The sequence below is a fragment of the Bos mutus genome, chromosome 22 (genome assembly GCF_027580195.1).
Source record: "Bos mutus isolate GX-2022 chromosome 22, NWIPB_WYAK_1.1, whole genome shotgun sequence".
Classification (NCBI taxonomy): domain Eukaryota; kingdom Metazoa; phylum Chordata; class Mammalia; order Artiodactyla; family Bovidae; genus Bos; species Bos mutus.
In genome coordinates this window covers 56,361,256-56,599,380 of record NC_091638.1, presented here as the reverse complement: position 1 = coordinate 56,599,380, position 238,125 = coordinate 56,361,256, and the positions used below count along the sequence as shown (strand labels likewise).

The following is a 238,125-nucleotide window of genomic DNA, read 5'->3' as shown; positions in this document are numbered from 1 at the left end:
CTAAAAGGACGAGTCTGCCAGGTCTTGAAAATGGAAAAACAAAAAAACACACATTTTCAAATGTCCCTTCTGCACTTTGAGTTACCACCCTAATTCTTTCTTCCCTTTTAGGGTCAAATGTATCCAAAATTGGTCTAGACTCAGGCTCAACTTTGTCACCTGTGCGTGAGTACATACTCAGTCACTCTTGAGTCCAACTCTTTGTGACCCTATGGACTGTAGCCCACCAGGCTCCTCTGTCCATGGGATTTTCCAGGCAAGAATACTGGAGTGGGGGGCCATTCCCTTCTCCAGGGGATCTTCCCAACCCAGGGATCTAACCGAATCTCCTGCACTGGCAGGTGGATTCTCTACCACTGAGCCACCTGGGAAGCCCTTTTCTCCTCCACTAAGCCCAGTAAGTCTCCTGCTCACTGAGATCTCCCATCAGGGGAATTCACCAAGCCCAGGCCTCCGTGCCTTTTTCTGACGTTTGGTAAAGGGCACCCTCTTGTCAAAATTCTGCCTCTGCCCAACACCTATCTCAGCAACAGTGCCCGTTCTCTCAGGCCTGTGGAACCAGAGTACCCGCCCAAGCGGCTCCTGCTTTATTCCCTGCCGGAGGGAAATGTTCCTCTCTCCTCTCCACCCCAGCTCCAGGGCTCCGGCTCCACCTCACACCTTCAGTGTTCTGTCCTTCCTTGGCATTTTCCTGCATTTCCCGCTTCAGCTCACACCTCACGGGGGTGCCTTCTCTCAGGCTCTCACAGCTTCAACTGGCGGAAGACGCACAGGTCTGTATTGAGTCCTGCCCCCAAGGCTGCAGAAGCAGAGTCCAGAACCAGGGTCACTTCTGAAGCTGGCTGAGGCCCTTCGTCACCACTGCCAACCTCCGCCCCCCCCACCCCGATCATCACCAGCTGGCTTCCTGACCCTAAATTAGGCAAAAATGCTCACCCTAGTAGTTACCCTACAGCTCTCTAACCTATCACCTAATGCCACCTTGCAGCAGGATTTTCTTTGCCTTGAGGCTATAACAAATTGGCTGCTGCTGCTGCTGCTGCTAAGTCACTTCAGTTGTGTCCAACTCTATGCAACCCCATAGACGGCAGCCCACCAGGCGCCCCCGTCCCTGGGATTCTCCAGGCAAGAACACTGGAGTGAGTTGCCATTTCCTTCTCCAATGCATGAAAGTGAAAAGTGAAAGTGAAGTCGCTCAGTCGTGTCCAACCCTCAGCAACCCCATGGACTGCAGCCTACCAGGCTCCCCCGTCCATGGGACTTTCCAGGCAAGAGTACTGGAGTGGGGTGCCATTGCCTTCTCCGATCAAATTGGGTACTAATGCACAAAAGCTGTCGACTCCCTGGCCTGTCAGGAGGTGTTGGGCCGCTGCCCTTGCAGTGCCCACGTTATCTGTGCTCTTCGATCCTAATAAACGCACTCCTTTCTGCAATACTCTGTGTCTGGAAATTCTTCTCCAACCCGAGTTCGGACAACTTCAGTGGTCTGGAACCAGACACTGAATTTCCACCTCCTCTTCGTGTCAGTTGTGTGACTCCAGGCCAGGCAGACAAGCCAACACGCCTGTCTGAGAGGTCCTCTTAGCTTGTGTGTGTGGATAATAATGTCCACCTCATAGGACTGGGCTTCCTGGGTGGCTCAAATGGTAAAGAATCTTCCCACAATGCAGGAGACCTGGGTTCGATCCCTGGGTTGGGAAGATCCCCTGGCAACCCACTCCAGTATTCTCACCTGGAGAATCCCATGGACAGAGGAGCCTGGTGGGCTACAGTCCAAGGGTCACAAAGAATCGGACACAACTAAGCAACTTTGCTTTCACGGGACGAGGGCGGGGCTGACATTCTGACTAAAGCATCTTGTGTTCATGAGGGGCAGGGCAGGTGGTGTGGGTGAGATCGGGGCAGACACACAGGGCAGACACTCAGGAGGCCCAGCACTTGGGGTTCGATGCTCTGTGGTCTCTATCTTGAAATTCTTTTTATTTTTTTTAAGCTCGAAATTACTGATAATTTCATCTTTGAATGTGTTTTGGCCCATGAATGTAATGGGACAATGGAGCCTGCCCCCAGGGGCTTGCAGCCTCTGCTCACAGGCAGTGGTGCCTCCCACCTCCCAGGGCTTCTCCGTTGCCTGCTCCCCCTCCTTTCTGGCACTTCCCTCCTCCCCGGCCTCCCGATCTCCACCGCAATAATCAAGTGATTATTTGCCGTCCTTGTCCTCCAGCCCCCCAGGGCAGGGTGGGGTTGGGGGGACTCCAGAAGCCAAAAGGCACCTGTGTGTCCCTACTACGGTCTGCGCTCAGGCTGCCAGCATCCTCACACCTCAAGGAGCCTGATAATAAACAGCAAATACAGAACGCCATCACGGGTCCAGAGAAAAGAAAAAGTTCTACATCTTTGTACCTCTAATGACAATTTTCCCGGCTTCCTGAACAAGAGGCCCCACAGTTTCACCTTGTACTGGGCCCCAGAAATTATGTAGATGACCCTGGAGAGAGGCCAGCACGGTTATATGGCCCTGGAGGGGTCTTAAAAACTGCCAGTTCTCCCCAAACAAGGTTGAAGAGGCACACCGATGGGAATAAAATGAGGAACCACTCATCGCACAGTTTTAACCTGAAGCCCTGTCACCAGATGGCACCTCCTGTGGCAGGCGATCATTCCAGTCGCCTGTCGGGTGTAAGGAGCCATTGTGAACTTGGCAGTGTACACATGAACTACTTTGTTATGCCTACAGGTTCTGTGGGCGAGGAATGCAGACAGAGCCAAGCAGGATGGCTTGTCCCACGATGTCTGGGACTGGAGGTGTCCTGAATGGCTGGGGACTGGGGGGTCCACTTCCAAAACGGTTTCCTTACTCCTACGTCTGGTACCTCCAGGGGGAAGGCTGGAAGGGCGGGCGAGGGGGTGGGAGAGGGCACTGTCTGCCTGAGCACTTCCTGGCCTTTCCAGCATGGCGGCCTGAAGGTAGTTGGAACTGCTACACGGTGGCTCGGGCTGCCAGCAAACAATACGGAAGCTACACCCAATCAGTAGTAGCAATATCTGCATCCTTTTCCAAGTAGACATGGGCCTCATAACTTTGAGTAAGTGGGAAAACTGGGGGGCTCTGTTTATTCAATAGGTGATCATCTGTACCCCTTCACCTACCTCTCCAGAAGGGCAAGACCTAGAGGTGGTATAAGAGGGCAACCTTAGCCAGCAGCTTCTGACACCAGATTCGTAGAACTCAGGCCTGAGAAGACAGCCCCTTCTCTCAGCCTCGAATATGGTTTGCACACTTAGAATTCTAGAGATTGTTTTCTCTTGGTTCATTTCCTCACCGTGGTTCTGGGCCACTTTGGTTTTATCTTCCTCTTGGGACACTTTCTAGTAATGTTGGTGTCCTGTCGACGTTTGCTGTATCAGGAAAGTCAGTGCTTTTCTTCAGAAACAATTTCAGAAGGCAGACAACTCCAAAGCAAGTTGGTTGACAAGAAGGGAATGAATAGTAATGGTGACTGAAAGCTACCTACGATGATGCCATAAGGCATAGGGTAGTAAATCCCACTGCAACTTGTAACAATTCCATGAGATGGGCACCAGTGTCATTCTGTTTCACACACACAAGGGAACTTAGACACAAACACACTGCTAATAGCAGGTGAGCTCCGGGAGAAATTGAAGCAGTCCGACTCCACCCATCTCTATTTTTAAGGGGGAAAAAAAAAACTATTTTGATACAATTTCAAACAAAGAGAAAAGGAACTCCCATATATAGAACCTGCATTCTTAATCATCACAATGTATTTGTCCAGGGAATAAACAGGTACTCAAACACAGCAAATAGCTCATCTTAATTCAGAAAGCACCAATATACCCAAAACAAAGATTAATCTTGGCTGAAAGTTCCAAAGCCGAAGGGGGAAATGAAGGGTGTCTAATATTTTTTGCACAATTCTTACTCACTTCTGTATTTATCCTTCCTGAGGTTTACCTACAGCAATAATAGATTCATAAAAGCTCAGAGAAGTCTTAAGAGACCCTTCAGTGGAACCCTGGCCCCACCTCCCACGTGTAGCTGATGGGTCACCCGGCGTGCTCTGCCTCCCAAGCAGCCATGGGGAGCTGGGAACCCAGGGGCCTTAGAACTGGAAGCTCAGCCCTGTCACTTAGAGGCTGTGTGACCTTGGACAAGGCCTAACCTCACAGAACCTTGGTTTCCTTGCCAGTAGATGGAGCTAAGAATGCTGACCTCAGGAGGTTATGTGTGCAGCGTGCTAAGTCGCTTCAGTCCTGTCTGACTCTTTGGAACCCCATGGACTGTGGCCCGCCAGGCTCCTCTGTCCATGGGATTCTCCAGGCAAGGACACTGGAGTGGGTTGCAGTGCCCTCCTCCAGGGGATCTTCCCAACCAGGGATTGAACCCAAGTCTCTTACATCTCCTGAATTGCCAGGTGGGTTCTTTATCACTAGCGCCATCTGTGGAGAGAATTAAATGAGAAAAGCTTGCGAAGAGTTTGGCATTTAGCGTGGATCCAATAAATGTCCCTTTTTTTCTACCTTTTTTTTTTTGGCCCCACTAAATGGCTTGCGGGGTCTGGTTTCCGGACCTCGGTTCCCTTTTCAGGGGCTGAATCTGTGCTCCGCGCAAATGTGGGGTCCTAGCCACTGGGCTGCCAGGGAAGCCCCTCTGCCTTTTCAAATAGTTTTTTCCCTACTTAGGATGATTCCTCTAGAATACAGCCCCAGAAGTAGAATTACTGGGTCAATTGGAAGAAAAATTTAAATGACCCTTGATCTGTATTGCCCACGAGTTTTCCAGAAGGTTCCAGCGATTGGTGGTACCTGAGATTGCCGGTTTCACCATTTCTTTGCCAGTCTAAGTTGTTGTTTTTTCCCTTTTGGGTATTAGAAAAAAGCAAAGTATCATATCACTGTGTTAGGTTGTATATTTTTCACTAGTCAGCAGGTGAGTATTTCCCCACATCTATATTCCTTGTTTTCTGGCTTGCTTGTTCGTCACCTTTGACTCTTGGAGAATCGGTGTTTTTTAAATTAATATGTGCGAATTATTTTTTACAACAAATAAATTAACTTCTCATACATTTACTGCAAGCGTTTGTTCCTAGAAGGTCATGTGACAATAGGAGCAGAGACGGGCGACGCAGCTGCTAATCAAGGATTGAGACCACCACCAGACGCTAAGAGAAGGGCAGGGAAGGATGTGACCCACAGGCTCAGAGGGAGTATAGCCCCACTGATACCCTGATTTCACACTTCTGGCCTCCAGAATGGTGAGAGAGTACATTTCTATTGCTTTATGTCCTCCCACCCCCACCCCAGTTTGTGGTACTTTGCTGTGTCAGCCCAGGAAATGAATGTGCCAAACTACGGCCAAATTTTCCTATTAAAGTTGGACCCAAGGAGCACGGGGCAGAAATGATCCCAATGGTACATGTGGACGTGCCAGGCACGTAGAAGGAAAGTGCTGTTTTCCTACCATCTAGAAAAGAAGAGGGCAAGGCTTCATCTCTAGCTTGCAAATTACACTGAAATAAGGCCCAAATGACTCAAAAGATTTAAGCATTAGCGAGAGAAACCCTAAGAATACTAAAGGTAAACATGGAAACAAATTTTTCTCAGTGCAGGAAGGCATTTCCAAGCGCTATATACAAACGCCAGAAGCTATAAAAACGATACACTGAACCACGTGAAAGTCAACTTTCAGCAACATGATAAATACTTTCAGCAAAATCAAAGGTCGAATGGCACACCGGGAAACAATATTTGCAACTCAATTCACAGACAAAGGATTCATTTCTTTTAATAAAGAGAGCTCTAAAAATCAGCAAGAAAAGACCAGGTAGAAAACCAGTCAAAGATGTAAACAGACAATTCACAGGAGGGAACATGCAAATAAATGAAACATATGAAAATATAGCCACCACCCTAATAAGAGAAACCACACTGAGAGACTACCTCTCACCTAACAGCTGGGAGTAACAAAGTAAAAAAAGAAAGAAATTTGCCAATTACCTCCCAAATGTTTTCAGTCTATTCTTGACTGACAAAGGCAGAAGGTCAAGACCACAGTAGCTGGGTTACCTCTTAAGATTCTTTGCAGTGTTGGGGGTCCGTGACCATCATAATTGTTCCGGTCATATTTTTACCTATTAGCATTATCTGAGGGTCAAGCCATCAGTTGTATTTGAAAAAGGGATTCTAGCAAATGGTTAACTAATGTGTAAAGGTTAACAATCTGAGTTTGATTCTTGGTTCTGCCATTTGCTAGCTGTATGATCCTGGGTAAGTCGTTTAATGTTGAGCCTCAGTTTGCTCATCTATAGAATGGGGATAATATAGCACTGACTTCATAGGGTTGTTATGAAGACTTAATGAGTTTATGGGGCTTCCCTTGTAGCTCAGCTGGTAAAGAATCTGCCTGCAGTGCAGGAGACAAAGGTTCGATCCCTGGGTTGGGAAGATCCCCTGGAGAAGGAAATGGCAAGCCACTCCGTATCCTTGCCTGGAAAATCTCATGGACAGAGGAGCCTGGTGGGCTGCAGTCCATGGGGGTGGCAAAGAGTCAGGCACGACTCAGCGACTAACACCTACTTACTTAATGAGTTTATATATGTAAAGCATTTAGAACAGTGCCTGCCACATGATAAGAACCATGTAAGTGCTAGGTATTATTACCACCACAGGGTGACCCTAACATTTGGAAGAAAATTTTTTATGTATAATCCACAAACCACTTATTCTTAAAAACTCCTCTGTGCTTCCAGATTTGGTGGCCACTCTATATGTGCTGCTGCTGCTGCTGCTGCTAAGTCGCTTCAGTCGTGTCCGACTCTGTGCGACCCCATAGACAGCAGCCCACTAGGCTCCTCTGTTCCTGGGATTCTCCAGGCAAGAACACTGGAGTGGGTTGCCATTTCCTTCTCCAATGCATGAAAGTGAAAAGTGAATGTGAAGTCGCTCAGTCGTGTCCAACTCTTAGCGACCCCATGGACTGCAGCCTACCAGGCTCCTCTGCTAGATGTTTTTAAATACGTTATCTTCTTAAATCTTTCCTGTTGTCCTGTAAGGTTTGCCTTGAAAATGAAAGTCACTCGGTCATGTGCGACTCTTTGTGACCCCATGGACTTAGTCCATGGAATTCACCAGGCCAGAATGCTGGAGTGAGTAAGCCTTTCCCCTTCTCCGGGGGACCTTCTCAACCCAGGGATCGAATCCAGGTCTCCCACATTGCAGGCGGATTCTTTACCAGCTGATCCACAAAGGAAACCCAGGAATACTGGAGTGGGTAGCCTATCCCTTGGCCAGGGGATCTTCCCTACCCAGGAATCGAACTGGGGTCTCCTGCGTTGCAGGCGGATTCTTTACCAACTGAGCTATGAGGGAAGCCCTAGGTTTGCTTTAGAAGCTCCATTTCACTAAAAAGAAAACAAAGAATCAGAGAGGTTAAGTTACCTCTCCGAGGTCACACAGCTTGTAAGGGCCAGGGTCAAGATTCCAGTCTCCTCGGCTCAGGTATTTCTACTCCATCTCAGGCCGTCACCTCCGGAGTGTCTTTCTCAGTCCCCAGAGGCACCCTGTGACCCACTGAGAGTGGAAAATTTCAGCCCTGTTCCAGAGGGCAGGCTCCTCCCTGGCCCCGACGCTGCCGCCTACCCGGCTGATTTATAGAGAAGGTGGGGAGCATTCCCCATATTCCAATCCCACCCCGACCAGGGATTCCTAAAGTGGAGAGACAGACAGACTGCGGGCTCCGCCCCCTGAGAACTCTTAGGGGCTGTGGCGGGGCGGGCGGGGCGGAGCAGGTGGGGAGAGCGCAGAGGCTCAGAGCGAGAGAGGCCGGCCTCGCGTTTACAGTCCCCGGGTAAACAGCGGCCCGCAATTCCCCCCAACGCTGCTGCTCGGGTCCGCGCCCCAGAATCTCTAGGACGCCTCCATCCAGGCTTGTTCTACCGGACGATCAACGCGTGCGGAGTGTGCAGCGCGACCTGTTTCTAAATAGATCTCATTTGGGCCGGGCCTTTGAAAGCCAGCCAAAGGCCCCAGCCTAAAATAGTCAGCCTACTGCCCTGTTATTTTCACGGCTTAAAAAAAAAAAAAAAAAATCCTTCCAAAGCAAAGCAAGTATTTTTCTCTCAGGCCGGCTTAGAATAGCAACACCTATTTACTCGGAGGGAGGAGACTGCTGGGCGAGTTTCAGCGCCAGGGTGATTATCCAGACCCGGAGACCCAGTACACTCGGCCCACGAAAGAGAGGGCTCCCCATCAAGGGCGGGGTTCTAGGTCTTTACCCCAGGGACTCCTCCAGCCCTTGCCCCACCCCAGTACCCAATCCATATCCTGTCCCCCCACCCCAACACACACCTCACTTTCTAAGCTGCTCCTGGCCCTCCAGGTCATGACGGCAGGCCTGGCTTTCATGCTGGGTGTCTCCCTTCAGCCTTCACACCATCTGCAACCTTCACTCTTTGCTTCTCTCCGTGGCCAGAGAATGAATTTTCCGTGGCCATGTGGCTCCCAACCGAAAGAGCTCCCATCAGCCATGAATCATAATCACAACTAGATTTTTAGGGAGTGCTCACTGGCTGTCAGAAACCATGCTAACCATTTCTCCTCACTGAAGTTTTTAAGCCTGTTGTTCTAGGAGGTTCCCATTTTGCAGAAAACTGAAATGCCCGGCATCACACAGGCAGAGGACACAGGCTGGCAGATCTGAACCCACCTGAATGGCTCCCTGTGTGAGTTCTAGATCATTCTCTCATCATTGTAGCTTTTCAGTACATACAGATGATAATATCCCATCTTGGATTACACACACTTGTGACCATCTGCTAACATGACCCCCAAATGCTACTACTTCTAGGGAGGGGCCGGGAGTGAAAGTTTGAGACATGTTTTTTTACTTGTTTCTTTACATGTTCCCGTTTTTGTTTTTTTATGAGCATGTATTTTTATTATCATCAGAAAAACACACAATAGTTTGGGAAAAATAAAGAGGAGCAAGGGCTCACTGTCTCTGGCAGAGGAAGCGTGTATCGAGGCTGTCAGCACACCACTCAGGAGCCAGGGCCCCCAGCACTGCCACTTCCCAGCTGTGTGACCGTGGGTAGTTCCCCTAGCGTCTCTGTATGTTTCCTCACGGAATTGGAGGCTAATAATAGCATCTGTCTCATAGGCCGGGCAGGAGGACGAACGCATTAAAAGTGCTTGAGGCGGCATCGGGCACATTGTAAGGTCTCCAGCGAGCCTGCCAGTGTCCAACACCTCAGAGCACAGAGGAAAGAAAAAGGGATGCAAAAGCAAAGCCCCCAGGGCCCAGCAAGTGTGAGGGGTCAGCAGCTGTCAGGACTCCAAGGGGTAAGGCTTGTGGCAGTCAGGAGAGTACAAAATCATGGCAGGAAGGGGCTGCAGAGGGCTGTGTTTTTTTGGCTGTGCTGGGTCTTGGTTGCCACGCGCTTTCCCCAGATGCAGTACATGGGCTTCTCTTGTTGCGGAGGACAGGCTCTAGGGTGCGAGCGCTTCAGTAGTTCCGGTATGTGGGCTTAGTTGCTCCTTGGAATTTGGGATCTTCTGAGACCAGGGATTCAACCCTTGCTCCCTACATGGGCAGGCGGATTCCTAATCACTGGACCACCAGGGAAGTCCAGGCTGCAGTGTTTTTTTAAGATCCAAAGCATTTTCTGAAAGCGTTGTGATGCCAAGATTTTATTGCAAGTCTCTTAAAGTTTAGTGTTGGCTCGTGAAACTGATGCTGAAACTGAAGCTCCAATACTTTGGCCGCTTGATGCAAAGAGCCAACTCATTGGAAGAGACCCTGGTGCTGGGGAAGACTGAAGGCAGGAGGAGAAGGGGGTGACCAAGGATGAGATGGTTGGAAAGTATCACTGACTCGATGGACATGAGTTTGAGCAAACTCCGGGAGATAGTGAAGGACAGGGCAGCCTGCTGTGCTGCGGTTCACGGGGTTGCAAACACGATTTAGTGACTGAACAACAAATTGAACAATGACAAGAAGGGTCTGTAGAGCCCTTTGGCCCTAGGCTGTCAGCCTGCAGCCTCAACGGTCCTGGTCCCCAGAGGAGCCCTGACACCCAGCAGCAAACAGAGAGAGACAGGATGAGTCACAGATACCCATGTTGGAAGGGAGGCAGCACCAGCTAACTAGATAGGGATTCTCGTCTTCATTTTACAGAGGAGTCACCGAGGCTCAAAGAGCGGGAGCAATTTACCCAAGGTCATACAGCATAGTGTGTGATGGAACCAGAATTGCTGATTCCAAAGACAGTACTTCTGAGGCTATTTATGTTTCATACTTTCCTTCTTTAACATTTCCTCCAACCTGAACTTTCTGACAATAGTGATTAAGAGAAAAACTTTCTCCCTATAGCACTTCTCTTTTCTTTTTGCCTTGAAATAAAAAATGTTGACTGCCAACATCGTCTCCAAATGAAATGAGGTTTTTCTCTGCAGGGTGCAGGGATGGTTAGATCACAGGTGCAGCTGGCCCCATGCCCTGGCACTGGCTTGCAGTCATCCGCCTCCACTCAGCATCCCTCTGAACACGTCAGCAACTGCCCTTGAAGTGCCTGCTCCCCAAGGATTCTGCTGACTGTGTAAGAGACCAATCAGAGCCCTGAAAGCATGAGAGGCTAAAGTTGGGTGATGATGAGGTTGGAAAGATGGCTTACATCCAGGCAGCCCCCGACAACACACCAGGCACTCTGAATCTTCACAACAGTCCACTTCTAGCGTGAAAACTCCTGGGTGTTACCCTGTGATGGGGGGATTAGTATCCCCAGTGTACACCTGATAAATCAAAAGGTCTGAAAGAAGAAGGAATTCCCTCAAGGTTATGTGTGTTGTAAGAGAGAAGTTACAGGGCTTCTCTGGTGGCTCAGTGGTAAAGATTCTGCCTGCCAATGCAGGAGACACGGGTTCGATCCCTGATCCGAGAAGATCCCAAGTGCAGCAAATTGAGCCCGTGTACCACAACTACTGAGTTCAGTCACTCAGTCGTGTCTGACTCTTTGCACACCCATGGACGGCAGCATGCCAGGCTTCCCTGTCCATCACCCACTCCTGGGGCTTACTCAAACTCATGTCCATCGAGTCGGTGATGCCATCCAACCGTCTCATCCTCTGTCGTCTCCTTCTCCTCCTGCCTTCAGTCTTTCCCAGAGTCAGGGTCTTTTCCAACGAGTTGGCTCTTCATATCAGGTGGCCAAGTATTGGAGCTTCAGCTTCAGTGTCAGTCCTTCCAGTGAATATTCAGGACTGACTTCCTTTAGGATGGTCTGGTTTGATCTCCTTGACTTGACTTCTGTCAGCAATCACATCCACACCTGGGCATTGTTTTTGCTTTAGCTCCGTTTCTTCATTCTTTCTAGAGTTATTTCTCCTCTTTTCTCCAGTAGCATACTGGGCACCTACCGACTTGGGGAGTTCATCTTTCAGTGTCCTATCTTTTTGCCTTTTCATACTGTTCATGGGGTTCTCAAGGCAAGAATACTGAAGTGGTTTGCCATTCCCTTCTCCAGTGGACCCCGTTTTGTCAGAACTCTCCACCGTGACCCGTCCATCTTGGGTGGCCCTACACAGCATGGCTCATAGTTTCATTGAGTTAGACAAGGCTGTGATCCATGTGATCATTTTGGTTATCTTTCTGTGATTATGGTTCTCTATTAAAAAGAGGGAGAAGTTACATCTCTCTAGACTCTTGCTCCTCCACATATTGTCCCTGACCAGCAGCCTCAGAATCGCCTGGGAGCCTGTTAGAAACACACAGTCTCAAACCCACCTCAGACCTGCTGGTCAGAGGTAGCATTTTACAGGACCCTGCAGTGAGTCTCAAGCACACCAAGGTTTGAGAGATGCTGCCCTAACTAACTGCATCCCTGTCCTCGGTCTCCTGTGCATTTCAGACTCTGTTGGCCACAGTAGGCAGCTTTTTGCTCTTTATTTCCTAAGTTTGAAAGTACTTTGGCTTCAAACCTGGCACTTCAGAGAAAATCCTAACTGTAAGTACCACGAATCAATATTTGCATATCATTTCCCCGACAGGCGGCCCAGTTTACTCAGGACTGAGGGAGCTTCTTGAGATACTGGACTTTCAGGACTAAAACTGGGGCAGTTCTGGGCAAACTGGGATGGCTGGTCACCGTATCCCTCTTCCCAGCCCCAACACAGGCACTTCCTTTCGCAGAGTAGTTCTCAGCCCTACATGCACCTTCAAATCACCTGGTGAGTTATGAGAAAGACAAATGCCCACTCACTAAACCAGATGAATTAAATCAGAACCTCTGGGGGTAGGTCTGGCCACTGATACGTTAAAAAAATTTCCCCGCGTGATCTGAGTACACAGCCGGGGTCGAGAGCCACTATTCCTGCCTAAAGTCATTTTTTTGTTGTTCTTCTAAGTAGCACCTTTTTTTCGGCTTCCCCGATGGCTCAGAGGCAAAGAATCTGAAATGCAGGAGACGGAAGAGACACAGGTTCAATCCCTGGGTCAGGAAGCTCCCCTGGAGTAGGAAATGGCAACCCACTCCAGTATTCTTGCCTGGAAAATTCCATGGACAGAGGAGCCTGTTGGGCTACAATCCACGGGGCTGCAAAAGATGGCTGGCCCAGCCAACACCATGGGGAGCTGAGCTGGCCAATCCACAGAACTGCAAGATTATAAATTGCTGCTGTTTTCAATTTTGCTGGGATTGCTATTCAGCCATAGATACAGCCTATTTGTGTCTATATGAGGCATTGCTATCTACTTGGGGTTCTCATACATACCACTGAAAACATAGGAATAGGGCAGGGGGCAGAGTACGGGCAGCCTTGAAGAGGCTGTACTGGAATCTACAAGACCGTGAGGGAATTGTTATGGGAGCCTGAGGAAAGGGGACCCAACTTATGTATTGACAGAAGAATTCAGTGTTCCCTGTAATAACAGAGAAAACAGAAAATATAGTTCATGGACTCGTTGCTCTGGCTGAGGAGATGTCAAGGCAGAATGCTGAAAAAACCAACTGGTTCATCTCAGCTGAGGGATGGAGACCGGATGAGACTGAGAAAGAGCTTTTCTGTATTCCTCTGGAATCTAGAGGAAATGCTTCTTATCTCAAACTTGGTAGGTTGGAAAATGAGACTGTTTCTCGTTTCCAACCTCTAGGCCCCCAAAAAATTCTCAAGGGAAATAAGAACCCGGGAGAGGGAAGGAACCTGGTGGCAAAGATCAAATCCCGGGTGCTGCCTGTGAGAGGTGGCCTTCAGGTCAAGATCAGATCCGAAATGCAGACATCAGACCCCTTCTTAAGACCTTAGATGCATTTCAGGGTACACAGATAGGGCCTCTTGGCCAGACAACATGCTTCTCGGGGTCTCAGAAGGTGTGTCCCTTAGCAACCTGCATGTGGACAACAGGGTCTCTGTTTTGGGAAGAAATGTTGGGAAAGCTGTGGCTTTTGCCTAACGGAGTAGATCATTTACTATATAGGAAATGCACAAAAGCTTTCATTTTACTAATTCGGACTGAGAGGAACAGAGATATTATATGTATACAGTTGTCCCTAAGGATCCATGGGGGATTCATTCTAGGACCCCCATGTATACCAAAAGCCACTGATACTCAAATCTCTTATATACGATGGCCAGTTATTTGTAGTGTTTGGGTTTTTTTTCAGATGTATTTTTTTATGTGGGCCATTTTTTTAGAAGTTTTTATTGAGTTGACTCACTGGAAAAGACTCTGATGCTGGGAGGGATTGGGGGCAGGAGGAGAAAGGGACGACAGAGGATGAGATGGCTGGATGGCATCACTGACTCCGATGGATGTGAGTTTGAGTGAACTCCAGGAGTTGGTGATGGACAGGGAGGCCTGGCGTGCTGCGATTCATGGGGTCGCAAAGAGTCAGACACGACTGAGCAACTGAACTGAACTGATTGAGTTTGGTAAATATTGCTTCAGTTTTATGTTTTGGGGTTTTGGCCCCGAGACATGTGGTATCTTAGCTACTCAATCAAGGATCAAACCTGCACCCCCTGAATTGGAGAGCGACGTCTTAACCTCAGGGCACACAGGAACCGTCCCAAGCTGAGTGAAGTATCAATAAAACCTGGATGCTTGGCAAGCCATTAGAGTCCTGGAGAAGAACCTGAACTGGGCCCTTTGGGATCTGCAAGTTCTGAGTTCTGTCTGCACAGACGCCACGTCCCTGACTTCCCAATGGCCTAATATTTGCATATAACCTACACATATCCTCCCATACAATTTAAATCCTCTCTGGATTGCTTATGATACCTAATAAAATGCAAATGTTATATAAATAGTTGTAAATACAATAGTAAATAGCTTTTAGTGTGTGGGGGGGTGTGCACCTCAATCCCTGGAATCTGTCTCTGATTTCTACAGTGATTGGACTGAACAGAACCAGGGACATCTGTTCTTCCAGCCTCAGCCACCCTCCAACCTCTTTCCCAGCTACAACCTTTGGCACCAATCTCTCAGCCATCCTCGGCCTCCAGGACCAGCCAGCGCCAAGCTCTGATCTTAGCTCCTTATTGCAGATCAATGGAGCTCCCGCATTCCTCAGAATTACTCCACTGTGGTGGAGGCCACCATCAGCCGCCCCGTCAACATGCATCTTCGGGCCTTCCACACCCACGTCTCTCTGGGCGTCTATTTCCACCAGTGACCACATGGCTCCAGAGGGCATGGACCACTTCTTCGGCGAGTTGGAGGAAGAGAAATATGATGCTGCAGAGTGTCTTTTGCAGATGCACATGGCTGCTGCCCACACTTCCAGGATACACAGGAGCCGTCCCAAGATGAGTGAGGTATAGATAAAACCTGGATGCTCGGCAAGCCATTAGGGTCCTGGAGAAGAACCTGAACTGGGCCCTTTGGGATCTGCAAGTTCTGAGTTCTGTCTGCACAGACGCCACCTCCGTGACTTTCTGGAGAGCCTCTTCCTGGATGAGGAGGTGAAAATCATCAAGAAGAAGGGCGACCACCTGCCTAACTTCTGCAAGGATCACCCTCCAGAACAACTGGGAGCCTCTTGGGCAAACTCCTGGTATCACGGCTTCTGCCTGCAGCCACTAGGCAGCTTTTTAACTGCCCTGGCGCCCTCTCCCACCCTGGTGCCCTCTCCCAAACCGCGGGCCAAATGGAAACAAGAAAGCTTTTCGAAGGGAAAAAAAATGTCGCTGGAATGTGACAAATTCAGGTTTCGCTTTTTGAAACTTCCTGGAATTCTCTTCCCAAATATTTTCGACCCACGGATGGTTGAATCTGTGTATGGAGGGCCAACTGTATGTAAAATAAAAATACATACTGTGTGTATGCATATGTATATAGACACGCATTATATGTAATTTTATGGGTGAAGAAGCTCAAAGGGTTGAAAAAATGATTAAAATTTTAAAAAGAAACATGATAAAACAGCTTGGCCTTTGTGACTCCCAAGTGCCTAAGGGCAGCAATCAGGCAAACATGAACCATTTCTTAAGGAAAAGAAGGATGACTCAGAGGGTGGAGCCAAGTAGAACCATTCCCAAGGAGCAGACCTGGGCCCCAGTCAACACTCATTCCTCAGCTCTGGAGCACGCAGAACTGCACCCAGCAGAATTTCAGAATTGTGATGGACCTGTGCCTGCGCTGCCTCCGCTTCTGAATGGAGTATATATTGTGGTGCTGCAGTTCCTGTCTCACTTATACGCCAGGTACGGGGGGCAGATGACTTCTCTCTAGTCCCCAGGACTTCAGATCAAGAGGAGCCTGGCCCAAGTGCCTCATCAACAACTGGTTGAGAAGCCAGACTTCTGCCCTGCCCTTGGGGCTGAAATCGGGTGAGAATCTGGGGATCAGGGGAAGTGGGGGAAAACATTCACTTTGCACAAGAGGGGGAGCTTGGAGACGGGGTAGGAGATTGTCTCCAAAGATGCTAGGCTCCAAAGATGGCCTCATAGGAATCATGGTGCCTGGTGTGCATACCTTGCGCAGTCCCCGCCAGTGTCGTTTTTGGGCTGGTCCAGGGACCTGCTATAACCAACAGAGGCACCGGGGTGACGCAGCGCCAGCTCAGGGCTCACAGTTCAAGGGGCCTAGGCAGTTTCAGCTTCCGCAGTTTGAGAAGCCCTGAACTACCATGTGAGAAGTCTGACTCCCTTGTACCGGAAAGACCGCGGGAGAGAAAGGGCTCGTGGAGAAGGAGAGGCCCCGAAACGACTTGCAAAGAGAGCTTCAGGCTTCCCTGTGTCGCTGTAGCCAAACTTCTGGCCATCCTCACCAAGCGCCAGGAGACACGAGAGTCCCCAGCGGCCTACCATGGCATGACATCAGATGGAGCAGAAGGGACCCCAGGTGAGCCCAGCCAACCCAAGGCATCATGAGAGAGAATAAAATGGTAGCATTCTTAAGCCTCTGTATCGTGAGGTAACTTGTTATGCAGCAGTGACTAAAGTCCAATCTGAAAGTGAAGAACAGGCAAGCCCACTCAAGGTGCCCATATAATCAGCTTCCGGAGGCAGAGAAGCGGGAGAGTGGATGTGGAAGAGACAGAGGGCAGAGTAAGATGGAAACAGGGCCAAGGGCTACACCCCGAGGAACCCCAACAGTTCACAGTAGAGCCTTTGCAGGAGGTCGAGCCTGCAGAGGGGACAGAAGGGGCAGCCGGAGAGGCAGAGAACACTAGGTCTGTGCAGTGTCGGGGAAGCCAAGAGCAGAAGGTGATGGGAGGAGGGAACAGTCCACCAACTCTCACACTGCTCGGATGTCAGGTGAGAGAGGACGAAAGATTCGTCAAGGCTGCTGGCCCTCAGGAAGGCTATTTAAAGTTCTCCTTGGGGCCTCCCCAGTGGCTCCGTGCTAAAGAATCCGGCTGCCAATGCAGGAGACATGGGTTTGATCCCTGATCCGGGGAGATCTCACGTGCTGTGGGGCAACAAAACCCGTGCGGGACAACGACTGAGTCTGCGCTCTAGAGCCAGGGAGCCACAACTGCTGAAGCCCGTGCGCTGACAGCTCGCGCTCCGCAACCAGAGAAGCCCCCACAGCGAGAGGCCTTTGCCCCACAGCTAGAGAGCAGCCCCTGCTCACGGCAACTAGAGAAAGCCCGTGCAGCCCTGAAGACCCAGCATGGCCAACAATAAATAAATACATAAAATTATTTGTAAAACGTTCTCCTTGGGCTTAGTCCTGTACTTCTTCCCTTCGTGGGCAGTGTTAAATGAACGGGTCCGTGAAAGCAGACCTGGCAAAGGGCCCGGGATTGTTCCCAAACAGCGAACATCCGAACGGCCGGCAAACCCGTGAAGACGCGCTCAGCCCCGTTAGTCATCAGGGACATGCAAATTCAAACCACAATGAAATTCCATTTCACACCCACCCGACTGGCTATAAATAAAAAGCCAAACAATACCAGGATTTGGCAAGGGTGCTGAACAAACGGAACTCTCAGGCGTTGCTGGCAGGAATGTAAGTTGGTACGACCATCTTGGCATCTTGGTTTGATATTAACTGGTGTGGCTGAGGATGTGCACGGTGTGTTGGGACAGGTTCCCCAGGAAACAGACTCTGAGGAGGATTGCATGCGGGAGCTTTACTGAAAAGTGCTGTCAGCAACACCAACTGCGAGGGAGTAGGAGAGACCTCCAGAGCTGTCCTGAATTGACAGGGTGGGAGTTTGAGCCCTGGTACCCTTGATTTGGGGCTTCCCTGGCGGCTCGGTGGTGAAGAATCCACCTGCAATGCAGGAGGCCGCCTGCGATGCAGGAGACCTAGGTTCGATCCCTGGGTCAGGAAGACCCCCGAGAGAAGGAAATGGCAACCCACTCCAGTATTCTTGCCTGGGAAATCCTATGGACAGAGGAGCCTGGCGGGCTATAGGCCATGGGGTTGCAAAAGAGTCAGACATGACTGAGCGACTAAACCATCACTACCACCACCACCACCACCCCACCCCCCCACCCCCGATTTGGCTACTCACTGGCTGACTGGCTGGGGCTGTCCCTAAGGAGAGGTCCTAACCTTGGACAAGACAGCCCCATCATAGAGGGCAAGATTCCTGGCAGCTGGCGCCTCAGCCCTGCAGGAGACCTGGATGCACACCACACCATTCGCTGCAGTTCCGTACCATCTGGACCTTCTCCTTCATAAAATAAGTTAACACTATCCCAGACCATCTCTTCCAGGATTCTGACCCATTTGATTTTCTGGGGAAACTTTCAGTTAGTGGAATTAGCTACAGCTCTCACGCTCCAGCTAGTATATCATTATCTTCCTCCTAGTACCCATTCTAGATGGCCCCCCACCACAACCCTCAGCTGGCTCCTCTGCTGGTCTAGGTGGCTTACCTAACCAGACAGCCCAGACCTTCACCCCTGAGAGGTCTGAGACCCTGGTCACCACACTCATCTTGGTTATGGTTGCTGCATCTATCTATTTACCATCAAAATTGGTCAAAGAAGAACCAAGCAACAGTCAAGAGGATCATCTGGACCATCGAGTGTACTCTTCTCTGTCCTGTCATATAACAGCAGCCCTGTCTCTTCCTGACGTCATGATCAATACACCTGCCGGGGCGCTTTCCTAGCAGCTCAGTGGTAAAGAATCCGCCTGCCAATGTAGGAGACGTGGGTGCAATCCCTAGTCTGGGAAGATCCCACGTGCCCCGGGGCAACTAAGCCCATGTACCACAACTATTGAGCCCACTACTGAAGTCCACATGCCCTAGAGCTTGTGTTTTGCAACAAAAGAAGCCACTGCAATGAGAAGCCCATGCGCCACAACTAAAGTAGCCTCGCTCGCTGCCGCTAGAGAAAAATCAGCACAGCAACGAACACCCAGCACAGCCAAAAATAAACAAATAAAATTATATATATATATATATATTTTTTTAAATAAGAACCAAGAAACGCTCACAAGCATCGCCTGGAAGGTTGAATGCATTCTTCTCTGTCCGATGGTATTACAGCAGTCTGGTCTCCTCTTGGTGTTTATTCATCTGCCTGGAGGTTGACTTCTCTTCCTGCTTGCTGGTCTCTTGGCACAAGGAACCTGAAGCAATCAGGTAGCGACTAGAGCTGAAAGTTTAGTGGGATTCTTGTGTATCCTGGTGGAACCATCCCCCTGCTGGGAGCCCAGACCTTGAGACCCACAAAGCCTAGGGTGGTGGGGATGGGAAGTCAAGATTCTCCCCATGGCTCACTCGGAGTACGGGGACGGGAGTCACTCTTAACTTTACCTACTGACACCCCAGCTCTGCTATTTCTGCGTATTGTAGGCAGCACCCATTCATGGTTTCGGTTTAAGATGAATCCTGAAAGAGGAAAATGATTTTTTCCCCAAGTGGGTCCCTGAGTTGCATCTCTTTTTCCTGCTAAAGTGTTTTAGTTTTGACCTATCAAACATTTTTAATATAACAATTCTTGAATATACCAAGTTCCATCCCAACAGCATCTACGGAGTGGGGTAGGGGTGGGGCTATGAAGGGAAAGGTCAGGTTTTTAGGTTCCTGACTGCTTCCTTCACCTCTGTTGCTTGTGAGAACATGGTCTTTGCAGAGGACAAGGCAGTTCAGCCAGAGGCCAGGGGCTGCACAGCCCACTGTAAGGCGGCCCCTCCAACATGACATCATTGCCACTTCTCGGGAAAGCCAGATCTGCTTAGGAGACAAGAGGGAAGTGGTTGTTACTGAGAAATAGCTCATCATTCTTCAGCGTTCTGCTGACCATGCCTTTGGGGCATAGGATAGAGTTTCCTAGAGACTGCTGGATTGAAAAGAGCTACAAATCCACCTGGGAGAAGAACAGAAACTGAGTGTGAGCCTACCTCCTGCCAGGATGTCTTGCTGATGACTCTGGAAAGCTAGCATCGTGGTCCACTGGATGTTTGGAAGGGGAAGGGATGACAGAGGCTTTGGCCCAGGAGGGCTGCAGCCTTGCCAGGTATTGACCAAGAAAGCCTCCAGGCAGGCCGGGGAGGTCTGTGGGAAGCAGCTTTTGGCAAATGGTCCTCAAGGGAGCCCGGTGGTACATTAGCTTTCAGGCAGAATTTATTGCGTGTGTGGAAGAGAGAAAAGATACAAGTCAGAAAGTATTCAAGAACTAAAGTATCTCCTTCTTGGGGCTTCCCAGGAGGCACTAGTGGTAAAGAACCCACCTCCCAAAGCAGGAGATGCCGGGGACACGGGTTCGATCCCTGGGTCGGGAAGATCCCCTGGAGGGGGGCATGGCAACCCACTGCAGTATTCTTGCCTGGAGAATCACATGGACATAGGAGCCTGGTGGGCAACAGTCCATGGGGTCACAAAGAGTCGGACACGACTGTAGCGACTTAGCACGCATGCACCTCCTTCTTACAGGTCTGTGGGGGTGGAAATGAGATAATACTTCTGGGTTTGGGAGAGAGACCCAAAACCTGTTATCTTTCGGGGGCCTGGTTTAATGGTTTGGATGTACATTTTAGCCCTCAACTCCTTATAAGTCCAAAAGTGAAAGTCGCTCAGTCAGGTCCTACTCTTTGCTACCCCATGGACTATACAGTCCACAGAATTCTCCAGCCCAAGATACTGGAGTGGGTAGCCTTTTCCTTCTCCAGGGGTCTTGCCAACCCAGGGATCGAACCCAGGTCTCCCTCATTGCAGGCAGATTCTTTACCAGCTGAGCCACAGGGACACCCAAAGCCTCCCCCAACCCAGGAGTTCCTGGGCAATGTGGTGTGTGGTAATTCCAGTGGGTCCCATGGTCATATGTCTAGGGCTGCACCTTCTTTGCTGTAAAATGAATCCCTTGGTCCAATGTGATGTTTTCTGAGACCTAATGTCAGTGGATCAAACACTCTGCGAATCTTTAGACTGGCTGAGAACCTGTAACCAGGAAAGCTAACCCCATGGTCCAAGTATGTGTCAGTCCCAGTCAACACAAACGCTCCTGAGTAGACGATGTCCACTGTGACCAACTTGCCACCGAGTGACTGGCGGTGAGTTCCTTGAAGAACGGTGCCATGTTGGCAGCTCCACATTCATCTTTGTTGCTGGAAAATTGGACATTCAGCAGTGGCAGTAACCAGATCATCCCTCTTTTTAATATTTATTTGTATATTTGGTTTTGTTGGGTCTTAGTTGCGTCATGTGGGATCTCTTGTTGCGGTGCATGGACTCTCTAGTGGCGTGTGGACTTCCTTGCCCTGTAGCACGTGGGATTTTATTTCCCCGACCAGGAACTGAACCCAAATCATCTGCATTGTGAGGTGGATTATTAACCAATGGACCCCCGGGGAAGTCCCCAAATCATTCTCAGTGAATGCAAAGCCTCTCTCCTGCCACGTAAGCTTCATACCGTGCCAAAGCTGAGGAGATCAGTGCCAGAAGCTGACTGCTGACGTAGCTGAGTTGCCCTTTCTGCTTGGTTGCCTAGTACCTCTTCAATGATGAATGCTTTCCGCGGACACTGATTCGTGGCACAAAGACCTTCCCTCCCTGTGTCCACTCCTGTGGGTCCACACACGTCCAGCTTTCCAGACCTCCTTGTTCCCAATCTTTAGTATTTATCCTTCCTGTTTTTCCCACTGCCCGTAAGTCTGTACTTCTTACCTCAGGCAGCTTCTCTTACCCACAGAGTGGATGCGATGCCCACGTGATCTGCTCAAAGCCCTGCCCACTGGGAAGATTCCGCCTCATTTATCATCTGTGAGGGTCACTGCGGAATGAGGTTGCTTTGTGGCTAGCCTCTATCTTCAGCTTCTACCCACACACCAAACGGATCCATCTGTGGATCAAGCTTGGCCCTTTCTCTCCTCATCAGGCGGCCACAGGGGGCCCCATGCGGCCACAGGTGTGAGATGAAGGGGACACGTGGGTGCAGCACTGGTGGGTGACATGTGGGCTTGGCCCCCTGCCTGGGCAGCTTACGTGTGCCTTCTGCCCTACTTGTGCCCATCCCAGACTCGCCATCTGGCTTCAGATTGTCACGCCCTCTGACCACATGCCATAGGAGGTCTGACAGATGCCAGCGTGAGATGCTGTGTGGGTCTCCCAGGTGGCACAGTGGTAAAGAGTCTGCCTGCCAACGCAGGAGATGCCAGAGACATGGGTTTGATCCCTGGGTCAGGAAGATCCCCTGGAGGTGGGAAATGGCAACCCACTCCAGTATTCTTGTCTGGGATATCCCATAGACAGAGGAGCCTGGCGGGCTACAGTCCATGGGGTCGCAAAGAGTCAGACACGACTGAGCATGCATGCAGGAGGGGCTGGGTGGGCTTCACTTCACCCTCTCTGCCAGGAGGACTTTCTCAGAGGGTGCTAATTCTCGGCTACAGAGTGAACGGCCTTGCTCCAGAACTCTGGGGAGCTGGGTGATGATCCTGTGGGGGTTGGCCATAAACCTGTGGCATCTTTTCCCTCTCATAGCACAGGTTCTCCAAGGTCATATGGCCAAGAGGCAGAACTGCTATGCAGGACAGCCTGAGGCTTCCATGGGGCTCTTCTCTGCCCAGGACCTGCTCAAAATTGGAAGCCTTCCACATCTCTCAGAAAATAGGTTGGATAAGAATTCCTAAGTATCAGACATGCGGGCTCCAGCCTGCAGAGGTCCACTGGGTGCTGAGCTTCCTTCTGAATGGTGGGAGGTACAAGATGCAATCAGATGTCCTTTACCTTGGAAGGGTGATCCCGGCGTGCCCCAGACCACCTGAACACCCCCAAACCCTTGATGTAGTGAGCCCCTGAAACCTACTAGGGTCAACTGACCATCTTCCAGAGTCCTTGTATTCTTGTAGGGTTTATTTCCTACCCTCTGGGACCACATCTTGCTCGTCGAGTCCTATTCACACTGTGTCACCAATAGAGCGGAACAGTGTGCTGTTTTGCAGTGTCCAGATGGTCCAGTCCCTTCAGACTGTGTTATGACAGAGGGCGGGAGAGTTAACAGAGCCTGAGCTGGATGGTCAACGTGTATTGTTGTCTGCCCCACGTGAAAGTGAACTGTTTCTGGTCCTTCTTCCTGTTAGGGATGGGAAAGAATGCATAAGCTAGATCACGGACTGGATACCATGAACTTGAAGCTGTGCTCCGCTCTGCAGCAGAGCTACCACATCCAAGGTGGCAACTGCAGTTGGGGCTGTTATGCAGCTGGGTTTGCAGGAATTCAGTGTCAGGCTCCAGGAACCCCTGGATTTTGCATGGGTTCGATTCCTGAATTAAAAGGGGGGTGGATGGGGACTTCCCTCGTGGTCCAGCAGTGAGGACTCCACGCTCCCAATGCAAGATGCCTAGGATCAATCCCTGGCCAAGGAACCAGGTCCCACGTGCCACAGTGAAAGGTTCACACGCCTCAACTAAAAGAAGCCGCAGCAAAGATCCAAGAGCCCGTGTGCTGCAACTAAGACCTGGCACAGCCAAATAAATGTGAATATTTTTAAAAGGGGGGGACAGGTGGGGACCTCTACCCCCTGAATCCTTTAGCTCTTACATAGAGATCTCTGAGGAAAGTATTCTTAGACCCATTTGGCAGATGAGGAAACTGAAGCTTAAAGTAAAAAAAAGAAAAGATAGTTTACTTATTATAAAACCTTATGCTTTGTCAAACCAAAGTATTTGCACTTCACCACTAAGCTACCCAATCAACTGTTGTAATTAGAGCTCATTCAGGAAAGGGAAAAACAAGATGTCACTGAATTTCTACATGTCCACGCACGTCTATCATGCTTTCTGTTAGAAGTTTTCCCAACAAGTCTAACTTTGGAATCAGAGTGGGGCCAATTGTAGCTAATTTCTTAAAAGTAGAAACTCAAACTCAGTTGAGAAAGTTTTGGTAGCTTTTATTCCTGGCAGCCTTCGGATCAGGTTTATTTCCTAAGCTAGATGCCAGGATGTTTCCTCATTTGATTTTTCCAGGAGCGTGATGGAAAAAAAAAAAAGAGAGAGAGTTGCCACCCCAAATTAAAATATTCCCTTCCATGTGGAACAACGCAGCATGAGCCTGCCCAGAGCCAACACTGACTCTTTTGTGCAAATGGTGAAGCAGCCCTAAGAGGGTTCAGCTACCCTCTGTGTCTTCATACCCAAGTCATCTCCCAGGCTCATGGGTCTCAGTTTCCTCATCTGTACAATGGGAATAGTAATCATCTCTAGCCCACATGATCAGTACCTCTTGTTCATCTCTGAGTCTCTAAAATACCTGGCACAAAATATCATTCCGTGACTATGTGCTGAATGAATAAAGTTTACAGATTAAATGAAATGGCACATTGTCACAGCACAAGACAAACATTAGATTCTATGGTGGCAGTTTGACAAGGTATATTAAAAGCATGGAAAACACTCAGGTTTTTTTTTTTTTGGCCTTACAGCATGGCTTGTGGAATCTTAGTTCCTCAACCAGGGATTGAACCTGCCATCTCGGCAATTAAAGCATAGAGTCCTCACAGACTTAGAGAACGAACTTATGGTTGCTGGGGCAAGGATCGGGGTAAGGAATAGTTAGTTAGGGAGTTTGGGATGGACATGTACACACTGCTACATGTAAAATGGATAACCAGCAAGGACCTACTGTATAGCACAGGGATAACAATCTGCTTATTGTTGTGGCAGCCTGGATGGGAGAGGAGTTTGGGGCCTGGAAAATCCCATGGACGGAGGAGCCTGGTGGGCTGCAGTCCATGGGTTCGCTAGAGTTGGACACGACTGAGCGACTTCACTTTCACTTTTCACTTTCATGCATTGGAGAAGGAAATGGCAACCCACTCCAGTGTTTTTTCCTGAGAATCCCAGGGACAGGGGAGCCTGGTGGGCTGCCGCCTATGGGGTCGCACATAGTCGGACACGACTGAAGCGACTTAGCAGCAGCAGCAGCAGACACGTGTGTCTGTATGGCTGAGTTGCTTTGCTGTTCACCTGAAATTATTACAACATTGTTAATCAGCTATACCGCAATACAAAATACAAAGTCAAAAAAAAAAGCACAGAGCCCTAACCACTGGACCTCCAGGGAATCCCCCACACAGGTCTTCAGACCCAACGATTCCACTTCTGGAGCTGGAAACTTAAGTCTATAATTTTAATAACATGAATTCATAATGATGACAATCTTAATTAATCAGATAATTAATAACTAAGGATACTTCAGAGATTAAACCACAAGAATGCTCCGGGAAAAACAACCTAAATAGCCATCATTTTTTGGTGAGGTATCTGGACTTGTGACACATAGAAAGATTTGGTAAGGCTACGCACTGAGGCAGTGGTCCTCAAACCTGGTAACTTTGCAAACTTGGTAAAAACGTAAATTCTTGAGCTCCACCCCTCACCTACTGGGTCAGAAATTCCCCACGGGGCTCAGCAAACTGGGTTTTAGCAAGCCCTCCACGTGACACCAATGCACGTTCAGATTTAAGAACCACCGTTCTAAAGGGTTACTAGAGGTTGCTTTTTGTGAGTGTATTTCAGTGTTATATTTTCTGACTTTCCTGGAGTACGTCAGCATGATATTGCTAAGTGATATGACAAAAATACTCCACTAAAAACATGAAGAAAAAGAAAAATTAGATTCTGAGTGGAAGTGAAAGGGGAGAAAAAAGTTATGAAGAAGCATGGGGGGATGGATTAGGAGTTGGGGATTAGCAGATGCAAACTATTACATATAGAATGGACAAATAACAAGGTCTGACCACATAGCACAGGAACTGTATTCAATATCCTGTGATAAGCCATAATGGAAACAATATAAAACCTGTGTGTGTGTATACATATATATAAATAACCGAATCAGTCTGCTGTACAGCAGAAACACCACCTTGTAAACCAACTATATTTCAGTAAAATATATTTTAGGGAAAAAAAAGAATTCCCACCTCCCTAACTTTCTTTTCTTTCCCCCACTTTACTTCTACCCCGTATCAATGGGATATAGTGTAGTTATGAACTTAACTAGTGTCCAGGCCATTGGAAAAGACTCTGATGCTGGGAGGGATTGGGGCAGGAGGAGAAGGGGACGACAGAGGATGAGATGGCTGGATGGTATCACTGACTCGATGGATGTGAGTCTGAGTGAACTCCGGGAGTTGGTGATGGACAGGGAGGCCTGGCGTGCTGCGGTTCATGGGGTCGCAAAGAGTCGGACACAACTGAGTGACTGAACTGAACTGAACTGAGTGTCCAGGCCATTTTGTAGCTTTTTTTTTTTTTAATTTAATATTAGACAGCAGCATTCCCCATGATGCCACAGGCTTCAGAATTATCATTAAAAAAAACAGAGGCATTAATGTCACTTAATTATGATGGTTCCCTTGGCAATCTAACTTCCTCTGTGTTTTCAATGTTTTGCTGCCATGAATATCTGCACATACACTTTTCCCCAAATTTCAAATGATGTTATTCAGAGAGGTTCTCTGAAGTGGGGTTGCAGGATCCAAGGGTAGAAACATTTTTATGGCTCCTGCTAGGTGCTGCCAGGCTGCACTTCCAAAGAGCGGCTACTGGTTTCCACTGCCACTAAGTACTGGAAAGACTGCCAGTTTCCAAACAACCTCCCCAGTGTGAGGGATTATGATTTAAAATAGCTTTGCTAATCTGATGGAGAAAATAAGTTATATTCCTGCTGTTTTAATTTTCATTTCTTTATTAGAAACAACGGCCTCTCCCCTTTCAAAACAAATAGTAAATGCTCTTTTGTAAATGGAGATGGGAGGAAAGCTCTGGACTTCTCACCATTTAACATCTTGGGGCTTGAGTTTCTTCATCTACAAAATGGAGTGATACCAGAGTGACTGGGAAATCAAGTGAAACAAAGTATGGGAAAGCGCTTTTTAACAATGTATTCTGCTGTACGGGAAAAGACCTCAATGCTGGGAAAGATTGAGGGCAGGAGGAGAAGGGGGCGACAAAGGATGAGCTGGTTGGATGGCATCACCAAGTCAATAAACACGAGTTTGAGCAAGCTTCGGGAGACACTGAAGGACAGGGAAGCCTGGTGTGCTGCAGTCTATGGGGCTGCAAAGAGTTGGACACGATTGATCGACTGAACAACAACTCAGCTTCAAACGTACCTGTTACTAATTTATTTTAAAACGTTCTGTTTTGTCAACAATCCAAGAAAACCTCCAACAACGGTCTAAATCTTTAAAGTCTTTTTTGTGCATCGAAGGCTGTGGACAAAGACCTTTCTTAATTTTTTCCGCTTTTTTTTTTTTTTTTTTTGAGGGAAAGAGTATAACGTTCTCGGAGTTTTCCGGAGAAGGACCCCCTTGACTGTAGCAGAAAAAAGCGCAGCAACGCGAAGGCACAGCCTCCCCAGCTCAGCAAACCCTACTTTGCCTTTGGAAGAAGAGCCCTTCTCATCTTAGAACCAACAGAGACGCTCCAGGTGCCAGAAGCTCACTTCGGGCCCACCTGGCAGGTGTAGGAACCAGAATGCACTGCTTTTACCCAACTCTCAGGAGAAGACCGGCTCGCTGTGTTTCTCCGTTGCCAGGAAACCTCGCTTTCCCTAGGCTCGCCGATTATGGCGCCCTCTTGCGTTCATGCCCTGTAATAGCACTTTCAGTTGAGAAAAGAACAAAGACTACTTTTTTGTTATTTTTAATACTTGTTTTCAGTAATTTTTTATTGTGAAATATAATATGCAGAAAAGTATCCAAGATATACTCACAGCTTGAGGAAGTGTAACCTCCACCTCGGTAAATAAACAGCATTAACAGCACCTGGGACACATTAAAATAACCCTTCCCCCGTCACACGCCTCTCTACAGATAAAAACCCCTTCCAATGCTTAGGTAATCCCTTTTTCACTTTCCCTCATGGTTTTACTACTGGGCTTCCCTGGTGGCTCAGACGGTAAGGAATCTGCCCTCAATTCGGGAGACCTGGGTTTGATCCCTGTGTTGCGAAGATCCCCTGGAGAAGGGAACAGCTACCCATTGCAGTATTCTGGCCTGGAGAATTCCATGGACAGGAACCTGGCAAGCTACAGTCCATGGGATCACAGAGCTGGACAGGACTCAGCGACTTTCACTTTCATGGTTCTATTACCTGTACATGTACCCGAAACAACAGAGCTCTGGTTTATCTGTTTGGGGACTTTACTGAAATAAAATCACATGGGTTTACTCAATATTATGTCTGTAAGCTTTCATCTGTGTGTTGCACACAGCAGACGTGCATTCATTCTCCTTGCTGGGTAACATTCTACTGTGTGACTGCGCTCTGGTTTATCTATTCTCCTGTTGATGGACAATGGGCTGTTTCTAGCCTGGGACTATTTTGAACAGTGCTGCTGTGAACAGGTTATACATCTCAGAGTACAACTGCCAGGCAACCAATGCGCATCTCTGACTTTATTAAGGATTCACTCAGTCGTGTCCGACTCTTTGTGACCCTGTGGACTGTAGCCCACCAGGCTCCTCCATCCATGGGATTCTCCACGCAAGAGTACTGGAGTGGGTTGCCATTTCCTTCTCCAGGGTGACTTTATTTAGATAATGCTAAACAATTTCCTGAAGTTGTTGAACAAATAAGTGTACATTCCCACCTGGCATCAGATGTCTGCTCTCGGCGTTCCACAGGGCTACAGTTGATATTGTCAGACGAACTTTTCCAGTCTGATGAATGTGTAGTGGTATCTCATTGTCATTTTAATTTGTACTTCCTGATAATTAATGAGCTCAAGCACATTTGCGTGTGTTTATTGGCCAATTGGATTTCTTCTTATTTGGAGTCTCATCAGATTTTTTAATCCATTTTCTTTTGGGTTGCCTGTGTTTGTAGCAGAAACCTGTAGTTCCTGCAACTGGCCAGCTATTATCTCAGATAAACACATTTTTAATAAACTGTTTATGTTGACATAATTTCAGACTTAAAGAAAAGTTGCTAATATAGAACCAAACACTCCTAGATCCCTTTCACCAGATTTCCAAATGTTAACATATTACCACATTTATTTTATCCTTCTCTCAAAAAAAAAATCCCAAGGACAGAGGAGGCTGGCAGGCTACAGTCCAAAGTATTGCAAAGAGTCGGACACGGCTGAGTGACTAAGCACTAGTCTCTAGTAAATAAGTTTTTTGCTTTTTGAAAGCAGACTGCAGACATGATGCCTTGTTACCCTAAATCCTCAGTCCTTGTTTGCTAAAAACCTATGTAACTGCAGTACAATGATCAAAACCAGGAAACAAATACCAATGTGTTAATAGTGTCTTACTAGTGACACATTAATAACGTTTTATCTACAGACCTTACTCAGATTTTGCCAATGGTCCCAATCATGTCCTCTGCAACTGAAGAAAATTCAAAATTGTGTTTACATTCATTTATGATGTCTCTTTAGCCTCCATTAGTCTGTAACAATTCCTCTGTCTTTGTTTGTATGACACTGATGCTTTTGAAGAGTCTGGATCCGTTGTTTTGTAAAATGTCCCTTGATCTGGGCTTATTAGATATTTCTTCATGATCAAATTCAGCCTGTGGAACACCACAGAAGTGACACTGGGTTCCAAAGCATCTTTTATTTTTATGTTATGTTATTTCTTCTTAAGACTGGAATAGCACAAGCTTCCTTTAATGGCCAAAGAATGGAGAAGTAGGAACTTAGTTCACAAACTTCTTCCAAAGCATCATTTTAAATTCCAAGATCGGGGCTTCGTTGGTGGCTCAGTGGTTAAAAACAACAACAAAAACCTGCCTGTCAATGCAGGAGACACGGGTTCAATCTCTGGGGCTTTCCAGGGGCTCCAGCTTGCAGACTGCACATCATGGGACTTCACCACCCCCATAATCACATGAACCAATTCTTTTACAATAAATAAAGGTATTTGAGTATCTCCTACTGGTTCTGTTTCTCCGGAGAACTCTGGCTAATATATCCAGCATAGATCTCTGTCTCAACGATCTGCTGCAGTGTAACAAACCATTGCAAATTTGGCAGCTTAAAACACAACAATTTATTGTGTTCATGGTTTTTCAAGATGGTCTGAGCGGCACTGGGTGATTCTTCTGCTTCATATGGCATCTGCTGTGGCTGGAAAGTCCGAGATGCTTTTTCACTTGCCTGTCTGGTGCCTCAGCTGGAGTGGCTGCCAAACTTGGGACTGGTCAGACCTCTCTCTGCCTGGCTTCCCAGCACAGCCAGCTTGGGCTTTCTCACTGCAAAGGGGGTTTAAGACAGTCAGATTTCTTACCCGGAGCCTGAATTCCAGGAAGAAAAGCAGAAGCTGCCAGGCCTCTTAAAGATTTGGCCTGGGATAGTCACTTACCACTTGTGTTACATTCCGTTGGTCAAGATAAGTCACAATTGCAGCTGAGAGTCAAGGGTTGAGGACATAGGCACCGCTGCCCACCCCGTGGTGGGGGGGGTAGCACATGGAAGGGAGAGGTGGTTGGGGTCCCTCTGGGGAGACTCGCCACCCAGTGACTGTGGGTTCTGTTGAGTGCTGAGCCTGGATTAGTTGGTGTACAGCCTCGACTGCTGTGTCAGAGAGACCCAGAAAAGGAAAAAAGATCCCAGGGAACAACTAGTGTCTCTGCCAGTCCTGAGCCAGCCGCGAGGATGTGCCAACTGGCTAAAGCCTCTCAGAACCCACTGCCAGAGCAAGTGGGGGATCAGGACCCACGCCCAGAATCCATTAAGTGCAGGTGTTTTAGTGGGGAGGCTTGAGGTGCACAGAGCATGAGATGGTTACATGGTGTCATCGTATGAGTTTGAGCGAACTCTAGGAGATAGTGAAGGACAGGGAAGCCTGGTGTGCTGCAGCCCGTGGGATCAAAGAGAGTCGGACACGACTGAGCGAGTGAACAACATACCACGAAAAAGCGGCACCTCCTTGTGGTTTTTATTTTCTTCCTTTCCTTGATGACTAATGATATATATGTGTGTGTGTGTGTGTAACATAAAATTTACCACTTAACCATTTTAAGTGTATAATTCAGCAGCATTTGTAAATTCACAGTGTCCTATAACCATCACCACTATCCATTTCCAGAACTTTCTCATCACTCTAAACAAACTCTGTCCCCATTACGCAATTACCTCCTCTCTCACCTTCTCCCAGCCTCTGGTAACTTCTATTTATACTTTTTGTCTCTATGAATTTGCCTACTCTAGTGTCTCCTATAAGGAGATCTCATATCTCAGACAATATTTGTCCTGTTCTGACTGGTTTATTTCACTTGACATGGTGTCCTTAGCATCCTTCCATGCTGTAGCAGATGTCAGAATTTCATTCCCTTCTGTGGCTGAACGATACTCCATTGAGTGTGCAGAGTACTCTTTGTTTATTCCCACTAGCAGTGCACAAGGGTTTCAGTTTCTCCATAGCCTCACCAGTACTTGTTATTTTCCTTTTTTTTTTTTTTAACGTAATAGCCATTCTAAGAGGTGCGAAGTGGTATCTCATTGTGGTTTTGATTTTTGTTTCCCTAATGACTAACAATATTGAGCAAAGCAAACTATCCTCCCCAAAGTGAATGAGCCTCATCCGATGCACCAAAAACCTGCTTTCTTGTACTTGCTGGCCATTTAAAAAATATCTTCTTTGGAGAAATGTTCTTTCGATTCTGTTGTCTTTTTCTCTGTTTCATGTTTGAATTGGGTGGTTTGTTTTGCTGTTGTTGAGTTGTAAGAGTTTGTTCGTTTTTAATATATTCTGGATGTTAAACCCTTACTGGATGTATGACTTGCAAAAAATTTCTGTCCTTCTATGGGTTTTCTTTTCAGCTTTTAAAAAACATTTATTGAGCTGTGTCAGGTCTTAGCTGTGATTTTTGCCGCATCACGGGAGATCTCTCCTTGCGGAGCACTGACCATATAGTTGCAACACATGAACTTGGGTGCCCTGAGTCACGTGGGATCTTTGTTCCCCCACCAGATATCAAACCCATGTCCTCTGCATTGAAAGGCAGGTACTTAACCACTGGACCACCTGTGTGGTCTTTTTATTCCTGAGAGTTTCCTCTGATGCACGAAAGAGAGCAAGTTTATTCTTCAAAGGAAAATTCAGTGACAGAAAAACTACCACGCAAATAGCAAAAATACTGGCTACAACCAAGTGGCCCAAAGTGGAGTTCCGGGGTCACTCTAGACTAACTTTCTCCCTTCATTCATTCATTCAGAAAGTGACTCATTCATTGATTTTGAACAGACTCGGAGCCTAGCTGGGGAGACCAGTATGGACACAGAGGACTGCCCGGCTTTGTGTAAAGAACTCCAGCCCTGGGGAAAGGCGGTGAGGGTGGGGCAGAGAGGAGGGGCTGCGGGTGGGTGCACACTTCCAGCCATCCTGTGGACTAGACCTTAATGTCACCAAGTTTGCCCTTCTCTGCTCCTGTGGCCCCGCCTCCAGTCTCATCCCTAGTCTGGGCCCTCTGAGAAGCTAGCACAGGATGAGATGAAATAAAAAACAATTTCCTTCCCTAACATCCATGGGAGAGAAAACAGAGAATGGCAGTCTGGGATGATGCAAATCAAGCTCCAGGGGAAGATGATAAGGAAAGAGGGTCACGTGGAAGGGTTTTGTCTGCTGGCTAGTCTAAGGAAGGTTCGGCGGGTGTTGGGGAGTCCTCAAGCCAGTCGGCTGTCAGAGGAGTCCCGTATCTCCCAGGAAAGGGCCTGTTTAGTATGCCTCGGAGTCAATGGCTGGGAGCATCCCATGGGAAGCCTCAGTGCAATCCCAGACCACAGCAGCCCTGGGTCAACTAGATTCCCTGTAGTTGGAGGTCACGCTCATTCTCATGGCTCCCAAGGGGCCACCAGAGTGATCTTTCTAAAAGGCAATCTCCATGCTTCTCCTCTGCTCAAACACCTTCCAAGGCTCCCCAGTGTCCTCAGGCTAAAGTCCCAGGTCCTTTGGGAGAAAGGAGGCCACCTGCCCTTGTGTGCTGTCTTGCCCACTAATCCTCATGCCTACTCAGCCGGGCTGGGCTGACCCCTGTTGCCCCCCGACAAGCCATCCTTTCACTCCTCCCCACCTTTGCCCACCCTGGGCGCTCTGCCTGCAAAGCCCTTCCCTACACCTTTCCCGCACAGCCCAGTCCCCGCATGAAGCGCTTCCCCCAGGTTCCCAGGCTGTCAGCAGAATCCCTGCCTCCACCTCTGGAACTGCCTGGCTCCTCTGGAGTAGATGCAGGAGGACTCCCTGGGGCTGTGTCAGGAGAAGGAGACATCAAGCCCAACACAGCTGGACTTCTCACCTTTCCTCCTAAGGCAAACTGGCTTGGATGACCTCAAAATGCTCTCATACCCATGTCCTCCTTCCACTGTGGTCACGGCAGAAACCCAGCGCATGGTGTCCAAGGAACCAGAGATAGAAGCTCCTCTTGCCCCACCCCACCCCCAAGCCCTACTTGCCCTACGTTAAACCCTACGTTTAACCCTGCCTTCCTGGACTCAGGATTCAGGACTCTATTTTTAGACCACTTGTTGGACTGGGACTCCTGGAATCTGCCTGAGGCCTGAGATGTAACCAGACCCCACTGGCGCTGGCCTTGAGCCCCAGCTGGGCAGAGAAGCGGTGAGGGGTTCCCGGGGCCGTGCCCCAGGGAGGCAGTGCACCAGGGCAGAGAGACCCTCTGCTGAGATCTGGAGGTGGGGGGCTTTCTCTCCCAGAGCACAAGGGGCTCCTACAACTTGACCCAGCTGAGACCCTCCTTTGACTACTGGGCCCAGAAAGGCCAAGGTTACCAGCAGGAGATCAAACCCACGTCCTCACAAAGCAGTCAGGCTGCCAAACTTTGGAAAGATGAAGACAAATGGTTGCTGCCTTCTCCTTGCTCTGGCTCTCTCCATTCTGTGTGCACCTCGTCCAGCTCCCGTCTCCCAGCTCGTGCTGTGGAGAGCTCCCCGCTGTCCACGGCCTGCAGATGGGACCCACTGTTGTTTGTCTGTTTGTCTGACTGCGCAGGCTCTTCACTGGTGCATGCGGGCTCTCTAGTTGCTGCACGTGGAATCTTAGTTCCCTGACCAGAGATCGGACCCGGGCCCCCTGCACTGGAAGGAGGAGTCTTCCCACCAGGGAAGTCCCAGGATCCAGATTTGTTTAACCATAAATAACTGGAAAAAATTTGTTTAATTGTGGTAAAATACACACAATATAAAATGCACCATCTTGACTATGCTTAAGTGTACCATTCAGTGGCATAAAGTACATTCATATTGTTCTGCAACCCTCACCTCCACCCAGCTCCAGAACTTTCTTATCTTTCCAAACTAAAACTCTATCCTATTAAACCCTAACCCCTTAAGCTCTCTCCCCACCCCTACCCTTGACTACTCTTGAGACTTTGTATAAGTGGAATCATTCAGATTTGTCCTTTTGTGTCTGGCTTATCTCACTGAGCACAATATCCTTGAGGGTCATCCATGCTCTCGCATGTGTCAGAAATTTATTCCTTTCTTCTTTATTATTTTATTTATTTATTTGGCTGGGCTCTTAGCTGCGGAGCTCGCAGGCTCAGTAGCTGTGGCGTGCAGGCTTAGCTGCACGTGGGATCTTCGTTCTCTGACCAGGGATCAAACCTGCGTCCCCTGCATTGCCAGGTGGACTCCTTACCACTGGACTCACCAGGGAAGTCCCGGAAGTTGATTCTTTTTTTAAGGTTGAATAATACACCACTGTTGTGCACAGACCGTATTTCGTTTAACCATTCATTTGCTGATGGGACACTTGGGTTGCTTCTACCCTTTGGTTACTGTGACTCATGCTGGTATGAACACGGGTGTGCAAAAATGTCTTTCGATCCCTACTTTTGATTCTTTCATGCATATATATCCAGAAGTAGACTTGCTTGATCATAAGTTGATTCTATTTTTAATTTTTGGGGGAACCACTATACTATTTTCCACAGCAGAATTTGAAATTTAAAAAAATTAGTTGCCAGCGTTAAACAAAACCTGGGTTTCCTGCTTCTGTTGAGACATGAGAGGTCTAACATCACTCCCAGAATCAGTCTCTTTGGGCAACCCCCCACTGCGGGCAGCTCTAGGTCCTGGCTCCACAGGACTCTCCCTCGAGCTTCGTGGTCCCAGCCTCTTCCCCGTGTTCCCCGAGTCCTGCCTGGGTGCTTAGGGCTGCCTCCTCAGTTAGGCTCTGTGAGACCTCCGTGCCTTTCCAGTCTCCTGCATCTGTTTTACAATCCCCTAGAACAGAGCTCTCTGTTAAACACCGGCTGTGGTTCTGTTTTCCTGGCCGGCTCTGGCTGGTCCCACTCAGCTGGTGTTCCTGGCAAAACTGGAGAGTCACTGCCCTCTTCGGTCAGCTCCCTTGGCCCCTCTCTCCCAGGTTCCCCGTTTTCCTTTCATTTTTACTAAGTATTTATTTGGCTGTGCGGAGTCTTAGTTGCGTCATGTAGGATCTTTTAGTTGCGGCTTGTGGGGCCCCTGCCCTGGGAGCGTGGAGCCTACGCCATTCGACTACCAGGGACATCCCTACGCGCCCCGTTTTTCTCCACCGGGCTGACTCTGCCTGCCCCTGGGGGCTCTGATGTGCCCTCCTGCCCGAATCAAGTGCCTCTACTCTGTGTCAGAAGCATGGTGATCTCCCGTAACCCTCGAGCACGCTGTGACGTGGCTGCTACTGTGATCCCCATCGCACAGATGAGGAAACTGAGGTCCGGACGAGGAAGGCTAAACCACCCTGCCCCCGGTCAGCAGATTCACGTTTCTGTTGTGAAACCTTGTGTTCTGTTTGTCTATTTGATAAATATCCTGTCGGCGCACTCCAGGCTCCCTTTTGAGGACAGTGAGTTATACACAAGGCATTGAAATCTAAACCTCAGAAGGCAACTTTCCGTGCCTTAGTTTTCCCATCTGTACAATGGGGATGGTGGACAGGTGCTATCTCTCAGAATTATGATGAGGATGAAACGACGTCAGGATGGTAAGGATGAAATAAAACGTAACAAGTACTGAGCAAATGCCAGCTGCTGATACTATCATCTAAATATAGAGAAGTTATTCTATAAAGTATGAAATGCCCAGTGGCTGGAAATGATGCTTATGGAGAGTATGTAGTAACGGAAAAATGCTTATTATGTATGAGAGAAAAAAAGGCCTGAAATCAAAACAAATGAACTCATGCACTAAAAAGACTCACAGGAAACACACCAAAATACCATCTGTGGTTCATTTTAGTTCTGGGATTCGGGGAGATTTTTTTTTTCTAACAATTTTTTTTTTTTAAGTAATACATCACTAAAAAGAAGCAAGGTGCTAAGACACTTCAGTCGTGTCTGACTCTGACACCATGCACTATAACTCTCCAGGTTGCCCTGTCCATGAGACTCTCTAGGCAAGAATACAGGTCTCCTGCATTGCCAGGTAGGTTCTTTACCATTAGCGCCACTTGAGAAGCCCACCCCCCCACCACCACAAAAAAGAAGATACTCCTCTTCAAACTGATCTGCAGGTACAAAGCGATCCCAGCAGAGTTCCCACCGGCTTCTCAGCAGAAACTGACAAGTTGATCCTAAAGCTTGTATGGAAATGCAAGCGACCCAGTACAGCCGGAACAAACTTGGAAAGAAGGAACATGGCTGGAGGGCTGGGCCCCAGGTGACGCTGTCAGGGCTGAGCTGAGAGCTGAGTGTTGAGAGAACACAGCCGTGACTATCAGGAACATTCCCTACTCGTGGCTCACTTTATCCTCCTGAAATAAGGCCTTAAGCTTCACTGACAGAGGCCTCTTAGAACAGAGCAGGAAAATTCTTGCAGTACAAGGTGCTCTGGGAGGCAGCAAGGCTTTTCATCCCTTGAGGTGTAGGAGTTGAGTTGGAAAATCCCAGGAACGAGAAAACGTACAAGTCCTGAGGAATTCTCTAGTCTCACAGTTTCCAAAAGATTAAGTTTTCATCAGACCACAGTGATTGGAGGGCAAAGGACACCCAGTAAGATGTTCATAAAGTTTCATTTTTTTTCATTTTAAGGCCCATTTTGTTTCTGATGATAATGTCCCTCCTGTTTTGATTTGGGGCTACTATGCTTTCTGTTATAAAACAATGCTGACAGTTGATTTTTTTTTATTTTTTAAAAAATAATTTAATCTATTTATTGACTGTGCTGGGTCTTCGTTGCTGCTCGGGCTTTTCTCTAGTCGCTGTGAGCAGGGGTACTCTCTAGTTGCGGTGCGTGGGCTTCTCACTGAGGGGGCTTCTCTTGTTGCGGGGCACAGCCTCTAGGGTGCAGGCTCAACGGCTGTGGCACACGGGCTGAGCTGCTCCGAGGCAAACAGGATCTTTCGGGATCAGGGATCGAACTGTATCTCCTGCACTGACTGGCAGGCAGATTTTTCCCACTGAACTGCCAGGGAAGCCCTGTTTTTTGTTATTTTTATTTAGTGGGCAAAGTAAGGAGTTGGTAGCTCTCCTTTTCTCACTTGATAAAAATATTCTGTAACTCTGAGACATCCCAAAGCTGAGAAATACTGGGGGAGACTGCGGCTGGCTCAGGGATGCTCTGCCTGCTGTGGGGACTGGCCTAGGAGAACACAGGCCTGGGCACACTCACACTCTGCCCCAGACTTGCTGTGGGAACCTGACAAGTTATTCCGTGTCCTTGAGTCTCCGTTTGTCCATCTGCAGAATGAGGGGGATGCACATATATTGAGGCTGCTGTGAAAATTCAACCAACGCAGTGGGCCGGGACCTGCGGAAGCACTTGAGAAAGTGTCCTTCAGAGTCTATGAGCTCAGAGAAGGCCCCCACTTTTCTCTGCTGCAAGTTGAAGAGTCCTCGGTTCTCCAATTATTTTTTATATCCACACTGGTTTCCTCTTCTGTGTTTTCTCTACTTTGTCACTGTCATTCCTGACATGTGAATCTAAAACATTCTATCGGTGTGGCCTGACTGTGCACAAGAGAACATACTCACCTCCTTCAATCTAGACGCTATACCTTGATTAGTGAAACCCGAGCTTACCATGGATTTTTTGTGCTCTTATCTCACTTCTTTGGTATTTACTGAGCTAAGAATACCTCACAGCTCTAGATCTTTTTTCACAAGAATATTTGCAAAACCCTGCCTCCTATTCCAAACCTGTACAATTGAAATCTTGGACCTAAAATGACAGGTTTTTCGCATTTATTCCCTTTTATAGTTTGTCCAGTGGGAAAAGGTTACCCTCTGACTCAATGGGGTCAGAGAAGACCCCGAATGTATTCTTACACTCGAGAAACCTAAAGGAACGCTTAGCTGACTCTTTGTAGTCTAGGGAAGAGAGGGTTTATTTGAATCTTGGTGGAGTCAGGGGTAGCAGGGCTGGCCCTGGAGGAGCTGAGGGAAGACGCCGGATGCTGTGGCTTTAGTCCCCAACATCTCACCTGTGTCAGGCTCACCCCCGGGGCCCAGCATGGTGCTCCCCGGCCTCAGAGCAGCAGGCCAGGATGGCCTGGGCACTTGAGAGAAATCACAAGCCCAGACAGATGACAGCTTGCAGGGCCCAGGGGCTCCTACTGTCTCCAGACAGGACTGATGTCCCAGGACCCCCCTGCTGATCCAGGCCCCTGTGAAGGGCACAGGCCCGCACCCTCCCCGCTCCTGCCATCATCCTGGCATCTGGGTTTCATGCAGACACTGCCCGAGGGACAGCTCAGCCCGGCTGGTGCCAACGTTCACTCCACATGGAAGGCAAAGCACTTTCTTTATTGCTCTAGCGTGGCCCGCCCGCGTGTCTCCCAGGACGCCGCTCTGTCCTCATGGGTGGAGAGGATGAGGTGGTGGTCACACCGGGGCCTGGCCTGGCCGCCCACCGGGCATTGGCCTCAGTCAGTCTTCCTGACGCCTGGAAGGCAAAGCCCACAGGATGGCACGGGATTCTGAAGGCAGCCAGGCCTCCTCCCCACCGTTACCCCAGAGGCGCAAATGCCCCTAACAGCTGACATAAGGCAGTCATGACCCACAACCATTACAGCTAGTTTCTCCTTTAGCATCCGATGGGTTAAAGGAGATGGAAGTCTCTGACCTAGAGACACACAGCCCCTGGCCCGTCAGTTTTGTGATGTAATGGTAGGCACAGAGCTGCTGGTCAAGAAAGCGGATCTCCTCTAATCCTGCCCGGCCACTCTAGCTGTGTGATTCCGGCCTAGTCACTCTACCTCTCTGAGCCTCAGTTTCCTCACTGGTCAAGTGTAGGAGAACTAAAACCCACTCCCAACACAAGTTGCTATTAAGCAAATAAAAATCACAGAGAATATACTGTTTAGAGAGGCTCAAAGTTGTCTGAGCAAATGAGGAATACCCAGGTCCCCTGTACCCTTCCACAGCGGTTCACACCTGAGGACTTTTGCATCCATTCCTCATTTGATTTTCATAACACCTTTGTGCTGTAGGTATTATGACACCCATTTTTCCAGCTGAGGAAACTGAGGCTAAAAGAGGCTCCTCAGAAATAGGAAATTGGAGGAGGGAGGACTTGAACATGGACATGAACTTGGGCAAACTCCGGGAGATGGTGAGGGACAGGGAAGCCTGGCGCGCTGCAGTCCACGGGGTCGTGAAGAGTCGGACACGACTGAGTGACTGAACCACAACAACAGGCCTTGAACCCAGGCCCTCACCTCCGGGCTCTGTCTCTTTCCTATATGCTAAGGCTCATTTGCAGCAGAAGACCCCGGTGGGGAGAGACAAAGTGAACAGAGGGAGAATGTGAACGTTACCTATCAGCCGAAACTTCTGAAAGAAGGGGATGAAGCCGTGCAGGACGCTGTGTATTCGGTACACTGCCAGAAACAGAGAGGAAGGTGATGCAGCCCTGTGCCCGCTTCGAGGGACCCCAGGGGCAGACCTCCCCCTGCCCACTTTGGACAAAGGCCTCACCCATACAAACAGAGCTCTGATGGAATTTCAGGCAGCAGGTTAAGCTTAGATAATAGGCCTGAGTTATTATTATTGAAAACAACCACGAACAGCAGTAACAATGCCAGGAAACTGGGCAAATTCGGCACCCACTCCATTAACTGCCTTGTTTTCAGGATCTGGCTAATTCTGTTTGTTTGCCACTTTAAACTGTTTCTGTTGTATTTTCATGGAGCTGCCCATTTTTTTCCATGGGGTTGTGCCAATGACCTCTCATTGACCTTGAGAGCAGTCAGGAAGCAAACATGAGCATAAAGAAATCTTTACAAAATATTTAAGTCGTGGCTTTCCGGCCCTTGGCGAGCCTCCGTGGCCGGCCCAGCCACTGCCCCCACACCAGACTCTGCCTGCGGTGGGGCCTTACCCAGGCCGAAGTAGATGCCAACAGTCTCCAGGGAGGCAAAGGTGAGCAGGCCGACCCCAAGGGACATGAACCAGTCTGCAGGGGCAGCAAGGGAGAGAATGATCAGCCTGCAGATCCAGACCCCCTCCCCGTATTCCCACACCGCACCACCCACTCACCTGTGTAATAATGATAACACACCAGCAAGGCCCCAATGGCAAAGCAGAGGAGGATGAAATGGAAAAACTCATCTGTCAAGGCAGAGGTGGGGTTACTGTTTACCTCTTTCTCTCTCTTTTTAATTAACTAAAAGTATTCTTATCTCTGCTCAACGGGAGCTTTATTCGCTGTTCCAGGGTCTTCCCTGGAAGCCCAGTGGTTAAGACTCCGAGCTTCCTCTGCAGGGAGCTTGGGTTTGATCCCTGTTTGGGGAAATAAGAGCCCTTGTGCTGCCAGCGTGGCTGAAAATAAAATAAAACCATGGTCTCCCTTCCTACCGTCATCCTTCCCCTTGAGACCCCCACGATTGCAGGCCTATAGCTGAGAAGGTCTCGCCTGTTCTCATAATTCCTTCCCTAGAGTCCAGCCCACCCAGTCCTTGCTCCCCATCATGGCCGTAAGGCCTGGAGGGCAGTTCTCATCCTAGTGACTCCGTGTACAACAGAAAGAGCACACCACCAGGGTTCAAGCCCAAGCTGCGCCTCTCACTAGCTGTGAGACCACTTCCTGACCCTGAGTCTCAGTCTCCATATCTGCAAAATGGGCATCACTGGAACACTCTCTCAAGCTGATTCCAAGCTGAGGAGTTTGTGAACTGCAAGGCCAGTGGCAGAGGTGGGCTGTGATTACTTTTGTTCCAGGCCACCAGCTGACTTCCTCCCCAGAGAAATTGAAATTAGACAGTGGCAGCAGCCCTAGAACCTTAATTTCCTTACCGTCCTTCTTTATATTCAGTCTTCTTAGCTGAGAGGCCTCCACTTCTCCTTGGGAACAAGAGAGAGATGAGTGTTTAATGGAACAACTCGGGGGATCCTCTCTGAGGAGGCCTCACTGAGAAGGGCTCTCCCGGGTTCTAGCTCCTGGGTCAGAGGGCGCTCACTTCAGGGTGGTCAGGGCAAAGCTGGAAGGTGGGGCAACTGTCCTTGGATCCCTGCTGACGCCCACCTGCTCCACAGGCCTGAGTCTGTTCTGCTCCACGTCCCCTGAGCCTGGAGGCCCCTTTTCTGGGTCATATGACAACCTGGGTAATGACGGCATCGCTGCTGGAACCGACTCCCACTCCCACCTCCCAGGCTGTTTGTAGTCCGTCCCAGGCCTTGGAATCCAGGCCACCCCCGACTACCTGCATATTTACCACTCATGGGGGTAGAGCCTCTCCTTCGGAGTCCTGGAAATTAGAAACTCAACATTAGTGCCCAGGCCAGCTTGGGCCCTTAACAGATGCCACAGGTGACCTCTGAAAATGCCCCTGTCAGATTCTCCAGTGCCCAGGGGATCTATCTATAGACTGTTATCAGTAATCCCTTTGCTCTTGCCTGGATCCCCTTTCTCACCTCCCCTGGCCCCCCTCATACCACAGCCAGCCCCGCCAGCCTACTGAGCCCAGGTCAGAGCCCCTGCCCAGAGTGGACATGGGGTCCCATCTTTTGTAGTCATGCATCTGACAGCAGTTGGCTGTCTTGGGGGAAAGATGATGCCCAGACCTCATCAATACCAGCACCAATGACCCCCCGCCCCTAACAGACACTTACCTGATTCTCCTGAAGGCACCACCTCCCCGGGCACACCTGCACAGAACAGAAATCAGTGATTATATACTTGTATGCTCTGGGTGGTAAGAAGTTACACCTCAGGGAAGGTGGAACTCTCTCACCCAGAGGCTTTCCACTGATCTGCAGGGAGCACTGGAGCAAACTGGAGGGCTTCTTTTCCATCTAAAGGGACAGGTGCCATAGGGCAGTCCCTGAAAGCTGCCACAGTTACGCCTGCCCCATGTTACAGGTCTTCTAATGTCCCACGAGAAGCTAGAAATTCAGGTTTTTAAATAAACTTCTTGACTATAAAAAAATTGGCAATTCACATTCCATCCAATCAAAGATGTCATGGTTTGTGAGAATGACGTCAATTATAACTGTGGGTTGCCAGTGATTTTAAGATGCACCCCGATTTCACAGATGTCCATATGTGAAAAACTATTAGTCGCACAATTGAATTGATGAAATATATTAAGAATAATGGGGGTTGCCAGGTGACTCAGTGGTAAAGAATCCACCTGACAATGCAGGAAATGCAGGAGACATGGGTTCCATCCCTGGGTCAGGAAGATTCTGGAGGAGGGCATGGCAACCCACTCCAGTATTCCTCCCTGGAAAATCCCATAGAGAGAGGAGCATGGCGGGCTACAGTCTATGGGGCCACAAAGAGTCAGACACAATTGAGTACGGATGCACCATTAAGAATAATAATAAAGACATGCTGGGATCCAGATAAAACACATCTGCACACACAGGCCACCGGTTTGCAATTTGTGCCTGTTCATTGCTCTGACCCAGGTGAGGACACTTAGGCCTGCGCCCCAGCCCCATCAGGCCCAGAGTTTACAGGCCAAGCTGGGTTGTACTCTGGGGGCCCTGGACCCCGACCGCAGTGTCAAGCTCCTGGTCGGGGCTGCCCAGGATGGGTGGAGCCCTGTTCCTGCGCTGGGCTGCAGCCTTCTCTTCATCTGGCCTGGGCGGCCCTCCACCTCATCACCCTCTGGTTCTTAGGGCCTCTCCTATCCCCAGTGACTTCTCTCCTAGCCTGTCATCTTCTTCCCCTCAGGGCAGGCAGCAGCCCCCACTCTGTACACTTCCCTCCTCCAGGTCAGCCTCAGGACACAAACACCTGGAGCGGGCACTCAACTCCTGGCAACAAACATCCAGGAGGCTGAACTGTCCTCAGGGCTGATGTGCAAACCGGAACCACTGTCTGCAAATGATCAAAGAGGGGCCGGCACCGAGGGGACACAGAGCAACCAAGAACAGCACGAAATGCGACTCCCATAGTGTAATTACCAACTACCTCCAATGTCTTGGGGGTAACTCATTACTTGGAGGAATTAATTCACAAATACATGATGATATTTATGTGTTCAACAGTGAATGTGACTTACTTTTTGAAGAGAAAAAAAACATTTAAAATATATGCGTGTGTGTGTATGTATATATATAACAGTTTCTCATTTTACATCCAGTGAAAACTTTCTTGCACGACCTGAGCAATTAGAAACATTTTTTTTTCTAAATCGGATAATGCCCTTTCTGTTAAAAAGAAAGAAAATCAGAAAACTCAAAGACAGTATGACAATTAAGTACAATGCCGCCACCCAGTGGCAGCCATTGGTAATAGCTTGATGCAGAACACTGCTGCTGCTAAGTCGCTTCAGTCGTGTCCGACTCTGTGCGACCCCATAGACGGCAGCCCACCAGGCTCCCCCGTCCCTGGGATTCTCCAGGCAAGAACGCTGGAGTGGGTTGCCACTTCCTTCTCCAATGCATGAAAGTGAAAAGTGAAAGTGAAGTTGCTCCGTCGTGTCTGACTCTTAGTGACCCCATGGAGTGCAGCCCACAGGCTCCTCGGTCCATGGGATTCTCCAGGCAAGAGTACTGGAGTGGGGTGCCATTGCCTTCTCCAGACACTAAGACATCTCATTTACATTTCTTGAATGTCTGTGTTTCCTGTTGTATTCCTTGGGTTATTATCAGGAGTTAAGACACCAAGCAGATTATGGAACTGCTGGATTAAACAAAGTTAAAACAGACTTTCTTATCTGGCAGTGTGCATTTGTGAGGCTTTCTGGTAAACAAGTTCATTCCTACAAATTCCTCCATTTCATCACAGTGCTACCAAGCAAAGTGGCATAATATTTACATCTGCTTGCTGTAAAAGTGACGATGCTTAGAGACAATTACTCTATAATGTAAGTGTTGTAGAGATCAGGTCCTTAATTTTCCCATGCATGCTTAAACAACCCAGTATTCCAAGAGAGAGGGTACTGATCAAGCTCCATCTTGCTGGTTGGAAAGCTGAGATCCAAAAAGGTTAGGTAACTGGTGACAGTCTCCCTGAAAGTCGCACTATAGATCAGAATATACTCTGGCACAGTCTGACTGTGGTAGAAAACGCCTGTCGCCACGTCCATCTGCTCACGCTGTAACCACTCACCTTGCCCCATCTCATACATCTGCCCACGACTTTCAGCTCATGAAACACCCTCATCACCTTGCTTCCTCCCAACAAGGCCCTAAGCCTTCGTGTCCTTTGCTTTATTCTGTTTCGCCCAAAGCCACTGGACAAACAATTACCTTCATAGAGTTGAAGCTCATCCTTCAAAACGTCAGGCTCCCCATGCTCAGCACCTGGGTGGAGACAAAAACCTGTTAGTTAGCTCCCCCAGTGACAGCACCCCAGAGTGGCTTCCCTCTTCTGGTGTTGGAAGCTTTAAAAAGTAACAGTCCTTGTGTAGAGGGTGAGGTGGGAGGTTTTCAAGAAGCAAAGACAACCTTACAAGAGATTTCCTGCTACTCTGTCTGACACCCCTCACACATCCTGAGCTGACCATGTTCAGCTCAGGAAAGAACTGGGGGCCAGAGAGGACCTGGGCCTTGTGCAAAGTCAGTAATACTAGCCACCATTTATTGAGCACTTACTATATACCAACACTGAACTAGGCAATTTATAGTTGATATTCCATTTGACCCTCTCGGAGATTCTGTGAAGAAGGTATTAGTACCTCTCCCTCCCCAATTTACAGATAAGGAAACTAAGGCTCACAAAAGCTGTTATTCTCTGAAGGTCACACGGCCAGGAACTGGCAATTCTAAAGGTTCAAATCCAGATCTGTTACCAAGGTCTGCTTTCCTGGTCATTTCTATCTCCAGAAATAGGACCCAGAGCTCAGGTGCAGAGTCATGGGAACATTTATTAAACACCTTGTGTGTGTCAGAATCTGTAGTAGGCATTAATCCAGTCTCTTTCCCCCAAGTTCTTTTCTTCCCACGATCAATTTAGGCTAACATTTATTAAAGTTGTTTTTTTTTTTAAAAAAAAACACAAAATTACATTTTTCTTATAAAAATAAAAGAATCTTATCGTAAAACATGTATGGTAAAAGTCAGTTCACAAAAAAGAAAAGAAAAATCATTCATAATATAACCATCCAGAGATAACCATTGTTAACATTTTGATATTTTGCTTTCCAGTCTTGTTTATAATCACATATGGGTCATTTTTTTTTTTACAAAATATATGACAAAATGTGGTCAACTAGAGAAGGGAATGGCAAACCACTTCAGTATTCGTGCCTTGAGAACCCCATGAACAGTATGAAAAGGCAAAAAGATAGGACACTGAAAGATAAAATCCCCAGGTCAGGAGATGCCGAATATGCTACTGGAGAAGAGTGGAGAAATAACTCCAGAAATAATGAAGAGATGGAGCCAAAGCAAAAACAACGCCCAGTTATGGATGTGACTGGTGATGGAAGTAAAGTCCGATGCTATAAAAACAATATTGCACTGGAAGCTGGAATGTTAGGTCCATAAATCAAGGTAAATTGGAAGTGGTCAAACAGGAGATGGCAAGAGTGAACATCGACACCTTAGGAATCAGTGACCTAAAATGGACTGGAATGGGCGAATTTAATTCAGATGACCATTATATCTACTACTGTGGGCAGGAATCCCTTAGAAGAAATGGAGTAGCCATCATGGTCAACAAAAGAGTCCAAAATGCACTACTCCAGTGCAATCTCAAAAATGACAGAATGATCTCTGTTCATTTCTAAGGTAAACCATTGAATATTACAGTAATCCAAGTCTATGCCCCAACCACTAATGCTGAAGAAGCTGAACAGTTCTATGAAGACTTACAAGACCTTCTAGAATAACACTAAGAAAGATGTCCTTTTCATCATAGGGGACTGGAATGCAAAAGTAGGAAGTCAAGAGATACGTGGAGTAACAGGCAAGTTTGGCCTTGGAGTACAAAATGAAGCAGGGCAAAGGCTAATGGGCAAAGCAGGGCAAAGAACCAGTGCGTTCTCTTGGTCAAGAGAACGCACTGGTCATAGCAAATACCCTCTTCTAACAACACACAACACAAGAGATGACTCTACACATGGACATCATCAGATGGTCAATACCAAAATCAGATTGATTATATTCTTTGTAGCCAAAGATGGAGAAGCTCTATACAGTCAGCAAAAATAGCAAAAACCCGGAGCTGACTATGGCTCAGATCATGAACTCCTTATTGCCAAATTCAGACTTAAAGAGAAGAAAGTAGGGAAAACCACTAGGCCATTCAGGTATTACCTAAATCAAATCTCCTACAGTTATACAGTGGAAGTGACAGATGGATTCAAGGGATTAGAGCTGATAGAGTGCCTGAAGAACTATGGATGGAGGTTTGTGACACTGTAAAGAAGACAGTGCTCAAGACCATCCCCAAGAAAAAGAAATGCAAAAAAGCAAAATGGTTGTCCGAGGAGGCCTTACAAATAGCTGAGAAAAGAAGAGAAGCTAAAGGCAAAGGAGAAAAGGAAAGCTATACCCATCTGAATGCAGAGTTCCAAAGAATAGCAAGGAGAGATAAGAAAGCCTTCCTCAGTGATCAATGCAAAGAAATAAAGGGAAACAATAGAATGAAAAAGACTAGAGATCTCTTCAAGAAAATTAGATACCAAGGGAACATTTCATGCAAAGATGGGCTCAATAAAGGACAGAAATGGTAGGGACCTAACAGAAGCAGAAGATATTAAGAAGAGATGGCAAAACTACACAGAAGAACTATATAAAAAAGATCTTAATGACCCAGATAATCACGATGGTGTGATCACTCACCTAGGGCCAGACATCCTGGAGTCTGAAGTCAAGTGGGCCTTACGAAGCATCACTACAAAGCTAGTGGAGGTAACGGAATTCTAGCTGAGCTATTTCAAGTTCTAAAAGTTGATGCTGTTAAAGTGCTGCACTCAATATGCCAACAAGTTTGGAAAGTTTCCAGCCGTGGCCACAGTTTCCAGCCGTGGCCACAGGACAGGAAAAGGTCAGTTTTCATTCCATTCTCAAAGAAAGGCAATGCCAAAGAATGTCCAAACTACCACACAATTACACTCATCTCACATGCTAGCAAAGTAATGCTCAAAATTCTCCAAGCAAGGCTTCAATAGTACATGAACTAAGAACTTCCAGATGTTCAAGCTGAATTTAGAAAAGGCAGAGGAACTAGAGATCAAATTGCCAACATCTGTTGGATCATAGAAAAAGCAAGAGCGTTCCAGAAAAACATCTATTTATGCTTTATTGACTATGTCAAGGCCTTTGACTGTGTGGATCACAACAAACTGTGGAAAATTCTTAGAGATGGGAATGCCAGACCATCTTACCTGCCTCCTGAGAAATTTGTATGAAGGTCAAGAAGCAACAGCTAGAACCGCACATGGAACAACAGACTGGTTCCAAATCGGGAAAGGAGTACGTCAAGGCTGTATATTGTCACCCTGCTTATTTAACTTACATGCAGAGTACATCACGCAAAATGCGGGGTTGGATGAAGCACAAGCTGGAATCAAGACTGCTGGGAGAAATATCAATAACTTCAGATATGCAGATGACACCACCCTAATGGCAGAAAGCAAAGAGGAATTGAAGAGCCTCTTAATGAAAGTGAAAGAGGAGAGTGAAAAAGCTGGCTTAAAACTCAACTTTCAAAACACTAAGATCATGGCATCTGGTCTCATCATTTCATGGCAAATAGATGGGGAAATAATGGAAACAGTGACAGGCTTTATTTTTCTGGGCTCTAAAATCACTGTAGATGGTGACTGTAGCCATGAAATTAAAAGACGCTTGCACCTTTGAAGAAAAGCTATGACCAACCTAGACAGCATATTAGAAAAGCACAGACATGACTTTGCCAACAAAAGTCCATCTAGTCAACACCACAGTTTTTCCAGTGGTCATGTACAGATGTGAGAACTGGACCATAAAGAAGGCTGAGTGCCAAATAATTGATGCTTTTGAACTGCGGTGTTGGAGAAGACTCTTGAGAGTCCCTTGGACTGCAAGGAGATCCAACCAATCCATCCTAAAGGAGATCAGTCCTGAGTGTTCATTGGAAGGACTGATATTGAGGCTGAAACTCCAACACTTTGGCCACCTAATGCAAAGAACTGACTTATTTGAAAAGACCCTGAGGCTGGGAAAGATTGGAAGCAGGAGGAAAAGGGGACGACAGAGGATGAGATGGTTGGATGGCATCACGAACTCAATGGACATGAGTTTGTGTAAACTCCGGGAGTTGGTGATAGACAGGGAGGCCTGGCATGCTGCAGTCCATGGGGTCACAAAGAGCGACTGAGCCACTGAACTGAACTGATATGAGATCTAACCAACTCTATGATTTAAATTTCTCTTTTTCACTTTAGAGATGGATGAAGACCAGAGCTCTGCTGTGCTGTTGGACATTAGGTTGTTTCTATGATTGCCCTACTATAAACAATGCTGCAAGGAACATCTTCACACAGACACACTCAGTTCCACTGAGTGGACAAAGGAGAAGTGGCGAGGCCTACCGCCTACCGGGTGAGCCGCCCCTGCGGGGGAGTCCAGCCCCCTGGCTGTGCCGACGTTCTCTGGTTAGTCGGGGGTGCTGGTCCTCATCACTGTTCTCTGCAAGAACAAACACACGCTGTAGGAGAACCTCAGCCTGGACTGAGCTGGAAATACCTCATTCTGGTGTTGGTTCTTGGAATTTAGTTTCTGTGAGCAGTGTGGTCGGGGGGAAAGAAGTCTGCTTTGAGGGCTGGGGAACAGGAACTGTCACAAACTTTCTGTGTGACCTTAAACAAATCACTTACTATTTCTATTGCGACTTTCATGACACAAGGCCCACGAGGTACTGTTACGAGGTGCTTTTTCTCGTGCTTGGTCTCCCACCTGGAACGCCCTTCCACTTGCTCCCTTATCCTGAAGTTAAGCTGGTGTAACACCTCCTGCAGAGGGGCTTTTCTAGTTGTCCCAGCACACAGTCTTGCCCACCCTCCCCAGCAGGTGGGATCTTAGTTCCTCAACCAGGGATTGAACCTGTGCTCCCTGCATTCCTGCATTGGAAGCACTGAGTCTTAAGCACGGGACCACCAGGGAAGTCCCTCCTCTGGGGTTTCTATAGTGTCAGCTGTCTGTGCTTGACACTGTGGGCATGAGGGTCCATGGTGCTATTCATCCCTCCAACCACCTTGAGTTCTTGAAGGACAAGGCCTGGGCACCACTGTCCTAAGGTTGCCCAGCCTGGTGCAGGAACTTGATCAAGCCTTGAAGAATGACCGAATCATCTGAACTCTTGGATCAGTCCACATTCCAGGGATTCAGGCCTAGGAGTTTCTGGCTTCGGGTTCAGAGGACTCCCTTTCCCTTGGGATGATTAACAGAGCCCCAGCAGTCCTAATGTCCCTCACTGTGCTTGGCGCGGGGCTTCCCTTGTAGCTCAGTTGGTAAAGAGTCTGCCTGCAATGCAGGAGACCTAGGTTCGATTCCTGGGTTGGGAAGATCCCCTGGAGAAGGAAATGGCAACCCACTCCAGTATTCTTGCCTGGAGAATCCCATGGACAGAGGAGCCCGGCAGGTTACATACAGTCTACGGGGTTGCGAGAGTTGGGCATGACTGTGAACTACGCGCACACACAGTGTTTGGGAAACTCCTGGTCTATCGTGGATACAATTTTAAATTCCAGGAAAGCAAGTTAACTGTGCTTACAAATCAGTGCATATGTGATCTCAACTAGGAACAGGAGGCACATCAAGATAACAGTGGGGGACCTCCCTGGCGGTCCAGTGACTGAGACTCTGCACTGCCATTCAGGGAGCCTGGGTTTGATCCCTGGTCAAGGAACTAGATCCCACATGCCACCATAACTAAGACCTGGTGCAGCTAAATAAATATAAACAAATATTTTTAACAAGATAACAACAATAGTATTTATCTCAGGAGATAAGATTTTGAGAGGCTTCTATTTTCTTCTTTTCTGTATTTCATAAACATTAATCAATGCCCCCAAAAGGCTTTTTCATCACATTTTACAAAATATCAAAGAATACAGAAAATAAGAAAACAAAAATTACTCCAAATTCTATCCAACAGGGATGACCTCCGTTAATATGCAAACAAAAATTATTTTAGCTTTCTCCATGATATATTCAAAATATATAATCTTTAAAATTTGTTCAAGGACTGCTTTTTCTTTTCCATTATGATTTATTACAGGATGTTGAATATAGTTCCCTATGGATAATTTTAAATAAAAGGTATTACAGAATTGTATGCCGTCTAAAATGAGGATAGTTTTTTTTATGTGCTAATTCAATTGTTTAAAAAATTAACTTGGGCAGAAAAAAAATCACAGTTAGTTGCTGGCCCCCCCCAGTAGTGATCACAGAGCCTGGCACATGGTTCACATTCAATAAATATTTATTGATGGGAACTCCCTGGCAGTCCAGTGGTTAGGGCTCCATGCTTTCACTGCAGAGGGCCTGGGTTTGATCCCTAGTCAGGAACTTAAGATCCCACAAGCTGTGCAGCGTGGACAAAAAATATATACACATATACAATTTAACATATATTGAATAAATGTAAGGAGATACACTAATATGTGTTGAGTGGTTATCTAACAGAACAAAGAATGTTTTTCTTTCTTCTTTCTACTTCTTTAAATATTTCACATTTTCTATAATGTGCCCATGTGTAATCTTTTACAATAAAAAAGTTTTAATTAAAAAATAATAGTCTGCATTAAGAACAAATAGATATGTAGGGACAGTGGTGCTGGATGCCAGACTCTGAGTTAGGGTCCTTTGTGTGGAAGGGGCTTGGAGGCAGCTGGGAGACACTCAGGCTCCGGGCCCCGAAGACTAATGGTCTGTCTCTGAAGAATGCTCAGCGTCCAAGATACAGCGGCTGGCCACCAGGGTAGGATCAGGGACCAGGATCCTGAATGTCAGTCTGTCTCGAAGGTTCCAGGACTCTGTCTGTTTTCCTGACGCTTTCTCTTAGGGCTCAGCTTTGCAAACTATTGATTGATATGACCAGTCCCATGTGTACTCTGGAGACTGGAAGGAAGGGAATTCTGGCTGCACGTAGTGGAGAATATTTGCAGGGAAGCAGCATCCCCAGAGGGTCGATCAGAATCAGAAGAAGACAGAATGTCCCTGCCCAGGTAGGGAGGAGAAACAGGGACAGAATCCCCTGCTGGAGCCCCCCTGCCTCTGGAAGTTCTTCAACAGCTAACCTCACTGGCTTCAGTTTCCTCACCTGTTAAATGTGAATAAAAATAGACCCTTCCTGATGAGTTGCTGGGCTTCCCTGGTGGCTCAGTGGTAAAGAATCCGCCTGCAATGCAGGAGATGTGGATTTGATTCCTGTGTCGAGAAGATCCCCTGGAGAAGGGAATGGCGACCCACTCCAGTATTCTTGCCTGGAGAATCCAATGGACAGAGGAGCCTAGCGGGCTATATAGTCCATGGAGTTGCAAAAAGAGTCAGACACGACTGAGTGACTAAACAATAACAACAGCAACAAATCCTATGATATAATGACTTTTGTTATGGTCTCCATCTGATGGATGGGGACCCCAGGGCACACAGGTCTAAGCAATTTACCCAAGGACACAAAGCTGTTGGTGGTAAAGAAAGGGTGTGAGCCCAGGCAGGCTGCTGGAACACACATATGCACTGCCTCTGGCTCCAAAGCGCTCCTAGGAAACTAAGATGTTCCTTGACATGAGGGGCTATATGGGAAACAAAAAACAATAGTTGCTAAGATATTATGGAATAACATGGCAAAATGCTTAGGATAAGACAGCAAAGAAATTGTAAACTGAGGACAAAATTGTCCATGTGGGAGTTATAACTGTACAAGTTATGTGTACGGAAAGGTAGTCTCAGGAAGGGAATGTGGAAAACCAGAATTGCAATACCGAGGTGGGAGAGGACATGAGATTGTTTTTTCCATGTAAATGCTTGTCTTTAATGATATTGTAGTATATGTGTCTTTAATTAAGTCATTGCTTTACCTGAGGAAGAGGATGAGGAGGACGAGGAGGAGGAGGATGAAGAGGAGGATGAAGAGGAGGAAGACTTGTCTCTCTCATCTTGTCCTTGAGAAACGAGTCTGGCTTCCCGGTCTTGCTTGTGGGAATCCGTCTCTCCATCTGGGAGGCACATGTAGTTAAGGAGGAGTATTTCCTGCCCTTCCCACCCCAGGGACCACCTGGGCCTTCCTAGGGGTCTACATGGACTTGGGGATCCAGGAGTGGCTGGACTGTGGGGTACTCTTCCCAAACCCCTAGGGCCCATGGGAGGTGCAGGAGATCAGGGCTCCAGAGGCTCTAGGAAGGCCAAAGACAGGCGTTTCTCTGAATATGGAGCCCACAGAGGGGCTTCTAAGCCCGTCATCCTTTCCAAGAGACCGCTACAGTGTAGGTGTCGGTAGTTTAGTTGCTCAGTTGTGTTCTCAGGCTCCTCTGTCCATGGGACTTTTCAGGCAACAAAGCTGGAGTGATTTGCCATTTCCTTCTCGAGGGGATCTTCCCGACCCAGGGATCAGATTCTTTACCGCTGAGTCACCAGGAAGCCCACACTGCGCGGAACAGTTGCCAATTTAAAATTTTCTGTAAATTACAGAGCAAGTGGGATCCAATCAAGCCCTAAACCTTCCCATTCTGGGGGCATGTGGGACCCTTCCCCCCTTCTGGGGACTCTCCCTAATGCCAGTCCAAGCTCCCAGAGCCTCTGAGATTTGGGGGAGCAAAATCTCAGGGGAGCAGGGTTCCCACTGCTAGAGAGTGCTGGGGGACAGACTGGACCAAGCACACACATGTGCAAGTGTATAAAATCACTACTTCTCTAGAGGTTTCAACCATAACTTGGGCCATTCATTGAGCCACATGAGCTGAGCAGGGTCTTCTGTTCCAGTCATTGCTGGACACTATTTCCCATGTAGCTTTGCCCAGAGGGTTAGAGAAAGCAAACATACAGTCTAGATCTTCTGATTCTCCATGAACTTGACTGTGGTCTTGAAGTGATCCTGAAGTCTCCATGGCTTTTCCTGGAGGAAGTAATTAATATTACCTTAGTTAATATCCTTAATATATAAAGAGCTTGGCAAATAAATAAGAAAAATACAAACACCCAATATTCAAAGGTACAAGAAGAACAATTTATAAAAACAGAAACACAAAAATAGGGAAATCTGAGTAATGATCAACTTTTGATACTATTAAGAACTTGTTTTTTTAATAGACTTTAGTTTTTAGAGCAGCTCACAGCAAAACTGTTTTTCTTTACTTCTTTGTGTTGCTCACTTAAGAAGGCTTTCTTAGGCTTCCTTGCTATTCTCTGCAAATCTGCATTCAGTTGGGTGTATCTTTCAAATTGTGGTGCTGGAGACACTGCTGAGAGTTCCTTGGACTGCAAGAAGATCAAACCAGTCAATTCTAAAGGAAATCAACCCTGAATATTCATTGGAAGGACTGATGCTGAAGCTGAAGCTTCAATACTTTGGCCACCTAAAGCAAAGAGCCAATTCATTGGAAAAGAGCCTGATGCTGGGAAAGATTGATGGCAGGAGGAGAAGGGGGTGGCAAAGAGTGAGATGGTTGGATGGCATCACGGACTCAATGGACGTGAGTTTGAGCAAACTCCAGGAGATGGTAAAGGACAGGGAAGCCTGGCACACTGCAGTCCACTGGGTCTCAAAGAATTGGATACAACTTGGTGACCAAACAGCAACAAACAACAAAACCCAAAAATTAAATGGAGGGTACAAAGATTGCCCATCTACCCCCTGTGTCTAAACATGTACAGCCTCTCCCTGTTATCCACATCCTCCATTAGAGAATTTATTTTTTTAGGTGTGATATTTAAGTTGAGGTTATATTTATTTAAAATATCCAAAAAATAAATAAATAAAAAATAAAATAAAATATCCTTCAGGACTTCTCTGGTGGTCCAGTGGATAAGAATCCACCTGCCAATGCAGGGGACACAGGCTGATCCCTGATTCAGGGAGATTCCACAGGCCGCGTGCCACAACCACTGAAGCCAGAAAACCTAGAGTCCATGCTTCACAACAAGAGAAGCCACCGTAATGGGAAACCCACACACCACAACAAAGAGTAGCCCCCACGCAGCACCTAGAGACCCAGCACAGCCAAAAATAATTAAAATATCCTTCAATTTAGAGATGAACACTGAATTATTCATGATGAAATTATATGATGTCTGGGACATGCTTCAAAATAATTTGATTATCTGAATAAGGGAGTTGGAGGGCACGGTAGGGGGGAATCCAAATACAACAACAGAACAAGTTAATAACTGTTCTGTTAATAACTGTTCAAGCTCTAACTGTTGGAGCTATATCAAAGAATAAGTAGTTGGGAAGTCCCTAGAGGTCCACATATATAAATATATATCGTTATCTCTGATATCTTATCAACACATACAGTTATTTCTGAGTGATAGCATTATGGGTACTTTTAGTTTCTTATTTTCACTTTGCATTTTCTAAATTTTTAACAGTATGCTTTTGTTATAATAAAATAACAATTTTTTTAATAACTTAAAATGTTATATGCCACCTTACATCAGTATAGTCCTAAGCAGTTTTACAATGGGTTTCAGTTCAGTTCAGTCGCTCAGTCGTGTCCGACTCTTCGCGACCCCATGAATTGCAGCATGCCAGGCCTCCCTGTCCATCACCAACTCCCAGAGTTCACTCAGACTCACGTCCATCGAGTCAGTGATGCCATCCAGCCATCTCATCCTCTGTCGTCTTTCTCCTCCTGCCCTTAATCCCTCCCAGCATCAGAGTCTTTTCCAATGAGTCAACTCTTTGCATGAGGTGGCCAAAGTACTGGAGTTTCAGCTTCAGCATCATTCCTTCCAAAGAAATCCCAGGGCTGATCTCCTTCAGAATGGACTGGTTGGATCTCCTTGCAGTCCAAGGGACTCTCAAGAGTCTTCTCCAACACCACAGTTCAAAAGCATCAATTCTTCGGCACTCAGCCTTCTTCACAGTCCAACTCTCACATCCATACATGACTACTGGAAAAACCATAGCCTTGACTAGACGGACCTTTGTTGGCAAAGTAATGTCTCTGCTTTTGAATATGCTATCTAGGTTGGTCATAACTTTCCTTCCAAGGAGTAAGCGTCTTTTAATTTCATGGCTTGCAGTCACCATCTGCAGTGATTTTGGAGCCCCCAAAAATAAAGTCTGACACTGTTTCCACTATTCCCCCATCTGTTTCCCCTGAAGTGATGGGACCAGATGCCATGATCTTAGTTTTCTGAATGTTGAGCTTTAAGCCAGCTTTTTCACTCTCCACTTTCACTTTCATCAAGAGGCTTTTTAGTTCCTCTTCACTTTCTGCCATAAGGGTAGTGTCATCTGCATATCTGAGGTTATTGATATTTCTCCCGGCAGTCTTGATTTCAGCTTGTTCTTCCAGCCCAGCATTTCTCATGATGTGCTCAGCATATAAGTTAAATAAGCAGGGTGGCAGTATACAGCCTTGACGTACTCCTTTTCCTATTTGCAATCAGTCTGTTGTTCCATGTCCAGTTCTAACTGTTGCTTCCTGACCTGCATACAGGTTTCTCAAGAAATGGGTTTATATGCTCATAATTCCACCTGAGCTGGATCACAAACCAATCTGGAGAGAACTGGGATTAATTACTTCACATTTGAATTATAGTTTCTAGAAAACAAAACTTTGCAAAAGATTGTCTCATTTAACCTTTGCTATAACCCTGCGAGGTAAATTTCATCATCCTCTTTACAGAGGAGGAATCTAAGACTCAAAGAATGAAGTAACTTGAGACTCCAGAACCCACGTTTTGTTTAATGCAACCCCAAATGTTGTTCTGGAGCCCGAAACTGCTCAAAGGCCATCATGCAGTCAGGCCCTGCTGGAATACCTGCTGGGATTACAGACACGATGGTCAAAGCCAGGGCAGGAAGCAGGCACCTGGAGCTGCAGAATGACATTTGGGAACCCGCCCCTTCAGGACACCATACCCTGTGCTTTCCTGAAGTTCTGAGTGGGTGCTGGTGGTAACTCGAAGAGGCCCTTCAAGTGAGGCCCCGAGAAGGCTGGATGTGTGGCCTTGGAAAATCTAAACAACTAAACTCAGTGAGCCGGTGCCCTTCTCTAGAGGAAATATACGGAGCTGCCATGGTTGGGCTGCCCCCCTCAGAGCCTTGATTGTAGCTGGGCACATGGTCATCCAGCCAGGGACAATATTTCCCAGCATCCCTGGATGCTAGATTTGGCCAAGGGACCTTGTGACTCATGTTCCTGCCAACAGACTGAGAGTGGATGGGAACTGTGAGTGGGGAGCTGACAGATGTTCTGTGGTTCTGGGGGGAAAGTACATACACACACACACACATCTGCAATAAATTTTACTGATGTAAAGAATGAATGCGGGAGTAAATTAGGAATTTGGGATTAACAGATACACACCACTGTATGTAAAATAAACAACAAGGACCTACCGTATAGCACAGAAAACTATATTCAGTATCTTATAATAATCTCCAATGGAAAAGAATCTAAAAGAGAATAGCTATAAATGTATATGTATACCTGAATCACTTTGCTGTTCACCTGAAACACTGCAAATCAACCTATATCTCAAGAAAAAGAAATAATAAAAATTTTAAAAGAATGCAGAGCACACAAATAACAAAAAATAAGGTCCTCTGTATTGTGAATTTCATATACAACAAGTAGAATGTAATGCCTACAGTTTTGAGGTTTAATCTGCATTATTAACATTTGCTTGACCACTTTCTTCAATTCAGACCAGCAACAAAGCAAACCATAAAGCTCTGATTTGTATAGGTTCCTGATTTCTGTGATATGAACACTCCTACTGGCTGACATCAATGTGATGTCACTGAGTGCAAAGCTGGGAAGAGGTGAGCCACCAGGGAAGCCCTAAAAATTCTTTTCAATTTAATTAAAAAATTTTATTGAGGTATAATGGTCTTATAACACTATATTAGTTTCAGGGGCAAAACATAATGATTCAATATTTGTAAATGCTGCAAAATGATCACCATACTAAATCTAGTTAGCATCTGTCACCTTACATAGTTAAACAAAAATTCTTTCTTGTGATGAGAAATTTTAACATCTATCCTCTGAGCTGGAGAAGGCAATGGCACCCCACTCCAGTACTCTTGCCTGGAAAATCCCATGGATGGAGGAGCCTGGTGGGCTGCAGTCCATGGGGTCGCTAAGAGTCAGACACGACTGAGCGACTTCACTTTCACTTTTCACTTTCATGCATTGGAGAAGGAAATGGCAACCCACTCCAGCGTTCTTGCCTGGAGAATCCCAGGGACGGGGGAGCCTGGTGGGCTGCCGTCTATGGGGTCGCACAGAGTCGGACACGACTGAAGTGACTTAGCAGCAGCAGCAGCAGCATCCTCTGAGCAACTTTCAAATATGCAACAGAGTATTTTGAACTAATAGTCTCCATGCTGTACATCACATCCCCAGGACTTTTTTATTGTATAACTAGAAGTTTGTAGCTTTGACCCCCTTCACCCATTTCACCCATTCCCACCCACCCTTCACCTCTGGCAACCACCAATTTCTTTTCTGTACCTATGAGTTCATGGGGGTTTTGTTTGTCTTTGGTGGAGAATCTACTTTTAATCCACCACAAGACCCAGACAAAGCAGCATCTTTCCCCGTGCCTCAGAGCTGGACAGCCTGGGTGTGAACCCTGACCCTTGTAGCTGCGGCATTCCGGGCCAGTGCCTTAACTTCTTGTGGACCTCAGGTTCCTTGTCTGCAAAATGAGGACAATAATAGTGCTTACCTCATAGTGTATTGTTGTGAGAATGGCATGAGTTAAAACCCACAGAGCACTCAGAACAATGCCTGGTATAGAGCAGGGAGTGAATAAACGCCAGCTGAGATGATGACCATTATTGTGACGGGGCAGCAACAAGATAGCATGTGCTGTGGGGTCAGACAGAGTAGGGTTCAACCTCACTTCCATCACTTGTGCACGAGATGACCCTGGCCGGGCGGTCCCCTTCTCCAAGTTCTAGTTACCTCAATTGTGAACTGTGATGGCAGCACCTTAGAGAAGAAAGCCGGCCAGTGTCTGCCCGAGGAGGGCTCCATAAGCGTGAGTTCCCTCTTCCATAGACCTCCTATGACCCTTGGGCATTCGGGGTCCAGCCCCAGTCCCTCCCATCTCCCATCTCCTAGACTCCAGGCTCCATTACCCTTCTCTGGAATAAAAACTCCCATTTCTCAGGGCAGAATTCAGCTCAGCATTAGGAAATCACTAGCCAATAAAATGAACTGATATCTGGGAACGAGTGACTGACAACCATGAGCCCCGGGGTGTATCTATATTTTGAAGAGGACCCTTTGTACATAGCAGGTGTCCAGTACATCTCAGAGGCTGAGATCATCTCTCGTGGTGGAATTTCAGGGGGAAGAAGAGACTCAGAGCTGTATGGGGGCAAGCGAGCTACTGGAGGATGCCAAATATGTCAACAGTTCGCCAAGCTGCTCCTACCTGTCACCTACTTTAGCTGTCTTGCTCATGTGGTAGCCCTTGGGCACACTCACATTTGCAGGCCTCCAGACTTCCACTGAGGCCATTCTTCCTTGTTGCCAAAACTGTACGTGACTTTCCAGGCACAGTGCAAATACCACCTCGTTCATGAACGCTCTGCTGACGAGGTCTAACCAGAAACCACCCTCCTTACCCCCATCCCCTTAATCCTTCTGCCTGTCATCACCCCTGGACTTTCTTCTTGTTAACAAAACTGAACTTCATTCCTCTATCTCAAGTAGATGGGCTTCCCTGGTGGCTCAGATGGTAAAGAATCTGCCTGCAATGTGGGAGACATGGGTTTGAACCCTGGATTGGGAAGATCCCCCAGAAAAGGAAATGCCAACCCACTCCAGTATTCTTGCCTGGAGAATTCCATGGACAGAGGAGCCTGGAGGGCTACAGTCCATGGGGTCTCAAAGAGTGAGACATGATTGAGAAACTAACATTTTGGGTTTCACAGGTGGCATTGCTGATAAAGAACCCATTTCCCAATGCAGGAGACATAAGAGACAGGGGTTTGATCCCCAGGTTGGGAAGCTCCCCTGAAGGAGGGAATGGCAACACACTCCAGTATTCTTGCCTGGAGAATCCCATAGACAGAGGAGCGTGGTGGGCTACAGTCTGTGGGATCATACAGTTGGACATGACTGAAGCAAGTGAAAAAGCTGGCTTAAAACTCAACATTCAAAAAACAAAGAACATGGCATCTGGTCACATCACTTCATGGCAAATAGATGGGGAAACAGTGGAAACAGTGTCAGACCTTATTTTTTTTGGCTCCAAAAACACTGCAGATGGTGACTGCAGCCATGAAATTAAAAGATGCTTGCTCCTTGGAAGAAAAGCTATGACAAACCTAGACAGTGTATTAAAAAGCAGAGACATTACTTTGCCAACAAAGGTCCATTTGGTCAAAGCTGTGGTTTTTCCAGTAGTCATGTGAGAGTTGGACCATAAAGAAAGTTGAATGCTGAAGAACTGATGCTTTTGAACTGTGGTGTTGGAGCAGACTCTTGAGAGTCCCTTGGACAGCAAGGAAATCAAACCAGTTAATCCTAAAGGAAATCAGTCCTAAATATTCATTGGAATGACTGATACTGAAGCTGAAGCTCCAATACTTTGGCCACCTGATGTGAAGAACTGACTCTCTGGAAAAGACCCTGCTGCTGGGAAAGATTGAAGGCAAGAGGAGAAGGGGACGACAGAGGATGAGATGGTTGGATGTCATCACCGAGTTGACGGACATGAGTTTGAGCAAGCTCTGGGAGTTGGTGATGGACAGGGAAGCCTGGTATGCTGCAATCCATGGGATGGCAAAGTCAGACATGACTGAGTGACTGAACTGAACTGAACTGAAGTGACTTAGCACGCAAGCATGCATCAAGTAGATACTTGTTTTCCCTGTGAGGAGTGGCCATATGATCCAGTTTTGGCCAAAAAGAAGTGAGAAGTCTGATGGGCTCTGGGAAGGAGTTTTGCTTCTCCTGACAAAAGAGGCCAGCAGTACTGGTGCTGTGTCTTGCCTCTCCTTTCTTTCTTGAATGTGATGGCAGGAGCCGCAGTGGCAATTCTGTGACCTTGAGGGAAAGCCAAAGCTAATGCAGGGACATTGAGCTGCTGAGCCCTTGACAGCAGCCACCTGCTTTCTAGTTATTTAAGAAAAACAAACCCTGTTTTGTTTAAGCCTCAATAGTCAGGAGTCTCAGCATTTGTAGCTGAAAACAATTATGACTGATACACTTTTCCTCCCCTACCTTCATACATTAATTGAGTATCGACTGTGTGCTTAGGCTAGGGTGATGGCACTGTGGTAAAGAACCCGCCTGCCAATGCAGGAGACATAAGAGACATGAGTTTGATCCCTGGGTTGGGAAGATCCCCTGGAGCAGGGCACGGCAACCCACTCCAGTATTCTTGCCTGGAAAATCCCATGGACAGAGGAGCCTTGCAGGCTACAGTCCATGGGGTCAGAAAGAGTCGGACGTGACTGAGCAACCTAGTATACAGTACGTATTATGTGCTAGCCCCAGGGATACTGTGGTGAATAAGTTGTATGCTTGTCCTCAAGGTATTTCATAGTAGACAAAGGGTGGGGTGGGGTGGGGTGTGGTGGTAGTCCCATGGGAGCCCAGGGGCCAAATCACACCAGGGTCAGTCAGAGTTCCTGAAGAAAGGAATGCTGAAGGGGAGCTTGGAAGGGCCAGGAGGAGCAGTGTGCAAAGGCACAGAGTCGAGGGGCCTTGGCCCACATGGGAAACAGTTGGCAGGAAGCAACTCCAAAGAAGGACACAATCTGGGGGAGGCCTAGGGGCACATTGCTCTCCTGAGCCTACGTTAGCCGTGTCTTGTTTCAGAATCTTCCTTCTCGAGGCCCTGGCTTGCTGCACAACTGCTGGAGCCACTGTTCCTATTCACTTTCTGATCTTTGCTCAGGGCCTGGGAGAGGGTCTGACACACCCAGGGTGTCTCCTGTACTAGATCACTAACCAGCCAGGGAAGGGATTACGGCTGATTCATCTCTATGTCACCTGTGCCCTGTGTAAGGCCTGGCAGAAAACAAAAACGATGACATGGATAATGATGAAGACAGTAACAACTAAGTGCTTCCTGTCCGTCAGGCAAGGATCTGAGCAAATGACACACGTGCCTCACGTACACCTCACACAGCTCTATCAGGGCCCACTGTGCTTGTGCCCACTTTACACGTAAGAATGCGGAGGCAAAGAGAGGCTAAGAAACTTGACCGGGGAGCTAGTAAGTGGTTGAGCAAGCGTGGTTGCTTAGTCCACGTTGATGCCGGCAGCTCTTCCCAGGCCTCTGTCATTAGCACCAGGAAAGAAGCCGCTGACAGTCACTGGAGTGTTATGCAAACCACACCGACTTGGCTTCCATTGACACTTAGCCCACTGGAGCCCTGAGCAAGTGTCCCCAGAAGCCAAGGAACTTCCTCAAGCAGTTTTCAGGACACTGAAACGGACAGGAGGGGAAAGAGAATGCTCATGGAGGCAGGACCCGAGGGAGCCCTGTTTCTCCTCTTAGCGTCCTTACTCATCTCTCCTTGGCCCACATTCCTGCTATAAGAAAGGATCAGCAGAACTGTAAAGGTGTAACACTCTTAAAATCAGTGTGCAGGGCGAGGCTTAAGACAAAAGGACAGTGCACTAGGGGTGGGACATCAGACAGAGGGATTGATGCCAGGGGCTTCTGGAAGTCAGGTTCACTGCATATGACCTCTTTTGAGCCAAGATGGAGCACAGGGAGTTGAGACAGAAGTGAAGAAAGGAGAAAGCAGAGAGAGGAGCGAGCACACGGTGTGATCCCGGAGGCACGGCATGGGGGGTCTCAGTTCTCCAAACAGGGATCAAACCCACGCCCCCTGCAGCGGAAGCACGGAGTCTTAACCACTGGACTACCAGGGAGTTCCCAGTTCCCATGATCTCATTTCACGCGCACTACTCTTACTTTACGCAGGAAGAAACTGAGGTTCATAGAGACAAGTGACTTGTTCAAGGTCTCCCAGCTTATGGATGGACTCACATCCATTCCCTCTCCTACTAACATGACGCCCCGTTCCAAGGTCCTGGTTAGAGGCTTGTAGCCTTCCCTCTTTCAGCCACCTGCCCCCATTCTGAGGCTGGTCCTACAAGGACATGCAATACTTAGCATTTTTTTCTGCAAACCCCAGCCCTGCTGAGTCACCGGTGGTGCCAGGGCCGCTGCACCCACAGGCTTTGGTAAACTGGATTTCCACTTGAGTTCAGCAGAGATTTCCTAAGCTCCTGCTATTACAAGGGTGGGAGGAACAGTAAGGGACACAGCCTTTCCAGCTTCACAGCGCCTTCCGTGCCCAGCTAGGGTGGGGCTTCAGTGTCTGAGTTAACAGATGGGGAAACTGAGAATAGAGAGGAAGTTAGTTGCACAGGGTCACATAGCGATTCAGGGCAAGGCTGGCTTCAGAACCCTGTCTCCCAATTCACGGGTTGCTTATCTTCCTCAGGTGTCCCACCTTGGAGGAGAGGGATGACTAAGACTGAGTTGGATTTTTAAAAAATCTTTATTTATTTGGCTGTGCCAGGTCTTAGCTGTGGCACACGGGATGTTCAATTTTCATTGCAGCATGCGGGTTCTTTAGTTGCGGCCTGTGGGATCTAATTCCCTGACCAGGGATTGAATCCTGGCCCCTACCTGGGGAGCGTGGAATGTTAGCCACCGGAGCACCAGGAAGGTCCCTGCAGTTGGATTTTCAATAGTGGGCAGAGTGGGATGAGGGTTGAGTGCAAGAGGTGGGCGGTGGTGGGGAGGTGATGGGGTAGGAACCCCATGAGGTTGGGGAATCATCCTGGGCCTTGAAAGCCCAGCTAATGACCAACTTTCCCCACAGGTGGACTGTAATGTCATGCCTTGGGGCTGCCAATGGTGGGTCAGCTCAGTTAAACATGCCCAGGGCAGGAGGTGGGAATGAAGGGGTGCTGCGAGCTGAAATAGCAGCTGGGAGGGGAACAGAGCCGACAGAGGGGTGGATTGCTCTGGCCCACCTGGCATCAAAGCCCCTTCTGGTGACAGGAGAGAGCGCATGGTGTGATCCCGGAGGCATGGCTTGAGGGATCTCAGTTCCCCAAACAGGGATCAAACCCATGCCCCTTGTAGCGGAAGCACGAAGTCTTAACCACTGGACTACCAGGGCGTTCTCAGTACCCACGATCTTACCTCATGCGTGCTAGTCTTAGCCCAGGAGCAAGTCACAGCTCTGGATGATGTCCTCTGGCTGCTCAAATCACCCCAGACAAGCCCACGCCCTAACATCAACCACAACCCGGCCAGGCAGATGCAGCTCCAGGACAAGCAGGTGGGAGTTCTTGAGGGGTGACTGCCCTCCACCCAGGCCAGACTCTCAGCCTCTTCCTCCCAGGGATCTGACTTGTGACGAGCGTTGAGTGACACAAGCTGTCAGCCAGCCAGCGCTGCTCTGCCTTGCAACAGGGCCCTCTCGTTTCTGCTCCTGGGCACCATCTTCTCTGCAGTCGGCTTCCTCACTTGCATGCTCTGTTCTGCAAGACCCCCATATCCTCCCAAAGAAGCCCTGTTATGGTAGCCGGTGGTGGTTTCTGTTACACGCAGCCAAAGCTCTTGAGTTGAGACAAATGTGTGTGTGTGTGTGTGTGTGTGTGTGTGTGTGGTGGGGGAGGTTCGGGGAGGGGCACTCTGAAAGGGTAGGCAGAGCACAGTGGGGCTTGCCGGGCCGGCCAGGGCCCCTGAGGCCCCTACACCATACGAGGTATTTTGTTACAACTCCAGGCTGGGTTGGGGACCTCCTGGGTTTCCCCATCGTGGTAACCACCTGAGCCAGTTGTCTTAAAGATCTTGCCTTCGAGACCTATACCCTTGCTGAGGACAGAGACCATCTTGGAGCTGGTTCGGCGCCTCTCTGGTTTTCTACTGCTTCTGTAACAAACTTCCACAAATGTAGTGGCTGGAAGCAACACGTGGTTAGCACCTCGCCGTTCTGTGGGCTGGAAGTCTAGCACTGGTTCACCAGGCTAAAATCCAGGTGTCCACAGGGCTGCCTGCCTTTCTGGAGGCCCAAGGGAATGCCCATTTCCTTGCTGCTGCTTTTCCTCCTTCCTCTCCCACCCCCGACCTTGTCCAGCTTCTAGAGGCCACCCACATTCCTTGGCTTGTGGCTCTTCTTCCACTTGCAAAGCCAGCAATGTCGGGACAAGTCCTCACACTGCACTGTTCTGACCTCTTCGGCCTCCATCTTCCACATTTAAGGACTCTTGTGATGATACTGGGCCCCACCAGACCACCCGTGATCATCCTGTATGTTAAGGTTAGCAGATGAACAACCTGAATTCCATTTAATGTCATTCCCCTTTGTCGCATAAACTAACAGGCTCACAGATTCCAGAGATCAGAACACAAGCATCTTTGGGGATCATCACTCTGCCTACTACAGTCTCCCCGCAACCCAGTGTCTGGCTCAGCCCAGAGCTTTCAGAGGCCAAACATCTTCCTTCCGAGCACCTCTGACTCCACCATCCTTCTGGGCCCTCCAGCTCCAAAGGCAGGAAGGATGACCCAGCTCCTTCCTCTCCCGCCAGCCAAAGCCCAAGCCTGTCCTATTTTTCCTTCAAGAGGAGCTGGTTTCTCCACACCCACTGCCTCCTTCCTAAGAGATCCCACAAGGGGAGTGAGGGCTTTGGAGCCAGTTATTATTGTGTACCCTTCCCTGTTTGCTGCTCAGCTTCTGTAAAATGCGGTATTAATATCTCTCTCCCCAAGTGTTGTGGGGATTGAAGGGTATCATGCCCACAACAAGCCCAGAATACTGTCACCCAGTAAATGAGAGTTTCCCCTTCCTTCCCCATGCTCAACATCTCCCAAACTTGGCTAATGGTCAGATGCCCCTGGGAGCACTGTTGGTCGTGCAGATACTCCCTCATTCAGAGGGTCTGATGTTCAGAGCAAGGTTAGAGTTAGGCTGCTCAGGGAAATCTGTATCCTTAACAAAGGCAACACATGCAAGGCAGAGTGTGGTCCACTCAGACGCCAGAACCTCTCCCCTGAGTGTTATGATAATCTCCCAGCAGGCTTGCCTGCCTCTGGCCTCCTTCTTCCAAACAAGTTGCTGGGTTGCCCTGGGTTTCAGTTCCCCCATACGTAGAAGTTGCAAACTACAAGGTTCTTCCAGCTCTGATATTCTAGGATACTAATGCTCTGCTCCTGTTAAAGCCTTCAAGGTTCAGCCACTCAATCAGCAAAGGCACTCGGGGTTGATACGACCTGCGTAAAGGCCTAGAACATCATGTTCCAAAAGTGAGTTACAAATAGCATCTTATGGGGCCCTCAAAATACTCCAAGAAAAAGTGGATTTTATGTTCAAAGAATTTGGGCAATGCTGCTCTCCGTAGGCTCCAATAGCAGCTGCACAAGGTGCGTCGCATATGAAAGGCTCTGAGAAGGCCTGCAGGAGAGAAAGCGCTTTCGGTGGAGCTAATCTGGTCCTTCCCCAAACTACACAAGAGCACAGTCCTCTCCCCTAGAATGTGGCTCCATATCTTTTGGCACAGTGTTGGAAACTGTCATCTGCTCCAATCCCTGCCATGCCTGGGGCCAGCCTTTTCATCCTGGCATCCAGGCCTGGGCACTCTCACCGGCCACTCTGAACAGTGTCAACTTCTGGCGTCCAGGGTTTTGTCCACCCTTCAAGCAGGACAGTTGGGGAAGGGAATGAATCAGAAACAGACCCTGGGAAGCAGGGGCTTGGAACAGAAATGGTGTTTTCAGAGCTCCAGATCCCACGGTATGGGTGGGAAATCCTCTTGGTGCCTGCAGGGCAGGGGTTGGGAGGAAACTGAGTCAGCTGTTGTGAGACTGAGGGCCTGGCTGGGCCCTGCCACCAACCCCTGGGCCCTTGCTTCTATTCTCTAGGCCCTTTTTTCTCATCTCTGACACAGAAAATAATGTCACTCACTGAGGGTTTCAGAGCTCACCTGGGGCTGTGGATAAGATAGTACACAGTAAAATGATCTCACTACTGGAAAAGACCCTGATGCTGGGAAAGACTGAAGGTAAAAGGAGGAAGGGTCAACAGAGGATGAGATGGTTGGGTGGCATCATTGACTCAATGGACATGAGTGTGAGTAAACTCCAGGAGATAGTAGAGGACAGGGAAGCCTGGCATGCTGCAGTCCATGGGGTTACAGAGTCGGACATGACAAAGCAAAGCTAACACAGCCTTTGTTTATATTAACAGAAGCACAGAGTCCATGGTGAGAAAGGTGACCTCTACCTTACCATCTCCTATCCTAGGGCTCAATCTTGGGTCCCGAACAGAAGAGAGTCGGACAAATCAAGATAATTCAGAGGATAAGGGGGGTGTAGAGACTATATCCAAGAGAATTAGATGAAGGAGCAGGTGTGTTAGTGCACAGCCATGTCCGACTTGCTCAGCCTAAGGATAAGCACTGCATAAATAGACCTGGTCACTGTCCCCAAGTCTTTGCAGGGCTCCTCCAGGACAGGGGGACAAGGTGGGGCTGTGAACTCAGAGGGAGCAGTCAGGATCTTGGGGAGTCACCAAGGCAGATGCCAGCTCAATATATGGAAAAACTGTCTAAAAATGATAACTGCTTCATGTGGTCACAAGCACCCTGCATGAGAGGTGGCAAGCTGAGGCATGGCAGCGGTGGGCTTAGATGTCCTTAGCTCAAAACCTATTAGTCTCTCAAATAATAATCTGCAAAGCACAGGAAGGACAAATCAGTTCACCTATTGCTACTTAACTTTGTAAAATTTAAGTCGATTTCTTTTTGGCTTTGCTGGCTCTTTGCTGCTGTGCAGACTTTCTTCCAGTTGCAGCAAGTGGCGGCTACTCTCTAGTTGTGGCAAACAGGCTTCTTACTGCAGCGGCTTCCTTGTTGCAGAGCACAGGCTATAAGGCACACAGGCTTCAGTAACTGTGACTTCTGGACTCTGTGACTTCAGTAATTGTGATCACAGGCTCAACAGTTGTGGCACACGGGCTTAGTTGCAATGAGGCATACGGAATCTTCCTGGATCAGGGATCGAACCTGTGTCTCCTGCATTGGCAGATGGATTCGTTACCACTGAGTCACCAAGGAAGCCCTACTTCTACTTTAGTTTTAGCTAAAAATAGTTAAGAGTACATAGTTCAACTCTAATGTGCACCCTTGGCCATATATCAGACACCCAACACCATGTCCACTAAGTGGGGTCCCTAGAGGCCAATAGGGAAGTCCACAGTGCAGACAGGTCTGCTGTGGCCATATCTTCCGTTCCTCCATGGTCAGCCTGTTGCCCTATATTGCCGTGTCCTGGTGGTGGGTTAGGATCAAACAATGCAGCTTTAATTGAATCAGCCCCTGTAGTGTGGACGAGTGGCTTCAAAGAGTCCCTGTCAAGAAACCACGGAAGGAGATAGGGCTAATCAAGAAAGCACAAGCCAGACACAGGAAAAGCGTGGAAGAGACCCACCACTGCTCCTCGTTCAAGTCCTACAGCAGCCACCCTAATGTTGCAAATGATAATGAACAGGATCTCAGACACACACACTGTTGCTGACTGAAATCATAATAAGAAAACTCCCTGAAAGGTGAACTTCCATTCACTATCGTTGGTGATGGAAAGTCACTCTGAATATACTATGTTGGGGCTTGAGATATTAACTAATGGTTCCAGTACCTGTATACGACAAACCTAGACAGTGTATTAAAAAGCAGAGACATCACTTTGCCAACAAAGTTCAGTATAGTCAAAGCTATGGTTTTTCTAGTAGTCACATATGGATGTGAGAGTTGAACCATAAAGAAGGCTGAGCGCTGAAGAATTGATGTTTTTGAACTGTGGTGCTGGAGGGGACTCTTGAGAGTCCCTTGGACTACAAGGAGATCAAATGAGTTAATCCTAAAGGAAATCAACCCTGAGAATATTCATTGGAAAGACTGATGCTGAAGCTGAAGCTCCAATACTTTGGCCACCTAAAGCGAAGAGCTGACTCATTGGAAAAGACCCCGATGCTGGAAAAGATTGAAGGTAAAGGAGAAAAGAGTAACAGAGGATGAGATGGTTAGATAGTATCACTGACTCAATGGACGGGAATTTGAGCAAACTCCAGGAGACAGTGAAGAACAGGGAAGCCTGGTGTACTGCAGTCTATGGGGTCGCAAAGAGATAGACAAGACTGAGCAACTGAACAACAACTTGTATATAATTTCTAAATCCATAAGTAAATATATGTGTTGGGGGTGCCTAAACATTTTTCTTGGGTAGAAGGTGTTATCAAAAAGTCTGATGAACACTGCTCTGGATTTTTAGGCCCAGCTAGACACTAGGGAATGCTATTCCCTGTTTAGGTTGGGGGTCTAATTAGATTTGTTTTGGATTTAGGAACAAAAAAACTAGTGGGAAGTGTGCTCCTGAGTAAACTTTTTTGAAGTTCACAACAACCACAATGTTTGAAAATTAATGGGAAGAAACCAAAAGCTCTGAAAAGGTTTTCCATGGCTCTGACCCTCCAAGGTGGGTGTCTTGTTAAACAGCCAGAGCCAGGTCAGGCTCCTCTTTCTCATTCTCTCATCCCAGATGCTCTCAGTTTCTCTGTCTGTCTTCTCTCTCTCTCTTTCTATCTTTTCCCATCAGTATCTCACATTCTCTCTCTCTCTCTCTCTCACACACACTCACACACAATTGGCAACAGCAAAGACCAGACAAAAGGCATCCAGAGCAGGAGAAAAAGCTTGCTGCCTCTTGAATGTCAGACAGACCTGGACTCACTTCCCACCTCTACCGACCACTGACTGTGAGATCACTGCAAGTCTCCCCCAGTCTCAGAGCCTCAGAATCTCCCCTGGAATAGGCACATCAACAACTCAACAATAACATGACAACCCAATTTCAAAATAGCCAAAGGCTTTCAACAGACATTTCTCTAAAGAAGATGTACAGATTGACAACAGCATATGGAAAGATGCTCGACATCACTAGTCATTATAGAAGTGAAAATCAAAACCACAGTGAGACACCACTTCACACTTGCTAGGATGGCTAAAATATGAAATACAAATAACAAGTTCTGGGGAGGATGTGGAAAATGTGGAGATCTGACATACTGTCGGCGGGAACGTAAAATGGTGCAGCTAGTTTGGAAAACAGTTTGAATTCCTCACAATGTTACACACAGTTTCGCCATAGGACCCAGCGAGTCCTCCATATTATGTCCAAGAGAATTGACAGTCTATGTACACACAGACTTGTACATGAATGTCCACAGCAGCATTACTCATAACAGCCAAAAAGTGGGAACAACCCAAATATCCATCAACTGATGGGTGAATAAACCAGATGTGGTATCATCATACAAGGTTCTTCAACCATAGCAAGGAATGAAGTGCTGACACACGCTAAAACATGCATAAACCTTGAAAACATTATGCTCAGAGAAAGAAGCCAGTCAGAAGAGAGCCCCTATTGTATGATGCCATTTACATGAAATGTCCAGAATAAGCAGATCCATAGAAACAGAAAGTGGATTAGTGGTTGCCAGGGAGAAGGGGACACGGCGAGTGACTGCTAGAGGGTATGGGGTTTATTTGGGGAGGATAAAAATGTTCTAAATTAGACAGTGGTGAATAAACTGAAACTTTCTTCACAACTTGGTGAATAAACTGAAAACCACTGACGTGCACACTTTAAAAAAGGTGAATTTTATGGCATGTGAATCATATCTCCATAAAGTTATTTAATTTTTTTTAAAGAAAGATAACTTCCCACATAGAGCTGTTATGAAAATGAAAGAAGGCCTCCATCCGCGATAACCAGAAGGGTCCCCAGTTCTGGTATGTGGCCAGCATGTGGGAGACCACGCGCTAAGAGGGTGATCTGGCAACGATCTCAAAGCACAAGGACTCTCGTTTTTCAGAAGGCTGCGCCAGCCCAAACGCAGGGAGACGCGGAGACAGGAGGGGGTTCATTAGTATAGATCTGCTTGGACTCCAAACAGGACAAACACACCCTCCTGACGTGACTTTTCTCTCAGTTTCTATACAAACCAGGTCAAAATGATAAGCCCCAGATCATAATCTTTCCCGCCCCCAGTGAAAGGAAAAATGGGCTGGCTTCCGGCCCAAAAGCCGCCTCCCAGGAGAGAAGCCAGGATGCTCTGCACACAGGTGAGGGGACTCGGGGCTCCCTCTCGGCCGCACCCCCGCCCCGTAAGCTTCCGACAGCAGCGGGGCTCCCCCTTCCCTCAGCTCTCCGTTCAGTACTTTTTCCTCAAAGATGCCTTCGAGCCCCGAGGCCAGGGCAGCTTCTGCGGGGAAGGGGAGGGCGAATCTGTGGGTCTCACGAGGGCGGAGAGGGGCGAAGCCTTCCGAGAGTTAGTCAGACCCTTCACCTCACAAATGGGGAAGCTGAGGTCGTAATGTTTCTGAAGGCCCCGCAGAGCAAGTTAGCGACAGACCCAGAGTGGGCCGGCGGGACGCTCCCAGCACCGGGGAGAACTTCACTCTCCTCTGACTCTCCAGAGGAGACGGAGGCGCTCACCTGACTGGGAAGCCCCTGAGTGGGACTCAAATTCAGGCCCGCCGGGAACCACAGAATGTCAGGCCTGCTGAAGAGCTTCTTTCTCCCCAAAACTCGGAAGAAAATCCCCCCACCCCGCCCCTCAGGCGCCCCGTGTCCCTTACCTGAGCTCCGGAGGCAGGTGCGTGCTGGAGGCGATGCGACCGTGGACTGCTGGTGCCCGGGGAGGGGCGGGGGAGGAGGGCGGAGAGGTGGCCCCGCCCCCGACGGGAGGGGCGGGGCCTGACGCTGGGCAGGGCGGGGCCTGAAGCTGCGCTGGGGGCCCCAGGTTCACAAGCTCACCGGCGTGGCATTCCTTCCTGCGGTGCCGTCGGCCCCCGGTCTTCCTGTCTGATCTGACTCTTACCCCGGTATGCCAGAAGGGCAGATGGGGCGGGTGCACCCCTAGGCCCCTGTCTCCTCCTCCCCTCGGGGCCATGGCCATGCCCTCTAACTTCAGGACCTGTCGCACCACTCTGGCTGTGTCAAGCTCCGTCCTAGGGCCGCCTCCTCCCTGCCATGGGTGAGGCTGACTCAGGGCACAGCCATGTGGGCCAACCTGATGCTCCCCAGAGGACGGAGGTTAGACCGGCAGCAGAAGAGGAGGCCCTAGGCTCAGTGTTGCCTTGACAGACTCCTGTGAGTGGGGCTGGCAATGCCCTCCGGTGGTGAGGAAACTAGGCAAAGGCTAGAATATCTACTGACTTGTGGATCCCAAATGGGTGGGGGGTGGGGACAGACCTCTCAAAGTTGAGGCCAGAATTAACTCCAGCTCAGCTTGCCTCTCTCACTCACCTCTCAAACACTCTGGAAGAAGTACAGTAAACAAGTCCTTCCCTGCCCTGGGTAGCAGCCTGAGGGAGACAGGCCATGACAATCTCCATGAAGGCAAGGCCCAAGAAGCTGGGGGTTCCCAGGAGGGCTTCCTGGAAGAGGAATCATCTAAGCTCAGGAGTCATCCTTGGAATCATCCTTGACTCTGCTCTCTCATACTCTGGTTCTGACTTCTCTGGAAAACCCTGTTGGCCCTCCCTTCAACATATTCTGAATCCAGCCTCTTCATGCCATCTCCTTGCAACCACCCTGGTATCCACTAGTCTCTTTGCTCCTGTCCACCACCCACTATCTGTTCTCATCAGGGCAGCCAGAGGGATCTGGTTAAAACCAAGTCAGCTCATGTCCCCCCCTCTGCTCAGCACCCCGCCAGGACGCCCCCCCCCTTACTAACTTCTATTCTTACACAGCCCTGTACTATGTGCCGCCCACTCCTTGCCCTCTCTGACATTAATTCCTATGACGTCCTCTCTCACTCTGCCCCAGCCACCCAGGAATGTGCCCTAAACACTCCAGTTAGGCCCTCCCTCCTCAGGGCCTTTGCCCTGGCTGTTCCCTCTGCCTAGAGTGCTTTTCCCAGACAGCCACCTTGCTCCTTCCCTCACTTTTTCAGGTCTCTCTAGCCAAACATCACCGTTTCCAAGAAGCCTTCCCTGACCACCCTGTATATAGTAGTAACCACCAGCACCGCCTTTCTCTTGCATCCTGCTTTACTGCTCACCATCAGACACGCTATTTTCTTGTTATGTATACCTCCTTCTTATGTGTTTCTTAGTTTTAAGATCTGGAACAGTGTCCAACACGTAGTAGGTGCTCGATAAATTTTGTAGAATGAGAGTGACCTGAAAGGGTAGCCCAAGATGCATTCCAAGGGTGCAAAGGTTTAGAGGTAGAAGGCACCAAGTGTGCAAAGGTTTAGTGGTAAGAGGCACTATTGTGTTGAGGACCTGCAAATGAATTCAGTAAAGTGGGAGAGTGGGGGGCTTGGGGGCTAGAGGAGGGGAGAAGGGAAAGAGAGAGAGGACTTGGAAGCCACATCAAGGAGATCAGGCATTATCCTGAGGGTGATGGGGATACGATCAAATCTTACGTTTCAGACCAATGATTTGGCTGCCGTATTGTGGACTGGCAATTTGAAATATTGAGCTATTTCAAATCCTGAAAGATGATGCTGTGAAAGTGCTGCACTCAATATGCCAGCAAATTTGGAAAACTCAGCAGTGGCCACAGGACTGGAAAAGGTCAGTTTTCATTCCAATCCCAAAGAAAGGCAATGCCAAAGAATGCTCAAACTACCGCACAATCGCACTCATCTCACACGCTAGTAAAGTAATGCTCAAAATTCTCCAAGCCAGGCTTCAGCAATATGTGAACCATGAAATTTCAGATGTTCAAGCTGGTTTTAGAAAAGGCAGAAGAACCAGAGATCAAATTGCCAACATCCGCTGGATCATGGAAAAAGCAAGAGAGTTCCAGAAAAACATCTATTTCTGCTTTATTGACTATGCCAAAGCCTTTGACTGTGTGGATAACAATAAACTGTGGAAAATTCTGAAAGAGATGGGAATACCAGACCACCTGACCTGCCTCTTGAGAAACCTATATGCAGGTCAGGAAGCAACAGTTAGAACTGGACATGGAACAACAGACTGGTTCCAAATAGGAAAAGGAGTATGTCAAGGCTGTATATTGTCACCCTGCTTATTTAACTTGTATGTAGAGTACATCATGAGAAACGCTGGGCTGGAAGAAGCACAAGTTAGAATCAAGATTGCTGGGAGAAATATCAATACCCTCAGATATGCAGATGACACCACCCTTATGGCAGAAAGTGAAGAGCCTCTTGATGAAAGTGAAAGAAGAGAGAGAAAAAGTTGGCTTAAAGCTCAACATTCAGAATACTAAGATCATGGCATATGGTCCCATCAGTTCATGGGAAATAGATGGGGAAACAGTGTCAGACTTTATTTTTTTGGACTCCAAAATCACTGAAGATGGTGACTGTAGCCATGAAATTAAAAGATGCTTACTCCTTGGAAGAAAAGTTATGACCAACCTAGATAACATATTGAAAGCAGAGACATTACTTTGTCAACAAAGGTCCGTCTAGTCAAGGCTATGGTTTTTCCAGTGGTCATGTATGGATGTGAGAGTTGGACTGTGAAGAAGGCTGAGCTCCGAAGAATTGATGCTTTTGAACTGTGGTGTTGGAGAAGACTCTTGAGAGTCCCTTGGACTGCAAGGAGATCCAACCAGTCCATTCTGAAGGAGATCGGCCCTGGGATTTCTTTGTAAGGAATGATGCTAAAGCTGAAACTCCAGTACTTTGGCCACCTCATGCGAAGAGTTGACTCATTGGAAAAGACTCTGATGCTGGAAGGGATTGGGGGCAAGAGGAGAAGGGGACGACAGAGGATGAGATGGCTGGATGGCATCACTGACTCGATGGATGTGAGTCTGAGTGAACTCCAGGAGTTGGTGATGGACAGGGAGGCCTGGCGTGCTGCGATTCATGGGGTCGCAAAGAGTCAGACACGACTGAGCGACTGAACTGAACTGATTGTGGATTGGGGGGCAAAACACAAGGGGCAGAATCCTGGTGAGCTGGTGCAGTGGCAGGGGTAGAGAGGACTAGGGACAGGGGCGCAGCATTGTGCAAAACAGTGGCCACCAGCCATGTGTGGTTATGCAGCCTTTGAAATGTGGCTGGGCAGAGTTGAGATGTACTATAAGTGTAAAATATATAGTATGATTATATATTAATTACTAATATTATATATTAATTATGTATATTATAATATATTTATATGAATATATTTATATATTTATATACATTATACTATATTATATTGATATATCGATATATATTATATGTTATAATATAGTATTATATATATTATATATCTTCTATGATATAATATATAATATATAATATCTACATATAATATACATTTATCATATATAATATGTGATATACATTATATATCATATATAATATCTATATAGGTATATCTATCTATATTATCTATCTATATATATTAAATATATTATATATAAATTTTATAAATATAGTATATATATTATATATCATGTATAATATTATATAATATATATAATATATATATTTATTTAATTATAATATATAATTATAATGTATATTGTATTTATATATTACTATACATTATATATTATATATTATATTTTATATACATAATATATAATATAGTAATATAATATATATTACTATAATAAAATAATATATTTTGATATATAATATATAATAATTCTTATATATAATATATATATCCATATATACACATATAGTGAATATGTGTGTGTGTGTGTGTGTGTGTGTGTTTGGTTTTTTGGCTATGCAGCTTGTGGGATCTTAGTTCCCCAACCAGGGATCAAACCCAGGTCCTCAGCCGTGAGAGCCCAGAGTCCTAACCACTGGACCACCAGGGAATTCCCTCACAATATACTGCTATTGGACACTGTTGATTTAGAGGGGAGAATTGAGAGGGCTTGGTGGCTCTGGACTGTGCAGGTGAGGGAGAACTTTGGTCTAATTGCAAGTCTCCTCTCCCCTCTAATTGCTCCTTTCTGATGAGACCATGCAGTCCAGTGGCAGAGAGAACTGGCCAGGAGAGAGCCAAGAGGGTTAGTTTCATCTCAGCACAAGGACACACACAAGTCATATCTTCACAGTAAAAACTATCTAGAAATGAAATAGGTTGACAGAATAGGCAATGAGATCTCCGTCCCTAGAAAAATGAACTTGAGAGCCACCATTAAGCAAGGGGAAGGAAGTTGAACTAATCAGTTGTCCTCAAAATGTGGTCCCTGGACCAGCAATATCAGCATCACCTGTAACCTTTTTAGAAAAGCAAACTCTTGAGTCCCATCCTAGTCCTAATGAATCAGAGACTCTGGAGGTGGGAACTGCAATTTGTATTTTAGCCACCCTCCAACATGCCGGGTGAGTCTTGTGCTTGCTCACATTGAAGAACCAATGGACTATGTTATACTTCCTACCACTGAAAGGTTTCAGTGACTGGCACGTAGTAGTGCCCATAAGACCCAGTCAATGCCTCGTGTTTACTATCTTCTACTTCCAGGTGGTTCAGTGGTAAAGAAACTTCCTGCCAAGCAGAAGACGCGGGTTCAGTCCCTGGGTGGGGAAGATCCCCTGGAGAAGGAAGCGGCAACCTGCAGTATTCTTGCCCGGGAAATTCCATGGACAGAGGAGCCTGGCAGGCCACAGTCAATGGGGTCGAAAAAAATGAACGGAGTGACATCCCGTCCCTCACGATGGAGTGACTACACAGTACAGAGCAGTCCCAGGTGAGGGTACTTCCCCTCTCTGAGCAAATAAGAGTTGACCTCCGGAAGGTTGGATGGAGGACCTCCAGGCATTTCCTACCTCTCTGCCGTGGGCGGATCTCCAGGGCCATGACAGAGCTGCCAGAGGCATGAGGGAGTCCAACTTAGCTCCATCCTGAGGTGACCTCACTGCTGTGTGTATGTCGGGGGAGTGATTCATGGGACAACCTCCCACCATCCTGTGGGCACAGCTGACAGCCCCGGGGAGCTAGCTCAGCAGCTGAGCCTGGCATCCGGCTTCCCTGCATTCCAGAACTGACAGCCGGGGTGGGGGGCCCCCTGACTCAGCAGGCACGTGAACTCTGCAGACAGCAGTTACACAGCTTGACAGCTTGGCCTCAGTCTCCACATCCGTCACAGTGGGGGAGACGGCTGTCCCAACCCATGGTGAGATTATTTGCATGAAGTGTTCGGGGCGGTGCCTGGACCAGCCCTTCCTAGGCCTTGACACTCTTGTAATGAAGCTCTGGGATCCCTCAGGCGGATGGGAACTCCCCAGAGACTTCCTGGGTCTGGTCTGAGAGTGATGCCCTGTGGGTGTAGGGGGCTGGAGAACATGCCCCTACTATGAACACCCTGGAGCCTGGTTCTTTTTTAAATTGTCATTAATAATTAATTAATTTGTGCTGGATCTTTGTTGCCACACGGCTTTTTCTCTAGCTGTGGTGTGCAGGCTTCTCGTTGCGGTGGCTTCCCCTCTTGTTTCGGAGCACGGGCTCTAGAGTGTTCGGGCTTCAGTAGTTGCAGCGTGCGAGTTCCAGAGCACAGGCTCAGTGGTTGTGATGCACAGGCTTGCTGGCTGTGTGGCATGTGGGATCTTCCCAGATCAGGGACTGAACCCGTGTCTCCTGCGTCAGCAGGTGGATTGTTAATCACTGAGCCTCCAGGGGAGCCCAAGCCCAGTTCTTGACGTGAGTTTCTACTTACTCACCAAATGGATGCCTCTGACGGCAGGGCCTGTCTTAATCATTTTCAAACATTTCTTAAATGAATGCTCTAAACAGGAACTATCGCCCCATTTCATGGATGAGAAAAGTGAGAACCAAAGGAGTACGGGACTGCTCAGGGTGACATAACAGATATGGCCAAGTCGGGACTCGAACCCAGGTTTCCCCAACTCCAAAGGCAGGACTTTTTTCACTGCTCCATGGAGAAACTCCAACCTAACCTAGCTTAGAAGCTCCTGTATGTGTCCATCTACTTTTGAAGAGGTAGCCTCTGGCCTTTGCAATTCCATATTCTTTAAGAAACAATGGGTGTATTTGATGCAATCTGAGATGGAGTTGAAAATAGTTCTACATCTAGATTAAGCCTGACTCACCCTGGGCCTCCAGGCCTCAGTTGTTTCAAATATGGAATGGGCCTGTGGAAAACCTCTGCAGCTGAAGGCAAAAGTTGGACCTGGTCATCTTGAGAGCCCTCTGACTCTCAGACACCAGTGTCTCAATGCCCCCCTAAAGAACAAAGACAAGAGCTAATTTTTTTTTTTTTTTCCAAAAAAGGGGGTGGGTGGACTTCCCTGGTGGCTCAGTGGTAAAGAATCTGCCTGCCAGTGCAGGGGAAACGGATACCCGGTCCAGGGAGATTCCACGTGCCATGGAGTAACTAAGCCCGTGCTCCACAAGAGAGTAGCCCCCACTCCCCGCAACTAGAGAAAGCCCTCGCAGAGCGCTGAAGACACAGCACAGCCAAAAATAAATAAATACAACAGTGTGTACTTGTCAAACAAATTTAAAGAGGTGGGAGGGGTGAGTGGTGAAAAAGTCCACCCTGGGACATTCTGACAAATGCAAAATATGGGATTCAGACTCAATTTAGGTGGCTTTTAATTTCTTTTTTAAGCAGAACGATCCTCTTGACAAGTAAACTTTAAGGCATTCTATCAGATCAGAGTGGACTTCTTTTTAGCTGAAGTGGGGGTCCTGGGGCTATCGATGGGAGCACCTGCTCAGCGTCACCTTGCAGGGCTATCTTGAGGGCCTACTGTGAGCTACTTTGTGTCCAGCACACAGCTGGAGCTTTTTAGAAGGGGCAGGATGCATTTCGTGTGTCTGTGCCCCGTACAGGCCATCCAGAAGGCAAAATCTATGAAGTGCCGTAGTTGTAGAAATCGGAGCCCAGTGAATCTTGTGAACACCCTTCTAACAAACGAATTGCCAAGAGACATCTTTAACACAATCTGGGAAACTTGAATATGGACTAAATATTCGATTATTTAAAGGTTAGTGTTATTTTTGTGAGGTATGATATTGGCACAGCAGCCATGTAAAAATGTCATCTGTTGGCATGGCAGGCTGAAGCAATTCCTGGTGACAGGACATTGGGTCTGGGATTTGCTTGCTTAAAAGCACTCCAGCTTTGGGGAAAATGTGGGAGGGGGAGACAGGAAGGACAATCAACCGACGTGAAGAACAGCAGAAGCTAGGGGATATACGCTGGAGTTTATTATATCAATATTATTCTTTCTACTTCCGTGGACATTAGGACGTTTCCATAAAAACAGTCTTTGAGCATGCAGTGTTACTGAACTCACCCGGAGAAAGGCAGTCTCGTCCTACCCTAGTGTCCGAACTGTGGCTTCCAGTGCTTTACCTGAAGCCTGTATTTAAGCTACTGGGTATCAGGAGACTCCCGGCCGGAACTGCTGCTGCAAAGTTTCCAACTGTGAATTCCGTCAGCCTTGGTCATCCTGTCCCATACTTGCTGTTGGGTTTGCAAGTATAGTTCTGTGCTTGAGGAGGTAGTCATAAAGTTCTTTTAATAAATGTGCAAATCGTCAACCTTTATGATGAATAAAAAGAACAGAAAGAAGAGAGGAGGGAGGGAGAAAGGAGCGGGGGAGGAAGGAAATAGGGAGGGAGGGAGATTTTAAAAACGGCTTTTGAGATCATCTTCCGATCCAAGACCCAAATGTTTGGAACAGTCTCACCCATGCTGGAAGGACACAGTGCCTTCAGCCTGGGAATTCTCCTAAGAGCTCTGGGCAGTGACACTCCTGTGAGCAGTGTCTAACTGGGCTCAAGCCCAGGTAGACGTCACAGGACACACCTGTCCTGCAGGTATGAGGAGCGGATGCAGGGCACCCTATGATGGAGCCTGAGACTGTGAGGATACAAGCATGCGTGTCTGGAACACTGGCCCGGATCTCTGCCTGGAGGATGTATCTGCTCCTCAAGGCTGGGCTCACACTTCCCATCTCTCTCCTCTGTTCCCACAATCCTTCCCTCCGCCATCCGACTCAATGTGCGTCTCCTCTACAAGCTGTAACAATAATAAAAACAACTGTGCCTGGCATTCAGCCAAGAGCTTTTCCTTCTTGTGTGGGTGCTATTATTTCCATCTTATAGATGTGGAAACTGAGGCTCAGAGGGGCTGAGCCACTTGCCCGAGGTCACACAGCTAGAGGCGACTCAAATTCAGCTCTGTCTTCTCACAAAAGTAGTTGTTCTTCACCACATCTTAGTTTCCCTCCATATCCCCCCTGTGTTTAACAGCCCGGCTCTTTGGTAAAGACTGACGAAAACTCAGAGCTTCCCAGGTGGAGATAGGGATAAAGAACTCATCTGCCAGTGCAGGAGATGTAAGAGGAGCGGGTTCGATCCCTGGGGTCGGGAAGATCCCCTCAAGGAGGGAATGGGAACCCACTGCAGTATTCCTGCCTGGAGAATCTCATGGACAGAGGAGCCTGGAGGGCTACAGTCCATGGGGTGGCAAAGAGTTGGACACAACTGAAATGACTGAGCACGCACAGATGAACATTCACCGCTTGGCTCCTTGGCTCCCCCTACAGGGCTGGAGCTGCCCGCCTAGATCACTTCCCAAAGATGTGACAGAACAAAAAGATATAACAGAACAAGAGTTTAACCTTGTTTGCTTCAAGCCCAGACATTTTTCTCCATCCCGGAAAGAAGTGGTTTAATATTATAAACAGCCATAAAGTGATTTAGTATTATATATAGCTTGTGGTTGTTGGTGTTTAGTTGCTAAGTCATGTTCGACTCTTTGCGGCCCCATGGACTGTAGCCCGCCAGGCTCTTCTATCCATGGGATTTCCCAGGCAGGAATACTGAAGTGGGTTGCCATTTCCTTCTCCAGGGGATCTTTCCGACCTAGGGATCGAACCCACATCTCTTGTGTCTCCTGGATTGGCAGGCGGATTCTTTACCACTGAGGCACAAGGGAAGCCCCACATGTGACTGGTGGCCATCATATGGGACAGTGCAGATACAGAAAATTTCCAGCATTGCAGTGCTGCTCTGGAGCCCAGAAGCCCATAATAACAGGTACCCAAGAAGTGTGTTATCAAATAAAGATTTCCTTTATCCCCTTCTTACAAGGGTGAGGCGATCATAGCTCAGAGAGGTTGTGTCATTATCCCAAGGCGTCACAGTCAGAAAGCAACTTCGTGGGGATTTGAACCCAGGGTTGTCTTGCACACACGACTCACTTTTCCAAGAGCCAATAGCCTCCTGGCTGTTTAGAGAATTTCTTTTTGTGTGTGTGTGTGTGTAATAAAGTTTTATTAAAGTATAAAGGAGATAGAGAAAGCTTCTGACATAGGCATCAGAAGGGGGCAGAAAGAGTACCCGCTTGCTAGTGTTAAAAAATACAATTGATTATATCTATATCTATATATATATGTATATATTATTTATTTAGCTCGGGGGCTTCTCAATGCAGTGGCTTCTCTTGCTGCAGAGCGCCGCTCAAGAGCAGTTGTCCCACAGAGGCTAAGCTGCTCTGAGGAATGTCGGATCTTCCCTGATCAGGGATGGACCCTGCGTCCTCTGCATTGGCAGGCAGATTCTTGGCCACTGGACCACCAGGGAAGCCCTGGAGAAGTTTTGCTGCTCTACCTGTTTTCCTATAGATCCTGCCACCCTGAGCTTGTACCTACCTGAGGAGAAACTGTGCCGCTTCATTTAAGAATTGTTGCCCAGTCTGGGGTCAGTCCTGATTCCATCCCAGATTGACTGGCTGTGTGACTTGCAGCAAGCCCCTCTGCCTCTATGGCCTCAGTTGCGTTGGGTGTAAGATGAAGAAGCCGGCCGTGATGTCCTGGGTTGAATGAGGCAGGCAGAAGGCCTGGTGCGACAGGGTACTACTCCTCATATCCTGTCTGGCTTTGGGGTGGGCCGCATGGGAAGTGCGCTGGTTGGCTTGACCGACAATAGCAGCTCCTGTTTCTGGAATGCCTGCAGATGAGAAAGCTGAGGCTTAGAGAGGTCAAGTAACTTGGCCAAGGCCTCACAGGAGCAGAACTGACCGAGGTGGGGGCTCCCACCTAAGACTCTCTGGTCACCGTGACTGTGTCTCGCTAGCAGGATCCAGGGTACCACGGGGAATTGTAGGGAGGAGCTGTCCGCTGAGAGGTGGTGAGCTCCCCGTCCGCGGGAGTGTGCAAGCGGTGATGGGCCCTCGGCTGCTACAAGGACGCCGGGGAGGGATCCGCGAGCCCCTCGGCGGGCCCCTCCCGCCTCCCGCCTCCCGCCTCACGCCTCCTGCCTGCCACTTGCTGCCTCCCGCAGCGGCGGCCGCGGCCGCGGCGAGCGCGGCGCCGGCAGGCGGGGCGGGGCGGGGGCGGCTATTTCTGTCCGCTGAGCGCAGCCAGCGCGCGGCGGGGGAGGGGGCCCGCGCCGCCATATTCCCTCCCGCCGGCGGCCCCGCGGCGCAGCCACCATGAGCACCGCCGCCTTCCACATCTCCAGCCTCCTGGAGAAGATGACGTCCAGCGACAAGGACTTCAGGTGCGCCCGCGGCGGGGCTCCGCGCCGGGCCGCCCCGCCCTGAACCCCCGGCCTTCCCCTCCTGGAGCTCCGGTCCTTGCCCCCCGGGACCCTGCAGCCCCCGCCTCGCATCCCTCCCGGAGCTCCACCCCGCCCCCCGAGACGCCCCCTCCCCGCCTCTGCGCCCCGCTCCGGAGCTCGGGGTTTGGGAGGGCGCCCCTTGTCCGCGGATCGCTGCCCGGCCCTCTCCGGGACTCCAGCCCAGCTGCGATTCCCACCGCGCAAACTTCAGCCCCTGCCTCCCGTCCCACCGCTCGGCCCTCGGCCGCCCCGTTTCTCTACTTCTCCTCTCTTGCGTTTCTGCCCAAGCCCGCATTTCTCCGCGCGTGCCACGGGCCCCGGCCCTCCTCTCCAACCCACGCTGAAGCCCTCGGCCTCTCCTGCCTCCTCCTCTCCGCATTGAAACCCGTTCCCTTCCCGGGACTCCAGCCCCCAGGGCTGACTTTTTCACTGGAACCCTCAGCTCAGCCCCCTCTCAGCGACCTCACCTCCACCCCCGCACTTCAGAGGGGTAACCTTTCCCCTTCCCTCCCCTCGCGGGTTTGCTCCGACCCTGCCTGCGGGAGGGGGCTGGGCTGAGTGGCTTTGCAGACGCGGGTAGGTGATGCTTCGGATGGGGGCTTCTACGTTTTTGTGGGCCACTCCCACAAAAACTCCAACCCCCTCCTCCTCTGGGGAATCTGAGGCCCAAGGAGGGGAAAAAGGGTTGGCCCATGATCACGGAGCCTGTTCTGGACCCTCTGAGCTATAAGAAATTTTCAGAGGAGATAGCCACGCCTACCCATTGAGCATTCGGTCAGTTACCCCATTTTACAGATGGGGAGAGTGAGGCTCAGAGGCAGAAAGGGCTCAGGTGCGGTCACAGAGTTAGGAAGTGGAGAATCTGCGTCCACATCCAGGTCAGTCTAACACAGAGGATGAGATTTCGGCAAGGGTGTCTGATTCTTGACTAGGGAGGAGACTGAGGCCCTGCCCTCCTGCTCTGACCCCCGCCTTCAGCAACTCATTCTTCCACAGCCCCCCTTTAGTAGACACCCCGCTTTAGTAGAGCCTCAGAGCCACAGTCCTGGGTTCAGATCCTGCCTCCAGTCATTTACTGGCGGTATGATTTCGGACAAGCTGCTTAATCCCTCTGAGTCTCAGAAGCTCTGTGAAATGGGATAATAGCAACTCACCTGGAGGGTTGGTGTGAAGAGTTAGCTATATGTGGGATGCTGGCACCAGGTGAATGCTTAATTTGTGGTTGCTGTTTGGTGGCTAAATTGTGTCTGACTCTTTTGCCACTGCGTGAACTGTAGCCCGCCAGGCTCCTCTGTCCATGGAATTCTCCAGGCAAGTACTGGAATGGGTTGCCATTTCCTTCTCCAGGGGAATCTTCCCGACCCAGGGGGTCGAACCCGCATCTCCTGCATTGGCTGACGGATTCTTTACCCCTGAGCCACCAGGGAAGCCCCAGGAACACTGTTGTGATCCTGTGCATATCAGAAGGCTGCAGCGTCTCTTTGCTCTGGGCCTTTACCTGGAAGTTCTTTGTCCCTTCATTTCCCTGCTTCACCAGGCTAGCTCCTACTCAGTCATCGCCTCCTTGGGATGCCTCCAGTGCCTGTCCTACGTTTCTGCTGCGTTCTCTTCTGGAGCCTGGGAGACCCGGAGCCCCTGGACTACTGGACTGTATACTCTCCTTCTGTGTCTCGGAGGCTGTTCTGGGTATACAGCAGGTGCTCAGTGAAGGTTTTCTGTGTCCCAGGCTCCCTGTTGTCCAGTATAATCTCATTCAGTCCTCCCGTCTGCCTGCGTGGTCGTGATTGTTCTTCCTGGTCTCCAGAGGCTTGGAGAGGTGAAGTGACTTGCTCAAGGTCACACAGCCGGCCGATGGCCGAGGGGATGTGCCCCACTGTCTAGGGCCTTGGGGCCAGGCTCCAGGAGAGGGAATCAGCCTTGCCAACTGGAGCCTGAGAAGCCCGCCCAGTCTGCTCTGCCAGCGGTCCTGAGAACACTTAAAACCACCCCCAAGCATATGAGGATGGTGTCTATTTTTACAGTCCAAATACCAGGGGGGCTGGGTCCTGCTTGACCAGCTGTCCAGGCACCCATGTGGCCCAGTGTTTCAGCTGAGTCGCCTCTAGGGTTTCTCTGGAATGAAACTGAGACTGTGTCCTCTGGCTCCTGGAGGCAGGTGGTGACTGCAAGTGGGGGTCCTGGGCAGGTGGAGGGAATCTTCCATCCCCGTAGTTCCCAGTCCCCACTCTGTGAGCAGGGGGCTGTTCTGTTCCCACTCAGTCTCCAGCAGTGAAACGAGTAAACTGAGGGATCTTCAGGAATTCCTGCATCATTTTTTTGAATATTTCTTTGTTGATTTGGCTATGCCGGGTCTCACCTTGTGGGAGCACACGGAATCTTTGATCTTCAGTTGCAGCTTGTGGGATCTAGTTCTCTGCCCAGGGATGGAACCGGGGCCCCTGCAGTGGAAGCAGAGTCTTAGCCACTGGAGCACCGGGGAAGTCCCTGCTACATCATTTCTTGAAAACACAGAGTAGTAGTGGTTGAGGAGCCAGGAGAGCTGAGTGGCAGGCTGATTCTTTTCCCACCTTGCTGGGTGACAATGCAGCTGGGTTCTTTGCAACCTCTCTGAGCCTAGTTTCCTCACCTGCCTCATGCTAAGAGCTGGTTGTCCCATTACAACCTCCCAGGGATGTTATGAAGTGGGGCAAAGAAAAGTCCCATTTTTGTAAAAGGAAAAATTGAGGCTGAGAGAGGAGCCAGTTGCTCAAGGTCACCTGGGTGGTAAGTGACATGACCAGTATATTTACTTCAGTGCCCAAGCTCCTATCTACCAAGTTATACCCTTTCCTCTTTGCCCTTCTTACCACCACCGTACACATATACACATGTATTAATATATGTCTGAGAGCTGAGTATTTGCAGGAACTTGGCAGTGTCTGAAATGCTGGAGCATGTTTCAGACGAATGGGTTTCAGCGTTTGGATCTCCACACAGCTCTCTGGCTCTGAGCTCTGTTAGGGGCTGACTCTAACCCTCCTCCCCCTCCTGCCCTCACCCTGCCCGCTCAGGGCCTCTTTGGGCTAGTTGTTTGCTGGGCCTGGAGACTCAGAGATGAACTGACAGGCCTCTATGAGTTCATGTTAAATGGAGGAGACACTGGTAACCAAGCTTGTAGTGCAGTGTGAGAGGTGCTGTAATGAAGGGGAGCAGGGTATCCGAGAGGTTCCTGTCCGGGGAGACCAAGTGTGCTTAGAGACTGTGGGTGGAGGATAGGGCAGGATGGTGAGAGGAGTCTTCCCCAAGACTGGGACATTTGAGTTGGGCCCTTGGCGGATGAATAGGAGTTCGATAGGTGGAAAAGAAAGAAAGGGGCAGGAGGCCCATCTTGGGCAAAGGAGCACATCCCTTGGGTTGCCAGGCTGAGCTGGGTCTCTACAAATTGCAGCAGAAACTCAGCTTCAGGGTCCCGCCTGCCTTCTCTGAACATCCCTTCAGCTGGACAGACTTAGGAGTGCATGTGGCTACCCCAGGCCTTGTTGCTGTTGTTTAATCGTGTCCGACTCTTGGTGACCCCACAGACTGTAGCCCACCAGCCTCCTCTGTTCATGGGGTTTCCCAGGCAAGAATACTGGAGTGAGTTGCCATTTTTTCCTCCAGGGGATCTTCCCAACCCAGGGATCGAACCTGCGTCTCCTGCATTGGGAGGCAGATTCTTGACCATTGGGCCACCTGGGGAGCCCATACCCTCAGCCTTGTCCTGGCTCAGATCCAAATCTCTTCCTTCATCTGACCTTGGCTGCTGCTTCTGCAGCAGGCAGGCCCAGAGGTGGGCATTGTCAACCCTGCCACCCTCTCCCTGCCTCCAGCCTAACCTCCTTCCTTCTCTCAGCAGCTTGAGGCTTATCCCAGCTGTTAAAGATAAACAGCTGTGACACTGACAAGCGCCCTCCTGCCTGAGGGGCCCTGGGGCCCACTGTGACATCCAGCAGCAGGTCTGAGCCTGCAAAGATGAGGCTGGAATCCTACTGTGACCAGTTTTGCCCTAGGAGCCTTGGCTTGGCAGGTTGTGAGGTGCAGGGCTGGGGGAGATTCTTGGTTGACTTGCTAAAGCTAGAAAACCAGGCTGGTGGGGGATCAAAAGCCTGACTCTTTTTCTGGGGCCGCCCACTCTCTGATCTGGACTTCACTGCATCTCGCCTTGCTGCTGTCAAGTGCCTGCAAGAGCCAGTAAGCAGGTGCAGTGGGCCTGGGGAGATCCTGCAGGCCTGGAGAGTGTGTGTCCACCTCCAGAGGCAGCTGTCACCCCTTGAGCCAGGTACTGTCACCGGAAGCTATTGTTCAGTCGCTCAGCCATGTCCTACTCTTTGCCACCCCACGCAGCATGTCACTATCTCCCGGAGCTTGCTCAAACTCATGTCCATTGAGTTGGTGATGCCATCCAACTGTCTCATCCTCTGTCGTCCCCTTCTCCTCCTGCCCTCAGTCTTTCCCAGCATCAGGGTCTTTTCCGGTGAGTCGGCTTCTTCACATCAGGTGGTCAGAGTAGTGGAGCTTCAGCTTCAGCATCAGTCTTTCCAATGAATATTCAGGGTTGATTTCCTTTAGGATGGACTGGTCTGATCTCCTTGCTGTCCAGCGGAGTCTCAAGAGTCTGCTCTAGCACCACAGTTCGAAAGCATCTGTTCTTTGGTGCTCAGCCTTCTTTACGGTCCAGCTCTCACATCCGTACATGACTAGTGGAAAAACCATAGACTGTAGACCCAGCTGTATTCAGACAAGAGAATCTGGAAGTCAGTACATGCTCACACACAGGACTCCTTGTGATGACCTAGCTGTGCCCACAGCCCAGATAATCCACCTGCTCTTGACTGCCCCTTTGTATCAAGGTGTGCTCCTGGGAGAAACTGTAAGGGTACTGCCCAAGTCACCAGGGCCCGGGGCCTGCTCGGCAATGCCCCTCCGCCCTCCCTGCCCAGGTTCATGGCCACCAGTGACCTGATGTCGGAGCTTCAGAAGGACTCCATCCAGCTGGACGAGGACAGTGAGCGCAAGGTGGTGAAGATGCTACTCCGGCTCCTGGAGGACAAGAACGGGGAGGTGCAGAACCTGGCAGTCAAGTGGTAAGTGTCGGCCCCGCTGGGAGCCAGAGGGTCCCTGCCCCTTTGGGGTCCAGCCTCTGGGAGAAGACTGGCTGAGAAGTTCTTGGAGCACCTTCCCGGGTCAGGCAGATCCCCTGGAGAAGGGCATGGCAACCCACTCCAGTATTCTTGCCTGGAGAATCCCATGGACAGAGGAGCCTGGCGGGCTACAGTCTGTGGGGTCGCAAAGAGTCAGACATGACCAAGCAACTCCTTAGAGTGCCAGTCGAGCTGGACAGTGCCTTGCTCTGGGTTCCCCTGGAAGTACACCCTGTGGCAGGGGTTCACGTGTAAGTTTATTAGGGAAGAGATCCCAGGAAGCTGGTGGGGCCATAGGGAAGGAAGAAAAGCAATAAACATGACTTCTCAAGCAGCGTACCGCTGTGGGCAAGGGGCGCTTAACCCTGCTGGGGCGGGGGGTGGTCCCTGGAATGCAGTGTAGGACAAGACCTTCAGGGGGGTCCCAGCTGCCAGCTTTCCTTGGTTGAGGGCTGCTCCTGGGGTAGGCAGGGGGTTATGCATTCCTTGATATCTCCAAGTAGAGAAAACCCTCAGACACAGATGCGAATGCTGGCAGCTGGTGGGGGTGAAAGAAACCCACAGAAATGGTGGGGGTGAAAGAACACGGGGGTCTTTGCCATTGGCCTCATGATGTGTGGTCCTGAGACCTTTGCTGGTTACCCCAGAGTTGAAAAAGCAAGATGGGTTATGTTCAGAACACGTGTGTGCGTGTGTGTGCTGGGGTGGGCAGGAGACTGAGGAATGGCAGGGGTCAACAGAGAACTGGGGCACTGTCTCTCAAAACAGTACTCTGTGGGCTGGATCCTGGCATCCTAGGCTGGTAGTGAATTTCAACTTGACCCCAAGAGCAGGGGATTTCAGTAAAGAGTCTCACTGGGGAACAAGACATGCTCAGGCTTGTGGTCTGGTCATCCCTCTGACAGTGGAATTGAGATCATGTGGACTGGTTTCCTACTAGCAAAAGTAGTAACCCCTCTTTATAACATATAATCTGAAATACTCTTTTCTTACCATGAAATGAAATTCATGCATACTAGAACCTGCCTCTACCCATGATTACAAAACACTTTATATAATGCCCTAAAGCGGCACGTAAAGAAAGAAGAGGAATGCAGTTGATAATAAGATCGTGTGTGTTTCAGTGCATAAATGCTCAGGCACGTTGATGGTAGCCGTGTAATAAAGTTATGGGAAGCCTGCACCAGAGTGTAGGCTTCCTGTCAGCGCTGAGGCAGGAAGCAGGTGGAGACAGGTACGGATGCTGGGGACTCAAATACCAGCACAGTGGCATTGCTTTTAGGAGATTTCTGAAATGGTGACCATCTCCTGGTAAAGTTTCCCAGAACAACAAACTACAATCTTCCTTCAAGTTACTTGATAACTGCATGTTTTGGAAATTTTAGAGTATATATTAAAATGCTACAAAAAAGTATTTTTGTGTTTATATGTAAAATGAAATTACATATAATTTCATTTTGGACTCAGATAATTATAGAAAGACTTTTTACCTGTGTGACTGCTCTGTGGGATGTTAGAAACTCCAGCAGGACAAGAAACATGGTTTCGCAATATTGTCTTTCTGTCACACCCGGCCTCCCCTCTCCCCGTTCAATAAAAGCCAGAAGTACCATCTAAATAGCAATGATGAGCATAACTAATAGAAGGCCTGCCAGTAAATTTCCAAAACACCCCTCAGAGCAATATTACCCCTATTGGGAACCAGTGCTATAGGAGGTTGAGTGGGAGGACCCGCGATTTCTTAGATGGAGAAAGAAGTTGAGTTTTGCAAACTGGTGGGCGCTGCAGACATGTGAGCCCCTTGTTTAAACTGTGTGCTCCTCACCCAGGGATTCTGATTCAGAAGTGGGGCCAGGGCAGGCAGATGAGGCTGTGCACCCAAGAATCTGCATTCTAATGTACACCACCATCTGGGAACCACTCTTAGGTCAGAGGTCCTCAGCCTTGACTGCCTATTAGAATCACCTGGGAAATTAAAAAAAAAAAAAAACCACAGAACTCCCCAGTGTCCAGACCACACCTGAAACCATTTAACTCAGACACTCTAGGGCTGGTACCTGGGTAACGCGTTCTTAAAAGGCCCCAGGTGATGGCAGTGCAGACTTAAGGCTGAGAAACAGTGTGTCTCGTGCGGTTTTTATTTTTTTAATTTGAAATTAATTTTATTTATTTTTGGCTGCGCTGGGTCTCTGCTGCTGTGCACGGGCTTTCTCTAACTGCAGAAAGCGGGGGCGACTCTCCAGTTGCCGTGCACGGGCTTCTCATCACGGTGGCTTCTCTTACTGTGGAGCGCGGGCTCTAGGGCGTGCGGGCTCCATAGTTGCAGCTCCCAGGCTCCAGAGCACAGGTTCAGTGGTGGCGGTGCTTGGGTTTAGTTGCTTCAAGGCATGTGGGGTCTTCCCGGATCAGGGATCGAAGCCGTGTTTCCTGCATTTGCTGGCGGGTTCTTTACCACCGAGCCGCCTTGGGAGCCCTTGTGCGATTCTTCAACTTTAATGTGCTTTCCGGTCACCTGGCGGTTTTGTTGAAGCACAGATTCTAGTCCAGGAGCTCTCAGGTGGGACCTGAGCTCTGCATCTCTGCGTCTCCAGATAGAGCTGATGAGGCTGATCTGTGACCACACTTGGAGAAGCAAGCCTCTAAGGCAGAAGTTCTCAAAGTGTGGTCCCTGGACCATCTACCGCAAACTTGCTAGAAATGTAAATTTTCAGGCCCCTACCTAGACCCCTTAAGTCTGAAAATCTGGGGTGGTGTGAAAATCTGGGGTTCATTCTATTTGAAGGAGTCCTTTAGGAGATTGTGATACATGCGGAAGTTTGAGAACCCTGCTCTGGGGCATTCCTTGGTTTCCAACTGAGGTTCCTGGGTTGGATGTTTTAGCCATGTGCTGAGATGCATCCAGGAGGAGATGCAGGTTTGAGAGGCGTCAGGAATGAGGTCAGCATAGCCAGAGGGTGGGTCCCTCTCTTTCTGGCAAAATAGGGAGTCCCTTGTTGATCTGAGTCTTTTCCTCAGCACATGTGGCCCCACAGCCTTGAAGGGACCTAAGAGGTACCCCAACTCGGGCTGAGCCTGGGCTCTTACAGTCCCTCCCTCCCTGCTCAGCCTGGGTCCTCTGGTGGGCAAAGTGAAGGAGTACCAGGTGGAGACCATCGTGGATGCCCTCTGTGCCAACATGCGGTCAGACAAGGAGCAGCTCCGAGACATCGCTGGCATCGGCCTGAAGACCGTCCTGTCGGAGCTCCCCACTGCGGCCACAGGTACCCAGGTCCCAGGGACCAGATGCTTCTGTTATTTGTCCTAGTTTATGATTGAAGAAGCAGAGGCTCAGCGGGGTTTAGGGACTTACCCAAGGTCAGCCTGGTAAATAGCAGAGGATTCAGACTCACGTCTGCTTAACTTCATGGCTGTGTTTCAGAGATGCTCTTAGACTCTGCAGTTAACACAGTCTAACTAATGGCAGCTTGAAGACATGGGGAGTTGCTTTTCTCGCTTAACTCGGAAGGGATCAGCCACTCCATTTTTGCAGCAATTTACCGAGAAGCTCAGTTAGGACAGGGCTAAAGTCTCTCCCCAGGTCTCTTGCCCTTTATAAGAAAAGTGCCTGTTTCCCCAGAAGACACTGACCTGTATCTCACTGGCCAGAACATGGTCATCTGGCTCCTCCAGGCCGCCAGGGGTCTGGGAAAGACTCCTCGTTGGAAGGCAGAGGGCACAGGGGTCAGATGTGAGGTGGGCCAGCCAGCAGGTCTGCCCTCGGTTCCTCAGCTCCCCAGCTGTCTCCTTTAGTTTGGCCGGACCCTGGATCACACCTTGGACGTTGGACGTCCTGGCTTCTCTGGTCAGCACCATTTGGGGGTGGGGTGGGGGATGTGGCCTCAGGGATGCAACCAGAGCAAAGGCCAGCCACAGGTGGAGGCTGGCCCTGGGCCTCACCGCGCCCACCTTGCGCTCTGTGCAGGCTCCAGCCTGGCCTCCAACGTGTGCCGGAAGATCACCGGCCAGCTCACCAGTGCGATCGCCCAGCAGGAGGACGTGGCCGTGCAGCTGGAAGCCCTGGACATCCTTTCTGACATGTTGAGCAGGTGCGGGAGGCCACCCTGAGCAATGAGGATGGCAGGGAGGGGTGGCAAAGGCATAGGGAGGGACTCAGCTTCACAGAGCAGGTACTTACTGTACCACAGGCCCTGTGCTCAGGGGCCTTTAATTGCCCCAGTAGTGTCCCAGGAGAACTTGACTGTCAACGAGTTCTCCTCACTACAGTCAGGACATGAGGAACCTAATAGCTGGGCCAGTGTTTTCAATTGCACTACACTTTTCTAAAGTATTCATTCAGCTTCTCAAGATTTGAACACCTACCAGAAAAATGTCAGGTGCTAGACCAGTGTTGGGAGGATGGAGTTGGCTGGGTCTTGGCCGCCTCTAGGGAAAAGCTCCAGAGAAGGCAATGGCACCCCACTCCAGTACTCTTGCCTGGAAAATCCCATGGACGGAGGAGCCTGGAAGGCTGCAGTCCATGGGGTCGCTGAGGGTTGGACACGACTGAGCGACTTCACTTTCACTTTTCACTTTCATGCGTTGGAGAAGGAAATGGCAACCCACTCCAGTGTTCTTGCCTGGAGAATCCCAGGGACGGGGGAGCCTGGTGGGCTGCCATCTATGGGGTCACACAGAGTCGGACACGACTGAAGCGACTTAGCAGCAGCAGCAGCAGCAGGGAAAAGCTCACAGACATGTAAACATGTGAGTGCAGTAAGAACAGCAGCACGGCTAAGAGCAGGACCAGTAGGAGCTCGGAGGAGGAGACCCTCACCCGACTGAGGAAGGGGGAACCTTCCCAGAGCGAGTCTAGTCAGCTGACTCTTCAAGGGTGGGTAGGACTTGGCCAGGCGTGGGCGGGCATAGGGGGACCCTGGATGGGGAGGCTGCCCTCAGCCCAGAGGACAGAGGCCATCGAAGACATGGGGTCCCTGGAGGTTGTGGGGTATCATGTAGGGTGTCATAGCTTTTCTAGTAGGTGAGCAAATGAATAAATGAAACCCAGGAAAGAGGTCTGTGCTGGACAGAGAGAGATGGGAGGGTGAGGTCAATGTGTATGTGTGGAGTGAGAGGAAAGGTTTCATGTATGGGACGGGAAAGGCACAGGCCTGGCTTGAAGGAGGGATGGGAGCTGCCAGGGTGGGCATGGGCTGCGTTTATGTGTGCAGAAACCATTCTCTGCCGTTCCCTCTTGCCTTGAGCCCGGAGCTCAGCTCATCCCAGGGGCACTGGGGAGCCACTGGAGGAGTTAGGCAGAGGTACCCTGGAGATCGGTCTGGCCTCAGTGAGTGTGAGTGAGTGAGGATGAGCATTGAGGCAAGGCCCAGACTCGGGGAAAGTCGGGAAAGCTCACTGGAGTCCCCCAGCCCCAGTACATCTGGCTTCCTCCCCAGGTGGGCAGAGTGGGCTTGAGCAAAACCCTTCCCCTCTCTGCTTCCTCTCCTGTGATAATAAGTAATCACTTCACACAGTTGCAGGGTACCTTCCTGTTTACCTAGGGCCATTGGGTTGTCATAACGGGGAAGAAGCCAGGAGCCCATAGGGAGAGGGGAGGTGCCTGGCCCAGGCTGCCCGCCGGGTGGGCCCCGCCCGACGCCCCCTCCGGCTCCCCAGGCTGGGCGCTCCGCTGGGCGCCTTCCACGCCAGCCTCCTGCACTGTCTGCTGCCGCAGCTGAGCAGTCCGCGCCTGGCCGTGCGCAAGCGGGCCGTTGGGGCGCTCGGCCACCTGGCGGCCGCCTGCAGCACCGACCTCTTCGTGGAGCTCGCCGACCACCTGCTGGACCAGCTGCCCGGCCCACGCGCGCCAGCCAGCCCCACGGCGATCCGCACCCTCATCCAGTGTCTGGGCAGCATTGGCCGCCAGGCAGGCCACCGCCTGGGTAAGGGGGCGGGGCCCACGGTGAGGGGTAGGGCCCCGTGGCGGGGGGTGGGGCTAAGGACGGAGCGCTAGGAGAGGGGCGGGCCCTGGGCTAAGGGGCAAGGCCTGGGTGTGCTACCTCCTTGGTTAGGGGATGTGGTTGGGTGGGGAGGTGCGGAGGAGAGGGGCGGGGCCGGGGTGGGGCTGGAGCACCTGGAAGAGAAAGGGTGGGCTCAAGAGGCAGCCAGGTGGGCCCTGAGCTTGACCTGCTTCTGAGCCCTACCCAGAAGCTCGCGCGGGTAACTCTAAGTCATGCCCCAGACTTAAGTAAAATATGTTTTGTCGTCCTATTTTGACAACTGTACCTTAATAACAACCTAGGTGATTAACAAGGTTTTAATTTGTTAAAAATTTTTATTGAGGGATGACGTGTGTACAACACAGCACACTAGTTAAAGTGTGCACTTCAGTGTGTTTCGACCTTTCCATATACCAGTGAAACTGCCACCACAATCAGGATGCAGAACGTTTCCATCACCCCCTAGAACTTTCCTTGTGTCTCTTTGCAGCACATCCTTCCCAGGCCCCACCCTAGGGAACCATTGATCTCCTTTCTGTCACCAGAGGTTAGTTTTTTAGAAATGGAATTCAGCGATCAGGTTTGAATTTATTCTCAAACTCCTTGGAGTTAGTCTGGGCTAGAACAAGGCAGTGTAAGTGAGTGGCCACAGTGCCCTCCTGCCCCTCTGGCCCTCTCCCTGCAGGGGCCCTTACAAGCACACATGGAGACCCCAGCCTGCAGTCCAGATCTGTCCACGTTTCCCCAATGGCAGCCACCCTCAGAAGCATGGACCTGGAAAAGAGACCTGCACAGGACCGGACATGGGTTCAGGGTTGACTGGGCAGGAAAGTAGGGAAGGGTGTAGCTGGAGAAGGGCTTAGCTGGAGTTCCTTATGAAGCCCAGGGACCAGGCAGGGGGCCCCTCTGGCCTGGTCTATAAGAGCGGTGCCCGTCTCCTCACTTTCCTCACCCAGGGCTGCAGCCTAGCACAGGGATTAATCAAGAACATGAGTAATAGTTTTGACAACAGCTGCCACTTATTGAGTGCCTGTTCTGTGCCAGGCAGATCTTTATCTGCATTTTATCCATAATCTTGACAAACTCTGGCTGGTGGGCACTGTTCTCCCTACTGTGAAGATGAGTAATCTGAGGTTAAACAAGGGTTGTGTTGTGTCCAAGGTCCCATAGCTTAGATGGGGCTGAGTCAGGGCTACAACCCACATCTGCTGAAGCCTCTGAGGTACAGTTTGCAGTGGCCAAGGTGGCAGGGACAGGCACAGGCTGATTGCCATGGGTTGGGAGAGCCCAGGAGATGGGCTGGCCTCGCCTCAGTGACCCACCTGGTCCTGCAGGGGCCCATCTGGACCGCCTGGTGCCCCTGGTGGAGGAGTTCTGCAACCTGGACGATGACGAACTTCGGGAGTCCTGCCTCCAGGCCTTTGAGGCCTTCCTGAGGAAGTAGGTGCAGCGGGGGTCCTAGAAATGGGGACCCTGGGGTTTCTTTGAGAAGTTGGTGGGGATGGAGTGGGCACAAGATGCTGGTCTCAAAGCACTTAGATCTCGGGGCTCACCCCTGGGCTTCATCCCCCACCCTGTCCTGCCTGGGTCCAGCAGAGCCTCCCCCATCCCACCCACAGGTGCCCCAAGGAAATGGGCCCTCATGTGCCCAACGTGACCAGCCTCTGCCTCCAGTATGTGAAGCACGACCCCAACTATAACTACGACAGTGACGAGGACGAGGAGCAGATGGAGACTGAGGACAGCGAGTTCAGTGAGCAAGGTGGGTAGCCAACTTGTCCTTGGGCTGGTGGGTGGAAACGGGTTCAGCCTCCCCATGAATCCCCCAGCCGAAGACAGGGGACACCTTTGGTGCCCCCCATCCTGATCCCAACTCTTCCTGGGGCTCCAGTCCCACCCTTGGAAATCTAGATCCTCTGTCATCCCCACACTCTCTGACTGCACAGATCACAAGCGAGTCGTGATAGCTGTTGTTTACTGAGCATCTCGTGATGTCCAAAGTGCCCTCTTATTTCATGTTCCTTACGATGAACCTGGAAAACCTGATATTTATTATCATGCCCATATTTCAGACAAGAAAACTGAGACTTAGAGATTTGCCTGAGATCACACAGCTAGGAAGTGGCATAGGTGGGGCTTGAGGCTATGTCTGCCAGACTCCCCCATCTCATGCTGCCATCTCTGTACCTTTTTTTAAAAATTTATTTGGCTGCATCGTCTTGGTTGCCACACGTGGGATCTTTGCTGTGTCATGCGGGGTCTTTCATTGCAGTGTGCAGGCTCCAGAGCATGTGGGCTCCGTTGTGGCGCACAGGCTTAATTGCCCCAAGTCATGTGGGATCTTGACTTCGTTCCCTGACCAAGGATCGAATCTGCATCCCCTGCATTGCTAGGTGGATTCTTAAGCCACAGGACCACCGGGGAAGTCCCTCTGTACCCTTTGAATTACAGTGTCCAAGAGCCATTGCTTTACCCCAGCCACGTGAAGCTCTGATGATGGATTGACTGGCACTGACAGGGAGAGATGCCTCGGTGGGGAATGGACTCAATAGCTTCTTTCCTTCTGTGTCTGTGGTCCTGTCTGTCACTCAGGGGGATGCCCCTGGACCCTGGAGGCACTGATGGAGGCGAGAGACTTAGGCCCCGGTGGGGCACTCGGAGCGAGATGCGGTGGCAGGAGATGAGATTGGACAGGCATGTAGGGGCCTCAAGTCGCAGGCCAAGGAGACTGGACATTTTCTTGTTAGTATCTAGGAGCTCTGGATATTTCTCCATGAGTGACATGGGGTGGAGATAACAAACAAGGGGCCATCAGGGGGACCATCTGCTGAGCTGACAAGGCACATCTGGGGGACCATCCCCCTGGCCCACCATGGCTTGTCCAGATGCAGTGCTCTGAGTCTGAGTTCTCTACAGAGCAGAGTGAGTAGGAACACGCTGGTCTTTGAGCCTGTGGCTGGGGTGTCCCTAGGTAGGACCGTCCTCTTCTGAGCCTCTTATATGTCTCCGCCATGTGTATGGGTGGGCCTTACTCAGCTCTGCTGTTTCTAGCTCTGTATCCTCAGGAGAATCTCTCACCCTCTCTGAGCCTTACTCATATCTACAAAAGAGCCTCAAGACACCTTCATTCCTGAGGGGTGGTGAAGACTTGAGCTCTGGCCTCTGAGGGGAGCTTGGAGAGCAAAGAGCCATGCAAACACAGCTTCTCTCATCCGTAGTCCTGCTTGGAAACCAGAATCAGAATCCTGCCCAGGGTGGGGGAACTTTCGCCTCCCTTCTGAAAGCCAAGTAGATAAAACATCACACAGCCAGTCCTAAAACCAAAGGACAGGTCTTATGCCCCAAATGGATCTCCTAAATCCTCACTTGGGAGTCAGTTTTTCCCAGATGCAGTCACAACAATCAAGGGAGGCAGATGGGGGTACCCTGGTTTACCTCCAGCTAGTTCCCTGCCTGGCACCATCCCCAGCACACAGCAGGTCCTCATTAACCTGGAGCAGGGAATGGCCACCCACTCCAGTATTCTTGCCTGAAAATCCCCATGGACAGAGGAGCCTGGTGGTTCAGAGAGTTGGACACAACTCAGCAACTAAGCAGCAACTTCTTAGTAGTTATAAGTAGTGACCATGGAGGCTTCCCTGGTGGCTCAGGAGGTAAAGAATCTGCCTGCAATACAGGAGACCCAGGTTCAATCCCTGGGTCGAGAAGATTCCCTGGAGAAGGGAATGGCAACCCACTCCAGTACTCCTGCCTGGAGAATCCCATGGACGGAGGAGCCTGGCGGGCTACATGGAAAGGGGAAGCCCCACCCGAGCCCTCCTCGCTGCCCCCTCACTTTTTACCCGCTCTGTCCTGGAAGACCACCTGGGTGGGGCTGGCGGCTCCCCGCCTCTGGGCACAGGGCTCCACGGGTGTCCTGATTCCTGCCCTAGAGAGCGAGGAGGAGTACAGCGATGATGACGACATGAGCTGGAAGGTGCGCCGGGCAGCGGCCAAGTGCTTGGCAGCCCTGATCGACTCTCGGCCCGACCTGCTGCCTGACTTCCACTGCGCCCTGGCGCCCGCGCTCATCCAACGCTTCAAGGAGCGCGAGGAGAACGTCAAGGCCGACGTGTTCGGGGCTTACATTGTGCTGCTGCGGCAGACGCGGCCCCCGAAGGGGTGGCTGGAGGTCATGGAGGAGCCCACCCAGACCAGCAGCAACCTCCAGATGCTGCGAGGACAGGTGTGCCTGCCTATCCCCCCTTGCCCCCCACCTCACAGCCCTTCCCTCTGCCCACTGCCCCCCATCTATTGAGCACCTGCTGTGTGCCTGGTCGTTTGTATGAAGTGCCAGGACTGCATAGTCTCGGGCAGATAGCCAATAGCACAAGTAGGGTTCCAGGCCACAGAAAGGGGGTTCAGTTTTATTCTAAGAGGGTAGAAGCTGCAGGAAGGGGAATATGGTACCCCATTCACATTTGAAAAAGTTCACTCTGGCTGCCATGTGAGAAATGGATTGTAATGGCTGCAGCCATGTAGGTGAGAGGCAGGAGGTTGGACTTGAGAGCTAGTTTTTTTCTTTTTTTTAAAAAAGTATTTATTTATTTAGGTATTTGTTTGGCTCCGTTGGGTCTTACTTGTGGCATGCAGAATCTTTAGTTGTGGCATGCTAGCTCTTGGTTACAGCATGTGGGGTCTGGTTCCCCGACCAGGGATTGAACCCCGGGTCCCCCGCACTGCGGGCACTGAGTCCTAGCCGCTGGAAACCAGGGAAGCCCCGAGACGTAGTTTTTTTGGTTTGCAGATGGATGTGGAAGGTGAGGGGCAGGGAGATGTCATGTGACTTCTCAGCTCTGGCCAAAGCATGCAGTGCAGTCCCCGAGATGGCGGAGCAGGGCATTCGCAGAGTTCTGTTCTGGACATTTATTCTGTTTGAAGTCCTCGTTGGATGCCTGAGTTGCGATGTCAGGTGGGCAGGTAGCACACAAGTCTGGTGTCAGATGTAGATCTGGGAGTCATTGCTTCAGTGGAATCTGAACCTCAGGAGTGGGTGAGCTCATCAGGGAGGGAATCCAGCTGGGGAACGGAGAGGGGCCCCCCGATCCGGTGACCTTGAGCTGGCTACTTCTACTCTCTGCCTGTCTCCCAAGTGTCAGGTGGGCCCAGGACTAGTGCCTCCCTCAGAGGGTGAGTGTGGAATGGGGTGTCTGGCACAGAGTGAGTGATGGGGAGCTCAGGGTGGAATGATCCCCTCCACATGCTGGGGGTTCCTCCTTGCCAGGTGCCTGGGCAGAGCCCCTCAGTAGTGGGTGGGGTGTGTGGGCCTGGGTGGTCACTGGCCGCCTCCTCACCCTGACTTGCCCACAGGTGCCTCTTGTGATGAAGGCCCTGCAGCGGCAGCTGAAAGACCGGAGTGCCAGGGCCCGCCAGGGCTGCTTCAGCCTCCTCACCGAGCTGGCGGGCGTCCTCCCGGGCAGCCTGGCAGAGCACATGCCCGTGCTGGTAGCAGGTAGGGTGCCCTGGAACCTGGGGTGTGCTCCTCCGGGCTTCTCCCCTGAACCCAGCCCCCAGCCCTCACTCCCTGCCGGTACCACCGTTCAGCAACCTACAGCGACTCCCCACTGCCAGCAGTGAGTACAGGGCTGGGGTGTGGCCCTCTGTCCTGTTTTCATGTAAGTTTCTTGGCCTGTATCCTCAGCCCTGGCTCCAGCCGAGCTCTGACCTCTCAGAACCTGCTGCTGCGTAAGGGCCCAGGTGCTTGTGTCCAGCTCAGATGCCTGTGGGCCCACATCCAGGGAGGGCTGAGTTGGGTCAGGGTGTGTGTCCTGGTAACCCGGGCACCCACCCCACAGGCATCGTCTTCTCGCTGGCGGACCGCTCCAGCTCCTCCACCATCCGGATGGACGCCCTGGCCTTCCTGCAGGGGCTGCTGGGCACAGAGCCGGCCGAGGCCTTCCAGCCTCACCTGCCCACTCTCCTGCCACCGGTGATGGCCTGTGTGGCTGACCCTTTCTACAAGATAGCAGCCGAGGCCCTGCTGGTGCTCCAGGAGCTGGTGAGGGCGCTATGGCCACTGGACGGGCCTCGGAAGCTGGACCCCGAGCCCTACGTTGGAGAGATGTCCGCGGCCACCCTGGCCCGGCTTCGGGCCACCGACCTGGACCAGGAGGTGAAGGAGCGGGCCATCTCCTGCATGGGCCATCTTGTGGGCCACCTGGGCGACCGGCTCGGGGGCGACCTGGAGCCGTCGCTCTCGCTCCTCCTGGACCGCCTGCGGAACGAGATCACGCGGCTCTCGGCTGTCAAAGCACTCACGCTGGTGGCCATGTCCCCGCTGAAGATCAGCCTGCAGCCCATCCTGGCCGAGGCGCTGCCCATCCTGGCCTCCTTCCTGCGCAAGAACCAGCGGGCGCTGCGGCTGACCACGCTGGCGGCCCTGGCTGCCCTGGCCCAGAGCCAGGGCCCTGGTCTCCCGCCGTCCGCCGTGAGGGCTGTGCTGGCCGAGCTACCCGCCCTGGTCAGCGAGAGCGACATGCATGTGGCCCAGCTGGCCGTGGACTTCCTCGCTACCGTGACCCGCGCCCAGCCGGCCTCCATGGCCGAGGTCAGCGGCCCCGTGCTGGCCGAGCTGCTGCGGTTGCTGCGCTCGCCCCTGCTGCCGGCCGGGGTGCTGGCAGCCACTGAAGGCTTCCTGCAGGCCCTGGTGGGGACCCGGCCCCCGTGCGTGGACTACGCCAAGCTCATCGGCCTGCTCACGGCGCCTGTGTACGAGCAGGCAGCGGAAGGCGGGCCCAGCCTGCATAAGCAAGTGTTCCACTCGCTGGCCCGCTGCGTGGCGGCCCTCGCAGCAGCCTGTCCCCAGGAGGCGGCAGGCACGGCCAACCGCCTGGTCGGCGAGGCCAGGTCGCCCAGCTCGAGCCCTGGGGTAAAGGTCCTGGCGTTCCTGTCACTGGCCGAGGTGGGCCAGGTGGCCGGGCCAGGCCCACAGCGGGAGCTGAAGGCGGTGCTCCTGGAAGCCCTGGGCTCACCCAGTGAGGACGTGAGGGCGGCCGCCTCCTACGCGCTGGGCCGCGTGGGCGCGGGGAACCTGCCCGACTTCCTGCCCTTCCTGCTGGGGCAGATGGAGGCCGAGCCCCGGAGGCAGTACCTGCTGCTGCACTCGCTGCGGGAGGCCCTGGGGGCCGCCCAGCCCGACAGCCTGAAGCCCTACGCCGAGGACATCTGGGCCCTGCTGTTCCAGCGCTGCGAGGGCGCCGAGGAGGGCACCCGGGGGGTGGTGGCCGAGTGCATCGGGAAGCTCGTCCTCGTAAACCCTCCCTTCCTCCTGCCCCGGTTCCGGAAGCAGCTCGCTGCAGGTAGGGCCCGGGGATGGGCAAAGGCAGCCCAGATTGAAAGTGGGCAACGCGCCCGAGAGGTCCACACTGGGTGAGCTCGTTCAGGTGATGGGGGTCTGAGCATCACGGTGTTGGTAAGATTCAATGCAGAGGAGCCTTTAAAAACAGCGTTTCCTGAGACTTGGGGGCCTTTTCCAGGGGGCCCTCTGGGATGGAGGGGACACAAGTCTTCACGTGTCCTTCCAACAAGTAAACTCAGGATGCCACTGGGCATTGTCAGCGGCCACATGCCCCAGGCAAAGGTTAGTAAAGGCGGTTCTCTGAGGGGCCAGAAATGGCAGGCCACAGAATGCAGCTCGTTTCGGGACCAAATGTAAACGTGGACTCAGAGGGGATGCCAGGCCCCGTGGCTTGGAGAGGGCCAGGGACGGGGTGAGGAGGGCAGGTCTCATGTCGTGGGGTCAGAGCGCGTCAGGATGTTCTGCAGCTCAGGGAGGAAGAAGGGCAGGTGGACAGTGGGCTCTGGGGCAAGTCAAAGCCCCTGGGAATGAGAGGCCTCCGGGCCCAGAGCTGGTCTGCTGGTCTCCCTGTGGTCAGCGGTGGGTTAGTTGCCATAATGCAGGCAGAGTGCTTGGTCTGGTGGGTGGCACCTAATTTGTACTGTTAGTATCTGCTGTCATTGCTGTGTTAGTGGTTCCAGTTGGGCCCTTACTGGGTGGCTGGTGTTGAAGCCGCAGCTCTGGCCCTCACTGCTGTGTGGACAGGATGCCTGTGTTGAGAGTATCACCTGTTACACCCATAGGGATCCTCACAAGAAACCTTGGGAGGCGAGGTTCTCGGCCTGAGAGGCAGTTTTTTTCCTTTTAAAAAAAATTGTATTTATTTTCGGCTGTGCTGGGTCTTTGTTGGTGTGCACGGGCTTTCTCCAGTTGCGGTGAGGTGGGGCTGCCCCTGGTGGGGTGCTTATCATTGTGGGGGCTTCTCTTGTTGCAGAGCACTGGCTCAGGAGTTGTGGCACTTGGGCTTAGTTGCTTCTCAGCACGCAGGATCTTCCTGGACCAGGGATTGAACCCACGTCCCCTGCATTGCACGGTGGATTCTTAACCACTGGGCCACCAGGGAAGTCTGAGCCCTGCCTTTTCATAGCTCAGGTTTGCTTGGGCCTTGCACCCACTGCTGAACCAGCTAACTGGCCACATTTCCTTTTTTACCACCAGCTATGGGACGCTTCGAGCCAGAGCAGCTGCCTGGTACCAGCAAGTTCATGGGACTTCCTCTCTCTGCACGCCCCTCACTGTGGTCTCCATCTCACTTTGTCCTTGGCCTCATTTTTCTTAATTCACTTAATCCTACTCTACATGTATTATCTTCACCAGCCACCCTGAATCTTCTTAGGAGCTAGTCAGGGTGGAAAGAGGAAAGAGGAAAAAAAGCTGCAAGTCTCAAGTCCATAACTCACTCCCTCATACCCAAGCATCAACTTGTAAACTTTGTCCTGAGTCTTGAACTAAAGTCTGTGGGTGGAAACAGCCTTAACCCATTCAGTGCTATGGGCTAGGGGGGTGGAAAGTAGAGAGGGGAGAGAGAGATGGCCAATTAATTTCCTCCACCCTGATGGGAAGTGTATTTCCTTCCCTTGCTGCAGCTTCTTTACCCGGAAAGCAAGCAGAAAAGCAAAATTAAGTGATTTTAGCCTGTCTGAAGCACAACTGCTCTCTCCTTGGAGAATGCAGGTTGCAAGGGGGCCCAGAGACAGCTCAGAAGCAGCTGGTGAATTCTGGACTTGCTGGGTGACCTTAGATCTGATTTTAACCTTTCTGGTCTCTTTTTCCACATCTGTAAAGTGGAGATTAACAATAATTTTTGAAATTATTTTAACTAACATTATTATCAACCAGTGACTAGGATTAAGCCAAAGGATTAATTGAGATAATATGTCTAAAAAATATCTGAAAAATAGAACGCAGCTCCAAGGCCTGAGCAGAGGTCTTTTTTCGGGTTGAGCCCCATCTTGGGTTCTTATTCTCTGTTTGTGTCCTTGGGGTGGGTGCTTGAGAACCAGCAGTTGTACCGTCTCAGCTGCAGCTGGAATTCAGGAGCGATTGTGGGCTGCCAAGGAAAGTGGTAATTGACTTCCTCAAAGATGGATGTGTAGGCTTGCACGGGAAGAGGTTCCGATCCCGTCTCCCACGGAGGCGAGGGGAAGCTTGGCGTCCCCCAGCCCGGGGGTGTCCAGGACCTGCCGTGCCCCTGCCAATGCCACCCCTCCCGTCCTGCAGGTCGGCCACACACCCGCTGCACCGTCATTACAGCAGTTAAGTACCTCATCTCCGATCAGCCCCACCCCATCGATCCCCTCCTGAAGACCTTCATTGGTGAGCACCCCCTCCCCTCTGCCCACTTCGGTCCTCTCCACCCTGTTCTTGGTCTTGATTTTTCTTCCTTTTTAAAAAAATTTTTATTGGAGTGTAACATTACAATGTTGTGTTACTTTAGGGTGTACAGGAAAGTGAATCAGTTATACATATACATAAATCCACTCTTTTTTCTTAGATTTTTTTCCATATAGGTCATTACAGAGTATTGAGTAAAGTTCCCTGTGCTATACAGCAGGTTCTTAATAGTTATCTATTTTATATATGTTGCTAAGTCACTTCAGTCGTGTCCGATTCTGTGCGACCCCATAGACGGCAGCCCACCAGACTCCCCTGTCCCTGGGATCCTCCAGGCAAGAATACTGGAGTGGGGTGCCATTGCCTTCTCCGATTTTATATATAGTCGTGTGTATATGTCAATCTCAATCTCCCAGTTTATCCCTCTCCCCCTTCCTTCTTGGTAACCACGTTTGTTTTCAACATCTGTAAGCCTGTTTCTGTTTTGTAAATAAGTTTATCTGTATCACTTTTAAAAACTAGATTCCACGTGAGCAATATTGTATTTGTCCTTATCTGACTTACGTCACTCAGTATGACAATATCTTGGTCCGTCCATGTTGCTGCCAGTGGCATTATTTCATCCTTTTTTTGTGGCTAAGTAATAGCCCATTATGGGCTTCCCAGGGGGCACTAGTGGTAAAGAACCCACCTGCCAGTGCGAGTTAGATGTAAGTGACACAGGTTTGATTCCTGGGTGGGGAAGATCCCCTGGAGGAGGGCATGACAACCCACCCCAGTATTCTTGCCTGGAGAATCCATGGACAGAGGAGCCTGGCGGTCTGCACTCCATGAGGTCGCACACGCATTCGATAGTCCAATATGTATGTGTACCACATCTTCTTTATCTACTCCTCTGTTGATGGACATGTTGGTTGATTCCATGTCTTGACTGTTGGAGATAGTGCTGGAGTGAACATGGGGATGAATGTATCTTTTCGAATTAAGAGTCTTCCGCAGTTACATGTCCAGGAGTGGGATTGCTGGATCACATGGTAGTAATAGTTCTGTTTTTAGTTTTTAAAGGAACCTCTATCCTGTGCTTCATAGTGGCTATACAATTCATATTCCCCCCAGCAGTGTAGGAGGGTCACTTTATTGCCACATCCTTTCTGGCATTTATTGTTTGTACATTTTTTGATGATGGCCATTCTGACCAGTGTTAGGTGATAGCTCATTGTCGTTTTGATTTGCATTTCTCTAATCATTAGTGACGTGGAGCATGTTTTGGCCATCTGTATGCCTTCCTTGAGGAATGTCTTTAGATCTTCTGCCTACTGAAATATCTTCTTCCCCATCAAATTTTTGCACACTACATTTTGCATGTATTGTGCTTTCTTGCCTGAATAAATGATTATTGACAGTTATGACAATAACAACTTTCTAATTTCAGCATTCCTTCCGTATTTATTAGTTTGCATTTTATTCTCAGGAATAACTTTTTGTTTTCCCCCATTTTTTTATTCACTGATTTGTTCATATCATTATAGACTCAGGGATTTTTATTTCCTTCAGTGGATTATAATCTATTACTGTCTTTTATTTAGATTCTCAAGACTGTCTCACATTTAGCCAGTGGGAGACCTTCATGCTGGTTCCTATGTTCTGTTGACATGTTTCTATCATTCTTTTCACATATCCTTATCTTTTGCACAATAAGATGCTCCATACCCATCTTGAAGCTTTCCTGTCTCGTCCCTGGAATCAACCATTTCTCCAAGAAGCCCTGATTCCTTTTAGTGGAGGATGGTATTTATTATGTGTATTACACAGTAACCCCTGTGTACACGGGTTACCTCCTATTCTCGTCCAGCACCACAGGGTTCATGCTTGCTTTCTCCTTTTCCATGTACCCTTCTGTTATGGGAGAATGCCAGCTTCTCTTTTCCACAAGATATTTATTCACTTAATCCTGGAATACACAGAAGGTAGTCACAAGAATTGCTAACCCTTATCTGTGAAAAATCAGTATTCATTTATAATTCTTTCATCTTTAGCCTGAGGGGCATCTTGTCACAATACTTTGGAGTTACTTAGATGAGTTGTTCTCCTTCATAACCTAGGTACTTATATCATTTGAAATAGTTTTTTTTTAGGGACCCCTCTCATTCTTGATTTATTTATTGAATACATAAAACATGAACATAGTCTTTAAAAAGTCTAACCTACACAAAAAAGGTGTATGCTCAAAGAAATGCTGTGTGACTTTGTGTAAGTCTCTTTACCTCTCTGATCTTCAGGTGTCTTCATCTGAAATAACATCAAGGTAACATTTAGAGTCCTCACTCGCTGTTCTGCCATGTGCTTTTTAGACATTACCACATTTTTAAATCCTGAAACCAGTCCTGCAGTGTAGGTGCAGCTGTTACCCCCATTTTACAGATGAGGACATTGAGGTGGCTCAAGGTCCCACAGTAACCTCATGGTCAAGCATAGATTTAAACCCAGGCCACACTCAAGTCCACTTTCTTCTCTGGACTTTGTTGTGTAAAGCAGATGCTCAGAACACATCCATACCCGTCCAGCCAGGTCTGAGTGGCCCCTGTTAACCAGAGAAGCAAGGTGGGGTGGGGACAGCTGGGTGTTTGGCTGTGGCTGTGGCGCCCCTCACCCCCGCTTCCGGTCTCGCTGCCAGGAGAGTTCATGGAGAGCCTGCAGGACCCGGACTTGAACGTGCGCCGGGCCACCCTGGCTTTCTTCAACTCCGCCGTGCACAACAAGCCCTCGCTGGTCCGCGACCTGCTGGACGACATCCTGCCCTTCCTCTACCAGGAGACAAAGATCCGCCGTGACCTCATCCGAGAGGTGAAGCCGGGGGAGAACACAGCCAGGAGCCCTCAGGCCGGACTGCTGGGGCTGGGGAGAGGGTTAGGGTCAGGTTCATCAGAGCAAGCGCTGGCCCACAGGGTCCACTCTGCTCCTCTATTTCCTGGCTGTGGATCCTGGCCGGGGCAGCCCCAATCCTCTCTTAGCCTCAGTTTCTCCAAACAGGCCAAAGGAAAGACATAATGGGGTCCACATTATAGAGTTGTTGAGACGATTTAATGAGCTAAATCTTGCAAGTGCTCAGAACTGCTCCTGGCACACAGTCAGCGCTTAAATGTGGGCAACTCTTGTGATCACTTGACATTCAGCAGGTGTTCAAGGGATACCAGACCTGCGCCTGGGTGCCAGGACTCAGCTGGCCCAGACACAAGCCACCAGTTTGCTAATGGCCTCCTGATTATTGAAATTACTTAAAGCCCACATGGTAAAGTTAGGATTTAAGAGGCAGAGAGTTAAAGTGATTTAATAGACAAGTCCTTGCGTGATATAAAGAGGTCTGAACCACCTAGCATCTCGGAGAAAGATCCGATTCTATTTAGAGATTAGGAAAGTTCCCCCAAAGGAGAAGGCATTTGAAGTGGGCTTTGAGGGGTGAGTAAGAATTTACCACTAAAAGCAAACCCTTGTGGTTTTAACAACGTCAAAGAGACCTGGATTTTTAATTCTGACTGAACCACTTACTAACTTGAGCTCGTCTCCTTGGGCAAGTTAACATTTCTGAGCCTTAGTTTCCTCATATATTAAACGGAGTTTATAGTAACACAGTCTTCCTGGGACTGTTGAGATGATTTGGTCAAGTGTCATCTTTCCAGCAGTCAGCACAGTGCCTGGCAGAGCATACCTGTTCAGTGGATTATAATAATTATTAGAATTACTGTTACTATTATCATTATCAAAAGGCTTTGCAGGCTGAGCACAGGCATGGAGACTGGGGAGTCTAAGGCATGATTTGGAGACAGGACACAGTACTGAATGAGAGAGGGAGGGGTGCACAGCGGGAGCCTGGGGAGGTGTCTTCCGTGCCCCGGGGTCACAGTCCCCAGCCCGTTTTCCTCCCACCCTCCTTCCTGCAGGTGGAGATGGGGCCCTTTAAGCACACGGTGGACGATGGGCTAGATGTGCGGAAGGCAGCCTTCGAGTGCATGTACTCACTGCTGGAGAGCTGCTTGGGCCAGCTGGACGTCTGCGAGTTCCTGAACCACGTGGAGGACGGCCTGAAGGACCACTACGATATCCGGGTAGGAGGAGCCCCCGCTGGACACTGCCCGTCTGCCCCCACACCCGCCCGTCACCCCCACAAAAGCAGTCGCTTTGTTCTGTTATCTTTCTGGCTGCACAGTATGGCATGTGGGATCTTAGTGCCCCAATCAGGGATCAGACCCATGCCCACCCCTTGCACTGGAAGGCCAAGTCGTAACCACTGGGCCACCAGGGAAGTCCCCCGCTTTGTTCTTTTCCAGGAAGAAAAAGAACCCAGTTCGCACGCCTTTGGTGGGAGTGGGCAAGGCCTTGGGAGGTTGGTTTGGCCAGAACTACAAAAATAATAGAACTTAGAGACGTTTCATGTTTTTATTTCTTGATTTATTTGTGGCTGTCCTGGGTCTTCGTTGCTGCACGAGCTTTTCTCTAGTTGCAGCGTGTGGAGGCTACTTTCTGGTTGCGGCGTGTGGCTTCCGTATTGTGGAGCACAGAGTGTAGGGTGCTCCCAGCTCCGGGGCTCCAGAATGCAGGCTCGGTGGTGTGGCTCCCGGGCTTACTTGCTGTGCGGCATGGGGAGTCTTCCCACACCAGGGAATGAGCCCGTGTCTCCTGTACATGCAGGTGGATTCTTTGCCACTGAACCACCAGGGAAGCCCTAGGCACATTTCAAAGTGTGGAATTCACTCTGTGAACTGACTCCATGGACTTGACTCCTAAACATACGTTCCAAGAGTTTTAGACGAGAGGTGGTTCTCCACAGCACACTGGCAGCCACCAAATGCCTGCTCATGGGGAACTGGCTCAGTGCACTGGGCACCTCCCGTCACGGGTCCTGACACTGCTGCAGTGAGGTCTGTGGGCCGCCGTGGAAGGTGGCCCAGGCCCACTGTCAGATGGAGAGTGAGTTGTAGAAGTTTGGGCCGTTGTATTACCTGTCAGGGAGACAGGTTTCACCTTCTGTCCTCTTGGAGCTTTTTAATATATATACAATGAGCATGAATCCCTTTTATAATGAAAAACCAATGTAAAATAATCAAGTCGTTAATTGTGTTTGTTTAGACAATATAAAAGTGAATAAATGGAGTGGTAATCACCTGAAAGTTCCACACACTTAAGAGCCAGTGTTGTCAATCTCAGTGTTTGCTGGGCAAACACACAAAAACGTTCCTTAGCCAGCCAGTATTTGGTGAGTGCCAGCAGAGATCAGTGTGACGGGCAGGCCGGCTGCTACTTAGAGTTCTGGGGGTCAGGTCCAGACCTCTGCTCTCCCCAAGAGCCTGCTCCTTTCGGTCCTGGGCTATTTCACCAAGAACTGTCTTCCTTCCCGTGGTCAGATGCTGACCTTCATCATGCTCGCCCGACTGGCTACCCTGTGTCCTGTGCCCGTCCTGCAGAGGGTGGACCGGCTCATCGAGCCCCTCAGGGCCACCTGCACTGCCAAGGTAAGCCCCCTGCCCAGCCCTGTGTGTACCTGCCAGGTCCCCTGCAGATGGCTCATGGTTACCATTTACTAGGAATCTCCAGAGATACAGGTGGTCTGTGAAACACTATTCAGTCATTATCATTGTCTTATTCTTACCATTCTATACACAGAAGAAAGGCTCAGAGAGGTTACTAAGGCTACGCAGTAACTTGCAGAGCTGGCATTCAAACCTAGCTCTTTATGACACATTTCCTGAGTGTCCGGCCTTGTGCAGGGTACCACCAGGCATGCGATACTGAACATCCTAATGGGGAAACTGAGTCAGACACTTAGGATTGCTAGCTAGTGGGCAGTTACCCTGGAGTGCCTCAGGGTCCGGGGAGGACCTGGGGCAGAAGGCGCACGGAAAGCTGTGCATTGAGAAGAGCCTGTCACACCCAGGGGGACCCAATAAATGCCTGCCAAATGCAAGAACTAATTTGGGTTTTGGAAGGGTTCAAATTAACCAAGAAAAGGGCAGAGCCATTTGAATCCAGCACTGCCCGCCAAGCTCGTAACCTCTACCGGGAAGAGCCTGAGTGTTGTCTGGGTTGAGTCACAGAGTGTCCTGAGCGCAGGCCAGGAACCTGGACTTGATTCCATAAACAGTAGGGAAATTCCTGAGATTCTCTGAATAGGCGGGCAAGGTGGGAATAAGGCAACAGAGGGCAAGCGAGCCAGCTTTGGGCTGCTAAGCAGGACGGGTTGCACTTGAGTGGGGGGAAGGGGTCAGCTAGCAGGCTGTCAGAACAAGCCATTCATCGAGTCCAGCGGTGCCAAGAGCCTCCTTTAAGCACCGTGAATGAAGCTAGGAGATGGGGCATGAGCTAGGCAACATGATAGGTGACCAGCTCATCGTTTCCACTTTAGGTCAAAGCTGGTTCCGTGAAACAGGAGTTTGAGAAGCAAGATGAACTGAAGCGCTCGGCCATGAGGGCAGTGGCCGCCCTGCTGACCATCCCGGAAGTGGGCAAGAGCCCCATCATGGCTGACTTCTCGTCCCAAATTCGATCCAACCCCGAGCTGGCTGCCCTCTTTGAAAGCATCCAGAAGGATTCCGTTTCGGCTCCCAGCACAGACTCCATGGAACTCAGCTAGCACCCACCCCCTGGGGACCCCGACACGCAAGGAGGCCCACCAGAGTCAAAGCCAGAGCCTCACCCTCCTACCACCGCAGGCCTCTACTCCTGCCCTTTCTCCATCTCCTGCTCGGGGCTTCCAGCACCTTCTCCAGGGACCCCAACTCACAGGCTCTGTCAGAGCTGCCAACAGTTGGGCCCTTTAACTCAGGACAGTCATTCAGAGGGGGCGTGGTAGTCCTTCCAGGCCTCCCACGAAGATGGATGTGACTTCACACAGGTTAGCCTGGCTCCCTCCAGCCGGGGGTCCCTGCTCAGTGTTCAGTCTTTAGAAATACCCTCGTGCTCACAGGAGGCAGGGGGCCGGCCTTCCTCCCCGCCGCTGTCCCAGACGTCGTCACTCCCCTGCTCCCCTTTCTCTATTTCACCTGTTCTGATCTGCCAAAAGTAGTGCTTTGGCTGGGCATCTGAAAAACTCGAGATACCTCTATGAGCTCTTCACACTTTAGCATCCAAAATGCTTTACAGTTTTGCAAGGCCAGGTGGGTTGGGTAGGAAATAAGATGTAATTTTTTTTCTAACCCCCAGACTCTTATGTAGCAAATCAGCAAACGTGTCACTGGGTGGTTTGTGAACCGTCCTCTTTACTTTTTAGTATCAAGGACACAGAAACAGTAAACGTCAGGCCAAAGAATTTTCTGCCATCCCAGGTCAATAAAGGACAGATCCTGAATCACCATTATTTTCTCTGCACAATTCCTCTCCTCAGTAGTTAAGACTGTCAGAATGCTTCCCAAGTCTTTCAGAGAAATGAAATGACCAATAATTTACTCAACAAATGTTTTGTCAGATTAGGTTTTGAACAGGACCCATCAATCTGAGACATCTATCTACTACTACTATGGGGTTTAAACCCAGTCCTGTGCCAGAGTGCCACGTGCCCTGTCCCACGTGACCTATGCTGCTTAAACCGTGTGTTGGAAAAAAGGTTCATAAAAATTCACGAAACAGCTGAACCCTAGCTATTGTTACCTGAGATCTACGGCTGCAGTTGAAAGGGAAACCTGATTGTCCTCAGTCTTCCTAAGAACCACACAGGGTAACTTCTGTTCTAACTTTACAAAGTGAGGCTGAAAATGACTACCTGCTCCAAGTGCAAGGTCCTTCCATCTGGGTCTCAGAACCGACCCTGCTCTGAGCAGATCACAGGTCCTTTACAAACACCCCTTCCTAACAGAAGGTTCCAGAGAGCATGAACAGGCAGAAGACCAATCTGTGGCAAGCTGTCATACCGAAGACTTAAGAACCAAGGGGGAGATGCCAGATGGTTGGGTTTTATGCTTTTATTACCACAAACAAAATGTGCACACGAGCTGTCTATTCATTTTCCTCGCTGCGCAGTCTGGCATTGGGATTGGTGATTCTGATGGCCAGCTGGGCTGCTCTTTCCACAATGGCCTTGCGGTTCTTGGAGGAGACGTTGTGAGCAATCTCAGCACAGTAAGATCTGGGAGAGACAATCAGTACACGGTAAGGAGGCCTGCCTGGAAGGCACACAGTGTTCCAGTGGGAGGGCGAGAGCTTTGGCTCCTTTGCTTTTAGAGCCACAGCACTAAAGGCAGGGGCTGCAGACTCACCTAATGCCATGGTAGTAGCAGCAAGCTCCTAAGTGTTCCCTGGTAGTGACTCCTCTCACTGAATCCTGCCAGCAGCCTTGTAACCCAGGCATCACCTCCATTTTACAGACAGGGAAACCAAGGCCCACCCAGGCCAGGATGGCTCAGCCCTCTGGGCCAACCTGCACAGCTCAAGGCAGTCTCAGGGAGCTTGGCCTTGCCAGTGAAAAGTTCAGGTAAACCTTCTGCAAAGCAACTAACAACCAAAATGCAACAGTCTGATTAAGCCAAGGGCTGCCCGCCCAGACCATAAGCATCATTTGCTACAGACAAAATTCAAGCTGAAAAGTAACAATGTCTAGACTCAGTGAATGACAACACTGAACAATTCCTGAGAACTTGGCAGGTACTGGTCTATTCATTCCTTTGCAGCCACATCCCACCCCAGGTTGGCAACAAATTGGTCTCATGAGCACATTTCATCATGAGCACATTTCAGCAAGGAAATGCATTTAACAGTGGATTAAGACAAGACACTCTACACCCCTGGAGGAATTTCAGCAGACTCTAAAGGCAGCAGGCAGAGTTAAGAACTCTGCAGGAAAATAGCGTCACAGTAAGAGACAAACCAATCCTGACAGAGAACTGCTTTGTTTTAAAGTCTACTCATGCAATTATCTTAAAGGAGACTTAAGTTGTATCACACTTTCCATCTTTAAAAAAAAACAAACAAAACACTCAGGTCCTCATCCATGTGTATTTAATAAGCACGATCACAGTGATGTGTTCAGTTACTGCAATGATCAACTTAAGTTTCAGTTATTTAAAGATAAATGCCCAGAAATGGAATTTGTGAATTAGATGCAGAGTATTTCTGTGGCTATTGATAACAGACTGCCAAGGTACTATTTAAAACACACCTATCTTTATGGCAACTGGCAACATATGCACCACAATCTTTGCTACACAAAAGGGATTAAACCGAACCATTCTGTCACAGTTCTCTACCAACCTGCTAACTCCGTGCGCTCTGGGCATCCAACATTAATTCCTAAGCCCATCCTTTCCAAAATACTTCCAACATTTTAATGCCTAACTTCCTGACCTAGAGAATCTCAACGGTAAGTGAGAATACTGGTTGGTTGTTACTTGTGCCTGCAATTACTACAGGTAGGGGAAGAAAACACACTCTCTTCCGCTTAACCAAAACATACCGTTTCCCCCAATCCAGATCAAAACTGTCTAAATCACCCCCCATGAAAAAGCTTTTCTCATCCCACTGCCCTAAGAAAACCATAGGTCATTTATACACAGTGCTCCCCAAGTGTCTACATTCCTCAGAACACGTGCTGTCCTCTGCCTGCGGGCTCTCCCCAAACGAGGCAGCAACTCCTCTACTCCTGTAGCCCTCTGAAGATTCCTGTGGCCACAGCACTAAGGATCCCTTGGGTCTGGGGTCTCTATTTCATCCCTGCCCCTTCCCCCACATAAGTAATGTTCTGAAAACCACTGCCAGAGGATGCTGCAGTGCCAAGCAAAGCCATTACCTCTTTTCAGGTCCCAGGCCTCTACAATTTCAGGGCACCCCCCCACTGCCCCCCAGCAAAGGAAACATTCTGGAGTCCCCAACAAGCATCCTCCAAGCTCCTGAGGACACAAGACTCCTCCAAATGCATTCTAGAAGGTCTAGAGTTGCCTGCCCAAACCGATCTCACAGGCTGGCTTCTGACACCTGAACCCAGAGGTGAGAGCCAACTCACTTGTTGCACATCAGCAGCACCTCAAGCTCCTTGACGTTGTGGACCAGGAACTTCCGGAAGCCGCTGGGCAGCATGTGCTTGGTTTTCTTGTTGCTCCCATAACCGATGTTGGGCATCAAGATCTGGCCCTTGAATCTTCTGCGCACCCTGTTGTCAATGCCTCTGGGCTTCCGCCAGTTCCGCTGAAAGAAAACACATTGTTAGTGTCTGTGAAGACACCAACTCTGCCTTCAGGAGAAAAAAGGGGGCCAGATGAAAAGAAAATATGCCATCTAGTTGTCTTTGGGTAACAGGATTTCATAGGAGCTCCTACATTTGACCAGCATAAATACACACCTACATTCACACCCCTTCCAAGCAAAGAAAAAGCAGGCTACATATCCATGAACCGTGAGGGGCCTGTGTATTAAGATGAGGAGCCCGGCTTTCAACATCACACTCAGCACCTAAGTTTTCCCACCTATGCAGTAAATATAATCTCTCCCTCATATTGTCATCAAGCCACCTGAGATGTAACTAATATAAGCTTCTAGATACCTCAAAACAGGCCCATGCCCCGTGTCATTTAAATTCCAATTTACACATCAAGGGACTGAGTGGCGGTGAGGCAGGGACACCTGGGGTTCTAGAGAGCCCTGCCACCAGCCAGACCAGTCATCTAGCAAAACTCAGAAACCCAACAGCCTGTTTAGGAACCATCTATCTTCACCCAACACACACTTCCATCCTGGGCCACATACCTTGATTTTGACATATCGGTCTGATTGATGCCTAATGAACTTCTTGGTCCTCTTTTTGACGATCTTAGGCTTCACGAGGGGTCTGAGGGCGGCCATGATGCCTTCAAGAAAGAGGCAAGAGACCACGTCAAAGATGACTTCTTGGAAGGAGGCTTTCTCGCCCTGACCCGGGGGCTTGAACTCTTGTTGCAGAGTGTCTTCCAATCACCAGATACTGAGCAAACTGGGAATGGAATGGGTACCTCTGCCAGGCTTGCTTTCCCTCCCGACTCCGAAGCTGGCAGAATACAAGCCATTCTCCAGATGCGATCCTGGGAGGTTAGGGGGTCAGCCTGCTCAGTCAGAGCCAAGAGAGAATGCCGCCAAAAGGGGCATCCTCAAAGGTCAAGACGCAGTTTCACATTCCCAGAGATCCTGACCCGCTACCAGAATTTCGGTTAACTACACTATTCGGCTCGCAGCTCGGCTTTTTTTGGCGGTCCCGCCACAGCAGCAACTCCAGGGCCAGAAACAGGAGGAGGAGCGCCGAACAGTGGAAACAGACAAATACACGTGAGTAGACAGGGCTGAGCGAGGTGATCCGAGGACTCGAGCCAGGGCAATCAGGCCGCAACCCTCCCAGTCGCTCCACAGCCCCCTAGGACCCCCGCATAGTCTGGCCCCAACCAGCGCCCTGCGCCCCCAGGGCTCAAACAAGCTGTCCGCAGCTCTGACTGACCCCAGGCGGCCTCCGTTGGAGCACAAGCGGCCCTGGGAAGCGAACCTCCATCACCCGCCGGGCCGCTTCGCTCGGGACTTGTACGCACTCCAGCCAACCAAGAAGGGCAATGCCCACCCAAACGACTGCTGGGAAGGACGAGCTTTCCCGACAGGCGGCGAAGGGGCCAGAGGCAGGCCGCAGAGACGCGGATGGCCAACGATTAACACTCACCGAGTCAGAGATGGCTGCCACCTCCGTAGGCAGCGCCGGGGAAGAGAGAGGACGCTGCCGCGCGGGGGCCGATGGGACGTCATTTCGCATCCTGACGGAGAAAAGGCAAGCACTTCCGGCGTTTAGCCCTTCAAAGATACTAAAGACACGTCAGAGAAATAATACTGAAAAAAAGCCGAGGCTGCCTGTGTTTTCCTAGTTATTAATATCTAGGAGTAGCACTAAAAATTTTCATGCCTTCAGTTGGGACCGCATAAAAATTTGAAATTCTTTTTGGAACTTCCAAGACCTGGTGAGGCGGCATTCACTTCCGCCAGGAATTGAAGCCGTCCCTCCGGAGGATAATCCAATTTTCAGATTTTCGCCAGCGTTTCTTCTTCCGAAGTGCGCCTCCTTGTGGCCAGGAGAGAGCAAAACATAGACTTCCTAATAATTCTGTCACGTAGACTGTTAACACTCATTCGGTGGGTTGCGCGCGTGCGCGCGCACACACACACACACACACACTTCTAACCATTAGGCTAGACTAGATGGTCTGGTTATTCATTGTTCTCGGTTTGTTGAATTTTAGCTTTTGTTTTTAACATTAATGTCAAAATTAAATTTCAAGAGAAAAGAAAACGGCTTTTGATTCCAAGACCCGAACACAATACGGATGTCTTGTCATCAGCGATCTTGGTAGTTACACAGCCAGACGGAGACAGAAGCTGAGATGGATTGATTGTGTTGTTGACTGCGTGATGGGTGAGAAGGGAAGGGAGTGTTGACAACTCCTTGGTGAGATTTTGACTGTGGAGGGGGAGTGTGAGGACACCCGGAGACGTGAGATGGGAGTTGTGAAGGGAATGTCTTGTCCAAAATCACATCGCTGGCGGCACCACACCTCAGGAATCCTGTTTGTCCTGTGGCTGAAGGAGTCAGGTGGGATGCCCAGCACAGAGGCACTGAGCTAACAGCAGCCCACAGGGTGTGTGTCGTGATGGAAAAGGTCTTGACCGGGTCAGATGGGTGAGTCGGGAAGGGCTCATGAACCAGGGAGTATGCTTGCAGTTGCGAAAGGCCTAAGAGTTTTGGAAGTAGTGACCCAAAGGGCTCAGTCTTGAGGGGGATGAGGGACATGCTTATTTTATTTCAAGAGGAGGGCACAGGGGTACCCACACTACCTGCTGCTTCCTGGTGGGCACTGAGGTCCGGGATGAGTGGCTGGAGAGGTCATGCTGGCACCCCCATCAACACTCCAGGAAATGTGCCTGCTGTTTTCCCCAGACCTTGGACCCCAGCTTTCCAACACCCCTCTAGCCACAGCTTCTGAATCTGGAAATTACATCAGCTGAATCACAGGTGAAATGAGGAAAACCTCAACCCAGTTTTATTTCAACAGGACAGAGGTCAGGAGAGGGAGACACTCAAAAACCACATCTTCCCCTGGACACATCCACGCTCTGAGACACTGGACGCTTTGTCTGGAGACAGCTGGCCCAGGCCTTCCCACTGAAACGACTTCTCTTGTCTGGCTCTTTAACGCCCTCCCTGCGTCTACAGCTCTGGGCTGCTAGCTGCGCTGGTGCCTGGCCCCAGGATGGCTAGGTCTGGTGACACCTGGGCCACTCTAGTTGATGTGATAGATCTTGTGGGCATCGTAATAGGCGTAGGTCACGTAATTCACGTCCTTAATGGGCCACCAGCAGTCGGAGTGGTAGGTGGCCGGGTAGACGTGGGGCCGCTGTTGGACACAGCTGAAGATGGCCAGGCTCCGGTCCATGGTCACGGTGGGCAGGTAGAGCCGCAGCTTGTCCAGGAGGTGACCCGGCCAGAAGAAGTTGGGATGGGTTAGCTGCAGACTGCTGGGCTTCTTCTCCTTCAGCTTCCTGGGGAAGGAGAAGACAGAGACAGTTGTCATGGAGACAGGGGGCAGCTGGGGCTCCTTCCCCAGCGAAGGTGCAGCTCTGTACTAAGCACTCTAGTACTCTGTTGTCCTGCTGCCTCCCGGAGGCCTAGAGGGGCGAAGTCATTTCCCCAAGGCCACACAGCTGGCAAGTGGCGGGGGGTGGGCTTGACTGCCAGTCGGCTGTCTCTAAATCCAGACTCTTAACACGCACACCACCTGTTCTGTAGAGGCATTGTCACGTGCTGTTCAGAGGGCAGCCGCTGGAGTCAGCACACCTGGGTCCAAATCTCTGCTCTACCACTTAATAGATCCGTGACTTGGAGCAAGGTAGTCAGCCTTCCTGTACGGCAGTTTCCTCTTCTGTGAAATGGGAATGCTAAGCGTAACTTCATAGGGTTGTGGAGAGGGTTTACGTGAATTAACGAGTGGGGAGCAGTGTCTGCCTGGCACTCTTGTGTGTGCATGCGTGCTAAGTCTCTTCAGTCGTGTCTGACTCTCTGCAACCCCATGGACTGTAGCCTGCCAGGCTCCTCTGTCCATGGGATTCTCTGGGCAAGAATACTGGAGTGGGTTGCTATGCCCTTCTGCAGAGGATCTTCCTGACCCAGGGATTGAAGGCTCCTGCACTGCAGGTGGATTCTTTACTGCTGAGCCACCAGGGAAGCCTCTGGCACACTTAAGGGTCACTTTACAGATCCTCAGCTCCTGGGCACTGATTCCTGCATGCTGGGTCCCATGTACCCTGCAATACTCGAGTCCTGGGTCCCTTCCTCCCACCTGCTCCCCCCCTCCCAGAGTTCGATGATCACTACAGACCTGGTGAATTCCTCAAATTCCTTAAAATTGATTTTCTTGATTTTCTTCGGCATTTTCCTGGTGGAGGAGAGAGAGAGAGGTATCTCGTCAGGAGACAGGAAATCCAGGTCAGTGGGGCCTCAGGGAGTAAGTATGTCAGGGTGATGGGGGCCCACCTCTGAATCCAGACCAGAGCCCTGGAAAGAGAACTTCTCCCTGTTCGGGGCCCTGACTGTCTGCCATACTCCAGTGGAACACACGGTGAACTGGAGTGTCTAGATCTCTGGGGCCCTACTGGGGAGGCAGACAGGATGGCAGCGCTGGGTTCCTAGCCTCGCTGGTTGGGCAACTTGGGACCAGTCAGTCCCCTTGTGGGGGCCTCGGGTTTCTCGTTCCCCAGCACGGAGACCTCTCAAGTCATTACGAGACATGCTCAATCATCTGAATCCTTTTTGCACCTGCGACTCCCACTTGCCCTCCAGAGCTGAATCCCGCCTTGAGGACAAGGGTGGTAAAAGGTAACGCCCCAAATCTGGGGCCTGGTAGACATCACTTAATCACCACAGCACTCTTTCCCAGCAAGCCTGCATCTGCCTCGGAATCTTTGACAAGACATGCTAAGTAGCCAATGAAACCAGTCCACCCCCGCCCTGGGGGACCTCTATCCTTTATAACTGGGGCCTGTCAGAGCAGGACAGAAGTCACTTTCTCAGTTTTTTGAGGTTCATGGCTCAGGAATTGGTGGCAGCCATGCAGGGGATCAGAGAGGACTCTCTAGGTGACCGGCTGCCCAGCTCATCCTCAGCTCTTCCCTGCCAGGACTGTGGCCAGCTCCACCTGCAGGCAAAGCCCACTCCTACACTCAAGAATGGCCTGAAGGGATAGGCTATGACAATCAGTGCTCAGGTGCTAAGGGTCCTCACTGTGTGTGTGGTAGAGCTGTCAGGCCCATTTTACAGATGAACATGCTAAGGTTCAGTAAGCGAGGTAACGGTCCATTTGACCTCTGGTCTGTCAGTGGAGCAGATTGCTCCACTGCTTTCCCACCCCGGCTGTCTGGCCAGACCACCCGAGCAGGCATCTGGCAGCAACGGACAGTGTGGGCAGGTCCTCAGCCCCTCCCCCGTCACGGTATCTGGTCAGCTGCCCCTTCTCCCCTCCCTCCCTCCACTCTGCTGCTGCTGCTGCTGCTAAGTCGCTTCAGTCGCGTCTGACTCTCTGCGACCCCATAGACAGCAGCCCACCAGGCTCCCCCATCCCTGGGATTCTCAAGGCAAGAACACTGGAGTGGGTTGCCATTTCCACTCTGCAGTCCCCACCAAAGCTGGCTGGTGGTAGCCTGCTCGCCGATCACCTCCTGACAAAGCAGGACATTCTCTTAGAGAGACACTGGGCTGATCTGAGGGTCAGGGGAGGCCCCAGGGCAGAGTTCTTTTCTCTGGGCAGGAGTGTGCAAGCCCACATTTTGCTAGAGAAGGCAGAGGAGGGGTTGCCACCACTGTCCTTGGCAGGGGCCCTACACCCGGCCCACGATTCGTGAAGAGGCCTCCCCGGTTTCTCTAAGAAGTCCTTCTTTTTAACCTTTTCCAGAGACCTTGAGGTCGTGTAGGATGTAGTCAGGAGGGCTGCATGGGGGTGAGGCAAGAAGGCTGGGGAGACACGTGCGGGGGGACACGCGGCCAGTCCGTGGGGATCAGGTGAGCTGGACATGCCGGGTAAGGACACAGACACCTCCCTGTGACCCGCCTGTAACTGCCCACCACCACCCCAGCCATGGGGCATCAGTGGGCAGGAGCGCAGGGCGGAGGAGGAGGGGCTGACACTCAGCTTGTCAGGCTTCTTCTGAGGCACAGGCACGGGAACGCCCTGGGGCCGGACCAGGGCCAGGTTCTCAGTGAAGGGCTTGAAGTCTGAGTAGTAGCCTCCTGGCTGCCGGATCGGGCGCATCTCATCCTTCTGGAAAATGATCTTGTCCCCTGGGTACATCAGGGCTGTAAGCAGGAGGAGAAACATGGCCTGTCAGCCCGAGACCCGTCCCCAACCCCAGCCTTTGGGGCCGAGGGGGGCTATTTTTAAAAACAAATTCACATTCTTGTTTGAAAAGATTTTCCTTATATACATTTTTTTTTTTTTTACTTTATTTATTTACTTTTTCTTTTGGTCTCCAGTGGCACGTGGGATCTTAGTTCCCCGACCAGAGATCAAATCCACAGTTCCCTGCACGGGAAGCTTGGAGGCTTAACCATTAAGCTACCAGGGAAGTCCCTTTACTTTTTATTTTTAAATGATGGTAGGTTCACAGCAAGTTGCAAAAAATAGTGCAGCAGGTCCCCGAGTCCTTCCCCAGCACACCCCCTCCCCGATGGTGGTGAGTGCGTCCTGGCAGCATGCTGTCGGGAAGTGGGGCTGGCAGGCTACCACTCAGGGGACCACAGATGAGGGCGCCTGTTCAGAACCAGGGCGGCGGTGGCCCCGAGGCCTGGCGGCAGGTAGGAGGGAGCGTGGCCCCACACCCTGCTCTGCAGGGGCCGCCTGGTCAGGAGTCCCTGAAGGAGGGAGGGAGGCCTCACACAAGACATCACTGGATTAACTTAGACTCGGTGGGTGGTGGGTTTTCTCGTGCAGAAGCAGCAGTCCTGCCACTGCCGAGCAGGGCTCGCCCCAGCGTCTCATGTTCTGGATGCAGTGGTGGAGGTTCACTCTCCAGGTTATTAATTGTTTTTAAGGGTTTTTTGTTTGTTTGTTTTTAGTTGGTGAATCAACTACAGTTTATTGCTTAGCATGCCCCCTCCTTATCTGGCCAACACAAATGTATTTCTTTATTTACGTTATCTATTTTGGCTGAGAGGCTTGTGGGATCTTAGTTCTCCGACCTGGAATGGAACCCATGCCCCTTGCTTTGGAAGCTCAGCATCTTAACAAATGGACCACCAGCGAAGTCCAAGACTTTTTTAATTTTTTTGATATTTATTTATTTGGTTGCAGCAGGTCTTAGTCGCCAGGGAATTTCAATCTTTAGTTGCAGCATCTGGGATCTAGTTCCCCGACTAGGGGTTGAACTCGGGCCCCTTGCAGTGGGAGCATGGAGTCTTAGCCACCAGACCACCAGGGAAGTCCCAAGTTTTTAATGTTTATTTGGGCAGAGGGCAGGGATTGCACAGCTGAGAAGGGAGAGTAGGGAAGGGGGAGATGGGCAACATCATCATTTTTAAAAGGTTTACATGATTTTTAAACTACATTTTTTAATGTATATACATATAGGACTTTTAAAAAATGACTTATAGAGCTAATCCATGTGAATAGCAAATAAATAAGAAAAAGAGATTTGTGAAAGGACAGTCGTTAAATATTATTGGTGGTCAACTCTGGCTGGGGGATTTTGTTTTGTTTTGTTTTCAAAAATGTAAATGAGCAAGATTTATCTATAAAATTAGGGGGAGCAGAACAATAAAGCTATATTCAGTGGAGAGGGGAAATGCCTCGATGTTCTAGAAGTCTGGCCCATGAGCTTGAGGTCTGGGATCTGAGCCCACCAAGCTCTAGCCTCAGGCACAGACCTGGAAGTGCCAGGGTTTGTGCTTCTGGTCTCTGTCTTAAGGACAGGCAACAGACAGTGGCCAGGACAGCAGCCAGAGATGGACTAGCGTCTTTCCCATTTTAGACCAGTCAGAAGCAAAAGGAAGCCCACCCACAGATGTGCCTATGTGCTCATGAGTGAGGGATCCTGCAGACAGGTGAAGCTCAGCTGTGTGCAGGCCCAGGAGCCAGCAAAAGCCGGTGGTGGAGAGACTCAGTAAAGCCTCGATCCTCTCTGGTGGGGACGGACCAGCCAGCATGTCTGGGGGCGAGACCTAGCCCGCAGGAGCCGTCGTGTGCCTGGGAATCCTGCCTGCATTTTAGAACACCTGCAGCCCCACCGCACGCCAAGCCCAGGTGATCTGGGAGCATGAGGCTCCCTGAGGAAGGAGGGAGGGAGGATAAAAGTCAGGGTCGAGAGCTGTGGGGTCACCTGCCATATCTCTGCCCTCCTGGCCCAGACGGCGGCAAGCGGCTGCCCAGGCGAGGGGTGTGCAGCTTGTGCGGGAGACAGTGACCATTTAGGCTGGTTGGCCTGTGTTCCTGAAGGCCCTTGGCCACTTCCTCCTGTATAGACCTTTTATGGCCTGACTGTATCCCCCCAAATTCATACATTGAAGCTCTGACCCCTAGAATTTGTATTTGGACATGAGGCCTTTCAAGAGGTGATAAAGCTAAAATGAAGCCACTAAGGAAGGGCTGCATCCAGTCTGACTGGTGTCCTTAGCAGAGGAAATGTGGGCGCAGAGACACAGCAGGGGCGCATGTGTGCACGGAAACAACCGTGTGACTAGACAGCCAGACAGTGACTGTCTGGAGGGCACGGAGAGCGACCTCAGAGGACATGAACCCTGCCAGCACCTTGATCTTGGACTGTCTGCCTCCAGAATGGTGAGAAAATACCTTTCTGCTGTGTAAGCCCCCAGTCTGTGGTGTTTAGTTACAGCAGTTCTACCAAACTAATACAAGACCCAAGGTCCTCTACACTGAGCGTTTGTTTCCCCTCCCGGGGCGGGGGGGTGGGGGGGACGTGGGAATGGAAACAACCAACTGTGACTGTTAACTCTTGTTCTCAGGGAAGTCACGGCACCCTCTGTGTGTCCCTTTCTCAGAAAACCACAGCCCAGAACGGCCACAGCTCCTTCCTGCGAGGTTCCTACAGGAAAACCTCTGCCCTCCAGTGCAGCAGCGACTGGCCCGTTGAACACGTACTTCATAAATGCGGGATGCCAGCATCATTACATGGTCATCAGGGGCCTATGGGGCCGCTCCTCTGCCCCGTGTCTCAGAAGCACACAGTCCACCTAGGAGTGGAGGGTTCAGATCTGCTTGGATACATGGAAACACAGCTCTTGCCCCAAGCAGAGGGCGGGACCAGTGCGAGAGCTCAGGATTGAGACCTGTGGGCTCAGCAGAGGGCAAAGGGCTTCCACAGAACCCGTCTCCCCGTGCATTCTTCTCTCTGTGTGGCAGAAGCACCAAGAAACAGGCCTGGCTGAGACGAGTGGGTTTGGAACACTCCTTGTGTCGTTGCGGTTACCTCTCCCAGCCAGGCTTCCGGTCCGAAATCGCCTACTCTAATAAGCAAACTAATTCATACTTAGGAATAACAAAACAGTTTCCCTTTATCATGCAATCACAGTTCCCAAGGACAAAAGCATATTTGTAAACAAATATATTAGATGTAAATATTAAATGAAACAATGCATTGTTCGCAAGTCCCATTCTTTAACCATCTTTTTCCCTGATCCTACAACAGTTTATCTGCTTAAGGAAATGGCTCTTATTGTCAGTAAATATGAATACCAAATAATTATGCTATAACTACATTATTTCATCTTAACAACTCATCACATGCACAGATTCACTCCTTATAACACCGACGTATTTCCCACATCGACACGATGGTCGGTGCTCATTCGGGACTGTTCCTCCTGGCCCACCTCTGGCTCCCTCACCTGGACCTCCAGTCCTGGTGCTCCCTTCCCTAGGCTGGGGAACCTGGACTCTGGGCCTAAGGAGCAGAGTGTGGGACCTGCAGGGCTGTCAAATCCCCTCTCACAGCGAACCAGGAGACTTCCCTGGTAGCACAGGGGACGGGAATCTACCTGCCCAGTGCAGAGGACAACGGGTTTGATCTCTGGTCTGGGAGGATCCCACGTGCTGCGGAGCATCTAAGCCCGTGCGCCTTCAACTGCTGAGCCTGTGCCCGAGAGCCCGTGCTTCACAATGGGAGAAATCACCGCCATGAGAAGCCCGTGCACTGCCGCTAGAGGGCAGCCCCCGCTCCGCGCACCTAGAGAAAAAGCCCGCGTGGCAACGAAGACCCAGCACAGCCCCAAATAAATAAAAGCGAACCCGGTGGGGCTGTTCTTCCCCCAGCCCCCTTTCTCCCCAGCGTCTCCGTGGTGGGGTTGGGTGCTCGTCGGCTGGGGAAGGACAAGCCTCAGGTGGCTGCCACCCTGGCCCCCTGCTCTGGGGCCCCCTTGACACCTTCCCAGCAGCCCCAAGGCCCCTACCTCTCATGAGGATGTCCTCGGTCAGCGGGAGGCCGTGGGCCTCGCAGACCTTCCAGCACTGCAGGTAGACCAGGAAGGTGTCCACGCGGGACCTGTTGAGGATGCTCCCCATCTCCCCGTGGACTGTGGTCGGCAGGCAGTGCTCGTCAAAGTGCTTGTCCCCGCTGCGCACCAGGCGGCACTGCTCCGTGTACTGGATGGAGGGGAGGGCCAGCTGTGGGGAGAGTGGAGGCGGGCACTCACTCCTCCTCGCCTCCCTCCTGGCCCAAGGCAGATGCGGAGCCTCAGGCGCCTCTCCTCTCCCAGCCCGTGAGTGCAGCTGTTGATGTCAGCCACTGGGGAGGAAAAATCACCCCTGATCAAGGTGACGCCTGCATAACATGTGAATGGGCCGGGCACAAGGTTCTGTGTGCACAGCTCCTTACACAGAAGTGCACAGGCGACTGTATACACATACAGAAGGCTCCTTTGCATGTGTGCTAAGTCGCTTCAGTCGTGTCCAACTCTTTGCAACCCCATGGACTGTATGTAGCCCACCAGGCTCCTCTGTCCATGGGATTCTCCAGGTAAGAATTCTGGAGTGGGTTGCCATTTCCATTCTTCAGGGAATCATCTCGGCTCAGGGATGGAACCTGGGTCTCCTGCATTGCAGGCAGATTCCTTACCATCTGAGCCACCAGGGAAGCACTTAGTGAACAGTGCCTGATGCATCACAGGCTCTCAATAAAAATTTATTGGGTGAATTAATTTATACAATCAGTTCTTCCTTCCTTCACTCAACATGTGTTCCTGGAGTGCCTACTCAGTGCCAGGCCCCAGGCCAGGTTCTTGGATTCCAGCTGTGATGAACATGCAGTCCTGGTCTCAGGAGTCAGTCGTGATTCAACAGTTGGAGGAAGGGAACTCGGGACTTTCAGAAACATCATATCAACTCATCTTATCAGAAACCTTGGGAGGCAGGTGTTGTTCATACAGACAGAAGAGGGAACGAGGAGGTAAGGAAGCTGGGACCCCCAGAGCTCCCCCGGCCAGAAGGTGGGGCATGTGGGCCCGGCCTGCCCGGTCCCCAAGCCCCGTCCCTCTCCTGTCGGGGTGGGCACCTTGTTCTGCCGCTTCCTCTCTCGGTAGTGCTTGCCCACATCTTCCATCTCCTCCAGTGTCATGGGCCGTGCCTCCATCTCCGTGTCGACCACGGGCACCGTCAGCAGGTCCATCTTGGGAGCCTCTGGGGGTACATTCGCCTTCTGCTTTGGGGATGAACTCTGTGTGGAGCCGCTGTCATTGGATGATCTGGAATCTAGGGGTGGAGGGAAGAGGCAGAGGAAGGAGGAGCTGAGAGGGTGCCTGGCCATAGAGCCCATCGGGCAGTGAACCAGTGTTGCCGAGCGGGTGCCTTGAAGGTGTCCCTTCTTCGGGCTCCTCTGTGGCCTTCTCCTCCCTCTCCCGCACCCGGCCCAGCCTTCCCGTTTCCGTTCCCATCCTCCAGCATCCTGCTTTTCCAGGCCTGCTTCAGGCCTCTGCGGCCCCGGGCAGAAATGAGATCCTGGCCCTGCTGCCTTCTAGATTTGAGACTGTGGCCCGGCAGTCAGCCTCTCTGAGCGTCAGCTTCCTCCCTGCACGGGGAGGGGTGGAGGCAGACACGCACCCTCTGTTGCGGTGGTCAGGGTGCTTTGCTGCCGAGCCAAAGACCACTGCTTGTAGGTGCTGGCCAGGTTATCCATCGTGATGCTGTTGTGCTTCCCCAGGGAGCTGAGGTAGACCACAATGTCCTCCACCTCCTGGTTTTTCAGAGGGACTCCAATCTGAGGAGACAAGAGAAGCCCAGGTGGGCAGCCTGGCTCCAGATGTCCTGCTAGGATGGCCAAAGCCTCGCCAGCCTGGCCCCGCCTCCCCATCGAGTTTCATCCTCAGGCGCTCCCAGCTCACATCCAGGGTCCCTGTGAAGGAGCTCAGAGCCTCTCCCCGGGGCCCTGCACATTTCCCACCCTCTGCCTTGACTCGGGCGTTTCCCACTTTCTGCCTGAACAGCTCCCATCCCTCCTTCCAAACCCCGGTCCAGACGTGTCCCTATCTTTGCAGAGGCTGTTACTTCTTCCTCTGGCCTGCCTGCACACTCCATTTCAATCTCAGCCTTCCAGTGCCAGACTGGAAGGAGGATGTCACATCTGTCATCCTTGTCTGTGAGGGACACAGAGGCCTCCCTTAACTGAAGTAAAATAGAGTCGGAAATCTAATGCCCGGGACTCTTTTAAGGGTGGCGGGCAAACTTTGGAGGAATACGATACTTGGCAGCAATACTGAATATTCAAGAAAAAATAGTGTGAAAGGAAATGTATCTTTGCCAGCTTCTTTACACTGTAGATGTTATTCTCTGTGCTTTATTTAAAGACGATCAGAACTCACCTGGTGCTAAAGGATTTAGTGTTTGAACTTTTTGGTGACGTTGAATTAAAGACCCTTTATTTTTTGTTTTAAATGCTTTGAAATGTTGTTTAGATAGCTACATGGTATAAAATGAAAGCCTGAAACTGCTGGTGATTTTAGACTAAAAAAAGTGTAGCATTCCCCTTCTTTCCTAAAGTTTTTTTTAAAGGTATCATGTATTCAAAATATATAAAAGTTTAAGTCACCCAGACCAGGAATCGGCAAACTTTTTCTAGAAAGGGCCAGATGGTAAGTATTTTAGGCTCTGGGAGCCATGTGGGTCTCTGTCATCACTACTCAACTCTGCCCTCCTAGCATGAGAGCGGCCATGATAACGCATAGACAAATGTGTGTGTTGTGTTCCAATAAAACTTTATTGACAAAAAAACAGGAGACCAGTTGGATTCGACTCCTGGGCCAGAGTTAGCAGAGCTCTGCTAGACCAACAGGACTTCCTGTGATGATGGGAAGATGCTCTGTCTGAGGGGTCCAGCAGCAGAGCAACTGCTGAGCACTCCAACTGTGGCCACTGTGCCTGAGGAACTGGAGTTCTAGTTTTATTTATTTATAGTTAAATTGAATTTTTGAATAACCCGACAAGGTGTGGTCTGAGGACCCACACCATGGGCATCGCTGGGAGCTTGTTAGCGTGCAGCATCCTGAGGGGGCTACCCTGGTGGTCCAGTGGTTAGGACTCCCTGCTTCCACTGCTGGGGGCCCAGGTTTGATCCCTGGTCGGGGAACTAAGATCCCATAAGCTGCATGGTACCTCTCCCCATCAAAAAAAAAGAAGGCAGTATCTTGGGACCCCACACAGAGGTACTGGGACAGAAGCTGTGTTTTAACAATACCCCTATGTGAGTCACATGCTAGTGATGGTTCCAGAAGCTCTAGAAGGTTCTACAGGCAGGACTGAAGATCCAGCTCTCTCTGTGCTCAGTTCTGGGGTCTCACTGGCAAGACAGTGATTCCCTAAGCAGCAGGCTGGTTACAAGGCTGGCTCTACAGACTTCCCCCTCAGGTAGGGCCTTTCAAGGTCAGACTGGGGCAAGGTGGCTTTAGAGGTCTGATGGGGGGCTCAGGTTAAGCCACACGTTCCAATCCGGCTTTACAAATAATGCAGGGGATGTCAGAGCAGGATAGTGCCGCAGGGCTGTGGGGGCACTCAAGCCAGCAGGGGAGGCGCTTACCGCCTTGAGAGCCACGATGAACTCCTCTCGGGAGATCTGGTGCTTGCCCTGGTCCACCTTGTGAAACAGCTCCAGGATCTTGATCTTGCGGCAGTGCAGGTAGGAGTACAAGGTCAACAGGGCGGGGGGTTTGGGCAGTCGGAGCTGGGGCACCTGCCGGCGGGAGGGTCGCTGGCTTTTCTTCTGAAAGAGGCAAGAGAAGGGGGCAGAGGGGAGCGTTCAGGAGACACCACGGAGCTGGGTCCCCAGATTTAGAAATGGGAAAGAGAGAGGCCGAGCCACGCCACCCAGATGGCAGGGTGCAGGGCAAAGGGCGTGGGCTTTCGGCAGGCATGTCCTGCCGCGGGAGGCCTGGGCCGCTTGGCTTCTCTGAGCCTCCAAGTTCTCATCAGGCACAAGAGGTTTGGACAAAATGAGAACTAGAACTTCATTCTTATCCCCATCTCTCTTGTCAGACCAGTCACTATCATAATCCCACTGGGCTCTCAGTGCATCAAAATATGAGCCCCTGCCTGAAGCCGCCTGGGGCCTCTGCTGCCCCTACTCCCCAGCCTCTGGCCCTGGGCCTCCCGCCTGGAATACCTCTCCCTTCTCTGTCAGAATCCTACTGCCCCTCCCTTCCAGGTAAACGGGAATACAGTCAGCCCTCCAGGTCCGTGCACTCCACATCCATGGATTTAAAAACTCCAGAAAGTTCCAAAAAGTAAAGCTTGATTTGCCATGGCCATCAACTATTTATGTCATACTTAACACGATATGTATAACTATTCACATGACCTTTACATTGTATTAGGTATTCTAAGTCATCTAGAGATGATTCAAATGTAAGGGAGGATGCTCGTGGGTTATACGCAAATACTCTGCCCTTTTATATGAGGGTCTCGAGCATCTTCAGATGTTGGTATCCATGGGGTGCCCCCCAACAGATAGCAGGGTAAACTACTCAGGAATACTGTTCCGTTAGTGTGGTGGAGCACTTGACAGTTTACAAAAGGCCTTTCTATTCCCTAGCTTATAGCTCCTCAGCGGCCTGGAGTCTATCAGTGGCCTGGAGGCAACTGCAGAGTCATTAATCTTTTGTGTCTGCCTCCCCCACTAACATGTGAATCCCCTGGGAGCAAGACCACATCTTACTCGGCTACATCCCCCACCTCCTATGCTTGTACTCAACAAAGCCCCCAGCCCTGTGCAAGCAGGCAGTAATGGTTTGCTGAATGGAAAAGAAGGATGCCGTGAATTCAATAGTAGGTATTAGCTTCCCTTTGGGAAGCTTCCCTTCCCAAATGAAGAAACAGGCTCAGCGAAGTGAAGCGACTTGCCCAGGATCACACAGCAAGTAAGCAGTGGATTTCTAACCCAAGTCCTGTGCTTATACCTAGAGGCTGTGCTGTTGGCAGGAAAGGGTGTGTGAGAACCATGAAAGTTGGGTTTTGACTATGATTACACCAAGGACTGACTCTGAAGTTTGGGGGCTAACCCAAATGAAACTGGTAATTCTGCAATAATAATAAAAATGACAAACGTTGAACGAGGGCTCACTATACGCTCGGCATGTCTCAGGCACCTTATATATATTAATCCATTTGGATGTTGCAGCAACCGTGGGAAGCAGGCACATTGGTCCTCCCCATTTAAGAGTTGAGGAAACCGAGGCCCAGATCATATGGCTAGGAAGTAGCAGAGCTGGGTTTAAACCCAAGTTATCTCACCTCTTATGCCAGCTTTACCTAAACTGGGAGAATTTTCAAGTGTCTGTGTTGGATGCATTTGGAAGATGAGGGCTCTGGCTACTGACTGCCAGTTACTATCTCTCTGGGCTTGGACAATGTGTGGCCTCACTGAGCTTCTGTCTTCATATTTATAGAGGGAACAATATGTATATACACACAAATTCATATACAAATGTTGTAAAAGATTTTCTTAGCAAAGAAAAGATTTATAAGACTTTCTTCCAGTCTCACAACTGTGATCTTCACAATAGCCCTGTGAACACATGGTCGGGGGTGTGTGTACATGTGTGTGTGTGTGTGTGCGCTCAGTCGCATCTTACTCTTTGCGACCCCACAGACTGCAGCCCGTTGGGCTCCTCTGTCCATGGGATTCTCCAGGCAAGAATACGGGAGTGGGGTGCCCTTCCCTTCTCCAGGGAATCTTCCTGACTCAGGGATGGAACCCGGGTCTCCTGCATTGCAGGCGGATTCTTTACTGTCTGAGCCACCAGGGAAGCCCCACAAGAGGTCACAAGTACACCTCCTTTTCAGGACTTCTGTCCCAGGACTCCCCTGGACTGGGAGCGGGGATGGTGGGAGTTAGGGTGAAAGATCCCCACCCTTCCTAGTCTGAGGGAATGAGTGACAGCAAGCCCCTAACACCCAGAGTGTCTGCGCCTGGCAAACGGGGCTGCTTACCGCGGTGTCCCTGATCATGGCCAGCTGGCTCGGCAGCCGAGCCACGGGCTGCTTCTTGTGGATGTCACGTAGGACCTTGGCCTCGGACAGCGTGAGGTTGGCCTTGTTCTGCAGCCACCTCTCGACGTTGCCAAACGATTCCAGGTCCTTCCGCATCTTCAGCCTTTGTCTGAGCCACGCCCTCGGATCCTCTGGCTGTTCTTGGGTGTCCCCGACTTCCGGGGCTTTGGGGCTGGGGGTGGGCTCCAGGGGAGTCTGGAGTTGGGGCGTGGGATGGACAGGCTTCGGAGCCTCCTTCTGTGGCAGGATGATGACCCGCCGGCGGCTCCTGGGCAGGTGGAAGTCCTCCTGCTTGAACTGTTTGAAGCAGTGGGCGATGACCGCTTCGGGGTTGAACACCGGCTCCTTGCTGGCATTTTCATCATCCAACAGGGACTTAGACTGGTAGAACCCTTGGGGGAAGAGGGTTAGAAGGTGAGTTCCTATCAGGATGAGGACCACAGGAGTCAGGAAGGAGAAATGCTTCAGCACCGGGCTGTATGTCAGGGTGCCTGGCTTCCAGGCCTGACTTCATTGTTGCCTTGCGATGATGGTGAAAATATTTACATCTAATGTGACTGGGCACTCCCTGCAGCAGGCACTGTGCCAAGGGATTTCTGTGCTTTCTCATGGAACCCGTCTTAGGTTCTAATCTTACTCCACTCGACTCTGCCTGCGCCTTACTCATTGGCAATCAGAATGATCTTTTTAAAATGCCATTCTGATGGTCTGAACATCTGAGGCAGCCTAGTGCTGTAAAGAGCAGAGGCTTTGCAGCCAGAGTGCTCTGGCCTGAGTCCTAGCCCAGCTGCTTATGGGCAGCATGATCTCTTATTCTTTTGGTCTCAATCTCTTCATCTGTAAAATGGGGATAATGATGGTACCTGCCTTACTGTGTGGTAGAGATGCTTAGAATCTGTTCGTTTATTCATAATGCTCAAGCGTGCTCAGTCATGTCCAACTCTCTGTGATCCCCCGGCCCTCCATGGACTGTCACCTGCTGGGCTCCTCTGTCCATGGGATTTCCCAGGCAAAAATACTGAAGCAGGTTGCCATTTGCTCCTCCATGGGGTCTTCCTGATCCAGGGATCGAACTCAAGTCTCCTACACTAGCAGGCAAATTATTTACTGCTGAGCCACCAGGGAAGCTCTTGGTTGATATTTATCTTTTCCAGTACACTGTGAACCAGGATCTCATCTCTCTTGTTCCCTGCTGGAGTCCCAGCGCCTCCACAGTGCCAACATAGACTGGAAGCTCAGTAGATATTTGGTTATTGTTGCTTAGTCACTCAGGCATGTCCAACTCTGTGACCCCATGGACTGCAGCACGCCAGGCTTCCCTGTCCTTCACCATCTCCTGGAGCTTGCTCAAACTCATGTCCATTGAGTCGATGATGCCATCCAGCCATCTCATCCTCTGTGTCCCCTTCTTCTCTTGCCTTCAATCTTTCCCAGTATCAGGGTCTTTTCCAGTGAGTCAGCTTTTTGCATCAGGTGGCCAAATTATTGGAGCTTCAACCTCAGCATCAGTCCCTCCAATGGATATTTGGGGTTCATTTCCTTTAGGACAGACTGGTTTGATCTCTCTGCAGTCCAAGGGACTCTCAAGAGTCTTCTCCAATGCCACAGGTGAAAAGCACCAATTCTTCAGTGCTAAGCCTTCTTTACGGTCTAGCTCTCACATCCATACATGACTACTGGAAAAACCATAGCTTTGACTAGATGGAACTTTGTTGGCAAAGTAACGTCTCTGCTTTTTAATGTGCTGCCTATGTTAGTCATAACTTTCTTCCAAGGAGCAAGCGTCTTTTAATTTCATGTCTGCAGTCACCATCTGCAGTGATTTGGGAGCCCCCAGGATAAAGTCTGTCACCTGTTTCTATTGTTTCCCCATCTATTTGCCATGAAGTGATGGGACCAGATGCCATGATCTCAGTTTTCTGAATGTTGAGTTTTAAGCCAGCTTTTTCACTCTCCTCTTTCACCTTCATCAGAAGGCTCTTTAGTTCACTTTGGTAAGTGAGTGAATTACAAGTGGATGGACCTAAAAGGTTGGCCCCATGATTATATCCATTTTACAGATTAAGACACTGAGCTCAGAGAGGCCAGAGGACACACAGTTGATTAGTAGCAGAGGTGGGACATGAACTTTGGCTTGCCTGGCCCCAGAGCTCAGCTCTTAGCCATTTCTTGATATTACCCCAGGCTGTGACCTAATCCCACTGAGTCTCAATTCTTTTACTAAAATGATATAAGCTCTGCTCTAGCAACCTTCCAAAACTGTTATGAAGAGCAAATGAATAACAGGTGTGGGAATGTTCTAAAATTCAGAAGGAGCAGAGCATTACTAAAAAAAAAATCTTCAAAAAAAATACTGTCACCTGCTGCATCACTTTCCTGCTACAATGAAAACTCTCCTGCTTAAAACCTTTCTGTTACTCCCAGCTGCCTCCAGGATAAAGTTTAATCTCCTTAACGTGGTCCCACCTGTCGCACCCGCCCCTGCCAACCCCCCTAATCTCGCCAGTGCTGCCTCCTCATCCCTGCTTCCTCACCTTGGATTGGTTCCCAAGCTAACCTGACTGTGGTTCCAGGGTATCCCCTTCTGCCCCCCCCCCCCCCCCCGCTTTCTGTCTTTGGAATGCACTTCCCTTTCCCCTGCTCACTTGGTCACTCTCTACTTGGCCTCAGAGGCTCAGCTCAGGCATCACCTGTCCCCAGAAGCATCCCAACCCCTCCCTCCTGCCCCTTTGGGTCCCAGAACCCCCAAGCTTAGCCCCCTCATAGCATTTACCATATTTTTCTTGATGCCGATACTTTTTCCCAACAGCCTGTGAGTCTCCCAACGGTAAGAACTGTGTCTTACTTCCTGTGTATGCCCGGTACCCAGCCTGGCACAAAGTGAACAGTCAGTACAGTTGTTAAGTCTCTTTACAATGCACATGTGTTCCTTTCATAGTCAGAAAATAATTAGACTATGTATACATTAATGTGGACAGAAGTAAGCACTTCTCAACAACCAATGTATTATTTCTTTGACAACAAGATGCTGGGTTCGACTGAGAATGTAGTCATTCATCCAACCAGCATTTATTGGGAACTACCTGTGCTTTTTACAAATCTCTCTCTGAATTCCATCCTACCTCTCTGACTACTTATTCTTGGGCCTCTGTTTCCTATCCACTACTAAAAAGTCAACGGCTTCCAGGTTTACACTTGGGTGCTCTTGTTTTTTTTTTTTTTCAAACAGTCTCCTCCACTCTCATTTCTGTGGCCCTCCATATGCAGAGGACTCTCATATCAATATTTATGATTTGGAATTAGCTCTGACTCTACATATAGTGAGAAGGAAATGGCAACCTACTCCAGTGTTCTTGCCTGGAGAATCCCATGGACAGAGGAACCTGGTGGGTTTCAGTCCATAGGGTTGCAAAGTTGGACACGACTGAAGTGATTTAGCATTCTACTTACAGTTGCTCCCAAAGCACCTCAACTTGTATGGCTGACAAAGAACTCAAACTCAACCAAGACTGAACTTATCTCCGCATCCCTGTCTACTCTTCCAGGAGGTTCCTTATCTCTGTAGAAAGCACCTCCATCTGCCAGGTAAACCTGGCTACCACCCTGCATGTCACCCTTGATTGCTCTTCCCAAGTTCTCTATCTAATCAGCCCCAAGTCCTGAAGTCCCCTCTCACCTGGTGCCTTTCCCTAGACTCCCGGGTTCTTTGGCCGGGGCATTTGGGACAGCTCCCCACTCCCAACATTCCGAGCCTGCCAATTCATTTCTGCATTTGCTGATGCTCCCAATCTGATCCTGTTATTCTCAGTAGCTTCTCCATCTCCTGGCTCCCAAGATCTCCTGGGATCTTATCCCTTCTGACCCCTCTCACCACTCATCTCCAGCAGCACTTAAACTCTGAGCAGTTTTCTGAAGACACCATGTCTCTGGGCCTCTGTGCATGCTGTTCCCCTGGTCTGGAAGGCTTTTCCTCCTCCTTCTGGCTTGGAGGACTCCGTGTAAAGATCTCTTCCAGGACCGTGGAAGCATTCCCCGTCTCCCCCGCCTCCTCTGTGCTTAGCAGGTCCTGGGTATCACCCTTGAACCCAGTATTCATCCCTTCTTCTGGGATTATCCATGTATCTGTCATTCACCTCTAAAGTTGTGGTGCTGATCAAGGACAGTAGGCTATTGTGCAAAATTTGAAGACTGATGTTCTTTTCCATGCCGCTTCTCCAGTACTGAATGTACTAAAGTGTGGTGAGGTAGTAGGGACAGTCCAGAGGGCCTGGACACCTTTCCCGGGGACATGGGTTGGGCCTCTGGTTCCAAACCACGGCGACTCGGCCAGCGTCTCCAGCCCTGCCCGGGAAATCTGAGAAACACGCATGACCTGCCCCCGACTCCCTGGCAACCCCGCACCCAGAGAGGGGACGGCACAATGGGATACCCGTCCCTGTCCTAGCCTTCACTCCGCTTGCACCCGTCCACTCGGGGGTCAAGGGCTTCCTGGAGGTGGCGTCGATTCCCGGGAGCTTAGGGTGAGCTTACGGAGCAGCGACCGGAACGCAGCCTCGTACTCTTCTTTAGAGTCGTCCATGGTCCCGGCGCTGGGAGCCGGCGCTGAAGAGCGCGTGTGAATATATGTGTTAGCCGGCGCTGAAGAGCACGTGTGAATATGTGTGTTAGCCGGCGCTGAAGAGCGCGTGTGAATGTGTGTGTGTGTGTGCTTGCGCGGGAGTATGGGGTATCTGAAAAGCAGTAATAACCAAGTTTGCAAGAGACGCGAGACCTGCGGAGCTTGGACGCAACTGTTGCCATGACTACGGACGCCCCGCGCTGATTGGCTGCGCGCCGCCACGTGGGAGAAGACTCGCACAGGGCCTGGAGTCCGGGAGAGACAGCCTGGGACTGCAAGGGTCCTGGGAGGGTCCGGGAGCAAATGGTGCAGAGTCTCTGGCTCCGCAAACAAACAAACAAAACCCCGTTGGATTTCTTAGATTGGACCGTGGCCCCTCAATCTGGAGTAATAAATCCCTGGTTTCCTCCTAAACCGTAGGGACTTCAGCAGGTCTCCACGTGTTTAGAACAGGCCCTCCCTCCTCCAGATAGACCCCTAGTGAATCCTGGACGAATAGAGGCAGTTTTTGGTATGCTTGGTCCCCGAAATACACGGTGCCATGCTTTGGAATGATAGAACCTGAGAAACACTGGGTTGGCCAAAAGGTCGCTTGGAATTTTCCATATGAGCTGAAGGAGAAGCCCGAAGGAACTTTTTGGCCAACCCAAAATTTGACCTGTCCATTGGATAGGCAAAAGGTGGTCTTATTCAAACAATGGAATATTAGCCATTAAACAGGAAGGAAGTACTGACACATGCTGCTGTGACAGGCTGGCACTTGGGACCCTTGGCTGCAGTGCTTATACCAGGACAAATGTCTCCTTGAGCAACTAAAAATATAAAGAAACTATACAAGGGACTAAAATGAACAGATAAGGGTTTTCTTGCTGGGGAGATGAAAATATCCTGGAGTTAGTGATGACGGTTGCACATTGTGAATGTACTAAAAACCACTGAATTGTGCCCTTTCAGATCAGATCAGATCAGATCAGTTGCTCAGTCGTGTCCGACTCTTTGTGACCCCATGAATCGCAGCACGCCAGGCCTCCCTGTCCATCACCAACTCCCGGAGTTCACCCAGACCCACATCCATCGAGTCAGTGATGCCATCCAGCCATCTCATCCTCTGTCGTCCCCTTCTCCTCCTGCCCCCACCCAATCCCTCCCAGCATCAGAGTCTTTTCCAATGAGTCAACTCTTTGCATGAAGTGGCCAAAGTACTGGAGTTTCAGCTATAGCATCATTCCTTCCAAAGAAATCCCAGGGCTGATCTCCTTCAGAATGGACTGGTTGGATCTCCTTGCAGTCCAAGGGACTCTCAAGAGTCTTCTCCAACACCACAGTTCAAAAGCATCAATTCTTCGGCGCTCAGCCTGCTTCACAGTCCAACTCTCACATCCATACATGACCACAGGAAAAACCATAGCCTTGACTAGACGGACCTTTGTTGGCAAAGTAATGTCTCTGCTTTTGAATATGCTATCTAGGTTGGTCATAACTTTCCTTCCAAGGAGTAAGCGTCTTTTAATTTCATGGCTGCAGTCACCATCTGTAGTGATTTTGGAGCCCAGAAAAATAAAGTCTGACACTATTTCCACTGTTTCCCCATCTATCTCCCATGAAGTGGTGGGACCAAATGCCATGATATTCGTTTTCTGAATGTTGAGCTTTAAACCAACTTTTTCACTCTCCACTTTCACTTTCATCAAGAGGCTTTTGAGTTCCTCTTTACTTTCTGCCATAAGGGTGGTGTCATTTGCATATCTGAGGTTATTGATATTTCTCCTGGCAATCTTGATTCCAGCTTGTGTTTCTTCCAGTCCAGCGTTTCTCATGATGTACTCTGCATATAAGTTAAATAAACAGGGTGACAATATACAGCCTTGACGAACTCCTTTTCCTATTTGGAACCAGTCTGTTGTTCCATGTCTAATTCTAACTGTTGCTTCCTGACCTGCATACAAATTTCTCAAGAGGCAGATCAAGTGGTCTGGTATTCCCATCTCTTTCAGAATTTTCCAGTTTATTGTGATCCACACAGTCAAAGGCTTTGGCATAGTCAATAAAGCAGAAATAGATGTTTTTCTGGAACTCTCTTGCTTTTTCTATGATCCAGTGGATGTTGGCAATTTGATCTCTGGTTCCTCTGCCTTTTCTAAAACCAGCTTGAACATCAGGAAGTTCACGGTTCACAAATTGCTGAAGCCTGGCTTGGAGAATTTTGAGCATTACTTTGCTAGCGTGTGAGATGAGTGCAATTGTGCGGTAGTTTGAGCATTCTTTGGCATTGCTTTTCTTTGGGATTGGAATGAAAACTGACCTTTTCCAGTCCTGTGGCCACTGCTGAGTTTCCCAAATTTGCTGGCATATTGAGTGCAGCACTTTCACAGCATCATCTTTCAGGATTTGGAATAGCTCAACTGGAATTCCATCACCTCCACTAGCTTTGTTCGTAGTGATGCTTTCTAAGGCCCACTTGACTTCACATTCCAGGATGTCTGGCTCTAGGTCAGTGATCATACCATCGTGATTATCTGGGTCGTGAAGATCTTTTTTGTACAGTTCTTCTGTGTATTCTTGCCATTTCCTCTTAATATCTTCTGCTTCTGTTAGGTCCATACCATTTCTGTCCTTTATCGAGCTCATCTTTGCGTGAAATGTTCCTTTGGTATCTCTGATTTTTTTGAAGAGATCCCTAGTCTTTCCCATTCTGTTGTTTTCCTATATTTCTTTGCATTGATCGCTGAAGGCTTTCTTATCTCTTCTTGCTATTCTTTGGAACTCTGCATTCAGATGTTTATATCTTTCCTTTTCTCCTTTGCTTTTTGCTTCTCTTCTTTTCACAGCTATTTGTAAGGCCTCCCCAGACAGCCATTTTGCTTTTTTGCATTTCTTTTCCATGGGGATGGTCTTGATCCCTGTCTCCTGTACAATGTCACGAACCTCATTCCATAGTTCATCAGGCACTCTGTCTATCAGATCTAGGCCCTTAAATCTATTTCTCACTTCCACTGTATAATCATAAGGGATTTGATTTAGGTCATACCTGAATGGTCTAGTGGTTTTCCCTACTTTCTTCAATTTAAGTCTGAATTTGGCAATTAAGGAGTTCATGGTCTGAACCACAGTCAGCTCCTGGTCTTGTTTTTGCTGACTGTATAGAGCTTCTCCATCTTTGGCTGCAAAGAATATAATCAGTCTGATTTCGGTGTTGACCATCTGGTGATGTCCATGTGTAGAGTCTTCTCTTGTGTTGTTGGAAGAGGGTGTTTGTTATGACCAGTGCATTTTCTTGGCAGAACTCTATTAGTCTTTGCCCTGCTTCATTCCGTATTCCAAGGCCAAATTTGCCTGTTACTCTAGGTGTTTCTTGACTTCCTACTTTTGCATTCCAGTCCCCTATAATGAAAAGGACATCTTTTTTGGGTGTTAGTTCTAAAAGGTCTTGTAGGTCTTCATAGAACCGTTCAGCTTCAGCTTCTTCAGCGTTACTGGTCGGGGCATAGACTTGGATTACCGTGATATTGAATGGTTTGCCTTGGAAACGAACAGAGATCATTCTGTCGTTTTTGAGATTGCATCCAAGTACTGCATTTCAGACTCTTTTGTTGACCATGATGGCCACTCCATTTCTTCTGAGGGATTCCTGCCCACAGTAGTAGGTATAATGGTCATCTGAGTTAAATTCACCCATTCCAGTCCATTTCAGTCCGCTGATTCCTAGAATGTCGACATTCACTCTTGCCATCTCTTGTTTGACCACTTCCAATTTGCCTTGATTCATGGACCTGACATTCCAGGTTCCTATGCAATATTGCTCTTTACAGCATCAGACCTTGCTTCTATCACCAGTCACATCCACAGCTGGGTATTCTTTTTGCTTTGGCTTCATCCCTTCATTCTTTCTGGAGTTATTTCTCCACTGATCTCCAGTAGCATATTGGGCACCTACTGACCTGGGGAGTTTTTCTTTCAGTATCCTATCATTTTGCCTTTTCATACTGTTCATGGGGTTCTCAAGGCAAGAATACTGAAGTGGTTTGCCATTCCCTTCTCCAGTGGACCACATTCTGTCAGACCTCTCTACCATGACCCGCCCGTCTTGGGTTGCCCCATGGGCATGATTTAGTTTCATTGAGTTAGACAAGGCTGTGGTCCTAGTGTGATTAGATTGACTAGTTTTCTGTGAGTATGGTTTCAGTGTGTTTGCCCTCTGATGCCCTCTTGCAACACCTACCGTCTTACTTGGGTTTCTCTTACCTTGGGCGTGGGGTAACTCTTCACGGCTGCTCCAGCAAAGTGCAGCCATTGCTCCTTACCTTGGACGAGGGGTATCTCCTCACTGCCACCCTTCCTGACCTTCAATGTGGGATAGCTCCTCTAGGCCCTCCTGCGCCCGCGCAGCCATGGCTCCTTGGACATGGGGTTGGTCCTCCTGGCCACTGCCCCTGGCCTCGGTCGTGCGGTTGCTCCTCCCTGCTGCCACCCTTGGCTTCGGGCTTAGGGGCATGGGGTAGCTCCTCCCGCCCGTCGCCCCTGTCCTCAGGCTTGGGGCATGGGGTATCTCCTCCCGGCCGCCGCCCCTGATCTCGGACGCGGGGTAACTCCTCTCGTCGCCGCCCCTGGCCTCGGGCATGGGTTGTTCCTCCCGGCCGCCACCCCTGGTCTCGGGCGTCTGTGCCCTTTAAAAATGGTTAAATCAATTTTTGGGGGGCAAATTTTGTTTCAATAAAAAGTTAGAAAAAACCCAAACACTTGAGGGCTTACTCTGTATAAAATATCATCCTTACTGAAACGCATTATTATTATTTAAACTGTTTTATTTGGCGGTGCTGGAACTTCACTGTGGCATGTGGAATCTAGTGACCTGACCAGGAATCGAACCTGGGCCCCCTGCAATGGGAGGGTGGAATCTTAGCTGCTGGACTGACAGGAAAGCCCCTAAATTCCATTAGTTTTGTGACCCTCTCAACAATCTGAGGTCTTCCCTCAGACCATTCCTACGGGCCACATTAATGCAGTGCTTCTATAAGCGAGACTCCATGTAAACTATTTCATATATTGATTTAATAACCCTAACTGACCCATTCTAAAGAGAACAGGGAACAGGTACAGAAACCAGGTTATCTGCAGGAAAAGGGAAAAGGCAGGGCTTGACATAGCCTGAGCTCCTGATGTGGAGCTTCCCTGCGATGTCTACAGGCCCACAGTCCTGATGGAGATGCTGGGATGGGACCTGGGCCCTGCCACCCGTGAACCCCAAGTTTGGTGCCTGCCCTACCCTCTGACCTCAGCTGTGGCCAGGGTTGCAGGGAACCCTCTAGGCTCTTGACCGCAGTGTTGGGCACCATGTCCCCACACCTTACCGCTTTTGTTCATTATTATTTTTACTTTCCTCTTTCCTGTGAAAGTCCCCACAGAGCCAGCACAAACCTTCACGCTTAGTGAATGCTATTCTGGTGTCTGTTACATAAAAATGTGATGGGAGGTTATGAAGTGGATGCTTGCCTTGCAGGTATGTGTGTGGCCAGTTTTCCCGCTCTGTTCAAAATCCATCCTTCTCTAAAAAATGGAACTCATTCACTGAAGTGGCAACAACCAGTGCTCTGCAGCAGCGTCTCCTTGTTCTGCTCACGCTCTACCCTACAACAAAAGCAGTTTTCCTAACAATTTATCTTTCATTTATTCAATCAGCTTAATTTGCAAATTATGCCTTTAAAAGGTTGTTGCTGAACCACCTAAGACGCCGGGATTCTTGGCCTCTGGAGAATTCAATCCGGGGCCAGTGACAAGGTTTGATCACTCAGAGCTTTTTTGTAATAAAGGTTTATTAAAGTATGAAAGAGATAGAGAAAGCTTCTGACATAGACATCAGAAGGGGGCAGAAAGAGTGCCCCCCTGCTAGTCTTTAGCTGGATGTTATATAGCTACTAGCAGTCTGCTAATTAGAGAAAGGAAATGTCTCAGACTCAGAGAATGGCACCAGGCCCCTCACCCACAGCATGCATTTTGAGATAACATTGGCACCAGGTGAGTCATCTCAGGCTATAAAACCACTGACATGAATCTTGAAGAAAGGCAGATTTCCAAGCAAATATACAGTTTCATTAACATAGATTAGGAGAACAATGTATAACATACTGGTTTGTCAAGTGGGTTCTGAGCCTTTAGGCGGAACCAAGTTGAAGACAGAGTCTAGGGTAAATACACAGTGCATTAACATAGCTCCAGACAAATATATCCGTAAGAAAAATGCATCGGTTAGTGCAAGAAAAGTGCATTTGAGAAAAGTTCAGTTCAGGTGGAACCAGCTGTCATTATGGCAACACAGAATTTTAAGAGAAACGTCTTTTTAAATTTGTATAGAGAAGGGGAAAAATCTTAACACTTGTTTCCTCCCACCGCTTCTTAACACTTGTTTGTTTCCTCCCGCCACTTAAGAGAGAGATAAAAAATGTCTGACACTTGCAGCCTATTTCCTCAGTTTGGAAACCCCTGGCCTCCCTGTCTGTTACCCTCTCATCTTAAAATGAGTGATAATTGAGGCTTGATAACTTAGATTTTCATTTATGAGTTCCTTCTAAAGTAAATGTTTTAGTATTTGGGTTATACCGTGATAATACCTGTATTAAAAAAGGCATAAAACTAAAAAGGTCCTGTCCTCCAGCTGGAAGATGAGAGATGGGTAAATGCTTGAGTTTTCACATGGGGATCACAGTGAACACATGAGTCAGAAACCAAGACTCTGAAACATAATTGCAGGCAGGTATTCACACTAGGTTATCAAATGGATGCCGGGGTCAAATCTCCAATTCCTAAAAGTCAACCGAGAGTCCTTAAGAACACATAATGACAGGGACTTCCCCGGTGGCTAAGACTCTGTGCTCCCAATGAAGGGGGCCTGGGTTTGATACCTGGTTGGGCAACTAGATCCCACATACTGCAACTAAGACCTGGTACAGTAAAAAAAAAAAAAAAAAGAATAGAAGGAAAGGGTCTATAAACACACACACACGATGACAAAATAATCTTATTTTTCCTTGGGGGTTGGCGTTTTTTGGGGGGGATGTGTCTGGAGTCTTGGAAGCTTGAATACACTATGTTCTCCTACAAATGGACCTTGAGAGCTTGTCTGGAGGTCCTAGCAGGGGAGTGCAGGTACTCATATATCCTTGATCAAACAACGGTCCTCCTCGATTGGAGAAGGTTGTCCTCTTCAGCTGAACGTGCAGCTTGCCTAACCAACCAATCAGTGAAATCAACCCCAGCAGTCAGTGAGGTGACAGATGACACAGCCAGATCATCCTCACAGAAGGTGTTTTTAATAAAAATATTTTTATTAATAGGGCTTCCCTAGTGGCTCAGTGGTAAAGAATCCACCCACCAACACAGGAGACGCAGGCTCACTCCCTGGGTCAGTAAGATTCCCTAGAGGAGGCAATGGCAACCCACTGCAGTGTTCCTGCCTGGAGAATCCCCACGGACAGAGGAGCCTGGTGACCTACAGTCAGACAGGGTTGCACAGAGTTGGACACAACTTAGCGACTAAACAGCAATGGTATCATTTTCTACAGAAAGAGAGCAGAACGTCTAATCTTCCCTCAAACAAGGTTGATAGAAATTTGCTTTATATTGTCGGTAACTAAGGAGAGTTTTTTTCCAACTTCAAATCACATTTCATTATTGGAAAGTCATATACATTTACATTTTTAGGATTGTTGTCAAATAACAATTTATTTTTTCTTAAAACAAAAACCAAAAAACTCTTAAAACATGTTCCAGCACATTCAGTAGCAAAGATCTACCAGTGGTACGCACATTAAGAAAACATACAGTAGGCTGGTAGTAGCTGGGCTGATTAAAATCTATACGCCTGGAAAGGTGGTTGTGCTTAATGGAGCTCTGAAGAATCAAAGTGCAAAGCGATGTAGAAAAAACAAGTCTGAAAACTTCAAAGAGTTTTTAAGATAGACTTAATTTCTCGTGATTTTCCCAAAGCCAGTCATGATATTTATTTAACTTATGGTCTTCAGGGTGTACCTGGAAGAAATACAACACAGGAGACAGATGCCTATGTAAGTTTGTCAGAAATGCATTTATTAAATTGGCTTTTTAAAGATATAGTGGTGCTGGTGGGGGTGTGTTTCCCCTGGTGGCACAGTGGGTAAGAATCTACCTACCAATGAAGAGGACATAGGTTTGACCCCTGGTCTGGGAAGATCCCACATGCAGAACAACTAAACCCACACACCACAACTACTCAAGTCCATGCACCCTAGAGCCTGTGCTCTGTAACAAGAGAAGGCGCCGCAACAAGAGACGTCGGTGGAACGAGAAGCCCATATACCCCAATGAAGACTAGCACCCATTCACCGCAACCAGAGAAAGACCACACAAGGCAGAGAAGACCCAGTGCAGCCAAAAATAAGTAAGTAAAATAAATAAAAATTATTAAAAAAAAAAAGATATGGTGGGAGAACATTATCTGCTGATAATATACCTGAAAAAGTATAATAATCTGTAACCTAATGGGATTCACGAATGTTTAGGATTACACCTTACATCAAAGGAATCCTTCACAGTTTATAAGATACTTTCCAGTTTGGAACTGATCTTCCCCAGGACTCAGTGTGTGAGGTGGTGATAACGTGAGTCAAATATTAATAGGCTATTTTTCCAGAAGGAGGTTATAGACCCTGAGAGTTTTAAACGAACTGCTCAGGTCACAATACACGGTGAAGCAGGGTTGGGCTTGGCTAGACCAAGCAGCTGTATGCGTCAGGGCAAGTCACAGGCTGAGGGAGTAGCGTACCAGGCTCTGAGGCAGTGCCTACCGGTGGCCAGGATGCCTCCTGGATGCCTGCAGGTTGGGCATGCTCGACAGAATGGGCAGCTGACGAAGGACCCATTGACCATACAAACTGAGACCACCTAATCCCACACAAGCCTGCTCTCCAGGGGTGGGCTTGTGAAGGCGAGTACGACCGTGACATGAGGAAAACCGCATGGGGCCTAGAGACGGTACGTGAATGGGAACGACAGGAAAGGCCCAGAAGAGGCACACCGATGGGGTCACTCAGAGGCCAGGGAGTCTTCATCAACTCGGGAAAACCTCTAGACCCTCTCCTGCATCAATAAACCCCAAGCCTTCACTACCCCTCCAGCTTGGAGTGAAATTGGTTGTGACTGTAATAGCGAGTTAGGTCCAAGAAAGTCTGAAGCACCACGGTGGACTTATTTTGTCCCAGAGACAGAACGTGCTGGAGCTGGGCCTTACCTGCTTCCACTCATTGACGCAAAAAATTCGGTACGAGTCGTTGCCGTATTTGCCAATCCCGTGAAGCTCAATCGGATACCTCCACTGCTTTGTCAGATATTCATCTGAGAATACAATACCCCAAACATCAGGTCAGCCTCTAGAAAAATCCTTTCCCTAAAAAGGAGAAAGGGATGGGAAAGCATGTCTCCTAATAGCCTCAGTGGTGACTGCTTCCTTCTGAATTCCTGCAGCACAAGTCCTGTCAGCTCTGCTCATCTACCACGAACTCATCTTATTGTCTTGAGCTGGGCTAACTGGACAGAGGTAACATCCCAGAGGTCAGCTGGGCTTTCTGCTTCACTACCTTCTTCCCCTAATCCTGCTCACACAGCCTGACCCAGTGCTGGGCAAAGATTTATCTTCTTGGTCAGTGGGAGACCGTGGTTTGGGGCAAGAGAATGATTTTCAAACGCCATCGGAGCTTGGGCTGAAAGATCTCTATTAATGTCGCAACTGAGGACATTGAAATTTAAGGTGCGGCTCTCTCTTAAATAGCCACATTTTTATGTTTTCTCCTTTGGGTGTATGGGAAAAGTTACCGGAGAACTTGATAATGGTTTTTGCTCGAAGATCGTAGAGACCAAGAGGTTTAAGAAGTTCTGAAACATCTCTCCAGTCTGCGGTCCTTGCAGCCTCAGCAGAAGGGTACTTCTCCAGAAACTGCCAGAGCACAGGGATGGCCATTTTGCCTGGGAAGTTAAAAATAAGGATGCGATTACATGCCTCCGGATGGGTTGATTTTAGGTGCAGGTACTTCCTTATCTATAAATCTCACATGAAACTGAAAAGTGTCTCTTGCATCTCCACTGAGCCATCTGGGAAACCAATGTTTTCTAATCGGTGGTTTAACAAGAAAGAATGAAAAAAAAAACTCTCTATATGAAACTTGCCTTGGTGGCTCAGATGGTAAAGAATCTGCCTGCAATGTGGGAGACCTGGGTTTGACCCCTGGGTCAGGAAGATCCCCTGGAGAAGTGAATGACAACCCACTCCAATATTCTTGCCTGGAGAATCCCATGGGCAGAGGAGCCTGGCAAGCTACTGTTTATGGGGTTGCAAAGAGTTGGACACGACTGAGCGATCAAGCATGCACAAGAAGACATTACCTATATAAACAGCAACCATTTTCAGGGTCGAAACCTAACATCATTAACCTATTTGGTTAGTTGTCCAGATTACACTGAAACCTGACCTTGCATGATGTCAGTTTAAATAATCAGATCATCAGATAACTAGTGTAAAAGCATACAGAACACAAAGATGCCAATGACATTAAGGAAAGTATCCAATGAAAAAGAAGTGCATTTATACATGACAGAGAGATGAGGAATGTTAAATCACTGATTTTCACTGATGACCAAAAATAATTTGGAAGCAGAAAATAAATGACAATTTGCTCCTTAATGCAAAAGAAGGCTGGTAATAGAGACACAGACATAGTACTATAAAGCAATTATCCTTCAATTAAAAATAAATAAATTTAATTATTAAAAAAACAAAAAAGCTGCTGGAGGTTATCTAGTCTAACTTTCTCATAGGTGAAAAATTTGAGGATTACAAGAAGGCCTCACCTGAGGTCAAAATCAAACCTGAGGCCAGGCCTCCTAACCAATTCTCCTCAACACAGAGTCTTTACCAAGACAAAAATGAAAAGAATCCCAAACCTGAGGTCCTATTGAGAAATATAGTTGCAATGAGGAGCTTCCACGGATCATGAAAAAGAGTTTCCTGGACGAGATTAAAAGGTGACCGCGGAGGTGTCCACTTCTTAAAGGCCTTGCGTCGTGGGGGGCTAAGAGCTAAACAAACACACCGTATCAGAGCTGAACACCTGAAGCAGATTTAAAGTCTGGCTTTCTGATGGGAAAAGGGATACCTTCTTTGTTGTATTTGCTGGAAAAATACAGGCTTGTTTTCCTTTTTTCTATTTGTGTCCGTGGGACGGTGTCTTCTGAAAAGGAAGAGTGAACACTGTTTACAGAATCTATGGTTCAGTCTACAGAAATATTCAGGACTGCAAATAACAGTCCACTACTACTAAAAAGCATTTAGAATGCCCCAAGCGCTACTCTAAGCTTCACAAAAATTAGCCAATTTAATCCTACTAATAAACTAGGAGCTAGGCAGGTACTATTTTATCTCCACTTTGAAGACAGGGAAATTGAAGAACAGAGAAGCTAGGTAACTTGCCCAAAGTCACACAGCTAGTAAGTGTCAGAGCTGCAATTCTTTTTTTTTTTTTCATTAGCTATACTTCTTTGTTCTATTTAATCAGTGGTTAGAGCTGAAATTCTAATCCAGGCAACAAGGCTCCTGAGTTCATGCCTTTAACCGCTGTTATACTAGTTCTCTTGTCATTAAAATATTTTAAGACTAGATCATGAATTTTTTTCCCATGTCATTAATTTTTAAGTGAAAAAAGCAATACTCAACACATGATCCCAATTAAAAAAAAAAAAGAAAAAATATGATGTCAATTAGAAGGAAATAAACCAAAACGATATAATGGTTGTTGTTAACTTTTCTTGTAATTTTCTGTATTTTTCAAATATTCTGCAGTGAATACTTTTATCAGAAAAACAACAAAAAAGGATACAGGTAAAACAGAACCTGCAGAAAAACCCAAAGATTTGGACCTTACAACACCTGAGGCCACTATCTATTGGGATGTTCAATTTACCAAAGACTCTTTAACCACCGTTATTAGGCCTCTCGAGTTTCTAAAATCATCACATTTAATACTCGCTAGAGCCCTACCCTCTAAATTTGCATGTCAGTTAATAATACCTTGTGTTTGTCTAGCACAAAGCCATCTTTTTCACTTTCCACTTTACAACATTCATGATGTGAAAAACAGGACTAGTGAAGGTTACCACTTGTTATTTTACAGATGAAGACTCTTAAGGCTTAGAAATTAAGCAACTATCTGAACAACAGCGAGAGTGACTATAGATTGGGATACATATCCATGTCTCCAGGTAATCAGTCTGGGTTTTTGTGCTATTCTAGTTTGAATAGGCAAAGCCCAGTGGTAAGTAAAAAGAGTTAGAACAACAGAAACTGCTCTTACTACCTACTTGCTAATTTCTTCTGCGGATTCCTATAAGTATATGCTGTCTAAGCCTTCTTATTAATAGGAGACTAAGTTCAGTTCACTTGGCAGTTTATAACTAAGACAATGGGGAAGTCTTTACTACTTCGTCAGACACCTATTATTACCTACAGTAAACGTATCATCTCATGTTAAGAATAGACTTTATGCATGCGATGAACAGAATACTTCCATTTTAGTCACTAAAGGATGTTTTCAATATTTTACTTGCTCATTGTACTAGCAATAAATCTACATAAACTTCAAGACTTTAGGAAGTTCAAGGTCTTTAAAGGACAGATCTGAAGAATTTTTATGCAGTTCCTAGGTGTATGTGGTCATCTTCTATTTAAAACAGAGAAACTCCAGGCACAGCAAAGACATAATAAACCCATGAGGGGGACCAAGAGAAGGAACCAAGTCTAACCACCTGCTCTACGGGTCCGTCCACGCTGTCTCCCCATAGGACTTCAAGTAAAATTACTGTTCTTCTTTAAAGGAGTTATTCATTATATCATAATGGCATAATGAATAACTAAGAGAGGGCTGCTCAAAGGTCTCCTTTTCATCTCCTATTCACTGAAGTATCATAAAGGCAAAACTGCTAAGCTCTGAACTCTGTATTAAGAGCATATTACAAATAATAGATGAACTATGTGATTAGTTTTGAATTATTTAGAGCTCTAAAGCATTTTAGAGTAGCATTACAACAGAAAATAAAAATGATTGTGATACATGCAAAATTAAACTGGAAGTCACATATCAGTAATAAGTAACAAGGGTGCAAAGAGAAGATATTGGCTAATCTCAAACATTTTACGTATAAAAGGAGTCTTCCTCAAACCTCAGAAGGGCAGCCTTTTCTTCTCCTCTAAAGTTATAAGATTACTGGACAAAAGGGAAGAAGGGAGAGCACTATTGACGAGAGTCCCAGGTATTGTACCAGGGAGCCATGGTAGCAACTGTCTGTGGCACAACTGTCCTCTGCTGGGGGCATCAGAGTGGCAGCCCGCCAATCCCTTCTCTGCCATGCAAAAGGGCTTAAACATCAGTTAGACAAAGCACTAGGACCAACTGGTAGGATGTATCTGATAACATGGCTCAAGAGCTTCATTCTGTTCTCACATCCTAACTGCCTACAGGCAGGAAGTGCCAACTCCTCATCGCGCCTTTAACAGCACTTTAGTGCACTGAATACCTTGAGATACTTTCGCAGACGTAGGGTTTTTCTGTGTTTGTGAGCTGTCGTCTGTTTCAGAGCCACCTTCTGAAATGTCCATATGCAAATGCTCCTTCCTCTCCGCAGCTTCTACTTTGGTTCTTATTTCCTCAGATTCTAAAAGGGGGTCCTCACACTTATTGTTGGGTTCCGCTTCTTTGGCCGAACATAATTTGCTTACAATGCCAGAAGGGATCTGTTCACCGTTTGATCCCAAACACGATGATTTTTTTTTACCAAGCCTCTCCTCTTCAGTGGTCACACTGAGGGCCTGTTCGCTGGCTCCGGCATCAGAGATGCAGCAAGTTCCCTCAAGGTGACTTTCCTGTGCAACAGGTTCACTTTGAGATTCTCTATTACTTTGGACAGGATCGGGAAGACTCTTGCGGCACCCTGGTTTTGTTTTCTTAGTTTGAATCTCTTTCAAAACAGTCACCTTTCTTTTGGACTTGCTAACTTTTCTGGAGGCAATATCATGAACACCCTCGTCTTTCAAATTGGGTAGTTCTCCGCTATCCTGCAATTCCAAACAAGCACTTGGCAGGGGAAATACATCTTTCTTCCTCATGCTCCGTGTCCTGAGGTTCCGGTTTGAACTGTTACTTTGGTGTTGCAGTTGGAATGTCAGAGCTGCTGTGTTTCGGCCTTTACATTCTGACTTGATGCTTCTTTCAGGACATACACTGAAATCAAAGTCTTCTGGCTTAAGAGAAGTCTCTCCACTTTGGTGAAGATAATTAACAAGTGAAACTCTGGATCTGAACTTCTGTCCCTGTGGGCTAGAAAATGACATTAAAGGACACTTACTGCTAGTAAATAAAAGTGACTTTTAAAAAGAACTGCGTCACGTTTCAGATGTTTTATTAATAACCTCCAAATTTTGCCATGGACATTGCTATTTAAAATAAAAAACTGCTAAAAAGGTGCTTTTAAATAGCTTCCTTTTTGATAATATAACACAATTTTACAAATATAACTCAAGTGCAGTCTTCCCAGTAACCATTTGCAGTCAGAGAAAATGTTAAGTATTTGTCCCCAGCTCATCTGATATAACTAACCAGTGACAACGAAGGAACAGAATCCATGATGGTTTTATGGTGAAGACAGAAAAAAAGTCAAAATTTCTGCTATGTTTTCCTCCCATCTGTCTAGACAAAATTATTTGGCTGTACTGTCTTTACGGCCCTGCATGCTCACCTGATAAAATGTACGTCGTATTTGCCTGCTGTTTTCCCAGATAACCTTTGCTTCACAACTCTTTCCCATCCACATGGTACAGACTTTTGGCACTCTGTCATTGCGTTCCCACCAGATTGAGCAGAAGCAAAAGGCTCTTGTAGAGGGAGATTACATTCACTGCTGCTTTTCATCACCATTTGCTTTTCATCCTCTCCCACTCTTTCTGACCCCAGAGCAACATCTTCCTCCCTGAAAAAAAAAACAAAGTGCAAGTGATTAGCTCATTTAAAATTAATTTGATTCTGCTTATTCAGTTTCAGTCAGTGACAGAGAAGGAACCACATAGACTATGGGAGAGGTTAGAGTCAGTATGGATCAGTCATGCTATGAGAGTATCTTCCTATTTTTCAACACCTTCCTGTCCTCCAATATGGGTTAAAAAGGGTTGGAAATCTCTGAACAATGAAAAACTCAAGCAATTTGCTAGAAAAACATTTTTTTGTTAATCACTGAATAGCACCATTATACAGGTTTCTGGTGACATCTGGCATAAATTGAAACATATGAACCAAGAGCCAAGTTTTTAACCTGGGGATACACAGAAAGGCTTAAAGGAGTTAGTGAGATACCCTCTTTCACCCTCCCTCCCAAATAAGTGAGGCAAAATTTTAATATATATGCATTTTGGGGGTGGTGGGAAAGTATCTATTACTTTCATCAGAAGTTGTAGCCCTCAAAAAGGTAAAGAACTTCTGATATAGAATTTTCAAATTCTCATTCATTCTTGATCTGATAACCTTGAGAAGGTAGGTAGGATAAGGATTACTCTCATTTTATTGATAAAACTGAGTGACAGGAAGATTGTTACTTGCAGAAATGATTCCAGAACCCACGTCTACTTAAATCTTGGTCTAATACTTCTGCTCCTGTACTACTGTTGAAAAACTTCAGTAGAGGGTATCCTAATCACTCAATCATACATTTTCAAAGTTGGATGAGTGTCTAAAGATGTCTTTCTAACCAACTTCTTTTCTACAAACAGGGAAAGTAAGCATGAATCAGTGATTAACTAGAATTAGAATCAAGGTCTTCTGATGCAATTAGGGGTTAAATAATTTGCGGGATGCGGGGTGGATCTTGAGAAATTTTACCCTTTACAGCTTTGGTGATAAGGAAACTGAATTCTGGTGAAAACAGCACAAACTTTAAAATCAACAGAATGTAGTCAAATCCCAGCTCTTTCATTTACTATCTGTGTGATCCAAGAGCAAGTTACTGAACCTCTAAAAGTCTGTTTATCCACCTGTAAAAAGGAGGTGATACCTCTTTTAAGGTAGTTCTTAAGATTATATTTTTTTGAAGGGGGGAGTACGTAAGTCATCTTAGCCCCATCCCGCGCATACACAAGTACTCAAACAATGACTGCAGCTTCCTGTTTTACTTTCTCACAGTACGCATTTCTCGAGCGCTGCTGGCTGCTTAACACGACATCTCCTCCAAGGTCTTCCTCGGATCCTCCAAGATGAGTGATGATCCTCCAGTCAGATGACTGACTCCCAGGCAGTCATCTCCTTGCACCAGAAAACCTCCCAGCAACCTCGTCCAGCCCCTGCTTGCAGGAATTAACCCTGCCGGCCTCCAAGGCTCCATCCAACCTAGTTGAGAAAGGCCCACCCACCTTCTACTTCCCCCTCACCCCCAACACTCATTATACAGGTGGTGAAGCTGAGGCCCGAAAGGGGACAATGACTTGCCGGAGGTCACACAGCCGGTCTGGGACTAGGCGCTCACGGTCGACGACCGAGGGGGCAGCTCCGCAGTCCCTCAGGCTCGGACTCTCCATCCTAGACGTGTCTCTCAAGTGGGCTCCGGCGGCAGCAACAGGCCGAGAGGGGGCGTCGCTCTGGGTGTGCGGCGGAGTAAGAGGTGAAAATTTCTTCAGTTCGGAGCGCTAGGCTGGAACCAACAGATGAGTGCAGTCAAGTCTTTCCGATTCCTCAGCAGCTTTCCGGCCGCCCCCTCGACCGCAGCCGCTATTTCCGCGGCTCAGCCAATCAAATCCTTCGTCAAGGAAGACGCACCGTTCCGACCAATCGCGGACGCCTCTAGGTTCCCGGTCCACCGTTCCAGCCCTTTTAGACATGCGCACTCGAAACCCTGGCGCGCGCAGCTCACTGCGCATGTGCGTTGCCAGGGGTAACGCAGGTAGACAAAGTGGCTGGCTGAGAGAGGCCTATTGCCGAGGCGGGGAGGAGGGGCCCGAGTCTTCAGGGAAACCGCGATGAGGGCCGTGTTGACGTGGAGAGATAAAGTCGAACAGTGGTGAGGATCGGGGCTGTCCGGGAGGAGCGGGAGGCCCCGGCCCTCGGGGATGGCGGGCGCCTTGGCGTGAATCCCGGTGGTTGCCAAGGGCAACGGGCCTGCGGGCTGGGCTGAGGAAACTGAGCCCCCGGTCTGGGCGACTCCAAGGTCGCCCTCCCACCCCTTGGCAGATGCAGAAACTGAGGCCTGGAGTGGGAGCGAGGGGTTGTACCACGTATGAGGTAGCGGCCTGTGGAGGCGGCTTCACACGTCCTCACAATCTTATCTTGTTGCCTTACTCAAAAATCCATCCTGGGCTCCTCGGTGTTTTCCCAACTTGACAACTTTTTGCCACATCCACGTGTTGCCTATAGTCTTGTTTGTTTTTTCTCAAAATTGTCTGACTTATTTTTCTTTAAATATGATTTTACATTCTACAGGAACCCTTATTACTCCGTATATGAAAACCAGTAGCAGTCGCTGTAAATGTAAGATAACTGTAGGACTTAAGGCAGGGAGAAACAAAAGGAGGTTAACAAGTTGTACGTAGATACTGTTGCTAGGGAACCTTTGAGCCTCAGGGGTACTGTCTTTAAAGCTGGAGATTTAGCAAGTGTGGTCGAGAGGTGCTTGCGATGAATAGCATCAAACCAAGACTTTGTCCTGTGTCTTGTTAGAAGGTTTGAAAGAGTCTCGAAAGAGAATGACTGTCTCACTTTATGATTCAATATTGTTTAATGTTCTGTTCCGTTTTTATCACCTAAATTCATCATTTTATCACCTAAACCATTGTTGAGTGGTTCTGTGAAGACCTACAAGACCTTCTAGAACTAACATCCAAAAAAGATATCCTTTCATTACAGGGAACTGGAATGCAAAAGTAGGAAGTCAAGAAATACCTGGAGTAACAGGCAAATTTGGCCTTGGAGTACAAAACAAAGCAGGTCAAATGATAACAGAGTTTTGCCAAGAGAATGCACTGGTCATAATAAACACCCTCTTCCATCAACACAAGAGAAGACACTACACATGGACATCACCAGATGGTCAATACCAAAATCAGGTTGATTATATTCTCTGTGACCAAAGATGTAGAAGCTCTATATAGTCAGCAAAAACAAGACCGGGAGCTGACTGTGGCTCAGATCATGAACTCCTTATTGCCAAATTCAGACTGAAATTGAAGAAAGTAGGGAAAAACCACTAGACCATTCAGGTATGACCTAAGTCAAATCCCTTACTATTATACAGTGGAGGTGACAAAGAGATTCACGGGATTAGATCTGATAGACAGAGTGCCTGAAGAACTATGGATGGAGGTTCATGACATCGTACATGAGGCAGTGATCAAGACCATCCCCAAGAAAAAGAAATGCAAAAAGGAAGAATGGTTGTCTGAGGAAGCCTTACAAATAGCTGAGAAAAGAAGAGAAGCTAAAGGCAAAGGAGAAAAGGAAAGATATACCCATTTGAATGCAGTGTTCCAAAGAATAGCACAGAGAGATAAGATTGATAACATCACTTTCTCAGTGATCAATGCAAAGAGATAGAGGAAGACAATAGAATGGGAAAGACTAGAGATCTCTTCAAGAAAACTAGAGATACCAAGGAAACATTTCATGCAAAGATGTGCACAATTAAGGACAGAAATGGTATGGAGCTAACAGAAGCAGAAGATATTCAGAAGAGGTGGCAAGAATATACAGAAGAACTATACAAAAAAGATCTTTATGACCCAGATAACCACAATAGTGTGTTCACTCACCTAGAGCCAGACATCCTGGAATGCGAAGTCAAGTGGGCCTTAGAAAGCATCACTACGAGTAAAGCTAGGGGAGGTGATGAAATTCCAGTTGAGCTAGTTCAAGTCCTAAAAGATGATGCTGTGAAAATACTGCACTCCATATGCCAGCAAATTTGGAAAACTCAGCAGTGATCACAGGACTGGAAAAGGTCAGTTTTCATTCCAATCCCAAAGAAAGGCAATGCCAAAGAATGCTCAAAATACCCGACAATTGCACTCATCTCACATGCCAGCAAAGTAGTGCTCACAGTTCTCCAAGCCAGGCTTCAACAGTACGTGAACTGTGAACTTCCAGATGTTCAAGCTGGATTTAGAAAAGGCAGAGGAACCAGAGATCAAATTGCCAACATCCACTGTGTCATTGTAAAAGCAAGAGAGTTCCAGAAAAACGAGAATTCCATGAGAGTTCCAGAAAAACATCTACTTTTGCTTTATTGACTATGCCAAGGTCTTTGACTGTGTGGATCACAACAAACTATGGAAAATTCTTCAAGAGATGAGAATACCAGACCACCTGACCTGCCTCCTGAGAATCTGTATGTAGGTCTAGAAGCAAAAGTTAGAACTGGACATGGAACAACAGACTGGTTCCAAATTGGGAAAGGAGTATGTTAAGCCTGTATATTGTGACACTGCTTATTTAATTTATATACAGAGTACATCATGCGAAATGCCAGGCTGGATGAAACACGATCTGGAATCAAGATTGCTGGGAGAAATATCAATAACCTCAGATATATAGATGACACCACCCTTATGGCAGAAAGTGAAGAAGAACTAAAGAGCCTTTTGATGAAAGTGAAAGAGGAGAGTGATAAAGTTGGCTTAAAGCTCAACATTCAGAAAACTAAGATCATGGCATCTGGTCCCATCACTTCATGGGAAATAGATGGGGAAACAATGGAAATAGTGGCAGACTATTTTTTTGGGCTCCAAAATCACTGTAGTTGGTGACTGGAGCCATGAAATTAAAAGACGCTTGCTCCTTGTAAGAAACATCATGACCAACCTAGACAGCATATTAAAAAGCAGAGACATTACTTGGCCAACAAAAGTCCTTCTAGTAAAATCCATGGTTTTTCCAGTAGTCATGTATGGATGTGAATGTTGGTCTATAAAGAAACCTGAACGCCGAAGAATTGATGCTTTTGAACCGTGGTGTTGGAGCAAACTCTTGAGAGTCCCCTGGACTCCAAGAAGATCCAACCAGTCCATCCTAAAGATCAGTCCTGAATATTCATTGGAAGGACTGATGTTGAAGCTGAAACTCCAATACTTTGGCCACCTGATGCGAAGAACTGATTCATTGGTAAAGACCCTGATGCTGGGAAAGATTGAAGGCAGGAGCAGGGGACGACAGAGGATGAGACGGTTGGATGACATCACCAACTCTATGGACATGAGTTTGAGCAAGCCCCGGGAGTTGGTGAAGGGCAGGGAAGCCTGGCGTACTGCAGCCCATGGGGTAGCTGAATCGGATGTGACTGAACTGAACTGAAATTCATCATATAAGGTTGCATTTGGGGGAATACTGATTTACTGGGGAGTTTTCCACAGCCTGACTTTCAAAATCTTCCTTCATGATCTTTTCAGCTTCATTGTGAAGCCTCTGTTTTAGCTTCTGGAACAGGGCCATTCCCCCTCTGTCTTTTCTTAGGCCTCTGTGTGAGGAAAGCATGCCTTCATCTCACAGTGAAGTCCTGAACATCCTTAAGGCTCCCTTTGGAAGTAGTTGCTCTCTTTGTACTCTGTACCAGTAATAGCTAATGCTCACTCTGTGCCAAGCGCTGGTTAAGAACTTCATATTTTTTATCTCATCGTCACTTCACAACAACCCGCTGACATAGGTACTGTACTTATTTCCGTTTTACAAAGGAGGCGACTGAAGCACAGAGAGGGTAAGTAATTTGTCAAGGTCACACAGTAAGTGATGGAGGTAGTTTTCTGGCTCACTCCAGAGCCACTGCTCTTAGCCACTAATTCATTATTCCCAGTGTTCCAGGGAACAGCAGGCTGAAATGCCTTTAGGAGCCAAGCAGGCAACAGAAGTAGGAGATGTTTATTTGTATCTTAAACACAAGGAATTGTCTGTTTTCGGTAAGGGTATTTCTCTTTTCTGTACTGCTCTTTTCTTAAAACATATAGCCTTTCTACTGTATCTTTCACTTCTACTTTTTAGAGATTTGAGTTAAATAAATTTTAACTTATCTTTTAACTCTGTTATAAAAGTGCTCATAGCACAAGCTGCTGATAGCTAGCAACTGACCACTGGATTTGAGTTCTGGCTCTAACTGCATTGAGTGCATGCTCAGTCCACTCAGTAGCTGTGTATTTTCAAGCAGGTTAGTTAATTTTTTTTACCTGTTTTCTCATGTGTGAAACAGATATAGGGTTGTTATGAAAATTAAGGAAGTTAAGATGTGTAAAGCATTTAAACTGTACTTTGCACACACGTAAATAAATGTGCTTCATAAATATCAGTCACTGTTTTTAAAGTACTGAGAGCAGCCACAATTTGTTAAAATTGATAGTAACTCAGGAGAGTGGAAGGAGGGACAGCACAGACTCTAGAGTCAGACCTGAGTTAAAATTCTGGCCCTTTCACTGCTGACTGTGTGATGCTGGGCAAGATGCTTGACCTCTCTGAGCTGGGTGCCCTCAAGTGAAAGTGCAAGTGTTAGTCGCTCAGTTGTGTCCAGTTCTTTGCGACCCCATGGACTGTAGCCCATCAGGCTCCTCCATCCATGGAATTCTCCAGACAAGAATACTGGGGTGGGTTGCCATTTCCTTCTCAACCAGGGATCTTCCCAACCCAGGGATCAAACCTGGGTGTCCTGCGTTGCAGGCAGATTCTTTTCCACTAGCGCCACCTGTAGTCGAGTAGTAATTCTTACCTCACAGAATTGTGAGGACGCCATAAAATAATGCATTTGAAGAGATGAACATGAGGTGTCTCTGTGGTAAATGCTCTTAAGTAGTTACCAGAGTGTTTTGTTTGTGTGTTTTTGGCCACACCTTGAGGCTTGCGGGGTCTTAGTTCCCTCTGCTTAGTCCCTCAGTCGTGTCTGACTCTTTGCGACCCTTTGGACTGTAGTCCTCCAGGCTCCTCTGTCTGTGGGGTTTTCCAGGCAAGTATACTGAATACTGGAGTGGGGATTTTCCCAACCCAGGGATTGAATCTGTGTCTCCTGCATTGCAAGCGGATTCTTTACTGGCTGCGCTGGTTCCCTGCTTGCTGTTGTTCAGTCACTAAGTCGTGTCTGACTCTTGGAGATCCCATGGACTGCAGCACGCCAGGCTTCCCTGTCCTTTACTATCTTCTGGAAAAGTGAAAGTGAAGTCACTCAGTTGTGTCCAACTCTTTGTGACCCCATGGACTGTAGCCTACCAAACTCCTCCACCCATGGGATTTTCCAGGCAAGAATACTGGAGTGGGTCACCATTTCCTTCTCCAGGGGATCATCCCGACCCAGGGATCGGACCCAGGGATCGAACCCTGGTCTTCTGCACCACAGGCAGACTCTTTACTGTCTGAGCCACCAGGGAAGCCCTCACTATCTCCTGGAGTTTACGCAAACTCATGTCCTTTGATTCGGTGATGCCATCCAACCATCTCATCCTCTGTTGCTCTTCTCCTCCTGCCCTTAATCAGGGATTAAGGGATCAAGCCTATGCCCTTGGCAATAAAATCTCTGTCTTAACACTGGTCAGCTGGGGAATTCCCCAGGGTGTCTAGTTTTGGTCCCTCACAGGTGCCAGGTTAATTTACCCACGCTTAGCTTTTACAGTTGGCCATCATGGCAGTGCTGTCTGACACAGTCTTCCTAGGGTCACTGGAACTAATAAAGTTGCTGCCTGGAGGCATTTGAGAATCTTTGTCATATAGCTGCAGTCTCTTTTCTCCGGCCTTATCCCTTGCTCCCTGTCACCCTGCCCTGGCCACGTTTCAGTCAAATTAGGTTGTTTGCATGTTTGCTCTTCCCGCCGTCCGGTCTTTGCTTGGTTTTCTCTGCCTGAAATGCTGTGCTTGCCCAGTCTCCCCCTGCCTGTCTCTAAAGCCCTGCCTTTTTCACAGGTTGTGTTCTTTGTGAAGCTTTTTCTGATCCTCTTCAGATCAGAATACTCTGTCTTCCTGCTTGGAATCCCACAATATATGCTTTACTGTATCTCCTAAAGCCTTTATCACGGTCTTATTCTACACTCCATCCAATCTAAGAGGTCACTGTTTGTAAAATATTATTTTCTGTATGATTTAAGAGAGCAAAGTATGCTGCCAACTAAACTGACACATTATCAGTTATAAGACGCATCCCAGCATCAGACATGTTCAAATGTGAAAAAAAAATGTGTGCTTTAGACTTGATGACACGTGGTTCTTTCTGAGTGTGTCTGAGCCTTGCCTTCCTACAGGGTGGTCATTTCATGACGGCAGGGAGGGACTGATTTTGTCATCTTGTAGCTGTTAGTTCTTAACATGGAAGAGGCACTTGGTAAACATCGGATTAATTGGAGGAAGTAATGATATTTTAGTAAATGACCTGTGGATTTTCTGGCCCTCACACATTTGTTTGTGTAGCCTTTATGGTTTCATGATGAGATAGTGCCCCCCACTGTTGACCCTTTGAATCGAGTCTGGCGTCTGGCTTCTGGACAAGTGGTAAGTGGGATACAACCCTAGCTGCCAAGTGAATTGCGATGGAAGGTGTGGTGATTGAATGGAATTTGCAACCGAACGCAATTCTTAGCTATTATTTTTCTTCCTCCTACACAAGCCGTGCTTTGTAATGGACATAACATTTGCTTTCCTGGCCGTTAGCTGGCCTCGTCATTTTGGCTGCTAATTGTCCCTTTGCCTTGTCTTGTCTCCTGTTTAGTGTATATGACCTCGCGTTCAAGCCCGATGGAACCCAGCTGATTGTGGCTGCGGGAAACAGATTACTGGTAGGATTTTGTCTGTTTCCTTTTTAAGTGCTTTTTTCCCCTCTCCCTCGTGTAAGTGCTCTGAAATTTGACCCGGTTTTTAAGATAAAAAAGGCAAGGGCGGAAAAACCAGTCATTACTTTTTAATAGGGAAGGAAATGGGCTATTTAAAACAGGTAGGTAAACTGTCTATCAGCTAGGAACCTGTGAACAATACCTCCTTTGGAGTCATTAATCTTTCACATTTTACTTTGAGACACCCGTGAACGAGTTGAAAAATAATTAATCAAAATGCCTTTGAAACGGAGCCATTTGTCAGTTCACATTTGTGTCGCCCTGAAAAATTCAAACAACAGGACTCAAGGGGCTCCCTCCATGAAAAGCCAGACAGCCTGACCCCAATTTTAGGCACAGGCCCTTCCTAAAGAGTTCCATATGGATGTAGTCCTATTTTTCATATTCTCAAAGAATATAAGCTCCCACTGGAAGCTGTCCCAGTGTATAACAGTCGTTTTCAGAGAACACTTTATGTTTGACCTGAGAACCTTTGCCTGCTCGCCCCTTCCTCCTGCGTAAGTCCACTTCCTCTCGCTCTGTCGTCTCTAGATGTGCAGACGGCCTGCTTTCCACTGTCCGCGGGAAACCACATAATCTTAAAGCCCTGAGTCAGTTGTTCCACAGACTTCTTCTCCAGGGTAAACAGTCCAAATCCTTTTAGGTTTTTCCAGTAGGTTATCTTCTCCAACACGGATCCTTTCTGGAGGGTCTTGCCTTTATTTCCCAGACGGTGTGTTTTTTTCAGTCTCCACAGAATGTATGGATATCACACAGCTCTAAAATTCTACGTCCACGTTACAGCTGGGCTTTGGAACACTCCCTCCCACTTGCAGACCCCGAGCCCAGGTCTGTGACTCTCAGGCTCTCGGGAGCAAGTGTGAAATGCCTCTGTGATGTCAGCAGTAGGGGCAGGGTTGCACTGGCGTTTCTTCCTGCTCACACTGGGCTCTTTGTGCTGGCTTTCTCTGGGAGGGTCTAGCTTGATTGGTCGCAGATCCAGATTCACGCAGGGGAGTGAATTTTGCAGGGAAGTTCCACGGACTGAACTTTTGTTTTCTTGAGCATTAATGGTACATTCCCAGCCACATAACGTGCAGAATCGTGGCCTCTACTTCTTGGGTTCCCCAACTTTCACAGCCAGTCTGGTTTCTCTGTGTAGTTTCTCCTTGGTACAAACTGAGAATATTGACACATGTTTTGTTATGAAAATAAAAATAGCGGCAGTGACCTGCAGGAATTCTGACTCATGGATGCCACGTGGGTAACCTGTAGTTTCGTCTCCTTTGCCAGGTTTATGACACATCTGATGGCACCTTGCTTCAGCCCCTAAAGGGACACAAGGACACGGTATACTGTGTGGCATATGCGAAGGATGGTAAGCGGCTGCTCGGCTTCAGTCTCTGTCACGGCCTCACAGCCGCTCGTCTCTCTCCTTGCCTGGGCCCACGTCGTTAGTGAGCTCAAGCACCACTTCCGGTTTCGGAAGACAGTCAGTCTCTTAGACTTCAGTCATTCAGCTTAATTCAGTCATTTAAGTATTTATTGAGGCCTGTCTGTGGGCCAAGTATTGTTCTAGCTGCTTGAGGTACTTCAGAGACCAAAACAAAGATCCCTGCCCTTGTGGGACTCATGTCTATGTTGTGGGAGGGGAAGGGGAGAGAGTATGAGGAAAGACATACAATGAATGTACTCAATAAGTAGATTGACAGTACGCTGGAAGGTGGTGAGTGTTAGGAAGAAGAGAAGGGCACAATAAGAGGGCGTGAGAGTGCTGGGCAGGTCGGCGCTGGGTGCAGGATGGGGCAGGGGAGTCAGGATGGCTTGTCGAGATGGGGACCAGTAAGCAAAGATTGAAGGTGGGGAGCTAGGGAAGTAAGGACAGCTAGTACCAGGGGGAGGGGAGCTCCTCGTAGAGGGAACAGCCATTGCAGAGGTCCTCAGGTGGTTGTGCCTTCCTGGGGCTGGGACAGAGCATCGGTGGGAGCAGTAGGGGACGAGGGCAGAGAGGTAACAGGCGTGGGCTGGCTGGTTAACGTGCGCTGCCGCAGGATTTTGATCCTCACTGAAAATGGGGAACCGTTTCTCTGAGCAGAGGAGAAATCTGATCTGATTTCTGTTTTAAATGCTGGGAACAGCCTGCAGGGGGTGAGGGTGGAGGCAGAAGGACAAGTGAAGAATTGTCATCTTGTCATCCGGGCAGATATTATCACACTGGTGATGGCGGCTCAGATCCCTGTAGAAGCAGAGCAGGTCGTGAGGAGTGGATAGAGCTGGGAGGCAGAAGCAGTAGGATTGGCTGACAGTTGCATGTGGGGTGTGAAGGAAGGAGTCGGGGTGACTCCCGGGTTTTTGACCTGAGGGACTAAAAGGATGGAGTTGCCCTCCACTGAGATGAGGAAGGCTGCAACTTACCGTGAAAGGTCAGGAGCTCAGTTTCGGACACACTGAATTTGGAGACAGTTGATGCTGTAGGGAGGATAGTGGGAAATGCCAGAGCAGTGTGGTTGAGTGAGAGGAGGGGAGGAGATCCAGGGCAGAGATGGGCATGGCGGGAAGCTGGGGGGTGTCCCTGCAGGTCCTGGCAACGGAATTCTGTCCCATCCTTTCAGTGAAGCAGGGAGCAGCAACATCTGAGAGTGAGGATGGGGAAGGAGGTGTCTGAGAGTTGAGGGCAAAGGAAGAAAGTCAGTCACCACCTGCCCAAGGGGCTGAGTAAATGGCCCCAGGAGGTGTCGTGAGACCCCAGCTACCTGAAAGGCCCACCCGAAGCTGGTGATCATGGATTGAAAGTGAACTCAGCGGTGTGATGATGTCTTTTTCTCCTTCACTTAGAGCTGCATAGATACAGGAGGGGCAGAGCAATTGGAGACGGGGATTTAACCACAGTGGTAGGTTTACAGGCTCCTCTTAAAGATGAAGTTCGAGGGCAGGGGCAGAGGATGTATGCAAACGAGTGATTATCTACATTGACCTTGAACTGTTGCTGAGTCATGAGGGGAGAGAGGACCACAAGGCTGAGGGGCAGTGGAGAGGGAGGTTCTAGTGGAGTTGAAAGGTCATTGGAGTTAGGGCACCAGGTGGCGTGAGGAAGAAGAGAGATGGTTGTCACACCAGCTGCATGAAACTGATGTTGAGAGTTAAAGTAAATCCATGCTTCCCATAGCTGAGTGTCTGTGGGAGGAACATGGGCTTTGGGATAAGACAGTTCCAACTCCAAAAGCTCTGTGAGTTGGAGGTGGTGGTTGACTCTGAGTCTCGACTTCCACCTGTGTCATGTGGCCCTAGGATTAGAGATGGGCCTCTGTGACCACTGCTGGGAGGTGCCGGACCAGGGGCACAGGGTGCGGATGGGCCGCGGAGATCACTCAGGCTCCAGGGTTTTCACTTCCTTTAGAGGACGGGCCCCTTTGAGAATCTGGTGAAAGCTACAGACCCCTCTCAGAAATGCATCCGCTGCGTGTCTACGTGCAATTCCACGCGCCCAGTGTTAGCCTGACCTAGTCCATTCTCTTCACCTTAGACCTCCACAGTGGCCGAGAGAAGTCACGCGAGTTTCTGTCACGTGACAGCAAGTCAGTGGCAGAGACGGTGCTGGTTCTTGCCTGATAGTCAGGTGTGCTGTCCCATGTCGTCCTGTTTTTTTTATGTGCCTATTCGAGTTCAAGTTCTCAGTAACACCAGGGGGCGACCTGTGAGGTCTCAGAATTCATAAGTCTAGGGCCTCTGGCCTGCGGCACCGTGACGGCCCTTGGGGCTGTCAGAGCAAGCTCTGCGGTCAGGGGCGTTTCTCAGCGTTTTGCAAAGTCCTGCCACACATGTCATCTCACTTGGCCTCCCAGTAGCCTCTGCAGTGGGTAGGGAAGGGGTGAGAAAATAGGCTTGGAGCCCATTCCAGTGTTCTTGCCTGGAGAAGCCCGTGGACAGAGGAGCCTGGCAGGCTCCACAGGATCACAGAGAGTCAGACACGACTGAAGCGACTTAGCATGTTTACAGCAGACTTGGCAGAGCAGGCCTGATGTGGGTCCTCTGACTGCAGAGCCCGCATTCTTCCCAGTGCCTTATGCCGCCCCTTGTAACACCCGAGTAGTGACGACAAAGTCCCTCCCCACTGGATCTAGAAGTAAGGATACACCGAATTATGGTTAAACATGGTTAAAACATGATGACTTTGCTTGTTTCTGATTTCTCCGTTAAGTTTACTAAATAATAAGCAGCCATGACACAGAGGTGTGTAAGAACTAGTTTTTTTCCTTCAAGGAAAGCGATACAAGATGATGTGAGGAGATAATAGTGATAATGGTAGCTGATCTTGTTCAGCGTCGATCCCAGGCCAGCTCAGGTCAGTTCAGTCAATCAGTCGTGTCCGACTCGTTTCGACCCCATGAATCGCAGCACGCCAGGCCTCCCTGTCCATCACCAACTCCCGGAGTTCACTCAGACTCATGTCCATCGAGTCGGTGATGCCATCCAGCCATCTCATCCTCTGTCGTCCCCTTTTCCTCCTGCCCTCAATCCCTCCCAGCATCAGGGTCTTTTCCAATGAGTCAACTTTTCACATGAGGTGGCCAAAGTACTGGAGCTTCAGCTTCAGCATCAGTCCTTCCAAAGAAATCCCAGGGCTGATCTCCTTCGGAATGGACTGGTTGGATCTCCTTGCAGTCCAAGGGACTCTCAAGAGTCTTTTCCAACACCACAGTTCAAAAGCATCAATTCTTCAGTGCTCAGCTTTCTTCATAGTCAAACTCTCACATCCATACATGACCACTGGAAAAACCATAGCCTTGACTAGACAAACCTTTGTTGGCAAAGTAATGTCTCTGCTTTTGAATATGCTATCTAGGTTGGTCATAACTTTCCTTCCAAGGAGTAAGCGTCTTTTAATTTCATGGCTACAGTCACCATCTGCAGGAATTTTGGAGCCCAAAAAAATAAAGTCTGACACTGTTTCCACTGTTTCCCCATCTATTTCCCATGAAGTGGTGGGACCAGATGCCATGATCTTTGTTTTCTGAATGTTGGGTTTTAAGCCAACTTTTTCACTCTCCTCTTTCACTTTCATCAAGAGGCTTTTTAGTTCCTCTTCACTTTCTGCCGTAAGGGTGGTGTCATCTGCATATCTGAGGTTATTGGTATTTCTCCCGGCAATCTTGATTCCCGCTTGTGCTTCTTCCAGCCCAGAATTTCTCATGATGTACTCTGCATATAAGTTAAACAAGCAGGGTGACAATATACAGCCTTGATGTACTCCTTTTCCTATTTGGAACCAGTCTGTTGTTCCATGTCCAGTTCTAACTGTTGCTTCCTGACCTGCATACAGATTTCTCAAGAGGCAGGTCAGGTGGTCTGGTATTCCCATCTCTTTCAGAAGGCCAGTCCTAAGCACTGTAATCTCATTGCGTCCTCACAACAGCCGAGAGGTAAACACTGTTGTTGCTTCCGCTTTTCCGATGAGGAAACGAGGGCCTGGGGATGCTCAGTGGCTCCTGGCGCTCCCGCAGCTGGTGGGTGACGTCACGGGGAATTCCCGCTCAGACTGAGCCCGGAGCCCACTCTCTCCCTGCCCTGCTGCCTGCCGGGGTAGGGGAGCAGTGACAGGAAGAAGAAACAAGAGCAGCTCTTCTGGCTTAGTGTTTGCAGCGGTGCCACCCAGCCAAAGCAGTGTGAGAATGAAAGCCTAACCTGGCCTCATTTGCTTGAAGCCTTTCCTTGGGACAGAGAGCTGGGTCTTAATGTGGCCCCGAAGCCCCAAGAGATCCTGCCACCACCCACCTCGCCCTTTGCCAGTGATGTTCCAGGCTGGCTGCTCTCAGCCCTCCAGATGTGCACTGTTTTCCTGCCTCAGGGCCTTTGCACATCTGTTCGACCCATGTGGATGGGCCTTTCTGCTCTCTTTGCACCTGGCTAAGCTTGGCTCAACCTTCAGGTCTTTTTTCTTTGTTTTTCCTAATAATTCTGTTTATTTATTTTTGCCTTTGTTGCCCTGTAGGCTTAGTTGCGCTGTGGCATGTGAGATCTTCCCAGATCAGGGATTGAACCCGTGTCTCCTGCATTGCAGGCAGATTCTTATTCAGTGAACCATCAGGGAAGCCCTCAGCCTTCAGGTCTTAATGAATGATCCCGTTCTCAGAGAAACCTCCATCACCGAAATGAGGTCCGCATGTATTCTCTTTCATAGAGCTGCTTTTTTTTTCTCTCCACATTGTGTTTGAATTGGATTAATTTAACTTAATGCCTGCTTTACCCACCAGACAAACTCTGTGAAGGTAGGGATCACATATGCTTTAATCATGACTTAATCCTGAGCATAGGACGTGATGCTGGCTTGCAACAGGCCCTCCATACATCTCCATGAGTTTCAGACAAAACTGGAAATGAGCTCAAATTTCCTGACTCCAAAGTGCTGCCACCCAGCACTGATAAGAAGGGTTGCAGAAGCAACTGATACTTCCTAGGGACCTGAAAGAAGCAGCTTTCTAAGAAATATTGTCTGCAAAATGCCGGCCTAAAGACAAGTGAAATTTATTTTCTTTTTAAAAACACTTTCAGGCAAACGCTTTGCTTCTGGATCAGCTGACAAAAGTGTAATAATCTGGACGTCAAAACTGGAAGGCATTCTGAAGTACACGTGAGTGATCGTTTATGCGCATGGTATTATTAGTTGGCCTCTCACTGAGGGACTGAGCACAAGCCCCTTAGAAAAGAAGTCAGGAAGGACTTTTTTCCGTGTGACTGAAGTTCAGTTGTGGGGCTGTGTGCTGAGAAGGTCAGGGAGTGAGTGAGTGAGGGAGCAGTCTGGAGCTCTGCTGGCTCGGCCGGCGCTGGCTGGTGTTTGCGTGTAGCTCAGTTTAGTTTGTCTGATGTCACACGTTCTACCCCACCCCCACCCCCCTCCAGTGTCCCCACCTCCAAGAGCCTCACATCCACCCGGGGTGGCCAGCCCGAAACCTGGGCTCCGTGTGCTCCAGGCCCCTCTCTGTGCCAAGGCTCTGCTCATCCCCTGCAGGTCTCAGACGTGGCTTCTTCTGAGAAGCCTCCCTGCCCCTTTAGCCTCGGTCGGGTCTCCTTCATGGCGTTTCTCACAGCTGTACTTTTATTTTGGGGGTGCTGTGTGGCATGCGGGATCTTAGTTCCCCAACCAGGGATCCAACCCGTGCCCCCTGCAGTGGAAGCGTGGAGTCCTAACCACTGGACCGCCAGGGAAGTCCCTTACGGCTGTAGTTTTACATTCACTCTGATGGCTGATAGATTCCTCCCTTCAGCCTGGAAGCTCCGTGGGGCAGACACTGCCTGTGTTTTGCTCACCATGTGTCTCTGGTGCCTGGCGCCTTGCCCGGCCCATTGTAGGTACTCAACAAATGATGGTTTTCTTTTGAATTGTGGTGAAATACACATAGCATGCAATTTGCCATCCTGAGCATTTTTAAGTGTGCAGGCCAGTAGTACATCCATGTTGCTGTGCAGCGAGCCTCCGGGCCTCTCTTCATCTCGCAAAACTGAAACTCCTCACCTAAAAACAACCACCTCCAGCCCCCTCCCCAGCCCTAGGCACCACAGTTCTACTCTCTATGAATTTGACTTCTCTGGGTGCCTCATATACGTGGAATCCTACAGTACTTGTTCCTTTGTGACTGGTTCATTTCACTGAGCATAACGTCCTCAGGGTTTATCTGTGTTGTCGCATGTGTCAGAATTCCCATACGTTTTAATGCTGAATGACATCCTAGTGTATCTACAGACCATATTTTGTTTATCCATTCATTGTTGCTGATGGGCCTTTGGGTTGCTTCCACCTCTTGGCTGGTTGGAATGATGCTGCTGTGAACACGTGTGTACAGATCAACATTTGCATGAGTGAATAAATGAATGAAGGAGGTCACAAGTGAAGTGTGGCTCACAAGTGGGGTAAACCTGAAGCTGAGGTGCCACACGTGGGACGCGACTCCCTCAGCCTTCACGGTCGTCTCAGATGTTTCCAGGTCTTGGTCTATAATAGTGTCTTCATTGTACCTCCCTCCTGTGCGAATGAATGTATTTCCAGGCCTCCACAAAGCATAAGAGGAATGGCCATTAATACGGCGCTTCCAGTGCGCCTGTCTGGGTGCTTTCCATCATCCTCTTACCAGCTGCCACATCAGAGCTGTGCAGTGCGTTTATCTTGGAGGAGGTGGCCAGTCTGGTGGGTGGGTAACATGTAGAGAGGAAAATGGTGGCTGAGAGGCAAGCCAGGAGGGGGGCGTTCACCCCTGTGCTTTTCACTGGTCACTTGCAGCAGAGCTCGTGGTGCGGATTAGAGAGGCTGTCTGTGGGCCCGTCATTGCAGGCTTCTGCTGGAGCCACTGAAGTGTTTGTGGTCTGCCGTGTAATCATCTCCAGTTGTTTACTTCCCAGGCACAATGACTCCATCCAGTGTGTCTCCTACAACCCCATCACCCACCAGCTGGCATCCTGTTCCTCCAGCGACATCGGTAGGTTTGGGTTCCCAGCGTCTCGTCCTGGAATGACTGGAAATTGGCAAAAAGTGCTGAAATCCATCCAGAATGTGGTGACGAGTCAGTGCGCCTTCTTCTCCCTTCACTGGCTGAAGGGAGGCTGAGAATTGTCCTTTAAATTGTGTAGGAACCAAGGGAGTGAATGAGGCCATTGAGTCTGGTCAGAAATGGGTGGGTAAGACGGTGATTTGGGAGAAGGCCCTGGGAAGGGAGGTGGGGAGAGGAACGGGAGAGCCCTGGCGTGACTGGCGTTGCTGCCTCTGAGAGGGGACAGTCCAGTTGTCCCCACCTCCGTGTCCCCCAGCACCCGTGTGCAGCATATCCCCTTTACTCATTCCGTGGTTGTGGCTGTCCTCCCCAAGGAGCATACCCGCCCCACACACGCACTGGTGGGATTCTGGCACAGAGCGGAGGCCGGGAGAGTGGGTGGAGGCCTGCAGGCTCCCTGTTCAAGGTCCAGACTGGCTTTCACTTCATTGGTTCTGTTTTCCTTGCTGGGAGATAGTGGGTACGCAGAGCAGAACTCGAGATCTGACTCCTCCGTTTTCCTCCCCGGCCTAAAGTGAACGCGTTCCTTCTGTCCACTGATCGAGTTCAGAGGTTCAAAACAGAGGATGTGATTGAAAGCATGTTGTGTACATAAAAGGGGAAGGGACTGTCAGTGATGAAAGATTTAGCATTTTCTCCATGTGAGGCACTGGTCTGGGTGCTTACTTTTGGAGTGAAAAAGACAAAGTAGAAATCCTGCCCTCAAAGAGCTTGTGGCCGGGGGCAGGTAGGGAGGTCGAATTTGTAAAAGTGCTCTGAGAAGTAATGATTTTGTTGAGCGTTTGTGATGTGGTGGGTGCTGCGTGTGTGTGTGTGTGTGTGTGCGCGCGCTCAGTCACTAAGTCATGTCTGACTCTCTGCCACCACATGGACTGTAGCCCGCCAGGCTCCTCTGTCCATGGGATTGTCCAGGCAAGAAAACGGAAGTGGGTTGCCTTTTCCTCCTCCAGGGGATCTTCCTGACCCAGGGATCAAACCTGCATCTCTTACATCTCCAGCATTGGCAGGCAGATTCTTTACTACCGAGCCTCCAGGAAATGCTGGTAGGCACTGTGCCAAGGGTTGAATGAATTCCTGGGTGAGCTCTGTGACAACCGTGGAGGTCAGGTAGCAGTCTCAGCCTTGCTGTGCCAATGAAACAGAACTGGGGCTCAGAGTGGTCCAGTGATGTGCCTGAGGTCGCCCCGCGGGTAAGGGATGGACCCAGGCCACGCGATTGCATCGAGTGCCTGCTCTGGACAGCACTCCCGAGAGGCCCCTGAGGGTGCGGTGGAGGGGAGACGGCTCGAGCACAGGCGGAAATGCTGGAGGAGGCCTTCCGGTGCCAGAGACGGGGGAGGCAAATTGTTGGATGTTGCGTCTTGCTCTGCAAATGTATTTCTGCCCTAGATTTTCCTTCTTGGCCATGCTTCGTGGCCCAGACCCAGAGCATAACTTGGTGTTGTTGCCCAGACATAGACCTGTTGTGCAGCACTGCGTCAGTGGCAGGAGGGAGCAAGTCAAAGGCGACCAGTATGCTGGGGACAGGGCATGGCCCAGAAAGGCCGGGGAGTGGAGGCTGGATTTTCAGGAGGCATCTTTCATTACTTTGACCACTAAGTTGTATCCTGGTTATAGTGTAATAATTATGAAAGTTGCATTCCTTTGAGTTAAACCCCTGAAAGGTTGGCTAGAAATTCACCAATGTATCTTCCTCTCCTTTTTTCTTTTGAAGTAGTTATAGATTCACAATAAGCTGCAGTAGTTATAGATTCACAGAGAGTTGCAGAGATAGTAGAGAGGTCTTAGGTACCCTTCCTCCTCTCTCCCCGGTGGATACGCCTCAGGTAACTGTCACACACGATCACGACCAGGAGACTGGCCTGGCACAGTGCGTGTGTATAGCTGTGTCGTGTCGTCACCTGCGTTGATGACCATCGCTGCAGATACTCCTTTATCATCACCTCCCCCACCTCTTGGGGGCTTCCCAGGTGGCGCTCGTGGTAAAGAACCCGCCTGCCAATGCAGGAGACGTAGGAGACTCCAGTTCAGTCCCTGGGGCAGGCAGATCCCCTGGAGGAGGAAATGGCACTCCTGTATTCTTGCCTGGAAAATTCCATGGATAGAGGAGCCTGGTGGGCTGCAATCCAGGGGGTCGCAGAGAGTCGAACATAACTGAGTGACTAACACTTTCTTTCCCCCATCTCCTATTATAGCTAACTCCTTGTGCCTGGTAACCATTACTCTGTTCTCCATCTCTATATAAGATGGGCTCATACAGCATATGACCTTTTGAGACTGACTTTTTAAACTCCGCATGAAAAAAAAAAATAAATAAACTCCGCATGAAACCCTGGAGATCCATATGAGTTGTAGCGTGTGTCAATAGCTTGTTCCTCTTTGTTGCTGAGTAATATTCCAGCCACCGATGCAATGGACATGAACTTGGGCAAAGTTTGGGAGATGGTGAGGGACAGGGAGGCCTGGCCTGCTGGAGTCTGTGGGGTCACAAAGAATCGGACACAACTTAGTGACTGAACAACAACAATAGTCCAACCAGTCTCTCTCATATTATTTTGCATTGAAGGCTTATGGTCTCCTGAGCAGAAGTCTGTCTCTAAGCACAAGTCCAGCAGCAAGATAACCTGCTGCAGGTAAGTTAAGGGGCAGCTCTGAGGGTGGTTTTCTGTCCCCCTGCTCTTCAAACAGACTCAGAATGTGGTTAGTTCACACAGTAGAGAAGGGCGTATGCTTCCTAGTTGGTCTGGCCCCCATGTTTCCTCTTTTCTTCTCTCGTGGTCTCTTTGATGGGAAGAACCCGTGTCTTTGATCGTGGAGCGAAAGGGCACTGCAGGTGGCTTTTGGGCAGCTGTCTAGCAGCCCGCGTCCCAGCCTCAGGCTGCACTCAGGGCAGACTCGGAATGTGAAGCCGGCCTTGTCCAGGTGGCACAGCTGGAGGAAGCACAGGCTTTGATGTTAGATCTGGGTTCAGATCCAGGTTCAGCAGCTCTGACAGGCTCTGTGACCTCAGGAGGTTCCTAATGTGACAAATGGGGATTAAGATGCTAAAAAGAAAAGAAACTATACTAAAAAGAAATCTGATGTTTGCAGTAACATGTAATACTTCAATATATGGAGTCATTCACTCACAGTTTTAATTTTAAGCTACAATAAGTGCTTTTTCCAAGCATCAAAATATTCTCATTTTAGAACAGAGTGGAGGCTTTTAATGAAGGAAAAGAATCAATTGTTTGTAAAACATAGAAAAATGACAAATATATTTCCATTTTGTATGTAGGGAAAAAAAAAAGATGCTGTCTTGATGGGGCTGTTGTGAAATGCACACAAGGTAGTGAGTTGAAAGCAAGCAGCTCCTGCAGATGGTAGACGCTCTCAAAGGGTGGCTGTGCTTGCTGAGCAGCTTCTCAGCGCAGCCTCCCTTTCGTTCAGCAGCTGGTAGGCACCTGCTCGGGAGACTGGCAGTGACCGAGATGCAGGTCCTGTGCTCAGGGGGCTCTGGGGGTGGGAGGAGGCTGACATGGAGAGCAGGGAGTAGGGCGGCCCTGCCAGCAGTGCAAGCAGAGCTCAGAGCCCTTGTGGCGCTGCCGATAGAGACCGTGGGTGCCGAGAGGAAGGTGTACCCGCCTTCACGTCTCGCCCTCCACTCCAGGAAGCAGTGGGACCCCCAGTGTGGCCCTGTGATTTTTGCATCAGGGCCCAGGTGCGCGTGGCCGTTGCTGCCTCATCAGGCCGTCTGAAGCAGGGCCCCACCCTCACAGCGTTTACCTGCTGTGTTCCCTTTCCCCTCCCCACGCCCTCTGGCGGTTGTCTGAACAGCTGGACAAATGACGGGCAGTACCTGGCTCTGGGGATGTTCAACGGGGTCGTCAGCATCCGCAACAAGAACGGCGAGGAGAAGGTGAAGATCGAGCGGCCGGGGGGCTCCCTCTCCCCCATCTGGTCCATCAGCTGGAACCCGTCCAGGTGACTGCACCGCCGCCCTCCTCCACTCCTCCTCGGTCAGGAGCTCTAGGAAGCCCTTCCTCAGGTGCTGGGTTCTTTCTGTCCTCACGAAGGCTCCCTGATTCAAGGCTTCTCACCCCATGTGACTGATCCGTTTTGGAACCTGTTCCCGTTTCAATGGAATTTTTAAAGAGCCCATCTTGAGTTTTGGAATGCATCCCAGAAATGTAGCTGAGCAGATGAGCCATCTAGGCCAGCCCAGAGTGTGTGTGTGTGTGTGTGTGCATGCGTGTATGTGTGCGCACGCGCGTGTGTGTGTGTATGTGTATGTGCGTGTGTGACAGAGAGAGTGTGTATGCATGTGACATAGGAGAGCTACTTCCTTATGAATCAGTAGCTCACCTCTGTGCCGTGGCTTTATTTTGGTCTTTTCCCCTTTTCAGTTCTTCCCTCCAAGTCTGAACAGAACATAGGCTTTTTCATGAGCCCTTTTTGCTTTTCATGAGCCTTTTTTGCTGCCCTTGGCCCCCAAAACATCAGTATTAAGTATAAATATCCCCAAAGCCTATAGTTCCACAAACAATTGGCATCTACCTTCTCCAGCCTTACGCACATTTTCTTTACTGTGCTGATGTGACTTTGATGGGGCGCTAATAGCTTTAGATCTCCTTGTGTAATCCTGTAACATTATTAAGCCACCACCATTCCCCATAGAGTCCTCTGAAGGTAAAGGACTTAATTGTTTACCAACCCAATGTCATTTTAAAGGTGGGACCTACTTGATTTAGAAGTCTGTTTAATCTCACGGCCTTTCTGACATCAGATGATTATGCTTCTTCTTGAATACTTTGGTCCAGCCCAGGGCTGTGGCATGCATGTCTGATGCCTTCAGAGCCCATTAGCCTACCCCAGAGTTCCTGCTGTTTGCTTTTTGCGGCCACAGATGATTCTGTGGCTTCGGGGGCCCATTTTTAATTCATGAGATGCAGGATGCCTGGTCTGCCTGGTTGCTGTCCTCTTCCGGGCAAGGGGCAGGGGCTCCTTGACAGGTCTTGAAATTAATAACCCTAGTGCAGTTGTAGGCAATGCGACTGAACAACCCCTTACCGTCTGCAGCCGATGGGAGAATTTCTGGATGAACATAGAGATCGAGGATTCCGAGGAAGCCATTGTCAGCAGATACTTTCAGGATATCCCTTCCACTCTGAAGTCCGCAGTGTACAGTAGTCAGGGTAGTGAGGCAGAGGAGGACGAGCCCGAGGAAGAGGACAACGGTGCCGGGGACGACAGCCTGTGAGTGTGTCCCGGGGGCCGGAGCCCTCCCCGCAGGGCCCGCCCGCCTGGACCTGCCGGGCAGCACTGCCCTGGTGCTGCCTTCCCAAAGACCAAGGGTGTTGCTGCTGCAGGCTCCTCCCCCCTGGGGGAGCGCCCCGAAGCTTGTGTGTGGGTTATAAGACTCTTCTAGAGAAACTCTGGAAAACACTGAAGAGTCCAAAGGAGAAAGTTCAACTTTTCTGAAAGACCCCATCCCCAGAGGAAACCACTGTTCGCATCTTAAGTGTATTTCCCCCAGTCTTGTAGTGCATTCGTACAATGAACTGAACCATATCCTACTCCCTTTGTCCACTTAGCATCGTAGAGTGAACTCGTTACAGTGGCATCTAGGGGTCCTTTGAAAAACATGACGTCGAGCGCCTGCCTGTGTGCCCTGGCCTGGCCGCAGCGTAGTTCATCAGACACCTCCCCTCTTACCGGACTCCTCTCTCAGCTTGCTCCCACACCGCACTTCACCTTGCATCTACTAGGACACGTATCAGAGAGGAGCTTCCCCCGTCTTAGCCACAGTCCTCATGTCAAATCCTCGCTGTCCAGCCATCCTTTCTTCTCTTCAGCCCAGATTACCTGTAGGGAAACCATTGCAGGCTGCGGTATGAGAGCAGGACATTCTGATTGACAAGTCCTAAGCTAGATCACTTCATCCAAACTGTTCTGTGGTGCCTGGGCTTCCTTAGGAAAAGAAGGCGGGAGGTTGGGGGCCAGGAGGGGAGGAGAGGGTGGGCTTCACGTCCCAACCTGTGTTCAGCCAGAGCGGACCCTTTAGTTACTAACACAAGCTTTTGTTTTGGTAAAGAGTCCCACTGCCCAGGATTTGGGGGGGGGTGGGTAAAAGGGGGAGAAAGAAGGTTGGAAACCAGCCATCCAGCTCATGGAGGCTGAGCCTGACCCAGAGCTGTACAAGGTCTCCCCAGGAGGGCTCGCTGTGGCCTGGGCCCCTGGGTCGTGTTTGGATAAGTGCCGTTCACACAGAGTTCACCTGTGGGTCCCTCCGCCCCTCTCCGTTGTCTTTGTCCCCTTGGCTATCGACTAGAGCCTGCGTGGGTTGCCATCTTGTCACCCTTGCCCGGGTTTTGCTCACAGGGCTGCACCACGCTTTGCCTGAGTGTCTCATGGTGCTGTCAGATGACCCCAAGGCCCTGGGCTCAAAACGCTGGAGTTAATGAAGAGGAGGCAATGTTAGGTGGGTTCAGGCCAGCACCCGAGGGCTGGGAACCTCTCTCTCTTGAACTCGACTCCTGAGTAGCCTGATCCTCAGCCTTGGCTGCGGAGGTTTCTCCTGTGTGGCTCCTGCAGCTGCTATTCCAGGACGCTGATGCTGATGGCAGTCGGTTTCAGAGACGGGCTGGTCGTAGCGAACCGCCATTCTTTCCTGTTAGATCCAATCAGAAACCATTCCACCTGCGTGTGAACCCCAACTGCGGGGGAACCAAGCTTTGGGTGTTAGTTTCCTCTTGAGGAAGAGCAAGCAAGGTTCCCCTCTATCCATTAAAAAAAAAAATCAGACAATCCATGCCTTCCCACCGCTGAAGACTCTGCTCTCTGTCTCTCTGCTCCTCCCCACCTTGTACAGTGTGTAAGAGAAAGCGCTCTCGGATCTCCAACCTCGCTGTCTTAGCTCTGCTCCCAGGAAGCTATGAAACAAGGGGTCTCACCTCTTCATGGTGGCTGTGTCCCTGCACCATGAGCACCCGCGTGGTGGGGCATCCTGTTGAGATACAGATCCCGGGAGGGCTGACCTCACCTTCCCCTTCCCACTGGACCGGTTGATGGGTAGGCCCACGTCACAGCCCTCTGGCCCCTGTCCTCCTGTCCGGCACTTGGCAATCTGACCGCCTGACCTGGGCTTTCTCTTTCCTGTTGTTTGTTAAACCCTTCGGGCCACACTCACCAGCAGGCCTTGGCCCCACGTAACCTCTTTTGTCTTCTGTTGATTAGAGAGGAACGCAATGACATCCTGGCTGTAGCTGACTGGGGACAGAAGCTTTCCTTCTACCAGCTGAGTGGAAAACAGGTATGCGGGTCTGTGCCGGCCCGGTGGGAGGCACCGGTTTGGTCATGCCTGTTAGTTTTCGTCTGTTTTCATGTTTGGAGACTGCATTATTAATGATTGTTTGTCATTTGTGTTAGCTCCTGTTTATCGAGCATTTACTGTGACACCAGGTTCTGTGCTGAGTGCTATGCATTCTTTATCTCTTTTAATTCTTGTAAAACTTTGAGAAGTAGGTACTCTGCCAATCAACTTTTTACATTTTTGGGGCCACAGTGAGGGCATGCGGAACTTCCTCTACTAGGGATAAAATCCGTGCCCTCTGCAGGGGAAGTGCGGAGTCTGAACTGCTGGACCTCCAAGAAAGTCTGATGATCTGATTTTTAGATATGAGTAGACAAGTCTCAGGGCAGTGGAATAAATATTATGCCCAAGGTCCTGCACTGCCGGTAAATGGTTGAACTGAAATGCAGCTTGGTCTGTAAAGCCTGGGTCCTAGTTTGTGACCCTCTTCCTGTATTTGCTTTATTCATGTTTATAAGCAGCTGCTAGGCTAGCCCTTCAGGCCTTGGGTGGGCAGGGAGATGTGAGGATGCTTCCTGGAAGAGATGACACCTGGCGGAGAAGAAGGGGGAAAGGACATCCTTGTCTAGTGCTGGGGTGCTGTGGAGAATGGCATGGAGGTGTGAAAGAGCATGGGCTGACTGTAAGAGACTCATTTTGACTTGGGATCTTGGGAACTAAACTCAGGAGCTTGACCTTCATCCTAAAAGTAGAGGGGGCACCATCAAAAGTGAAGAGACAACACACAGAGTGAAAGAGAAATTTTTCAAATCATTTATCTGATAAGGGACTTGCATCTGAAATATGTGAAAAAACTCTTCAGTTCAGTTCAGTTGCTCAGTCGTGTCTGACTCTTTGTGACCCCATGGACTCAGCACGCCAGGCCTCCCTGTCCATCACCAGCTCCCGGAGCTTGCTCACACTCATGGCCATTGTCAGTGATGCCATCCAACATTTCATCCTCTGTCGTCCCCTTCTCCTCCTGTCTTCAATCTTTCCCAGCATCAGGGGCTTTTCAAATGAGTCAGTTCTTCACATCAGGTGGCCAAAGTATTGGAGTTTCAGCTTCAGCATCTGTCCTTCCAGTGCCTATTCAGGACTGATTTCCTTTAGGGATGGACTGGTTGGATCTTCTTGCAGTCCAGGGGACTGTCAAGAGTCTTCTCCAACACCACAGTTCAGAAGCATCGATTCTTCAATGCTCGGCTTTCTTTATAGTCCAACTCTCACATCCATACATGACTCCTGGAAAAACCATAGCCTTGACTAGATGGAGCTTTGTTGGCAAAGTAATGTCTCTGCTTTTTAATATGCTGTCTAGGTTTGTCATAGCTTGTCTTCCAAGGAGTAAAAAACTCCTACAAGTCAATAATAAAAAGACAACTTAATTAAAAAATGGAAAAGGGATCTGAATGGACATTTTTTCAAACAAGAAATACATGTGGCCAAGTAAGCAAATGAAAAGATGTTCAACATCATTAGCTACCAGGAAAATGCAAATCAAACTCACACTGAGACCTACTCCACACCCACTAGGATGGAGAGGTTGGCACCCTTGTATACTACTGGCAGGAATATAAAATGGTATACCCAGCCACTTTTTAAGTAGTTATTAAAGGTTAAATGTGAAGTTACTATATGACCCAGCAACTCTACTAGATATCCATATCTAAGAAAGATGAAAACGTATATCTGCACAAAAATTTGTATGCAAGTATTCATATTCAGCATTTTTCATAATAGCCAGAAATAGGAAGAACTGAAATGTTTATCGATTCATGCATGGGAAAAAAAAATGGGGAATATCCATACAATGGAATATTATTCAGCAGTGAAAAGGAGTGAAGTACTGGTGCAGACTGGAAAAGGGTGAACTGGTCACAAAAGGCCACGCGGTCTGTGTTTCCGTTTATATGAAGTGTCCAGAATAGGCAGATCTATAGACAGGAAGTAGATCAGTGGTTGCCAGGGGGTGGAAAGAGAAGGAAAAGGGGATTGACTGCTACAGGTACAGGGCTTCTTTTTGGGGTGTTGCCGTTGGTGATGATGGTTATACAACTCCAGATGTAGTAAAAGCTAATGAAGTGTACACTTGACATGGGCGAATCGTGTGGTGCGTGAAACACCTGAATAAGTTCGTTCCAAAGAGAATAGGATGAGTGTCGTTATAGAATAAGAACAACTTTTAAAACATTGAATGGACTTAGTTTTGTGAAGTACAAAAAAAGGAAAGAAGGAGGGAAGGAAAAGAAAAGCAGAAAGAAATTGCCCTCAGGACTGAGGGAAATGCTGAAGCCTAGCAAGGGCTGTGAGCAGAGGGGGAGGCCTAACGGGAGAAGACCATCTGGGGTGTGGATTGACTGCGGAGCTAAGACACAGCCCTGGGGCCGTTGGGTGGGACTGGGGGAGACCCTGGAGGGTTTGTCCGTGTGGAGAGGATGGGGTGCTCTAGAGGGCTGGGCTGTGTTCGTGACGGAATCTGTCACATGGAGAACGCTGGCCAGTTCCCAATGTAAAGGATGGAGGGAAAAGCCCTTGATCGTGTTGCGATGATCATGAATTCAGCGTGGATCTCCCTTGGTGTGTTCTCTTTCTTCAGATCGGAAAGGACCACTCCCTGAACTTTGACCCCTGCTGCATCAGCTACTTTACTAAAGGGGAGTACATTTTGCTGGGGGGATCAGACAAGCAAGTGTCCCTTTTCACCAAGGATGGTGTACGGCTTGGGGCCGTTGGGGAGCAGACCTCCTGGGTGTGGACGTGTAAAGTGAAGCCTGACTCCAACTACGTGGTAAGAAGCGGGAGTTGGTTGGTTGGGCCACCACCCGAGTAGTCAGTGAACATCGGCCGTGTTTAGCCAGTCAGATCACTGACGTTTGTTCCTGACAGGCAGGTCTGTCTCCACAGAGGACTGAGAACTGACAGGCTCGTTCTCCACAGGTGGTGGGCTGCCAGGATGGCACCATTTCCTTCTACCAGCTGATTTTCAGCACAGTCCACGGGCTCTACAAGGACCGCTACGCCTACAGGGATAGCATGACTGATGTCATTGTGCAGCACCTGATCACCGAGCAGAAAGGTAAGCGGCGGGTACGGCCCCTCTGCCCACCAGATGCTGGGAAGAGGGGCCGGTCGACAGGGCTGCTCACAGGGCAGGTGAGACGGTAGGGCGTGTTGCTCCTTGGTGTTCTGGGCACGTGTTGGATCACTGGGTCTCGCTCTTTTGTGTGGTAGGAGCGTGGAGAGGATATTGATGTCTTTGAAGCAATGAACCCTCTTTCCAAAAAAAAAAATTTGCAGCTAATGCTAAGGGGAAATGGACTGCCTGGCTAAGGGAGGACAGCATACAACAAGTCAGAGCCGGGGGCTGGGCGACCTGCATGGGTCTCTGCGGACCTGTGTCCTCTCTGATCACAGTCCCTTCTGGGGTGCTTCTCCCCCAGCTCCGTGTCCACTCACCTCCTGCGGGTGCTCCCCCCAGAGAGAAGGAGGCAGTGGGTTGCATGGGCTCGGTCAGAAGGCCAGAGTTCCAGGCCTCGGGTAGCCAGTCCCTTCCTCCGTCCACCCAAGTGGCCATGCTGGCTCAGTGGGCTGAGAATCTGCTTATTTCAAGGGCAGTCGTCTGTAGGTGTCCCGGCCACAGCACATTGCAGGGGCCTGTGTGTGGGGGTCCAGGTCGAGGGGTGTCTTGCAGAGTCAGGTGGCATTCTCTGGTCCCCCACCTGGGAGCACCTCTGATGAAAGACTCCAGCTGCGATGCTGAGGCTGCAGCGGGTCAGGCGGTTCCCTGCTGTCCTTGCTGAGGGACTTTCTCCACCTGTAGCAGGAGCGTGAGACCCTAGCGTGTGCCAGAAACTGCCTTCGGCTCCCTGTTGGCAAGAGTGCTGGGTGGCAAGTGTCCAGAGCTGTGGGCAGTTACCCAGACGTGTTCCTGATCATCAGGGGCTATTGGTGCCATTCAGAGATTTATCTTCAGCAAGCGATGGTAGCACAGAGACTTCTACTTTGCACAGTCAGATGTAAGCTCAAGGCCACAAAGATTTGTATGCGACTCAGTGTTTAGCAGAGTTGATTGCGTATTAGACACTTTGTAAAGGTTTTTTGATGAGTGTGTCTCCTTTAATTGCCTCTAGCATTAAGTAAATGATGGCTTTTAATTTCTCTGCCTTCTCCCTTACCTAATAGCCTCTTGTTCGAGCTGGGTTTTTTTTCCTCTCTTTCACAGTTCGGATTAAATGCAAAGAACTTGTCAAGAAAATTGCCATCTACAAGAATCGATTAGCGATCCAGCTGCCCGAGAAGATCCTCATCTACGAGCTGTACTCAGAGGACTCGCTGGACATGCGGTACCGGGTGAAGGAGAAGATTGCCAGGAAGTTCGAGTGCAACCTCCTGGTGGTGTGTGCCGACCACATCATCCTCTGTCAGGTGGGCGGCAGCGGCTCAGAGGGCGGGCTGCATCCACTTCATCCTCCCGCAGGGAGCGGGTTACCCACCTCCCGGCTCTAGAGTCGGTCGCTGGAAGAAAGCTCCTTCCCGTCAAGCTCAGTGGCTGTTCATTGCTTTCATGCTTATTGGCATCTGGAGGGGTCAGAGCCTACCAGAAAGCCATAGGCCGTAAACTGGGGAATACGGGGACTATGGTCTTCCCAGGTGGTCCTAGTGGTAAAGAACCCGCCTGCCCATGCAAGAGACACATGTAAGAGACATGGGTTCGATCCCTGGGTCAGGAAGATCTCCTGGTGAAGGAAATGGCAACCCACTCCAGTAATCTTTTCTGGAGAATCCCATGGACAGAGGAGCCTGGCAGGCTACAGTCCACGGGGTCGCAAAGATTTGGACACGACTGGAAGGACTGGGCCCTGTTGGTCCAGTGGTTAGGACTCTGCACTCTCGCTGCTGAGGGCCTGGGTTCAATCCCTGGGAGGGGAGCTAAGATCTTCCAAGACTTGAGGCCAAAAACAAAAAAACCGAAAAATACATTTTTGTGTTGCACAAAGCACTGTGTTGAACTGGGATTGTATATATTTTAATGACTTGAAGCATACATTGATATCCCACAAAATGAAGGTCAGTGTCGTTTTCGTAAACGTATACACACAGAAATTTATGCTCGCTTTCAATTGAACAACAAAAAAATTTATGATATCAACTCAAAATAGTAAAGGAAGTTTTACTTCCTGATAATTTTTTTGACAAAAAAAAGATTTGTCAACTTAGAGCTTCCTAGAAGCTGTCTAGGTTGATGCCAGGAATGCCTGGGGAGACCGTAAGAGAAGCCCAGCCCAGCCACTTTCCTGGAAGTAGAGGTGGATTTGGTTTTGTAAAATTAAGCCTATTGGAAGTGATAAAGTGGAAGAAATCCTTTAGGAATCACATATGTAAGATACTATTAAAAAAATCTCTCTAAAAATCTCAAGTTAAAGCAGTTTAGGGGTTGTTGTTATTTAGTCACCAAGTCATGTCTGCCTCTGTGACCCCACAGACTGTAGCCCTCCAAGCTCCTCTATCCATGGGACCGTCCAGGCAAGAATACTGGAGTGGGTGGTCATGCCCTCCTCCAGGGGATCTTCCCGACCCAGGGATCGAACCCGCGTCTGTCGTGTTGCAGGTGGATTCTTTACCACTGGGCCACCTGGGAAGCCCAAGGGTAGGGGCGCCACAGGTTACAGATGTGCTTCCGCGTGCAGCCCCTGGCTGTGGCTGCCCGGAGGCCTGCTGAAGATGGAGGCTGAGCTGGGCTCCGCAGGGAAGGCTTGTGTGAAGCTGCTAGGCACGGGGTCTAGATGGGTTCAGTGGGAACAGAGTGTGGAGGCAGTTTTCACCCTGTAGGCGCAGGCAGACCTCCTTGGGCGCCCGGGCACGCCTGTCCTGCTTGCGATCACCCGGAGCTGCGCTTGTTTTCTAGGAGAGGCGGCTGCAGTGCCTGTCCTTCAGCGGCGTGAAGGAGCGGGAGTGGCAGATGGAGTCTCTCATTCGCTACATTAAAGTGATCGGTGGCCCCCCAGGAAGGGAGGGTCTGCTGGTCGGCCTGAAGAATGGACAGGTGAGTGCACCCTGGCGTCTCCCATTAGGCCAGTCATCTGCAGGCAGACACAGGCAGCCAGAGTAGTGCTGACTCCGAGGTGGGTTCCTGGAGCAAGCAAAGGGCTCCCCCGCTGCACCCCCACCTCTCGCCCCACAGGCACGTTGGAGGGCAGCCCGGGATCCTGTTTTATGTGGCCAGCGTCAAGCCAGACCCACGATGGCTTCTACTCAGCATGCCACGTTCTGGCAGAGTTGGCTCTGCAGCCTCTGGGCTGCCATGGAGGCTTCGTGGATTGAAGGTCACCCAGGAGGTGGGAGACTTGTTGGAGATTCAGTTTCAGTGTCTTCACAGGGAGGGAGATGGAGCTCATTCCTTAGATGAGATGCCTGTTAGAGCAGTGAATGGGTCAAGGAATGTGTTCTAGCTTGCATCTCAGAGGGTGCTAGTCCCCAGGCTCTTACCAGGTGTTTTAAAGAAAATGGGCCCTATGTTCAAATAGAGGTGGAAAATCTAGGTTACAAAAAGTTGAACAGATTTGTGTGTGCATTCTTTGCTCAAAAGAAGAAAGTTCTAAGTGGGTTACATGGAAATGTGAAAGGGAAAATATAACTGCATAAGCCTGAGAGCCAAGCTGTCTGGCAGATGGCTGTGGCTGAGGCTTGTTAGGCCTTTCCTGGGGCTGAAAGTCATAGGGGATGAGATTAGCAGAGGCTGCAGAGTGTCAACATTACAGTGAAGGAGAGCTGGCTTCTTCCTCTCGTCAGCTGTCGTTTCCAGTGCAAGACTGGAGAGCTTGGGCTCTGTGGGCAGGTGAACCTGGGGCCGTGTGCATGCTGAGCAACTCACGAGCTGTGTGATCCTGAGCAAGTCACTTCACCTCTCTGAGGCTCAGATGTTACAAATGAGAATCCCACGTGTTTCACCCACATGCTTTGCAGCCCATGTTTCACAGGACTGTCAAGCACAGTCAGTAACTGGTAGCTGTTTCCATCCTCCTCACCATCCTCACCATTCTCCCATCCTCCTCACCATCCTCACCATTCTCCCCATCCTCCTTACCATCTTTACCATCCTCCACATCCTCCCCATCACCGTCACCATCCTCCTCCCCATCATCCTCACCATCATCCTCCCCATCCTCGCCATCATCACCATCCTCCCCATCATCTTCATCCTCACCATCATTCTCCCCACCATCCTCACCATCCTCCCCATCCTTCTCACCATCCTCACCATCCTCCCCATCATCTGCACCATCCTCTGCATCATCCTCACCATCCTCACCATCCTCCCATCCTTCTCACCATCCTCACCATCCTCCCCATCCTCCTCACCATCCTCCCCATCCTCCCCATCATCCTCCCCATCATCCTCACCCTCCTCCCCATCCTCCCCATCATCCTCACCATCCTCCCCATCCTCCTCACCATCCTCCCCATCCTCCTCACCATCCTTCCCATCCTCCGCATCATCCTCACCATCCTCGCCATCATCCTCACCATCCTCACCATCCTCATTACCATCCTCACCATCCTCCCCACCATCCTCACCATCCTCACCATCCTCCCCATCCTCCTCACCATCCTCCCCATCCTCCTCCCCATCCTCCCCATCCTCCCCATCCTCCTCACCATCCTCACCATCCTCACCATCCTCCCCATCCCCTTCACCATCCTTCCCATCCTCCGCATCATCCTCACCATCCTCGCCATCATCCTCACCATCATCCTCACCATCCTCATTACCATCCTCACCATCCTCCCACCATCCTCCCCATCCTCCCCATCCTCCTCCCCATCCTCCCCATCCTCCTCACCATCCTTCCCATCCTCTGCATCATCCTCACCATCCTCGCCATCATCCTCACCATCATCCTCACCATCCTCATTACCATCCTCACCATCCTCCCCACCATCCTCACCATCCTCCCCATCCTCCTCACCATCCTCCCCATCGTCCTCCCCATCCTCCCCATCCTCCTCACTATCCTCCCCATCCTCTTCACCAATCTCACCATCCTCCCCAGCATCCTCCCCATCCTCCCCATCCTCCTCACCATCCTCCCCATCCTCCTCACCATCCTCCCCATCATCCTCACCATCCTCTCCATCATCCTCACCATCCTCCCCATCCTCTTCACCATCCTCCCCATCCTCTTCACCATCCTCACCATCCTCCCCAGCATCCTCGCCATCCTCCCCATCATCCTCAGCATCCTCCCCATCATCCTCACCATCCTCCCCATCCTCTTCACCATCCTCACCATCCTCCCCAGCATCCTCCCCATCCTCCTCAGCATCCTCCCCATCCTCCTCACCATCCTCCCCGTCATCTTCCCCATCCTCCTCACCATCCTCCCCATCCTCCCCGTCATCTTCCCCATCCTCCTCCCCATTCTCCCCATCATCCTCACCATCCTCTCCATCATCCTCACCATCCTCCCCATCCTCTTCACCATCCTCCCCATCCTCTTCACCATCCTCACCATCCTCCCCAGCATCCTCCCCATCCTCCCCATCATCCTCAGCATCCTCCCCATCCTCCCCAGCATCCTCCCCATCCTCTTCACCATCCTCCCCATCCTCCTCAGCATCCTCCCCATCCTCCTCACCATCCTCCCGTCATCTTCCCCATCCTCCTCACCATCCTCCCCATCCTCCCCATCCTCCCCTTCGTCCTCCCCATCCTCCCCATCATCCTCCCCATCCTCCCCATCATCCTCACCCTCCTCCCCATCCTCCCCATCCTTCTCCCCATCCTTCTCATCCTCCCCTTCTTCATCCCCATCCTCGCCATCCTCACCATCCTCCCCATCATCCTCCCCATCCTCCTCACCCTCCTCCCCATCCTCCTCATCATCCTCGCCATCCTCCCCAGCATCCTCTTCTTGCTGTGGTTACACCGGATGTCTGTCACTGTTTACAGGAGCCTTTTCCTGTGTGAGTTTGTGACTGTGCTGTCTTCTAATCCTTCATTTTGGGCAGTGTTGTTAACCGTACCCCGTCAAGCGGACATTCGATGGGTTGGTCGTGTCTCGGGGCCTGTGGTTACGTAGGCAGCCTCTGATGGGCCACACTCTGGTCCCTGTGGGAAGCCCCCTCTCCCTTTCCTCCTCTACACAGAGCCTCCGGTGAAGTTAGTGGCGATGGTGCTTGTAGAACACATGGGGTCCAGCAACGTGCCGGTGTTCCAGGGTGTGTGGCCATGGTTACTCACGCTTTCCCCTCTGAAATTTTGCCAGATCCTCAAGATCTTCGTGGACAACCTCTTCGCCATCGTCCTGCTGAAGCAGGCCACCGCCGTGCGCTGCCTGGACATGAGCGCCTCCCGCAACAAGTTGGCCGTGGTGGACGAGAACGACATGTGCCTGGTGTACGACATCCACACCAAGGAGCTGCTGTTTCAGGTGACCCCCGGAGTGCCCAGGACAGGGCCCTTGGGTTCGAGACCCTCCCTCGCTTCCCAGCCCCTGCAGGAGGGGCTCTGGGGGAGCAGGGAGGTGCAGAGGCACAGAGTCTGAGAGCGCTGGCCCAGCCTGCCCCTCGCACACAAGCTGCAGGAGTTGGCTGAGCCTTGTGGGCTTCGGTTTCCACGCTGGGAAGATGGGCAAGTTATACCTTTCTTATGAGATTACTGTGAGCAGTGAATGAGTAACAAGTCTCAGTGGGGCCCGTGAGGGCTCTCCGTACGTGGGTTAACGTGAAGATGATTCTTTGGGAAAAGTCTGCTTCTCACGGACCGGAGGCCTGCCTGTATCTGCGACTGCCCTGAGACAGAGTCAGGGAACAGGACCAGGTCTGTCACCTGAAAGAGGGCAGGGGAGGGGAGCCCTCCCTCTGCCATTTCACAGGGGTGCCCCGCAGCCAGCAGATGTGGAGTGTTCGGGGGGGATAGGCACTGCTTACACAACGCCTAGGCTGGAGGAAGTGTCACCGGAGAAAAGGGCCCACAGGCTCCGTGCCCAGTGCTGGCTGGCTTTCTGCTGGGCTGGGCGCTGGCTTTGCCTCTCGAGGGCTTTGTAAGTGGTCAAGGCCATTTGCCTGACGCGAGTTCCCCGCGAGCTGAACCCTCCCCTGACTGGCTTCCTCAGCTGCTGCGGCTTTCCCTGCGTGGTGGGCAGAGTGAGGTCCCTTCCTCAGGGCGCTCTGTCCTCAGCAGTGACATTAACACGGCAGAGGGGTGCTGCCTCGGATTGGGAAGGGGATGCCTGGCTACCGCTGGGCTGAGGCGACTCCGTCATAGCTACTCGACCTCGTCTCTGGGAGCCAGAGTGGTTTCGAGGAAGGAAAGAGCACAGGATTTGTCTTCAGACAGACCTGCCTCCACCCCTGCTTTCATCACTGTGCCGGTCTCGAGCAAGCCAGTGAACCTCTCGGAGCCTCGGTTGCTCTTTACCTCTAAAATGCAAGTAGTACCTGCCCCCTCCCAGAACTGCTGCAGGGCTAAACAAGCTGCCGTAGAACCTGGCTCAGCGCCTGGCACAAACCAGGGCCCTCGGTGTTGCTGCTCGTCTCCCAGACTCAGCACCCACGGCCGCAGGTGTCACTAGGTTAGCGGGGCCCCAGTTGTGAATCTGCAGCTGAGCCTCAACAGGAGTGGAAGAGCCTGTGTCCTTCCCAGCCCCCGCTGAGGGTTCTGCAGGAGGCAGAGGGGAGTAATTCTCCAAGTTGCCAGGAGACACGGACGTTCCCAGCTATCTTTTTCTCCTCTCTGCTGCCCCAGCCGCCTGCAAACAGAAAACACTTACATTGTTTTTTCCTCATTATGAAAGTAAACCATGTTCATTATAAACGACTCAGCCATCATAACAGGTTCTAGGCAGAAAGGGATGAACATCTGCTGGTCCCGGGGGCTCCAGAGCTGAGCAGAAACCTTTGAGGGGAACTTTCAGGGAAGGCACCCCAGGGTGCCTCCTGGGGTGACTGTAGTTTTGTTGTTCAGTTGCTAGGTTATGTCCAGCTGTCTGTGATGCCATGGACTACAGCACGCCAGGCTTCCCTGTCCTTCACCATCTCTTGGAATTTGCCCAAACTCAGGTCCTTTGATTCAGTGATGCCATCCAACCCTGTCATCCTCTGTCGACCCCTTCTCCTCCTGCCCTCAATCTATCCAGCCTCAGGGTCTTTTTCCAATGAATTGGCTCTTCATCAGGTGGCCAAAGCATTGGAGTTTCAGCTTCAGTCTTTCTAATGAATAACTTAGGGTTAATTTCCTATAGTATTGACTAGCTGGATCTCCCTGCTTCCCAAGGGACTCTCAAGAGTCTTCTCCAACAGCACATTCGAAAGCATCAATTCTTTGGCGCTCAGCCTTCTTTATGATCCACCTCTGACATCCATACATGACTACTGGAAAAACCTTAGCCTTGGCTAGGTGGACCTTTGTCGGCAAGGTGATGTCTCTGCTTTTTAATACACTGTCTAGATTTGTCATAGCTTTTCTTCCAAGGAACAGTTTTAATTTAATGGCTTAATTTTAATTTTATAGCTGCAGTCACCATCTGCAGTGATTTTGGAGCCCAAGAAAGTAAAATCTCTCATTGTTTCCATTATTTCCCCATCTATTTTCCATGAAGTGATGGGACCAGATGCCATGATCTTAGTTTTTTGAATATTGAGTTTTAAGCCAGCTTTTTCACTCTCCTCTTTCACCTTTATCAGAAGGCTCTTTATTTCCTCTTCACTTTCTTCCGTTTGAGTGGTATCATATGCGTATCTGAGGTTGTTGATATTTGTCTCAGTAGTTTTGATTCCAGCTTGTGCTTCATCCAGCCTGGTCTTTTTTATGATATATTGTATATGAGTTAAATAAGCAGAGTGACAATATAGAGCCTTGATACACTCCTTCCCCAATTTTGAACCAGTCTGTTGTTCTAAGTCCAGTTCTAACTGTTGCTTCTTGACCTACATACAGGTTTCTCAGGGGACAGGTAAGGTGGTCTGGTATTCCTGTTTCTTTAAGAATTTTCTACAGTTTGTTGTGATCCACAGGCTTTAGCATAGTCCATGAAGCAGAAGTAGATGTTTTTCTGGAATTCCCCTGCTTTTTCTGTGTCCAGCAGATGTTGGCAATTTGACCTGTGGTTCCTCTGCCTTTTCCAAATCCAGCCCGTACATTTTAAAGTTCTTTGTTCATGTACTGTTGAAACTTAGCTTGAAGGATTTTACATGTGTGAACTGTCAGCGCAGAGACAATATATTATTTTCTACTTTTAAAATAACTCACTGTTCTCTTTCTTATTATAAAAAACAATAGACATTCATGACCAAAAGAAAATTTGAAGCAAACAAAAAAATGTAGAAAATAAAAAATTACCCACAATCTCAGCTACCCCCAAACAATCAGTGGTAATTGTTTGGGATCTATCCCTTTAAACCTTCTTCCGTGACTAGCTTTGTTTATTCATTCTTTAATAGAACTACATCCCACTTTGCTGATTTTCTCACTTCCTATGTAATGATTAATCTTTGGGGATGATAATTTTTTCAGAAGTGATGCTTACCTGAAGAATTCCAGCACATGCAGTGCAGAGAGGAGCTTGCTCCTCTGTGCTGTCCATTTTGTGTCTGATCCCTTCTCCCCCAACCTTCCCTACAACCCATGTTAGCAGCTTAGTGGGATTCAGGCTTTAGGGAGCCAGTCCCTGGCCGAGTGTAGGAGTGGAGTCATCCCCTCACCGTCCCTTGCCCACAGGAACCCAACGCCAACAGCGTGGCCTGGAACACCCAGTGTGAGGACATGCTCTGCTTCTCTGGCGGTGGCTACCTCAACATCAAGGCCAGCACCTTCCCGGTGCACCAGCAGAAGCTGCAGGGCTTCGTCGTCGGCTACAACGGCTCCAAGATCTTCTGCCTCCACGTCTTCTCCATGTCGGCCGTGGAGGTGCCACAGGTAATCCAGCACCCTGTCTGCCCCCAGCCAGGGCAGGGCCTAGGAGCCCGGGGACAGCCAGGGAGGGGGTGGAGAGGAGACAGGGTGGAGAGATGGGCGTGGCAGCCGTCAGGTGGGAGGCGCTTTGGACCTGAACCGAGCCCTGTCTCCACCCTTTGCAACCTCTGGGTGTCTTTGGGCAAGCAGCTCAGCCTCCCTGAGCCTCCATGTCTTTCTGATCGGCCTCTCCTGGAAGGGACAGGGAAGATATGGAAGGTCATTTGGCAGCAGACAGCGTGTTTCACTGAGAGCCATGTATACAGCTTGTGAGATCTTAGTTCCCCAGCCAGGGATCGAACCTGGGCCCCGGCAGTGAAAGCGCTGACTCCTAATCACTGCTGTGCTGTGCTTAGTCGCTCAGTCATGTCCAACTCTCTGCGAACCCATGGACTGTAGTCCACCAGGCTCCTCTGTCCATGGGATTCTCCAGGCCAGAATACTGGAGTGGGTTGCCATGCCCTCCTCCACGGAATTTTCCCACCCCAGGGATTTAACCCAGGTCGCCCACATTGCAGAAGGATTCTTTACTGTCTGAGCCGCCAGGGAAGCCCAAGAATACTGGAGTGGGTAGCCTAACCCTTCTTCAAGATATCTACCCAAACCAGGGATTTAACCCAGGTCTCCTGCATTGCAGAAGGATTCTTTACTGTCTGAGCTACCAGGGAAGCCCAAGAATACTGGAGTGGGTAATTCAAGATACCTTCCCAACCCAGGGATTGAACCAGGATCTCCTGCCTTGCAGGTGGATCCCTTACCAGCTGAGCCACCAGGGAAACCCTCTAATCACTGGACTCCAGGGAATTCCCGGGAATCACTCTTTTATTTATTTATTTATTCTTTTTTGGCTATTCTGGGCCTTCATTGCTGCGTGAGCACCTCTCTAGTTGCGGCGACCAAGGGCTGCTCTCTAACTGAGGCGTGGGGGCTTCTCTTGTTCCAGAACGTGGGCTCCAGGGCATGTGGGCTTCTGTGGTTGCAGCTTCCAGGCTCTAGAGCCCAAGCGCAGTAGTTGGGGTTCACAGGCTTAGTTGCTTCTCAGCATCCGGGATCTTCCTGGGCCAGGGATTGAACCCGTGTGTCCTGTACTGGCAGGCAGATTCTTCACTACTGAGCCACCAGGGACGCCCCTCCCCAGAGTCACCTTAAATATTGTAGAATATATGCCCCTAGACCATGTCTATATGTGTATATAATAGATGCACGATACGCTGTTCTGAGTATATGGTTTATGTAAACATTTTGAAACAAAAGTGCAACCGTACCGTAAATACTGTTTTGTGACTTCCGTCTCTAAGTATTGCTCCTGTAGATGAAACCTCAGCTTTACCATATTTTCACTGAGCGTGGATTTTAAATAAGAGAGGGAGACTTTTCATCACCTCCCCTCACCTCCGTCTTCTAGTTAACCTAATTTTACATGTTTGCAGACCCATCACTTTGTAGGCGTTATTGGCCGTCACCTAGCAATTGGGCTTTTCCACCCAGCAATCTACTGGAAACACGGCTCCACATGAGTAAATGTGCTTCTCTAGCATTTAGAATACTGAGATGATTGTAGAGTCCCATGTAATCGAAGGAAATCAGACAGAGATCCTTGTAACCACTTGCCGAGGTGACCTCACTGGTAGCAGTTTGCAGAACCAGGTACAAAATCTATCACCTGGGTAGCCGCACGGCACCAGCACCTCCAGCCCACGAGGGCCCGGGGCTGGGTTGCCCCTTGTTAAAACCACACTGGCTTCCCGCCGCCCCATTGGTTTTTATTTTTTAATTTAATTTACTTACTTTTTTTCGTCTGTGCTGGGTCCTTGTCGCCGCCGCGCAGGCTTTTCTCGAGTTGCGGAGAGCAGGGGCTGCTCTCTGGTTGGCAGTCTGTGGGCTTCTCGTTCTAGGGGCTCCTTGTTGCAGGGCCTGGGCCCAGTTGTCAGGGCTCCCGGGCTCTAGAGCACAGACAGGCTCAGTCGCTGTGGTGCGCGGGCTTAGTCGCTCTGCGGCACGTGGGGTCTTCCCAGGTCAGGGATCGAGCCCCGTGTCTCCTGCATTGGCGGGCGGATTCTTCACCACCGATGCAGCAGGGAGGCCCTGCCCCCTTGTTCTGATGACTGCCTTCGTCCCGTCACACGGTGTCCACAGCGCGCTCAGCCAGTTGGACAGTCATGCTGTTACAGCTTCTTTGCTCCTGTAGGTGGTGGGCACCTTCCCGGCCAGGTCTTTGCACCAATCCCAATATAGCTCAGTGGTATACTTTCCTTGGAGTGAAAATTGCTGGGTCAAAGGTCACGGCCATGTGGAGGATTTGTAGACATGTCTCCAGATCGCCCTTTGCCTGGGCTCCATCAGTCGGTGCCCCCTCCAGACACCCCGCTCTCTGCTTTGGCTCTTTTTTTTTGCTGTGCCAGGCAGCATGTGACATCCTAGCCCCCCCAGCCAGGGATCAGACTCACACCCCTTGCACTGGAAGCTTGGCGTCTCAACCATTGGGCCGCTGGGGAAGTCCCTAACCATTGGGCCACTGAGGAGTTCCCTTGGCTTCTTGTACAGGGCGGGGCTGGGGCCTGCTTCTTGCTCTAAGCTGACGATGACACCCTTGTTACTGACTGCTTCGGGAATGAATAGAGCCTGACACAGAGCAATTATTCAGTGCGTGGTAGTGGAATTCAGATCTGAGGAAAAGAAGAAAGCCAAAGAAAGGAGGGGAGAGATGGGTGGAATCGGGGCAGGAGGAGGGGCAAGAACCCCTCCCCCCGCAGGACCGTTTCTGCTCCCCAGCCGTGCCCTGGCCCCACAGCCTCTAGAAACTCAGCCTTCCTCCATTGAACAGACAGGCCACGCTGAGAGCGAGTTTTCCTCCAGCGCTGCCGCCCTGACCTCGAAGATAACAGTTCGTTGCTCCCTGATTGTGGCTGGCCCAGAGGAGCTGGAGGGGCGGCCCTGGGCGCCTCTGCCAAGCCCTGCAGATTCAGGAGCCAGGGCCCTCGGGGCCGCACCAGGGCCGTCCTGCTGACGCAGCAGCTCGGAGCTGCCAGGGGTCAGGAGAGGCAGCCCCAAGACAAAGGCGATTTATCTGTCACCCTGCCTCCAGCCGGCCTGTGGTTTTGGCCTAGAGGCGAGGGAGAAAGCAGCAAGCCTGCTCTGGGGATTTCTGGTTTCTTTTCGAAATTGACATCATCTTGTGCAAGAACGAGTTCGTCAGGGCTGCCAAGCAGAGCGGCGAGCCCCAGATCGGTCCGGCTCCTCGGGGCGGAGGTGACTTCATGCTTGGAATGTGACAGTGAGATCGAGCAGAGCTCAGAGGGCATTTGTTCAGTGTGAATACTTTTAAAGCTCCCATTCTCAGATGGTGCCTCCCAGGCCAGCCCGTCTTAGCCATGGTTTCCGTGCTCGGTTGGTCATCCGTGTCCCTGTCCCACCCTCATGGGGCTCCACCTGGGGGGCCCTTGAGGGGAGACAACTAGCTTTGAGTTCTGACCCTGCCCCCTAACCAGCCACGGCCTGGAGCAGCCCCTCGCCCTCTGTGCAGTGGAGCTCAATGCGTCCATCTTTCAGATTTTGTCTGGCCCAATTCCTATTATTATTCTTCCCAATCTTTAAATGGCAAACACTACAAAACAACTGAATTGGAACAAAGGTGGTCCACCAGAGGCGTTTAGAAAGGAAAGCTCCGTGTTCTCGGGGAGTGTGCGGAGGTTTCTGTGAGGTGGTGACACTTGATCTGAGCCCATAAAGGCTTGGAGAGCCGGAAAGTGAAAGTGAAGCTCACTCAGTCGTGTCTGACTTTTTGTGACCCCATGGACTGTAGCCTACCATGCTCCTCCGACTTTTTGTGACCCTATGGACTGTAGCCCACCATGCTCCTCTGTCTGTGGGATTCTCCAGGCAAGAATACTGGAGTGGGTTGCCATTTCCTTCTCCAGGAGACCTTCGCAACCCAGGGATCGAACCTGGGTCTCCCGCATTGCAGGCAGACGCTTTACCATCTGAGCCACCAGGGAAGCTCACCAGAGAGCCGGAGAGGAGCCACAAATGAGAAGTGCGGCACGGGAGGGAGCAGGCTCGCATTCTCCCGGCACCTTCCCGTTTTCAAAGCGCTGGTCGCCAGTGGGCTGGGCAGGCAACAGAAGCTGATCCGTTGACCCCAAATCCCTCCGCGAGGATGTGGGCTTGCCAGGCCAGGATACCCTGCTGCCTGCCTTGAAGGGAGGAGAGCTGGGTGGGGCGGCCGGGCGGAAAAGGTGAGCATTCAGCAGCAATCTTGCTGTCAGAGCAATCTTGCTGTTAGTTTCCTTCAATCTAAAGCTAAAAAAACAGGACAGGAAATTTCAAAGATAAAGGACCCGAATGGAGAAAACAGCACTTCCAGCTCTACATTTGGGAACGATTAGCACAGAAGTGCTGGCTGATTGATGTCCACTGCCCAGGAGGCCTGGGCAGGGGCAGCGCCTCAGCCCTACTGACTGGCCTTTTGCTGTGGAAGCCACCATGGCCCAATTCACCCTTGTTTTCATGTGCAGGAGAACACACACACACACACACACACACACACACAGCAGAGAGGGGCATGGAACCTGGGCAGCTTGCCCCCGGTCCAACCCCAGGGCTTCTGCATTCCACTTCTGGGTCCTTAACAAGTCACTCGAGTCTCAGTCTCTGGGCAGTAGTCAGGGGATGATAACACCTGAGCACCGAAGAACTGATGCTTTCGAACTGGGGAGAAGACTCTTGACAGTCCCTTGGACAGCAAGGAGATCCAACCAGTCATTACTAAGGAAATCAATCTTGAATATTCATTGAAAGGACTGACACTGAAGCTCCAATACTTTGGCCGCCTGATGCGAACAGCCGACTCATTGGAAAACAGCCTGAAGCTGGGAAAGATTGAAGGCAGGAGGAGAAGGGGGCGACAGAGGATGAGATGGTCGGATGGCATCAGTGACTCAATGGACATGAGTTTGAGCAAGCTCCAGGAGATAGTGAAGGACAGGGAAGCCTGGCGTGCTGCAGACCATGGAGTCGCAAAGAATTGGACACGACTGAGTCAACAACACCCATCACCCGGGGCTGTGGGACTCCAAAAGCACTGTGGAAACCTAAAAAGTGAAGTTATTAGGAACCATTCACAAGTGTCAGGGTGAGGCAGCCCTTCCTAGGCGAGGGGTGGGAGAAAGGTTCCCAGCGCCAGGGACGAGGAGAGGGCGGCCTTTCTTGGGACCTGCAGGTTTCTTGGCCCTCTTCGTAAAGGCCATCCCAGGCCTCTGCCTCTTGGTGATGCTGCTCGTTCCTTCAGCAGCATGAACAGGCATTAGAGGCTGAGGGCCTGCCGGGGGGTCAGTCCATCCCCGCTGCCGCCCTCGGGTTGTGTGAGCCTTACGGGGACAAGCTGACAATTAAAATAGAGCCTGAGGTCGGGGCAAGGGGCAGACAGACCCCTTCCCTTGAGGGGTCTGTGAGGACCTTCTGTGAGAAGTGCCGTTTTAACAGGGCCTGCCTGTGAAGTGACTTGAGCTTCCCTGGTGGACTCAGATGGTAAAGAATCTGCCTGCAGTTTGGGAGACCCAGGTTGGATCCCTGGATCAAGAAGATCCCCTGGAGAAGGGGATGGCAACCCACTCTAGTGTTCTTGACTGGGAAATTCCACGGACAGAGGAGGCTGCTGAGCTACAGTTCATGGGCTCACAGAAGAGCTGGACATGACTGAGTGACTAACAAAGTGACTTAGGTACTTTGCAAAGAATGACGGGGGCAAAGGCAATCCAGGTGAGGGTGACATCTTGTAATGAGGCCCCCCTCTCCCCCTAACCCTGGAGGTGGGGGCAGCCAGTTGGGGTGGAGGGGAGGGGCGTGGAGGCGTGTGCTGTGAACACGATGCTTCAGCGGCTGTGAACGGAGTGGCCGGACGGAAGGCCGTCGGCGGGGCCGGGGGAGGCCCGAGCTGGGTGCTGGGGGTCCCTGCGGCCCAGCTCTGCGGGTCAGGCTTTGTGTGCCTCTGCTTCTGTGCATTGCTCTGAGAGCAGTCTTCTCTCCTGCTGCCGAACCCCTCCAGTCTGCCCCGATGTACCAGTACCTGGACAGGAAGATGTTCCGGGAAGCCTACCAGATCGCCTGCCTGGGCGTGACCGATGCCGACTGGCGCGAGCTGGCCATGGAAGCCCTGGAAGGACTGGAGTTTGAGACAGCGAAGAAGGTGAGCGTCCACGCGAGCCGGGGCGTTTGTCCTCGTGGGGTCCCTAGCAGAGGCCGAAGCCTGCTGTCCTGGGCCCTGGGCTCAGACTGGCCTGTGCCGGGGCCCCAGCTCAGCCACCTTCTGACCGCGAGCCTCAGCCGCTCACAGCCTTGCTGAGGCTGCTCACGTGTAAGAGCTGGGTGACCGCGAGCCCCCTTCTCACAGACTTGTAGGGACCTGATGCCTGTAAGGCCCGACGCGGAAGGGGCATCCTCTAGAGTCTGCCGTCAGCCTTGTTGGCTCTCATCCATGCCCAGCGCCCAGCTAAAGCGTGCCCCTCATCGGCACTCAGTCAGCGGTGGCTTTTATCATCGGTGCAAGCACTTACCGGTATTAGGCCGTTTATTACACGGCGCTGTTCTCGGCGCTCCACTAGGTCCATTGGACGAAATGGTCGGGCTCTCTGATTCTGACCCAGCGCCACTCCACACACGCCTTCACGGCCTGACTCATGGCCTCTATTCACGGCGGCATTGCCTGGCTGAGTCTGTTAGAACTCAAGAAATGCTTGAAGACGTTTGCCCCCTTTCCACACGTTAGAAAAGGTCCAGCCACGTCTGAGATGGGTTTTCATTGGAAACCTGAGGTGGGGGAATGAGTGGCTTCCAGTCGTGTCTCCCCTGCTTCCCCTCCCCTCTTTTTCTTCCCATAGTCCATGGACCAGGTCCTCAGTTAGCCCGTACCCCCAGCTGGTGGGCAGGGGGCTACAGAAGTGGGTGGTGCCCGCCCTGTGCTAGGCTGAGGCTGCTGCGCCTGAAGAGAGTGGACGGAGACCGGGCCGGAACTGGGCAGGATGGCTGGGCACTGTGGTGCCCGCACGGGCTGGCCGGGGACTGGGCAGGCTGGCTGGGCACTGTGGTGCCCGCATGGGCTGGCCGGGGACTGGGCAGGCTGGCTGGGCACTGGGCAGGCTGGCTGGCTGGCCGGGGACTGGGCAGGCTGGCTGGGCACTGTGGTGCCCTCACGGGCTGGCCGGGGACTGGGTAGGCTGGCTGGGCACTGTGGTGCCCGCACGGGCTGGCCGGGGACTGGGCAGGCTGGCTGGGCACTGTGGTGCCCGCACGGGCTGGCAGACCCCAGGGAGCCTCGTCCTCCCGCTCCCTCAGCAGGGATGGGGAGAACACCCACCAGCTGACATGCCTGGGTGACCTGGTGTCCTTAGGCTTCACCCCCCCATTGTAGAGGGGGTTCTAAAATGCCGGTGGTTGGCCAAACGCTGGCTGTGATTAAAACAAGTAAGATGATCATGATGTAGTAATTATCTGTATCGGTCTTAGATCTACTAAGTGTCAGAAAAGTGGTAACAGAGGAGGTAGGGCTGTGCCAATTCTTGAGAACTCAGAGGGGAGAGGAGGCAAGTCCATGGAGGGGTTTCCACCACCACCACCTACCCCCCGCCCCCGCCGCCCCTAGAAACGCCAGGAGGGGTGAAGGATGACACAGGAGCCCTAGACGGTGTTTTGTTTGTTTTCAGCCTGGATTGCAGTGAGAAGTCTTCCTTAGAGATCATCAGTTCCTTATGCCCAGGAACTAGGCATCAGTTTCTTCCCAGACTCAGCCAACACTGCCTAGCACAATTGTTGTTCAGTCGCTCAGTCGTGTCCGACTCTTTGCGACCCCATGGAACGTAGCCTGCTAGGTTCCTCTGTCTGTGGAATTCTCCAGGCAAGAATACTGGAGTGGGCTGCCATTTCCTTCTCCAAGGGATCTTCCTGACCCAGGGATCGAACCCCCTCGAACCCGCATCTCCTGCATCGGCAGGTGGGTTCTTTACCCCTGAGCCACCTGGGAAGCCCACTTAGCACGGTACCTCAGCCGTTAGGAGCTCAGCAGATGTTTGATTGGACAAAAACTAACTTGAAATTCCTCCCCACACTATCCTGTATCTCCCACACCCTCCCTGAGAATAGAGATTATTTATTGTGTGAAGCCCACAGAATTTTAACCCTAGACTAGAACTTGATCATTTTAGCCAGACTGGCTGCGATTTGCTGCTTTGTAGTCTCCCAGGCACGGGAGGGTGCAGGGTGGGTCCCTGTGAGAGGCCAGCGCCTCCACTAGGTGGCGCAGGAGAGCTGCCTTGCCTGCCGGACGGGCCTGAGCACAACTCCGTTTGTTCCCACACCTCCCCCTGCTTGAGGTTATCCCCGGGCCTTGTGACTCTGACCACTCTGACCAGGGTCCCACCAGGGCACCCCTGACTCTGCAGGATATGTCAGGGCTGAAGGAACTCAGAGACAGGTTTCTCATGGTGGCAAGTCCTGGAATCCTAGCCGAGCAGACCTAGAAGGCCCACAGAGGGGACCTGCTACCTTGCCCCCATCTGGAGAAAGCTGTTGGCGGCCTGGAGGTGGGGCCAGGGCAGGTTCAGGGCCCCCAGACAGGACTGAGACCCCAAAGGCTCCTTCTTTCCTCTCTCCGCTTGGCCAGACGTCCCCGTCAGTTGCTTCCAGGAAGCCTGGGTCTCGAAGGTGGCTTGTCAGACCTGCGTGGAGATGGGTGCTTTGGGCCATCCACCCCTTTGCTCGTGTGATGCCTGCCTGACTCCTTCGGGAACCCCTCTCTAGGGGTGCCCTCTGGTAGCTTCCTGCCCCTCAGCGCTTTGCTGAGTCCTGCCTCCCACCACTGCCCGTTGCTAGTTAGTGAGTCTGCTTTCTCCAGGGCATCCAGTTTGTAACTGTACAGCTCTTGGCTCAGGGAGGCTTCGTGGTCTCTTTCACCTGCCTGCCTCACCCTTTAGAATACAGGCCCCTGAATTGCAGGAGGGACGCCTGGCCCTGCAGGATGAAAAGATGAAGTCACCCTGTGGTCATCCATGAGGCAGCTGGAGGCCGGATGACCTGTCCACTTCCCCGGCCTTTTAGGATGGAGGGTGTCACGCAGCTAAGCAGAGAGAGCAGTTGGCGGGGGTGGTTGTTCTAAGGCTCCTGGATCTGCTGCCTCCTGCGGGCGCATGTCAGCCCATTTCCCACGGGATGGTGCAGAGGAGCACGCTTGGGAGGATGCTGGCAGCAAAGGCCCACGAAGAGCCTCCTGACAGTGGGCTGTGCTCCTTTGCAGCCCTTGCAGGATCTGAAAACTGTAAAAGAGGCTTAGCAAGCAGCTGTTCTCCTGCAGAAGGCTGCCTCAAATGTTCTAGTAGCCCATGGGTTGAAATCTCTGGCTTTACAGTGAGTCCAGGGCAAGCTGCACTGGTCAGGTTTACGTAAGGGTTTGCTTCCAGGGACGAGGAGTGATTCATTGCCTGCCTCCCTCTTCCTTTCAGAAGCCACGTCTGTTCCTGCTCAGCTCTGCCCCGTCCCCTCCCTCAGCGCCGCCCTGTGTGTGCCCTGTGGAAGGCATGGCTGTCTCCCGCGCTCCGCCCCGGTCACTAGGGTGGACGTGTGGTCTCTCCTCAGTTGGTCCCTGCCCCCACTCCCCCTCTGATGCTGCTGCCTCGGAGGCTCCATGGGCCTGGTCCTCCCTGGCGCATAGAGAATCCCGCAAGCCAGCCCCACTGCCGACTGCACCGTCCGGGTTTTGTTGACCTAGTCCCAAAGTGAGCGATGCGTGAGTGGCAGAACCCTCCCAAACGCACGCAGGGTGATTAATCAGTGCTCACTTCTCCCCCCCACACCTCCCCCACCTTACTGGCTCACTTGCTAAAGCTCGACTTCCCACCCCCAGCCAATCACCCACTTTTGAAGCCCAGAAGGCAGCTGATTTTCTTTCATTTCTTCTTCCCCTGTAGGCCTTCACCAGAGTACAAGACCTCCGGTATTTAGAGCTCATCAACAGCATTGAGGTAAAGGATGAAGTGTTCTTCCTTCTCAGGGTAGCGTACACGTGCTGTCAGTGGTTTCCGGGCGGGCGCCTGGAGGCCTCGTGGCAGGAGCCCATGGGTGTCCAGTGGGAGGGCAGGGTGCCCACAGAGGGGGCCGGCGCATGGGAGCCAGGAGTCCGGACTGTCCCTTGGGAGCTGGGCGAGCCCGGCGGGTGCCTCGTCTGTCAGAGCTCTGGTTTCTTGTCTGGGAAATGGAATGAGACCAACCTCGCAGGGTAGCTGGGAGGGCTAAACGATGGGATGAGACCGACCTCGCAGGTTGATTAAACAGGTTCTCGGGAGCCGGATTCCATGCTCGCAGTGCCTGTTAGCTCGTCACCACCCTCTCTAGGGCTGCACAGTATGCCCGTGGAAGCAGCGTTCCCCAAATGCACGTGGTCTGCGCCCACCCCCTGGGATGGGCCCTGGGGTGGGGGGGCTGCACCCTCAGAACGCTGAGCCCTTCCCGTAGCCCGCCCTCCTCATCGGCCACCCTGGGGGCAGTGGGGGCCCCAAGAGGCTGGTTCCGCCTATACCATTTGCTGGGGGATGGGAGACTTTCTATCCCCATGTCTCTTCATGCTGTCTGTCTGTGAAAAGGTGTACGTATTTCTCCTTCAGAACAGATTTATTGTGAAGCTCTGGGAATGTGAGATACATTTGAATTCACATATGGAAGTTGTGAGGAAACCAGCAAATGTCTCGTCCCTCTGGCTCAGTTCAGCATCCTAAACACCTGCCGCGGGCCAGGCCACATGCTGAGCCCCGTGGGCAGAGAGTCGCATGGAGGAGAGGCCTGCGGGAGCTCACGGCCGGCCCGGCCTGGTAATTGTTGCCATTTGTCGAGTGCCTGCTCCGTGCCGCACGCGTGAGCCACATGTACACAATTTTACAGCCTCACAACAGCTTCACGAGGCAGCTGCTCTTCGTATCCTTATTTGAGAAATAAAACTAAGGCTCAGAGAGGCTGTGTCTGTGTCCCCAAAGCAGAAGGCCGGGTTAGAATTCAAGCCAGTTCCGTCTTCCAGGCCCCTGCGGTCCCTAGTCGGGGCCATGTGGCCTTCTAAGAAGCTGCTCCCGGAGCTCGCCCTGCACAGCCCCGCCCTCCCCAGTGCATCCTCTGCACCGTCCTTACCTGCACGGGGCAGGGCGTGTTCAGAGTCGTCTACCCATGGCGGCCAGGACTGCTTATGACTAGCAGGGCCGTGTTTGTAGGTCAACCGGTCTGGATCTAGGAGTCTTAAGACGAGGCCACGGCGTGTGATTTTTCTCTATGCAAAAGTAACTGGCCTCTGTGAGGACCGACTCTGGCCATTTACCACGTCTTCCTGAGATGACACGTGCAGTGTCTTCCGACGTGTTCTGAGCCAGGCAGAGGAACCTTGGAAGAACTGTCCCTGGAGAAAGGGTAAAGGGCCTTTGGGCGAGGATCCATTTTGTTTGCTCTGAGGCCTCCGTGGCTTGCTTCTCGCATTCACTGTTATTCCAGAGAACCCGGGTTCCTTACCAGGCGCCTCTTGGGTCAGTGAGCTGCCGCTGGGCTGGAAGCAGGCTGGAAAGAGTCTGTCGGCGCGATTCTTACTCGCTAAGCCCACGGAATCGTTTGCTCTGATCCTGGTGAGGTTCTGGGGACTGCAACGGATTTGGCCTAAATTCCACACCCTGCAAAACCTATTTGCTTATCCCACTGCGAGATTTTAATTTATTTCCCACAATTAGGAGTCAGCTTATTTGGCTGACTAGCGTAAACTACGCATAGTGTGGGTTTGCTTTCCTTTTGGTTTTTATAAATCCTTTTCTGTCTGTGGGGAAGCTTGTCGCCTCCAGCTGTTGTAACTTTCACCAGCTTGTCTAGGAGTTTGCTTCGGTGTCTCGTGTTCCTCCTCTGCGGTGCGCTTGCTAGAAACCAAGCAAAGGGAGACTGCCAGGGACGAGAGATGGGAGCCACTGAGTGTTTACAAGCAGCCTGAGCGGCAGACTAATGGCCACGCCCTCCCACGGCGGGAGGAGGGCCCCGCTTGCTGTCACCCTGAGCACTGCTGCGCCTCTGCGTGCGTGCAGCCGTGTACACGTCGATCACGCGTGCAGCGCGGGACAGGTGTGTCCTTGGGGACGACTACTGGTTTCCAAAGGCAGGATTATGTAGAGCAAAGAGTGTCTGGAGTTAGACGCAGTCCAACCCCAGCCCCGTGTGATCCCACCCGCCCCTGTCCCGAGGCTGGGCTCTGGGCAGCGTGACCCTGGGTGAGGACACCCGGCGCCTGGCGGATGCTCAGCACACAGCGTCGCTCACTTCTCTTCAGTGGAAGGAACATAAGACTCGTTATGTCTTTTTCTCAAGAGAAACGCTAAAATACTCTCCCCCTGTCCACCATGATCATGAGTCACAACCCAGCCAAACCAGGCCTGGGGGTTTGGGAGTTCTTGGAGCTTGGGGGTCCCCAGGAGTGGGCAGCACACCCCATCCTAACCATGCAGTCATTTCCTTGGAAGGATATGTAAGGAAGCCACTGTGAGGAATTTCCATTAAACAAGTTTGCGTCTCTTTTGATCTTCCCTCATCTGGGGGGAAAAAAAATCTGCTTTTGTTGTCAGGCATTCCCACCAGAAACCGAGGTGAGAGACACAGCAGCCCAGGAGCCAAGCGTAGGTTCCAGTAGGAAGGCCCAGGGGCTTAACTTGAAATAGCCACGGCGGACCTTTGTGAAGGGTGCTTCCTGCCACGGCTGCGGAGACCATTTCCTGTGCTTCTAATTTTTCCAGGAGCGGAAGAAGCGGGGAGAGACCAACAATGACCTGTTTCTGGCAGATGTGTTTTCCTACCAGGGGAAGTTCCACGAGGCCGCCAAACTGTACAAGAGGAGCGGGCACGAGAACCTCGCGCTCGACATGTACACGGAACTGCGCATGTTCGAGTACGCCAAGGTACCCGCCGCCGCCTCCGGGCTGCCTTCCCAGACGCCGCACGGACCGGACCGTGGCCCGCGGCCTCGGAAAGAGCATGGGCGGGTTGGTCAACAGGGGGACCGTCAGTGGCCACTGACCGGGCAGACCTGGCCCGCCGCCGACCTTTTAGGCTGACGTCACAAGGGGCAGAGCGTGGTGGTTCAGAGACAGTGGACGGTGCGTCCTAACCAGCGGAGTCCGCTTGGTAAGGGTTGGGGGTTCTGTCTCCCACCAGTTTCCTCCAGCCTCTGTCAGAAGTCGCTGAGCGTCCGTGTCCTCAGGCCCGAGCTGGCTCTGCTGTTGTCACGGGGGCCCGCGTGGTTCACTCCGGCCAAGGCCTCCTGAATGCCTGCTCCTCTTAGCGCTGGCCCTCGTGCAGGGCGTCAGAGGCCCCACGACGGAGGCCCTGCCCATGTGCGAGCCCACCGCCCCTGTTGCCCGTGTGGGGTGGAGGGCTGACATCCTCTTGCAGATGGAGGCCCTGATAAGCCGAGTCTCCAGGTCTGGGCCGTTAAAGGCACGCAAGGGTCTTCCTGGCTCCTCATGGCTTGTGTGAGAGCAGGTCCCCCCACGGCGCTCAGACCACCAGGACACCTGCAGGCGGGCCGAGCGCAGGTGAAGAGAGGGTGGGCGCCTAGAGCAGCCAGGTCTGCCTGCCACAGTTTGTTGTTCAGTCGCTCAGTCGTGTCCGACTCTTTGCGACCCCACGGACTTTGCAGCACGCCAGGCTTCCCTGTCCACCATCTCCCGGGGCTTGGTCACGTCCATTGAGTCGGTGATGCCATCCAACCGTCTCATCCTCTGTCGCCCCCTTCTCCTCCTGCCTTCTAGCATCAGGGTCTTTTCCAGAGTCAGCTTTTCGCATCAGGTGGCCAGTGTTGGAGCTTCAGCTTCAGCCCGAAGATACCCTTGTTACCCTGTCTCCCAGTAACCTCACGGCCTCCGAATGTTCAGTGAGTCATCAGCCACAAGCAGTTAGAGGCTGTTCGTGGTAATTATCTAGCAAGTTCAAGATGGAAAGCCCTCCCCATCGTCCCCCTGCGCTTCTGTTCCTGAGGACGGCTGCGCGCTGTCTTCAGCGCCTCTGTGAGGCCCTGGGCGAACGGCAGTACCTGGGTCGCTATGATGCAGGCCCGGACTTGCTGGTCCTTGGCACCTGGCCGAGCACGGGCCGCAGCCCGTCTCTTCCTTGGTGGTTCCTTTGTTCCGTCCCTCAGGTCTGGCTGCTTCAGCTGACCCCATTTTGCCCTCTTCAACTTTTGTACCCTCGCCTCCCACCAAACCCCAGCACACACGCGTGCGCGTGCACACACACACACACACACACGCTGTATAACAGCGTGATCACACTGAGAACACCTAACCCAGCGTGTCTCTTTCTGGGGATAATAACGTTTAAAGCAAGAATAAAACCTTGACCTAAAGGAGCGCATCCCTGAGGCCAGACTGGGCACTGGGACTGGCTAGTCATGGTGGTTCTTCTGGGCCAGCCGCCCCTTGGAACCTCTGAGAAGTCCCGTGGGCAGCTGCGGCATTGGAGACGGCGCCTTGCACTGCTGTCCAGGGAGCGGGCGTGAGGCCTGGCCTCCCTGTGGGTGACCTGGGGAAGGCACTTCACTTTACTCAGCCTCCAGCTCCTCTTCGGAGGGTGACCTCGCCCAGCTCAGCTCAGAAAGGTTGGGAGAACGAGCGAGGCCAGGCAGGACCACAGTGTGCTTGTCCTTCAGGGCTGCCCCCTGCCCACCCCACCCTGCCCCTGCACGGGAATACCCCCAATCACACTTCCAGTGGGCTTCGTGCGCCTAGAGGCAGCCATTTACACAGCCCATCTGGTCTGCCTCTCCACGAAGGTAAATACGCTGGGCGTTGTTTTTGGTCTCAGTCTTTGGTAAAATTCCAAGTAGGATCCCAGTAGGTTGGTTCCGTTTGGACCCCCCCCCCCCACCCACAGTCTGAGAGCATGTGTGCATACGCATTACGTCGGGGGGTGGGGGGGGACACACCCTCCCCACCCACAGTCTGAGAGCGTGCGTGCATACGAGTTACGGCGGGTGGGGGGGGGGGGACACAGTGCTTATTAACGTGGCATGTTTTTGTTTACTTGAGAATTGCTTCCCAAGATTCAATCTGGTTTTCAGAAAATTTTTAAATTACATTCCCACGTACAAATAAATTGTATGCTTTCCGGGTAAGTGACATGTTTATCTGGTGATAAAGGGGATTATAGTGCTCTTAACTCTCATGTGGTATGTCCTGATCAGAATCAGCGCTCGCGAGGGCACTGTTTAGTCTCGCTCGTCACTCAGCACGGCCTCTTTCTGTCCACTCCAGGACAACGCCTTTGCCACAGCCCCAGATAACATGTAAGTCAGCACCGTGGAACCAAAGAACCTTTGGAAAGCCATCTTGTTAGAGGAAGCATTAGACTCAACTTCAGTTAGGTCAGAGCTTCTGGAGCCGGGCTGCGGGCTGGGGCAGGCTCCTTCACGAAGCCTGTGCGTTGTGCCCCTGGCTGGTCTAGTCGACCAGCCAAGCTCCTGGCTCGCCCTTGGCCTCTGACCCTTCTCACCACAGTTATACCGCAGTCCATGAGCACTCACTCTGAAGGACATTTGTGTTCTCTCAGGATGCCTGTTTTCTCCAGCAACTCACCTCTTTTAACCAATCCGGTCAGCAGAGCTTCTGGCTTTGCTTTGGCATAAAGGGTCGGCACTGTAGCTACCGAGAGTAAAGGCCGTGTCCTTAAGGGCCCAAGCCAGGCGTCTCCGGCCCCGGCGGCCGTCCTAGCCCCCTCCCCACGTGAGCTGCAGTGACCTGTCTTTCATTGGCGCCTCAGCGTCAGGGTCGTGATGCTCCGTCCTCCCCTTAAAGAATCGCTCGCCTTCGGCCCATCTAATGTGTTATTTTAGAGGCTACCCAATTACGCTGAAAGCAAATGGAAAAAGAAAAGAGAACGCTAATTGTTCGAGTGGGTTTTCAGCATACATTGACTGCACTTTCCTGACAAGTGAGTGCTAATCAGGGGAGAGGCGTGCTTTCTCAGGCTTTGTGAGCTCTGCACGGCACAGACTCCGCAGGGCACTCTATTCCCGAGACAAACTGCTGCTGAGGAGGCACATGGGGCTGTGCTCTTAAGCTCTCGCAATTTCTCTTTGTGAAAAGCCCCACCTTTAAAATTGTCAGCACCAAAGCTGCCTCAACTCTGGCGGCCCCCATGCACATACTTTGGGTAACCGTATCTTGAGAAGAGGTGCTCTTCTGAAGCTGTTTCTCGTGAATCCTCAGGCCAAACCCAGGGAAGCTGGGCATGGCCCCTCTGGCCCACTGTGGTGGAAGGAACACAGGCTCTGGAGCCCCCCAGGTCCACCAGCCTCTCTCTCCTTCACGGGGTCTCTGCAAGCCCCTTCCCTCTGCCTCAGATCCCCATGGCCTCCTGTTGTCCCCAGCCCCGCAGACCCAAACTCAGCCCTGGTTTCCGAGCATCCGGTTGAGAAGTGGTTCACCAGAATCCCTTGTGCTCCTTACCAGGCAAACAGCCAGGGCAGAGCCGAGGGGATCGTGCCCCGAGTTCAGGCGGCAGAAGGTGAACAGAGTCAGGAAACAGACATCCTGCAGTGCGGTGGCAGCTGCGGGGCCCTCCGGGAACTCTGGAAGCCATCCCGTCTGAGTTCAGGGGACCCCCAGCCTCACTCTGAGGTGTGATGGGGTGGGGAGGGGGTCATCCTTACTCTGAGTAAAGGTGCCACTAGGTCTGTGTATCCGAAATTGTGTAAAGTCACACACGCATCAGGCTCTGCGTGAAGAAGAAGCAAACAAAGCGCCTTGACCATGAGCCTCCCGAGCCGCGGAGCTTGTGCACAGCACTCCCGCGAGTCCGGAACACGTTGTTCAGCTGGAGGACACGTGGCCGTTGGCGGGACGGGCAGGAAGTGTTGAGGGCCACTGTCCTTGACACTGCCCCGGCCCTGCCCCAGAGCACCTGTGGGGCGTCTCCTGGGCCTGCTCCCCCTCATCCTCCCACCCCCACCCCCGTCGGCTCCATGCCTGCATCCTGGCCACCCCCAAGCAGGCCCATCCTCACTGCAGCCTCCGGCAGGTCTGACATCATGCTGGCAGCAGGAAGTTCTAATCCTGAGTGTTTTTGTTTGTTGTGCTTCCTCAGGATTTCCTTGGATCTGAAGACCCCAAAGAAACAAAGATGCTAATCACCAAACAGGCTGACTGGGCTCGAAACATCAACGAGCCCAAAGCTGCCGTGGAGATGTACATCTCGGCGGGCGAGCACTGCAAGGCCATCGAGATCAGCGGGGAACACGGCTGGGTTGACATGTAGGTTTCCAGTCTCGGCCCTGAGAGGCACGTGGGCGGCGGCGTGTCACGTCCTGTCAGCGCTCGGATGTGACTGACAAGGGAAAACAGTGTTTCTCGAAGTATCTGGTCACAGGCGACGGTGACTCGGTTTGGAAGAGATACAGACACAGCAGTCATTGCCTCTAAGCTGATCAGCAAGGCCCTGGGGAAGGGGTGGTGGAGGGTGAGGGGGGAGCCACCCAGGCTTCAGGGCCGCCGTTCCCTGAGCCCTGCCTGAGCCGGCACTGCGGCTCCTTGCGGCATGTGATTCCCCCAACACCCTCAGCGTCAGTGTCTCCACGCCCCCTTCAGATGAGGAAACCGGGGTTCGGGGACCAAGTGATCACACAAGGCCGGCCGGCCAGGCAGTCATGGAGCAGTGCCTGTAGCCTGTGTGATGTCCGCGCTGAAAAGAACAGGAGCGGTGCCAAGTGCCTCGGAGAAGGAGACACGCATTCTCCCGGGGGAGCCGGGGGTGGTCTTCGCCTGAAGGGCCTTTGACGACTTTCAAGTGGTGGAGGCGCAGGAAGGGAAGGGCGCGCAGGGGGAGGAACGGCACAGAGAGCACAACTGGGCCGCCTCAGGATGACGGTGCAAGAGAGGGACGGGAGGATGCTGGCAGCGGCAGGGCATCCGGGCTGGTCTCACAGGGAGGGCCTCGGGGGCCAACTGAGGTGTTTAGACCTGTCAGTTGGTGGGGAGGACCCCGGGTCGGGGCCGTGCTCCCGCTGCAGGTGTAGGATGGAGGGAAAACTGGAGGAAGGGAGACCAGGTGTCCAGTTCGGGGGGCCGGTGGGGCTGTGTGGCGGCGGAGGGAACAAGAGAGACGTGGGAGAGCTGAACCGCAGGACCTGAGGCCGTGGCGTCAGGGCGGGGCTGACTGGGGAGCTGGAGTAGGACTCTGAGCTCTGGCGGGGCGTCGGCGATGCCGCTGACATAGGCAGAGAACCGATGCTCGGGGGCTTCAGGTGGAGCTGCCGAATGGAGGATGGGCTCAGTCTCAGGACCCTTTTTGGGTGGGGCAGCCTCTCCCCTCCCACTGTCAGGAGTGGGCTTCGTGCTAACACGTGTGTGTGTGTCTGTGCACACGTACACGGTGCAGGCTGCAGCTCACAGAGGAAAAGCGGTGCGGGAGCGGCTCCTGAGGTTGGCTCGGCCTGTGCCTTGAAGGTTGTTGGTTGCCCTGGAAACCACTCTGTGGTCCGTGGGCCACAGTGGCCCGGGACTCAGGAGGGAGAGGGGCTGGTCGACGACTAAGTCATGTGGTTGGTGTGGTCCCTCACAGAGGGCCCTCCCACACCGCCCCATCGTCTTCTTGTCCCAGAATAGCATTTCTTGAAGATAGAGGTGCAGAGTTCGCCTATCCCCCGCCCCAACCAGGTTTTTCTTTTCACGAAAAGAGGTGGGACAGGAGAGAGCCAGGCAGGTTTAGGGTCCCTACTTACTCTAGTTTTTCACGTCACTGTCGTTTGCAGCCGATACGTATCGCGTTACCCCAGGGATGCTCACCTCGTTCAGAAGAGAGACATCAAGCACACTCGGTCCTTTCTCCCGGGACTTAGGCTTCACGGGTGGGGCGGGGGCGGGGGCTCCCAAGGGGTTGCCTGCGCCACCTTTCCCTAAAATGCGTCCTCTCTCTGCTGAGAAGTGGTATTTTTAGAGCCATTATTCTTCTCAGTATGGATTGACAAGCCTCCCTGAGCTTGCCGATTTCTGAGATGTCTCTGTTAACAGCTGCTTCCCCGTCCTTTCTCACAAAGAGCGAGCTGGGTAGATAGAACCCCTCTCCCCTGGGAGAGCCACTTTGGCTCCAAACCCCGGCCTCTCTGGAGGGAAGAAGCACTTTCCACGCAGCCCCATGTGCCCACGAGCCGTGGCGGGGCTGGGTGAACCAGTGGTCCCGTGGCACCCCCTGCCCCTGCCCTGGCCCATTCAGCACCGTGGCCAGGAGAAGAGGCACAGATCCCTGCAGGCTCTCCTCCCAGAGCTCAGAGCATTAGCGCACTGACCCTTCCTCCAGCAGTCTATCCCCAAAGGCTGCTCCCACCCCCGCCCCTGCTCGCCTGTGAGAATTCCTCTAATGGTGCTGGAGAGGGCACTCGGCCACTTCCCGGCTGCAGAGGCGTGGTCGGGTGGCTCCACCTTCCATGCTGGCCTCTGGTGTCCTCCTCTGTGAAGTGGGAATAACAGTACCACCCCCCAAGGGCAGAGACGATCCAGTGAGATCACACATGGGAAAGCTCACGGCACTGAACTGACGCGTGTAGGTGAGCGGCAGACGTTGGCTGCTGCCCCCAGAGCTTGCTGGACAGGGTCGTAACTCAAAGGAAAGGCACATGAAGTGGGGGACAGAGTGTCCTTCACCAGGCGGCCTTTCTGGGTGAAGTCCCTCAGTAACCTCACATCACACGCCGGGGCCGAGGCACCATACTGAGCCTGGGCTGGGTCGGGGGGTGGTCCGTCAGCATGATGAGCCGCCCTCAGAGAGACCCAGACGCCATGGGGCTTCCCCCACCGGCCGCCTCCCCAGAGCCCACCTCCTCCCCGTGCTCTCGCCACTCCAGGCTCATCGACATTGCCCGCAAGCTGGACAAGGCCGAGCGGGAGCCGCTGCTGATGTGCGCCCACTTCTTCAAGAAGCTGGATAACCCTGGCTATGCCGCTGAGACCTACCTGAAGATTGGTGACCTCAAGTCCTTGGTTCAGCTGCACGTGGAGACCCAGCGCTGGGATGAGGTGAGCACCGGGGCCCTCCCTGAGCCCTGGGACACGGGGACTGGGGGGTGGGTTCACACAGAGTGCAGCTGACCTCGACGTGAGCGCTGGCCTGAAGGTCAGGAGACCCGCCCGTGAGTTCTCTGAGCCCCGAGTGTTCTGGAGGGCCTCTCCGCACTTGCTTTCTGCCTTCGCTCATTCCTTCATTCAGGAAACCCTCACGGCCTGCTGGCTCTGTGATGGGCGTGAGGGATGCCAGAGTTAACATGACAGCCCCCACTGCCTGCCGTTGGTCCTGGCTGACGCGTCGCCGACACGGAGGCCACGCCTCTGTGACATTTAAACCCTGCTCGGTGGCATTTTTCCGCCAAATTGTGGCAGAAGACGCCAGCCACACTTTCCAGGTGCAGGCTGCCAGAGCCATTATGGGGCCCTCGCCCTCTCCCGCGACTCCTCTGTCCCAAGGGCTGGTAAGAATTAGCCAGGCGAGCAGGAGAGATGGCTGCAGGGGGCTGGTGGAGCCAGTGCTGTGCTCCCCCTCTGTGGCTTGACTCCCACCCTCCGGCTCCCTGGCTCCCTGTGCCCTGGATTGAAATCCATCTTCAGGGGGCTCAGACCTGTGCCCACCTGCTGTGGTCTGGTCTGCAGGGCCGTTGCGAGGCCTTTGCCGGTAAGAGCCATCTGACCCTTGTCTCCCCTCTCAGTGGCACCGTTTGCTGAGGTGACAAGGTCACTGATGAAAGAGGGTGGGGCCAAAGCCAGAGGCAATCATGGCATCACAAGAGGTGTTTATCAGCTTTCCCAAGCAGCAGAAATGAGTGCATCAGGCAGGCTTTCTCCCCGTCACCACATACTGGCCCCCGTGACTCATTTCCGGTTCTCCTGGCCCGACAGGTGGTTCTGGGGCTCAGACGAAGCAGACAGCGGGTGCCACGCAGCACCACATCCAGTCATCTCTGACAGCTAATAAGCAGCAGCGATGATAATGTCAATTCTGTTTCCTTAGGTGTCGCCTGCAATTAAAAGAAATCTGTTTGCTGCGCTACGGGAGCCCACGCAAAGCCTCAAAATAAAGTGTTTCCGATTCTGTGCCGCTTCTGTGGTCCAGAAACAGATTGTGTTGTCACTGAATCCGGTCGCTTGCATGTTGCTGTTAATTGCCTTTTGTTTTCAAAGAGCTGATTTGTTTTTGCGTTTCTGGGGGTGGTGGTTGGGGGGAGGCACTCCCCCCTTCTGAGTTGTCAGGCCGGCAAAATATGACATCCCTAATGGATTCAGCCAAGTGCCGTGCTTTCACGGGGGCGGCGGGGCCCGGGTTCTGAAGCCTGCGTTCGCTCCTTCCCCTAGGCCTTCGCCTTGGGTGAGAAGCACCCCGAGTTTAAGGATGACATCTACGTGCCCTATGCTCAGTGGCTCGCAGAGAATGATCGTTTTGAGGAAGCCCAGAAAGGTAGGCCCCACAGCCTGGCACCGTGCAGAAGGGGCGGGAGAGAGCGCTGGCCACGCCCACGGCCGGGAGCCGCCCAGCCCTCCCACCGCGGCGCTGAGTGACAGCTCCCTCCCGCGGGTGGTGGGCCGGGTGGTGGAGACCGTGGGGCCGTGGGAAGGAGACGGGCTTCAAGTGGGATGCTCTTGGGCCCACCACTCACGGTCGAGCCCCAGGACCTCCGGCAGGTCCCGTCGCCTCTCTGAGCAAAGTGCTCCGGTGTGTTATCCTCACAGCGGCCCTGTGATGTAGGTACCATTTTATAGATGAGAAGACTGAGGTTGGAGGAGGTAGAGGATTTGTCTGAAGTCCTACAGCAAGGAGGTGGCACAGAGGGAGTTTGAGGAGGGGCGCGATGGGGCAAGGATGGAACAAGAGACCTCCCATACGTGGGTGAGGCCACTTTTCCTCACCCAGAAGAGAAACTTGGGCTCTGTCTCTGGCTCAGGGAAACCGGGTGTCCTCTGCTCCTCAGCGCACCCGCTGGGAAAACAGCCGCACACAGGAGCGAAAGGACGTCTAGAGCTTTAACTGGGAACAGTTTCAAATGTGACGGCCTTCTCTGCGCCAGGCACTGATTGGGCACCTAACCGCACAAGCCTGCATCTTGCCTGCAGCCCTGCAGAGACGCAGAGGCTGATGGTGCCCTGCAAAGTCCCAAAGCCACAAACGGGAGAGCCGGCTTTGGACCAGGGTCTCCCTGTCTGGGAGCCTGCTTCTCCCGACTCGGGTTTGCAGCCTCTCTGGGCAGGGCTCCGACTGGGCGTGTCATCTTCCATAGCACCCCGTTTGCACTTCTCTGTGGGAGCAGTGGCCGCCTCTGCACCCGTTTCGGGGTGTCTCCCTGTGGAGCTCCTCAGCCGAAAGGCCCTGTGGCAGGACGGCGTGTTCTCCACGGCTTCAGCACTTCCAGAGCACCCAGGTGCTGAAGTATGTGCATGTTTGGGCAAAACACGTCAACCTACCCATCTGTCTGCGTCTACCCATCCAAGAATCCATCGCCATAGTAACTTGGTGCTCAGACAAGAGACTGGAACAAAAGCCAGAACTTTTCCTTCCCTATCGTGGGGGGCTTGGATCATCCGGGCACCCACGTGTGGGCAAGTGTCACAGCTAGGAGGGCCTCCCCAGGTGCCCCCAACACCCTGAGGCTCTGGCCACATAGTTGGGAGTCTAGAAATTTCTGTGAAGTGGATGGAAGAATGGTTGAGAAATTTTTTGCTGGTCTTTACAAGTGTTTGGTTGCTAGAACCAAGCCAGATTTTCCAAGGTGGTCATCCAAAAGCCCTCAGTTGAAGACTGACCATGCACTTCGTCGGGCTCGGTTCTGTGGCCTTGGGGGTGCCAGCTTACCTCCACCTCGTGAGCCCATGTCACAAAGTCTGTGTAGGTCTGTAGTGACGATGCAGTGAGGGAACTGGCAACAAAAGCCCCAAGCCTGTCACCCTGTCACCTGGGGAGTGGCTAAGCTTTGTCTTGGGGTGGGGCGGGGCACGCGGCAGGCGGTGCTTCCGCCCTCAGACTTTGCCCCGCAGCGTGGCCCTCAGCCTTCCCTGTCTCCCATGTCTTCCCAAAGTGGGTTGCCTTTTCCCAGCCCCCCAAAGGAGTATATATCTCACTGTACTTTTTCAGGATGTAGCCTTGGTTATTTATAGCCTTCGGCCTGAAAGGCGCATCCCGGCAACGTGGGGCTGCAGCTGCTCTGATGAGTGTGCTACTTCTGCAGCAACCCCCAACCCCCCATGAACCCCACAGAACCCCCCCCAACTCCCCTGCACGGGGCGTGCTCTTGTGCCCCCGCAGCGTTCCACAAGGCCGGGCGGCAGGGCGAGGCGGTCCGGGTGCTGGAGCAGCTCACGCACAATGCCGTGGTCGAGAGCAGGTTTAGTGACGCCGCCTATTATTACTGGATGCTGTCCATGCAGTGCCTCGATATAGCTCAAGGTAAGCAGGCATCAGCCGGGCCCCTTGTTTTCCCCGGCCCCGCTCTGGCACCAAGATAAACATCAGAAGAGCTGGGAGGCTTTAATTAAAGCCCTGGGCTTGTTTATTGGGTGTATTGTCCATAGCCCTGTCTTGCAGCAGCGTAATCTCGCGTGGCATCTCTTCCCAGTTTGCCCCTCAGCTTCAGGATGGTATGAGGGCCATGCCGGGGTTACAGTTGGGAGGTCTGGGCCTGCGTTGCTAGTTCAGAAGATGTCTCTCCCCGACTACCTGGGAGCCCGTAACTGGAGCCAGCTGAGCACTGGCTTAAAAAAAAATTGAATTAAATGAAAAGGTGAAGAAGAGATCACGTTTTAGGTGCACACTCCGGATTCTCACTCGTCGCAGGCGGGATAGCGGATAGTTTTGGTGTTGATTTCCTTCACGAGACTTCCCGTGATGCGCCGCGGGCCTTCTGGAAGCGGACAGGGCAGGGAGATGCTGTCCCCCTGGCCAAGGCCCGCCTGCGGGCGATGAGGGACACTGGCATGGGAGCTGCCAGGGGACTCGTGGCGAGGCAGTCCCTCCCCAGCGCTGCCCGCCGTCTGTGGAGCAGGGGCGACCCGCTGTGCTTCCCACATGACTGCCCGGAGCCACGGGTAGAGTTAGAAAACTGTCAAGCCCTGGTGTGACGGGGGCAGTTTCTGTTCTGGCCAGGGGTGTGGGCTTTGAGGAGGAAGGATGGGGAGGGAAAGGTGTGAGGTGAGCGTGAACACTCCTGACGTGCGCCCACCCTCCCTGCCAGGGGGCCCTGGCCCGTCTGGGTGCTGGTGATCAGCCTCTCCCCACGCCAGCCCTGCCCCAGGGACTCTGCTGCCTCGGGACAGCAGAGCGCCTTCCCCATTGTCCTGGCTTGGGGTGGGGGGCCCGGTGTCAGGGGAACCGGCCCAGGCTGACACGCCCTCTCCCTGCTCCCCACAGATCCTGCCCAGAAGGAAGTGATGCTCAGCAAGTTCCACCACTTCCAGCACCTGGCCGAGCTGTACCACGGCTACCACGTCATCCACCGATACGTGGTAAGGTGGGCCGGGGCACTGCCTGCCAGGCGGGGGGGCCTGGGCACGTCTCACAGAGCAGCAGACCTCTGGGTGGAGCAGAAACCCACCCACAGGGTGTGACGGCCCGTGGAGAAGTCTGGTCTCCCCGGGAGACAGGTTGGAACTTTGATTTTCCTTGATTGTTGGCTTGTTTGACGTGCAGCGTGTGGGCTTCAGAATCAGCCAGCCAGAGCTGGAGGGGCCTTCTGGTCACTTGCTTCAGGTTCGGATGACTCAGGCGGACTCTGGCTTCGCCACTCAGAGGGCTGTCTCTCTAAATGACCGGTGGGGGATGTTCCAGGGGCCCCTGTCTTCTAGTCAGTTGAAGGTCCAGCGCTAACCAAAGGCCCAAGGCCTCTCCCTGGCCCTGCCACTGACCATCTGTGTGACCTTGAGCAATTCACTTCCCCTTTCTGACCCTCAGTTTCCTTCTTTATAAAGGAGAGTGTTGGCTTGATCTCCAGAGACCCAAATAGCTCTTAATAGTTACTCCCGAATCCTTTGTTTAAGCTGTTTTAAATCTGCCTCCTGATGGTGGGGTACAGGTGACAGATTGTCCTCAGCTTCCTTGCTTGCTTATCCTCAGTTACTCAGCAGTGTGAGGGTACCCCGTGCTGATAAGTCAGAGGGCAGTAACACTAGACGACCCTTACTGAGTGCTTACTGCATACCAGGCAGTGTGCCGAGGGCTTCGTTGTATCAGCCTTTCAACTATGCTGTGAGGTACATACTGCCATCCCATTTTACAGATGAGGAAACTGAGGCGCTGGACAGAGAGATCACACAGCTAGTAAGTAGGAGAGCCAGGACTTGAACCCAGACAGCAGCCTGACTTGGAGCCTGTGTACTTAGCAGCCCCCGCCCCCACCCCCATCCGCGGAGTTAAAGAGGACGGGCCGCTAGCCTCAGGCACCAGCTCTGCGTGTGACCTTGGGCAGGTCGTTTACTCCCCTCTGTGCTTCAGCTCCCACCTCTGAAAGCCGAGGGTCGTAACAGTGCCTACCTGATGGTGAGGATCCAGTGAGTTGACACTTGGGGGCACTTGGAAGGGGGACCCTGGGTGAGCGTCGGCTCTTGCCGCTGCCCCGTGCGGAGGCCTCACGCCAGCCTTCCATCAGCCTAGAAACAAGCAGTTGCATTTTAGTTCCTTCACAGGACGTGCTTAGAGGACTAAAAAGACTTCCTGGAGGAGGTGGCCCCCAAGCCAGGAGGTGGGAGATGAGTAGGACAGGGGCAGGTGACGAGGGGGCGGAGGAAGGCCGCTCCTGGCAGAGGCCCCAGCGTGAGTGCAGGCCCGGAGCGGCCGGTGTCTCGGGGTTTGGTGTCCGGCCGGGCAGAGCAGCTCTGGTTTGGAGGTGGTGGTGCCTTTCCCAGGGGAGCCACCTCTCTCCTCTCCCTGGGACACTTCTGAGCTCCCACACCTCGTGTGGTAAAACCAGAGGCAGGCCTCTCCCTGGCTCTCACCCAGGAGAGGATGCAGGCTCAAGTTTTCTTGGAGCTGACAGGCTGTAGAAATTTAAGTGAGAACTAAGGAGCGAAGGCTGGGCTCTGGACCAGAGAAGTGGCGTAAAGCGAGTCCTCATGGATCGAGACCAATTAGGGCCCGAGTCCTGGTGGCTCAGCGCTGAGTATGGCCCAGCAGGGCCCTTGAGGAAATGTCAGTTTATTACCACTGAGTGCTCACTGCCAGGGGAAGCTGGCCTGCTTTCATCTTGTGCATCTTGAGCAGCGTGCCAGCGTCCTTCAAAACAGGGATCTCTTAACCTCTTATAGACCCCTCCCGGTGGAGCGTCCCCTGCAGGCTGTGTGTGGAGCTTCTGGCGGCCTCTCGGTGCAGAAGACCTGTGCATTCAACTCATGGGTGTTGAGCGCCTGTCTGATGGAAGGGTCTGTGCCGGGCGCGGGGGCAGAGACATGCAGCAGGGACCCCAGTGCCTGGCACGTATGTGGGCATTACCATCAGGCTGCTGCTGGACGGCAGAGAGGAGGCCTGCTCTCTCAGGCTACAAAGGGTTAAGTGCCTCCGTTTAAGGAGATGCTTGTATGGAGGTCACGTCTCAAATTGCCTAAAGGTCTCCCCTTTTAGAGCTAATTGACAACAACTTGAGCTCAGGGAGAAAGAATCATTAGCCACCCCAGAGGCAATGAGCTTCAGAGAAACACTTTCAGTGAGTTTGAACCCCTGCCCCATGCAGGTGTCGTGGGCAGACGGTGTCTGGGGCGTCGGTTTTGCCCTTACTACCAGGAGGGTGAAGGTGCTTCCCTCGCCGGGCTGGGCTGGGGACCACACAAGTGTGGCCGCAGGCACCCGGCACACTCACGGCAGGTGCTCCCTGGGCGATCGTTCTTCTGTTGAAGTCACTCCGAGTGCCCGGCGTCTGCCTCTCACCCGGCCCAGCAGCGGCTCGGCTGAGAGATTCAGTTCTGTGTGCTTTCCTCACGGCAGGAGGAGCCATTCAGCTTCCACCTTCCCGAGACGCTCTTCAACATCTCCAGGTTCCTGCTGCACAGCCTGACCAAGGACACCCCCCTGGGCATCTCCAAAGTGTATCCTTCGCTCACAGCCCTCTGTCCCGCCCCTCCTGTCTGATGGCCCCAGGAGTTCTTCCAGAGCACTCTGCTGGCAGAGGCTGCCCTCTCTCTCCAGCAGCCCTTGGGGACGGACGGAGGGAGAGAGCTCGCCGTGCTGCTGCTAAAGGCGAGGCTCAGCCAGGGAGGCTCAGGCCAACGCCAGGGGAGGGGTAGTTTTCAGGGCTCTTTGGGCCTGGCAGAGGGTCTCTGGCCAACACACTGTGCGGGCCTTCCATAACCCCCAGAGGAGCGTGCGACTGGAACGTAGGAAGCGCCGGGCCTCTGAGCTGGGGGCCTGGGGGCGGGCAGAGCTTTGTTCAGCCCAGGTGGATGAGCACCTGCTGCGTCCCCAGCGCACAGCCGGTAGCAGGTGACAAGCTACCGTCAGTCAGGGGAGACGACGAGTGTCAGGGCCTTGTTCATTGGGACGGCTGCAGTGTACAAGGGTGAAGGCTGGGGTCAAAGTCAGGGAAGGCTGCCTGGAGGAGGCGACATCTGTCCCGTAGGCCGAGGTAACCAGGGGAGGCCTGAGTAGATGTTCCAGGGGAACACCCAGTGCACAGAAGGGGCTGGAGGGAATTGAGGTGAGGGAAGGGAGGAGCTGAAGCCCCCTGCCTGGGAGCCGGGCTCAGGGGGCAGCAGCCTCACGGCCTGCCCAGGAGCCGGCCTGTCCTCCTCTGGCTGCTGGTGAGGGCCACGGAGGAGCCTGAGGGCGTGTGGTGCCAGAGACTACGAGGAAATAATCCCCAATCCTGAAGGTCCTGAACGGGACAGAAGTCACAAGAAGCCCCTGTCCCCTTCTGAAGGAGGGGACGTCACTATCTCTCGGCCTCTGCCAAGCCTCCGCCCTGCCTTCCCGTGAATCACAGACCCTCCAAGGGAAGGGCTCAGAGCTGCCAGTTGGTGAGAACCAGCCTCTCTGAAGGGGTCAGGCCCATCCTTTACATTTTGGGGGAAGCTGCCCCCATCATGGGGCCTCGGACCCTGCACACAGCCCCTGCAGCAAGTTCTGTTCAGGTCGGCAGAGTCTGACTGAACCCTGCCCTGAGCTTCACCCTCACGTCCACTGGGGACGTGGAAACAGCTCTTGACATGGCCCCTGACTCCGGGGAGGACAGGGGAGACGCAGGCAAGGAAACTCGTCTCCATATGATGACTGTGGAAGGGGCCGCGGGGTTGGGGTGGGCAGTAGGCAGCAGGAACGTCGGGGAAGGATGGCTTGGAGGAGGGACATGGGCCTCGCTTAGCTGAGGCTTGGCAGGGGGCAGTGGGGAAGGGCATTCAGGGTCAGGGTGAGGGGAGGAAGGGCAGACCGGGCTTGGGCACAGCCAGCATTTGAGGTGACCTGAGGTGGAGCACGAAAGCCCATCAGCCCCAGACTAGGAGCTCAGAGAAGGGCCCCAGAGCCGGGGAGGTGAGCCTGGAGCTTGCCGTGGCCTCGGTGAAGCACAGGCAGAAGAGTTCTGCACTGGGGATCAGGCTCCTCCTGGTGGGGCTGGAGCGGGTGGCACTAGGTGCCAGGCAATCTAGGGGCTAGCTGGCAGGCTGGCTGAGGCAGGGAGAACTGTTTTGGCCCAGCCAGGGTCCAAGATGAGCCATCAGCAGGCCCAGAAAACCTAAGCAAGGTTGAAATATTAATGCAGACGACGCTGTCTGTATCTCTGGAAAAATCTCTGGGTCTTGATATCCGAGAAATTCACTTACCTCCCACAGATGAGCAAAGCAGTCCTCAGGCTCCTTCCCATGCCCTCCTGGCACGCGCACAAGCTGCATTCCAGCTCGGGGCTCGCTCCAGAGGTGGGCAGTGCTAGCACTCGGGCCTGCTGTGGCCTCTGTCGTCCTTAACCTCGTCATCGGCAGGAACACACTCTTCACCCTGGCCAAACAGAGCAAGGCCCTGGGCGCCTACAAGCTGGCCCGGCACGCCTACGACAAGCTGCAGGGCCTGCAGATCCCCGCCCGTTTCCAGAAGTCCATCGAACTGGGCAGCCTGACTATCCGCTCCAAGCCCTTCCATGACAGTGAGGTGAGGGCCCTGGCCCCTCGGGCAGGAGGCCTGTCCTGACACCTCTGTGCCCGGCCTGCGTTCAACTGAAAGATGGCTGCCATGCTCCTGGGGCTCAGCACCCCCTCCCCTGTCTGAGCCCTGTTGTGCCAGCTCTTTCTGCCCTTCCCTGTCTGCCTCCTCTGTTTATCACAGCCCCCGGACCCCCACAGCCCTGCCCACTTGCTTCCCAGCCGTCCTGGGGCTCCAGGTCTGCTCTGCCCAGGCCCAGGGCCCAGTGTCTCTGCCTGGGCCTCATCCTAGGAGCCCCTGGTCTAGTCCCCGCTTCTGGAGGCAGGTTATCACTCACCTTCAGATCCACGCCGAGTGTCTGCAGCTCCGTCTGTGCCCCAACCTGTCTTCCCCCAGCCCAACCAGCCACCGTCTCCTCCACAGTCGCCTCCTTCAAGCTCAGAGCAGAGACTTGGCATCAGACAGATCTAAGTTCAGATCCCAGCTGCCCCATTTCCCAGTTGTGTCTCAGTCTTCCTGAGCCTGTCTGCACGTCTGTCACACGGGGATGTGTGTAACAGCGTTCCTGCAGGAGGCTGTGAGGAGGAATGAGGCTGAAGTGGGTCACGTGCTTGGCACAACCCGTGGAGCACAGTGGCTGGCTGGGCAGTGGTGGCTGTGGCCAGTGTCATTCCTGCCGGAAGAGCCGCAACTGCTGAGCCCCGCCTGGGAAGGGGGTGTCCTGGGCAGCAGGCCCCAGGAGCCGGGCCTCTGCAGTCTCTGTGGGCCCTTACTTACCCTGCTTCATCCCTGTGCAGAGCCCCTGCCCCACCCACCCAGGTGGCCTCTCCTCTCGGCCACCAGGCCCCAGGAGGCTGGAGCCAGAGCCCAGGCAAGGAGACGGGGCTGCGCCTGCACCCCCGCAGGGCCCTCAGCGGCCGCGCTCTATTCTGCAGGAGCTGGTGCCCTTGTGCTACCGCTGCTCCACCAACAACCCGCTGCTCAACAACCTGGGCAACGTCTGCATCAACTGCCGCCAGCCCTTCGTCTTCTCCGCCTCTTCCTACGGTGAGCGCGGCGGGCAGGCGGGGCGGCTGGCCTGCGGATGGCGCGGCCTGTGTCCTCATTTGGACAAAGTGGGGACAGTGAGACCCCCACCCCTACCCCCCTGACACATAGGGTCACTCAGGGTTCCCAGAGGCAGGGCCAGTGCTGCCCAGACCCCTCAGAGCCCAGAGTGCTGCTCTGTCTGACGAAATTCCCTGGGCAGAGGGGCCCTTGATCCGGGCTGCTGACGTGGCTCTCAAGGCCCAGCTCCTTCCACATGGATGGGGATTAGAGGCCCCTTTCCAGGAGCCAGGAAGAGGCCTCTCTTCCCCTGCAGAGGAGCCCCTTGCCCACATACGCCTGCTTCCCCATGCCACCCTGCCAGCTTTCAGCGAGACCTGTACTGGGTGGGAAGGAGCTCTGGGATCCCCCTCCTTGCCCCCCAGCGCTGCCTCTGAGAGCCTCCCAGCCCCTCCCTTGCCTGTGTCTGCAGAGGTGCTGCACCTGGTTGAATTCTACCTGGAGGAGGGGATCACAGACGAAGAAGCCGTCTCCCTCATTGACCTGGAGGCACCAAGACTCAAGCGGGAGAACAAGTGGCAAGAGATCACGAGCAACAGTATCCTGGGTGCTGGCCGGACCCGTGTGTGTGTCCACTGGGCACCGGCCTGGAGGCAGGGGGACCTTGGGGGCCCGCTGGGCCAGGCGAGGTGAGGGCGGGCCACTCTGCGCACTGGAGAGGCCCCCACGGCAGCAGGCTTGGGGCCAGAGCCAGGCGGGGCGCCGGCCCAGGGTGCAGAGCTGCCACAGGGGCAGGGAGGACAGGAGGTAGGAACTGCGTCCATGCGCCCGCGCCCGCCCATGAGGCTGGGGTGTGGCTGCTGTGGGGCACGGCCCACGCTGACTTGGCACCTGCAGCCTCCCTTCCCCAGGGGACGGGTCTGGCTGAGGGGGTGGCTCCCTGGGCACCTCCAGTCCCGACTGGCTGGCCCCGGGATCCCCAGGGGCGCCCACCCTGCTCTGCGAGGAGGGTCTGTGAGGCTGCCCAGCAGCTGTGGGGAGACCCTCCAGGAGCCGCCAGCTGTGCTAGGGGCTGTGGCTTCCCGCCTGGCCTGTCGTACCTGCTCCGGCCCCGCAGCCCGCAGCCCTTGGCTCCCACACTCTCAGCGGCCTTCGTGGGCCGGGTCCTGGGGGGCCACGGTGGAAGCCTTCAGAGCCCCTTGCCGCCTCCCCCCTGCGTGCTGGGCTCCGTGTGAGCAGGCCTCTCCTCCGTGGGGAAAGCTGCTTGCGCGCCTTGCTGTGCTTCCCTGAGCCATTGGGAGGGTCCCACACAGGCCCAAAGGGAGCCCCCCACCCTGTGAGCCTCAACGTGTCGGGTGGAGGGGGGCTCTCCCTCGGCCTCAGGCCCCGTCCTTGACCAGCGCCCCCAGATGCCCAGACCCTGAGGCTGGATGAGAGCATGGACTCCGTGGGGGACGACGACCCCTTCACAGCCAAGCTGAGCTTCGAGGTGCGGGCATCCCTGAGTGGCGGGCTGCTGAGACCCCCCCCCCACCCCCTGGCTCAGGTCCCTTTCCTCTGCACACTCCTCCCTGGGGCCCCCGGGGGAGGGAGGTGGGCTCCTGGTCACAGAGATGGCCAGCTGGGTTCTCCTGAGGGACTGAACCGGCAGAGGAGGGCTCGGGGGTCCTCTGTGGGGTCGCGAGTCCCCCCGCCGGCTGAGCAAGGTCCCATCCGCTCTCCCCACCCGGCCTGCAGCAAGGCGGCTCGGAGTTCGTGCCCGTGGTGGTGAGCCGCTCCGTGCTGCGCTCCATGAGCCGGCGGGACGTCCTCATCAAGCGCTGGCCGCAGCCCCTGCGGTGGCAGTACTTCCGCTCGCTGCTGCCCGACGCCTCCATCACCATGTGCCCCTCCTGCTTCCAGGTACCGGCCCGCGCGCGTGGTCCCCGGGTCCTTCCCTCCAGCTGCTGCTGCGCTTCCCGGATGGTCCCCTTAGGGAGGCCAGGCATCGGGGGAGCACACGTGTCCCTCAGCGGCCAAGGCCAGGGCCCCTGGGCTGGAGGAGAGGCTTGGCTGTCCTTAGTCGCCTCCGCAGCCTCCCGTGCATCCCTGGACCATCTGCTGGGGATTTGCCCCCTGACCTTGTGCTCCTTGTACCTGCCCTTCATCCAGGAGGGCTGGCCAGTGGGATGCACCTTTGAACTGCATTTCGGGTAGAAGGGGCCTCAGACCTTCCCCAGCTCCCTGCTGGTCCTCAGACAAGGGTAGCTGGGACTTGGTGCTTCTGGCCCCGACTCACTGCCAAGCCGCCTGCCCTTAGCAGGGCAGTGGTCCCCGCCCGGCTCGGGGCTGCTGAGCACCCAGGGTTGCGGGGTCACGGCCGTCTCTCCCCAGATGTTCCACTCGGAGGACTACGAGCTGCTGCTGCTTCAGCACACCTGCTGCCCCTACTGCCGGCGGCGCATGGATGACCCCAGCCCCTGACCGGCCCCCTGAGGACCACTGCCCCACCCGGCCGCTGCCCGTCCACGGGGCCATCGAAGGAAGAGTTAAACTGTCAGACTGTGTCTTCTGCCCCACCAAGTGTGTATCTCAGGGAGGGGCCTTGTGTAACCACGAAACTCCTATTTATGGCATTTCGTGTCTTGTGAATAGCACCAGGAGATGGAGGAGAGAATGAACATATATTTTCTAAGAGAGAGAGAGAAAAAAAAATCTGTTCCTTTCAGAACGGCTCCCGAGTTGTTCGCGGCAGTCTGCCGGAGAACACGGATCTGTCAGACCATTCACATGTACACTTTGCGAACAGATTGCTTCAATAATTACAAATAAAAGGGCTACTTATTTTCATCAGTGTCTGCATTTTAGCAAATCTTCATATTGTCTGCAACTTAATTTCCTTATGCAAAAGTGCACCTGTTTTTTTTCTAATTTGATCCGAGAGGAACATTACATTTGTGTGCTCTTAAAATTTAATCTAATTGAAATGGCAATATGGGAATGGTAGGGGAACAGGTTTTGTTTTTTTTTAAATATATTTATTTATTTATTTATTTATTTTGGTGGAACGGGGCTCCATCTCAAGGAGAAGATAAGATTCCTGGCTCTAAAGAAGGTGGCTAACAGGGCTGCTCCCGGGGCCTGCGAAGTCCACCCTCTACTTCCCAACTGGGACCAGGCCCCCCATCCTCCCCAGCTGCCCCCGGGTCCTCCACGTGGCCTGAGCTTGCCCCTTCCTGCAGCACCTGGAGCAGGTGGGTTCCGCTTGAGGTTCCAGGAAAGGCTGGTCCCCTGAGCATCAGCAAGCGTCCGATTTGGCAACTTGAGGGTAGATGGGAAGCTGAGGAGGTGAGCTGACATTTATTGGGGACCTTTTTCTGTGCCAACCGTGCTTCATATGCTGGCTCAGTTCTCACTCAGCTCTGTGAAAGAGGGCGGGTGACTTCCCATTCTGCAGCCCCGGGGGCAGGCGGAGGTGCTGAGGTCTGTCCTTCCTTCCCCGAGGCCGCTCCCTTCACCCTCCTCCCTGCTCCCTGCCAAGAAGGCAGCGAGCAGTCCAGGGCTTTATGCAAAGTCTTGATGGCAGGAGGAAGGGGACTGGGCCGCCAGGGAGCGTGTGGAAAACCACCCTGGTGATTAGATACTGATCCTTTGCAGGGTGTCCGTGAAGTGGGCCGAGCAGGGCAAAGGTCCCCTCCAAAGGGAGGGATGAAGACACTGAGGATGGGGGAGTGGCTGCAGAGGGGCCCCCCAGGGGTGAGTCCAGGGCTGGACCCCGGCCCCCCCATCCCCCCTGCCGCCTTCTGCAGCTCTCTCAGGAGGAAAAGAAAGAAATGGAGCCAGACAGTTGTGCCAACAGAACTCCTCCGTTGAGCGTCTTAATTACTTACGATCATGCATGCTCTCTCGCGTGCTAAACATTTATTAATGTGTTAGGATTTCCATTAGCACGTTGCTTGAGCTGAAATCACTCGCATGTGGCTGGGAAAGAGAGGAGAGGGAGCAAACAGCCCCCCCCCCCCCATCTAACAGGCGTCAATCACAGCGACAGATCAGATGGCTCATGGCTAGAGGCGGGGGAGGGGGCCCAGCCTGAGACTCCAGCGTGCATCCTCATGGCCTTGCTGTGCCCAGTTCTGCCACCCCAGAGGAGCTGAGCTCCAGAGGCCTGAGTTCAAACCTGTTAAGTCTGGCCCCGAGTGAGGATTTTCCATGCATTTGTCTTCTATAACCCTCAGGCATCTTCAAGGATGCCCACTGAACACATGCTGAGACTGAGGCTCGGGAACATTCTCTTTTCTTCCGTTCATGAAATATTTATGGAGCCAAGACAGGGTCACAGGCAGGCACAGCCTTTGCGTGTGAGCGCCGCGTCATGCTCCCCTTCTGTCCTTCCTGGGCAGGGCCGTGGCCAGGTCCAGCCCTCTCTCCACCGTTGCTGGCCCATCTGTACAAGAGACCCCTCCAGCTCTGACACTGAGGTTCCAGCCTTGGTCTGTGTTGGTGACCATGCCCCCCTCGCATGCCACAGTGAGGAAGGCGAGGAAGGAAAGTCCTCGGCCACAGGCATCCTGAGACGCCCCATCTCCCCATGAGGACACAGGGCCCTGACAGGAGCGGTGGCCGCAGGCTGGGCTGCTGCAACTGCGTCCCGACCTCCTGTCTCTGGGTCCTCAGCACTGTTCCCCGTTTCTGGAAGGAGGAAGTGAGGAAGAGGGGACTGGACGGCCAGAAAGAGCCCCCGGGCCAGACCTTAGGTGGCCCCAGCTCGAGCCTGGCCTCAGCCAGCCAGACCACGTCCGCATCCACCTCCAGGCAGCCTGCCGAAGCCAGGGGCCCCTGCAGCTCCCGGACAGGTGGGCAGGCGCCAGATGGCCTTCCGCATGGGCCAGCCCCTCCATCAGGTAGGCGGGAGCCCCGGCAGAGGGGCCACCTCCGGGCGGGGCTCCCACCCTGGCCCAGCACTTGCCCAAGCACATCCTGATGCCCTCCACCAGACCCCAGCACATCTAGAATGGGCTCCAGCACGCCACTGCCCTGCCTGTCATAGCTTCAGCGGCCCCGCTGGCCGCCACCTGGCGCCCAGACCCCTGGGCTCCCCTGCCCCCCCATCCCAGGGCCCCAGCGCCTCTCCACCAGCCAGGGGCCTTGGTCCAGCTGTCTCCTCCCTCCCGGCCCCGATGTTTCTGAGGCGGGAGCGTTTTCCCACCTCTCCGAGTTACCCGTTTTCCCCGTGGCTGCTGCCCCTGAAGACTGGGAGCTCCTTGAGGGGAGACAAGGAGGATAGACAGGGAGTGGCCTAGGATTCACCTCCATGTCCCCAGCCCCCAGCCTTGGCCAGATGCTGGGGAGGGGGAGGCGGGAGGAGAGGCAGACGGAAAGCGGAGAGCCGGTCTCTCCTCCCCTCTTCCCCCCTGAGTTGGCAGCTCAGTCTCAGGCCTCGCTGGGCTGTGGTGACGCAGGTGACGGGGCTCAGCAGTGAGGGGAGCTGGGGGGTGGCGTGGAGAGGAGGCTGCTGACCAAGCAGCACCTCCACGCAGAGGCTTAAGAGCTATTTGCGCACCGCTGCCTGCTAAGCTCTAATCCTTCGCCACACCTGGCCTCCAAGCAGAGACCAACCAACACCCCCCTCAACCAGCCCCGCCGCTCACCGCCCCTCACAGAGAGGGGGCGGAGGCTCAGGTCACCCACACCGCGCTTGGCCCTCCGTGCGCTCGCAGCTTCCCTCCGGCCGGCCCGGCAGTGGGGACAGCAGAGCTCAAGTGGAAGGCTGGACGCCCCGCCTCTACCCGGCTCTGCCGAGGAAGCTGGTTTCCCCAGTGGTCAGAGGCACGAAGGCCTCCCCGTGGGGCTGGGAGGAGCTGTCCCTCCCCTGGACACTTGTTCATCGAGCACCTACTCTGGGATGGGCAGGCACTTGGGGGACAAGTCAGATGCGGCTGGCAGTGTTGGGTACTGAGTGGGAAATGCTCATTTAGAGCTGGAGGGGCCCTCCACGGCTGTGAACTGAACTAGGTTCTGAGGAGGGTTCCCAGGTGGTGCTAGTGGTAAAGCACCTGCCTGCCAGTGCAGGGGGTGAAAGAGATGCATGTTCGATCCCTGGGTCGGGAAGATCTGCTGGAGGAGGCCCTGGGCACCCACTCCAGTGTTCTTGCCTGGAGAATGCCATAGACAGAGGAGCCTGGCGGGCTACCGTCCGTCAGTGATGCCATCCAGCCATCTCATCCTCTGTCGTCCCCTTTCTCCTTCTGCCCCCAGAGTCGGACACGACTGAAGGGACTTAGCTCACACACACGCGCGCAGAAGGGGGTGATACTGTCAGCAAGGCTCACTGGTCCCGGCAGGAAACAGGCTCAGGGAAGGGAGGCCTGGGCTGGCCCCAGCCTCGTGGCCAATAGCCACGGTCCCATGTGGGAGGGCGAGGGGACCTGCTCCTCGGGTCTGTAGGTCTGTGAGCTGGGCCCATGCGGGACAGCAGGCAGCTTTGCCCTGTAGGTAGGAGTGGATCCTGGAGCTTCTTAGTCCCAGGGAACTGAGGGGGGCGGCAGGCCTTTCCAGACTCTCTAGGCGACAGAGCCCAGTGCCGCCCCCGCCACTGCTGCCCAGGCCTGAATAGCTGAGTGGGACCCTTGCCAGCACCCCGGCACAGCCCGCCTTCGTCACTGGCACCCCGGTGTGGATGATGGATGGTCTTCCTGAGAGCTCCTTTGGGGCAGAAGCAGCCAGGCAGGCGTGCTGGGTGGCCTGGGTGACCCCCTGTGGACTGGGGCCTTGGTCTCCCCACCTGCAAAGGAGGGTCAGAGTAGGTGACTTCTAAGGACCTTCCTGTCGTTCTGTGAGCCCATTCCTCCAAACAAAAGAGCATTCTTTGTTTTTAATTGTCTATCATTAAATTGTCTAGCATTACAGAGCAGATGTCCATCATGTCAGGGATGACCTTTAATCCCCCATTTCCCCACCCTGAAAGAGTGGATTATTAGACTCTTTTACGGAGGGTGGAAAGTTATGACCAACCTAGATAGCATATTTAGAACAGTTAGAACTGGACATGGAGCAACAGACTGGTTCCAAATAGGAAAAGGAGTACGTCAAGGCTGTATATTGTCACCCTGCTTAGTTAACTGCTATGCAGAGTACATCATGAGAAACGCTGGGCTGGAAGAAGCACAAGCTGGAATCAAGATTGCTGGGAGAAATATCAATAACCTCAGATATGCAGATGACACCACCCTTATGGCAGAAAGTGAAGAGGAACTCAAAAGCCTCTGATGAATGTGAAGGAGGAGAGTGAAAAAGTTGGCTTAAAGCTCAACATTCAGAAAACGAAGATCATGGCATCTGGTCCCATCACTTCATGGCAAATAGATGGGGAAACAGTGGAAACAGTGTCAGACTTTATTTTTGGGGGCTCCAAAATCACTGCAGATGGTGATTTTAGCCATGAAATTAAAAGACACTTACTCCTTGGAAGGAAAGTTATGACCAACCTAGATAGCATATTCAAAAGCAGAGACATTACTTTGCCAACAAAGGTTCGTCTAGTCAAGGCTATGGTTTTTCCTGTGGTCACGTATGGATGTGAGAGTTGGACGGTGAAGAAAGCTAAGTGTCGAAGAATTGATGTTTTTGAACTGTGGTGTTGGAGAAGACTCTTGAGAGTCCCTTGGACTGCAAGAAGATCCAACCAGTCCATCCTAAAGGAGATAAGTCCTGGGTGTCCATTGGAAGGACTGATGCTGAAGCTGAAACTCTAGTACTTTGACTACTTCATGCAAAGAGTTGACTCATTGGAAAAGACCCTGATGCTGGGAGGGATTGGGGGCAGGAGGAGAAAGGGGACAACAGAGGATGAGATGGCTGGATGGCATCACTGACTTGATGGACATGAGTTTGGGTGGACTCCAGGAGTTGGTGATGGACAGGGAGGCCTGGCGTGCTACGGTTCATGGGGTCGCAAGGAGTTGGACTCGATTGAGCGACTGAACTGAACTGAACAGAGGGTGGACCTGTGACTTAGAGAAAGGCAGCACTTCCTGTGATGACATAGATCCATCCTCTCAGTCCACAGACAGTTCTTGGGCACCTTTCATGTGCCAGGCCCCGGGTACCAAACAGAAATCCCAGCTCATTCAAGTAGGGCAGGGGTCCCCAACCTCCAGGCTGTGGACCTACGGTACCTGCTGGGAGATCAGCGGCAGCACTAAATTAGAAACAAAGTGCACAATAAATGTGATGCACTTGAATCATCCCCATACCATCGCCCCCAACCCCTGGTCCGTGGAAGAATTGTCTTCCATGAAGTTGGTCCTGGTGCCAAAAAGGTTGGGGACCGCAGCAGTAAGGGAAATGATTGACGTGCACCTGCTGTGTGTTGAGCTGGGCTCTGGGGCCCTGTGATGAGCAAGACAGACTCCAGCCCACCCCTGGGGGCTCGAGTTACAGCCTAGGAGACCCATGAACAGAATAGGAATTAAAAGCTTCCACGTTGTCAGAAGCGTTAGGGAGTAACAAGCAAGGCCATGAGTTTGAGGGTCGGGGGGGACAGCCTGGCCAGGGCAGGGCTGCGTGCTCTGGTCTTGACCCAGGGAGTCCGTCGTCTGTCCCTCTGTCTGGCCACCAGGGGCCGTGTTAGAATCAAACTCTTCACCTTGACCTCTTTAGCGATGGGCCTAATCACAGGGCCAAGCACCTTAACCTTGAGCAGCTGCGCCCCACCCACCCGCCACACCTGCCTGCCCCTTGCTCCTTCCCCCCAGAGCACTTACCACCAGGCTCCCCACACAAGTCCTGATGCTGCCCGCTCCCCGGGACAGCAGGGCTCTGGAGCCCCAGGTGGGCTGCAGCGAAGGGAGCACGTGTCTGAGCAGAGAGGTGTAGACATCCCAGGTGGTAAGAGAGACAGCACAAGGGAGCCTCAGCGATGGAGGTCTCAGACACTGGGATGCTTCCTGGCCACCCTTGCGTTCCCCGCCCCGGGCCTTTGCACTGGCCGCTCTCTCTCCTTGGACAGCTCCACCCCTTAGTGCTCCTTCCATCCTCGAGTTCTCAGAGAGGCCTTCCTGGGCGGCTCCAGGCAACTGTGTGTCGGGAGGACGTCACCATCTGAACAGTCCCTGTGGTCGTTTGTTTCATGGTTTGTGGGGGCCCCTCCCCGCCCCCCCAGAAGAAGGACACGTCCTACAGGCAGGGGCTTGGTCCTTCTTGTCCACTGTGTCCCCCAGAACTGAGCGTCTTGTGTAGAACACAGTCGGTGCCAGATAAAACTCACAGCTGGACTGTGGTCATTGAGGACCCCGAAGGCCAGGCTGCCCGCGACCCCACTTCACTCCTAGGAGGGATCCTCACGATCCTATTGTAGATGGGGGCCCTTGTTCGCACCCTGAGCTCGTGCTGCTGTTCTGGGATACGCCATCACGGCTTGCCGATCGCACGGCACCCAAGGCCCACGGCCCTAGCCCAGCCTGACCCCAGTCCTGGGCCTCGGCCCGTGTGCTGTTCCCAGGGCCCACCTCCCCTCCATATGGGAGTGCCCGGGACCACACCTCCTTGCTCACCGCAGGGATCTGGTGCCCGGCACAGGCTTGGCCCCATTCACCTCCTGGAGACGAGGCCTTGCTTCAGGAGCCCTAAGAGCTTCTGTCCCCTCCCCGCTTTGGTCCCCTCTGCCCTGGTCCCTTCCTCCACCATCGCTCCCTTCAGCTCATCCTTGAGGGCTTTTGAGCCACCTTACTCTCCCCAAGATCTGCCCAAGTTCCCCTGGATAAAGCCCCTGGCACTAAGCCCCACCCCAGCTGACCCCAGCCCACGAGGGCCCACATCCCAGACGGGCCTCGGGCCTTCACCGGGCCTCTGTCTTCAGTCTATGCTGACTTCCCCACTTGGCAACCTGGCAAAGTGCCCCCCTCCCTCAACACATTGTCCCCCTGGACGTCTCTGCAGATAGGTGGCCTCCCCGCCCCGGGTCCAGAGCGGGTCTTCCCACACGGAAGTCCTCCCCAGCCTGTAAGCTCCTCCTTCCTGGAGCCTCGGGTGCCCCAGTGGCCTGCACATAAATGTCGGTTTGAACGAGTGAGTGAGTGAACTCCAGTTCAAGGGAACAAATGCTTTTTGAGCTCCTGGGCAACGTGGGGCTTGTGTCCGGTCCCCGGAGCGCCCCGCTGCGCTTGTGAAGCTCACGACCTGGCCGGTGGGCACTGTCAGTGTGTGGTGACTGGATAAGCCCAGAGGTGACCCAGGTGGGGAAGGGACGGCTCAGGGGCTGAGTGAGGGGATGACCGAAGGACCAGCGCTCTGCCCTCCGGGAGCTCGTGGGCCAGGCGGGAGGAAGGTGAAGTTTGCTTGCCCTGAGCCAGAGGGAAGTGGGCCTGGAACTAGGGGTCCCGATGCCAGGCCAGGGCCATCAGCTGAGATGCCAGAGGGGGACAGGGGAGTTGGAGGCAGGCCTCTGCTCTTTCCCAGGGTCCCCAGCACGCCCCGCCTTCTCCCCGACCACAGCCTTCTACCTGGAGTCACCTTGGCCCCACCTGGAAGCCAATTAAGCCCCTCGTTGCAGCAGTGAGGATTAATATGATTAATAACGCCCCCAATCTCCGAGGTGCTGATTCAGCCGGGAGCTTAGGGAGGGGAGGTCACTTCATAAGGGCCTGGGGGGGGAGTGGGAGCCCCGAGTCGTCCAGCCGGAGCCCCGTGTGGCTGAGCTCCGGCCTCAGAAGCATCCCCGGGTTCGCGCCGCCGGCGGGCAGCCGCAAGGGCCGCAGCCATGAACGGGACCGAGGGCCCAAACTTCTACGTGCCTTTCTCCAACAAGACGGGCGTGGTGCGCAGCCCCTTCGAGGCCCCGCAGTACTACCTGGCGGAGCCATGGCAGTTCTCCATGCTGGCCGCCTACATGTTCCTGCTGATCGTGCTTGGCTTCCCCATCAACTTCCTCACGCTGTACGTCACAGTCCAGCACAAGAAGCTGCGCACACCCCTCAACTACATCCTGCTCAACCTGGCCGTGGCCGACCTCTTCATGGTCTTCGGGGGCTTCACCACCACCCTCTACACCTCTCTGCACGGATACTTCGTCTTTGGGCCCACGGGCTGCAACCTGGAGGGCTTCTTTGCCACCCTGGGCGGTATGAGCTGGGTGCGGTGGGCTGGGCGAGGGGTGTGTGTGTTCAGGAGCCAGGAGCTTGGGTGTGGTGGGGGGTGGGTGTGTGGGGACAGCCCCAGCCTTGCGGATGGTGGACGAGAGCCTGTGAACCAAAGCCGTCCCTTACTCAGTCAAGCTCGGCTGGCGTTGGTGGAGGGCGGGCGCCGAGCACGTGATCTCACTGGCACTGGGGTCGTTGTCTCACCCTCCAGCCAGGAGACAGATGAGAGGAGTCCGGGGCCTCGCTGGGGTCGCAGGCGGTCTCTGGCAAGGCCGAGTTGCAAGCCCACGTCTCTGCGGCCCCTCAGGCCACGGTTCTGCTCCCCTTGGGGCAGCAGGGCTGGGCGAGACCCACGCCGGGTCCCAGGACAGAGAGCTGCACGACACCGGTGCTTGTGCTCAGGGCCCCAGCCTGGGCGGGATGAGAGTCCTCAGTCCTCCAGCACCAGCCTCTGCCTGCACTGGGCGCAGGGCGTGGTCCCTCCCCGGCTTCTCTCTGACTCCATCCCAGCCGCCTCCAGGCTCTCTGCTCTGCTTGAAGGCTTTCCGCCTTGAGGAGTCCATTCACAGGGAGACAGTAGGCCCGGTGATCTGCGTAGATGCGAGCCATGCTTTTAAAATACTTTCACTGAAAGACGGGTGAATAGATCCCATTTCGCCGATGAGAAAACTGCAGCGTGCAGAGGGGAAGAGTTAACTCAGGAACGTGGCAGGCCAGTGCCCAGAGCCTGGGGCTCCTGGCTCAGACCAAGGAGCATCCCCCAGGGAGCATACGGCCTCTTGGGCAAGCAGGAGACGCAGGAGGTTGTTGTCACCAAGCCTGGGGGGCAGAGAGAGCCTGGCACCAGCCACAGCATGCTCTGTCTCCTGTCTCCCACATGCGTCCAGGCCCTGCCTCAGCCCTGTTCCCGGGGCACTGGCCATTGCTGGGTGACTGCGATCCCCTAGTCTCAGGCCAGAAGGGTGCCACCCACAGGTGGGCACGCCTCTGAGACAACCGTGGGCCTGGAGTACCCATTAGCATTCCCTTTCACTCTCTGAAATGCCCCGGTTGGTAAATCCCACAGCCACCTCCCTCCTGAGTTTCTGGGGGTGATGTGCAGGGCAGATGTCTGAACCCCATCATTATTATTTCTCCTCCTCCCTCTGAGCAAAACAGTCTCCGGCTCCCTGGCTCCCGGGAGAGGGTCACCCATGCCCAGGGTGTTCCATGTCCCTGGAGGCGAGAGGCCCGCTGCCCAGGAGGAAAGGGAGGCCGCCCCCTCCGGCTCCTGCTGCCTCTGCCGTCCCATGACCAGAACTCTGCCGTCCCCTGTGACCAGAACTCTGCCAATGGCCCCATGAAGGACACACTGTTCTGTGAAAACTCCCCGCCGGGCTCCCAGTTCTCAGCCGTGACCCCACGAGACGATTGCTGTGTTCCCCGTGAACCTGGAGCTCTGGCTGCACTAACCTTCCTGGGAGTTCCTCCACGTGGCGTATCGGCCTGTCTGCCCCGCCACCTCCCCTTGTCCGTGTCCAGACCTTCTGCTTCTTAAGTCCGCACTCCAGGACTGCTCCCCGGGTGCCTTCCTGGCCGGCCCCCCTCCCCATCCCCGGGAGGAGCACACCCCCTCCTTAGAAAGACAGGTCCAGCCAGGCGGTGGGTTGGCTGACAGCGGCTGCCTTGCAGGTGAAATTGCACTGTGGTCCTTGGTGGTCCTGGCCATCGAGCGGTACGTGGTGGTGTGCAAGCCCATGAGCAACTTCCGCTTCGGGGAGAACCACGCCATCATGGGCGTCGCCTTCACCTGGGTCATGGCTCTGGCCTGCGCCGCGCCCCCCCTCGTCGGCTGGTCCAGGTAACGGTCCTCACCAGGAGGGGAGGAGGGTCTCCGGGGTGCTTCCTAGGGTCCTCCGGCCGGGGCGGGGGTGGTGCTGCCTGGTTTCAGGCCCCCTGAGCCGGCAGCTGTCATAGGGTTGAGGTTTAGGGCAGGGAAGAGAGGGTCAGCCCCTAACGTCACTACGGGGCTGCTCCCTGTGTCAAGGAGACTCCAAGACACCCCGACCCTTCACCTTGGCTGTGCCCCTAATCCCCAACTAAGCCAGGCCAGATTCCAATCCTCTTTGGTCCAGTGCCCTGGGAGCGGCTCCTCTGACCTCAGGCCTCTGCCCCGGCAGAGGCAGAGCCTCCCTCATGCAGGTGTGGGCGTGTGGCCCTGGGAACCAGTCCTGGCAAGACTCTCGGCTGATATCCCCCAACGGGCTGAGATGAGATGGCGGTGGGGTGGAACGTGGTTTGGGAAATTGGCCTCTTTGGGTTCCCAGAGGCTTCGTGCCCTTCTGCTTCCAGGAAACTGCCATCTCTCTCCCCTTTCCTCCTCTCTCAGTCTTCCTGGGGCCAGTGTTTTCCCTCCTGAGCAATTTAGCAAGGGGCAAAAAACCCCGCCCCTCCTTCCCTATCTTCTCCAGTCTGGCCTAGTTATATCCTCATAGATGCAGCTAATGAACATTGGGTTTCCTGAGGTCAGTTCAGTGTCACCGTCCTCTGAAATCACACACCCTAACTACACGCCCCAGGGCCTCTTGTTTCCAGAAACTGTGCAAAAATCCCTTAATTACTCTGAGTGGCCTAGAAAGACCTGGGTGCCTCCAATACAGATCATTGGGAGCTTTTCCCTTCCCCCCACCTACCTCATGGTCCAAGGCCTGGCCTCCGGCCACTTGGGAGTGGCAGGCTGGGTGAAGAAGCGGCAGGCTGGGTGAAGAAGCGCCAGGCAGGGAAGCAGGGGTGCAGACTAGGGGCGCTGGGAGTGAGAGACGGGGAGAGACCAGGGTCCCAGGGTAACACGGCACTGAGCAAGGCAACAACACTGTTTCCACACACCTGAATCCCTCATCTCAGTAGATGTGAGCCTCACAGCCAAGGAAAGGTTTATTATCCCCCTTTTACAGAGAGGGGAAGTGAGGCCCAGAGTGAGAGCAGCCCCGCGCAGGTGCTGGCAGGGGGTTCTGGTCAGCTGGGCCTGTTCCCCGGTCCCTCACGTGTGGGTCTCCCTCTGCCCCTCCTGCCCCGGCCCCTCCCCGGTCCTCAGGTACATCCCGGAGGGCATGCAGTGCTCGTGCGGGATTGACTACTACACGCCCCACGAGGAGACCAACAATGAGTCGTTCGTCATCTACATGTTCGTGGTCCACTTCATCATCCCCCTGATTGTCATATTCTTCTGCTACGGGCAGCTGGTGTTCACCGTCAAGGAGGTAGGGTCCTTGGGGGACCAGTGCTGTGGGGCTGGGGACAAGAGGGCTGATGAGGCTGAGTGCGGCCCCCAGCCCAGAGGAGCCTCAAGTCTGGACACCAGGCCCTGTGTCCCCACAGGCGGCTGCCCAGCAGCAGGAGTCGGCCACCACTCAGAAGGCTGAGAAGGAGGTCACCCGCATGGTGATCATCATGGTCATCGCTTTCCTGATCTGCTGGCTGCCCTACGCTGGGGTGGCGTTCTACATCTTCACCCATCAGGGCTCTGACTTTGGCCCCATCTTCATGACCATCCCGGCTTTCTTTGCCAAGACTTCTGCCGTCTACAACCCCGTCATCTACATCATGATGAACAAGCAGGTGCCTGCTGGTGGGGTGGGAAGGGGCCAGGTCCCCCCCGGGCGACAGGTGGAGAAGCCGCAGTTTTAACTGGGCCTCCGTCTTTCCACCTGCAAAATGGGCAGGGGGAGTTGGTTTTCCCTGGGGTAATCATAAGTCATCTGGGAGAAATGCAGATTCCTGGACAACCCCCAGACCTTCTGATTAGAAGCTCAAGGTGGGCCCAGGAACATGCATTTCTAACAAGCCCTCTGATACTGGCTCAGGAAAGAGAAGTGCCAGTCTGGATGGTTCTGGAGGCTGGCTTTAATGGCCCAGATGGTCAAAGTCCCAGGCCTGGGAACAGGTGCCAGTCTCCACAAACTGGACAGGATGCCAAAAAGTCTCGTTCTGAGCGATGTATGGATGAAGCGGTCCTTTTAACATATAGACCAGTGGTTCCTCTGCAGGTTCTTTGGTCCAGTGGGGAAAACCTGGAGTCAGACAGATTGGGTTCAAATCCCAGCTCTGCTAGGTTTCAGCTGTGTGGCCTTGGGCAAGTCACTTCCCTTTTCTGGGCTTCAGTTTCTTCATCCACGGAAAGGACCAAATCCTGAACTCTTGGGTTCAATGAGACAATTCCCAGACGGCCCTTGGCACACTGAGGGCACCACGGAGCATCACCAGTGACAAGGCCCCTTCGGGTTTGGTCCTAGCACCTCTGGGTGGGGTTGGGGAGGCTTAGTAAGTTCCTCCAGGGAGCCATCTGACTGGGGAGCGGAGGCTGGGAGGGCCAGAGGCAGAAGAGGGAGGTGGCGCACCGCACTGACGATGCCATTTCCCACCCAGACTCTGCGGGACCCTGACCACCCCTCACCCTTACCCTACCTCTTCCTTCCAGTTCCGGAACTGCATGGTCACCACTCTCTGCTGTGGCAAGAACCCGCTGGGTGACGACGAGGCCTCCACCACCGTCTCCAAGACAGAGACCAGCCAGGTGGCGCCTGCCTAAGCCCCTCCAGGGACTCCGTGGCCAGCTGCAGGAGTCCCTCAGCCCCCACCCCACCCCAGCCTCAGCAGCTCCATCAGGAGCCGCGCCTGTCGGAACCAGCTCTCACAGGCTCCCTGAGTGTAAACACAAAGACCAACCAACCAAATGCAAAAGAATCAACGAGAGAAACAGGAGGCGCCTCACGTGGCAGGGGCTGCCCGATCTGGAGTCCTGATTTCCCGGGGGCCCGCTGTAGCTCCACTCCCCCCAGCTCATCTCTCAGCTACACAAGAGCTCTTGCTCTGGAAAAGTGTCCCAGCTTAGGGATAAGTGAGTAGCACATGACGGGGCATGCCGTAGGTGCTTATTAATAAATGCTAGGTGGAGGAAGGAAGGAATGAATGGAGACGTGAATGGAGAGATGAACGGGTCGGGAGGGCATAGGCATCCTCTTACAACATGTTAGCAGCAGCAGCAGCAGCTCGCCCTTGGCTCATGACCTTGAGCAGCTGTTTTGTCCTTGGGCCTCACTTTCTTCCCCCATACAATGGGAATTCCAAATCTCTCCTCACACGGCTGCTGGGAAGATCAAATGAGATTGTGTGTGTGTGCGTGCGTGCGTGCTCGCGTGTGTGAGCTCTTTGTAAATAGTAAGGAGCCGGACAGACTGTAGTTAACATTATGAATAATATCAAGTAATATAAGTAATTCATCTCCTATGATCATCTCCTCTTGATAGCGACCACTTTGAGATTGGGCAATGCCCTAAGCATCCAGCCTCGTCAGGCTTATAAACATTAGACAGATGGCAAGGTCAGACCAGCGCTGGGTGGTGGGCCACAGGGAAGGACGGTCAAGGAAATGCAGAGTGCAGGCATCAGGCCTGAGAAGAAAACAAAAACCAAAAAAAACAACATCAGAGGACCAGAGTCTGGGGCCAGTGCAGAGCCCCCATGACGCGGGCCACTCCCTTCCAGTGCAACCCCCAGCGAGACAGGTCTTGCTCTCGGCATCTGAAAAACCACTAGCTCTCCTGCCCAGCACCCAGGCTGCAGTATCTCTGGGCCTGTATGGAGCTTCTAGAAGTTATGTTTACCTGCCCACATTTAACGAAGAGCTGGGTCCCCAACATCACCTTTGTCTCAAAAAGAGCTTAAAAAACAAAAGCGTGGGAAATCCGGCTGGACCCACCTTCCCCCTGGGAAGTTTCACAGATCACAGATTTTAGCTCCCTTGCTGGGCAAGCCTTCAGCGGCTCCGTTCCATTCTCCACTCCGGAGAGTCCTTGCTGCTGAGAGGCTGGCTGGGACTCTAGGACATCAGAATCGAGCCGACTCACAACTGCCCCTCCTCCACTACATAACCAAAGCGGGAAGCTCTACCTCTCCCCAGCTCTGCCTGGAGATGAAGGCAAATTGGGGTATTAAAAGCTCAGCTCCTATCCTTGGTGTTAGTGGTGGTGGTTTTTGTCAGTCTCAAGCTCTTTATCTACAGGACGGATGGAAACGGGGCAGTGTTCATCTGATCCTTGACCCTGGGGTTTCTGGGTTTGAGCAACCATCAGAGCCCCCTGGGAGTGCTTTAGGCTGGTGCCCCCTGGGGAGCAGGCCCAGGAATGGGAAAAGCTCCAACCTCGGAGTCACAGAGATCCAGGTGGCCCGTGAAACTGCAAGCAAATTTTGTCACCTCTTGGAAGCCTCCTTATCTGCAAAAGGGGATCTTAAAACTGACCTTAATGAGATTTCAGGCTTTATGCAGCCAATGTGCTTCCTGGGCTCAGCAGATGATGAGAGGCTTTTTGCATTACTGGAGCTCCAGGCTTGGCCCTACCAGGGACCTCATCTGAAGGGGGAATGGGATGAAGGTGTAGCTCCCAAATGACCATTCTCGTCCAAGGCGGGAAAAGGCAGCAGGAGTCTGAGAAGGGAGATCCTTCATGCCATGGAGGGGCTGGGGCAGGTAATAGCTGGGATCTCTGTCGTTGCCCCTCTCTACTCTGTCTCCCTAGGTGGGTGATGTCAGTCAGGATTCCTTTATCTGCAGGAGGCAGGAAATCATACTCAATAGCACTGAAGCAAAAGGAAGACACGATTGGCTCCCATAAATGAAAAGCTCAGGGCTTCAGGCATGCATGGGTGCAGGTGCTCAGATGAGGTCACCTGGCTTTTGAGGGGGCTGTACTGGGTCTTCCTTGCTGTGCGCTGGCTTTCTCTACCTGTAGTGAGCGGGGGCCACCCTTCCCTCTGATGCTAGGGCTCCTCATCATGGTGGCTTTTCTCGTTGCCGAGATCGGGCTCCAGGGCACACGAGCTTCAGTGAGTAGCTGTGGCTTATCCACTCAGCTGCCCTGGAGCCTAGGCCAGAGACGGAAACTCCGTCTCCCATACCGGCAGGGGGGACTCAACCCCTGGGCCGCCAGGGAAGTCCGTGTTATCTGGCTTCTAGGTCTCCCTTTGGCCGCACTTTCCTCTGTGCTGCCTTTCATTTCAGTCGCTCAGTCGTGTCCGACTCTTTGCGACCCCATGAACCGCAGCACGCCAGGCCTCCCTGTCCATCACCAACTCCCGGAGTCCACCCAAACTCATGTCCATCAAGTCGGTTATGCCATCCAACCATCTCATCCTCTGTCCTCCCCTTCTTCTCCCGCCTTCAATCTTTCCCAGCATCAGGGACTCTTCCAATGAGTCAGCTCTTCGCATCAGGTGGCCAAAGTATTGGAGTTTCAGCTTCAACATCAGTCCTTCCAATGAACACCCAGGACTGAGCTCCTATAGGATGGACTGCTTGGATCTTCTTGCAGTCCAAGGGACTCTCAAGAGTCTTCTCCAACACCACAGTTCAAAAGCATCAATTCTTTGGCACTCAGCTTTCTTTATAGTCCAACTCTCATACCCATACATGACTACTGGAAAAACCATAGCCTTGACTAGATGGACCTTTATTGACAAAGTAATGCCTTTATGCCAGGTTAACTGTTCCAAAGATGTAAGCATAGACATCACCAGTTAATTCCAAGCTCAGCAAACCCTGCAGAAATGGGGCTTCTCTTCATCTGTTAGTCGTTTCCAGGTAGGGCTCTTATTGGCCAGGCCTGGGTCACATGATAGCTCCTAAGCCAATCACCAGGCTGGGATGGGCATTCATCCTCTGATTGGCCTGGCCCCCGGTCACCTGATTGCATTTGCCGCGCAAGGTAGCGTTGAAAGTCAAAGTCGCCCAGTCGCATCCAAGTCTTGGTGACCCCATGGACTGACTATACAGTTCATTGACGTCTCCAGGCCAGATTACTGGAGCGGGTGGCCTTTCCCTTCTCCAGTGGATCTTCCCAACCCAGGGATCGAACCCAGGTCTCCCGCACTGCAGGAGCATTCTTTACCAGCTGAGCCACGAGGGAAGCCCGGTAGTGTTAGCCCTACGTTAACCGAATGGTCTGAGGGTGGGGATAGGAAGGAGCTGAAAGGAAACTTCAGGAGGTGGTTACCAGAAGGAGGAGAGCCACAGGCAAGGGGCCCGGAACCAACAGCGATCCAGAAGAGGTGCGCTTCGTGTCTGTGATATCCGGCTAGTTCGCCCTCCATCCACAGCAGTGACGAGAGGATTCCCACGGCCGGCGGGTGTGGATCCCACCCTCCGTTTCAGATGCCGTGTGGGACCAGGCACAGTGGTGGTAGGCACAGTGGCATTGCAGCCAGTCTGCCCTGCGGTCAGCCCTGTCCCCTCCCTCCCACAGCCCACTTACTGTGAGGATTCAGCAGCCTCACACCCAGAGGAAAAAAGAAATTTCCCCTAAAACCAGAACATTCTCTGACTTTTTCCTGGTAGAGAGTAAACCCTACTTAACTTCCTCAATTTGCAGTTGATTTGACTGCCATTGGTGGGGAATCCGCCGTATATAAAGGCAGACAACTGCTGACTGAGTCTGGGGAGAGGGTGTTACCAACCTCATCTCCAGGCTCCAGGCAGCCAGTGTCCCTGGGCCAGGACGCCCTGGGGCCTCAGAGATGGACTGGAGGGAGCAAGTCTCTGGGCTGTGCCCTGGCCAGGGACAAGGCCACAGAGCTCTCTCAGCCCCTGATTTTTGCCTCTGGAAGGAGAGTGCAAAGAGTTTAGAACTGTAATCTGCAGAACTGTAAGTTCACACATAGAAGGACCCCGGTCAGTGTCCCAAGATGGCAAAAAAAAAAAAAAAAAAAATTTTGGCAAAACTTAAATTTCGTACAGCTCTCAGTAAAAACATCTCATGAGTACCCGAAGCAGCTCGTCCTCTCTCCAGCAGCCTGATCTTCACAATTACCATTTCCCTGTGAAAAGGCAATCCTCTAGAAGAATTTTTAGATCATGCAGCACATTTTAGAACTTCTTCCGTCCAAATGCAAAACTCTATCCTGGCACAGACCTGGAGCAGGGTTTCAGATGAAGCTCGTGGGAATGTTTGTATCCCTGAGTCTTTCTCAGTTCTTGGAAACGTGATCAAAATTGCTGCCCCCGTTGGCACCAGCTTCCACACTCCTCTTTGCCTCATCTCGGCTCCTGCTCTAGATGGTTCCTGCAGATGGTTTTCAGGCCTCCCTCCACTCAGCCGAGCTCCGCTCTGGCACTGGGACTGCTACAGCAGTGGGTGCTGAGCACCTACTGTGTGCCAGGTGTGGTGCTGGGCACAAGCGACATCACCAGGAACAAGACAGACACAGCCCTGCCCACTGCCCCTGCCTCCCAGAGCTCAAGGAGACAGGGACGCAGTGTTTAACCTCGGGTGCTGGAGGCTGCTGGCAGCCCGAGGAGGGGCCCCTAACATCCTAGGGTGTCATGGAGGGCTTTTCTGAGGACGTGATGTCTACACTGAGGCCAAAAGGATGAGTGAGAAACAGTTCAGATAAGGTGGTTGTGTTGTTGTTGTTGTTTAGTCGCTAAGTCAAGTCTGACTCTTTTGTGACCCCATAAACTATAGAGCCCGTCAGGCTCCTCTGTCCATGGGATTCTCCAGGCAAGAATACTGTAGTGGGTTGCCATTTCCTTCTCCAGGGGATCTTCCCACCCAAGGGATAGAATCTGCGTCTCCCACATTGGCAGGCGGGCTCTTCACTACTGAGCCACCAGGGAAGTCCCCCGGAGAAGGCAGATATAGATAAAAGAGGGCCTTGTAGGAAGAGTGTATCAGCTGCACTCACAACAACCTCCAAATCTCATGCTTCAAACAACACACCGTGTACTGTTGCTTGTGACTCTCTGAGTCAGCCAGGTGACCCAGACCAAGCTTGGTTGACCTCTGCTGGGTTCACTTGAGCATCTGTGGTCAGTTGGAGGGCTGGCCGGTTGGCCACTGTGGGCTGGGCAACAGGGGAGACTGGGCCACGGGCCTCTCCACATCCAGCAGACTTGCTCACCTGGGACTGGGACCAGACGTCTCTTCCCTCATACTGGGTTGGTCACAGCAAGTCCCAAGGTGAGCTCAGATTCCAGGCACAGGGGAGGAGCTGCAGACTTACACTGCAAATGGGCATGGATGTGGGCAGGGGTGAAAAACTGGCATTATTTTTACATCAGTCTAACACACACACAGGAAATCAAAGTGGAAAGCCCAGCTCTCAACACCTAACTGGTTCCAAGAGCCTCAGTGTGGTTGGACTCTGGGGTTTCGAGGGGGAAGGAGGCTTCA

The 238,125-nt window shown here is 51.4% G+C and overlaps 7 protein-coding genes and 1 non-coding gene across 20 annotated transcripts; 3 read left to right on the top strand and 5 right to left on the bottom strand.

Annotated features, from left to right (window-relative positions):
• Nucleotides 1-38,591: 38,591 nt before the first annotated feature.
• TMEM40 (transmembrane protein 40) lies at nucleotides 38,592-81,654 on the bottom strand. 10 transcript variants are annotated; one of them, XM_070359835.1, is made up of 15 exons: nucleotides 81,439-81,654; nucleotides 81,052-81,349; nucleotides 78,688-78,935; nucleotides 56,855-56,895; nucleotides 53,236-53,307; nucleotides 52,274-52,411; nucleotides 48,789-48,878; nucleotides 44,511-44,564; nucleotides 41,919-41,954; nucleotides 41,510-41,554; nucleotides 41,103-41,150; nucleotides 40,347-40,418; nucleotides 40,189-40,263; nucleotides 39,626-39,688; nucleotides 38,592-38,751 (listed from the first exon to the last, which is right to left on the bottom strand). In XM_070359835.1, exons 5-15 carry the CDS (start codon nucleotides 53,297-53,299, stop codon nucleotides 38,732-38,734), a joined length of 705 nt encoding a protein of 234 aa, XP_070215936.1. In that variant the 5' UTR covers nucleotides 53,300-53,307; nucleotides 56,855-56,895; nucleotides 78,688-78,935; nucleotides 81,052-81,349; nucleotides 81,439-81,654; the 3' UTR covers nucleotides 38,592-38,731. The 10 variants fall into 10 exon arrangements, with proteins under 10 accessions (XP_070215936.1, XP_070215935.1, XP_070215931.1 ...); XM_070359834.1 differs by lacking the exon at nucleotides 56,855-56,895; XM_070359830.1 differs by lacking the exons at nucleotides 78,688-78,935; nucleotides 81,052-81,349; nucleotides 81,439-81,654 and adding an exon at nucleotides 71,063-71,127.
• A 93-nt stretch (nucleotides 81,655-81,747) lies between these two features.
• CAND2 (cullin associated and neddylation dissociated 2 (putative)) lies at nucleotides 81,748-110,149 on the top strand. The gene is made up of 15 exons (XM_070359829.1): nucleotides 81,748-81,901; nucleotides 86,920-87,063; nucleotides 90,226-90,380; nucleotides 91,082-91,205; nucleotides 92,773-93,038; nucleotides 94,430-94,535; nucleotides 94,715-94,857; nucleotides 97,028-97,320; nucleotides 98,445-98,586; nucleotides 98,930-100,432; nucleotides 102,691-102,786; nucleotides 105,479-105,648; nucleotides 106,743-106,907; nucleotides 108,204-108,311; nucleotides 109,202-110,149. Exons 1-15 carry the CDS (start codon nucleotides 81,834-81,836, stop codon nucleotides 109,427-109,429), a joined length of 3,711 nt encoding a protein of 1,236 aa, XP_070215930.1. The 5' UTR covers nucleotides 81,748-81,833; the 3' UTR covers nucleotides 109,430-110,149.
• A 589-nt stretch (nucleotides 110,150-110,738) lies between these two features.
• On the bottom strand, nucleotides 110,739-114,577 carry LOC102287927 (large ribosomal subunit protein eL32). The gene is made up of 4 exons (XM_005902838.3): nucleotides 114,458-114,577; nucleotides 113,527-113,627; nucleotides 112,787-112,968; nucleotides 110,739-110,917 (listed from the first exon to the last, which is right to left on the bottom strand). The coding sequence occupies exons 2-4, from the start codon at nucleotides 113,620-113,622 to the stop codon at nucleotides 110,788-110,790; spliced, it is 408 nt and encodes a 135-aa protein (XP_005902900.1). The 5' UTR covers nucleotides 113,623-113,627; nucleotides 114,458-114,577; the 3' UTR covers nucleotides 110,739-110,787.
• LOC138984792 (small nucleolar RNA SNORA7) lies at nucleotides 113,708-113,847 on the bottom strand. Its single transcript, XR_011462078.1, has one exon. It is a non-coding gene; the product is annotated as a small nucleolar RNA SNORA7 (small nucleolar RNA).
• A 1,252-nt stretch (nucleotides 114,578-115,829) lies between the features above and the next one.
• Nucleotides 115,830-134,039, bottom strand: EFCAB12 (EF-hand calcium binding domain 12). The gene is made up of 9 exons (XM_070358940.1): nucleotides 133,848-134,039; nucleotides 129,258-129,709; nucleotides 126,850-127,032; nucleotides 124,881-125,037; nucleotides 124,336-124,532; nucleotides 123,236-123,449; nucleotides 118,969-119,131; nucleotides 117,162-117,218; nucleotides 115,830-116,325 (listed from the first exon to the last, which is right to left on the bottom strand). Exons 1-9 carry the CDS (start codon nucleotides 133,894-133,896, stop codon nucleotides 116,067-116,069), a joined length of 1,731 nt encoding a protein of 576 aa, XP_070215041.1. The 5' UTR covers nucleotides 133,897-134,039; the 3' UTR covers nucleotides 115,830-116,066.
• A 5,813-nt stretch (nucleotides 134,040-139,852) lies between these two features.
• On the bottom strand, nucleotides 139,853-150,758 carry MBD4 (methyl-CpG binding domain 4, DNA glycosylase). Of its 2 annotated transcripts, none has more exons than XM_070359332.1 (8): nucleotides 150,476-150,758; nucleotides 148,744-148,970; nucleotides 147,526-148,325; nucleotides 145,113-145,184; nucleotides 144,901-145,035; nucleotides 143,776-143,925; nucleotides 143,195-143,298; nucleotides 139,853-141,957 (listed from the first exon to the last, which is right to left on the bottom strand). In XM_070359332.1, exons 1-8 carry the CDS (start codon nucleotides 150,566-150,568, stop codon nucleotides 141,880-141,882), a joined length of 1,659 nt encoding a protein of 552 aa, XP_070215433.1. In that variant the 5' UTR covers nucleotides 150,569-150,758; the 3' UTR covers nucleotides 139,853-141,879. The 2 variants fall into 2 exon arrangements, with proteins under 2 accessions (XP_070215433.1, XP_005902898.2); XM_005902836.3 differs by having other exon boundaries at nucleotides 139,859-141,957; nucleotides 145,113-145,187; nucleotides 150,476-150,657.
• Nucleotides 150,759-150,895: 137 nt separating this feature from the next.
• Nucleotides 150,896-219,635, top strand: IFT122 (intraflagellar transport 122). Of its 3 annotated transcripts, none has more exons than XM_070359051.1 (30): nucleotides 150,896-151,047; nucleotides 157,705-157,771; nucleotides 159,098-159,182; nucleotides 164,354-164,432; nucleotides 166,196-166,272; nucleotides 168,911-168,977; nucleotides 170,161-170,307; nucleotides 173,560-173,635; nucleotides 176,274-176,465; nucleotides 176,615-176,753; nucleotides 177,900-178,102; nucleotides 179,583-179,720; nucleotides 182,944-183,108; nucleotides 186,396-186,593; nucleotides 192,673-192,813; nucleotides 196,583-196,636; nucleotides 199,418-199,579; nucleotides 203,763-203,929; nucleotides 206,515-206,686; nucleotides 207,672-207,800; nucleotides 208,013-208,115; nucleotides 209,955-210,095; nucleotides 211,056-211,150; nucleotides 213,618-213,718; nucleotides 215,603-215,768; nucleotides 216,695-216,806; nucleotides 217,279-217,404; nucleotides 218,216-218,295; nucleotides 218,544-218,708; nucleotides 219,180-219,635. In XM_070359051.1, exons 1-30 carry the CDS (start codon nucleotides 151,007-151,009, stop codon nucleotides 219,267-219,269), a joined length of 3,678 nt encoding a protein of 1,225 aa, XP_070215152.1. In that variant the 5' UTR covers nucleotides 150,896-151,006; the 3' UTR covers nucleotides 219,270-219,635. The 3 variants fall into 3 exon arrangements, with proteins under 3 accessions (XP_070215152.1, XP_070215154.1, XP_070215153.1); XM_070359053.1 differs by lacking the exon at nucleotides 207,672-207,800 and adding an exon at nucleotides 171,403-171,579; XM_070359052.1 differs by lacking the exon at nucleotides 207,672-207,800.
• Nucleotides 219,636-227,544: 7,909 nt separating this feature from the next.
• On the top strand, nucleotides 227,545-232,490 carry RHO (rhodopsin). Its single transcript, XM_070360205.1, has 5 exons — nucleotides 227,545-227,905; nucleotides 229,595-229,763; nucleotides 230,997-231,162; nucleotides 231,281-231,520; nucleotides 232,380-232,490. The coding sequence occupies exons 1-5, from the start codon at nucleotides 227,545-227,547 to the stop codon at nucleotides 232,488-232,490; spliced, it is 1,047 nt and encodes a 348-aa protein (XP_070216306.1).
• The last annotated feature ends 5,635 nt before the right edge of the window (nucleotides 232,491-238,125 follow it).

Bases quoted from the DNA above. Each gene is read 5' to 3' on its own strand.
- TMEM40 (XM_070359835.1), bottom strand. From the start codon at position 53,299: ATGGAGACTTCAGGATCACTTCAAGACCACAGTCAAGTTCATGGAGAA. The intron at 41,955-44,510 runs GTAATTGTTTGT...TGTTCTGTGCAG, and splicing joins TGAGCTTCAACTCTATGAAG to GTGTGCCCGGGGAGGTGGTG. The intron at 39,689-40,188 runs GTAAGGCCCCAC...TGTTTCTGGCAG, and splicing joins TGGCATCTACTTCGGCCTGG to TGTACCGAATACACAGCGTC.
- CAND2 (XM_070359829.1), top strand. From the start codon at position 81,834: ATGAGCACCGCCGCCTTCCACATCTCCAGCCTCCTGGAGAAGATGACG. The intron at 90,381-91,081 runs GTACCCAGGTCC...CGCTCTGTGCAG, and splicing joins GCTCCCCACTGCGGCCACAG to GCTCCAGCCTGGCCTCCAAC. The intron at 94,536-94,714 runs GTAGGTGCAGCG...TCCCACCCACAG, and splicing joins TTTGAGGCCTTCCTGAGGAA to GTGCCCCAAGGAAATGGGCC.
- LOC102287927 (XM_005902838.3), bottom strand. From the start codon at position 113,622: ATGGCCGCCCTCAGACCCCTCGTGAAGCCTAAGATCGTCAAAAAGAGG. The intron at 112,969-113,526 runs GTATGTGGCCCA...GTTTTCTTTCAG, and splicing joins ACCGATATGTCAAAATCAAG to CGGAACTGGCGGAAGCCCAG. The intron at 110,918-112,786 runs GTGAGTTGGCTC...TGTCTCTCCCAG, and splicing joins GTGCTGCTGATGTGCAACAA to ATCTTACTGTGCTGAGATTG.
- EFCAB12 (XM_070358940.1), bottom strand. From the start codon at position 133,896: ATGGACGACTCTAAAGAAGAGTACGAGGCTGCGTTCCGGTCGCTGCTC. The intron at 124,533-124,880 runs GTGCGTGTCTGC...CTCCACCCCTAG, and splicing joins CCTGACCACCGCAACAGAGG to ATTCCAGATCATCCAATGAC. The intron at 119,132-123,235 runs GTAGGGGCCTTG...TCCTGCTTACAG, and splicing joins CGAGGACATCCTCATGAGAG to CCCTGATGTACCCAGGGGAC.
- MBD4 (XM_005902836.3), bottom strand. From the start codon at position 150,568: ATGGAGAGTCCGAGCCTGAGGGACTGCGGAGCTGCCCCCTCGGTCGTC. The intron at 148,971-150,475 runs GTCATTGTCCCC...TTTTTCAGGGAG, and splicing joins GGCTGTGTGACCTCCGGCAA to GAAGATGTTGCTCTGGGGTC. The intron at 143,299-143,775 runs GTAACTTTTCCC...TTGTATTCTCAG, and splicing joins AACCATTATCAAGTTCTCCG to ATGAATATCTGACAAAGCAG.
- IFT122 (XM_070359053.1), top strand. From the start codon at position 151,007: ATGAGGGCCGTGTTGACGTGGAGAGATAAAGTCGAACAGTG. The intron at 208,116-209,954 runs GTAGGCCCCACA...GTGCCCCCGCAG, and splicing joins TTTTGAGGAAGCCCAGAAAG to CGTTCCACAAGGCCGGGCGG. The intron at 216,807-217,278 runs GTGAGCGCGGCG...CTGTGTCTGCAG, and splicing joins CTTCTCCGCCTCTTCCTACG to AGGTGCTGCACCTGGTTGAA.
- RHO (XM_070360205.1), top strand. From the start codon at position 227,545: ATGAACGGGACCGAGGGCCCAAACTTCTACGTGCCTTTCTCCAACAAG. The intron at 227,906-229,594 runs GTATGAGCTGGG...GCTGCCTTGCAG, and splicing joins CTTCTTTGCCACCCTGGGCG to GTGAAATTGCACTGTGGTCC. The intron at 231,521-232,379 runs GTGCCTGCTGGT...TCTTCCTTCCAG, and splicing joins ACATCATGATGAACAAGCAG to TTCCGGAACTGCATGGTCAC.